The following is a 288,358-nucleotide window of genomic DNA, read 5'->3' on the forward strand; positions in this document are numbered from 1 at the left end:
CAGTTGGTTGGTGGCAGAGCAGGACTAGATCTCAATCTTATGAGCCTTGGTGTTTTTATTTCTTCCACTTGATCATACTGCTTCTCTATGTGGTTAGCATTCCTTCAGAGGTCCCCAAATCCAGCTACAAATCTAGTAGCAGGGTGAGGAAAACTGAGGGCAGTCAGTTATCCCCATGCTGAGGCAGGCACAGCCAGGAGAGGAAGTATGAGGGTGCAAGAGGCTGTTCCAGAGGCAACTGTGATATCTGCTGAGAGATGCTGAGTTACTGACTCTCACTTTTAAATAGGACTTTCCCTAGAGCCAGGTGGGAGGATGGGGCCACAGTAAGAAAAGAGAAGAAAATTCTGCAGCCGAAGGTTCCCTTTTTTCCAGACCATCTTGTTTCTGCAAAGGCTTCCCCAAAGTAACACCATTCTCTCCCACAGTTTGGATCCCCACACACCCTGCCTGGAAAGAGTAAACAATAATTAGTTATATAAAGTGACAGAAAAGATACAGATACAAATTAGTGAAGGAGGATGAAGTCACAAGTGTATCATTACGTGGGAGGAGCAAGCATCCTACCTTCCAGAGCTCTGCTGGGAGGAAAAGCCCGAGAAAGGTGGGCTCAGCCCAGGCAGAATCTTGAAGATGTTCTAAATTCCACCACCTGCCATCCCAGCTTCCTTTCACCCCCTCAAGTACTTCAAAGCATCTTTGCTCTGTGCCAGACCACTTTGGTCACCAAGTCTAAATTTCAGTACCAGATCTGCCACTAACTTGCTCTGTCAACTGAAGCAAGTCACCTACCTTTCCTAAGCCTGTTTCTTCATTCTCAAATGAAAAAAGTGAGAAAAGAATATGTCTAAATTTATTTTACCTCTGATACCCTATGCAACTATAAATATCTTCAAGATACTGTCCTCCATGCAACAAAATTAGCTCTGGGTCATTAGCTCATGGTCAAATGTAATCTATTGATAGCAGCTGAAGAAATTGCACTTTAGCCCTAAAACAAAGATGGTTCCAGGGGCCCAGCAGGTAAGATAAGTTTCTAAAGCAGCCGGAGGTGAGACAATGGAGAGCAGTGGGGGTTCAGGGGAGCTGGAGATTGTCTGCCTCACCTAAAGGCATCCACATGCAAATGTTTCAGTAATACTGTGCTGCCCAGGGCCATCAGAGTGCAGTCCCAGATAAAAGAAAAAGAAAATCTATGATGGAATTTCAGGCATGCATCCTATGAGGTTTAAGAGAATTAGGGCAGCAGAGAGTAAAAGAATGGGTGAGAGAAGTTGGAGCATCTCATAGTCAAATCATCAGTTGCTATCTCATTCACTATTATTCTAGATTTTTAGAGAGGTAGCCATGGATAGATTTTACCCCCAATCTTGCCCTGCCTACACATCAGTTAATTCAGTCAATCAGATCTTGAGGCAAGTACTCAACTTCACTTTCCTCCTTGATACGGTTTGGCTCTGTGTCCCCAGTCAAATCTCATCTCTAAGTATAGGGACCTGATGGGAGGTGATAAGATCATGGAGGTGGTTTCCCCCATGCTGCTCTCGTGACAGTGAGGGAATTCTCACAAGATCTGATGGTTAAAAAGTGGCAGTTTCCCCTTCGCTCTCTCTCTCTTTCTCTCTCCTGCCACCATGTAAGAAGTGCCTTGTGTGAAAATGCACTAACATACTCCTGTTTCACATTAAAGGGCTGGAGTAACTTTGCTTCAGGATCTTTTCAGGATCTTTTCAGGATCTCTTATGAAGCTAAATACAAAATGGCTCCAGGATTTATTCATTCATTTGTTCAACATAGATTGCCAAGTATAGCTCACAAATATTATCAGACAAAGATTGTCTCAGGAGCCTTGAATTCTAGAGCTAACAGCATCACCCAATGTTCTTTTGACAAATAGTTATTGGGTACCAGCTCTGGCTGCAGGCATTGTTCTGGCCTGTGGAATGCAGCAGTGAGCAAGGCAGATAAGGTGTCTGCCCTCAGGCAGCCCAACAAGCAGGTGGAAAAAAAATTAGTAAGATAATTTCAGCTAGTTATACATATGAGCTGAAAGAAATGATGAGTGAGGTAGAGAATGATAATGATACATTTTAAGGGGCAGTCAGAACAAATGGCCCTCAAGCTGAGGCTTAAATGGTGAATGAATGTCATACAAGTAAAACTAGGGATGAAGGACAACCAGACGGAGGGGATAATAGTGTAAGAGTCTTGTAAAAGGAGCAAGTTTGACATAGTTGAGGAAATCAAACCAAGACTATGCTTCCTGGAGCATAAGGAAATTAGAGAGTGGTAAGAAATGAAGGAAACTCAGGAATCAGATTTGCTATCTCAGTCATCCTGGTGGACAGCAAGGAATATTTTCTGATGGTATACAAAAATGTAAATCAGGAATTTCAGTATATAGACAAAAGACCAACCCAGTAGGGGTCAGGAGGCTTAAATTTTACTCCAACATCTGCCATTTACTGCTGTGTGATATAGGTATGCCTGCAAGTCATTTAACATTTCTGGGCTTCAGTTTCCTCAGCTGTGATTGAGACGGTCATATTAGATACACATTAGAAAATGCCCCCACTACAAGATAAACCCCGTGAGAACAGGAATCTTACTTCAATGATATATTCATATATCCACAGTGACTAGCATGGTTCTGAACATGTATTTGGCACTCTGTAAATATTTGTTGGATGAAGGTTATGCTATCTTTTAAGCTTTAGCGTTCTAGGATTCCAAGGCAATCTTTGATGAATATTCATTAGCTTTATTTTGGTAACTTGTGCCTTCCATGACCAATCTACATATAAAGTTGTGAGTGTAATACCTGTTGTTTGCTGACCAATGAGATCATTTCTGCATACATTCCCTGGATAAACAATAGATAATAATAAGATAGTTACAGAGAGAGATTCCTACATTTAACCAGGCTACCATATACTGAGGACTTGCAATGTGCCATTTTAAGCACTTTGTATGCATTCTTTTATTTAATCTTTAAATCAATCCTGTGAGTTGGGAAAACTGGCACTCAGTGAAGTTAGATAACTTTTTCAATGTCAGGCAGCTAGCCAGGACTCACACCCAAGTCTGTCACTCCGAGGCAGTGCTTTTAGGTTCTATACCATGTTGCTTTCTGAGTTATTATTTCTTTTACTGAAAAGATACTTGGTAATTAATAGTTCACGGCTGGTGCAGCCAGCCAGTGATATCAATGACCCGTACCTCTAGCTTTCCATTTTGTATGTATGGCTTCCAGGTGACTACTGTTGCTCTAGATATCAAATTTAGGTTCAAAGAGAAGAAAGGGAAGATGTGATGCCAGCAATCTTTATTCATTTACTCAGAAAAACAAGTCTTCCCCAAATTCTTACTCAGCTTCTGCCTGTAACTCCTTGGCCCAAACTATATCTTGTTGCTCCTGGCAGCAGGGGAGGTTGAAAAAGAGAGTAGCTTGATGGAGTTGGGCATATTGGTGCCCCCAAACAAAACTGGGGTCTGTCACCTAGGAAGTAGAAGAGAATGGCTATTGGAAAGGTAGTTACCGGTGTCTGCAGTACCTAATAGGACAGCCTGGCCATGGAATTGTTACAGAATGTCTGATTGCTCAGGAGTACAGTTAAGTTATGATGAAGTATTTTTACTTTGTGATTTCTCCTTTGAGTTTTTTATATATAAATACACACACAGAGATAATGAAAGTAGTCACTAAGCAGAGCTTTGGAGGTCATCAACTAGGTACCAAGTGGAGTCATGTAATTGGAAAGTGTGTGGTACTGGGTGACTAGACTCCTGATGTCCATCTGTCTAGTCCTGGCTTTGCCACCAGTTCATGACTTTAAGAAAATCCTTTTCTTGGGGAGATCCCCAGTTTTTCCATAGTAAAATGAGGTGTTTGTACTAGATAAAGTCTAAAATCTCTTAGAATACCACCCTTTGTTAACCTTATTTATGTCACTTAAGGATTGACATTTGAAAAGAACTAGAGAATGAAGGGTATTAGTTTAATGAGCATGAAATGTTTTATATGCTGTTATAAGAATTGAGAGAGCTTTTGAGTATTACCTTTCTCCACTAAAAGTTGGGTAAGATTTGTTTTAAAAGCTTTAAAACAAATAACAGGTAAAATTAGATAAAGTAATCCATATAACCAGAAGATAAAGATCCAATGTAAATGTTAAAAGGGCTGCATTTTGCACTAGACAATGCAAATTCTACCACCAAGTTGGTGTTAAGAAACTGGGAGATTCTGGATTCTGGTGGTGTCAGTTTCAGGACTAGAGCTTCAACCACAGGCCCCCTTGGGGTATTAGAAAAGCAGCCGAAAAATGACCAGGCAGCTTCCCAGGGAACAGCAGCTCCCCAGAAGTGCCTTGCAAAGGACTCATCATCTCCACAGTTTTTACATGACCCAGATTAGGAGTGGGTGTGTGGTAGGTGCTACTGGAGACTTTTGCGTTTCTTCTTTTTAATATAAAATGATGATGATAATGATGATGCTTATGCTGATGATGATGATAGCAACTGGTATTAATGAGTGTTTCTATTTGCCAGAGGCTATAACTATGATAACTGCTTTTAGATATTATCTTTAAGTCCCAGTTTCTTCATCTGTAAAATATGAGTATTGTTAGGCTTTGCATCATTCTTTTGCATAAAAAATAATTATTGGGGACCTAATCAGCATCAGTCACCAAAGGAGACTCTGTGTTGGGCTCATTTTAAAAGGGCTCCTGGGCTGGAGGCCATAATCCAAAGCAAATTAACACAAGAACAGAACACTGCATGTTCTCATATCTAAGTGAGAGTTAAACATTGTTTAAACACAAGTTAAACCTGTGGAGATGAAGATGGCAATAGACACTGGGGACCACTAGATGAGGGAGGGATGAACGACAAGGGTTGAAAAACTAACTCTTGGACACTATGCTCAATATCAGGGTGATGAGATCAATCACACTCCAAACCTCAGCATCACACAATATACCCAGGTAAGAAACCCGCACATGTACCCCTTGAATCTAAAATCAAATAGGAAATTATTAAAAAAGACTGCTGGAATGACATGATCTTATATGTATAAAACCCTAAAAACTCTGCAAACAAAAAAATTGTTAGAACTAATAAACTAATTCAGGCTACAAAGTATAACTGAAGAATACAAAACCAAAACACAAAAGTGAGTTGCATATCTCTTCATTAACAATGTACTATCCAAAAAGAAAATCAAGAAAACAATCTCATTTACAATAGGATCAAAAAGAATAAAATACCTAGCAATAAACCTAACTAAGGAGGTGAAAGACTCATTTGAATGCTGAAAATTATAAAACACTGATGAAAGAAATTAGATTAAAATGTGTGATTTTGTGTGCTTTTCCCAAAAAGACATTCTATGTTAAAATGTCTACACTACCCACAGTAATTTACAGATTCAATGTTATCTATATCTAAATCTTAAAAACATTTTTTATAATTATAAATAAAACAATTCTTAAATTTTCATGCAACTGCAAAAGACCTTAAATAGCCAAGATAATTTTGAGTAGTAAGAACAAAGCTGGAGGTACCAAAATTTCTGATTTGAGAATATGTTACAAAGCTACAGTAATTTACACAGCTTGAGACTGGCATAAAAATAGACTTGTAGATCAATGGAACAGAATAGTAGGCTCATAGGTAAACCCACACATATGTGGTCAATTAATCTTCAACAAGGATGCCGATAATACGTAATAAGGAAAGGATAGTTTCTTCAATATTTTTTGGGGGGAGAACTGTATATCCACATCCAAAATAATAAAATTGTGTCATTCATCATACACAAAAATTAACTGAAAATGAATTACAGATTTGAACATAAGATCTAAATCCATAAAATGCGTGGAAGAAAACAGAGGGGAAAAGCTTCTTGTCATTGATCTCAGTAACGATTTCTTGGATATGGCACCAAAAGCTCTGGCAACAGAAGCAAAAATTGTAAGTAGAGCTGCATTAAACGAAAACATTTCTGAACAGCAAAGGAAACATCAGAGTCAAAAGGCAACCTATGAAATGAGAGAAAATAGTTGCTAGCCATATATCTGATAGTGCATTAATTTCCAAAACATATAAAGAACTCCTACAACTCAATAGCAAAAAATCAAATTACTTGATTTAAAAATGGAGAAAAGACCTGAATAGACACCTCTCCAAAGAAAACACACAAATGACAAACAAAAGAGATGCTTCCTGTCACTAATTATCAGGGCAATGCAAATTAAAAACATTGAGATATCACCTCACACCCGATAGAATGGCTATTAATAAAAAAAAAAAACAAATGTTAGTGAGATTGTGGAGAAATAGGAACCCTTTAACATGTATAACGGTACTGCTGCTATGGAAAACAGTATGGCGGTTCCTCAAAAAATTAAAAATAGAGTTACCACATGATCTATCAATCCCAATTCTGGCTGTATCTCCCAAAGAATTGAAATCAGGGTCTCAAAGAGATATCTGCGCTCCCATGTTCATGACAACAATATTCACAGTAGCCAAAATATGGAAATAACCCAAATGTCTGTCAACAGATGAGTGAATAGGCAAAGAAAATGTGTCAAACACCTGAAGTTGAATATTATTTAGCCTTGAAAGAAGAAAAACCTAACATTTGTGACAACACGTATAAACCTAGAAGACACTATGTGAAGTGACATAAGTCAGTCACAGAAAGACAAATATTGTATGATTCCTTTTAAGTGAGGCATCTAAAACAGTCAAAGATACAGAAGTAGACAGTAAAATGATGGTTACCAAGGAAGTTGTTATTCAATAGATATAAGGTTAGTTATACAAGATGAGGAAGTTCTAGAGGTCTGTACAAAATAGTGCCTGCAGTTAACAATAAGATACAGTTGCACTTACTCATTGGTTAATAGGATAGTTCTCATTAGAGTAAAAAGGGGAACTTTTGGCATGATGGATACGTTTATTGCCTGGATAATAGTGATGGCAACATGAGTGTAAACGTGTTCCCACTCACCAAGTTGTATACATTAATTATGTAGAGTTTTTTGTATATCAGCTGTACCTCAGTAAAACTGGGGGAAAAAGATTGCTGGGAAGATGAAATAATGAAAACAGGCAGCCTAATCCTGAGCATAATCAGTAAGTACTTGGAAACTTTTTTGTTTCACTGTATCTAACTGACTTTTTCTCTACGGTGAGCACCATTGTTCCCATTTTATAGCTGAGACTTGCAAAGCCAGTATGTCTTGCTGTGAGTGGCAAAAATGTAAGCTGTCCCCCAAGATATCCTGCTCCCTGGAGTACATACATGCTGCTTCTCCTTGGTATTCAATAAAACACTCACCTACGTACTGATGTAAAGGAATTTGGCATGTAATATTAAGATTCCAAAATCAGCTGACCTTAAAATAGGAAAATTATCCAGGTAGGCCAGACCCAATCAGATGAGCCCTTTAAATCTGAGTCCAGAAGAAAGAGATGCAGAAATCAGCCATGTGAAGTATGAGAGTGATTTGATATGCGGGAAAAATCCCTTGCTGGCTTTGAAGACGGAGGAGACCATGTGTCAAAGAATGTGGACTGCTTCTGGAGCTGCAAGTTACCTCAGCTGACAGCAGCGAGAGAATGGGGTCTTTAGTCCTACCACTGCAGGACAGTGAATTATGCCCACAATCATGTGGGCTGAAAAGGGAACCCTGAGCTCCAGATGGCATCAGCAGTGATCCCTACCTACATCTTAATTTTAGACTTGAACAGAGAACCCAGTCACCATGCCCAGACTGTGAGATAATGAATGGGTGTTATGTTAAACTGCTAACTTTAAAGTAAATTGTTATCTAGCTATAGAAAACTAATATATTTACTTGGGCCACATGCCTAACCCATGGTAGAGCTAGGATTCGAACTCAGGTCTGGTTGACTCTAAAGTTTATTTTGTTCTTAATCTCTCTTAATGTAGGGAATTATGCAAATCCAAAATTTTATATTAGGTGATAAATAGACTAACTGCAAGTATAACATAGATTATGTGATAAATTTGAAGCACACTCTGAAAACTGTGAGAAAAATAAATTGCCGAAAAGTTACATATGCTATGTGCAACTCAACCAAAGTATTAGCATGAATGTGAAAAAGAAAGATTGGTTGTGCTCCCAGGCTCAACTTAAAGAAAGAACGGTGACATATAAACACTTATGTAGAGTTCTTTAATTGCCAGATTAAATTGGCAGAAACTGACAGCTATGAGTGACTTGAAGAAATTCTCCTGTAAGAAAACAATGCCTGGAATTTGAACAAATCGAACTTAGTATGCAGAAATCAAAAGACTGGACATTGCTACAGGTTCTGTAGCGTTTTTGAAAGATGACTGATTTCTAAGGCTTAGCATAATTAGAAGTGGGCAAAAGAACATCCTGATTTTTCTAGAATAGCCGTAAGTTAGGCTTGGTGTAAGGATGCCATTGTAAGGGCCCTTTCCAATATATTATAGCAAAGACTGTAGCTACAAATAATATTTATCAAGGGTTTACTATGTTCCAGCCACTTCTCTGTGTGTTTTACATGACTTTACTCATGGAATCCTCAAACCATCCTAAGTGGTAGGTACCGTGATTATCAGTTTTATAGATAAGACACCTGAAGCACTGAAAATAACTTGCCCCAGGTAAATACTGTATTGACTCCAGGACTGGAAGAATTCAGGCAGTTTGTCTCTAAAGACTGTGCTTTTAGTGACTATACCCTCTGCCTTGAAAAGAAAATGCTTAAGTTCCAGGAACATTCATTATTCTTGAAGAGGGAAGTGCATTTATATGGTTAAGACACGATGTTCAGTGAAAGTATGCATGTTAGATTATCGTTTATGTAAAAAGGAAAGAGATACCCTTGTTCAAACAATGCTATTTATATTGAGTGAAAAAGAACTAATAACTAACAGTAGATAACTCTTTGGGGTCCCTAGGACTAGGTGCTGGTTGGTGGTCAAAGTGAGGTTTAACTTTATTTGAAATGTTTGAATTTTTTTTCCTAGAGTGTTTATAATTTATTGCAAAATAGTTCAGACTAACAAAAGAACACTGCACAACAGAACAAATCTGCATCATCCAGTTTAGAAAACAAAGCATGACTAATACAGTGTACCCCTCCTTGTGTACATCCCCTCACTTCGCCTCGCAGAGGTAATCGTCTCCCAGAATTTGTAGTCTTATCATTCTGTTGCGTTTGCTTCATACTTTTTAGTACATTAAACATGTATTACAAAATGATATTTAATAGATTTTATATTTTAAATTATATATAAATAATATACTTCATATATTACTTGACAACTTGCCTTTTTATTTTATGTTTTTACTTTTTTTAACTTTTATTTTAGGTTCAGGGGTACATGTGAAGGCTTGTTACGTAGGTAAACTCATGTCATGGAAGTTTGTTGTACAGATTATTTCATCGCCCAGAAATTAAACCCAGTGCCCAATAGTTATCTTTTCTGCTCTCCTCCCTCCTCTCACCCTCCGCCCTCAAATAGACTGCAGTGTCTTTTGTTTCCTTCTTTGTGTTCATAAGTTCTCATCATTTAGCCCCCACTTGTAAGTGAGAACAGGCAGTATTTGGTTTTCTGTTCCTGTGTTAGTTTGCTAAGTATAATAGCCTCCAGTTCCATCCATGTTCCTGCAAAAGAGTGATCTCATTATTTATATAGGCTGCATAGTATTCCATGGTGTATATGTACCACATTTTCTTTATCCAGTCTGTCATCAATGGGCATTTAGGCTGATACCATGTCTTTGCTCTTATGAAAGGTGCTGCAGTGAACATTTGCGTGCATGTATCTTCATGGCAGAATGATTTATATTCACCTGGGTATATACTCAGTAATGGGATTGCTGGGTCGAATGGTAGTTCTGTTTTTAGCTCTCTGAGGAATCACTATACTGCTTTCCACAATGGTTGAACTAATTTACACTCCCAAGAACAATGTACAGGTGTTCCCTTTCCTCTGCAACCTCGCTAGCCTCTGTTAGTTTCTATTTTTTACTAATAGCCATTGTGACTGATGTGAGATAGTGTATCATGATGGTTTTAATTTGCATTTCCCCAATGATCAGTGATATTGAGCTTCTCTTTCATATGCATGTTGGCCACATGTATGTCTTTTTTTGGAAAATGGATGTTTCTGTCCTTTGTCCACTTTTTAATAGGGTTGTTTTTATCTTGTAAATTTGTTTAAGTTCCTTTTAAATGCTGGATATTGGACCTCTGTCAGATACATAGTTTGCAAATTATTTTCTCCCATTCTGTGGGTTGTCTGTTTACTCTGTTGATAGTTTTTTGTCGTTGTGCAGACGCTCTTAAGTTTAATTAGATCCCATTGTCAATTTTTGCTTTTGTTGTGTTTGCTTTTGGTCTTTGTATTGAAATCTTTGCCCATTCCTATGTCCAGGCTGGTATTGCCTAGTTTGTCTTCCACGTTTTTTATAGTTTTGTGTTTTACATTTAAGTCTCTAGTCCATCTTGAGTTGATTTTTGTATGTTGTGTGAGAAAGCAGTCCAGCTTCAATCTTCTGCACATGGCTAGCTAGTGAACCCAGCACCCTTTATTGAATAGGGAGTCTTTTCCCTATTGTTTGTTTTTGTCAGCTTTGTCAGAGATCAGATGATCATGGATGTGCGGCCTATTTCAGGGCTCTCTATTCTGTCCCATTGGTCTATGTGCCTGTTTTTGTACCAGTACCGTGCTGTTTTGGTTACTGTAGCCCTGTAGTAGAGTTTGAAGTCAGGTAACATATGCCTTCAGCTTTGCTCTTTTTGCTTAGGATTGCCTTGGCTATTAGGGCTCCTTTTTGGTTCCATATAAATTTTAAAATGGTTTTGCCCTAGTTCTATGAAGAATATCATTGGGAGTTTGATAGAAGGAGCATTGAATCTGTAAATTGCTTTGGGCAGTATAGCCATTTTTATGATATTGATTTTTTTCTATCCATGCAAATGGGATGTTTTTCCATTTGTTGCATCTTCTCTGATTTCTTTGAGAAGTGTTTTGTAATTCTCATAGTAGAGATCTTTCACTTCCATGGTTAGTAATGTTCCTGGTATTTTTTTTCTTTTTGTGGCAATTGTGAATGAGATCGCCTTTCTGATTTGGCTCTCGGCTTGGCTGTTGTTGGTGTATAGGAATGCTGATGACTTTTTACATTGATTTTGTATCCTGAAACTTTGCTGAAGTTGTTTATCAGCTGAAGGAGCTGTTGGACTGAGGCTGTGGGGTTTTCTAGGTATAGAATCATGTTGTTTACAAACAGAGATAGTTTGACTTTCTCTCTTCCTATTTGGATGTCCGTTATTTCTTTGTCTTGCCTGATTGCTCTGGCTAGGACTTCCAATACTATGTTGCATGGGAGTGGTGACAGAAGGCATCCTTGTCTTGTGCCAGTTTTCGAGGGGAATGCTTGCCTTTCAGAAACTCTTTATATATGTGAAATGTATCAATATTGATATGTTTATTTAAACTTTTTTACTCCTATGTAGTAGTCAACTTTATGACTATAGTTTATTTTTTGATTATTCTATTAGTGAATATTTAGATAATTTCCAGTGTTTTGCAATTACAGAAAATGAGTCCATAAATAATAATGTCACCTTGGGTTCATGTGTGAGTTTCTTTAGGTTCTCTGCCTAGGAGTGGGTAGCAGGTGTATGCATCTCTACTTTACTAGGTAGTACCAACATTCTGTCAATGTGGTGATGCTCCCACAGCAGTTCAAAATGGTTCCAGGTCTCTGTCAACACATGGCCATGCCAGACAGTAATTATTCCTAATCCAATTTTGTTAACAATGAGAATGTGTTCATGTTTTACTCATTTAATCAAAAAGAAAGAAATAGAGAAGGGAGGAGGTGAGGAGAAAGAAATAAGGAACAGGAAAAGAAAGGAATCCAGTTTCTGCGCCAATGTGCAAATTCAGTGTTGGGACAGGGTAACTGGAGTCACAGGAAGGCCATGTTGAGGTATAGACCTCTTGTAATTGGTCAGGGGATGCTTACCTCTCCTTCTATTAAGGATTATACTAGCCTCAAAATTGGAGGTTGAGAAGAACCTGTAATTATTTTAACTTGGGGAGAAAAGAGGTAAAGGCAGGCAGAAAGTAAAGAGGAGATGTACCCAGAAGCTCTTCTCAACTGGACCAGTGAGGAATACATGATTCAATCAGCCAGTCAGCCATTTTATCTCCAGCTGGTTTGGCTGATTTTCTAGTGTGTTTGAAGGTTGACTCTCATGTGGACATACTCATTAGTTATCCTATCATGCTTGCTTCCTCTTAGGATATTATAATAAGCTCCACTATAAGGACATTTTAGCAGCAGAAACCAGAGAAAATTATTTTATGTCATTTGACAATATGAAAAATAAAATGAATTCTGTGGTGGGTGGAAATTTCACTTACTGTAGAATGTCAATGATAAATGATTTCCCTGAGCATGTACGAAGTACCGTATATTACAGAAACTGTGGTCCCTCAAGCCCAACATTCCACCACCAGCCCCCGCAAGTGGTGGTGGTGTGATGAGGTCAGCTTTGAAAGATTAAGAAGTCAGTTTTTGTCAAACATCCATTCAAGGTGCTTTCCTGTGCACTACAGATGCAGACCCACTTGGACACAAAGTGAATGAAATTAATCTTTTTGAATCTGAGTTTCTTTATCTGAAAGTATCACTTATAATAGTAATTCTAACCTCTCTGAATTATGTGGATTAAATAGGAACCATAAAGGAAGCTTTTGATAACTGAAGGCTGCATTCAGATGTTCATTTTTAAAATCTGTCGTGTGTGTGTATGTGTGTGTGTGTGTGTGTGAGAGAGAGAGAGAGAGAGCCTTTACAGCATCTTTGCCCTTTTATCAGGTGTTTTCAGATGTTTTTTTCCATTGCTGATTAGCCTAACAGTCTTGGGTGAATAGCAATGCATTTTCTCACCCAACCATTTGCTGTCCTGTCTGTAGCTGAACAGGAGGCTGATCGTCAAGTGCTGGTTTTTATAAAGAAATATTTAGCACCACAAACTTTGCTATAGCAGCTTTTTCAATAAAAATCCTTTCCCTCACTTTATGTTGATTATTCTGATCATTGTCTCTTGGTGGGGAGAGAGTTAATGTGCTTTGCCCTCCTGCGGGAAGAGGAGCAGTGATGCAACTATAATGGTCAGCCTATGTTTCCCTCTTTTAAATTAGCAAAATTCACCCCATCGCTTGGCTGTTTAGCTGGTCTGAGAACTGGTAATTTTTCTCTAAATATCTGGTACACTTAGCGAAGTATTCCATCATTCCTGATTCTGTTTATTTCAGAGTGGTAAGAGACCCATGTAGACCCAGGTAGACCGTTAGTCTACTAGATAAAGGAATAGCCTCTGTCACTAACCTGCACTCCTCTAACTTTTGCTTCCAACACTCTGGTGTTAGGGAACTCACTATATTGTAAGGCTTTGCAGGGCAGCTCTGGTGATTAGGGCAGGGATGAGGAGTAGCAACACAAATGCCAAAATGCCTTCCCTAGACCCAGGAGGTCAACCACTGCTCACGCCACTGCTTCTGGTGCTCGTTATGTTGTTCATTGATCTCTCCTTCTCGATACATTGTAGATTGGCACTCCCCATCCTCCTTATGGTTGGGTGAGTCTTTCTCAAAGGAGTTATCAGATGGTTTTTTAAGAGGCAAACATTTCTATTCATCTGTATTCCAGATTATGATTTTACTGTTAGATTATCTTCATAATTATACTACTGGTGATTAAATTAAAATATTATTACATTCATCTATCATAGGGATTAAGATATCTGGTTCTGGACTATCTACCAGCCATGTGACCTTGGACACATCAGTTCAAGTCTCTGAGCCTCAGTTGCTTCATCTGTAAATTGGATATAGTCGTAATACCTATATCCATAGGCTGTTGTGATGATAAAAATAAGTTAATGCCTACAAAACATTTTCTAGCATATAGTAGCATTCAGATAATGAGAATCACTGTTCTTTATTCCATTATTATTAAAACAATGAAACTGACAAGGCCTGAAGGCTTGGAAAGCTGTCATAGTCAACCCTAAAGGGATACCCTTATTATATTATATTACATTACATTGCATATTAGAGACCACCATTTGTTTTCAAGCTAACCACAAAATTAATTTTCTTATCTCAGCAGTTTCTAGCACATAAAAACATTTCTACTTTAAGAATTATTCTGAGAAAGGACAAAACACACACTCACATGAACACAACAAAATTCCACAAACTTGATTTGTAAATGTTGTCAAATTAGATATTCATGAGATAATGAAGTACAGCTTTTTATGGAAGATGTGTTAAAAATCATTCAGGACTTTGAGAAAAGCTTGAAGCTGGAGCATATCTTTCTAATTTTCTTGATAGGGAAGTAGTGTGCCACCTCTGCACCTGTGCTGCTCTCTCCAACCTTTGACATTCACTGAGCTTCTTTAACTGCACGTATCCAGGACTGATAAATCAGGAACACTCCAGTGCATTCATTTAGACAAGACACCTGAAGTGTGTCTTGTCTATCAAAACAGCCTAGCTCTTGAAAGTAATATTTTTCTAGGCCAGTAATTCTCAATCACGCCAGATCAACTGCTACTCTCTTTTTAAAAGCAAAAATCTTGTAATACCCCTTTACAATACTGAAATGAAATGCACGAGTAATCTAACGTATCTATACACATGAGCAATTATCAATATAATGCCTTAACTGAAATATAAAGAAGCAACAAAAGGAGAGTAATTTTGATAAAATAACATACATTTCATTGTATAAATGCTCAGGCTCATCTGCAACAGAAACCTAATAAAGCAGTCAGATATGTGCATTTGTACATTAAATCACCACCATGGATGCGACAACTACCAACAAAGTCTAACACAGACATGTTGTATGTAGGTGACAGGGTGAATATTTGTTCTGAACCAAATGAAAGCATACCCTTCGCTTCATTCAGTGTATGGAAATTACCATGCAAAATTCTTTTTATCTATAAGTAAAAGGAGTTATGTTCTAGATTAGATAATTACAAACAAATTTTTCACTTGTTTACCACAAGTGGCTGGTAGGATGTTCCAAAATCATGAAGAATGTGGCCTGTGGAATGATAATTTTCTTATGAAGGATTGTCCCTCATGTTGTAATGTGTCACCTGTCCTTCCTCTAGATTTGTGTTGTGCTCCCCAATCATAACTACAACCCAGTATCCCAAAAATATCTCAAACATCCCTTAGGAGGTGGCGCCACTTCCACCAATAACCAGGTTCTAGATAGGTTGACTGGTATCGATAAAAGGAAAATATTTTTAAATTACTGAGACCACCCTAAACAAAACAAAACAAAACAAAACAAAAACAAAAGTGCACACACACACAACACAAACAAATACTCTTGCCCCTTCTCTTTTATACACCAGACAGGTCAAAATGCAAATCTAATCATATCACCCCCAGTGCCAACCTTCTTAAAACAATCACTGAATTGATGATGGTACCTAAATACTTAGTACAACTTCCAACCACCTCCTGATGTGACCCTTGCTGGCCGCATCTGACATGGGGCATCCCCTCACTCTCTGCGCTCCAGTGATCTTTGTCTCCTTTCAGTTGCTTGACTAAGTTATGTATCTCTCACGGCTGCACTTCCAGCCTCAGTCCCCAATGTTTTCTGCCTTTTCTCTGTCAACTTCTATTCCTCTTTTAAGTTGCAGCTCAATTATCATCTCCTCAAGAAAGTGTTTTCTGTTCTCCCATCAAGGTCAATGATAGCTTGTGTACCTCCCCTAATAATATCCACCATAGCTGTAATTTTATGTATATGCAGTTACTGGATTCATGTCTGTCTCCTTCAGTAGCCTCTGAGCTCCCTGAGGGAAGGAACTGTGCCTGCTTCCTCTTCTCAGTGCCTGAAATAGAGTGGACTATCAAACACTCTGCTGAGGGCATCTACATATGATTGAGTTGGTGAAGGAATGGTTGAATGAACAAATGGACAAACATATGCCTATATCTAACCTGACATTCCTTGACCAAGCCTCTAGTTGAGTCAGTGAGTTTGTTTGTTTTCTGCTTTAAGTATATTGATGTATGATTCTTTTATGAAGTCACGTATCTTGGATACATTATATTATTTTATTGTAAGTGTAACACAACTTCTGTACAATAAAATAATAAAATAAATAGAATACACTTACATACAATAAAATAAAATGTATTTTAAAATAAGATTTTTTAAATTAAAAAAATCATTTAAAAATTATTTTAAGTTCCGGGATACATGCACAGGATATGCAGGTTTATTACACAGGTAAACATGTGCCATGGTGGTTTGCTACACCTTTCAACCCACCACATAGGCATTAAGCCTCATATGCATTAGCTATTTAGCCTGATACTCCCCTTCTCCCGGCCCCCAAACAGACCCCAGTCTGTGTTGCTCCCCTCCGTGTGTCCATGTGTTCTCATGGTTCAGTTCCCACTTATAAGTGAGAACATGCAGTATTTGGTTTTCTGTTCCTGTGTTAATGGCTTCCAGCTCTATTTCAGATATAACAAAAGGTACTAAAAAAAAAAAAATGAAGGAACACCTGTATGTCCGTGGCCCAGCTTAAGATATAAAATATTACAAATATAACTGAACTTTCTGCTGATTAAATATCTTCCTGATGAAAATCACACCTCCTTCTGACTAAAAAAAACTCTTTCTCTGTCTTCTGACCCTACAACTGCTTCCCTGGTTTCATTGTTTATCCATGGCTGTATACTTTTTATTTTATGTATATGATCCCTTCTCATTGTTTTTAACACCTGCATAGTATTTTTTAAGGGTATCAGCGTGCCGTGATTTAATGAATCACTTATAGATTTGTAAAGATTTGTACCATTTCCAAGTGTTCATTTTTACAAAAAACTATAAAAACACATAACCTTCTTTGGACACCTAAGCAAGTGTTGGGGCATTTCCCTTTAATAGATATGTCGAAAATGTGCATTCAAAAGTTTCAAACATACTGCCAAATTAGCATCCAAAAAGCTTTACTAATGTGTCCTCTCACAACCAGTCCTGAGAGTATGCTTTCAGCACATCCTCATCAGTTCAAAAAATTAGCAATTTAACGTTTTTTGAGTCTGATGGGTAGAAATTGTATCTCATTGTTTCAAGTTACATTTTCCTGGCTACTTATAAATGTGTACATCTTTAGTTAAGCTCATGGACAATTTGTAAAAAGAAGAGTGATTCTACAATACATAATTCATTATCACATGCTCTATAAGGACAGGGGCCTTATCTGTCTCACTGTCAACTATAGCTCTGTGGCCACACATGGTAAATAAGTAATAAATATTGATTGGTTGGTTAGTTGATTGATTTATAGATTAGTTAATTATAAGACCCTATTTATACTTTAAAAAATTCTCTAAAGGGATAAGATAATCTAAACTAAAAATAGTGTAAAAAATTAAAATTGTAATGCTTATGGGAGAACAAAAAATGGGGATTAGGGTGGTCAGAAACCCTAAACTTTGAAATAGAAACAGTTCAACTGAGTTCTGAAAACAAAACAAATAATGGAACTGGAGAGGACAGACTTATGATCTCTATTGAATGTAACATATATAAAGTCATGAGGAAAAGGTAGAGTATTCTATTTACAAGTAGATGATTGAAGTATCTGAAGGCAGTACTTTGGATAAAGTGGATAAATAACCACATGTTATAGTAGCAGGTGATACAACCGTATTTCCAAGAGAGTCTACAATGGCACCATTCAGTGCTTGTCTTGTATCTGTTAAGTACCTATTATGGACCAAGAAAACTGACAAAGCCTCTGCTTTCATGGCACTTATCTATTGGTGGGGGACAGTTAATAGACATTAAAAAACAAAGAAATATATAATGTGTTAGATAAATACCATCGGAAAAATACAGCAGCATCGTGAATCTGAGAATGACAAAGTATGCTACGTTCGTTAGAATAGTCAGGAAAGTGCTCTTTGATGAGGTTACCTTTGAGCAGAGACCTAAGTGCAGACAAAAAGGGAACTTAGTGGGTATTTGGAAGTGAATATTCTAGGAAGAAAATACAACAGATGCACAGGTCAGAGTGCACTTGACATATTGGAGAAATACAGAGGAGGTGCTTGTGCCTGGAGCAGAGGGAGGAGAAGAACTGGTGAAAGCTGAGACCAAAGGAGCAGCTGGTGCCAGGTTCCTTATATCCTGGTATATTCTACCAAGTCATAGTGGAAACTTGGGATGTTTTGCATGAGCTGGGAAGCCATTGAATAATTTTGGGAAATATACATTGTCTGCCTTTGATTTCAGAGATATAACTCTAGCTTTTGTGTAGAGCATAGGCCATAAGGGCAGGAAATTGAAGACAAGATTTTATTGCAAGAAATAAACTTGTAAGAAGTAAATTAGAGATAATAGTGGCTTGCACTAATATCAGTGGCACCACTGATGAGAAGTGGTTAGATTCAGGACAAAGTTGTAAGCTCCAAAACATCCACAGAAGAGGAGAAGAGACTTTGTTAAAAGAAAAAAATGATTAAAGTTATTCTTTCTTTGTAGCAGCTTCAGGTGGATGGGCAAAACCTAAGAAAATTTCTTCTCTTAAGCACCACACCACAGTTTATAGCTACATTTGCAATTAAACACTTCTTAAAATGAAGTATGCCAATTAGTAAGTTTAATAACTTGTTAGAGGAACAATACGTGCAGATTTAATATAATTATCAAATCAATTTTATGCACAAAGCCAGACATAGGCAATGCATTTTGAAAAAAATAATTTTTTTGTGGATTAGCAATGTAATACACATTTGATGGGAAATATTGGGAAAAGGTAAAAAAAAGTGTGAAGAAATAATTCAGATTTTTTTAGATTAATATCACCTAGAGATAACCATTTTGGATGTAGATAATATTAATATATGGAGTCATATGTAATAAATACAGGTATGTTATATATATGAATATTAGGTACCATGTATGTATCATTTACCTGTACATATGTATGTTTGTATATGTAAGGATGTAACCTGTACATATATATGTTTGTATATGTAAGGATGTATGTGTATGTATATCAAATACATATACCAGATTTGAATTTCAATATTACTTTACAACATTCAGATGTACGAAATGCCACATTTCTTTTAATCTCTAAATTAGTTAACTTTTCCGTGAGCTCCTCAAGCTGGGTCTCACTGGTAAATTCAATCTCAGACATTTTGTGGACCTCTTCCTCTTTCTGGGTTAAGCTTCACCTTTTGTTTTTCACTTTGTCCTGGTCACCACCACCTCTACAGATCCCTTGAAGGCAGGAGGCTCTGCTGCTTCCCTGTCAAGCTTGACACTGGAGTCTTCAATCCTTGTAGTTGTACAAATATTAGTTATTTTCTTGGGATGGAGGAAGAAGGTAATCACTCATTTCTTCTAGTATTTTTGTAATTTTTTTAAAAAGGTCATAAGTTAATCTTTCACTGTAGTATCTGGGCCCATATATAAATATATATTTTTTATAAAGGTTGAGCTTGTGCTTTACTGTTTTCTACCTGCTTTTAACTTCAGATGGTATTTAGGAGAAATGTCCCATCATTAAATATTTTAAACCTGAATTTCAATGGCTGTGTGTTAATAAATTGTTTATATAACCATTACCCAAATATAGACATTTAGATGTTTCATATTTTCCAGTTATGAACAACATGGTTGTGAGTAATAATGTACAGAAATCTTTGTGAACAGCTATAATGATTTCTTTCTTTTGGAATTTTTGGAGCATGAATGTTTTTAAGGCTTTTTAAACATTTGTCACAAGCATCATGCGGATATGCATTGACATGGTACTGCAATACAGTTCTTAGGTTTGCCAGGTTGGAATGCCACAGGCAGCATTTCTAAATGAGCCTACTTTACATGATTCTGTCTTTGGCTCTAGGGATGACTAGTAACCAGGTGTAGGGGGTGAAGTAGTGGGTAGAGGGTCTAATCAAGTTAGAGAATCTGAACTTCAATCTGTCTATCTCTGGGCAACCCCATCATTATTCTCCACCTGCCTCTCCCATCACCTTCACTCCCTCACCTTCTCTTCTATGTTGGGTGCATGGCAGGGCATGTAGGTGTGAGTGTATACATGTTGGTTGTGGAATAGAATGCAGAGCCTTTCTCTTCAAAATCCTTATGCCCCATCAAGATACTGGATACTCCCTGCTTCTCTTATGCTTATGCCAGCCTCAAATCCTCCCAAATTCTTACCCCTCACATTTGTTTACCACCTTATCAACTCCATCTCCACTCCTATGAGCTTCCAGCATCTTTATTTCTTCTCTGCTGTATTAAATTTTGTTTTCTACCAGTTATGTCTGGAAAAACTCCAGTGTATTCTTACTCATTACCTCTTTTCTCTGGCCGCTATTTATACTTGTAATTTCAACAGCCCCCAGCTGTCATAATGATCAGTCATTGATCAGGCTGAGTTTCTTGCTACATTGTGAGCTAGAAGACAGGACCAATGTCAGTGTCATTTGTGTCTGTTTGAAATGAACACAAAAGATGAATATTAATAGCTAGGATTCAGAGAACAGACACTACATGCCAAACAATATTGCAATATTGTAAGTGTTTTAGATTTATTAATCATTTTTTTGGGGGGTGGAGTCTCACTCTGTTGCCCAGGCTGGAGTGCAGTGGTGCAATATCGGCTCACTGCAACCTCTGCCTCCTGGGTTCAAGTGATTCTCCTCCTTCCACCTCCCTAGTAGCTGGGATTACCGGTGCCTGCCACCATGCCTGGCTACTTTTTGTATTTTTAACAGAGAAGGGGTTTCACCACATTGGCCAGGCTGGTCTTGAACTCCTGACCTTATGATCCGCCTGCCTCGGCCTCCCAAAGTGCTGGGATTACAGGTGTGAGCTACCGCGTTGGACCCAATTTATTAATCTTTATAACAACTTCAGTGCCTAGGACATGACTAGAAAATAGAATTAAAAGTATTATTAGCCTACAGAGTACAATGTGGGAAAGGCTCCTGATATTCTCTGGAGAAACTTGTTAACCCTTTAGAGGTTTGTTTGTGATGTTAACAGCTATCACTTGTAATTCAAAGAGAGGATTGGTGGCCCAAATGCACCTGTCTGGGGGAGTGTTTTAGACACAGGATTAACAGAGCTATTGAGCTGAGTAAAAGGGGAAATCCCATTGTGTTTATCACTACTTTAAACTTCTTTCAAGCAAGGACTACCTTGTATATCTTTTTACTTGTCTAACATATATTTGTTGTACCAGGCACTGTTGATACCAAAATCAGTAAGTTAGTGTAGTTGGGAGTCACAGATCTTTAAATAACAATTAAATATAGGTGATAAAAGCTACGATATGTAATTATAGGGTACAATGGAAGCATATATGACAGGGACAATGTTGAGGTCAGGATGGCTTCCCAGACAATAAGATGTTTAAGCTGGGTGCCGAAGGACATGCAAGAGCTTGCCAGGTAAAGAACGGGAAGGAAAGGAAGGAGTTTAACAAGTGTTTCTCATCTCACTGAGTGGGAATTCGGGCACTTCATTTAGTGTTGGTTATGGAGCAGTGTCAGAAATAAAGCTAAAGAGGTAAGTAAGTAGGGACCAGGTTAAACCAGGTCAAGATGTGCTATTTTATCAAAATTGCAATGGGAAGACATTACAAGATTTTGAACAAGAGGGAGAAATTAGCTAATTTCTTTTGGGGGAAAAACATATCTTGACTTCAGTGTTGAGAGTGTTGGGAAAGAGTATTTGCCAAGGCAGAATAACTAATTAAGAAGTAGCTCATTCATTCATTCATTCGGTCAGTCAGTCATTCCACAGATACATTTGTCCCTTGGTATCCATAGGGGATTGGTCCCAGGACTTCTCTGGGGTACCAAAGTCTAAGGATGCTCAAGTACCTGATATAGAATGGTGTAGTATTTGCATTTAACTTAAGCATATCCTTTCATATACTTTAACAAGGTTACTTAACGACACCTAATGCAATGGTAAATACTATGCAAATAGTTGTTGTATGTATTGTTTATATAATAATGACAAGAAAATAGTCTGTACATGCTTAATACAGGGACTATTTTTTAAAGAATATTTATGATTCACAGTTGGTTGAATCTATGGATGTGGAACCCACAGACACAGAGAACCAACTGTACTTTCACAGCACTACTATGTGCTAGGTACTGTAACAGTACCTAAAAGGTGCTGGAAAATACTTCAGTAAACATAACAGCCCAAGTTCTTGCTTTCAGTGATTTTACATTCAAGTTATTCTAGTGTGTGTGGGAGGATAAAAGGTAACAGCTGTGAAAATCAATAATGTAAGTCAAGAGAATAGAGAGTGAGGGAAGGTTCTTTTTTAAATAAGTCCTCTCTGCAGAGATGAATCTGAGCAGACACCTGAATGAAGTGAAAGGTGAGCTTCTCTGGTCACTTGGATAGAGAGATCCAGATGGTGGTAGCATCAGGTGAGAGGTGGATGGTGGAGGTGGACGCACAATTGGCACCATCTGGGAACAATGTGGAAGTCAGGAAGTCTCCTTTGTGGGAACAGTGCGGGAAAGAGAGTGGTGAGAGTCAAGATGATGGACGCAGCCAGTGACCAGCTTTGTAAATTCACGTAGGTCATAGTGAGGGCTCTGGGTTTACTCCTGGAGAGATGACAATGACAAGCCATCTTAAGGGCAGTGAGGATGGAAGTGATATGTTTCAATCACAATATTTTTCTTTTCTTTTTTTTTTTTTTTTTTAGACGGAGTCTCGCTCTGTCGCCCAGGCTGGAGTGCAGTGGCCGGATCTCAGCTCACTGCAAGCTCCGCCTCCCGGGTTCCCGCCATTCTCCTGCCTCAGCCTCCCGAGTAGCTGGGACTACAGGCGCCCGCCACCTCGCCCGGCTAGTTTTTTGTATTTTTTAGTAGAGACAGGGTTTCACCGTATTAGCCAGGATGGTCTTGATCTCCTGACCTCGTGATCCGCCCGTCTCGGCCTCCCAAAGTGCTGGGATTACAGGCTTGAGCCACCGCGCCCGGCCAATCACAATATTTTTCAAAGCTCATCCTGTCTAGTGGGTGAAGAGTGGATTGTATGTGAGAAATGATGGAAGCAGGGATACCAGTTGAGAGGTCTTTGCAGTCACCAAGTGAAGCATGATGTAGTAGGAACTAGAGTGGTATAACAATGAGTGGCTGGTAAAGGGTTGGGATCAGGACACATTAGGAAGGTAGAGCTAACAGGATTTGCTGATGTATTGGAGGTAGAAGAGACAGAGGCTTGGTAAGAATGTCTTCCAAATTTTCAACCTGAGCAACTGGAGAAATGGATTTGCTATGTGTTCAGATGGGAAGCAGGTTTGAGGTTAGGGAAATCAAGAGTTCAATTTTGGACACGTTAAATTTAAGCTGTCTAATATACTAAGAATTTGAAGACAAAGACAAAGTCGTCAGTGGGATAGAAGTGGTTGTGATAGGCTAGGTGAAGATGAAAGGAAGCCCTCTCCTAGGGTATTGACAGCAGATTGGAGAGAAGTGAAGGGATTTAAGAGATCTTCAAAGTAGGTAATGACTTACGTAAAGGAGACGAGAAAAATGAGCAAGATGCTCAGTTTCTGGCATGGTCAACTGGAAGGGGGTTGCTTTCCACTTAGTGAGAGAATCCAGAGGAATGAATGACTCCCAGTAAATAGGCTCCTTTCAGGCTTTTTTAGGTCTTTGTGTCTTTATGCCATGTTCTTCTTTAGACCAAACATCTCTGGTTACAAAAGAGCAAGGGTCATGAGACTTTTTCATAAAGGGTCATAAATGGAGTAAAGTGTCTCTGTGGGCCATGCAATCGCTCTCGTAATTACTCAGCTCTACTTTCATAGTGTAAACTCAGCTAGAGGAACTACATAAATGATTGAGTGTGGCTGTGTTCCACTAGAACTTTATTTATAAAAACAGACAGCAGGCTGGATTTGGCCCACTGGCCATTGTTTGACTACTCCTGCAACAGCATAAAATTAAGCCGTTTCATCTCTCCCTTGGGCAAAGGATTTTTTGCATTGTCAGAGGCAGAAGTGAGAAGAGAAACCATAGTACTTTGCGTCAGCAAACCAAGATCCTGGCAAAATATGGAGAGCTGTATCCATTGGCGATTGGGCCCAGTGACAGAGGCCAGCTGTTGCAAAGGAATGGAGAGCAGGTTACTATCAGAGTACAGGAAAGTTCACTTTTCCTTGAGTGCTTATGCTTAGGGTAAATGATTGATCAAAGCAGAGAGGGCTTATGTGGTCCACATTTTTTCCCTGTGCTGAATTTCTCATAATCACAGGAATAATTTCGAGGAAATGATCAGCCGAATATTGAAAACATGTCATGTGTTTGACCCCAAAGGAAGACATTTCTGTGCCTGGTGAATGTATACCTTAACAAGTGTGTGTAAAAAATGTTTTCAACACAAACCAGAGACCCTAGACTGTGCACATATAAAGAAAAAAAAGATCTTGTAAAGAAAAGAAGTCTATCTCTGCAACTGTTTGCTCAGTTCCACTTTTGGAAAATGGGTTTTCTTAGAGAGAGACCACCTCTGAGGTCTAATTTACTAGCACTATTATTTGGCCTTTCATTTCCAAGAAGAATGGAATCCTTAGTGGTTAACATGCTGTGCAGCAGTGGGTATCTCCCCAGATGTAGACCTCACCTTGTCTATCAGTCCTGCCTTGGCTTTACATTCAGGCATGGCCTCAGAAAACAGTGCCTTTCGTCCTGAAATCCTTTGTATTCCTTATAGCTTTTAACTCCATTGTACTCTATACAGACAGATCCTCTTTGGGCTTTGAAGTTTGTTTCAGGCCCAGTATGTGTGATATTTGAGGTTCTTGAAAAGTCTATTAAGATTTTGCCTCCAGAATTTTACTCTGCATGTTTGCAGTTCAAAACTATCTAACCTTCACCAGCTGTGCACCAACCACCTCCCTACCCTGCTGTCCTTGTCTGTAGGGTTTTCAAAAAAAATCAAACAGAATTATTTTAGAATTACATAAAAACTCCATTATACATAATTTCCATTCTATAAGATTTATTCCTTTTTTCTCCTAACATTTTCTATAGCCAGCACATTTAACAACACATATTAAGCTGTCATCATCAGTATTTTGAGTCTTAAGTTTCTAGACAAAAAGCAAAACTTTAGCATGTTTTTTTAAAGGAAATATATTCACTTCTAAGTGAGCATGTTTAAAATTTAGCAGAAGAAATACTGGACTTGCAATAAAAATGTGTGGGTTTAAATCCCAGCTTCACCACTTAATAGTTACAAAACATTATGTCTCTTAACCATGCTGAGCTCCAGCCTCTTCTGAAAAAGGGACATTGTGATATTACATCACATGATAATGATAATTGTGAAGACAGAATTAGCCAACATGAAAAATCTTCCAGGTGCATTGTTTGCCATATGGTAGGTGCTCAGTATATCAGTGTCAAAATCAACTCACTTCCAAGGAAGACATTTCAAAGTGAGAAGCAGAAGAAAATAATTTGCAAAGGTAGAATGGAGGTTAAGATTAAGGGCATCCCTTGTAAGGTTCTAGGTCAGTGGTCCTCAAAGTGTGGTCCTGAGACCAGCATCGACATCAGCATTACCTGGGAACTTACTAAAAATGCAAAACTTTGGTCTTCACCCCAGATGCATTAAATTAGAAAGTGTGAGTGGGTTCAGCAGTCTGTGTTTAACCAAGCCCTGCAGATGATCCTAGTGTTTGCTGGTGATTTTGAAGCACCACTGCTCTGATGCTTCGTATTATGGAACAAGGCTATGCAAACTATCTTATTTAATCCTCTTTTTTTTTTTTTTTAAAAAAGCATTCTGTTAAAAAAAAAAAAAAGAAAGAAAAGAAAAAACATTAACTGGGAGACCTGAGAACTTAATGCAAGAACCCAAAGTAATGTAAGCCAAATCATAAGAAATATTTTCTCCCTCAGAAAGGATTTCTATTTAATGCAAAAATACAAGATTTCAAATAAGTGTAACATCTAGAACACATTTAGAATATGGAAATAAATGAAGACCACACAGATGAGAACAAACAGAAGCAATTTATTCAGAGCATGATAAAACAAGAGGATCCGCCACCATCCTTGGATTTTAGCAAAGTCTCAAAGACAGGCAGGGGAGTAAAAAAGCTTTGTAAGCGGGGAAAAGAAGGCTTGTGATATCTTCTGATTGGAGGTTGTTGGCACAATGAAGCAGGAGGTGCACTAACAAGCAATGAGGCTCTTATGTAATTGCTTTGGGGAGCAGCATATTTGGTGTTCTGTTGTTAGTTTTGAGTTGGAAGCAGGTAAGAGGGTTAAAAAAGGGGGAAGCTAGAACAAGTCCTGATCATTCTGGGCTGGCTGCCAGAGATTGTCCATCAGAGTTTTATTGTTACGCATGATCTGGCCATTGTCCATTTGTATGTTTAGTCTCTCAAGAAACCTGGGGGGAAAGAGTGCATATATTTAAAGGAAATGATATATACTTTAAAACGATTACATAGTATTGCTCAGGCTATTTGTTATAAGGAAAAACAACATATTCACGGATTTTGTTATTTCTATTTTAAATAAAGAAGTATTTGAAAAATTAATTTACATAAGTCATATTAGCAATGCAATTATTATCTGAGTTTATCTCTCCTATATGTTAAACTCGGATTTTGTTCATGGCCAGTAATAAAGGTAATGAGGAAGGCACACACATATAATTACAGATGGTCCCCAACATGATGGTTTAACTTAAGAATTTTTTACTTTACCATGGTGTAAAAGCAATATGCATTCAGTGGAAACTGTACTTCCAATATTGAATTTTGATCTTTTCCCAGGAGAGCAATATGCTGTATGATACCATCTTACCATGCATGGCAGCAGCAGTGAGCTACAACTCTCAATCAGTCAGGTGATCATGAAGGTAAACGACCTACACTCTACAGAGTAATCTGCTGCCAGATGACTGTGCCCAACTCTAGGCCCATGTAAGCTTTCTGAGCACATTTAAGGTAGGCTAGGCTGTCACAATGTTCTGTAAGTTAGGTGCATTAAATGCATTTTCCATTAACAACGTGTTCAACTTACAATGGGTTTACTGGGAGGTAACCCCATCATAAGTCTAGGAACATCTGTACTTGTAATAAATGATGTACACTGTCAAAACAAAAATTGCATTGGATGAAGTTAAACAGGTAAAGAAGACGTTTTTCTTTTCCAAGGCTATGGCAATAGGGAGAGAGACCAGAATGCAATCTGACTTCAACTTCACTACAATAAAGGGTAGGAGAGTTTTTAAGAAATGGAGTGGGAGGAAGGGATTACCTAATATGCTACCTAATTAGCCTTACCCAAAGGATAAGTAAACTTTCTCATATCTTCATGACAAGAGATAGTTTTACAACTTGGAACAAAGTGTCCACCTAAATTAGGCTGTTACCCTCCCACACCGACTGAGAGATAAGAGCACTATATTTATTGATGATTTCCTTTCAAAGGGATGGCTCCCAGGTTCTTGAGAATGACAGTCCTAGCTTGTAAAACTGTGAGTATCTTTCATTTACATCTCAAAGTGTTAGCGAAAGAATTTGCAATTACAAATTTTCTAAAGTAAATTATCTAAGAAAAGGGAGTTCAGAGCCTGGAGTCAGGAAGAAGGCTGTCTAAAGTTTAGTCAAGCTGAGTGGAACGTTAAGGCTCTCTTCGTTAATATTCAATCTTTTATCAGTATAGAAACCACTAGGGACCTTACACTTAAGGTTAATAAAATTCTCACCAGAAAAAAATAATTCAATTTTAGGCAGGCTCTCTTGTAAGTCAGAATGCCCTTGTACTCTTCTCCTAACTGTTGATTGGTAAGAAAATGAAACATTATTTTCTCTAATTTAAATGTAATTCCTTTGCAAAAGACTGTGCAAGCCTGAGCAGAAAAGGTGAAAAAAATACTTGGATAGGGAGTAATGGGATCTTTTGTGGATGTGTTGTGTATATTTTCAAGAATGTTTCTTGTGTACATGACACTCCTAACAGGTGGGAGAGGAGGCACTTACTGCAGAGATCATTGGTGCAATGGTGGAGCCCTCTGATCTAACAATTTTATTGCAAAGTTTGATACATACAAAGACAAAGAGAAAAAGTACTCTAGTTTCCATTATATATTATATGTAGATTATACATACATATATTCACTTGAAATGTTCCTCTTGGTTTCCAAAATACCACTCTCATCTGATGTCTCCAAAACATCCTGGATAGTCTTTCACAGTCTCCTCTGCTGGTTCTACCTTCTCTACTGCACATCTCAGTATTGCCATCCATCAATACCCTCGCCCTCTTCTTGGGTGATCACATCCTTCCTCAGTTCTCTAAATCCCGTAGAAATGCTGACAATTCCAAGTGTGTATCTCTTGTCCAGCCATCCCTTCTGAGCTCCAGACAAACACACATCCAATGGCCTACTTGACGTCTTCACTTGAATGTCTTATAGGTATCTCACACTTAACGTGTTTCACCCATCTCATTAAATTGTACCAACATTTATTCAGATATGCAATTCTAAAATATGGTTTTTATTTGTGCTTCTTTCCACTCACTTGTGGAATCTGTTTTTCTTATCTGTCTCTTTTCTCCCCAAATAAACCTTTATTCCACCCACTTCTCTCCATCTCCCCAGCCACCATGCGACGTTTAGCTACCATCTTCTTTTACCCGAACTCCTGCAGAAACCCTGGCGTATTATCAACCCGCATGTCATGACTCTGCTTGTATCACTTCTGTGTCTTCTCACTGATCTTCCAACAGAACATACACTTCTCCCCAGGGCACAAAAAAGCCCTCAGGGTCTGGCTTCGGACTACTTTTCGGAGTTCATCTCAGACGCTTAATCCCTTGCTCATCTCCCCTGTGACAGTGAACATGAAAAGTCTTTTCTGTCTCAGGGCTTTTGCAGTTGCTCTTCCCTTTGAATGCGATGCACTTATCCTGGTTCCTCTCACGTCCAAATTCTCTGCATACATCAGAACTCAGTTGAATGTCACCTCCAGTGTTCCCCAACCACCTAACATTTCCTTCTAAGCCAGCGTGTTTTCTATCATAATGTCATGTTTACGCCTTTTATACTTTGCTGCTCCACCTGTGACTCAGGAACCGGCAGCATCAGCAATGCCTAGGGTCTGTGAGAATTGCAGAATCCCAGATCCTGCCTCAGACCTAAAAACAAATCAGAATCTGTGTTTTATCAAGATCCTTAGTGAATTAATATAAACATTAACATTTGGGAAATGAAACTCAGAAGAAATGATCACAAACTGTATTTATTTCTTTAATTGTGCATTTGCTTATGTCTGTTTCCATCCATACTGCAAACCCCATGAGGTCAGGAGCTCTGTCCATTTTCTTTACTATTGAATCTAGTACTCAGACCAGTGCTTGGTATATAGTTGGCACTCAATTCATATTTGATGAATGATAAATTTAATCTAACTTTCTCAATTGATCCATGAAGAAACTGAGGCTCAGAAAAGTCAAGTGAATTTTTTGAAGTCATACAGCTGTTATGAACAAAACCAGTTCAAAAAAACCCACAAAAAATAACAACAAAGGCCGGGCACGGTGGCTCATGACTGTAATCCCAGCACTTTGGGAGGCTGAGATGGGTGTATCACCTGAGGTCAGGAGTTCAAGACCAGCCTGACCCACGTGACAAAACCCTGTCTCAACTAAAAATACAAAAATTGTATTTTTGTATCCGGGGGTGGTGGCAGATGCCTGTAATCCCAGCTACTTGGGAGGCTGAGGCAGGAGAATCACTTGAACCCAGCAGGTAGAGGTTGCAGTGAGCTGAGATCGTGCCACTGTACTCTAGCTTGGGGGACAGGGCAAGGCTCTGTCTCAAAAATAAATAAATAAGGCTGGGCGCAGTGGCTCATGCCTGAATCCCAGCACTTTGGGAGGCCAAGGCGGGCAGATCACGAGGTCGGGAGATCGAGAACATCCTGGCAAACATGGTGAAATCAGTCTATATTAAAAAATTACAAAAAAAAAAATTAGCTGGGCTTGGGGGCGGGTGCCTGTAGTCCCAACTACTCAGGAGGCTGAGGCAGGAGAATGGCATGAACCCAAGAGGTGGAGCTTGCAGTGAGCCTAGATTGTGCCACTGCAATCCAGCCTGGGTGAGAGAGCAAAACTCCATCTCAAAAAAAAAAAAAAAAAAAAAAAAAAAAAAACAAAAAACACAAAACAGAAAACAACAAAATAAATAAATAAATAACAATAAAAAATGTTCTTGACTCTCCAGAAAGTATAAGAGTGTGTGTGTGTGTGTGTGAGACAAAGTATAACCTAAGATTTCCTTTGCTATTTTCTCTATCATTATTAATAACAATAATCACTTATTTATCATACTTTATCATTCACAGTCCATTTTCACATATACTAACCTATGTGGAAATTTACCCAGAATTTGTGTCTTTATATTTTCTTTCATTAAGAGCAAAGAAAATGGCAAACACAGTCCACAAGTTTGTGGAGTTTATTAATGGATCAAAAGATCACGGAGAAAGCAAAAAAGAAGAGAAAGTAAAATTTCTCATAAGAATAGCTGTCGATGAACCAATTTAGTGGAGTGGACAGCTCTTCAGCCAGATGAAAGCTATCCAGTTGTGGTTGACAGGATTGCTTGAGGGTGTCAGAGGCAACCCAAGGACCTAACATGAATTTTGCAGAAGTGGTTTGGAATTTATTTTAATTGTCATTACTGGACTTACTTTTAGTTCAATGGACAGTTCTGCCTAATTAAAAAAGCTTCTTCTATGCTTACATTTTGCTCATCACTCTTAAAGTTAAGCTATTTCTAACTCCTAATTGGCATGCCACAAATGAACCATTACTTTGAACTTGGTGCTCTCTAACCCTGACATTCCCGTTTGGTTCAAAATGTACCTTCTCTGGAGCCACAGATGTTCATCCCAGATGCTCTGAGTCTGTTTTCTTCTTTTACAAGAGGAAAGACAGTACAAGAGAGATTATTCTAGTGGTGGTGGTGTTGTTGATAGAGAATTCATATTATAAGGATATGTTTACATCATAGGCCATAGACAAAAAAGCGACCTAAAATAGCCAGGCCAGCCTGCCCCCAGTACAGGAGCCCTGTACAGTATCTTGATATGTGGTCATCCAGGAAATCTTTTGTTATATAATACTAAAATATAGATAACAAAATTTATCATTAATATATATAATAAGCATTTTAAGAATATAATTTAGTGATATTAAGCCCCAAAAGATAATGAGATCATGTCCTTTGCAGCAACATCGATGGAGCTGTAGGCCATTATCCTAAGAAAACTAACAGAGGAACAGAAAATCAAATTCAGCATGTTCTTACCTACAAGTGGGAGCTAAACATTGGGTACATTATAGACACAAAGAAGGGAACAACAGACACTGCGACCTACTTGAGAGTGGAAGGTGGGAGGAGGGTGAGGATCAAGAAACTACCTATCAAACAATGCTTATGACATGGGTGATGAGATAATCTGTACACCAAACCCCCCGTATAACAAACCTGCACACGTACCCCTGGATCTAAAATCAAAAGCTAAAAAAAGAACATTCATAATGGTGTGCAACCATTACAACTATCCACTTCCAGAACTTTTTCATCATTCCAAACACTCTATACTTCTTAAACAATAACTCCGCATTCCCCTGTGTTCCCAGTTCCTGATAACTACTTTTCTATTTTCTTTCCCTATGAATTTGCCGAGTCTAGAATGCTCATGTAAGTGGAATCACAATACTTCTCCTTTTGTGTGTGGTTTGTTTCAGTTATTTATTTGTTTCATTTATTTTTAAGGTTCATCCACGTGGTAGCATGTACTAAAACTTCATTCCTGGCCGGGCGTGGTGGTTCGTGCCTGTAATCCCAGCACTTTGGGAGGCTGAGGCGGGCGGATCACCTGAGGTTGCAAATTCGAGACCAGCCTGACCAACACGGAGAAACCCCGTCTCTACTAAAAATACAAAATTAGCCAGGCATGGTGGCATACTCCTGTAATCCCAGGTGCTTGGAAACCTGAGGCAGAAGAATCGCTTGAACCTGGGAGGTAGAGGTTGCGGTGAGCCAAGATCGCACCATTGCACTCCAGCCTGGGCAACAAGAGTGAAACTCCATCTCAAAAACAACAACAACAAAAACTTTATTCTTTTTTACAGAGAAATAAAATTTTGTAGTATGTATATACCACATTCTATTTATTCACTTATTTATTATTGGAAACTTGGGCTGTGTTCACCTTTGGGTTCTTGTGAATAATGCTGCTATAGACCGTTGGTATACAAGTGTCTGTTTGTATCCCCGCTTTCAATTCTTTTGGGTGCACACCTGGGATTGAATTGCGGGATCACATAGCCATTCTATTATTTAACCTTTAGAGAAACCATCAAACTTGTTTTTCACAGTGGCTGTAGCATTTTACATTCTTACCAGCAGTGCACAAGTGTTTCCTTTTCCCCACATTCACACCAACACTTGCTATTTTTTGTTTGTTGTTTTATTTTTTATAACTGCCATCCTAATGAGTGCAAATTAGTATCTCATTGCCATTCGGGTATTCTTAAACACATTCTGTGCCAGGGAGCACCAAACAACACCAGGAAGCTCTTGCAGATCATCTTGAATTGTTGGAAGGCTCTTATTAACCAGTACTAAATCTTGCCTCCCTGTCAGTGACTCTAATTCATTACACATCAGAGTCATTTGGGAGCTTTTAAAAATTTCTCTATCCAAGCTGCAAAATCCAGACCAATTAAATCAGCACCTCTGAGGGTGGATTCCCAGAATCAGCATTTTTTTAAGGCTCCTCAGGTAACTTAAATATGCAGGTAAGGCTGGGAACAACTGCTTAAAGTTCACCCACTCTTCTTAGCCTCCCAACCTGTGATAACCTTATCATTGAGTTTCTCTGACATCCTTTATTAAATAGCCAGCCTGCAATCCCCCATGGGCCATCCAGTCCTCCTTACCCTCCTAGATATATATATTTTTTTTTTTGCCATGGACTGTTACAGTTGACATGTTACATACTGTCTTGTGCATCTGTTTATTGTCTGTTTTGCTCTCTGTTTTTCTTATTGCTGTTTCCCTAGGACATGCGACAATGCCTAACACAGATTAGGTGCTCAGAAATTGTTGAATGACTGAATGTGTAAATCTACTCTTATTTCAAATGGCAGCCCTCAGATAGCTAAAAGTACCTTTTGCATTTCATCTCTGGGCCTTCTTTTCTCTAGGTGGAATCCCTATACTTTCAACCAGTCTTCAAAGACATTGAATAATAAATACAACCATTATGAGCACAATATATCTCTCTTTCACTGAATCAGCAAGTAATTGAGCACTTACTATGTAAGGCATCATCTACATATGTAATAGTAATTCGTAGTATTACATGTACATTAATACATACTCTAGACTACAGATTGTGCCAGACACTGGAGATTGTAGCGAAAAAGATAACCAAAGTCAATCTGTGGAATTGGGGCATAGACAACCGTCAATAACATAAGTCTTTTCAGATAACAGTAAATGCTGTAAGGAAAATGAAAAATGTTTGTTGGCTGTGGTACATTAACTGGGGGTTAAATTTAATCTGAGACCTGAATGACAAGAAGTCAGTCACTGAAGAATCATTCTAGGAACAAGGCACCTCAAATCCAGAGGCCCTGGGGGTGGAGGAGATGAGTTGCAGAGGGGCCGTGAGTCAGAGACTCTGAGAAGGACAGGGAAGAGAACCACCATCACCTCCTTTGTTAGTGCCTAACTCAACTAACATGACGTAAGATCAAATGAGTTTTTGGTGGCCACATTAGCCTATTAAGGTCTTTTTCCTAAGTGTACAGTTTTCCTCATTGAATTAAATCTTCCCTATCTAATATTTGTACTGTTGATAGTTAGAACTTAAGTGTAGAAGGGTGATTTAGATGAGTATATCTGGAATTTCTTTTCATCTGAACCCCAGCCAAAACAGTCTATCAATCTGCCTATAAAAACACTTCTCAGCTGAATGGAGGGACTTTCTCATTCTCCAACCACTACCAGACTGGTTCCTCATTCCGTTTGGCACCTTGTCTTCTGTGCCAGCTTAACAGAAGTTCTGGACAAGGCCAAAGCCAGGACTTTGCAGGCTGCTTTCATTTGGAGAGGGCATGCATCTTAACTTTCAGTCAAAAGAGCTCAGGAAAGACAGAGAATTCTTGATTTTTGGAACCCTGTGTTCTCATTGGTGGGCTCACAGAACAAGCAGCCTCTCCCAGACCAGCCACTAATATGCTCTGACAAGACAGCTCTTCTTTCTGGGCCCAAGTTTTTTCCCATATTCAAATGTGGGGTTTGGGTCTAGGACAAACTTGTCCAACCCACAGCCTGTCGGGGCACAGGCAGCCCAGGACAGCTTTTAATGCAGCCCAACACAATTTATAAACTTTCTTAACACATTATGAGATTTTTCTACATTTTTTTTTTTTAGCTCATCAGCCATTGTCAATGTTAGTGTATTTTATGTGTGGTCCAAGACAATTCTTCTTCCAGTGTGGACCAGGAAAGCCAAAAGATTGGACACCCCTGGTCTAGGAGTTTTAAGATTCTTTGAAACTTCATTAAAAAGAACGTTTTATTATACTTTAAAAGTTTTTTAAATCCATATATCTTCTGAATATTAATCTGCAGATATGCTTTCATTGAAAAGGCATCTTCATTTTCAAGTTAATAAAACAAAATGCTGAGTTTACATGGGGAAGGCAATATTTGTAGACTAAATCAGATACTGAAATTGACAAGAACACAAATTTGAACTGGGAAAACAATTACATATTGTGGGCACTAAAAGAAATGATCGGGGGGTGAAAGGAGCCACTGAGTTTATTTATTGGCTACTATCTTTCCAACAGACTTCACGGGATCTGAATTCAATTTGTGCAGGTGAACTCATGGAAGAACAACCATCAAACCACAATCTTTTTTCTCTGGGAGAACCTACCTGTAAGCAGAGGTTTCTGCATGGGCTGGAATGGGACACTGTAACAAAATGGCTTTGCATTCAAGTCAAGTAACTGTATGAATGCAAAGTAGCTTGCTCAGTAACAACTGGTTCAAGTTGCTACTGAGCAAGCAGTGGGCTCCTTGCTGATGTTCATAGAAGCCAATACTATGGCCCTGCCTTTTGAGGGTAAAAAAAAAAAAAAAAAAGACTTCATTGTAAGTTGATTGGCAAGGAAGCAGGAGGCAAAGCTCAAATCTGTGTCCCTGAGCTGGGGGCTATGGCAGGTTTTATAGGCAGAGGGTAATAAGGTGTGATCTGATTGGATCTTGTGATAAGTTAATGCCAGGAGGTATGATGTGACTGGATTATGCCACAAGGTGATGCTACGGCTCGATAGGATTGGATCATGGATCATGCCATGAGATGTCCACTTCTTTATTTGGTCCCCATGCCTTGGTCCAAGCTCTTAGGTTCCACCCTGTGGTTGCATGCTTGGTTCATCTGGGCTTGGTCAATTTAACTTGCAACCTGGGGGTCCATGGTAACTAAAACACAACTCACCATTTTATACACAAATTTGGACCAGTTTGGGCTACTCCTGCAGTTACAAAGTTACTATCACTCATTCACTCAGCTTTTGCAATCTAGTTGAGTAGGTGCACAAAACAGGAATCAACCACATATGTCTGAATGCTAATTGAACTAAATGCCCTGAAGGAAAGCCACAAGTGCTTGGATGGAAAATAACTTGTTAATTCAGCTCTCTAAGCCTCATACTCCTCTTACATAGGAGCTAACCAGGAAAAAATGTTAAGTGACAGGTTCAGATTTTGGTGTACATTAAATGCATGATAAATATATGTGTCATCAGCTGATGGTGAAGTTACCTTTCTGAAGGTCAATGATGAAAAGATAAATTTTCTTTCCTGTGTCCCAGAGTTTCATTCAATTATTTGTGCTCGTGTGTGTCTTTCAGTTCCAAGGAGGGTTTCGGGTCAGTGGAGAAGGTCGTGCTGCTCACGTTTCTCTCGGCGGTTATCCTGATGGCCATCTTGGGGAACCTGCTGGTGATGGTGGCTGTGTGCTGGGACAGGCAGCTCAGGTGAGCAGCAGGAGGGAACCCTTTGAGGAAACATGGGAGTTCTGAGCCGTCCCTGGAGAGCTGGGTGTGAACATTTCCATTTTAATTTGTAATTAAGAAAGAATGCATTGATGGGAACAATATTTTAAAAATAAAAGGAATGATAAAGGGATTGCAATTAATCCTACAACTCTAATACAACCAGTGTAAACACTTCAGTGTATTTCCATCCTGTCATTTTTTTCTTTGTCAAATGTGTTTATAGTTGTGATCACTATATATACAATTGTTGAGAGCACATATAATCTAACCTCCCCATTTTATTAATGGTTTAGGGAAGATGTGACTGAAAAGGGACAGATCTAGAAATTAAACCTGTGTTTTTTGGACTTCTACTTCATCAGGCCCAAACTTGGCTGCAATTAGAACCACCTGAAGCACTTTTAAAAACTATCATTGTGGGGTATTAGTATGTCTCATGTAGTATTTTGGACATGGTTATATTAAAAAAGTTTTATTTATTGCTAAAATTCAAATCTAATCAGCCATCTTGTATTTTATCTGGTAATCTTTGAGGGGAGAGGTGTTAACTCCCCAGGGTGCCTGAACTAACTGATCTGGAGTGAGACCTCAGCATCAATATTTATTAAAATGCATCAAATGATTCTAGTGTACAGCCTGGGATGAGAGCCTCTGGGCCATAAAAGGGTATAATGAAGCAGTTCCTCTCTAAGTAAGACATGCACACATCTAATGATGATGCAAATAAAGTGTAAAAGCACAATGCTGACCAGTGTTACACATGTGAGTACACAGTAGCCAGTCTACTAGTGTAAAATGGTGGACTGTCTCTACAGTCACAGGGCACACCTTGGGAGAGTTTCCTGAGAATGCCCAACTAAGGACTGATGGGTGGGTGGGATTAACTAGGGAACCCTTGGAAGAGAGAGCATCTGCATTGGCCCTCAAAAGGGACCTGTATGTGCAGGGGAACTCAGATTAGCGCAGGGTGGCCAGAAAGGGGAGGAAAAAAGAGGTTTTGGTATAAGGTAGGTCTGGAGAAGTCAGGAGAGGCTGGACCATTGCTGGATCTTCTCAGCCATGTTACAGAAGGGGAAACTGAATCTCACGGAATACGCTAAGCATGTGACTTTTTCTTTCCTCTTTACCCCTCCCTTCTTTTCTTCTTTCTTTGTTTCCCTTTTCCCTGTTTTTTCTCTTGATCTCTTCTCCCTCCCCTTTTTCCCTTCATCCCTCCCCCTGCCTCCTCTCTTACATTTTTTCACTCACAGGAAAATAAAAACAAATTATTTCATTGTATCTCTTGCTTTTGCGGATCTGCTGGTTTCGGTGCTGGTGATGCCCTTTGGTGCCATTGAGCTGGTTCAAGACATCTGGATTTATGGGGAGATGTTTTGTCTTGTTCGGACATCTCTGGACGTCCTGCTCACAACAGCATCGATTTTTCACCTGTGCTGCATTTCCCTGGATAGGTAAGGACAGAACAATGTGCACAGTGGAGCTCCATGTTGGAGACAATGACTTGATGGATATTGGGCATTGTCTGCCTTTTCTTATTCATTAAAAGAAATTAATCTCAGAGAGGTAAATTTGGTAATTCAGTTATACAGTCACTCTACAGCGTTTGCAGAGGCCCCCTTTTTAGTCAGGCCCTCTCTGGGGCACTGTAGATGTATGAATTAGTAAGACCTAGGTCCTGTGTGCAAGGAGTTTGCAATCTAAATAGCAATAGATGTCAGCAATCAAGTTTACTATAGAGTTCTAAATTTTACACTAATGGCATGAACAAAATTCCAAAGAAGCTGAGCATCACGAATGAGTACATCTTCCCAGAGGGCAGCAGGGGTGGTTCAGAATGAAAATGCCCTATCTTTGAACATAACCTTTTCTTGAAAATATATTTCTGTAATAATTTGATATACGTATTTATGTATGTGCATGAATTGTGGAGACTCTTTTCCAGAAAGTTACAGATGATAATAAACTTCCCAATAATTTTATATTTTTCAGACCCAGGTCTAGAATTTCATTCTTGTTGCATAATTTTATTCTCTTTCTTCATATTTGACTTCAAGAGACCTAATGATTTCCATCTTTGCCTCATTTGTCACAGATTTATGTATTTATCACTAGTATCATCACTATTCATTTTCCAATTCCTGCTAATTTACATTTCATCATAAAGGTAGAATGCAATCTAAAGTCAGATGATTACACAAACATATGCTGTTATCAATGCAGTCATATCTTAGGGGTTAGCTTTCAGAAAAATGTGGGGTGCAAATCACATGTAATCAGAATTACCAGTGACAATGATTTCTTACTGTCTCTTGAGCAGTCCAACAAACCCAAGTTTTCCTCCGGTCTTGGGATAGATCACTTTTTTAAAATTTATTTTTATTTATTCTTATTTCTTTTTTATAGAGACAAGTCTTACTATGTCATGCAGGTTGCTCTTGAACTACTGTGCTCAAGTTATCCTCAGACTTCAGCCTCCCAAAGTGCTGGGGTTACAGATGTGAGCTATTGTGCCCAGACAATCACTGTTTTTCTGAATTGATGACTAGGAAAAGTAGTTGACTGAAACTAGAGATTGTGGTATATCTAACATACAGACTTTTAAATGCTAACATCACAGTCTTTCCAGAGAATTAATCACACTGAGGGAGGTACTTAGAGACTGAAACCAGTTGAGGGGATAGCAGGTTCATCTCCTATTTTGTGGGACATATGTGCATTGATTGGAATGGCAGGCATAATGGCCTGCTCTATTTAAATTGCTTTCTCTTTTGCTCCGTCAAGAACATATAGTTGGATATGCTTAAGTTAAATGCATGTGTAATGAGACTCCACTCTATAGCTAGAGATAATGACTCTGGTAAAATTGAACTGATGGCAAGCAACTGGACCCATGGCATGTAATAGTTGGAAATTTGTGTTTATTAGCTTGTTTACAACAATCTGACTTCAGGACATGAAAGACTTTTAAAGACAGTCAGGATACACTGTATGAAAGTTCTTATTATAGGAAATACAATGTAAGGAAGTAGAACATCTATGGAAATCCTGCTGGGTAACCTGCACATGATCATTGTTAAAAATGAGTAGTGAGACTGAAAGTACTACAGGAATTTGGAGAAGGCCAGGCAGGGGAGATGGGGGCAACTGAGGTAATCTCAAGGCCTGGGTAAAAGCAAGAGTAAGAAAAAGAACCAGTCAGCCAGGAAAAAACAAGTGGGAGAAAGTGTAGAATCAACTGTCTGATGTGGAGAGTTTGCTTTGTGCTGCCTTGAGAGAAGGTCTAGAGGTTTCCTAGAAAGGTTTGGCTTCAGATTTATGCTTACATACTTTCCAAATCAGGAAAATTTTCCTGAGTAGCTATGAGTTATCATGAAACAGGATGAATTGGTCATTAAGAACCATCTGCTTTAGAATTGAAGAGATTTGAGTTCAAATCCCAGCTTTTAAAATGTTTAGTTCTGAGAATGGCAATAAGTGATTAAGCCTTTCTGAGTGTAAGCCTTTCTTGTCTCTAAAACTTGGGGAGGTAGCACCTATTTTGTATGAATGCAGTTAGGTATAAATTGGATAATCCATTTAAGACATCACTTTGGCCCAGCTTGTCATAGTACTCCATGTTAGTGGATATTGTTGTTAATGTCAGTTTCTTGTAACTAGCTGTACAACTCATGATCTTTCTCATCAAACTTGCACCTCCTCAGTGAATAGCTGCTCCAACAGCTGCATCATCTAGAAACCAGGTAGTTATTCTAAGAGCAGTCTTTCCTCATCTCCTACATTTAAATAATGAGAAGTCCTGCTCATTTTCTTTCCTAAAGAGATCCTAGTCTATATCTCTCTATCATTTGTCCAAAGTAATATCATCATTTCTTGAATAAACCACTCAACACTTTCCTAATTATTCCCTCCAAATATATTTTATTCCCTCCCCATCTACTTGTCACTCACAAGATCAAATGGTCATCTTTTTAAAATGCCGCTCTGATACTGTTGCTACTTTGCTTAAAACCCTTCAGTGGCTATTCATTGTACTGAAGATCAAGACCAGACTCATACAGGGTTTTTCATCCTCTGTTTGCTGTCCATGTCCCCAGCTTCCCTTCACCCTCTTCCTAACCTCACCCCCAGGCTGGCGTCACCTTGGCCTTCTTTCTAGTCCTCCAGGCCTCTCTGCTCAGTCACCTGTGGCCTTGGTTTTTCCCTCTGCCTGGAAAGCTCCTCTGCCCCTCCTCTCCTGCATGTCTTTCAGATTTTAGCTAAATCTTCTCTTCTTTGCAGAAGTCTTCGCTGACTCCATCAAAACCATTTTTCTCCTTTGTAGAACTCAGTGTAATTATAGTTAAAATCAAGTCTATACTTTCTTCTGAAATGCCTTTCTATTCCAATGGGAGGAAGCTCAAGGCAACGAACTTTGAGCAAGGTCCTTGCCCTCAAAGAACTTGCATTGTTATGCGGAGGTTGACAATTAACCAGTCATTGCATAAATACTTATTTAGGTATTTGGCAAACAGGACTGAACAAATGGAGTGGTCAGCACATGCTCTTTGTGAAAGTTATGCCAATAATTCCATTTCTTTCTCTGATGGTGGATGTCAACAACTCCAATACCATAAATAAGATATCAGATGGGGTTTCTTTTGTTTTATTTTCCTTGGGGAGCTTGGGGATCTTGCCTCCAGCTTGTCTCCAGCTTTCCCTGTCCCAAGAGTGTTCTCTCATAGTGCTGGAGGGTCCATCCTGAACATTGCAGGGCAATGTTTTAGCCTGGAAGAATATGGTTTTATTTATCATCTAGTGTCTGTTTTGCTGTGTTCTTCCCATGCTAACAGTTTGGTTCAGCTGGGCTGGGCCGAAGCACAGAGTGAATGTCTCAATGAGATGTGACGTCCTTGTTAACCATGTTATTCCTGGCAGTATGCCATGTCCTCCTCTCTAGAGCTGCTACAGGTGTTCTGGGATCAGTCATAAGGGGTAGTTCCTTTGAGCAAGAAGACTCACTTTGATTTGTAACTCCTCTCAGATGGCAGACTCCTGGATCAAAGCAAAATGTAGAACTCCTTTAGTATTACAAAATGCATTTTCCCAACTCCCATTCTTAGCTCACTGTGCTTCCTGGTGCTTTCAGAATTGAATTATGTTAATAAAAATTTATTGCCTCCTTAAAAATAATTTCCAAAGTATAATTAAAATAAATGCACCATCTAGTATGGGTACAGGAGATCAAAAACTGCTTTAAAAGCTTTACAGTACAGTTGATTTTTTAAGATCTAAAGTTCTGTGGTGAATAAAAACTAACCAAGTAGTCATAACAGAGTACTAGTTTTAAAAGTGAAATATAAGACAGCCATTGAAAACCATGAGAAATAATGACACGTGTTGTCCTAGAAAGATATCACTGTTGTATTATGTTGGGGGAAAAAGAAGTAAGTGACAGACTCTAATGCTTAGCATAATTCCACTTTTATAAAACAAATATAGAGATGCATGTATCTGGGTTTACATGAGTGTGTGTGGAGAGAGAGAGAGAGAAAGAGAGAGAGATTGAGAATGAAAAAGAAAGAACATGAATGAATTTTCACCAAACCATTAACAGTTGGTTATTTGAGGGGTAGGGCATAGGGTGTAGTGCTGGCCAGAGTGGATGGTCAGTTGAATTGGGGTTGGGAGCCTTCACTTTTACTAATTTCTGTAATATACATTTTAAACTTCAATTTTCCCTTTGCTAGAAGGTAACCTTTTCAAATCCAAGTCCCTCCACAATAGCCTTTTAGCTGAAAATGTTGCTAGAATGGCACATTCCTCAGTTCTCCAAGAACATTCTGCTTCGGGGCTGGGAGTTCCCTCTGAGGTCAGAACAAGCCAGGGAGCATGGAAATCTTCCTGACCAGTGTGTTCTCTCTGCTTTCTCACCAAGCACACTCACTTCTCCCTCAAGGGAGCCCTCACCATCTCTTATGGGTGCATCACTCCCACATTAATGTTGGTTAACCTCCTCCCTGTTCACAAGCTTGTATTTGATTTTTTCTAACAATCAAATTCTTTTCTAATTCTCACAGATTTTTTAAGTCACAATATTAATAATATCTGAGCATTGTAAAAAAAAGGCCATCAGTTCACAAGTAAAACTAAAAATGTCCCCAGTTCTTTCAATATCCACTTCCACAGCTGCATAACCTGAGGTAACCACTGTAAATAGCAACTGCCTGTAAATGCCAGTGATTTCATATGTAATAAGCAGACTTATTTGAATATATTTTGAGTTTATGATTTAAGTACGCCCTTGAAGAGGGCTTGTACTGTATATATGCCATTGAATTACCTGAATGTAATGTTTTTACCAACTTGCTTATTGGATGATCTATTAGCAATGTTTTTTTCAGCAGCATGCAGCAGATAATAAATTGATTGTTCAAATAACTGAAAAGTCTGGCTTCAGACATGGCTCTCTATAAGGATTTGAACAATGTCATTTAGTCTAAGTTTGCCCCTCTCTGTTTCTCCCTCCTCTTTGTCTCCATCTTGCCTTCTCATTCACCCTGTTTACCTCCCTCTCTGTTTCTCTATGTCTATCCCTCTCTTTCTATCTGTCCCTCTTTGTCTCTATGCTGTCCACCAGCTCTGGTTTCTTGTTAGGTTTTTTCTTAAGCTGGGTTCTTCCCCCAGGAAAGAAAAATAGTCACAGGCAACAAATCTTAAACCATCCTTAACATGCAAGTCCATAGGAAGAGAAACCTAAGTGCTGTTTCTCATGGAAGAACTTTCGTTGGCTTTGCTTGAGTCAAACACTCTTCACTTAACCAGTCACTGTGGTGTGGAGATGACACATCCTTGTTACTGGGCAGAGGTCAGGCATCATGACTCTCAGGCTGGAGTGCAGTGGCCGGATCTCAGCTCACTGCAAGCTCCGCCTCCGGGGTTTACGCCATTCTCTCGCCTCAGCCTCCCGAGTAGCTGGGACTACAGGCGCCCGCCATCTCGCCCGGCTAATTTTTTGTATATTTTAGTAGAGACGGGGTTTCACCGTGTTAGCCAGGATGGTCTCGATCTCCTGACCTCGTGATCCGCCTGTCTCGGCCTCCCAAAGTGCTGGGATTACAGGCTTGAGCCACCGCGCCCGGCCCTTACAAGTATCTTTATGGAGCCTCCACAGCAAAACAGAGGTATATCATCCCCAAGTCCTCCCTATATTAAGCCAAATATTTCTAGATCCTTCTGCTGGCCTCATAAGCCATACTTTTCAGACTTTTAACCATTTTTATCCCCTTTCTCTGAACATGCTATACTTTGTCCTTCACTTAGCATAAAATGTAATTCCCTTTTTAAAAAAAAGTCAGTTTCACTTCATTGAAGACAGCATTCTCCATAGTATTGCAAAATTCTCTTTTAGATACATCCAGCTGAATTGTCACCCTTCCTCTGCACAGCTCGAAAATGTGATGTGTTTTGTCTGCAAAATTCTCCAACAATTTCTTAGTCTCAGATCCTCTTTTAAACAGGTTTACTTGTAAAACATACGATTCTTACTTCAAGGTTGCGTGTTTAATCTTGTGCTGGAGATAAATGTGTTTGCATTTCTTAATCATCTCCCCAGAGTATAATTCAGTTTTGGAATGTATAAATGAAAAGTGTCTGTCATTGTGAACTGTGTCACACAATTACATTTGTTTTCCCAATAGGGTTGAAATGCATTTCACAAGGAAATTATATTAAAAGTTTCTCCTTCTCACATACCCTTTTAGGGCAGGTTCAGGCTTCGTACATAATAATATTTGTTGGTCAAATTTCATGCCAGAGGGTATGAACTGTTATTTTTATATTCATTTCATCAAACATTTATGGAGTGCTTACTAATTACTACGAGTTGTTCTGGACATTGTAAATACAGTGGTGAATGATCAGAAAAAGCTCTGAATCATGGCACTTTTTGTCTAGTTGGGAATACAGAGAGTAAACAGATAATTACAGTAAAATTGGTGACCATTGAGTACTATAAGGAGAAGAAGAAAAAAAAAAAACGATTGGAGTCTGCTAAGTTGCAATCTTCAAAGCAGGGTAGGCTCCTGAGGAAGTGATGCTGCTGCCGGGACCTGTAGGTGCTGTGGGTATCAGTAGGGGACAGGGAAGTTGGTGAGGCCTGAGGAGTGGCTGCTCCTGAAAACACATGTGAAAACCCCCAGGAAAGCCCTTGTTAACTAAAAACTAAATTCTTAGCTTGGCTTTTACTGCTTTTCCAATGTATTCTCAGTCTGATTTTCCTACCTCAACTCCTCCCCATGAGTGACCTGTTTTCATTCCCTGAATGTGATATGTTTCCTTATACCTGCATGTTGCTACCTGTGCCTTGGGTTTCTTTTATTTTTCTGGCAAACATCCACCTTTCTTCAATACTCAGATAACATGTGTCACCTTCTCCAATGATTGACTGGGCTTCATTCATAAAAATTTGTCATTTCTTCCTCTGAGCTCCCATGGAGTATTGAATCTAAGCATCGTGGTTAATATAAGGTTCTTAGTATGTGCGTCTCAATAATTGCTTGATTTGTCTGCCTTTTTCTAGAATATAAACTTCTTGAGAGTAGGCCTTATGTCATCTATTCATGTGTTTTTCTTTCTGGACCGTAATAGCTGTTCCATATATGTTTGGCTGAGCATAGAATGCTGAAATGTGACTTTTGGTTGTTTGATATGACTCTGGGATTAGTTTCTCTGTCCTCACAGAACTCTCAATATAGAAAATGGTTAAGAATGAGACCTGAGGTGCTAGGCTGCTTAGGTTCAGTCACAGCTTGACTGGTTGTCAAGTGTTTGACCTTGGAGAAGTGAGAAAGGTTTTCTGGACTTTGTCTTATCTGTAAAATTTGTGTTATTAATAGAAAATCTTTCCCCTTCTCTTTTATGACTTGTGAGGAATAAATAACTGAGTGTTTCTTATTCAATTAATAAACTGAATAATACATAGACCAGTGCATGGTACTTGGTAAGGGTTCAATTAATGTCAGCCACAAGGACTATTCCATTATTGTTTTCCTCTCTCAGTGCAAATTCCTAGAGGCTGTAGCGAGGGCCTTCCCAGACACTGATAGTCATCTGGTTCTTTCTGACTCATAGCTGAGTGCCCTTGAAGGTTAGATCCTTAGCCTTCCATCCCTGAGTATGTCCCCTCTTTCCTTTGGAAACCTCATTTATCCCGTGGCTTCACCTGCACCTCTGCTCTTGTCTCTCCCTCACCCCTCTCACACCCTGGGCTCTGGGGTTCTATCTCTGTCTGTCTGCTCAGCATCTTGCCTTAAACATCTTTCTGTTTTCTCAAACCTCAGTGTGCTCCAAGTAGACATTTTTGTCGTAAACTAGTACTATATCCTCTTCCATGTTGTACATTGAAGGTGAATCTATTAGTCATCTTTCAGTCATTGAAACACAATTTTTTGAGGTCATCTTTTACTTATTTCCCATGATCAGCTGGATGCCAAATCACATCTATTCTTTTTATAAATACCTTTAAAAAATTTTATTTTATAAAAATTTTATATATATATATATATACACACACACACACACTAAAACCTAAAATTTTATTTTAGGTTTGGGTGTATATTTGAAGGTTTGTTACATAGTTGAACTTGTGTCACAGGGGTTTGTTGTATACATTATTTCATCACCTAGATATTAATAAGCCCAGTACCTAATATGATTTTCTGCTCCTCTCCCTCCTCCCACCCTCCACCCTCAAGTAGACCCAATGTCTTTTGTTCTCTTTTTTGTTTTCTTGAGTTCTCGTCATTTAGTTCCCATTTGTGAGAACATGCAGTATTTGGTTTTCTCCTTCTGCATTAGTTTACGAAGGATAATGGCCTCTAGCTCCGTCCATGTTCCTGCAAAAGACATGATTTTGCCATTTTACATGGCTGCATAGTATTCCATGGTGTACATATACCACATTTTTGTTATCTAAAGTATCATTGTTGGGCATTTAGGTTGATTCTATGTCTTTGCCATTGTGAAGGGTGCTGCAATAAACATTTGGGTGCATGTGTCTTTATGGTGGAATGATTTATATTCCTCTGAGTATATACCCAGTAATGGGATTGCTGGGTCGAATAATAGTTCTGCTTTTAGCTCTTTGAGGAATCGCCATACTGCTTCCACAATGGTTGAACTAATTTACGCTCCCTCCAATGGTGTATAAGTGTTCCCTTTTTTCCACAACTTCACCAGCATGTGTTATTTTTTGACTTTTTAGTAATAGCCATTGTGACTGGTGTGAGATGGTATCCCATTGTGGTTTTGATTTGCATTTCTTTAACAATCAGTGATATTGAGCTCTTTTTTTTATATGCTTGTTGGCTGCATATATGTCCTCTTTTGAAAAGTGTCTGTTCATGTCCTTTGACCATTTTTTAATGGGATTGTCTTTTTTTATTGTAAATTTGTTTAAGTTCCTTATAAATGCTGGATATTAGACCTTTGTCAGATGCATAGTTTGAAGATATTTTCTCCCATTCTCTAGTGTCTGTTTGCTCTGTTGATAGTTTCTTTTGATGTGTAGAAACTCTTAAGTTTAGATCCCATTTGTCAATTTTTGCTTTTGTTGTGATTGCTTTTGGTCATGAAATCTTTGCCTGTTCCTATGTCTGGGATGGTATTATCTAGTTTCTGTTTCAGGGTTTTTATAGTTTTGGGTTTTACATTTAAGTCTTTAATCCATCTTGAGTTGGCTTTTGTATATGGTGTAAGAAAGGGGTCCAGCTTCAGTCTTCTGCATATGGCTAGCCCGTTACCCAGCACCATTTATTGAACAGGAAATCCTTTTCCCAATTGTCTGTTTTTGTCAGCTTGGTCAAAGATTAGATAGTTGTAGGTATGTGGACTTATTTCTGACCCTCTATTCTGCTCCACTGGTCTATGTTTCTGTTTTCATACCAGTACCATGCTGTTTTGGTTACTGTAGCCCTGTAGTATAGCTTGAAGTCAGGTGAGGTGATGCCTCCAGCTTTGTACTTTTTGCTTAGGATTATCTGCACTATGTGGGTTCTTTTTTGGTTCCATTTTAATTTTAAAGTAGTTTTTTCTACTTCGTGAAGTATGTTTTTGGTAGTTTGATAGAAATAGCATTGAATCTATAAATTGCTTTGGACAGTACAGCCATTTTAACAATATTCATTCTTCCCAGCTATGAACATGCAATGTTCTTCCATTTCTTTGTGTCATCTCTGATTTCTTTGATCAGTGCTCTGTAGTTCTCATTGTAGAGATCTTTCACCTCCCTGGTTAGGTGTATTCCTGGTATTTTATTCTTTTTGTGGCAGTTGTGAATGGGATTGCCTTCCTGATTTGGCTCTTAGCTTGGCTGTGGTAGGTATATAGGAATGCTAGTGATTTTTGTATGTTGATTTTGTATCCCAAAACTTTGCTGAAGTTGTTTATCAGCTGAAGGAGCTTTTGGGGCAATATTATGGGGTTTTCTAGATATAGAATCATGTTATCTGCAAAACAGGGTAGTTGGACTTCCTCTCTTCCTCTTTGGATGCTCCTTATTTCTTTCTCTTGCCTGATGGCCCTGGCTAGGACTTCCAATATTAGTGGAAGAGAGAGGGCATTCTTGTCTTGTGCCAGTTTTAAAGGGGAATGCTTCCCGCTTTTGCCATTTCATTATGATGTTGGCTGTGAATTTGTCATAGATGGCTGTTATTATTTTGAGGTATGTTCCCTCAATACATAGTTTTCTGAGAGCTTTTAACATAAAGAGCTATTGAATTTTATTGAAAGCCTTTTTCTGCTTTTATTGAGATTATCATGTGGTTTTTGTCTTTACTTCTGTTTATGTGATGCATCACATTTATTGGTTTGTGTATGTTGAACCAACCTTGCATCCTGAGGATGAAGCCTACTTGATCGTGGTGGATTAGCTATGTGATGTGCTGGTGGATTCAGTTCGCAAGTAATTTGTTAGGGATTTTTGCATTGATACTCATGTAAAGATACTGGCCTGACTTGTTGCTTCTCTGCCAGGTGTTGGTATCAAGATGAGTTGGGGAGCAGTCTCTCCTCCTCAATTTTTTGGGAGAGTTTCAGTAGGAATGATACCAGATATTCTTTCTACATCTGATGGAATTAGGCTGTCAATCCATCAGGTGTGGGCTTTTGTTGATTGGTAGGCTATCTGTTACTGATTTAATTTCAGAGCTAATTATTAGTCTGTTCAGGGAATGAATTTCTTCCTGGTTCAGTCTTGGGAGGGTGTATGTGTCCAGGAATTTATCCATCTCTTCTAGGTTTTCTAGTTTGTGTGCATAGAGGTGTTTGTAGTAGTTTCTGACTAGTTTTACTTCTATGGGATCAGTGGTAGCATCCTCTTTGTCAGTTCTAATTGTGTTTATTTGGATTTTCTCTCTTTTCTTCTTTATTACTTTAGCTAGTATCCTATCCATCTTCTTTATGTTTTCAAAAACCTAACTTCTGGGTTCATTGATCTTTTGAATTTTTTTTGTGTCTTTATTTCCTTCAATTTAGTTCTGATTTTGGTTATTTCTTGTCTTCTGCTACGTTTGGGGTTGATTTGTTCTTGCTTCTCTAATTCTTTCAGCTGTGATGTTAGGTTGTTCATTTGACATCTTTATAACTTTTTGATGTGGGCATTTAGTGCTGTGAATTTCCTCTCAACACTGCCTTTGCTGTGTCCCATAGACCCTGCTATGTTATATCTTTCTTCTCATTAGTTTCAAAGAACTTCTTGATTTCTGCCTTAATCTTATTACTTACCAACAAGTTGTTCAGGAGCATATTGTTTAATTTCCATGTTATTGCATGGCTTTGAGTGGTTTTCTTAGCTTTGACTTCTATTTTTATTGCACTGTGGTCTGAAAGTGTATTTGGTATGATTTCTGTTCTTTTGCATTTGTTGAGGATTGTCTTATGTCCAATTATGTGATTGATTTAAGTGTATGTGCCATGTGGTGATGAGAAGAATGTATATTCTGTTGTTTTGGGGTAGAGAGTTTTGTAGAAGTCAATCAGGTCCATTTGGTCAATGTTGAGTTCAGGTTCTGAATATCTTTGTTAATTTTCTGCCTCCATGATCTGTCTAATGCTGTCAGTGGAGTGTTGAAGTCTTCCACTGTTACTGTGTGGGCATTTTTGTCTCTTTGTAGGTCTCTAAGAACTTGCTTTATGAATATGGGTGTTCCTGTGTTGGGTGCATATGTATGTAGGATAGCTAGGTCTTGTTGAATTGAACCCTTTGCAATTATGTAATGCCCTTTTTTGTCCTTTTCAATCTTTGTTAGTTTGAAGTCTGTTTTGCCTGAAATTAGGATTGCAATCCCTGCTTTTTTCTGTTTTCCATTTGCTTGATAGGTTTTTCTCCTTTCCTTTATTTTAAGTCTACGGGCGTCACTAAGTGTGAGATGAGTCTCTTACCACTGGGTCATGCTTTTTTTTTTTTTTTTTTTAACGGAGTCCCGCTCTATCCCTCAGGCTAGAGTGCAGTGGTGGGATCTCCGCTCCCTGCCAGTTCTGCCTCCCAGGTTCACGCCATTCTCCTGCCTCAGCCTCCTGAGTAGCTGGGACTACAGGCACCCACCACCACACCTGGGTAATTTTTTTGTATTTTCGGTAGAGACAGGTTTCACCATGTTAGCCAGGATGGTCTTGATCTCCTGACCTTGTGATCCACCTGCCTTGGCCTCCCAAAGTGCTGGGATTACAGGCATGAGCCACCGTGCCCGGCCAGGTCATGCTTTTTTTTTTTTTTAATCCAGCTTGCCTCTCTGTGACTTTTAAGTGAGGCATTTAATCCATTTACATTCATGGTTAATGTTGATATGTGTGGATTTGATTCTGTCATTGTATTGTTAGCTGGTTATTATACTGGTTTGTTTGTGTGATTGCTTTATATATCATTGGTCTGTGTATTTAAGTGTGTTTATATATTACCTGGTAGCAGTCTTTCCTTTCTGTATTTAGTGCTCCTTTCAAGATCTCTTGTAAAGCAGGTCTGGTGGTAACAAACTCCTTCAATATTTGCTTATCTGAAAAGAATTTTACTTCCCCTTCACTTACGAAGCTTAGTTTGGCTGGAAATGAAATTCTTGGTTGAAGATATTTCTTTAAGAATGTTGATTATAGGACTACGATTCTTTCTGGCTGTAGGGTTTCAGGTGAGAGGTTTTCTTTCAGCCTGATGGTGTTCCCTTTGTAGGTGACCTCCTCTCTCTCTCTAGCTGTGTTTAACATTCTTTCTTTCATTTTTATCTTAAAATATCTGATGATTACATGTCTTGGGGATGATCTTCTTGTGTACAATCTTGCAAGAATTCTCTGTATTTCCTGAATTTGACTGTTGGCCTCTAGCAAGTTTGGGGGAGTTTCCATAAATCATATTCTGAAATATGCTTTCCAAGTTGTTTGCTTTCTCCGTATCCCTTTCAGGGATGCCAGTGATTTATAGATTTGGCTTCATTTCATAATCATATACTTCTCAGAGGTTTTCCTTATTCCTTTTAATTATTTTGTTTTTATTTTTGTCTGTCTTATTTTAGAGAGTCAGTCTTCAAGTTCTGAGAACGTTTCCTCAGCTTGATTTTTTCTGCTGTTAATATTTGTGATTGCATTGTGAAATTCTTGTATTGTGTTAGTCAGCTCTGTCAGATCCATTATGTTCTTTTTTTTTTATACTGGCTATTTCATCCTTCAACTTCTGTATCATTTTATTGTATGTCTTAGTTTCCTTGGATTGGATTTTGCCATTCTGCTGAATCTTGATAATCTTCATTCCTATTCATATTCTGAATTATATTTCTGTCATTTCAGCCAGCTCAGCCTGGTTAAGAACTCTCACTGGAGAACTTGTGCAGTCATTTGGAAATGTAACAATGCTCTGGTCATTTGAGTTACCAGAGTTTTTGCATTGGTTGATTTTCATCTCTGTATGTGGGTATTCCTTTAACTGCAGTGTAGATTGAGTATAGTCAATAGACTCCTTTCCTGCATGTTTTCACAGGGCCAAGGCATTGTGTACAGTCTTTGTTTGAAGCTCACTTCTTGTCTTTGGTTTCAGAAGTGGGTATGTAAATGAGGTATTTTTGGTGTTAAAGCATTGAAGTGTGGTCCTGTGGATGGCACTTAGACATATGGTCTATTGGTAGACTCTTGTTCAGTTGTGTGGCTCTGCTGTTTCCTCATAGTTGCAGCTGTGTTCTCTCTAAATGCTCTGAAGGTATGGTTCTTCTCCCCCTTGCATGCTGGCTGTAGATCATGGCTTGGAACTCCTGGGCTGCCCACTGTACCTCTGGGGCAATCTCAGTATTCATGTTCCTTCCTGCACTTGGAGGCAGCAGAGGAAGGGACCTTAGTAGTGGTTGTGGTCAAGGGTCTTTTGCTTGTCTTTTGGAGGCTCCACCCCAGAGAGATTGAGGTCAGGAGTTGCTCAGTGCAATCAGCCCAGGCTGGAGGGTATGTGCTGGGGCCCAAGTCAGGGATTACCTATCTGGTGCAAGCAGAAGGAGTAGGTGGGACCCATGAGAAATGGTCTGGCCTCCTCTCCTTGGGTCCAGTGCAGCTTGTTGAAGGTGTAGAGAAGGCACTTAGGGTCTTTGCTCCTTCATTAGTCCAAGAGTAGTAAGGGCAGCTCCACTGCAGAGGCAATGGCAGAGAGGCTTTCAGTTGCCCCTGGAGTCTCTGTCCAGGGAGGTCTTGAGTTGCTACTGGCTCAATATCTCTGGCAGGGGAAGGCTGGAGGTCCAGGCCTGGAGGAATTACCTGGTGAGGAGATATGGGAACAGGCACCCACTTAAGTCTGGCTACTTTAACATAGGGCTGCTGCAGTATGCTGGGGGCCTGCTCCAGTTGCTGGTCACCTTGAATTTCCCACTACCTGGAGGCATCAAGAGTGAAAAGTGCAAAACAGCAAAGATGACAGCCTGCCCCTCACTCTGGGAGCTCCATCCCAGGAAGGTACATACTTGTTACCAGCCCAAATGCACCTGTTAAGAGGTGGCCAGGGACCCCAGTTGGAAGGTTTTGCCTAGTGAGGAGGAATGGGGTTGGAAATTCACTTTAAAAAGCAGTCTGATTACAGTTTTGTAGAGTAGCTGTGCTATGCTGGGGATTTGCTTTAGGCCTCAGTCACCTCAGACTCTCCAAAGCCCAAAGGGTAGAACAGCTAAGTCACCCAAACAGCAAAGATGGCATCACAACCCTTCCTCTGAGAGCTCCATCCCAGGGAGCTTCTGTTGGCCAGAGAGCCCCAGCAGGGGTGGCTGGAGGCCCCAGTTAGAAGGTCCTGCCCAGTGAAGAGGAGCGGGATCAAGACCCACTTAAAAAAGCAGTCTGACCACGTTTTCATAGAACAGCTATGCTGTGCTAGGGAACAGCTTCTCCCCCTGGTCAACTTGGACTCTCCAAAATCCAAAGGCTAGAATGGCTAAGTCACCCAACAGCAAAGATGGCAGCCCACCCCTCCCACTGGGAGCTCTGTCTCATGGAGGTGCAATGCTGCTACCAGTGGCTGACTGGAATTCCAAGCCAGTGGGGCTTATCCTGTGAGGTACTGTGGAAGTGGGGCCTGCAGACTGTTGCTGCTCAGCCCCCTAGATTAATGCCCCTTCTAAGGGTATGTACAGGGATCTACCTTCTGCTTTGCCAGAGTTGCAGCTACTTTTGCCAGGAAGCACAGGAAGCCCAGGTATCTAGGGTTCCCAGGTATCTGCACGTGCCTGCGCGGCTGCTCTGACAAGACTCCATGTAGCTCTATGTGTCAAACTGAAGGCTCTTGTCCAGTGGGTTCACAGGGGAATCTCCTGACCCAAGGGTTGTAAAGATCTGTGGCAGAATCATGGGTTCCAGGGGTCACACATTCATTCACTACTTTCCTGGGCAGGGGAGGTTCCCCTGCATCCATGTCACTCCCAGGAGGGCCAACGTCCTGCCTTGCTTATCTTCATTCTCTGTGGGTCGAGTTGCTTCCTTGAGTAGTCCCAATATGTGGATGTGGATGGGCCAGTTGAGGGTGCTGCATTTACTTGCTTCTTTCATTCCTCTCCATGAGAGCTGTGCACACTAGCTGCTTCTAGTCTGCTGTCTTGGCCACTTCCTATAAATATCTTTGAAATATATCTTCTTCTTCATTACTTCTTCCCATCTCATTTCTGGATTACTGTAATAGCTCCTGAGTTATTCTTCCTGTATATTACCTTATCTGTAAGTTCATCATTAAATATGTCTTTTTCTTGTGTATCCTCAGCCCATAAAGCTTCTAGGCACTGCATGGTCTTCTCCTCTTTCTAGATAGAGTCACTTTTGTCTAGCCTTGTCCCACTTACCAGTGTCACCAAGGCATAGACTTCAGCAGATGTGGGTTTAAGACTAAGTTCTACCATAACCTAGTTGTATGATCTTGGGTAAGTGGATTCAACTCTCCAAGCCCCAGTTTTCTCATATTTGAAATGAGGATGGGTGCTGCCTTGTAGAGTTCCTTTAGAAATTAGATATAACATAGAATACACTTCCTGCCATATAGTGTGCCATCAATAAATGAATGGTGTATGTAGCAGGAATAGTAGTAGTTGTAGCAGGTGAAAAGAATGTGGACAATTACAATATAGTTAGGAAAATACTGTGTTACAGATACATACAAGGTACTGTAAAAAACCAGAGCAGAGATGGAGAACCATTCACTGATTTTGAGGGCCAGTGAGGACGTTACAGGGATTGTGACCCCTGATCTGAGTCTCAGTGAGTCAGTGGAACAATCAGTCAGTATCTGCTGGCAGATTGATTAATTAATATATATGCTATAAAGTAACACTTTGGTAACCTCTATGTGTGTCCAGTAAGCTCTGCCAAGATGTTTTTAGATGACATTTTTGGCAGGTTATTCTTTTTCCTGTAGTCTGTTATAAAATGCCTTTCTAGATGACTGACACTCCCTTTCTTACAAATTTTATTATCGTGAAGGTACAGAATAATTTTTTTTTTTAGAAGAAGTCTCACTCTGTCACCCAGGCTGGAGTGCAGTGGCAGGATCTCATCTTACTGCAACCTCCGTCTACTGGGTTTAAGCAATTCTGCCTCAGCCTCCCAAGTAGCTGGGATTACAGGTGCTCGCCACCATACCTGGCTAATTTTGTATTTTAAGTAGAGACAGGATTTCACCATGTTGGCCAGGCTGGTCTCAAACTCCTGGCATCAAGTGATCCACCCGTCTTGGCCTCTCAAAGTGCTGGGATTACAGGCGTGAGCCACCGTGCCCACCCACAGAAGAATATTTAAGATAGGAACATAATAAACATTAAATCTGAAGATTGCTCATGGGATTATAATTCCTGCAAGGGCCCAAACTGATGTCCTCCAGAACTCTGACAGAAAAGAGTCTCTCTCTGTCCCCCTACCCCTACAGTTTTTCCTTCCTGGAACCCACAGTCCTGCCTCTGCTCTTGGCTATTTCCTCAGCCCCTCTTCCTGTCTCCAGCTCCTGGTGAATATCTCTGCTGGGTCTTCCTCACTGATCCTCCAGGTGCCTGGAAGCTTGCCAAGCCTGGGAACCACAGGGAAGATGCCTTTAGTTTTTCTTAAAGCTACTACTGCTCTTCTGTCTTCTCCACCTCCTCAAAGGGGGAACAAGAGGAACTAAAATGTATCCAAAAAGAGTTACTAAGAACAGAAACACAAGTTTCTTCATCCAGAGCTCTGCTACAAAAATGTTTTGAACCACCTTTTGCTAGGAGGACTGCTATTCAACCAGTGAACAGCTGCCCCAAGCTATACATGACCTGTTTACCCTGTTGTTATCTATTGGCATGTAATATTTACATCAAAACTCAGCAGCTTAAGCAACAATGTATGATTACTAGATCTTACATGTAACCAACTCCATTACACATAGCAAATATGGTCTTAATGCTTTCATTCGCCTTTAGAGACCAATTCATTCACCTTTATATTTCTTAGAATCAACTGTTAGGGAAAGATGTTGAACCAAGTGACTTTTTATTATTTGTTAAATAATATAGAGCTCACAATTCCAAAATATATTTGAGTCTGTTTATAATAATATGTATTAAACAGATGTTTATGTGCCAAGAACTTCCTATGTTTTAAACATACTATTTCATCAATTCTGACAGTGAAGTAGAAGCATATTTTGAGGTAGACATAATTATTCCTACTTTGAAGATGAGGAAACTGGATCTTCTTGAGGTTAGTAACTGATTCTAAGACCACAGAGCTAGTAAGTAGTTAAGGCAGGGAAAGTTGGTACCCAATTGTGAAGACATAAAGTTGCCTGCTACTATCCCCTCCAATTCTGACAGTCTAGAATTCCAAGTTATTATCACTGCTTCTTGTGCCTTTTCTGTGGTTGGGAGGGCAGGAAGTGAGGAGGTAGAATTTTCCTTAATTGCAGAAGGAGCACGGAAGGGATTAGCATGGTGCTTAAAATACATGGAGAGTTGTCAAAGTAAATTGTGTCCCCAGAGACATTTAAAAGCAATTTGATCACACATTTGCACATGGCTGCAGTGGGAGAAGCTGGTGGCTGGTCTACAAAAGTGGATTTTAATGGAGTTTTATGAGCAATACTTTTGAAATGTTTTGCACAAGAAATTACTTTGTAAATATCCTTGCTTCATTTTAGTTAATCCTGGCCATCTGGAACTTCACTCATCATTTGAACATTCATTTAACTACTTTGTAAAAGTTTTCTGGTTAAGGAAGAATGGGAGATACCCAATGGAAGGCTGGAGAACATATCTTGCTGATTCATGTATTCCTGAGATAAGACAATTACTTTTCCTGTTCAACACTGTCCACCTAGCATATGAATCAACAACTCCTTCTCTTGACTTTGTTTTAATTCAGCTTCTTTAGTAAAGCACGCAGCAATGTTGATTGTGATGGACGTTTTCCAGCTTAAAAATCTTTTGGTAACTCCTCCTACCCTAATATTCAAAACCTCTAAGACAATGGTTCTTGAAGTGTGGTCTCCAGTCCACTAGCAACAGCATCACCTGGGAACATATCAAAAATTCAAATTATTTGGCCCCACTCCAGACCTACCAGCAATCTGTGTTTCAACAAATCCTCTAAGTGATTCTGACAGATGATACAATTTGAGAACCACTGCTCTGAGACGTGCCCCAGTCAGTCATTTTAGGCTTATTTTTGTCTACTTCCTTGTGAACACCCTACAATTTCATGAACTTTACTGTTATGTTTATAGGGATATATGGATAAAGGAATATACATTTATAGGTATGTATTTCATATATATAATTGCTCTCTTCAAGCCTTTGCCATGCCGTCTGCAGCACTTAGATTACACTTTCTCATCCACCATCCTGACCCAGTCTCTAACATTTGACTTGAAAAACCACTTGTTGAAGAAAGTCTTTCCCCATCCCTCTACTAGATATGCCTGTTCACATCTCTAAAATTTGGTAACATATTTTTATGGAATTTATTGTACTTGGTAGTGATTGAGAGTTTATTATTTTTTAAAAATTCAGTTTGTCAGTATCTACAATATATCTGGCATTGTACTAGCGATCATGGACACAAAGCAGAACAAGGCAAACATTGCTGCCCTCGTGGAGCTTATACATCAGTTGGGGGACAGTTTTCCCACCTCCTGTCCTAGATCATTTTCTTTTTGAGAAGCACAGGTGTCCTGTGCTTCTGGGTATCCCCTAGGCTATATTAACTTATGGTGAGCAAAGTGGAAGGCAATACAGTGGTTTTTGGTACATACAGGATGCACCAGAACATAGTGCTGTCCTTGTGGCACCCTACTCTTAAGAGATAGCGACATGCTATAGCACATGTAGAAGACAAGGAGCTCCACTCCTGCTACTGGTGAAAATCCCCTTATCTAAACCAGGGGTCCTCAATCTCAGCACTACTGACATAGACCGGTATTGTTATTGGTGCACTGTAGGATGTTGAGCAGAATTCCTGACCTCTACCCACTGGATGCCAGTAGCATTTCTTTCCCAATTGTGGCGACAACAACAACAAAGTCTCCAGACATTGTCAAATGTCTCCTGATGAGCAAAGTCACCCCTGGTTGAGAGCAACAGGGAATGTTTTACCTGCAGAAAATAAGACTTCAGAGGGATGTAAAAGCTCTCTTTAGATGTCTCTAGAAGCACTATGCAGAAAAAGAATTAGATAGAAATTTAAATTAAGCCAGAGGGAAAAACTGGAAGTTACCAAAAATGATTTTTAGAGGAAACTTTCTTAACTTTAGCACGCCCTTAAGTTTAGAATGTACTGCAGTAGGACCTGGTGAATTCCAAATCCCTAGAAAAATTAAGCAGGTTTGGGTACACACTTCATTTTAGAGGGGATGTATTAGCCCATTTTCACACTGCTGGTAAAGACAGACCGAAGACCGGGCAATTTGCAAAAGAAAGAGGTTTAATGTACTCACAATTCCACATGACTGGGAGGCCTCACAATCATGGAAGAAGGGGAAAGGCACACCTCACATGGTGGCAGACAATAGAAGAGAGCTTGTACAGAGAAACTCCCCTTTATAAAACCATCAGATATTTTGAGATCCACTCACCATCATGAGAACAGCATGGGGAACACCCACCCAGTGATTAAACCACCTCCAACTGGGTTCCTCCCACAACACATGGGAATGGTGGAAGCCACAATACAAGATGAGGTTTGAGTGGGGACACAGCCAAACCATATCCTTCCACTCCTGGCTTCTCCCAAATCTCATGTCCTCACATTTTAAAACCAGTAATGCCTTCCCAACAGTTCCTCAAAAGTCTTAACTCATTTCAGTATTAAATCAGAAGTCCACAGTCCAATGTCTCCTCTGAGACAAGGCAAGTCCCTTCTGTCTATGAGCCTGTAAAATCAAAAGCAAGTTAATTACTTTCTAGATACAATGAGGGTACAGGCATTAGGTAAATACAGTCATTCCAAATGGAAGAAATTGACCAAAACAAAGGGGCTACAGGCCCCATGCAAGTCTAAAATCCAGCAGGGCAGTAAAATCTTAAAGCTCCAAAATGATCTCTTTTGAATCCATGTCTCACATCCAGGTCATGCTGATGCAAGAGGTAGGTTTCCATGGTCTTGGGCAACTCCACTCCTGTGGCTTTGCAAGGTACAGACCTCCCTCCCATCTGCTTTCACAGGCTGGCATTGAGTGTCTGTGGCTTTTCAAGGTGCATGGTGCAAGCTGTTGGTAGGTCTACAGTTTTGGGGTCTGGGGATGGTGGCCCTCTTCTCACAGTACTACTAGGTGGAGCCCCAGTAGGGACTCTGCACAGGGGCTCCAACCTGACTTTTCCCATCTGCAGTGCTCTAGCAGAGGTTCTCTATGAAGGCCCTGCCTTTGCAGCAAACGTCTGCCTGGGCATCCAGTTATTTCCATACATCCTGTGTAATCTAGGTGGAGGTTTCCAAACCTTAATTCTTGACTTCTGTGCATTCGCAGGCTTAACAACCCATGGAAGCGCCCTCTGTAGCCATGGCCTGAGCTCTATGTTGGCCCCTTTCAGCCATGCCTGGAGTGGCTGGGACACATGGCACCAAGTCCCTAGGCTGCACACAGCACAGAGACCCTGGGCCTGGCTCACAAAACCATTTTTTTTTCTCTTAGACTTCCAGACCTGTCATAGGAAGAGCTGCTGTGCAGACCTTTAACATGACCTGGAGACTTTTCCCCATTGTCTTGGGGATTAACATTAAGCTTCTTGTTACTTATGCAAATTTCTGCAGCCAGCTTGAATTTCTCTTCAGAAAATGGGATTTTCTTTTCTATTGCATTGTCAGGTTGCAAATTTTCCAAAATGTTATGTTCTGCTTTCCTTATAAAACTAAATTCTTTTAACGGCACCCAATTCACCTCTTGAATGCTTTGCTGCTTAGAAATTTCTTCCACCAGATACCGGAAATCATCTCTCTCAAGTTCAAAGTTCCATAAATCTCTAAGGCAATGGTAAAATGCCACCAGTCTCTTTGCTAAATCATAACAAGAGCCACCTTTGCTCCAGTTCCCAACAAGTTTCTTGTCTGTATCTGAGACCACCTCAGCCTGGATTTTGCTCTCTATATCATTATCAGCATTTCAGTCAAAGCCATTCAAGACGTCTTAAGAAAGTTCCAAACTTTCTCACATCTTCCTGTCTTCTTTTGAGCCCTCTAAACTGTTCCAACCTCTGCCTGTTACTCAGTTCCAAAAGCACTTTCACATTTTCGGGTATCTTTTCATCATCACCCCACTCCTGGTACCAATTTACCATATTAGTCCATTTTCATGCTGCTGATAAAGACATACCCAAGACCGGGCAATTTACAAAAGATAGAGGTTCAATGGACTCACAGTTCAATGTGGATGGGGAAGCCTCACATTCATGGTAGGTGAAAGCCATGTCTCACATGGCAGCAGACTAGAGAAGAGAGATTGTGCAGGGAAACTCCCTTTATAAAACCATTAGATCTTGTGAGACCCATTCACCATCATGAGAACAACACAGGAAAGATTCACCCCCATGATTCAGCCACCTCCCACCTCCCACTGGGTCCCTCCCACAACACATGGGAATTGTGGGAGCCACAATCCAAGATGAGATTTGGGGGGAGGGTACACAGCCAAACCGTATCAGAGGACTTGAGGATTTCATGATTCTCAGCATCCTTGAAGTTCTGAGATTCAGTATTTTCATGTTTTGATTGTTTCCAAAGTGCCTTTTCAATGGAAGAGGCAGTTGAGTGAAATGATAGGAGGTTTATGTCCTGGCTCTTGAGTCAGGCTGCCTGGGCTAGATGCCAGCTCAGTTCTTACCACCTGTGAGACTGGGCAAATTTCGAACACTCCTGTGCTTCCCTTTCCTCATCTGTGAAATGGATATATTTATAGTTCCTGTCTCAAAAGTGTTAGGTTGGTGCAAAATAATCACAGTTTTTGCCATTATTCTTGAATGCAAAAACCACCATTACTTTTGCACCAATGTAATAGTTGTGAGGATTAAATGAGCTCAAATGGGCAGAGCCCTTGGTCAGTAAATAAATAGTAGCTATTATTATCAAATCAGCCAGTGCATTTTGCCTTACCTCCCTCCAAAGAACTTGCAAATTTAATTAGCTAATTCTGTCTAGTGGTGGTGTTTATGTGTTGCAGGAGTAGTTCATGACAGGTCAGTTTTCTTTCTGTTATTAACAGGGACATTATAATCCAAATACAGGAATTGAAAATCAGCCACAATATATGAAAGTCAAGTTATCAGGTTTCTGTCTAGTCTTATCTACAGACAAATATCAAAATTTTAAGGAAGCACCATTAGTTAACACTAGAACTCAATTTTTATTAATCCCTTTATTCAGTGGTGTTTGTTTTCACCTACTTAATTTGCATTCTTGAGTCCGGCCTTCAGAGGATGTTTACTTTTCTAGATTTTTTGCTTGAAAGCAAAGATCAGAAAGACATTGGAAGGATATGAGGTGACTTATTTAGGGCTGCTGCCTCAAGAGTGCCAGCCCTTGGTGTGAATATTGAGCACATAAAGTTAAGTAGATGCTGGAATTTGAGCTCCAAATAAGAACCTTATATTCTATACTCAATCCCACTCAAAAATCAAATTATGTTTACTGTAAGACAGAGGACCAGATTAAAGAAGATACAGAGGTCAATAAGCAAGTAAAACATATACCTAGACATAATTCAGTATTTTTCTTATTCATATGCTCACCTGTCACTAACAATTTACCTAACCTAATTTAAATTTAAGTAAAATAAAATACTTTTTCCCCCTTCCCCCTTTACTTATTGATAATTTTAAAAAGGAGCTAAAGGATTCTTCCTACCCTTGCCTAACCACTCCAGATCCTACAAGAGCAACTTTCTACATCTGTGTTTAAGCGTGTTTCTATGTATTCCACCATAGCCCCCTACGGGATGGACTGGCTGTCCAGGCACTTTATTTCTGGCATGCGTTTTCCAGGGAACTGACTATATATGTAAAATGTGTAAGGGGACCAGGTGTGGTGGCTCACGTCTGTAATCACAGCACTTTGGGAGGCCAAGGCAGGTGGATCACTTGAGGCCAGGAATTCGAGACAAGCCTAGCCAACATGGTGAAACCCTGTCCCTGCTAAAAATACAAAAATTAACTGGGTGTGGTGGTGCACACCTATAGTCCCAGCTATTCAGGAAGCTAGGCAGGAGAATCAACTGAGCCCGGGAGGCGGAGGTTGCAGTGAGCCAAGATCACATAAGCACAACAGCCTGGGCAACAGAACAAGATTCTGTCTCAAGTTAAAAAATGTGTAAGGGATTGGTAAAATGTGTACTACATTCACAGTATCCTCCTTTAAGCTGAATTTTAAAAGGAAGCCTGTTACCACTATTTAATTCTATGTAGCAGCAGCTCCTAGAAATCTAGGGTAAAGCAAGGTAAAGCATAGAACATTTGGACAGCAGAATGTAGGACAGTATTATTGTTCATGAGATGTTCATTATGTCAAGGGAAACTGGCAGTAGCTCTGGCCAAGCTAGATTTAGAAAGAAAGGCTTTCGTAAAAATTTTATGAGCACCAATATAACCATACATTCTAAAGCCTCTTCTGTAAATTCTATTATTTTCCCAACATAACCCTCTAAACATCCACATCCATTTATGGAAATCAAATAATTTTCTCAGATAAGACACTCTGTTTTCTCAAATGTACTTTTTATCCTGGATGATATTATTTATTTATGTAAAAGATTTTAAATTTTATGGTTACATGATAGTTTACATACTTATGGGGTGCATGTGATATTTTGATACAAGCATACAGTGTGTAGTGATCCAATCAGGGTAGCTGGGGTATCCATCACCTCAAACATTTATCATTTCTTTGTGTTGAGAGCATTCCAAATCTACTCCTCTAGCTATTTTGAAAGATACAATAAACGATTGTTAACTACAGTCACCCAATTATGCCGCCCAAATACTAGATCTCATTCCCACTATCTAATTGTATTTTTGTATGCATTGACTGACCCATCTTCATACTTCCCCTACATACTACCCCTCCCAGCCTGTGGTAACCATCTTTCTACGCTTTACCTCCATGAGATCAATTTTCTTCGCTTCCTCACATGAGTGACAACATGCAATATTTGTCCTTCTGTGCCTGGCTTATTCACTTAACGTAGTGTCCTCCAGTTCCATCCATGCTGCTGGAAATGACAGGATTTTATTTGTTTTATGGCAGAATAATACTCCATCATGTGTATATACCACATTTTCTGTATTAATTTATCCACTGATAAATGCTTAGGTTGGTTCCATACCTTGGTTGTGGTGAATAGTGCTCTGCAGGATACTTAGTTTGGCCTTGTGTTTTTGAACTTTTGGATTTTTGTGACACTGGAGATCCAACCAAAATTTCTGAAGTCTGCTCTTGGCAACATCTCAGCACCTAGCTCTAAACCTCAAAAATTATATTGATTACACAACAACAATAGGGCAGAATTCATTCTTCATTTATCCTTCTATTGCCTTTTTGGGATAATAGAAGAAAGGATGCCAAAACTTGAGCTATGTTCTGAAAGTATATTGAATGAAACAAAAGATATTTTTACTTAGAAAAAAAATATACTATGAAAGATATATCTGGCATTCAAGCCAGTTTTACTGCTCTGTGTGAGGCAGGATCCTTTGCTTGCAAGCAACAGATTGTTGTTAGCCAACTGTATTAGTTTGCTAAAGCTGTCATAACAGGGACCACAAACTGGATGGCTTAGAACAATACACACTTATTGTCTCACTGTTCTAAAAGCTAGAAGTCTGAAATAAAGGTATCAATAGGGCCATTATCCCTCTGGAACATGTAGGAGAAGGATCCTTTCTTGCCTCATCTGACTTCTGCTGGTTGCTGGCAACTTTACGTGTTCTTTGGCTTATGGACACATCACTTTAATCTTCCATCTTCTCATGGCCACCTTCCTACTGTGCATATCAGTTTCTGTGTCAAAATTTTTATTTTCATAAGGACATCAGTCACATTGGATTCAGGATCACCCTGAAGACCTCATTTTAATTTGATTGGCTCTTATAAAACCCTGTGTCTAAATAAGGTCACATTCCAAGGTTACTGGGAGTTCGTACTTCAACATATCTTTTGGAAGAGGAATGAATCCCAGCCCTGCCAGGGGGCTACTGCTGGGATAAAGGGCCCTCTACTAACTTACCCACCTTGCATCCCTCTGCAGGACATTGAGTCCCAGGAGAAAGTCTGATCGTGTCACTCTTAGGCTAGAAAAGTCAGAGCCCCATCATTTGTTTTCCCAGCAATACTATAGCAACAGCAAAGAGATAACTCCCGAAGGATTTGAAGTGCTAATAACAAGAGAAAGGAGGAAGGATGTTAAATGGAAAGAAACTTGCCCCCTAACAGGAAATCAAGAAGGAAACAAAATTTGAAAAAGAAAAAGGGTATATTTCATCCACTTCAAATCCATCATTAATTGTATGTTGATAATAAACCTCTGATGATTATGAATATCACCATTCAGAAAAATTTGCTACTCAATTATAATTTGGCTTTCTTGTAAGCCAACAGTATGGAAGGAATCCAGCTAATAATGATTCTTTCAATGATTGAGTTATCTTTAGTTTGATTTTGTGGCCATGTCAGAATTATAGTGGAGACAATGGTTTTTCTGAGCAAGCCACTCTCCCACTCTTTGATCTGTTGTTTCTTGCACTCTGGCCCACATCTGGACACCCCACCAAACTTGCCAGCTACAAGGAGCTCTTGGCACAATGCAGTCAGCTGCTCCTCAGTGCCTTGTAGGAAAGGGGATATTTCTCCTCTCCCTGCTCCTGAGACACCTGCTCCTTATGCTCCAACACTGGGCTCTCCTCATTCCACCCTCTCTCTCAACCCATCCTACTACCACCTCTTCAAAGAATATAGCCATTGTTATGTTAGTTATGCTTTGAATTAAGAAAAGAAGAGAAGAGGTGGGAAAAATTAACAAAGTGAACTGCATAAAATGAGGGGTGTATGGGGGTGGTTCATCATTAAAAGGTATAAAACCTTAAAGAATAGACTTAGCCTCCAGGCTCTTTTTGCATTTATATTTTGTACTCTCCCAAAGAGAAATAAATGATAGATCTACTATAGCAGTCTGCCTGTTGTGAAATTCCATGCCATGCCTGGGCATGGAAGAAGTGATCTCCAAGGCCAGAATAACATGCAGGAATGGTCTAGAAGTTAGAGGCCAGACTGTAGAATGGGCAGGTTGTACCTCTGTCTGGAGGCAGGAAGAAAGCTAGTATCATAGGCAGAACATGGAATCAAAAGAGAGTGAGCAGTGAGTCCCATGAGAGAGGTCAGACCCTAATAAATGAAAGTGGGGTGGTCTCATCCAGTAGATAGGAAATGATGGAGCAGAAAATATTCAAAATTTTACATTCTTAGTATCCCAGAAACAGTTAAATATTTGTCCCAAATGTGATGCATGTCAATTCTGTTCATGATTCATTGGTCAGGACCAGTCACTTGGTCCTACCCAGCCATAAGGAGACCAAGAAGTGTACACATTTGGAAGGGGAAACTTAGTATCCTTAGCAAAGAGCAGTAATAACTCACACTTGTCAACATGCAAGCTCCAGGTTGTTCACCAACAGGCTCTGATTCAGGAGATCCTTGGGATCTGCATTTTAAAAAGACTTCCTCAGGTGAGTTTGATTCAGCGTGGCAGTGATGGGGGGATGGAAGGGAATCCTTGAACCACAATTTAAAAAGAAAACAACAACAAAACACTGACTTAGAGCTCCACTTCCATGTAGGCAAGTGATCAAGGGTAAGGGGACAAATCTGAGATACAGCGGTTAGAGCCCAGATGTAGAGGATGCCTGGGTCACCTCAAGTTCTAATCAAATAGATTACAGTTGCCTGGACACTGAGTCCCAGAGGGCTGGGCAGAAGCTCCTCAATGCACAGGCATCGGGATAGCGTTGAACAGTGCCAGAGATAGAAAAGACCTTCTGATGTGTGTGGAGCTCCTCCAGATATTGGGAGATGGAGATGACTGTGGGGCCAACTGTAGGCAACGATTCTCAGATGTGATCCAAAGCATATATTGATATTATTATTAACAGAAACTCACAGGTCAGTATATAGTATTGTATCATATAATCACTTTTCCTTTCCTCTGTTCTTTTCTCCCTTTTCTCTTCCTTCTTTTTCTCTTTGTCTGCCACTTGCTCTCCTCTTTTTACCCTTTATTCTTTCTTTTCTTCTTTCCTTATTTTATTCTCTACTTTCCCTTCAACTCTTCTCCTCAATGTTTGCTCTTCTCTATCCCTTGCTCCATCCCCTCTTCCTCCACTCTTCTCTCTCATATATTATCCTCTCTCCCTCCCATTCCTCCTTGCCCATTCCTATGCTCTGCCCTCTATTCTCTCTCCAGGTATTACGCCATCTGCTGCCAGCCTTTGGTCTATAGGAACAAGATGACCCCTCTGCGCATTGCATTAATGCTGGGAGGCTGCTGGGTCATCCCCACGTTTATTTCTTTTCTCCCTATAATGCAAGGCTGGAATAACATTGGCATAATTGATTTGGTGAGTATCCACACAGACTCCACTGGTTTACTGTCTGATCAACTTTGCATGGGATTCCTAAATGAATAAATAATATTAGATTGAGTATTCTAAGAATCTGATAGTGGTCTGGGTGATAATTTAATTTTTTTTAAAAAAGCTCACACTTTTGAACGCATACTGACAAAAATCCTCTCCTTAACCCAACTTTAGTCAGACTTTTCTGAATCCTTGTCCCATCTAGGTCTTGACTTTTGGACTTCTATGTGTGTTTTTACATAGCCCAATTTTCACAAGAATCTTGCTAAGTTGGTTTAGCCAGAATCCCTCACCCTATATATTTGATTGGGTTCTTCATCCTCCACCATCTCCCAGGTGATTTATGATCACCTTGGCCTGTCTTCAGCAAGAGTTCTGCTAGGTTTGTTTAGCCAGAATCCTCTCTTACTCCTGATGTTTCCTATTGGTAATTTTCCATCCACTGACCCCCACTCACCATATTTCCACTCACCATAAATTTCCACCTTCCCTTGTTCTATTTCAATCTCTCTCTTCTACTACAAAACCCCATCACAGTAGTCTCTGTAACCTATGTTGATAGTCCTGAATAAAGTCTGCTTTACTGCTTTAACAAATGTCACGAATAATTTTTTCTTTAACATAGCTGTATGCCAGAGTATGCTAAATACTTTATATACAGTCTTGAAAACCTCCTTGTGTGGAACGTATAGTTATTTCCCCCATTTCTCAGATGAGAAAACCCAGGCTCACAAGCTTATGTAGGTTAGGGTTAAGTAACATGCCCAATGTCACACAGCTTGTAAATAACTGGACAAGTATTCCAAGCTTAGACTCCAGGGCCTGAGGCATGTCATTTGCCCCAAAAGGTCTTTATTCCATTTTATGTGGAGAGTCTATAAGGCTGATGTACTAGTCCACTTTTACACTGCTGATAAAGACAAACCCCAGATTGAGTCATTTACAAAGAAAAGGAGGCTTAATGGACCCACAGTTCCACATGCCTGGGGAAGCCTCACAATCACGGTGGAAGGCAAAAGGCACATCTTACATGGCTGCAGACAGACAGAATGAGAGCCAAGCAAAGGGGGTTTCCTATTATAAAACCATCAGATCTCGTGAGATGTATTCACTACCATGAGAAAAGTATGGGGGAAACCACCCCATAATTCAATTATCTCCCATCATGTCCCTCCCACAACATGTAAGAATTATGGGAGCTACAATTCAAGATGAGATTTGGGTGAGGACACAGCCAAACCATATCAGCTGACATGGACCTAAAGAATATATATCATGTGGGTAGAGGCTGCTGGGGAATGAAGAGACCTCCAGGCTAGAAGTTGAGAGAACTAAGCCCTGAGCCCAGCTCTGAACTGTCTCACTTGGTGAAGCACTGTGATGAGAAGATCCATTCGTTCTCAATGGAGAAGGTCTACCAGGGATCCAGGAGGCCATGCAACATATGCCAGGCATTATTCCAATCCCTGTGTATTGGTTCTCCAGATAAACATAACTAATGGGTGGGTGTGTGTGTCTGTGTGTCTGTGTGTGTGTGTGTGTGTGTGTGTGTGTGTGTGTAGAGAGAGAGAGAGAGAAAGAGAGAGATACTGTAAGGAATTGGCTCATGTGATTATGGAGGTTTACCAGTACCAAGATCTGCAGTCAGCAAGCTAGAGTCCCAGAAGAGCCAATAGTGTAGGTCCTGTCCAAATACAGGGACGCTAGAGCCCCAGCAGAGCCAATGTTTTAGTTTGAGTCCAAAGGCAGGAAAAAACTTATATCACAGCTTGAAGGCAGTAAGGCAGCATGAGTTTCCTGCTATTCAAGCCTTCAATTGATTGCATGAGGTTCATCTGCACTGGTGGCAAGTGACTGGTGATTGGCAGTCTACTGATTCAAATGTTAATCTCATCCAAAAATGTCCTCATAGACACACCCAGAATAATGCTTGACTAAATGTGTAGGTACCCCATGCCTGGTCAAGTTAACACATAAAATTAACCATCTCTCTGTCTAGATACTAATCTTTAAGAGTCCTCCAGCTTTGACATACTAAACTTATAATGAAGATCAAAATCTATGGTCTGGATCATTAGCAGGGATATATATTCCATAAGGAAGTTGTAAGGCACTTGCTTTAAAATTGGTCGCAGGATACATCGAGTTGTGGGAAGGCTACTACCATCCAGAGTACCTGTACTTTTTTTATGCATAATGTCTGTCCTTTAATTAAGTCACCAGACCTTGTAGGAAGCAAGACTAAATGGCCAAAAACCACAAACATAGAAAGACAACGGAAACAGTCTCATAGGCAATCTAGATAATGCAGTAATTAGACAATGAGCATCTACCACAAAAAAAAAAAAAAGGGAATTTTTGGCCGGGCATGGTGGCTCACACCTGTAATCCCAGCACTTTGGGAGGCTGAGGCGGGCAGATCACAAGGTCAGGAGTTCAAGACCAGCCTGGTCAATATGGTGAAATCCCATCTCTACTAATAATGCAAAAATTAGCTGGGCATGGTGGAATGCACCTTTAGTCCCAGCGACTCAGGAGACTGAGGCAGAAGAATTGCTTGAACCCATGAGGCAGAGGTTGCAGTGAGCCGAGATTGTGCCATTGCACTCCAGCCTGGGTGACAGAGCAAGACCTAGTCTCAAAAAAAAAAAAAAAAAAAAAGGGATGGGGGAATTGAATGGAAATACTGCAACTAATAAATACACTAAAATAAATAAGTATAATGATGATAAATTTAATAGTAGATTTGACATATCTGAGAACACTTGTAGTAAACTGGAATTTAGATGATGTCATTTTTCATAATGATAAAAATATCAATTCAAGAGGATGTTACACCATAACCTTGTAATAAAATATTGATTGAAGCACATAGAGATAAATGGATAAAATTTTATTACAGACCATTCTGATATGTATGTATATATGTATCATATCAGAATATATTGTGTGTCCATATATATACTTTTATGTATATGTGTATATATATATTACATATATATATAAAATACAGAAAATTTCTAACGTCCATATAATTAGTATTCTATTTGAAGAGAGAGAGAATGGGTAGATGCAATATTAGTAGAAATAGTGCCTAAGAATTTTCCAAAAAGATAAAAGCCATCAGTCACAGATTCAAGAAACTCCACAAAGCCCCAGCAGGTTAAATAAAGAAGAAAACGATATCTAGAAAATTCTTTTTAAAAATTGTTGAAAATCAAAGACAAGTTGATAAATCTCAAAGGTAATTAGAGAAAAATAACAAATTAAATTTAACAGGGAAAAGAAGACTTACAGCTGACCATGTAATAAAATGAAAGAAGTGAGAAGACAATGGAATGACTTGGTGAAAATCTACAACTTAAAATTCCATACCCAGTGAAAATATGCTTTAAAAATTAAGATGATATTAAGACAAGATGATTTTCAGGCAAACAAAAACGAAGGGAATTTTTCCACACCAGGTTTTATACTGTGACTAAAATGAGAATTTTTCAGTCTAAAAGAAAATAATCCCAGATAGAAGCACCATAACACAGGACAGAGTGCAGAGCACTGGAAATGATAAATACGTGGATAGTGTAAGAGAACATTGACTATTAAAATAACAATAACATTAATGTCCTGTGGGTCTTCAAATATATGTAGGATTAAAATGCATGAAAACAATAGCATAAAAGGCAGTTGTGGGGCAGGTAAATGGAGATGGACTGTTGCATTGCCAAGGAAATGGCAAATGTATGAAATAGACTGTAATGAGTTGTAGCCCCTAAAATAAAGATAATAAAAGAATATATATCCAATAAGCTAATAGAAAGAGAGGTAATGTGTTAATATAAACAAGTATTATTCTGAAAATAAGCAATAAATATGGAAACAAGGAAAGAAGAAACAGAAAAGGTTAATAGGTAACAGTAAAATCATAGACAAACCTAAATGAATTTGTAATTGTATTAAATATTAATTTATTTAAAGAATAGATGCTAAAAGACAAAGTTGTCAGACTGCATCAAAACAAAATACAAACATATGCTGCTTTTAAGAGAGCACCATTAAAAATAAAGTGACAGAAAAATTGAAAATAAGATAATAGAAATACACTATGCAAGTGATAATTCAAAGAAAGCTAGTGTTACTCTACTGTTATAAGTGATAGAATAAAATTTAAAGAAAGTAATATTTCTTGATGTAGAAATATTTTATGATGATAAAAATATGAATTCAAGAGGATAATACATGATAACCTTATAATAGTCTATAAAACAAGATGCTGAATATGTACAGGAATAAAATAGCATGTTTGTGAGTATATCATATAGGTGTATATTCTTCATATCTTCATGCATATGTATATTCACACTGGATGCAGATGGATGCCAAGAAGGGTAAGTGACATTGGGTTAAGCAGCTGTCTTCAGTCAAGAGCTATTTCTAGAGGTTGATGACTAAGACCTGTCAGCAGGCAGTGTTCACAGTTGGTGGAAAAGTCCTTCAATCCTTAAGAAAAATACTAGTGTGTCACAGGGTCCAGTATAAATATGACTTATTCCAGGAATTGTAATGCAATCAATGTAATTCATTGCATCAGTAAAAGAAAGGGGAGAAAACCCACATGTTCATTTTGTTACTGCCAAAAATGCTTTGACAAAATTCAATACCCATTCATGATTTTTAAAAAATCTCATCAAACCAAGAATAGAAGGTAATTTCCTTAATCAAGTAGAGGGTGTTGACATACAATTTATAGCAAATATCATACTTAGTAAATTATTGAAGGCGCATCCCCTAAAGCTGGGAGTGCAACAAGGTGTCAACTACTCTCATTTTTATTTGAAATCAGATGGGAGGTCCTATCAAGCTCAATAAAACAAGAGAAAGTGATATTAGGATTGGAAAGAGAAAAAATTGTAACTGCCATTATTTGCAGATCACATGAGTATTTCCTGGAGAAAATTCAAAAGGATGTAAAGATGAAATATTAGTTGATATCTTACTTAGCAAAGTTGCTGAATACACAGCCAGCTTACAATAAAAAGCCTCACCAAGTTCTGCCTATTAGCAACAATTAGGAACAAGAATTTTAGCATGGTACCATTTACAATAGAATAAAAACATAAAATACTTAGAAACAAACTAACAAAAGATGTGTAAGACACAAAGAAAATTATAAAATTAAAAAGTATTATTGAAATATACTTAAAAAGACAAACGGAAGGAATTACCATGTTAGTTAATTTGAAGACTTAACATTGTAAAGATGTCAGTTTCCCTTGATCATTTTACTCTCACTCCAATCAAAATTCTAGAAGATTTTTACGGAAACTGAGACATTAATTTAAATTTTCTATGGAAATACTGAGATAAAAGATTATCCAAGAGTCTTCAAGAAAAGAAACCACAGTTCAAAGACTTTTATAACCAGATGTCTAAGAAGTTATAGAAGTTAAAACAGTATGTGCAGAGAGAGACAACTCAAAAGAACAAATAGGAAATCCAAACATGGAGCCATATGCATATACAGTCCCCTGATTTGTGACCAAGGTTACACCACAGTGCAACTAGGAAAAGATAATCCATTCAATACATGCTACAGGGATCAATTGAATATCCATATTTTGTATATCATACCATACAGAAAAAATAATTTCAGGTGGGTAGAAGAATTAACCATAAAAACTGGTCAGGTACAGTGGCTCATGCCTGTAATCCCAGCACTTTGGGCTGCTGAGACTGGCTGATAGCTTGAGCCTAGAGTTTGAGACCAGTCTGAGCAACACAATGAAACCCTGTCTTTACAAAAAATATTTTAAAATTAACTGGGCGTGGTGGCCCACACCTGTAGTCCCAGCTACTAGGGAAGCTGAGGTGGGAGAACTGCTGGAGCCTGAGAGTCAGAGGTTGTAGTGACCGTGACTGCACTCCAGCCTGGGCAACAGAGCAAGACCCTGTAAAAAAAAAAAAAAAAGACATAAAAATTAACACAATAATGATATGCTAAGTGATCATGTAAAAGAATGTCTTTACATCTCTTGACAATATCTTTGAGACTGAGCCTTACTCCGTCACCCAGGCTGGAGTGCAGTGGTGTGATCTCAGCTCACTGCAACCTCTGCCTCCTGGGTTCAAGCGATTCTAGGACCTCAGCCACCCCACCACGCCTGGCTAATTTTTGTATTTTTAATAGAGACAGTGTTTTGCCTTGTTGGCCAGGCTGGTCTTAAACTCCTGGCCTCAAGTGATTTGCCTACCTCAGCCTCACAAGGTGCTGGGATTACAGGTGTAAGCCACCATGCCCGGCCAGTATCTTTATACTTAGGAGTAAACACAGATTTCAGAAACAAGATACAGAAAGTACTAACCAAAAGTATAGGTTCTTTCAGAACTTCTTTCTATCACAAGATACTAGAGTGAAAAGCCATGCTACAGAGTGATATATTTGCAACACATAAATCTGACAAAGGACATCTAAAATATAAAAGAACTATTATATTAAAAATCAATAAGAAAGAGAGTCACAAGTTAATTTTTTAAATGGGAAAATACCTGAAAAATCAATTCAAAAGAGAGGATATCGAAAGGGCAAAACAGTGATTAACATTATTAGTTCTCAGGAAATGCACAGTAAAACTGCAATAAGAAACTGAAGGGTTGTGATGAACTTAAATTTGATTCAAGTTTATTTGATTTAATTTAAAATTTACAAAGAAATAGCCAGGACATAGTAAATAGGGAACAAAGATGCAGAGAACAGGGCACACTGAGAATTTGAGGCAACTTACTCGGATTGAAACTGAAAATACAGCTGCGAGAATTGGGACTGACAAGATGTAGGCAATATTTTAACATTATGAAGGCAGTGCTCTCGTCCCATTGAAGGAACCAGAGTGCTAATCATGAAACAGATGCAGAAACTCAGTCTCACATGCTTTCCAAAAGAAGTGATGTCAATGCACTATAATTATGTGGATATGGATGCCCAGGACACTTTTCAGTAACAAAACATAAGACAAATCCTAATCTAAACCAATGGAAAGAGTCAAAAACACATGGAGTATTTTACTTATGTAATCAAATAAACTTTACCAACATCACCAACAAATCCACAATGAGATACCACTAAATACTGACAATAAATTCCAAATGTTGGTGAGCATGTGGAGTAACTGGAACTCTCCGGCTCTCATGGTGGGAATATAAATTGATACAGTCCCTTTGGGAACCATTTGGCTGTATATACCCAAGCTATGATACAGCAATTTCAGTCCTGGGTATATACCTAAGACAGATGAAAATACACACACACACACACACACACACACAAGCTTGTACAAGAATATTCCTAACAGTTTTATGCAAAATAGCACAAACCCAAAAATGACTCAAATGTCTGTCAATATTGGAATATGTAATATTGTAGTTTATTCCTTAATGCAATAGTATACAACAATGAAAAAGAATAAATTACTTGTTCATGCAATAATGTGAGTGATACAATATTAAGTTAAAGGAGATACAGATTGTGTGTTTTATTATCTTGATACTTAGTTGGAAAACAAATAAAATTACATTATGATGATAAAGATTAGTGGCTATGTTTGGGCATATTAATGACAAGGAGAAGGCATGTGGAAGGCTGCTGGGTTGTCGATAATATTCTATAGTTTGATTTGAACAAGAATTACACAGTCATATTTACTATGTAATAATTGATTCACATGTGTATACACTTTATGTACTTTGTATGTATTTTGGTTCAATAAAATATCTGAAAAAAGAAGAAGGATGGAGGATTCAGCTATATCAAAGGTGTAGATGGCTCATTTAAAAGGAGGAATGGCAACATAGAGGTCATTGATAGCCTTGACCAGAGCATTTACAATGGAGTGATTAGGGTGAACACCTAAATGAAGTGGGTTCAGGAGAGACTGGGAGGAGAGTAAGTTGAAGCATTGAGTGTTGTCTAGGTTCTCACTCTGGTTAGGTTCCAAAGTCCCTCATGACCTTGCCCTATCCAATCTTTATATTCTTTTCTCCCATTAAAATATCTACCCTTCCTTTCCCCCAAACCCTAAGGCCCCTCTTGGCTGTTACACTAAAACACAGGCTGTTACACTATAACACAGGCTGTTACTCTGTGTTATCTAAATGAGACAAACCTTCATCAGGGAATTCAATAAGTAGAAAAATGACTCCAGAAAAGTGCCCCATGGCATTCCCCCAAAGAGCTAAGTTTATGATGGTATAGAGAGCAATGGTTCTCAAATGTTAACGAACTTTAGAATTATTGGAAAAAACTTGCTTAAAATGCATATATCTGAGCTTCATTGCCCAAAGATTTAGAATCAGTAGATCTTCCAGGGATGAAAGTGGAGGGGTGGCAGTAGGGAATGGACAGAAATCTGCACTTATAATATATAGTGCGGGTGACTCTAATGTTACTGATCTACAGGCATCCTGTTAAGAGACACTGGTCTGTTACGTGCAAGAAGACAGGGAAGGGAGAATAGAGATAGAATTTCACTACTGGTTGGGTAAATGTAATAAATGATTCTGTCTCTATTTTATTTCTCTTCTGTCCTGGAGCCTTCAGCTCCTCTTGTACAGCTAAGTTCTCTGAGCCCTGGGATATGATCATGTTCCTTTTCTATCATCGAGGTTCTTTGTGTTGTAGGCGTATAAGAAAACCAAAGCTTTGCTGATAAATTTTCTTCTCCCTTTCCTTTCCTCTTTACTCCCTTATTCTCCCATTTTCTTTCCCTATTCTCTTCCCCTTCTTTTTATCTTCCAATCTTCCATTTTCTTGTTTTCCCTTTTTCTTTTCTTACACTCTTCCCCATTTTTCCCACTTCTTTTTCACTTTTTCTTTCCTTTTTACCTCCTTTTGTCATTTCCTCTCTCCCTCCAACTCTCAGATAGAAAAGAGGAAGTTCAACCAGAACTCTAACTCTACATACTGTGTCTTCATGGTCAACAAGCCCTACGCCATCACCTGCTCTGTGGTGGCCTTCTACATCCCATTTCTCCTCATGGTGCTGGCCTATTACCGCATCTATGTCACAGCTAAGGAGCATGCCCACCAGATCCAGATGTTACAACGGGCAGGAGCCTCCTCTGAGAGCAGGCCTCAGTCGGCAGACCAGCATAGCACTCACCGCATGAGGACAGAGACCAAAGCAGCCAAGACCCTGTGCATCATCATGGGCTGCTTCTGCCTCTGCTGGGCACCATTCTTTGTCACCAATATCGTGGATCCTTTCATAGACTACAGTGTCCCTGGGCAGGTGTGGACCGCTTTCCTCTGGCTCGGCTATATCAATTCTGGGTTGAACCCTTTTCTCTACGCCTTCTTGAATAAGTCTTTTAGACGTGCCTTCCTCATCATCCTCTGCTGTGATGATGAGCGCTACCGAAGACCTTCCATTCTGGGCCAGACTGTCCCTTGTTCAACCACAACCATTAACGGATCCACACATGTACTAAGGTGAGTATACTACAAGAGTTCATCAATTTGGTTGATTTGTATTACTCAGAAGGGGTAATGCTCCTGTTTTCTGTTTCCAGAGGGGTTATCCCTGAAAACTGCATAGAGTTTGCCAAGATTATAAAAGCTTCTACTCTCTGGTCATGGAATACAGTAGTGGTTAAGACCTCAGGCTCTGGAGGGAGACTGACTTGAATTCAAATCAAGTTCCCAGAGTTCTGTGACCTTGGGCAGGTCGTTTAAACATTATTAACCTCAATTTCATTTTTAAAAACTTAAGATAATAATTACTATATCTACATCCCAGAGTTTTTATGAGAATCAAATTAGCTAGTGTATGTGGAGTGCACGGTACAGAGCCTGACACTTAACAGGTCTTTAGTAAATGTTATCTATTATTATTTAAAGGTGGTACTTTAGAGTAGTGGTTAAAAGCATGGATTTTAAAGTAAAATAGGTTTTGTCTTGATTCTCAGTGCTCCTACTAGCCATCTGCATAGTCTCTCGTGGTTTTACTTTCCTCACCTTTAAAAAATTGTAATAATGTTAATTCTCATCTCACGTGGGTTTTGTGATGAGTAGAGATAATATATTCATATAGGGCATGACATGCAGTAAGCACTCACAATGGTATTAAAAATTTTATTAATATTAGGACGAATAGTAATAACGTAGTGCCTGAAAACCTAAGATGGCCATAAATAACATGATAAACTAAAATACATACCATAATAAATATACGACAGTAATACCATGAGATATAACGGACGTATGGGCGATCTAGAATTGGGGTAGAAAGGAAAGGAAGCTGATTTGGCTTAAGAAGCTCAGGGAAGGCTTCACAGAACACAGAACAGTATTTCCTAAGAATTTGAGACATGGAGGAAAAGGCAGGGAAGTCTATTGATTTTTTTCCCCAAGGTCACATAGGTGGATGGAGGTGGGAGTGACTTTGGAGGTGAATGTTTGGTGTCTAGTTATGGTACCTCTTTCTAAACCCTGAGACTTTTCTGGTCACCCTGGGCTAGAATTGTTCTCAGCTATGCAAAGCTATGTGTGATAAGTACATTCATCCTGTAGCAAAACTGGATTGCCAATGACATTTTTTTCTTTGCCCTGAGATGTACAGGAATTTCTAAGGAGTAGTTCCTTCTTTGAGACAAGCATTTAATTTTTCTGATGATGATTAGTATTCAGCTGTTCTGGCAGCTGAAAATTGGGGGATATTTTCATTTGCCTGTGTAAGAAAAGAAGAAAAGGAAAATAAGAATTGCTATAAAACATAAACGCTGTGCCTCAGAGGCTGCTCAGAGCAAGAATTCCAATTTTTGCTACAAGTGTAGGCAGATTTGTATCTAAAGCCTAGCATGATGTTGTGGTTTCAGCTGGTGGAAAGGCCCCAAAGGATACACCTAGAAACTGACATTCTCTCTTAATTATTATGCCTTAATGAGTGTCATAGAAAGAATTCAACCGTAAAGTGTGTGTACAAGAACTTCTGTGTGGGTGCCAAATAGTTTTAGTTATTTAAGCTAGCAGTTGCCTAAGTACAGGCTGTTGACAACTTACAAACAGTGTACGCTCTGGTAATACATTTGCTAAGTCAGTTGTTTAGTAGTTGATGGTTTTTTTCATAGAGAGTTTGGGAGTTTCTAGGGCAGCCCAAGAAAGCCTATTTTACTAAATAAGATGTATTGTTAAAATCCTGCTGTATCTGGTAATCTGCAGGATGACTGTAAAGCAAAGAGAGAATTTAGAGATGGCATATGGATGTACACTCCATATTTTCTTCCACAAATTTCTTTTCTTTTTTTTTTTTTTTGAGGCGGAGTCTCGCTCTGTCACCCAGGCTGGAGTGCAGTGGAGCGATCTCAGATCACTCAATGCTCCACTTCTCCAGTTCACGCTATCCTCCTGCCTCAGCCTCCAGAGTAGCTGGGACTACAGGCGCCTGCCACCATGCCTGGCTAATTTTTTTGTATTTTTAGTAGAGACGGGGTTTCACCATGTTAGCCAGGATGGTCTCGATCTCCTGACCTCGTGATCCGCCTGCTTTGGCCTCCCAAAGTGCTGGGATTACAGTCTTCCATAAATTTCTTCATGAGGTCATGAAAAGTGCAGGAAGTTGATCTGTGATGTTTTACTGCAGGAGTGGAGAATCTTATAAGAGTAAGGGTAGCCTATACAGAATTGTTGAAACCTGCATCCGCTAGAGGGTAAATCTTACAAAGGACAGGAATTCTGCCTATTTTATTCACTGCTATATAGCAAATACTCTTCATATTGTCTGATATGTAATAGGAACTTAAACTCTTGATGAATTAACAGATTATAAAATTAATTCTTCTGATCAATTGTTCTAACTTAACAGAACTGAGACAGTTTTTGCATTTTTCTTAAAAATCCCACAAGTAGATCATCAGCAAATTCAGATGAATTCAAGAAATATAAAACCGAAACAATGAAAATAAGTATCAGCTTTTATCCTGCTAATCCTACCCTTATTCTCAGAGACAATAGTTAACATTAGTCTGCTGATCGTTTCAATGTATTTACAAACACTCACAAAAACCGTAGAAATATCATAACTCTTTCTCACTTTATGTAAATAGGATTATTTTATATGTACTTTTCTACATCTTGTTTTTTATCCTTTAACAATACATTTTGAAGATATTTTCCCTGGGGAAAATATAGCTCTAACTGATTTGTTTTAGCTGTTCTATAACCTTCTGTACTAAAAATACATATTAAAATTTATTTAATTATTTGCTATTAGTGGGCATGTAAGTATTTCCAATTATTTGTCATTGCAAGTTGTACTGTTTTTAATGTTCTTGAACACATTTCTTGATGCATGTGCTAGAATTTCTTTCAGATAGCTACCAAAAACGAAATTACTGTATTGACAGGTACGCTCATTTAAAATTTTTACGTTTACAATAATATTGGCATCCTAGCACACTGTAACAATTTGCATTCTCATCTACAAGTGTGAAAGTATCCAGTATCCTCTACTCCTTCTCCTCACCAAAGTTGAATATTATCAATCTTTAATATTTTCTTGATTAAAAAATATTAGGTTGGTGCAAACATAATTGCCATATCATTTAATTTGCATTACCCAGTGATTTGTCAGATTGAACCTCTTTTAAATTAGTTATATACTATTTATATGTATTCTTATATAAACTGCATCTTTATGTGTTTGGCCCTTTTTGTGACAGCGTTGCTGTATTTTTCTTATAAATTTCTGGATGTTCTTTGTTATAGTCTGTATATTCATCCTGTGTCATAGAATTGGCAAATACACCTCCCCCATCTCCTGCTTACTTTTTTTTTTTTTTTTTTTTTTTGAGACGGAGTCTTGCTCTGTCGCCCGGGCTGGAGTGCAGTGGCCGGATCTCAGCTCACTGCAAGCTCCTCCTCCCGGGTTTACGCCATTCTCCTGCCTCAGCCTCCCCAGTAGCTGGGACTACAGGCGCCAGCCACCTCGCCCAGCTAGCTTTTTGTATTTTTCAGTAGAGACGGGGTTTCACCGTGTTAGTCAGGATGGTCTCAAACTCCTGACCTCGTGATCCGCCCGTCTCGGCCTCCCAAAGTGCTGGGATTACAGGCTTGAGCCACCGCGCCCGGCCTCCTGCTTACTTTTTAACTTTGGTTAACTTTTGACTTACAGAAGTTTCAAATTTTGAAAAGATATTCTTACTTGACCTCTTAGAGTTGGCCTAGCTTCCTTCTTAAAATACTTCCTACATTAATTTTCCTTAATACCATACTTTCCTGGTTTTCCTGCTAACTCACCAGCAACTTTTTCCCAGTCTCTTTTAGAGGCTCTTTCTCTCTCTCTGGCCTCAAACTGTTGGAGTTCTTCAGGACTTGGCTCCTGATACTCTTCTCAGACTATGCTCTTACTTTATATATTCACTATCTATAACTTTAAATACAATCTTCATGCTGTCAGTTCTCTCTTTGATCAATATCTCCAGGACATAGCACTCCTCTGAGATCCAGAGAAGAGATCCAATTTGCTTCCTTGACAACCCCATAGAGGTATCTCTTAGAAATCTTAAATGTAATGCAACCAAAACAGAATTATTAGCTCTATACTCTTACCCCCTGTATTGGCCCATTTTCTGTTGCTGTAAATGAATACTTGAGGCTGGGTAATTTATAAGGAAAAGAGGTTTATTTTTCTAATGGCTCTACAGGCTGTACAAACATGGCATTAGCATTGGCTCAGCTTCTGGTGAAGCCTCAGGAAGCTTTTACTCATGGCAGAAGATGAAGTGGGTTCATACATGTCTCATGGCAAGATGGGGAGCAAGAGAGAGAAAGAGAGGAGTGAGGTGCTAGACTCTTTTAAACAACCAGATCTCACAATAACTAATAGAGTGACAATTCACTTGTTACTGTGAGGAGGGCACCAAGTCATTCATGTGACCTCCACCCCTATGACCCAGACACCTCCCACTAGGCCCAACTTCCAACTCTGGGTATTACATTTCAACATGAGATTTGAAGGGGATGAACATCCAAACTATCTCACCCTCCAACCACAAGTTTTCTGAGTCATCCCTATCTCCATAAATGGAATAATCTTGTGTCATGTTACTAAATCAAGACACTTTTCTGTGGCTCTGAGGGAGAACTAACATATTAGAGGGCAGGCTTAAAGATTTAAAAAGAAACCAATCAGCTGGTATTGAAGAGATGGAGCTAAACAAAAATAACCGTAAAATTCAACCATAGGGGCAAAATATAAATCATAAAAATGTAAGATAAATAAATTTCTAGCTGCATGTATGAAATTTAGAATTTTATAAGCATGCTTTCATTTTCCTCACCCAAGGCAAACATTTAAAAAGTACTGGACAGGTCACTAGAGACCTCTCTCCATTTTATTAATAATAATGATTATGATTATGAAACCTAATATTATTCCAGAAAAGAATGTTTGTTACTATATTTGAGAGCCCTAAATCCATCATTTGCATCTAATTTTTATGACTCAAAGAGGTAAGGTATTAGTATCCTTGTCATTTTAAAGATGAGAAAATTTAGTGTTAGGGTAAGTAGCATGCCCAAAGTCACACAAGTAGTAAACAATGAAGCTGGAAGTCAGACCTAACTCTTTCTGACTTCAAAACTCAGCCTTGTCCTGCCACTTAGAGTCAGAGTTAACATTACAACTTTCCATGATAACCTTGACTTTTTGGATAAAAGTTGATGAGTCATTTTTTAATCTATCAACTCTACCATTTTGTTCATATTTCTCTAGTTTGCCTACAAACCATGGAAGACTAATAACTTTTTCAAATGAAGGCATTTTCATACTCACATTTTTTAAAAGGAAGTAAGCTTAGATCAGATGAGCCTATTCTTATTAACCACTTGTTGACTTCTATCTTTGGGTACCCATTGACTATTCAAATAAAAAATCAATTTTAAAAAAGTTCATCTCAGGATTGGGATCAAACTCTTCTTCCTGTGGTTTTCAGAACATACCTTTTTCACATTTTTTCAACTTGGGCACTTGTTCTTCTCCACTTCTGCTGGATGGCAGTGGTCTGTTTATCGCACTATTTCTCATGATATTCATACTGCTTTAGAGTATACAATTTAATTTAATTTATTTAATTAAATTGTATACTTATTTAATTCCTGTCACATCAAATATTCCTTAAGGGGAGAAACTATGGCTTCCTCTTCTCTAGGAACCGCATAGTCTTTAACACAGTATCTGTGTAACAGTAGATGATCAATTGATTGATACATTTTTTGCTGATGAGATGTCTTCCTGATTCTCTTCAGATTTGTGAAGGATTAAAATACTCAAAATCAAAAATTAGGTTTTGTTTGTTAAATCTTCCCTTAGATCCTAAAAGGTGCAGAGAACTTAGTCTACAAGATTCACATTGGGAAGACCCAGTTCATGACAACATTCTGATATTGTGGGGCCTCTTTCCTTTAAAGTCTTTTTGACAGAATGGAATTTTACTTTTCCAAGTTGAATTAGAAACAGCCAAGCCTGACCTCAATGGTTTAGAGTCATAGGTCTCCCACGGTTGGTCTATCCGTCTGGCCTTTTGATTTACATGTAATTTTATTATTAAATAAGCAAATGGGTAGCCGATTGAAATAAATATGCTTTTGAAAGACATTCTTAGAGGGTTTTGGTTACTAAAATTGTACTAACTAGTGTACACAGCAGCAGAGATGTCTGCAATTGTGTCTATTTTCTGTTGGACAAGTGTCTTTGGAAATATGCAACCCATGATCAAAATAGAAGTGAAGAAAGCATGTGATTGGATGATGACACCATTTGTCTAGACATATAGGTTACATAGTCTTCTAAATATAGCTTCTAAACATGAATTATTATCATATAAATATTTTGGGGCAACTTTAATTTGTCTGCCTGCATATACTAGAAAGAGGCAAAATGCCAGTGTGTGGAATTCTAAGAGGTTTATCAAGTGTGCAAACTCAGATTCTCAGGGAATTTGGAGCCAGCCTCTTTCTCCTTGTCTCATCCTTAATCTTGTTCTGCAGCTGTGTTTTCCCCACCCATCAATATCTGTCTTAGTCTTATGGAAATCACTTTTCCCACTCTAGGAAACCCATACCGAACATAGTGGCAGAGAAGAAAATAAATAACCTAACGATAAAACATTAGCTGCGTTCCTACTAAAGTCAGGAATAAGACAATGATGTCTTATCATCTCTCGTGGTCAACATTGTACATACAAAATCCAAAGAACAGAAAGAAGAAATATTCTACATAAAAATTGGAAAAAGAGAGCAAAGCTGCCATTATTTCATTATTTATTAATCATCTATATGATCTATTATAATAATCCTCCAGGAAAATCCACTGTAAACTGTGAAAAGTAATAAGATATTTCATAAGGATGGATGGTATGAGGTGACATTCAATCCTCTGTGACTTTCCTACTCATGAGAAAAAAACAATTAGAATGTGAGTTAAGAAAAATACCGGCCGGGCGCGGTGGCTCAAGCCTGTAATCCCAGCACTTTGGGAGGCCGAGACGGGCGGATCACGAGGTCAGGAGATCGAGACCATCCTGGTTAACACGGTGAAACCCCGTCTCTACTAAAAATACAAAAACTAGCCGGGCGAGGTGGCGGGCGCCTGTAGTCCCAGCTACTCGGGAGGCTGAGGCAGAAGAATGGCATAAACCCGGGAGGCAGAGCTTGCAGTGAGCTGAGATCTGGCCACTGCACTCCAGTCCGGGCGACAGAGCGAGACTCCGCCTCAAAAAAAAAAAAAGAAAAAAGAAAAAAGAAAAATACCACTTTGCCACTGCACTCCACTCCAGCTCAGGTGACAGGGCCAGACCCCGTCAAAAAACAAACAAACAAACAGAAGCAATAACTAAAGTTCCTTTAAAAAAATGTTTTTTAAAAGTATAAGACCTTTATTGAAAGAAACTTTAAAATGTTACTGAAGAAGAGCAGATAAATTGCTAAAGGTTCATTGTGGATAGTAGAAAAGGCGACTGTAAAACCCATATTTTGCTTTTGAGGTTATAGGAAGCCTGTCAGAACTCCAGGTTTGCAGATTCTGGAACTCAATTTATCAGGTTCTGAAGTTTGATTCACAGGAACCTTGTACTGAGCACTTAATGCACCAGGCAGCATGCAGCAGATATAAACATGAACCACGGAAGCAAGGGATACACAAGCAAGGTATTGCAGTACAGTGGACATCACTGCAGGTGTGCACAAGGTTTATCAAGAGCTGAGGGAATTGCTAACAAATCAACAGTTTCCTTGTCATCCCTGGTGATGGGCATCCAGTCTCTGCTTGAACTCCTGCAATGAAAGAAGCTTCCTACCTGAGCAGCCTTCTCAAAGGTTGGGCAGCCACAGAGCTTGAAAGGTTTTCCTAATATTGAGTTGACGTTTCCATCCCTGTGGCTTCTGCTCACTAACCCTCATTCTACCTTGAGAAAGAGAAAAACAGGTTATACCTCTTATGTTAGGACAGCCCTTTATGCATATTTGGCCATAGGTTCTTTCTGAGGCTTTTGTTTTTTGGAATAAATACCCCAATTTCTTTTAGTGCTTTCTGTGTATATTATTGTTGGAAATTTGGCGAGTGCAATTATATTCCCTTATTTGCAACTTTTATTTTTATTTTTCTTGGTCATTTTTTAGTCAAAGCATGATCAGCAGACCACTCACATTAGAATCATCTGGTAGCTTAATAAAATCACAGATTCCTGGGTCCCACTCATTGAATCAGTGCAGGGCCTGTAAATGACATTTTTACTAATATGGCTGTTATGCATATGAAAGGTTTAGAGCCACAGTCCTAGACTTTTGTGGATCAGAATGGTCCAAGGTGTGCTGGCATTGATTGTGATTCAGGGCTTCAAGTTATGACACATATTAGAATTCTTAGGTTCTTATAAATCTGTTTCTTTTTTTTTTTTTGAGACAGAGCCTCACACTGTCACCCAGGCTGGAGTGTAGTGACGCAATCTCGGCTCACTGCATTCTCTGCCTCCTGAGTTCAAGCGATTCCCCTGCCTCAGCCTCCCAAGTGGCTGGGATTACAGGCACCAGCCACCGCACCCGGCTAATTTTTTGTATTTTTAGTAGAAATGGTTTCACCATGTTGGCCAGGCTGGTCTCAAACTCCTGACCTCATGATTCATCTGCCTCAGCCTCCCAAAGTGCTGGGATTACAGGCTTGAGCCACCACGCCCGGGCCAGAATCTCTTAAAAGATAACTTTATCTAAGTTAACTGGTATAATTAGCAGAAAATTCCTTTTGGAAGCCTGCCTCAGTTCAGTTATGCTTTAAGCCAATAACTCTCCCCACTTAGGAGACATGGTATGACGAGACAGTCTTGTGACCATGACAAGGTGGCAGATGGTAGGAATAAGTCATATTAATTTGATTTGAGGTTCTTTGGGGACTTGATTATGGGGTTCTTTGTCCATTGGATAAATACCAAGGACCTTGTCAGTCTTGCTGCCTGTTGTATCCTCAGGGCCTAGTAAAGTGCTGGAACATTGTAGGACTTAACAAGGGGATAAATAAATGCTCTGTCTCTACTCTACTGGCTTACCCTCTCTTCTGTTTAACTGTCTCCATGATTATTAGTTCAGATAACTGAGGGCAGAAAAGGGACTAGGGTGCTGACTGTAACCTTAGAGCAGAGAATTTCCCTGTAGAAAATCTGCTAAAGATTCCAGTTTTGACTTCTTTGGTAGATAATCCCCATCCTCCTATTTCACTCCTTCTTTGTGAAAATAAAACAAAATAATTGATGTGAAATTGCTTTGCTAACTGCAAATCTCTGTCCACATGAGAGTGATAATTTTAAGAACAGACTATTTATAAATTAGGCAACACAGCAGAGAATGCATACAAAGTTTAGCTTTGGAGACGGGTTTCTCTGCTCTCACCAGGCATAGATTTTCCCCCAGTTTCCAGGTTCAGATCTTACTCAAGCCTAGGACACTTACCCAATTCCTAAGAAGTCTGAGAACTTTTGCAAGTGCTTTCCAAAGAACTTCTTGCCTATCTAACTTGGTTCTTGGCTATCATCCTCCATTATCCACTGTCAATCTCTATGATAAACAGGCTGTCCATTGACTTGAGATCTCTTGATCTGTGTTGTCCAATAGCTTAACCACTAGCGACCCGTGACTATTTAAATTTTAGTTTAACGAAAATGAAACACAACTAAAAACTCAGCTTTTTAGTCACACAAGTTATCTTCTAAGTGTTCATTAGCCACATGTGGTGAGTGGCTATTGGCTTAGATGTAAATGTAGGAAATTCTCATGATGGTAAAAAGTTTTGTTTGACCAATCAGCTCCAGAGCTATATGTGCCTTCTCTCTGGAAGGAGGCAATACAACTTTCTCTCAGACTCACTAACTCTTGTTATCAGCCAACACTCAGAAACTAATCAACCAGTTCTATTTGGATGTGCTATATAAATTTTTAACATTTCCATGTACAACATTAGTGTATTCAGATTTCTATATGAAATCAATAGAGGAAAAAATGTAAACAGAAAAAAAAGTGAAAATGAGTAAGAGGCAAAGAGAATGAGCTTCCCCCAAAACACAGCAGAAGAAAAAAAAAAATCTGGGTTACTGCCCCTTGTTATTTCCTTTATAAATAAAAACTATGATAACTTACAATATATTTTTTGTTGTTGTTAACTTGCTTATTATCTGCCTCTCCAGCCAGACTGCCAGTCTATGAGGGCAGGTACCATGTCACTTTTATTCCCTAAAATTTCCCCATGGTGCAGAAATTGCTCAATTAATATATTTGTTCAATAAACCGATGTTCTTATCATACTTCATTGTTCATCTGGACTGTGTATGTCAGAATAAGTTTCCACCACTTTAAAAAATATGTGTTAATTCCATAACTGAAATAGTTGTTTGTTCACTGTGAAACCACTTGTCAAATTTTGACTTCAGCACTTCAGAATTCCCCTTTTAAATAAAGGTTTTCATACTGTGAATTGGAAGATTTTTACCCATGGATGACGAAATGATTTAGAGTTGATTTATTTTGGATCCTCAGAGGTTTCTGCTAATGTTGTAAAGTTGTTTGACATTTAAAAGCCATCTTATGGCCTTTACCTTGAACTTTGGAGGTTACAATTGTATTCAACGTTTACCTCATTGTTTTGAGCCAAAACAGACTTAATCTGGGTAAATCAAAGATGGATGAGGATGACCTTCCTTTGTCTCCATTAACCCCTACCAGGGCAGACTACATAATTTGCTGGCCAAATGCAAGCCACTTGTTCAAAAGGCAGGAAAAAGTGTTCTTAAAGGTATTAAAATTTAAAGCCTTTCTTTTCTGTTCATTCACTCCCTCCCAACTTGTCTTGGTGTTTTTTTTTTTTTTAACTTGCTAATTACCTTTGTTCTAGTAAAGAAATTTTTGAAATTATTAGCACCAATTTATCATTCATTTATCACTGATACATGAATCGATTTATCATTCACTTTTACATTGCGCAATGCCAATTTCAAATGTAAATAAAAGAACATTTAACTTGTATGTGGAATCATCAAAATTATACAAATCATGGTAGGTAGTTCATACATACTTTTGTATTTTGTTTTTACCAGAACAGTGCAGAAAACTAACTCAACAGCTTTTATTTCACTTTTCGATACATACACATTCTACTAATATTCATAAATTCAAGAATAAAGTTATTAAGAATTTCAAGATGGCAGCAGAGCCTTAAACTTAGGTCTGGATTCCTGTATATGCACTGGTCACATACTCACAAAGCCGGCCTTGGTCCCCATCACAACATGAAGTAATCTCTCAGAAAACACTGTTCTTGTTTGAGATCACACCAGGAAGATAGTGAGAATAAAAACTTCAAAAGAACACCAATGGTCTCATCAAATACTCAGGATTAGAAAAGTTAGTGCTGTTTGCAAAATGTACCTGCTTTTCAGAAATGTGTTAATCGGTTGGCCTAAGCTTCTCTCCAGGATGCCCACTTCTAGGCTAATGTGCTGAGGCTGAAACATTATCCCCTCCATTGAGACTTACTGTTCAGGAAAAGTTCCTGCTTCTGGCTTAGTGGAAGGCGACCATTGGTATGTAATCAAAGGGCCATCCCCCCCAGTACAGTGTCATGGCTGCAGGTGCTGGAATCTGGCCCACCTGGGTTTCAGTCCTGTCTGAGATCTACCATTTAGTGTCGATATGACCTTAAGCATTTGACCAAACATCTCCAAGTTTTTTTCTTCATCTGTAAAGTGGACATAATATTAGAACCCATTTCATGGGACTTTTGTTAAGGTTAAATATGGTAACATCTGTTCAGGGATATGCCAGTTCCTATTACACAGAAAGCATTCAATGAATGGAAACTGCTACATTGTTATCACAAGTATTTCCATAGCATCATCCATATCTTGGTAAAACATCTTCCTCCAGGTCTCCAGTTATTTTCTCAGCTTCCTGATAAGAATTTCTTAAGAAATGAGTCAATAAAAATCTCCAGGTTCTAAACACTGCTCCTGAAACAAGGAAGGTAGAACTCCTTTACTGGAAGAAAAGCCAGAAATAAATTAATCACGCTGTTTATAAATAATGGTTTAAGCAACATGAGACAAGACTTGTTTCCTGGGTACATCATGCCCTGTGCTGAACAGTTGGGGCTGTTATTTTGAATATGCCTTCTGGATTTTAAATTACCGGTAGGCATTTCTTTGACCCAGCATAAAATATACCAGCCATGTCAAACAAGTCGGGCACATTCTGTGAGTTTGTTTTCCTCCTTTTGCTCCATAGGTGCACCCACTGTCAGGGTGTCGGGGTTTTGTGTACCAGCCCTCAGAGATCAGCACTCACAATAAAGAGGGATTATGCATGCCACCCTGGAGGGCAAGCCCCCAAGCAACGCTCAGCTCCAGAAATGCCCAACATAGTTTATTTGAGGTCAACAATAGAGGCAGTGTGATGTGGTGACCTGGCCCTCAACCGTGGCTGCACAGTACAGCCACGGGGGACTCTTAAGCAGTAACTGAGCCTGAACTTCACTTGTAGAGATTCTATTTTAATTGGTCTGGTTGGGAACCAGAAGTCCATTTATTTTAGGAGCTTGGGTGTGCAGCAGGGTTGACAACCACTGGTGTCCTGGAAAGAGCAGGAGGCCTGTCTTCTAGTCCCTTTGTGATCATTATGAAGTCATTATCTCTCCCAATACCAATAAAAATGAGGAAGTTGAATTAGATAATGCTTTAAGTTTAGATCTAGCTGCATGTCTTAGATCACTGAGATTGTGTGGGTTCTTTATCAGGAAATATCTCGTTTTACCAGGGAACATTTGGCAATATCTGGAGGCATTTTTGGTTGTCACAACGTGGGAATACTATTGGTGTATAGTGGGTTGAGGCCAGGGATACTGCTAATCATCCAACAATGCATGGAACACCCTAGAGCAAAGAATTATCTGGCCCCAGATTTCCAGATAGTGCCGAGATTAAGAAACCCTGCTTTAAACCAGTCCTCTGAGCTTTACAACAGAGAACCTCCTTGCCAAGGACAGCAGGAGAGGTCTTTCAACAATGCCAGGAGGTTCAGCCCCTGCACCATTTGGCTCCTTTTAATCCTCATACATTCTTAAGGCAAGACCAAAAAGGAAGCCCCGTAGAAGGCAACTGATATGGTTTCTAGGAGGAAAGGTCCTGAACTTCTGTGGTTAGAGTGCCAGCAGTAACCTTGCAGATAGGCCCTTTCCACAAGGCAGACTCTAGGAGCTTGTTCTCTTACAGCATGTACTTGGCGAGTACACAGACCTCCCAATTTAGTCAGAGCAGCTGTTCAGGAAGAAATCTCCTCCAAAGCACACTGAGATACCCACTGGAAAACCATATTCCCATGTAAATCTGTGTTTAGTCCATGGTGCAATGGTGCAGGTACCTGGTCCATGGAAATGATTAAAGCTTCATCTTGTACTGGGAATTGACAAGCTGGAGTATGTTCAGAAAAGGGTAAATGCCATGACTTTCTTTACAGAATTTATGACATATAAATAACAATAGAAGGAACTGGGGATGCTGAACTTAGAGCAAAGAGGCTTTAGGTCATAATTATCATTTTTATATATTTAAAGGGCCGTTAGAGGAAACAGGAATTCGACTTCTTCTGCATAATGTGAGGGAGAGAGGTAAGAAACAAAGGATTGAGGTTATAAGAACATGTATTTCATCACAAAATGGAATGGATTGCCTTACTAGGGGGTTCCTAGTAAAGCTGAAGGAAAAAAATTGGGTGACCATCAGTCAATTAAAAGTGTTGACTGGGCCGGGTGCGGTGGCTCAAGCCTGTAATCTCAGCACTTTGGGAGGCAGGCGGATCACGAGGTCAGGAGATTGAGACCATCCTGGCTAACACGGTGAAACTCCGTCTCTACTAAAAAATAGAAAAAACTAGCCGGGTGAGGTGGCGGGCGCCTGTAGTCCCAGCTACTCGGGAGGCTGAGGCAGGAGAATGGGGTAAACCCGGGAGGCGGAGCTTGCAGTGAGCTGAGATCCGGCCACTGCACTCCAGCCTGGGCGACAGAGTGAGACTCCGTCTCAAAAAAAGAAAAAAAGAAAGTTGACTGACTGAATATCAGTAACTGGAAGAACCGAATGATCTTTAGTCAACATTTCTGGGGAAAAGGTGAATAGATGGAATAACATGTTCTCAGCCCCTTTTTTGTGATTCTGTGAGTTATAAAATCATGAGCATCATCCCACAGTGCAGTTAAGTGTAGAGGAGAGCAAACTCTACTTCAGCCAGTGTTACATTTTGTTGGGTTGAAGATGGAGAACTTCTAGTGAGAAGAGAGATGTCAGAGATGATATTGTCAATTTTAGGGGGCCATTCTGCTTTCCTTTACTGAATGTTTGGCAGTCTGGAGTTGGTAGAAAATGTAGACATTTCCAAAGGAGAAATATCTCTAGATGCTCTGTGGTAAACAGCTAATTTGATGTCTGCGATTGCATTTGGAACAAATATTGAATATATTTAATGATATTTACACACACACGCACACACATTCTTTGAAGCTTTAATATGAAACAAATTGTTGTTTAAAGATTTGCAAGAAGAAGGGACTCTGGGCTGGAATTAAGGATACATCTTCTCATTCAGTTTTTTATGATACTTCCTTTTTCATACAGAGACAGTTAGGATCAGGACTTCAGGCTCTGGAAAGAAAAAGACAGAATCCCAATGTAGGAGGAACCAGGTTTCTGATGCAGTGGTTTAGTGATACAGTTAAAAGCACAGGGATTGGTATTTGATGGGCCTCAGTTTGATTTTTGGTCCTGCCACTTTGAAGCTGTGTGATCTTGCGTTAGTTACTCAACCTCTTGGTGCTTTGGTTTTTTCCTGTGCAAAATGGGAGCACAAGTGGTTCTTGACTGATCATACTGTTGCAAGACTTGTGTGAGATAGACCACCATCTTATTAGGCAAAATGGCAGGAATAGTGGTTGCTAGGACAGGATTCTGATTTCTGGAACTCTGGTTCATTATCGGAACAGGGTGTGAAGAGAAATGGTGTGGTGTCAAAATCACCATAAAGCCCTCTGATGAGAAATAGGATTGTTCCTGAGCAGTAGGTTCAGGAGGAGGAGGAAAAGCACTTCAGCTGCAAGGATAGGTGAGCTGTGAGAAAAGGAATGATGCAGAGTTCTAGCTGCTGTCCTGCTGGAAGTGCTGTGAGGTCATCTACAAGCCCTGAGCAAGAAGACCCAATGAATGTCTCTGGTTATAAAAACAGCTGAGTACGTTCTGCTTATATTCAACCAAAGAGCCAAGAATCTACTTTTCGAAAAATTATTTCTGAATTGTCTTTTCTTATATCCATGCCTGTTTCAGGTTATTTTTAACAAGATTCTTAGAAAGATGTCACAGTTAGAATTGCTTTTGGAGAGTTTTTTAATCTTAAAGAAATGAGCGAATTCATGTTTTGATAAACCTGACAAACAAATACATTTGGCATCTGCTCAAGTTATTTTTATCCTTTTCTGACTTTAGTTTTCTTCGCTGGCCGGTAAAATTTAATTGCTTCCTCCATGTGTAAATTGGGAATGCCTGCTTTGAGTTTCTGACTTTAAGGAAAGGAGTGTCTGTATATGTGTACACACACGTACACACACATACATATGAATATATACACAGACACATATATAGATATGAATGATTGTCATATATAATAACTAGTTGCTTTAGGAATACTTCGGCTTTTTGGTTCACACTTCACCATCTTTATAGTCATCATCATCTTATCTTAGGAGCTACCACTTATTGAGCATCAGTTTATATGCCAGGCATTGACCTCAGTGCATTGTATATGACATCTCATCGGGTCATCTCATTTACTCTATGGAGCACATATTATTGTCTTCATTTTACTGATGGGAAAACTGTAACTCAGAGAGATTAAGTAACTTGGCTAAGATCCCACAACTGGTGATGTCAGGGCCAGGATTCTAGTAATTTCCACATCCCTTTGTTGTTAACCACTAAACTGTGCTCCTTGATAGCTAACTCAAAACTCTTGTAAAAATTCAGAATTGTTGATTCTTAGACATGGAGAGGGCTTCAGAAGTGATCTGGTTAAATGTCCCCCACAGTACAGTGATATTTTCTCTCACTTGCCTGTAAGTAGCTTTCTGTCTCTTCTCCCAATGAAGGATAGCTCATTATTATCCAAGGTAAGGCATTATATTGCTTGGCAGTCCTAGTTGTTGCAAAGTTTGGTCAAATTTTACTTCTCTGTATCTTCATCATAAAAGCTTAGAATCTTCTAGCTGGAAGTGATATGAGAGCTCAAACAGCCCAGTGGTTATCAAATATTTTTGGAAGGTTTAGCAATCTTTTCTTCAAATGGTATCTCACTTGGAAGTGCAAACAACAAAAATAGAATTGCTTTGAGCAAAGCAGGTGTTGGTGCGGAGGCATGTATGCACAGCATCATGACCATTGCCCCATCCCTCCAAAGTCTCCTATGACCACTCCATGAGGTTATTGGTTGAAGTCTTGTTAAAAATAACCTGAAGTAGATTGCTGACCTCAATATCTTACAGACAAGAAAATAGAGGCTCGGAGAACTTAAGGAGTTTGCTAAGCTAATGCAGCCACATCATCAGAGGAACAAAGACCAGAACCTAGGAATCAGAACTCCTACATCCATTTCTCACTTACTCATTAATTCCTCCATTCATTTATTATCTACTTATTACATGCCTAATAGGGTACAGACACTGTTCTAGGCAGAGGGGCTCCAGCAAAGACCTAGGCAGGCAAGATTCCTGTGGCTAAGGAGCTCATAGTTGGGCTTTTATCTTCTTACTTTTTCCTCATGGTCTAATTCCTGCCCTTGGAAACTACACACAGACACATACACTCAAAAGTTAAGCAGACCATCCTGGGAGACTTCTACATTCAGTCCATTTTTTGCTGACTTTCCAAAAGGGTGAGTTCTAGAATTTGAACTGAAAGGCTATTCACACATTTTGGTGGTTTTAGGATGCTCTTTCCTTGACAGAGTTGCAAATTATAAATTATTTTCTCTGCCTCTGGTTTTCTTTTGGGACTATGTATATTTTATAGCCATAAAGGGAGAAGCTGCTTCGTGTTTATCACTCAGGAAGATGGAAAGGCCATTCAGACATGTGGGATTTTAAACTGCAAATGCCAGCTGGATTGGGTTGTAATAGGATAACCTTGAGCAGTACAGTAGGATTTGCAGTGGGTAGAGAGGGAAGGACATATGAAGCCTTTCTTGGCCTGACCCAATCCAGTTTTCCAGCTCATTTCCCTCAACTCTCCCCGCTGCAGCCCAGCTCCCAGCTCCCCTGACCTAACTCTTTGTGCAATAAACATACAAGACTGGTCAGCTTTTCTCAAACAAATAGGGAATTATTTTGTCTCTGGATCATTTCTGCTGCCTCGAATGCTGTCTCACTTTCCAGCCTGGCACAAGACTACTCACTCTTCTAGGCACGGTTCCAATAGGAGCTCTCTAAACTTTCCAGGCCCACTTTCCCCTCAGTCTCTGGCCTCTCTTACCACCTGCTTGCCCTTCTCTTGGAAGTTCAGCTTATCCCTCAGTATCTTAAGTATTCTTTATGTACCTGACTCACTGTCACTCACATGGGCAGCTTCTCAAGAGCACTATTTAGGGGTTGAGAATGCCTGTTGCACGAAGGTGCAAATTTAGTGATGTTGTTTCAATGAGGCTCTGAGTTCAGATCCTGACCCCACCACTCTCTAGATATTCTACCTGGGGAAAGTTACTAGGATTCGTTCCACTCAGCCAGAGCCTGCAAATAATAAAACCCATGTGATAGGCTTATTGTGAAGTTTATATGAAATAATCCATGAATTTCTTAGCACAGTAGTTGACACATAACAAACATTCAGTAAATATTGGCTGTGTTTAAAACATACTTTTAAGGTATTTTCTCTGAGATATTTTCAGGTTCTTTTATATTGGAATACTATAGAAAAAACAGGTAGATAGTCTGACTCCCAAAGATTCAGGTTTCAATCCTTTTATTTGCCATTTAGGAGCCGTGGTAGACAATGGAAAAAAGTCAAGAAAGGACATTGATTTGACCTCTTAGTTCCGTGTGCATATTGAGAAATAGGGAAAGAAGTACATTGGGATTAGAAATCAGCCACGCCTGATTTGATCTCGCACTTTGGTGTATTGAAGCATGGACATATCTGAGGCTGGCGATGGAATTAAAGGGCCTTGGGAATACATTTTGTCCAGAGGCCACAATGTTAACATCCCAAAGTGTGAAAGCTCAGCTTTCTGCAAGCTTCAAAAAACAGTAGAAAGAAAGATTCTAGAGCTCGTGCCCCGCAGATGCATCGCTTTATGTCCTTGCCAAGACACTGTGCTTTCTGCAATTTAGTTTTCTCATCTGTCTGATAGGAGCTTTTGTCACTTGCATGCTACTTTCATGATTTTTTTTTTATCATATCACCGCTCTACCCATGCCATGCTAGTATTATTTACTATTTTTCTTTAGATACGTTTTAAATCTAAATAAATGTATTTGTAAAGGAAACTCTGTATCGTGACCTTAAATGCAAAATTACATAGAAAAGATGATTTTTAATATAAATGCAATGAAAATAAAACGAAGTTATTAAAATTTAACTTTATCCTGTTTTTTTGCCAAAGGCTTTGAGCCTGAAGCCTGCACTGCGTTTGTTAGGTATTAGAGACTTGTTAAACCAGAGCGGGACCACACTGAGTCAGAATGACTGAATGAAATAATTTGAATCCCCTTGCTGTCATTCAGATTATTTAATGCTGTGCCCATTGTCTGAGATATCACTCACAGAACACATCCCATGTTTGGGAAATGCTTGATCTTCTAGCCTCTGTAGAATTCTGGTTGATAGTGAATCTAAAGACAATTTAAGAAATTGACTTTTAACAAGCGAATTTGCTGATAGCTTATTACAAATCTATGTGTCTCACGGTTTGTAGACATCTCGGTTTTTATCAGCTAACAATACCCAAGAATTCTATTTCTCATCACATGAAGATCACCTAGAAAAACATTGCTTTGTAGATCTCTTTACATTTTTTGCTTTCTCATTTTCATAATCACCAAGTCTTTTCTCATCTGTTTATCTTCAATGTGATGAAAACCAATAAATACTCACTTGTCCACTTTGCTGAAATGTATGTTTTATTTCATTGTTTCCATTCCTTTCCCTTTGTTTGGGAGCACCACCGAATGCTTCAGATTTCTAGCTCTGGCCCCTCTGACCTGCCTGTGCTTTCTCTCTACTGTCCCCTAAGTCTCTATCTCTAAGCTCTCTCTCTGGTATGAGTAGAATGGCTGGCGGGAAATCTCATACACCTGTGTGCGTAAAAATCAACTGAGAGCAGTTTTTTAAAATGCAGATTGCCACTCTCTCCGCCTCACTCCTGCCCTCCTGCCCTCGCTGTCAAAGGTCTGGTATGGATCCTGGGAATCTGTATTTTATACAAATACCCAATATAGTTCTCATGCACATAGCTTCTGGACCTTTGAGAAAGATGTCTTAGCAAGTGATTCTCCTCCTTCTCTTCCTACTCTTCCTCCTCTTCCTCCTCCTCCTCTTCCTTTTCTTCTTCCTCTTCTTCTCCTTATTCCTCCTCCTCCTATTCTTTCTTCTAGAGAACAGGTAATTGTAAGTCTGTTTCATTAACTGCTAATATTAAACTTCGTTATAAAACTTCCCACCACATAAATTATTTCCATGTTTCCGAATGGGCAGAATTCTTGATTTGAAGGGCAGAATACCTGAAGTACTAGATCCACCATTACCCATCAATCAGTCCATGCCCCTACATTACACTTTCCTATTCCTCTGACATGGAAATAAGACTCTGTACCTTCTTGCCCTACAGATTTGCATTGAAAATAAAATGTGAGAAAAGATATGACAATGCTTTGTAAATTGTCAGGGATTTTTACCAACACGATTATAACAAGAAACTGCATTTTAAAAACTCATCCGTTAAAATATTGGAGAAAGATTCTTTTTAAATGATGTTCTGCATCAGGGATTTTGAGTGGCTCTGCCAATGTTTTTGATCGAACATATGTTTGAGGAGAGACAGTTGTGATCTCGCTGCATTTTAAGTTGTGGCATCTCAGCCCCACCCTATCCTATCCTACCCAGATACGTTTAACAGCTTTGCAATGTAATTTCACAGATTCCTGAATTGAGGTCTTTCAGATTCTTTAATACAAATCCAAAATTACCCTCCCTGTGTTTCCCGTGAAACCTCTTCCCTCCACATGGAATATAAAGTATCAGATACTAACAATAGAATATTAAAAGCCAGATTTGAAGCAATTACCCACAGCTTTGGAGAACAGTCCCACACACAGCTGGTGCCCAATCAGAAGGCCTGTCTCTGTCACCCACCATCCCTGCTACTCATAGAATCAGAATGTCAGAATTGCAAAGGATCTTATAGATTATTCTCCCCTTCATTTAACAAATGGGAAAAGTGAGGCACAGGAAAGGGACGAAGTCATCCAGAGTCACTCAAATGGAGGCATTAGAACCCAGGTACCTGTCTTCTGGTTGCTACACTCTGCTGCTTTCTTCTCTGAATTAGTAGGGTGACCTTGTAGCTGGGAATGAAAGGGGCTTCCTGAGTGTTAAAGCCACGTGCACTGAGGATGATCTTGTTGCACAGGATGGAGGTCTCTTGTGGTGCAGCATAATGTACCATATTGTTTTTTATCATGTATGAAGGCCTAAAAGGCAGATGACACTAAACTGTTAACTGTGAACAATGATGTAAGTATAACAATGAGAACCGCGGCTATGAGCCAACTATCCATAAGATCATTCTATCATTATTCTCAAGTTCCCATCCATCCTGCTGAGAGAGATGGTTGTGAGTCCTTCATAGAGTTAGACGCTGGGCCACTGTTCTTTCTCCATGGCCAGAGCTATATTGATGTAACCTGGTATTAGGCATCAAATAGCAATACTAGAGTATTTTCAATCTTTATTTAAATGTCTAAAAGAATTGTACAACAGAGCCAATATATTGAAGCTGAGTTTGCCAGTGTCAAAGATAGATAGAGAGGGAGAGAAAGAGAGAGCCAATGTAGCCCTTCGGGAAACATTTCTCAAAGAACCTCTTCCTCTCTCCAATTGCTCTGGAGCCTTCCACATGCCCAACCACATGGTTTTCTTCAGCTCTGATCTTTTCGCCTTGTCTTTTATCCTCACCCCTCATTCTTTATTATGTTTATTCATGTAACCCCTCTCTTTGTCTTCTGTACTTTCCTCCTACCATTGCAGGGTTTTTTTCCCCCCTTTACACATAGTCTCCCTAGTTCTACATCACAGAAAACATTGGGTTCCACTTGGCAATGACTCTTCTTTAATGGTCACATGGAGTTAGCAGGAAAGAGTCCAATGTTAGTGTCACAGTCATATTGTGTTGCAATAAATGGAGAGGTCACATCACACTGCAGATTTCTCACAGGTGGAACATTTATAACATGCACCCCTGTACATATTCATTTCACCCAGGAATCTGCCATAGTGGGACAAAGAAATGCTAGAGACAGCAAGACCTAAATACTATATCTATAGTGGTAGTTGTCAAAACGATGAATGACAATACAGTAGAACAATTACTAGCACAGATGCTGGTGTCAAAAATGACTTAAATGTAAGGTCTGACCCTGTCTTTTATTAACTGTGTACACTTGGGCAAGTTACTTATACTCCTTGAAGCTCAGTTTCCTTCCTGTTAAATGGATATAGTACATGAATTAAGGCACATAATGCATTCAGCCCAATGCCTGGCACACCAGTGCTGCACTAATGGGTGGTTGTTTTCATCGTTGCTAATAATGACAATAATAACAAATATGACACAAAGGGAATTTGGCCAATGAGAGATGAGAAATTCTTATTTTTTTCTTCCCTCTCTCCCTCTTTCCCTTCCTTCTTTCCTTCCTTTCCTTCCTTTCCTTCTTTCCTTCCTCCTTCCCTTTCTTCCTTCTCTCCTTCCTTCCTTTTTTACCTTCATTTCTTCCCTTTCATTCATTCTTCTTTCTCTCAATAGATATATTCAATGAATAAGACAGATAAAAATGTAAGGGAGCATGTAAAGGCCCGAGGGCACATCTTGAGTTATCTAGAGAGTTTACACTTTAAAAAGGCATGTGGAAAATGTGGAGGAAGGAACATATAACCAAGGATGAATCAAGGATGAACAAAAGCTATGTTCAGAGCTATGTTCGGATCTAACCCAGAAATAGTTAGATCTCATTATTTAGGGAAGAAATCTTGCATATTCTGCTGTAATAAGAATAGACTTCCAACTGGAAAGAAGAGAACATTTTGGGGAGAAAGTTGCTGTCCAGGATTGATGGAAAGCATTTAACTCTTTCTAGCCAAGATGTGTCATGTCTCAGGGGTTTAAAGGAACTTGTTGCTAACAAGTCTGATGATCTTTGTCTAGGACTGGGGAATAGGTGGAAGCCTGGAGATAGTAAATATTGCCCCAATTTTTCAAGAAACACTAAAGCTAAACTCCAGAAACCATAGACTCATAGCTTGTATAAGTAAGATTCACTGTTGTATAATAATTCATGCCAAATAATTTCTTTATCTGTTAGGAAAGACTTTCTGTTTGGCAGAGACATTTTAGCAAGGCATTGGACAAAGCCTGTCAGAGTGGGTCCATTCTCAGGCACATTGAGCATTAGATGTTTGACTGCCAGGAAGCCTGTCTTGGGGTAACTATGATTTTCTGTTTTATCTTGCTCAACATTTTTTACCTTGCCTGAAAAACTAAAAGGCAGATGACACTAAACTGAAATATCTATGATTGTAGATTATTTGATCTTCCTATGTGCTTGCAAAAACCTTAAGATCTAGTTTGAGTGGATGTTAAATAATCATATCTTGCATGTTAAAATTGCTATGATTTGGAATGATCTCAGCTGACTAAAGTGATATCAAACCAAGACAGCAAAGTTTAACTGAGTAAAATGTGATGGTTTATATTTTGGCTCAAATAAATAAATAAATAAAATCAACTATGCAGCAATGTAATAAAGAACCTTAGGAACTGACAGTTGTCATATCAAAAATGATCAAAGTTGGCCGCAGGCTCAATATACGCCAATAACTTATTACCATTGTTAGAAATGAACTGAATTTGACTACATTCATAGAAGTAAACCCAATTGATGATGAAAAGTACATGATGTAAGTCAGGCTCACTGCGAAAATTTGTGCACTTTCCTAGTACCATAATTCAAGAGAGGTGTTCAAAGGACAGTGCCCATTATGGGGAATAATCTGGAAACCATAATATATAATGAACTATTAAAGAAAATGGAATGTGTAGCCTGGAGTAGAGAAAACTTGAAGGATATAATCGGTATTGGGCACAATGCTGAGAGGGCCTGATAGGCGCACTAGGTCCATCAGGTAGAAGCCACATGGACACCGATTTTGGCTGAATATTGATGGGTTATTTCTAATAGCTATTGTTGCCCAGAATTAATATGGACTGGCCTGTCATTTGAAATTTCTAAGTAGAAGCCAAATAGCTACCCATCTGCATGGCACAGAGTGTTCCTGCCATGCAGGTGGGCTCTTTCAGGAGATGATCTGCAACATCCATTTCAATTCTGAGGTTCTGTAATCTTCTCCTCTCTCTAGGGATGCAGTGGAGTGTGGTGGCCAATGGGAGAGTCAGTGTCACCCGCCAGCAACTTCTCCTTTGGTGGCTACTCAGCCGAGTGACACTTAGGCCCCTGGGACAATGACCCAGAAGACAGCCATGCCTCCGAAAGAGGGCCAGGTCCTAAGCTGCTGCTTGTGCGCGACTGCACCCGGTATTTTCTTCACCTGAGGCCTTCCGTCCGCCGGTGCAGGAACCCGGTGCAAGCTGGGCTTTTCCTCCGAGATTCCAGCAGGTGGCGCTGGAGGGAGTCAGAGGACATAATGGCCTCCTTGTTCACTTTTTATTTCCCAGCACTTCCTCTTCCCAGATTCTCTGCTCTTGCCGCATGGTCTCTGGTGTCTCTGACATGTTCCCGTCACTCACTGTGTCTGATCTGTCTCACTCGCGTTCTAAGCACGATAGCTTGTTTTGTCCTATCGCGGTCACTGATGTCTCCAAACACACCTTCTTTGTTGTGTGGGCTCACAGATATCAACAAAATTCTCCCTCTCTGCTCCTGTCTTAGCCAGAGTCCTCGCTCCTGTCTTGCTTACTTGCTTGGTCACGTCCGTCACAGCCATGTTGAAGCTATCCCCTGTCTCTTCTTCACCCTGTTCTGTGCCAGACGCTAACACAGTTTTCTCCCTGTGTCTGGGTCGAAACGTGCATCCTCTTGGCCAGCCCCCTTGTCAGTCCCAGACATCCACTTGCTCTTCCTTATTTCCAATGTCCGTCCTCCTCTTCAGGACATGCTCCATATATTTTCCATGGAAGACACAGGGTCAGAGATCTGTCAGAGGAAAATGGTCTCCACAGCAACTCCGAAGGGAAACTGAAGACAGATAGCTTCCCCCTGGTGTCCTGGCCGCTGGCGTGTCTGCCCTGAGATGCTCGCTGTCCTGCTGGGCTAGAACGGGACATCTTCTAAAGAGCCTTGGGCAGCGCTAGCAACATCGTAGGTGTTTATTAGGCTTCAGGGTCTTTCCCATGAACTTGTGATGTCATTTTAAAACCTTTCAATCTGGCTTTGTTGCTCCCAAAGGAAGAGAACTGTTGGAAGTTAACACTGGGTAGACTCATTTTTCTCTACAGCTCCCCCCAGGTGCAGGAGGGCAGGACCCAGCAGTACTGGGGATGCGTAGGCAATGCTGAACTTGAAGCCAGAGGACCCAAGTTGCGCCCTGGCTGTGCTGCTAACAAGCTGTGAGATCTTGAATACTGTTTTTTCATCTCTGGACCCCACTTTCCACATCTGTGCACTCAAGCTTGGACTAGAGGATCTTTAAGTTTTCTTTCTGTTTCTAGGACAACAGGATGCTGCTATAGCCGTCTGCTACCTCGAGAAGCCATGGCCTGCCTGCCTTTTGGCTTTGTTTCAAACAAAAGACCCTCCTCATTTGGGCCTTTTAGACCCCTGACCTTTCCAGTTTTTTCATTTAGATTAACCTGGATGTCTTTTATTCAAAGCTCAGTCAGTGGCTCTTGCGAATGCCCCAGAGCAAAAGTCCCTGGAAGGTAAATGCCAAACCCAGAGCCATGTGAGATTCTGACTTTGATTTTGGTTGTGGTTTGATAGCATCTCAGGATTATTTATCATACTCTCTTTTTTTCTTGTTGCTTATGAAGTGTCAGTTATTGTTTCCATTGTTGTTTACTTTAGTTCTGGAACGGAAACTGACAGGAAGAAACTTTGGAATAAGGAAGAGAAGATTGACCAAACCATCCAAATGCCAAAAAGGAAAAAAAAAAGAAAAAAGCCTCTCTGTCCTATGAAGGCTTAATTCTGTTGGGGAGAAAGTCATGTTTTAGGGAAGGGAAATCGCCTCTGAAAGAGAAATGCTATTCAGAATTCGTTAGAAATATCTCTCCATGCTGAAATGTTCTTTGTGTGGACTGGGATTCTCCCTGATCAATGGAGCAGATTGAACCTGGGAACCATTCTTGTCACATATGAAGAAAGTTTATTTAAGTTCTAACTTGCACCCTGACTCTATGGCTGGACCAACACCCTTTGATTTTTCAAGTCATTGTTCCCCTGCCATCACTAGGCTCAGCAACCACCATTAGCAGGCAAGCACCATTTGAGGTGCTTTTCTAATATAAAGAAGGGAGCAGCCAGCTTCTGGGCCCCACGGCTCTGGACCTGATGATGAGACCCAACCAATCTGCTGTGGCTGCCCACACACCCACCCACTGCCTGCATGAGCACATTGGTGGGAGGAGTACAGCACAGAGGCAGTGCGTGCACTGGGTCCATTGCTGACTTATTAAACAAACTGAACGAATTCCTGAATGTCTCAGACCTCAGAGAGACTCTCTCTTGTCTACTTCACAAAGCTGTTGTGGAGATAAGTAAGATAATTTTTTTTGTGAAAACATTCTGTAAATCATAAAATGCCATTCCATGTATTTATCGTTACTTTGGGCGTTTTGGATTACTGTGGATGTGCCTGAGCACTCAAGGACTAAGAATTTATTTACCAGAAGGTAAACCAACTTAAGAGAGTAAGTTTCTATGTTGATAAAGAAACAGAGAAAGAAATGCCCCAGGGCAAAGGTCACAGGAAGGTAAATGCCAAACCCAGAGCCTTGTTAAAAAAAGATAATATTCTAAGAGCACCCCTTGGGTATTAATTCTTCCTGTATTCCCAGCACTCTGGGAGGCCCAGGTGGGCGAATCACTTGAGGTCAGGAGTTCAAGCCTGGCCAACATGGTGAAATTTGATCTCTACTAAAACTACAAGAATTAGCTGAGTATGGTGGCATCTGCCTGTAGTCCCAACTACTTGGGAGACTGAGGCAGGCGAATTGCTTAAATCCGTGAGGCAGAGGCTGCATTGAGCTGACATTGCACCACTGCACTCCAGCCTGGGCAATAGAATGAGACTCCATCTCACTAAATCAATCAATCAATCAATCAATAATATTCTAGGAATTGTAGAAGCATCCTTTGGGTATTAATTCTTCCAAATCTGCCCATCCTAATTTGGTCATTTCAGGTTGCCCAACACACAAATTTATGAATGACAAAAACTCATTTAAAGGGATTTTGTTATTCACAAAGTAGGGGACTACAGGCTAATTTTGATGATAATGAGTGTAACTTCTCATATGACTTCAAAGTCACATGGAATAAGATTCAAATGTCTGTTCACTATAAAAAATGTCTTTGAAGAAGAAAATACTTGGGCCATCAAAATCATCCCCACACTGTAAATTATATGTATACAAATCCTATGAAAAAAATCAAACATGGACCAGACTATGAGCAACTAGCATGAATACTACCTAAAGAGTCAACTAAGATATTGAACCTGATAACTTTTGAGAATTTTGCTGATCTGATAGTCTATGTATATGATTGTTAATTGTGGTTTAATGCTATTTTAGCTAATACCTTAATTTTATTTACATTTTTAATAAAGTAGAATTACAAAGGGGCCACTTACACAGTTTATAATGCACTGAGATCCCTTGTATAATCAACATATAAAGTACATGTGTGCCCACCACCTAGAACATGAAACAATTCTATCACTTCAAAGGATTACAAATTGTAATGATGGTTTTGTTTTTGGTTTGTGAGATTGTTAGTTATAGCTATGATTTATTTGAAGCTAAGGCTTTGAAGGTCCTAGAATCCCTGATTCTAACTTTGTTTACATGGAAAGCGTCTTTGGCTTTATGATTATCAACTTTTTGATGCAGTTTCCAGAAATGTGTTATGGAAAAAATTGGAGCCTACATAGATTTTTTAATTGATAAATTCTATTTATTGATAAATTATACATATGTTTATATGAGTGCATTCTGTACATGTTTATATAAATTATATATTCAAGGAAAAAAATGAGTCTGAAAACTAATAACTGAATTTTGAATATGCAATAAAATGCCAAAGTCAACTCCCATGCCTCAGTCTTATGGAGCTTCTTGGGAACCTCCAAGATCCCAGGGCATCCTCCAGTAGCTATGTCATTTGAAGCTGGAGAATTTTCTGACTCCAATACCAGGTTCCCCTCAAAGGAAAGCTAGAAGCCCCAGGCCCCTAGATAATGTGATTTTAACAGATTCTACCTGTCTGCCTGTCTGTCACCATCAAGGCCTCCAGCAATAAGACAGATCTCTATGACATGGTCACCTCATGAGCAGAGGATGGGGATCCTGTCCAGCTACTCTTAGAGCACAAACCACGAGGAGCCATTTAAGGCAGTGTGACAGTGTATATCTGGAGGTCTCGGATTGAGGTTAAGCATGTCATCCCTGCTGAAGCCTTTAGAAAAAAAAAAACTGGGGGTGGGGCGTGGGTGGGTGGTGTCATGAGCCATCTAAGAGCCTGGAGTTCATCTCCCTTAGGCCCAGGTTATGTGTCAATGAAATCTAGATACCATCTCTTCTGGGTGTGGAACAATGGAATGAACCCTGTCAGCAGTCAAGAGACAGAGCAATGTCCAGAGTAAAATAGACTTAGCTCTTTTGTTTACCTCTTGGGACCTATCTTCTCACATATAAAATGCCAGAGGTGGACAAGAATTAGGTTCTCACATCAGAATCCTTTCTTCATACACAAATTTACCTGGAATTCCATCACATGAAAGATTCAAGCAGGATGGGGAATAGGTAGGTCTGGATCCCCCATCTCTGGTTATTGTAATCTATGCCCTGGAAGGAATCTTCTTGGGAGCCTAAAGCCCAATCGCTTGACCAGGGAATATCCTCTGTGCTGGTGCTTATTTTCCTCCTGTCCTTAGCTTTTCTGAGGCGGTGTTCATAACACTGCCACGAACTGTTTTTTTCCAGGTGACAATCATTTCCTCAAAATCACACCTCCCCGTTACAAAATCTCTTCCTCCAATCAGAAAGCACACTGTCTCCTGAAACTTCCTTCCTAGAATGAAGACCTGAGCCTTCACTGGTTGTGAAGCACCTGCTACTAGACCCCAGAAAGCTCCTGCAGAACCCACCTTCAAACTAACCTACCCTTGGGAGAATGCCCTCTTTCTTGATTTCTTTACAAATTGTCTATTTTCATGTTGGAGCATCTCTAGATTCATTCAAGGGGAAGAGACTAGTATTGATTTAGCACTTACTGTGCGCTAGGTGGTTTCTATTTGTTATAGTTTAATTCTCTCAATAGCACTATGGCATTCAGAGAAAAAGAGATTTTCTGAACACCAACTATGAGGCAGGGTCTCTTGCTAGAAGCCTACTAATAAAGAAACCTGACAAGGTCTCTACTCTCTCTTGTCAGAAACCAGAAAATAAACAAGGAGACATATATACATGAATAAGACAAGCTTAGATACTGATATGTGCTATAAAAAGAATAAAAATAGAGATGGGCAAGGGGGTGTTTCAGCTGAAGTAGTCAGGCAAGGTTAGATGGAGGAGGTGTGCTCTGTGATGGGGGACAAGAATGCTAAGGAGTCAGGCATATATTTCATCTGAGGGAATATTGCATCAGGCAAAGGGAAAGGCAAATACAAATGCCCTGGGGCAGAAATGTGCTTGACATAGCCAGTACAGCCTAATAAATGTGAAAAAAAGTGGTAGGAGATGGGATCAGAGAAGTGAGTAAAGGCTGATCATAACCCAGTAGCTTTGGTGCCATTTACCAGTTACTACATGTCAGCCTCGGTGAAAGCATTTTACATGAGACACCTCATTTAACCCTGTTAAGGTAAGTATCATTTTCCCATCATAGGGATCAGAAAACCAGGTTGTATGTCAGAGAAGTTAATCTGGAATTTTTAAGGATGTAGAAATTACCTGCGGCTGGAAATGGAGTGCAGGTTCCACCAAATCTAAGGGGACTTGATCCACCTGAGGCCTGTTCTTGTTAGCAGCAAGAACAATTCTTGAAATGGATGGATTCTCTTCTTGTGCGCTATTCCCTTTTGCCTCTTTGTTTCTCCGTGGAGTTTTGGCTATCTGCAAACAAAGATGCATTTATGCAGTAGGTCTTCATTGATTTCAAGTTAGCTAGTTCCAAATGGCATCTAATTGGAAGGAAAAGCCAATTATTGGCCAGCCAGAAAGTGATTCTTGATAAAAATTATTTTATCAGAAATGAGTGGAAATCAATCTGGCTATGTAATCGTAGACTTTCTCATGCATTTCCTTATCTCTATCCTTACTGACATCATCCTTTCTACAACTGACATTATCTTTCATCTGCACTGGGGAATTAGGCTTTAAAGCGTAACTTTCAGCATGCCATTTCCCTAATCAAAACCCCTCAAGGACTCCTCATGGCCTACCAATACTTTCTCTAAGTCCACTGTCAGAGTTTTTCTTCCAACTATTCCCCTCATCCCTGCAAAGCAAACAATATGCTCAACTCTTTGGATTTGCACATTCAGCTACTACTCCTGCTGTTCTTTCCACTGGGCATGCTTCCCCTGGCACCTCTTACATGGTGTATTTCAAATACCACCTCCTACCCGAAGTCTTTTCCAGCCTCCAGGACTGCATGAGGTTTTTGACCTATTCCAACCCCCAAACACTTTATTTGTTCTTCTCCTGTGACATTTCGATATGTTTTCAGTATGCTTCATTAATTATGTTCTTTTTGATCTCTCCTACCAGATTTTGAGCTCTTTGAGGACTGTGGCCAATTCTTATTGCTCATCTTTCTCTTTCCTAGTGCCCAACACAGGTTTTTGTGCACTGAAGTTATCAAATGAATTCATTGGATGTATTTGTTTGGAAGAATGCGAAGCTTTTCATTGTTACGGCATCTCCACTGTACCAGTCCGCTTTGCCCCTTCAGTCCCAAATCTCAGTGCTGCTCTGCCATTAGTACTCCACCCACTGTAAAAGCTGCAGCCTTCTGATAAGAGAAAACTCTTTCAGTGACAGTTTTGAATAAAATCAAGATGTTTATCATACCTTTTGCAAGTGGCAGAAAGATTAGAATTTTAAAATACCGTTATATCCCTGAGTTATGGCAAGTTTATTTTCTCTTTTGGTCCTGTCTATTGAAAAAGGACTTAAGCTTAAAGTTTTGTATTTATAGAATGCTGTGATGAAGCAGACTGAAGTTTTGTAGGTTACTTGATATTGTGTAATCCTAGAGGACATTGGCCTCCATTTCACCAATAATGGCATTTATTGAGACAACGTAGAGCAAATGAAGCGTGAACTGAGCCATAGATGTAGAATGGACCCAGTGAGAGTCATTCAGGCTAGAGTGTAACAAAGCATATACGAAAGATGTGAGAAAATGTCAGATTTTTCAGCAGCATCCTTTCTAATTTGCTGTGTGACTGGGCATGTCTCTGCACCTTTCTGCCTGAAGTTTTACCATTTGTAAATTGAGAAACTGTCTTTGGTTAGGAGCTTGGGCTTTGACATTAGATGGACATAAGTTGAGATTTAGAGTCTACCAGTTACTGAATGTGTGACACAAGCAAGTTCCTCAACACTTTGAGCCTCAGTTTCGTCTTTGCAAGGGGATAATGATAGCACATTCCCCATCCAGTGTGATGAGGTGTCAGTGGGTTAAAGCGTATAAATAGTGGCACACAGTCTCTGGCATACAGTAAGTTTTCACTGAAGTGTAGCTGTTACTATTATTACTCTGAATTTCATGACATTTGAAATTCAGAAGCAGTATGTGGAGTCATATGGAAAGGGTGTTGAGAAACCAGGAGCGGGGAAGTGGTGGAAGTGGCAGGCAGTGATTGTTTCTCTGCCAGTTGTCTAATCTAAGAAGGGAAAGGTTAAGAAGGCTATTCAGGAGAAGATGGAGATAGTAAGGAATTTGGCTGTGGAGTCAGAGAAGAAACATAATCTGCACGCATGGAAAATGGTATGTACTTGTCATTCAGTGTCTTATTATGACGTTCCTAATATGTCTCTTAATCCTCTCCAATTAATGTGTCTCGCAAGCAAGAGTCTCATTTTACCTTCTAAGACAGTAAAAGGATGCAACTTTATTGAGAATATAAGATAGTCAGGACTACCTAAACACTTTACATATTTGGTAACATTTAATTCTCATAAAAAGTTTTGACTGGATTGAATCCCTGTTTCCCAATTTGCCAAATTTGTTTCGTTGGACACCTTAATTAGTTTCTCTGAGCTTCAGTTTCTGTATTGGTAAAAATAGAGGTATTAACACTACCTAACTCATGAGGTTTGTATAATTTAAATAAAATTATGATAGCAATAGCAATTAACACACTGCCAGGGAGATAATTGGTAGTTTCTATTATTGTTTTTATTATTATTGTATATAATGCCCATTTTATGGATAAGTAAAATGAGGCTTAAGGAGACTACTTTTTTTTTTTTTTTGGAGAAGGAGTCTCGCTGTGTCGTCCAGGCTGGAGTGCAGTGGTGCCATCTTGGCTCACTGCAACCTCCGCCTCCTGGATTCTAGCAATTCTTCTGCCTCAGCCTCCCGAGTAGCTGGGATTACAGGCACGTGCCACCATGCCCGGCTAATTTTTTGTGTTTTGATAGAGATAGGGTTTCACCATGTTGCCCAGGCTGGTCTTGAACTCCTGACCTCAGGTAATCCACCCACCTAGACTAAGTTTCTAACCAAAGGTCATACAAGTTATAATGAGCAGAGCCAGGCTACAAACCTAGATCTGTCTATATTGAGAATCCATGCTCTATTTTTCTGGCTGCCTAGAAGGTGAGAGACAGAAGTAATGCCACCAAACATCAAAGAGACACTCCCTCTGAAATTAGAAGATATTTTATAATATGTGAGGGTAGCCTAATAGCCTGGATGAATAGTCATTTAAATTGGTCTGGAGTCCTGAATGAAAGGGCAGACATTATCTGTACTTTTAAAAACTTGGTTGAGATCAGATAATTTAATTTCAATTTAGTTTTTCTCCATATTGAATGCCATTAGGGGGTTACGTCATTTCATTCCGGCCTTGGTCCCCTGAATTAGCATGGCAATCATCAGTATATGGTCTTCCTGTCAATAGGGTACAAATAGGGATCCATATGCCACTGCTTAATGATGAAATTCTTGGCCAGGATAAAGATCAGCAACCCCCAACCCCACCCCACATTCTTTCTCCAAAGCCTTGTAGCAATCTCTTTTTATCATCCTTGGGAACTTGCTGCTGGGAAGATCGTGAGTCATCAGCTACTAAGGCTTTGTGAAAGAGAACCCAAGTCAGGGTTCTGTAATTTCAAGTGAAAAGACCTTGGCTGGCTGAGCAGAGGCACCATTTCTGGTGGGACCTCTTGTCCCAGCCAGCTTGAGAGTGGGCAGTTGGTCAAGGGATGTGAGTCAGTGGAAGGAACTAGGAAAGGGTACTCTTATCAGGGTCACCCTTATTATTGCATCTCCTCTCCTCAGCACAGAGCCATCTGGAAACATTGAAGTTGTAAGACTAAAAGGCCAAAATCATTCTTGAATTCTGTCTCATCTAATAGTAGCCTTCTCGGTGGAGAGCATTCTCTATTTATTCTCTAATTTCCTGGCATTTCTTTGCTATTCAGACCTTCCTATTGCAGCAGATGGTTTTACTGTGGTAGCCTGAATAATGGAAAAAAAAAAAAAAGACATGAATTCTGATTCCACCTTGCATTTTGACATTCATTAGCTAGGTAAATTCTGGCAAGCCATTTACCCTTCTGGGTCTCAGCTTTCTCATGAAACAGATGCCCTAGACTACCTCACCAAATTTTATTCAATCACTTGACAAGTGTTTTTGTGTTGTTAGAGGAGTGATATATAAATCAATTTTGTTCAATGACCACTGAACAAACACCAATGGTGATTATGTTAATAGGTGAGAAATATGTAGTCACAGAAACCAGAAAGCTAGGCAAAAAGTAGTAAGACCGGTGAGGTTCATTAAGATACCATATTCTAAAATATGTAAGACTGGGCAACAAATTCAAGATATTACTATTATTATTACTGATTGTCTAATATTCCAGGTGAGAAGTCATTTTTTATTTTCGTACCTTCCAAGTCTCTTACATTTATTCTTCAAACTCTCTTACTTTGATACAACTTATCTGGTCTTTCACTGCTCATCACTTCATACGAGGACAGCCATGGCTATATTCTACCTCTTTTCCCTCTACATCTGGACATACCATCAGGTTGATGTTTTTAAAATCACACATACACACACAGCAATAAATACAGAAAGAAAAAATAAAGTTATACCCTCCTAAAATTTTCTATATTCAGCAACTCTACTCCAAAACTTTAAGTAGTAATGCCAGTTGCTCATCAATATGTCATTCACTCCTACAACACAGTGTCCAATTCAGAGTACTTCGTATTTCAGCTCTCAGGTTGTGTGCAACTTTTCCCTGCTCTGCTGCAGCCCACTAACCATGCTTTTCTTCCATCACCTACCAGTTAAAACCAAGGCCAAGTTCATTGACTACCTTGTCTATGAAACCTAATGGAGCCCACTCTGATCTGTTTAATACATTTTCCCACAGGACGTGGTTCCCTGGGGCAACAACCATAATCTCCATGGTTGTTCTCAGCCCTACATACAAAAGAGAAGCATCCAAATTAGCTATCTCCACATAAAACTAACCAGCAATATCAGCACCAACATCACCAGCACCACCAGCAAAGAACAGGACAAGGTAAAAGTCATTCTCTAATTGACAAAGACACGTGGGTCCATATAGATAGAGTATCTCAGGAGATAAAAGAAATGAAACAACCTTATTAACCGTCTCAGGAATGTAAGGAAAAAATGCTACCAATTTCAACGTTTCGCTTGTTTTCATTTAAACAAACTTTAAGGAGACATCCACTGTGTGCCAGGAATTGTGCTAAGTGCTAGTAATGCAAAATAATAGACTCAGGGCTTGTTATGGAAGTCCCCATGGGCCTGATCTTGGGGCTGCAGATAAAATGGAAGAGACTCTGTATTGCCACCTTCTGTGGCTGCATATACTCCATTGGGTTCTCTGAGTGCTGATCACTGTGGCCAGCCTGTACTGTGATTAATCTTCCAGACGGGTTTGCAGACCCAGACACCTATGCCAGTGGGAAACTGGTGAGTGGGATCCTATGTGAGTATCTTGAGAGTATAAGAAAGCATCACACGGACAAGGACATCTGGAAACCCTAGTACTGATCACCACACACCAGCAACTTTCATGTTTCCCTTTTTCCCATCGAAAGTAAACTGCACTGAAATAATTCTACTGTAGTGCTAACATTTAAGGCAGAATAAATCCTTTTGAGAGCCTAATGAAATCTATGATCTTTTCCCTGAAAATCTGGACATATGCACACAATTTTTGCCACATTTCTAAGAAGTTCATTTATTCCCTGAAGTAAAAACCCAAGGTTAAATAAAAATTAAAATCCCTGCTTTAATGTGAAACTGTATTGGTGGATAAAACAAAAGTGATTTATAATGAAGTCACTAGGTTCTCCCTATTTTCCTGTCTGTGGTTAGTGATGTATTTATTTAGAAGTCGTAAGTACAGTCTTCTAGTGCCATTTTTGTAAGCACAATGACTCATTGTAAAAATAATATTTCTACATATAACATCTTTCTTTCCTCCAAATAGTCTATGGAAATTATCTCATAAATTGTTCCAGGTTCCCTAGAAACTGGATTAAGGAATATATTATTGCCTTCCTCTACAAGGAAGACAAGATTCAAGTGCAAAATACAGAAGAGTCTGGGCAAATGGCTGAGATATTAAGGAATGACTGAATTCAATCAGAAATCAGAATTATTTCACTCAACAGGGAGTTACTTATTATATGCCTGTTGTGTGTCAGGCATTGTACTAGGCATGGGATTGGCTAACTCTCAGCCTGCTGTCTGGTCCCCAAGTCTGTTCCTAGAGGAGAAAGTATATTCAATTTGAAAATTGACTGGAGAAAATACAGTATCCCTAACTCAGTAACAATATCCTACATTTTAACAGCATACACGGAGACAGTATAGTGTAGGTTGACACAGTTTTTGAAAGTAAACAAAACTGGATTCAGATCCTAATTTTAGCACTTGTTGAATGGCCTTAGTTAAATACCTGAAGCTTTTGATCTTTAGTTTTCTTACCTGTAAAATAGAAATTACTTTTAGAGGCTGGGCCCACAGTGTCTCATGCCTGTAATCCCAGTAGTTTGGGATGCTGAGGTGAGCAGATCATTTGAGGTCAGGAGTTCAAGACCAGCCTGGTCAACATGGTAAAACCCCATCTCTACTAAAAATACAAAAATTAGCTGGGCATGGTGGTGGGTGCCTGTAATCCCAGCTACTTGGGAGGCTGAGGCAGGAAAATCACTTGAATCTGGGAGGTGGATGTTGCAGTGAGCACAGATTGTGCCACTGCACTCTAGCCTGGCCAACAGTGCGAGACTCCATCTCAAAAAAAGAAATTACTTCTAGAGCAAGAGTTAGCAAACTACAGCTCTGTGGGCCAAGTTCAGCCTTATGCGTGTTTTTTGTGTGATCCTTGAGCTAAAAATGTTTTTTTGCATTTGTAAAGGGGTATAAAAACAAACAACAATCAAACAGGAAAAAAAGAAAAGGAAAGCAAAAAGGAGTATGCAACAGAGACTGCATGTGGCTTCAAGGCCTAAAAATACTTACATCTAGCCCTTCATAGAAAAAGTTTGCCAACTCTCAAAAAGTTGGCAACTCCTATTCTATAGTCAGAATGCCTGCATTTGAATCCTTATGGCCTCTTACCATCAGTATGATCTTGAGCAAATTGCCCAACTTCTGTATCTAATTTTCCTCATATGTCAAGTAGAGATGATAATAGTACTTATTTTACATGATGGGAAGCTGCATATGTTAATATGCTTAAAATGCTGAGAATGGAGGCTTATATATAGCAAATATTTAAGAAATGTTAGCTATCCTTATTAATATCATCATTACCATTGTCATCAGTTCTTCAAAAGATACTTGTGAATATTAAATAAGATAGTGCACATCACACAAATAGGACAGTGCCCTTCTCACAATAGGCTCTCAATAACTGTCAGCTATCATTGATATTATCATCACCATCACCATTATCATTATTATAATTTTCAAAGCTCTTTTAAATACATCATCTCACTAGAAGCTCTCAACCGTCCTGTGGTTGCTGTTATGATTTCCCTCTGATACATGAGAAAATGAAGCTTGGAGAAATGAAGAGTTAGATACTGAGCCAGGAAGAGGCGGAATGTGGACTAGCGCCAGAGATTTTGCATTCTGGACCAATGTGTCCTCTTTCCACACCATGCTGCCTCTCCATCAAAATATCTGAGGATCTGTTGTTTGTTAGTTTTCTCCAAATGATATACTTTGTATCCTAGGAGCCTGACAAGGCAGGCAAACATGACTATGTTCCTCCCTGGTGTGGTTATGCAGACAGGAAGCTGAGATAATTGGATTCCAGCCATTTGGTCTCAGGACTGCATTTGTAACCAGCCAACTGCTGATGACCAAGCCTAATGGATAAAGCCCTGACCAAACAAACACAACCCCCGTGTAGGAACTTATTGTTTATGCTGCAGAGAGAGATACATTGGCAGCAGCCAGCAGCCTTCTGATGGTTCCTACCCAGGGCAGAGCTGGCTTCAGAATGTGCCAGGACTCAGCTTGCCACTACGACAAGCAGAGGTATTTGGACTGGGAAAATGTTCAGGTGAGGAGGCAGGACATTTTTGACAGCAGATCTTGTGTAGTCAGATCAGAACCATTTTATTATTTGGTGTAGGCCAAAGGCTATGGAAAGACTCATTTAAGCAAAGTGTGCACAAGCATTGATGTTTAAACAAAGTTAAGATCACAGTGGTACAGCATTAGAGTGTGTTGATGACTATAAAAAAAGCTAACGTTTTGCAGTTAGTTTATAAAAGGAGTCATCTTATCTTCATATCACCCTGTTGTTTCTATAGTACTTAAACCAACTTTAGCTCAGATTTTTTTTTAAGTCGGGAGATTCAAATAGACTTTACTGTGGAGCAGTATGTAAATTTGTGTTTCCTGGTATTGTTGCTGCAAAAATAATAAAAATTATGTTTAAGAAGTGTATTCATCCATTTCACACTGCTAATGAAGACATACCCAGCACTGGGTAATTTATAAAGGAAAGAGGTTTAATTGACTCACAGTTCTGCAGTGCTGGGGAGGCCTCAGGAAACTTACAATCATGGCGGAACGGAAAGTAAATACATGCTTTTTCACATGGTGGGAGTAAGCAGACGTCCCTAGCAAAAGGGGAAAATGTCTCTTATAAAACCATCAGATCTGGGCCGGGCGCGGTGGCTCAAGCCTGTAATCCCAGCACTTTGGGAGGCCGAGACGGGTGGATCGCGAGGTCAGGAGATCGAGACCATCCTGGCTAACACGGCGAAACCCCGTCTCTACTAAAAAATAGAAAAAACTAGCCGGGCGAGTTGGCGGGCGCCTGTAGTCCCAGCTACTCGGGAGGCTGAGGCAGGAGAATGGCGTAAACCCGGGAGGCGGAGCTTGCAGTGAGCTGAGATCCGGCCACTGCACTCCAGCCTGGGCGACTGCAAGACTCCGTCTCAAAAAAAAAAAAAAAAAAAAAAAAAAAAACCATCAGATCTCATGAGAACTCACACATTATCATGAGAAAAGCAGCATGGGGTAACAGCCCCTATGGATTCAATTACCTTCCACTGGGTCCCTCCCACCACACATGGGGATTATGGGAACTACAATTCAAGATGAGATTTGGGAGGGGACACAGCCAAGCCATATCAATAATCTTCAGCATTGTGCTCGATGTATAGGGCAGAATACATAAAATACACTTTGTAGACAGGGTTTTGCCATGCTAGGATAAGCAAATGGCATCTGTTTCCAATGATGGAAGTAAGCTGTGCTTAGAAGCAGTTCTGAGACTTGTTCCCCAACTGTTGCGACACAGAACTCTCAGTCTGAGGAAGAGGACAAGAAGACCTCCCTTCCTAGAAAGACACCCTTATGGATCCCTATGGTGGGTAGATTTAGTTCTTCCTTCTAAGGCAAAGGCAAACAAGTGTAAGGTCTTATAAGTTAATATTTGTAGATAAGACCATTTTAAGTAGCCAAGAGTTCCTGTGAGAGTAAAGGAGACAGAAGTAATAAGGAAAGCTGGGATTCTTAGAAACTCAAAGAAGGTCTGGGAGCTATCCAGGTGTTCGAAACACTTTGAGCCAATGTTCTGGGATCCCATGTCTCTACTGACCTCTTCTCTTTGTTGGCTACATAAGCCCTGTCTTCTTAGCTTTGAGGTTTCCTAACACCTGCTGCCAGGCAGTTGGCTAGCCACCAACCAATCCCTCGCCTGTCACATCACCATTCACACCACAGCTAACACAACAGCCATCTGTGCTGCTTCCTAGGCCTGTGACCTACCTCAGCTCTATCCCAGGCTGACAGGCTAAGGCCCTGCCTGTATCAAACATATCCAAACTTAAGAATGGAAAGATTGACCTTCTAGCATAGGCTGTGTCATGGTCATTTAAAGTTTTCTACATTGTCTGGGAAGTGGGGGTTGGGGAAAATGTGTAACATTCCTTTTCACCATACCAACCTCAAGGGTTTGTGGTGGGTAGAAAACAGAATAATGGATGTCCAAGGGCTTTATACAATTATGGTTTGCAATACTAATGTAAGTGACAATCTCTGTATGTAAAAACATAGGTTAACGTTGGTGTGGTTTTACATGGTCATTCCAGCCAATGAAAAATAGGAACAGCCAGAGGTCTCAGGAAAACTATGCTGTTAATTCAGCAAGGTTGACATGAATAGGGAACTGTGGATAAGGCATGTTATACAAATTATATCGCTTCTGAAAATCTGAAGTTTTGTTTTATAGTAATACCTTAGATTTCATCTTAACATTATTGTGTGACATTAATCACATTTATCATTTTTAAGCATGTTGTGATGCAAACAAGTGTTCATATGCATTACATCCTCTTCTGAAATTTTCACAAGGAAAGGGCTGTGATTTTTTTTTTTTTTTGCCAGAATTTGCTCAGTAATTTCAGACATGTTTATATTATCTATAAGGTGCACACTCAAAAGTTCAGTCATTTAACTCCTTAAGGGTTATATCCAAAAAAAAAACTCCGGGCGCGGTGGCTCAAGCCTGTAATCCCAGCACTTTGGGAGGCCGAGACGGGCGGATCACGAGGTCAGGAGATCGAGACCATCCTGGCTAACACGGTGAAACCTCGTCTCTACTAAAAATACAAAAACCAGCCGGGCGAGGTGGCGGGCGCCTGTAGTCCCAGCTACTCAGGAGGCTGAGGCAGGAGAATGGCGTAAATCCGGGAGGCGGAGCTTGCAGTGAGCTGAGATCCGGCCACTGCACTCCAGCCTGGGCGACAGAACGAGACTCCTCCTCAAAAAAAAAAAACAAAAAACAAAAAAAACCCACCATTGTTATCTGAATTTAGAAAGAAATATTAATTAGGCATGTAAAAGTTGTTAGGATCATACTCAAATAATTATTAAGGTCTAATAAAACAACATATATATGCCAAATATTGGTGATTTGTAATAATTTATAATATTATCTCATGTGTAATTGTAGCCCCAAGCAGGAACATTCAACACTGCTTAATTGTAGGAGATCAAGAGTGAAGGAGTGGTTTTGGCTACCCGTTGTGCACTAAAATGCGACAATCCTGCTGGGATTTGAGTGAATGGATCCTTACTGTCTTGAAGTTTAATTTTCAGAGAAGCATGACATGCAGATACCCAGATACTTAAATTTTCAAATGATTACTTAGAACCCATTGAAAGTTTTTGAGTTTCTTTCTTAAATTTTCACACTGGCATATGAATTACTGAAATTGGAAATTTTCATAAAATAGACATAGTTTTCAGATGGTAACACTAAGAGAGCTTTGTTATTCAGGATATCGAGGCATATCATCAGGCTAATGAAATACAAGACAAATCAAGTTGAAGGAAGAAAAAAATTGGAGGTCTAAATGACCACTTAATCATGTATTTAACTTAAAGTTGCATTAAAATGATGCTAGCTGATATTTATAAATGTTATGCCAGGCATTATTTATACATGATGAGCATGCCTTACTTCATTTACTATTCACCATAACTCGCTGACAGAGGGTACTGGTATTGTCTTTATGTGTAGATGTGGAAATTGAACTGTAGGGAGGTCTGAGGTTGCAAGGCTACTTAATAATGGAGTTGGATCAGAATACTGGACATTTAAGTCTCCGCCACCAATGCTCAATTAATGGTCAGTGAAATACCTAACTGTGCTGAATGAGTAAGTCATGGCTCCTTTCCCCAAAAGGTTTGTAATTTATCTGAAAATGTGCTATTTCAATTCACTTGCAGTTGCATGTAACAAGCCACAGAGGCTTATATTGTTAAATGAATTGCAGACACAGAAAGTGCTGTTTGTTTAAAAGAAGGAAAGGGAGTAACACATTGAGATGGTCAGAGATGACTATACGGAGGAAGTGAACATATATATTCAACTATATTTTCAAAGATCCTTCAACACAGGCGAATCATGGAGATTAGCTACAGGAGGAAAGAGGAGGCTGAGTTCCCTTACTTGATAAATTCAGGTAGTAATGTGTCCTGTGAACATCCCAAGTTGTTGCAAGACACAAATGAAACACTAACTTAAGTGTGCTCTTTAGACATACAATGTGGCATAACCATGCTGTACAATAATTATGCTCCCCTCCTTATCCTCCTCTAAAAGCACTTTAGGAATATTGGCAAGTTCATTTAGGCTGAGATCACGTGTCTACTAATCTCTATGTTTTTTTTTTTTTCTTCTTTTTTCTTTCCCAAATTCTGCTTGGCTCTCCTTCATCTGTGGCTGTTTTCTGTTTCAACTAAAAGTGGCTGTTCCCCTGTCTCCAGCTTCTTCCTGCTCTTCTGCAATAGACCAGTTCCTGTCTAAATCTGAAAGTGCTCTGTAAGTCTGTCACTGTCTGTTGTGAGTCTGTCTGTGTCTGCCTATTTATTTCTTTATACAAAATATCCTTAAGTGTCTGTTTATACTTCTGTCCTCACAGGACAAAGTTAAGACTGCACAATTGTTGGCACAGACCTGCCAAGCCCATATTAATATTGTTTCGGTGGTTTATTTAATTTTCTATTTTTACATTTTTTAATGATGTGTTTGGCTTCTTCCCTGTTCTGGGAGCACGGCCTTCACAAGCCCTGTGGGAGATGAGCACTGCAATGGAGCTGAAATCACCCAGTATAACTGTGATTCTTAGAAGTCCTCTCATCTGGATTACCCCCAGTGCTCCAGTTCATTTCTTTATCTCCTTGGCTGTAAGTGGTAGACTCCTTCATACTTCTTAAACAATTGATCGTGACTAAATAAGGTACTTTTTAAAAAAGTTTTTTAAAGAGACTACTTTTTAGAGCAGTCTAAGGTTCACAGCATAATTGAGGGGAAGGTACAGAGATTTCCTATATGCCTCCTTACCCTACCTAGGCACAGCCTCCCTCATTGTCAATATCCTCCTCCAGAGTGGTAAATTAGTTAAACTGATGAACCTACATTGACACATCATTATCACCCTGAGTCCATATTTTACATTAGAGTTCCTTCTTAGCATTGTGCATTCTGTGGGCTCAGACAAACACGTAATGACACATATCTACCACTGTGGTATGTTACAGAATAATTTCGTTGCCCTAAAAATCCTCTGTGCTCTGCCTGTTTATCTCTTATTCCTCCTCCCCCACCGCAACCTCTGGCAACCGTTGATCTTTTTGTTTTCTCCATAGTTTTACCTTTTCCAGAATGTCATATTATTGAAATAATACAGTGCATAGACTTTTCAGATTGGCTTTTTTCACTTAGTATATGCATTGAAGATTCTTCCCTGTCTGTTCACGGTTTGATAGCTCATTTCAATTTGGCGTGGTATAATATTTTGTTGTCAGAAGCACTACAATTTATCCATTCACCTACTGAAAAATGTCTTGGTTGCTTTCCGTTTTAGCAATTATGAATAAAGCTCCTGTATACATGTGTGCAGGTTTTTGTATCAACATTTTCAACTCCTTGGAGTAAATACCAAGGAGCTCAATTGCTGGATTGTATGATAACAATATGTTTAGTTTTGCCAAAAAACAGACAAATTGTGTTCCAAAGTGGCTAAACCATTTTGCATTCCAACCAATTGTGTATGAATTACTGTTGCTCTTCATTCTTCCTAGCATTTGATGCTATCAGTATGATGAATTTTGGTTATTTTTATAGGTGTATAGTGGTGTGTCATCTCCATCTGCAATTCCCTGATGATATATGTGCAGCATCTTTTCATTTGCTTATTTGCCATCTAAATATCTTCTTTGGTGAGGTGTCTGTTAAGGTCTTTGGTCCATTTTTAAAATTAGGTTGTTCATTTTGTCATTACAGAATTTTAAGAGTTCTTTGTATATTTAGGATAATAGTCCTTTATCAAGTATGTCTTTTACAAATATTTTCTTGCTTTGTCATTCTCTTAACCATGTCTTTCAAAGGGCAAAATTTTTAATATTAATAAAGTCCACCTCATCAGTTATTTCTTTCATGAATTGTACATTTGGTGTTATGTCTAAAAAGTTGTCACCAAACCAACAGTCATCTAGATTTTTTCCTATGCTATCTTCTAGAATTGTCATGGTTTTTATTTTATATTTAGATCTATGATGCATTTTGAGTTAATTTTTCTGCAGGATATAAGGTCTGTGCTAGATTCTTTTTATTTATTTGCTTTTTTTTTTTTTTTTTTGCAAGTCAATGTCCAGTTGTTCTACCACCATTTGTCGACAAGACTATCTTTTCTCCCTTGTATTGCCTGTGCTTCTTTGTCAAAGATAAGTTGACTATATTTACCTTGGTCTATTTCTGGGGTCTCTATACTGTTTCACTGATCTCTTTGTCTATTCTTTGGCCAAACTATACTGCCTCTTACTGTAGTTTTTTTTTTTTTTTTTTTTTTTTTTTGAGACAGAGTCTCGCTCTGTCGCCCAGGCTGGAGTGCAGTGGCCGGATCTCAGCTCACTGCAAGCTCCGCCTCCCGGGTTTACGCCATTCTCCTGCCTCAGCCTCCCGAGTAGCTGGGACTACAGGCGCCCGCCACCTCGCCCGGCTAGTTTTTTGTATTTTTTTAGTAGAGACGGGGTTTCACCGTGTTAGCCAGGATGGTCTCGATCTCCTGACCTCGTGATCCGCCCGTCTCGGCCTCCCAAAGTGCTGGGATTACAGGCTTGAGCCACCGCGCCCGGCCTGTAGTTTTATATTAAGTCTTGAAGTTGGCTAATATCAGTCCTCTGACTTTATTCTCCTCCTTCAATATTGTGTTGGCTGTTCTGGGTCTTTGTCTCTTCATATAAACTTTAAAATCAGTTGTTCTGGTCAAACAACAACAACAACAACAACAAACACCTCACTGAGATTTTTATTGGAAATGCATTAAATCTATAAATCAATTATAAGCCTTGACATCTTGACAATATTCAGCCTTTCTATTCATGAGCATGGAATATAGCTCCATTTATGTTCATATTCGATATTTTTCATCAGAGTTTTATAGTTTTCTTCATATAAATCTTGTACATATTTTATAATTTTACAACATTCCAGCATAAGCTTGAAAAGCAGGCCAGGTGCGGTGGCTCATGCTTATAATCCCATCACTTTGGGAGGTCGAGCTGGGTGGATCATGAGGTCAGGAGATGGACACCATCCTGAACAACATGGTGAAACCCCGTCTCTACTAAAAATACAAAAAACAAAAAACAAAAAAAATAGCTGGACGTGGTGGTGCGTGCCTGTAGTCCCAGCTATTTGGGAGGCTGAGGCAAGAGAATCGCTTGAACCCGGGAAATGGAGGTTGCAGTGAGCCAAGATTGTTCCACTGCACTCCAGTCTGGACAACTGAGTGGGATTCCATCTCAAAAAAGAAAAAAAAAAAAAAAAGAAAGAAAGAAAGAGCAAAGCAAAGCAAAGCAAAGCAGTGGTGACAACGGACATCCTTGATTTATTCCTGATCTTAGGGGAAATCTTTGAGTTTCTCTCCATTAAGCATGGTTTTAGCTGTGGGTTTTGTGTAGATTTTCTGTATCAAATTAATAAAGTTCTCCTCTAGTCTTAGTTTACCAAGAGCTTTTTAAATCATGAATTGATGTTACACTTTGTCAAATGCTTTTTTTGCACGTATTAATATAATCGTGATTTTTCTTTTTTAGCCTATTGCTATGATGGATAACATTAATTGATTTTCAAAAGTTGTATTTGCCCTACATACCTGAGATAAATCCCACTTAGTTGGGTGGACAATTTTGTGTATACATTGTTAGACTTGATTTGCTAATATTTTGTTGATGATTTTTGCATCTATGTTCACAAGAGGTATTGATTTATAGGGTTTTTTGTTTTATTGTAATGGCTTTGGTTTTGGTACAGGATAATGCTCATAGAATGAGTCAGAAAGTAGTCTCTCTGCTTGTATCTTCTGAAACAGATTGTAGAGAATTGGTATAATTTCTTCCTTCTATGTTTGGAAGAATTCACCAGTGAACTCATCTCAGTCTAGTACTTTCTGTTTTGAAAGGTTATTCATTTATATTCAATTTCTTTAATATATGTATAAGCTTATTCATATTGTCTATTTCTTCTTGTGTGAGTATTGGCAGGATGTGTCTTTCAAGGAATTTGTCAGTTTCATCAAGGTTATCAAATTTGTAGGCATAGAGTATTTTGTAGTACTTGATTATTCTTGACTATCCCTTTAATGCCCATGGTGTCTATAGCAATGTCACTTCTTTCATTTCTTTTTTTTTTTTTTTTTTTTTTTTTGAGGCGGAGTCTCGCTCTGTCGCCCGGACTGGAGTGCAGTGGCCAGATCTCAGCTCACTGCAAGCTCCGCCTCCCGGGTTTCCGCCATTCTCCTGCCTCAGCCTCCCGAGTAGCTGGGACTACAGGCGCCCGCCACCTCGCCCGGCTAGTTTTTGTATTTTTAGTAGAGACGGGGTTTCACCGTATTAGCCAGGATGGTCTCGATCTCCTGACCTCGTGATCCGCCCGTCTCGGCCTCCCAAAGTGCTGGGATTACAGGCTTGAGCCACCGCGCCCGGCCTCATTTCTTATATTAATAATTTTTGTTCTTTCTCTCTCTCTATTTTTGTTTAGACTGGCTAGAGATGTATCAATTTTATTGTTGTTTTCGAAGAACTAGCTTTTGGTTTTATTGATTTTCTCAATGAATTTCTTATTTTCAGTTTCACTGAATTCTCCCCTAATTTTTATTATTTCATTCTACTTACTTGGAATTTAGTTTCCTCTTCTTTTGCTAGCTTCCTAAAGTAGAAACTTAAATCACTGATTTTAGATCTTTCTTCATTTAGTCCAAAATATTTTATAACTTATTTTGAGATTTCTTTTTTGATCCATATGTTATTTAGAACTGTGTTGCTGAATCTCCAAGTATTTCAGACTTTTCCACCTATCTTTCTGTTATTGATTTCTACTTTAATTCCACTGTGGCCTGAGAGTAGACATTGTGTAATTTCTATTCTTTTACATTTGTTTTTTTTTTTTTTTTTTTTGAGGCGGAGTCTCGCTCTGTCGCCTGGACTGGAGTGCAGTGGCCGGATCTCGGCTCACTGCAAGCTCCGCCTCCCGGGTTTCCGCCATTCTCCTGCCTCAGCCTCCCGAGTAGCTGGGACTACAGGCGCCCGCCACCTCGCCCGGCTAGTTTTTGTATTTTTAGTAGAGACGGGGTTTCACCTTATTAGCCAGGATGGTCTCGATCTCCTGACCTCGTGATCCGCCTGTCTCGGCCTCCCAAAGTGCTGGGATTACAGGCTTGAGCCACCGCGCCCGGCCTCTTTTACATTTGTTAAGGTAAGTTTTATGTAGAATGTGGAATATCTTGGTGAATGTTCCATATGAACTTGAGAAGAATGTCTACCTGCCATTGTTGGGTAAAGTAGTTTATTGATATGAATTTTATTGATTTGTAGTACTGTTGAGTTAAATTATGCCTTTAACTAATTTTCTGCCCTCTGGATCTGTTCATTTATGATAGAGAAGTGTTGAAGTCTGCAGCCATAATCGTGAATTTATCTATTTCTCCTTGCACTTCTTAGCTTTTGCCTCGTGTATTTTGGTGTTCTTATGTGTATGCAGTGTTAACGATTATTGTGTCTTCTTGGAGAACTGACCCCTTTTTTATTACGTAATGCCTCTCTTTATCTCTAGTAACTTTTCTTGCTCTGAAGTGTGCTCTGTTTAAAATTAATATAACTGCTCCCATTTTCTTTTGATTAATATTACGTTGGTATATATTTCTCCATCCATTTACTCTTAATCTATATGTGTCTTTGTATTTAAAGTGGGTTTCTTGTAGCTAGCATATAGTTTGGTCTTACTTCTAATCGATTTTGATAATCTCTATCCTTTATTTGGTGTATTTAGACCATTATCATTCAAAGTGATTCTTAATATAGCTAATTTAATTATTTGTCTTCTATTTGTTGCCCTAGTTCTTTGTTCTTATTTCTATCTTCTACTCTTTTTCTACCTTTTGTGGTTTTAAATAAGCATTTTAAATTATTCTATTTTCTATCATTTCTATCATATCAGTTTAACTTCTATTTTTACTTTTTTTAATGGTTGCCCTAGAGTTGGCAAAACACATTTAAGAACTAATCCAAGTCCACTTTCAAATGACACTATACAACTTTTTGGTAGTACAAACACCTTATAATGACAAAAGAGTCGTAATTCCTCTTCTCATCCCTTATTTCATTGCTATCATTCATTTCATTTACACATAAGCATATGTACAGATAGTCACCAACTTATGATGGTCGAACTTAACAATTTTTCAACTTTATGATGGGTTTATCAGGATGTAACTCCATTGAGGAGCATAAAAGCATACATAATTAATACATTACTGCTATTATTATTTTGAACGATCTGTTATCTACTTGAGCAATTAAGACTAAGAAAAATAGAAACTATTATTTTACTTCACTTATTCCTTCTCTGATGCTCTTCCTTTTTCTATGTAAAACTGAGAATCTGGCCTATTTATTTTCCTCCCATCTAAATAATGTCTGTGAACATTTTTTTTGCAAGGCAGATATACTGGCAACAAATTCCCTCAATTTCTGTTTGTCCCAGAAAGTTCTTATTTCTCCTTTACTTTTGAAGGATAATTTCACAGGGTTGGAATTCCAGGTTGCCATTTTTTTTTTCTCTCAACACTTTAAACATTTCACTCTACTCTTTTCTTTCTTGCACAGTTTCTGAGAAGTTGGATGTAATTTTTATCTTTGCTCCTCTATAAGTATTTTTCCACTCTGGCTTTTTGTCAGCAGTTTTTATCTTTGATTTTCTTTAGTTGGAATATGAAATGTCTAGTTGTAACTTTGTTGGCATTTATCCTGCTTGGTATTCTCTGAGCTTCCTGGATCTATAGTTTGGCATCTGACATTCATTTGCAGGGAAATTCTCCATGATTATTTATTCTCCGTGAAATGTTTCTTCTGTTTCTTTCTCTCTTTTTTCTTTTTCTGGTATACTTGGTGGTGCACTTTTTTTAAGTTGTCCCATAGTTCTGGGATACTGTGCTCTGTATTTTTTTTTTTTCTGTCTTTTTTTTCTTTTCAGTTTTGGAGGTTTCTGTTGAGATATCCTAAAGCTCAGAGATTCTTTACTCAACTATGTCTAGTTTACTAATAAGTCCATTAAAGGCAGTCTTCATTTTTGCCACAGTGTTTTTGACTTTTAGCATTTCTGCTTGGTTCTTTCTCAGAATTTCCATTTCATTGCTTATGTTACTCATCTGTTCTTGCATGTCACCTATTTTTTCCATTAGACCCTTAGCATATTAATCACCGTTGTTTTAAGTTCCCAGTCTGATAATCCAACATCCCTTCCATATCTGATTCTGGTTCTGATGCTTAAACTGGCCTCTCCAACTGTGGTTTTTTCGTTTTTGTTTTTTTTTTCTCTATTAACTATGCCTTGTAATTTTTTCTTGATAGCTAGACATGATGTCTTTGGTAAAGGCACTTTAGTAAACAGGCACACTATTTACCGACATGGTGTTAAGGTATTGGGGGAGGGGAATGGTCTCTAGTCCTGTGATTAGTTCTCTGCCTTCTAGAGAGCCTGTGCTTCCGGGCTGTGAACTTCACACGTGTTTCTTAGTTTGCCACCCCCTTTGGTTCATGAGATGGCTTAAGGGGGCTCAAATTCGATATTTACCTTCCCGCAAGGTCAGCTGGGCTAGATAAAATTCTAATAGGTTAGGCTCGCTAAGTATTTCTCCTGAAGGCAGACTTTGTTAAGAACAGAGTGCTCTGGAATATTTCAAAATAATTACTTCCCTCCTCTCTGTTAGAAGCATGAGGGGATTCTTCTCAGATATTTACAGCGAAATCTGGTTGAATTCCTGAAGGTGAAACTCACAAGAGTGAGAGGTCCCCTGTTATTGGCCCCCCTCGAGTTTTTATCTCTCATATACTTGTCCACTCAGAGGCTCTAACAGTCTATCAATTACAGTCATGCCAATTCCATGCCCATGTCTGGAATGTCCTCGCTGTCCCTACAGTCAGTGCATCAGCAGATCCTGTCAGCTCTACTTTGAAGCTATATCCTGAATCCAGCTACTTCTCAGTACCTCCACTGTTACCAACATACAGGACTTCTAAGCTCCAGAAATGTGAGATAATACATTTGTGTTACCCAAAGCCACCAAGTTTGTGGTAATTTGTTGCAGCAGCAACAGGAAGCTAATATACCTCCTAATTTACCCCTGGACTTTTACTCCAACCTCACTCCCGTCCATTCTACACACCACAGCCAGAATGTTCCTTAAAAACATAAAGTCTTCAGGAACCTACTCTGCTCATGACCTTGGCTGGCATCCTACTACTTTTTGGAGGACGACAACAGTCCTTAGTGTGGTGGGTCCCTGCTGACTCTGTGCCCTCATCTTAGGCTCATGCCTACTTCATTCCCCTCTCACTACATGGGCCTGCCCCCAGGACTGTGGGCCTTTGCTTTTGCTGGTCCCTTTGTCTGCATCCTCCCCACCTTGGCTTGGTGAGCCCCTATTCCATTTTCAGTTCTCATCTCCTGTCTCTTCCTCAGTGACAGAACCCTGACACACTAACCGAGATCTCATCCCCCTCTGACATGCTCTCATAGCATCACCAAGTACTTTTCACTCCTGACACCACTGGTAGCTATAATTTTATAGCTGGCTGTGGTCTCTCACACTACACTGCTAGCTCCGTGAGGACAGGGACTGTGTCTCCACTCTGGTATCTCCAAGGCATGGCACTGTGCCTGGACTGGTGTAAGCAATCAAAAAATATTTTAATAACTGGCTGGATGAATAAATGCCTAGGATTTGTGTTCATGGAAAAAACACCAACTGTAAAATCTTTGTTTCCAGCGAATAGAGCTCTGGCTTTTGTGAAACTAGCTTAGGGTTGAATCTCTTTAAACCAAGGCACTTCATATTTTAATAATTAATACATCTTGCAAACCTCCCTTCTCACCCAGTCTGTGTGAACACTGCCTTGCAGGAGAGGGCTGGGGTGATGTATAATAAAGTCTAATCGTTTCCTGATAATACCAGGCTGGGCAGGCAGAGGGGGCTATTATTACGCTACTAATTACCACATCCAGGCTGCTCTAAGTGCGATGCTAATTGCTCAGTGAATGAATTGTAGACTCAGGTAATTACCAAATCTAACGTGGCTCTCGTCATGTTGGAGTAAATTAATGCAAATGGGGGAAGTAACTCAGCTTGAAGGGAGTTGCCGCTTGCATTGCTGTTGCTTGGGAATCAGCAGTGTTTTTTTATTAGCTGTGAAACTGCCCAGGTATACCCACTCATCTAGAGTTGTCCTTCCACCAAAGCAGCTGTGAAAAGGCAAGTAAGATCTCACACCAAATGGAACTGGGAGACTTTTGCCCCTCTGACAGATGATTGTCTCTTTCTGGAGCTGTTTGTCTGTAAGCCATTTACAGATAATTCCAGGCTAGGCAGGCAGAGGGTGGCTATTATTACACTACTAGTTCCCAAATCCAGGCTGCTCTAAGTGACCTTAATTGATTACAGGGTTAAGGTTTCCTTAGCTCTGTGATCAATTAACAAGTGAATGAACGTTTGTTCAGTTACTAAGGAAAGGATTTCTGCACTGAATTGGGAATTTTGTACTGAGTTCAATTTCTACCTCAATCATCAGATAAGAGCCATACTTTTTGGCTGGCACTATTCTAATAAACATTATATGTGAATTATCTCATTTAATGTCTACAACAAGTCAGAACGTCTGTGATAACTCACAGAGTCAGTAAATGGCAGAGCCATTGAACCAAGGCATTCTGCCTCAAGAATCTGTATTCCTAACTATTCCGCATTTCTTTATTTATTTGACCCTAGGAAACTCACATTTTCTAAATCTTGTTTTACTTACTAGTGAAGATTCCTGCATCCATTGTGTGTCCAGCCCTTCTGTTAAGGCATTTGTAGATGTTCATTTTCACAACAAAAGTGTCAAGGAAGTGGGAGTAACTTATTTGACCGTGTGTCATAGCTAGTAGATGATAATTTGGGATTTGAACACTATTCAGTGTGCTTGCAGTACCCTGTGCTTTCTTTCATCTCAATATTTCCCAAATTGAGGGTGTTTAGATCTCCATGAATGGGCCTACAGACTGCTGGAGGTTTGCACACTCCAGTTAGAGACAATGCATGAAGTTAGCCAGCAACAGCAGAGTGGACATGAACGCAACTGTGAGCTCTGAATTAACAAGGCGATGTAAGTTTATAAGGTGGCCAACCAGGTGATCCCAAATCTGCTCCTATTATTTATTTATTACCATAGTGAAAATACCAGCTTAAAAATATATGTGCTTGAATCACGGAGACTTGGGAATACTGAAACCCAGGGTATGTCTCTATGAGCCAGACTCCAGTTGGGATGTACTTATACTCTGCTAGACTCCTGCCAAGCAAAGCTTGGACCATTTCCTCCTTCCTGTGTCTATCAGCCACTGTGCCATGGTGAGAGGAACCACTCAAATGTTGTACAGTTGAGCCTTGAACAACATGGGTTTGAACCATGTGGGTCCATTTACACATGGATTGTCTTCTGCCTCTGCCACCCCTGAGACAGGAAAACCAATCCCCCTCTTCATCCTCCTCCTCCACAGCCTCCTCAATGTGAAGATGCTGAGGATGACGACTGTTATGATGGTCCACTTCCACCTAACAAAAAGTAAATATATGCTCTCTTCTTTATGATTTTCTTAATAACATTTTCTTTTCTGTAGCTTACTTTATTATAGGTACAAAATATGCATTAACTGACTATGTTATCAGTAAGGCTTTCAGTCAATAGTAAACTACCAGTATTTAAGTTTTGGGGAAGTCAAACTTATATGCAGATTTTTCAACTGCACAGAGGATCAGCAACCCTAACTCCTACATCGTTCAATGGTCAACTGTAACTGGAAAATGTGCCCATTTGCTTACTCTCATATCCACAGAGAGCTGTTGCCTTTCAACTGCCCTCTGGAAAAAGGGAACCTCCACTCGGAATATCCACTCCATTCCCACACTTCTTTTCTAGTTATTCTTGACAAGTGACTCATTAGCACATGAGAAACAGATGCTTATGAGGAGAGACGTGTGAAACGTCTCCAGGCTGCTGGAGGTTGCCTGCATTCTACGGCAGTACATCTTATGTGGTCACAGATGTCTGGTTGTCTTCTCAGCTAGAATACCTTTTTCATGCGAACTCAGTGGAAGAGAAGGTGTCATTTCTTGCCAGTGAAAGTGATCTATTAGCCATAGAACAGGGCAAAGGTTTAGCAGTGTGTTCTGAGGTTGAGGGCATGGGCACCATGCACATTGTAACCTTAGATAAACTACTCTGAGCCTCAGTTTTCTAATCGGTAAGATCAGTCTAAGTAGAGCACCTGCCACTTAGCAGGTGTCAAAAGTAAATTATATACATGAAATAAGGTATGTAACTATCAAAAATGGTACCTGGCACACATCCTAATTTCTTAATAAATTGAGCTATGATTTCTTAATATTGTCATTCGGGTTTCGCCTGCACATCTACTTCAGGGATATCCCTGCACCTCAGATACTGAAGTGCAACCCCATTTCCTAGAGCTGTTTGGTCCTGAGCCTTTGTTTGAAGACTCATACGTAAGTCATTAAGCAATGCTGCTCAGGGGCAAGAGCAGTGGGGAAGGGGTGCATGGCCTTGGTCCTGGCCAGGCCTGTGCTCACCCATCATGACACTCAGGAGACTTACTCAGCTGCACTGAGCCTCACTTCTCTCCTCTGTGTAGTACCAGTCTTATCACCTGCTTTGCCTGTCTTGCAGACTTACTGTGATTATAAAAGGAGTCCATGGATAGGGAAATCAATTGGTGTTGCTTTAGTATGCATATTTGCCAAAAGAGGGCTTTGTGATTCTGATAAGGGAGAAGAGAAAGACAAAGTCAGGGATGCTTCTATATCTTGAGGCCAGTTAAGTTTCATCCATAAAGGAAATAAAAGACAAAAATATTTCTAAGCCATTAAGGCTATGTGTACGTCATCATTATCATTATCATCATCATCATCATCATCATCAACATTACATACTGTTAGTTAAATGCAGAGGAGCAAAGTGAGGCATAGAGAGATTAAATAACTTGCCAAATGTCACAAAGTTGGTAAGTGGTACTTTTAAATCTCAATAAAATAGTAAAATTAAGATTAAAAAGAAATAAAATAATTTTAGCTTCAACATATTGAGCTTCTACTATGTGGCAGACTCTGTGTTAATGTTTTTCTTACATTATGTTATTTAATCCACAGAGCAAAGCTATGTGGTAGGTATCATTACCCTCAGTTACAGAGGTATAGAAAGTGACACATAGAGAGATTAAATAAGTTGTCAGATGTCACAAAGCTGCCAAGTGGTAGAGCCTGAGATGGGAGCTAGGTTTGCTTGACTCAAGTGAGGGTCGTGGTTAGCATGCTGCATAACGCAGCCCTCTAGCTGACGAGACAAGGCAAGGGAAATAATCACACATGACAGGGTCTGAGAAAAGTTGTGAAGGCTAAACCTTTTGCAGAATTAAGTACAACAGAAATTGGCTACTGGTAGTTATATTTCTATATCCAGCGTCTGACCATTCCTCACCATCTTTACAGCTACCCCCTGAACCAAGTCACTGTCTTCTCTCACCTGGATTATTGCTGTAAACTCCTAATTGGGTCTCACTATTCACACCCTACCTCCATCCCATATACTCAAAATAGAGCATCCAGAGGGAGTCTGCTGAGAGGCCATTCAGACCATGTCGGTGGTCTGCTCAGACCCCTCACATATAGTAAAAGCCAGAGCCTTATAGGGATTTTCAAGCCCACCCCTGCCCCCTTGGTCCTGGCTGCCTTGCTGATGTCAACTCTGTTTCATTCCTCCCCTTACTCTTTCTGCCTCAACCTGCTGCATCCTTGAGGTTCTTCAGATATGCCAGGCAGGATCGAACCTCAGGACGTTTGCATCTGCTGTTCCCTCTACTGAGAATGTTATTTTCCCAGATAGGCACGTGCCTCAATTTCTCACTATATCTCACAGGGCTCGTTCAGGAGACAGAAACAGCCTAGGTATTTAAACACCCTTTTAACATAAAATGTTGTTAACTAGGCATGTAGTCATTAACTACTGAAAGAATGCTTTAAAGTATTATGGAGTTAGCAACTGTAGGAAGCAACTACTAGCTCTAGGGATGAGGACATAGATAAAATAATCACAAAATCTTAGACATTTAGAGTAGGGACCCTACTGAGCAGAAACTTAGACCTCTGAGAAAGAGGGATGAGCAGAAGAACCTGATGTCTCTGAGGGACTGCTGTAAGCCTGGTTCTGCAAGAGACAGAAAGACTAACCTGGACTCAGCTGCTGCTCCAGGAAAGCACTGACTCTGCTGGGATAAAGAAGCATTCCAGGAATGATGTTTACAGGAACCACAGCAGACAGAAAGCTCACAGGAGTGAGCCCCTTTCCTTTCTCCAGCTTCCTCTGCCCTGTGACACCCCGTGTTCATGGAGCTGGACAAGAGGCCAGCCAACAAAGCAGATATTTGGTTTGCAGAATGGCAAAGCCAAATATGCAAGACATGGTTTGGAGGCTGAGTGTCTAGCTGGGACTCTAGCTTCCCTAAGGTCTTGCATATCTCACTGAGACCTTTCCTGGCCACCCTAGTTAATAGTGGCTGATCTGGCCCTTTCTATCTCCTTTCCCATTTTATCCTTAACACGGACCTATCTGGCTAGTAGTAGCCAATGCTTTGGTTCTGTATGTCACATCCGCTTGGCTCAGCTCTCTCTCAACAGCAGCTGTGGTGGATGGTTCTGTGAAAGCTCAGACTCAAGTTCTTCACTGAGGCCCTGCTCTTCAATTAACACCTGCTTCTAGCCAGCTAAAGGGACTAGTTATTCTAGATTAGGGTTTCTCAGTCCTGGCACTGTTGACATTTTGGGCCAGATACTACTTTGTTGTGGGAGGCTGTGCTATGTATTGTACAACATTGATCAGCATCCTCGGTCCCTACCCACTAGGTGCCAGCAGCACTACCTCTTCAGTGACAAACAAAAACGCTTCCAAAATGGACCCTGAGGAAGAACTATTTTTCTAGACTTATACCTAGTCCATGGGCTATGTGAGAGCCAGTGAAGCACATGGGTATTGGCATGAGCTAGAGTGGGTTTGATTGGATGTATCTTCATGTATGACCTATATTCCCGTGGGCATCACTAAACTTGACTATGCGTCATTTTGCTCACCAGTAAAATGAAAATGATACTATCTCATAGGGCTGTTAGGGGTATTAAATCAAGTAATTTATGGAGAGGGCTTAGTACAAACCAACTGGTCAATACAAATCAATAATAAATTTTTGTAATTCAAAGCAAAGCATCAATATAAATCGTGAGAAGCAACCACCAAGTTGTTTTGTTAACATATGATGCCAAATAGCTGACCAGTATTTGTTTGTTTGTCCACCTGAAAGTGCTTGACACTGGCCTCAGAGAAATGAGTGGTGATCATGCTTCTAAAATCTGTAGAAATTTCATAGGAATGGCTGCCAGATGCTGGAATCTGGGTAACTGATGCTGAGACTCTCCTGCAATTGAGATGCATTTAAAGGCAATTAAGTTATTGAGTGCTATTGTGTGACACTGCAGAAAAATAATAAACACTTGTCAAGTAGTAAATTTCACCATGACGCTTAGAGTCAACTTGCTATTTGATTCATCTAATTGATTTACTGTTCCAAATGGCACCAAAAGGAATCAAAGTAACAAATACAGTTACATTGTATTTCAGGCTCTGAGTGGTTTATTCAACTCAGTCAGCAGTCAGAACCCAAAACTATCTCCTAGATAGGACGTAAGCATATTGAGGTATAGCCTGAGGTGGTACATAGGGTTCATTCTGATAAGTGACACAGAACCCCAGGCTTTGTTAGCAGTAAGAAATCTGGGTTCTTGTACCAGCTCTGCCACTTACCCCGTGTGTACTCCTAGGCCTGTCATTTCCTCCAGGACAGTTTCTGCACTTTTAATATGAGCAATCTGGGTGCAGTTCCTTTGGTTTTCTATCTCTATGAAGCATCACCCCACCCCCACTCCCACTTCACCATATCCTCAGAAGTATGCAAAGAAAGGAAGTCAAGAGTAGAAGGAGTGCTCTTGACTTTGGTGCAGTTGAAGTATGCCTGTTGAATTCTCATGCCTTCTTTCCTTCCTTTCTAGGTACACCGTTCTGCACAGTGGACATCATCAGGAACTTGAGAAATTGCCCATACACAATGATCCAGAATCCTTGGAATCATGCTTCTGACTGAGGACATGGCTCACAACTCAGCCATTCATTCCCATTCATGTTTGCATGAACAGGTCACCCTGGCATCACTCCTGATCCTCATCACCACCAGTGAGGCACAAGGCAGTAGGGGCTGAGAGCCCAGAGGAGGTATATGGAGGACAGTGTTGGGCAGGGGGGACCTGAGGCCAGAGCATCGAGGATCTAGAGTTGTGAAGGAACTTCAGGCATCGTCAGATTCAGTCTCCCACACAAAGCAGGAATAGCATCTTCCATTGCATCCCTGAAAGTTGATCAATCTATGCTTATACACCTCCAGGGACAGGAGCTCACTACCTCCTAATTCAGGCCCTTTTATTTTGGAGAAGCTCTAATTATAAGGAATTTCTTTTCTTTCTTGGAACACAAACCTGCTGCTCCAACTTCCATGCAGTTAGCCCCCACTTACCCCTGAGAGACCTTAAATACTGGAAGAGAGTAATCTGTCACCGTGCCTGTCAGTCTTTTTTATAAACTGAACATTTCCAATTTCCTCTCCATTGTGGCCATCTTCTTCGGGACATGCTTTGGTGGGTGAATTAATCATGGTTCTTCTGATAAAGTTAGGTTGATATCAATGCCAAGATGTCTATCTAGAAGCATTGACATAGTGACAAGTGAAGCGTCAAGATTTTTGGCTTATAGCCATGAATATTTTCCTTCTTCTCCTCCTTGGGAATAGGTTTTGGAGATTCCACTTAGGTTTTGGCTTCAGAGCCATTACTAAAAGGCATCTTTGCAGCTTTTCTGATGTGCGTGTGTGCATGCACACATGTGTGTAAGTTTAAAGTTGACATTTTCTTATTGGCATATTGATGTTGAGGTCATTAGGAATTCATTTCATTTCTATGGCAATGGGAAAGGGATCTTACTTCTTTCCAGAGAATGTTGATTGAGGATGACCTTATAACCCAGAGTCTGGGAGGGAAACTGACTTTTTTTCACCCTTTATCAGCATCTCATCCTCTCGAAATACCTATGCAGATGCTTCTCTTTCTCAGTCAAAGCAATCACCATCTTCCTTCATCTTGAGGTAAATTATATACTCAGTTTGAGGGTATGAGGGCAATTTTTTTAAAGCGGCCTTTCTTTTGGCTGCTTAGCTGATTTTTTAAAACCCTATTGAAAGGATTTATTACTGGTCCTCCCTTAGTGAGACAAAGGTAACAGGGCATGTGGGCGATGTTGAGGTTCATATGTAACACGCTTCTGACTGAGGACATGCCAGGAGTTTAACAGCAAGATAAAGATGTGCCAGGAGTTTAAACCTGACAAGTTCTCTTTGCCCTTCTACTTGGTCTATTGATCCTTCTTCTTCCTAACTGATGTCAGATGCCACAACTGCCTCCTTAACCCTTATTTCTTCCATGAAGGTAGAAATCCATTTACCAGCCCTCTCTCTTCTTTCTATGACCAGGTATGGTGAGAAGGGATGGTCAGACACCACAGAGGAGACTAGGGTGATCACCCTTCTGCTTTTAACATTCAAGTCTCTCATCCCAGGAAAGTCCACGGTCCTGGGCAAACTAAGGAATGTTGGTCACCACACTGATGGGACTTCCCTGTGTTGATGATTAATACCCGTCTCTCCTCAGAGTGGATTCTCTTTCTTCTCTTTTGCATGGAAAAGGCAAAGATTACTGAATTTGGAAGTCCACAGTTCTCCTTTCTGAAAATGGTCTCTCCTCAACAACAAAGCATTTCTTAGGGAAGGACTGAAACGGGGATAATAAGAATCAGATAATAGTGCTTTGAGGCAGCTGGTAAACTTTTGTTTAATGCCACCTATGTTGACAGGATCTACTACTTAATACATACATGCATACACATATACACAACTACAGTAGGATTTCTTCCTTATGAAATGCTTCTCTTCCCAGGAGCTTAAAAAGTATATCTGCTTATGTAAAATATTATTTCTCAGTAGCAGGTCTTCCATATTAAATGGGAACTTGGATTCAATAGAGACACAAATATTATAACATAGGGAGGAAAAGGAGATCTTGCTATATCACGGGACTCTTCTTAACTCTCTAGATGTGCTTCTGTGGGTCAGCTCATGACTGGTGTCTGTAGAGGTCACAGGCACCCTGGACCAGCGAAAAGACAGCAATTGCAAGAACAGTACTCCTTGGCAATGTAAATCGCCAACATTGGTGATTTACAGGACAGGGCCAGACTTGTTCTGTGTGAGCAGTTGCTAGCCTTGCCTAGGAATCCACGTAATTTAGCATGTGTATGAAAGACTCAGAAGGAGAAGACTTAAAGCTTGTGCAAGGAAGGAGGAGACCTATACCTTGCCCTCTTCTCTAAGAAGGCCACCCTCTTCCAGGAAGCCTGCCGTGTCAAGAAGAGAAACATGTGGGGAAGAGGATGATGTGCTGCAGACATGTCTGCCAGATTGGCCTTGACAATCACTGGGGTTGATAAATGCTAGAATCAGAGTGTCCCATGTCTGGGAGAAAGGAATTTCACTGTTCATCCTCTCCACTTGACTCTCCAGGCTGCAAGACTCTTCAGCTCTGAAACTAGAGAGGGATGTACCATTCTAGCCTTCACCATTAACAGCTAGAAAGCAAAAGAAATAAAAACCAACTTCTTCAACCGGTACCCAAGTATGTGCTTGTAAAAAAACCTTTTCCTTCTGAGACTCCACCTTCTTGTCTCGCCAACATTTCCACTTCATGCTGCTAACTTGCTCAGTCCTGATGCAAATTGCCACCTAGCTGGGAGTGCGGAGTGGGCATGGGGTGGATGAGGGAGGGGACATAGGGAGGGACTGGGGAGTGGATATAACTACATTGCCTTTAATACTGTCTTCAAGCAAGAACAAAAATAATGTCTTCTTGGTGCTGTGCTGTCTACCCATTTATCTCTTTGGTATTGGATCTCTCTTTGGTGAGAGAACATTGTCACTCCTCTCTTTTTGTCTCTTCACTTTGCTGTGGTAAAAATTCTGTAACACCTAGTCTGGGAAGGAAAAAAAGACTAGTGCATTTACCTCTTCTAGCCAAAATTGTAATCTCTTTTCCATCTAATTTGGAAAACTGAGGCTGAATATTTGGCTTGAATTCAAACAATTCAGGAATGGATTTGAAGTCCTAAGTATGAACAATGTGTTGCCTTGGGCCTTACCCAAAGCTTAACTTTACTTGTCTCATCAACAAAATAGAGATAATTTCTGAGTTTGTAAGATTGTTGTGAGTGTTCCAACATGGGTCATCCAAGGGCCACTGTTAGGATTTTTACCAAATATGTGTTCTGTTCTGTTACCTACTTAATATCTTTATTTGAGTCCTTTCAAGTTTTCACTTACCTAAATTTATTTTTGAAGGAAACATTATAACAGTACTCAAAATAGAAAACAAGGGTATTGCGTTTTAATTAGATGCCAGTGATCAGAGTGCGTCCTCTGTTTCTGTGTTTAAAAGGGAGACAAGTGAGTGCTGGAGAGTTGTTAGAAATGCCCTACCTCTTGCATGGGGCTCTTTCAGTTAATTGGGAGGGTCAAAAGAGAATTTACAAAGAGGAGCTTCCAAACTTTACTAGTTATTGTGATTTAGCTACAAGCTGCATTCCACACTTTTGGAAACATGGAGAGAAAGGATAAGAAACTGCTTATATTTTAAACTACTGTTATAGTGGATTCAGATTAGGTTTCTCCTTCTTTACCTTTCCTTTCAGCTTGCCCCAGATCTATATCTTTGTTAATAAAAAAATAATAAAATAGCAACAAGAGAAACTGACATTTAATGAGCTTTTTTTTCTGCTAGGCATTGTGCTAAGTGTTTTATATGAATTATTTCATTTAATCCTTATGAAATCCTTACAAGATTAGTATGAAAATTACCTCCACTTTACAGCTCAGCAAACCTCAGCTGAGACATCTGATGACTAGCCCAAGGCAGCAGACCTGGGAAGTGTGGATTTGAAATGCAAACCCAGGCAGTCTTATTCGAAATAAGGCCCACAGTCCCAAGCATGTGCAACTGTGCTCATTATGGGGATGTATGTATTCCATCTTCACCTAGACACTGCTAGGAGAGCGCAATGAACAATGCTGCTTAAGAATTTTCCTCCCCACATCAGCCTGGGACCCGAAAAGGAACTCTGGACATGCCTATTCCAGTCTGAACCCTGCCACTCACTTGCTTTCTTGTTTTCCTTTGCTCTTGCTTCCACTCCCTGAGCCTCAACTTCCATCTTTAAACCATGGAAGATTCTGGTAAATGATTGATCAGCAGGAAAGGCCCTTCTGCAATGATGTTTATAGTCTGTCTAGTATTGAGCAACCTGGGATTACTGAGTAACCAGCAGTAGACTGTGAGAATAAGATATGTGAGTCAAAGAAAGCATCGGTCCTTTATATTCCAGGCCATCAGGGAGGCTGCTTATAGTAGGAGTGGCCCCTGCAGAAGGCGGTTCGCCTTCCCCACATTTCTTGGTTGGAACCTGGAACACTATTTGGATATGCTCCCATTGGTCTCAGTAAGCATCAGTCTACCATTGCAAGCTTTGTGCAGTTTCTCTGCACTTTTATAAGATCTCTAAGCCTCTCATAACAACATATAAAGAGGGATTGTTGACTTCATTTTATAGAAGAGAAAAGACTTTGTCAGGAAAGTAATTTGTCCAAGAACAAGAGCTGACATCAGGCTGAAGTCAAGACTGAAAACATTCAGATTTCTCAGTTCTAACAAAGTGCTTCCTTCTTCTTTATCTCATTTCTAAATATATAAATTATACATTTTTAGATTATATAAATTATAGGTTACACAAATGATGTATTTATGCAATCCATTTCCACTGTAAAAATTTCTTGTTATGTATTAATAGATACAACAAAATACCCCTTGACCCCAATTCAATCCTATTCCCATCTCCAGAAGTAAATGCTCTTTTCACTTGGCTTATGTAATTCAAGAACATTTTCTATGCACTTACATATGTATAAATGTACATATAAAACATATGGCTTTGTTTCTTATATGTAAATAAAATGATGTTGGTATATAATAATCTGCTACTTGCCTTTTCAATGGTGTACTCTAAACATCATTTCACAGTAACACATATAATTTTTTTAGCTGCTGCGTATGCATTTCATGCTATAGACATTGTATGGATTCCAGTGTTTCTTTTGCATTCTACCTGCCTCCCATGTGTAAATGGGGCATTTCCTGCATCAGAAAATCAGCCTGTTTTTCTGGGACTATGCTAACCATAGTTGGAGTGGTTTCAGTTTAAGTGGCAGCAGTAAGTTGCCTTGGCAGTTTCCCTATTAGGGCAGGCCCACTCTTATATGGGCCTCCTCTCATTATGAAGGACCAGGGAACTGCCCAAGTTGCACAGGCTTTGGACTCATCCCGCAGGACGTCATCCTTTGACGGCATCCTGCTCCCATCAATTCCTAGATGTGTGCTTTTGGGCAAGTTATGTAACCTCCTAAAACCTAGTTTTCTCACCAGTAAAGTAGGAACATATTGATCATACATTTAAAGTGTTATTGCAGGAGGTATGGAAAGCACTTAGTAATAATCACGCTTAAAAATGCTAGCTTTCATGCTGTCATGATTTCCTCTTTCTCAACAGCCTCACCAGTTCTGTTTCCTACCATCCTGGAATATGGTATGAGGAACAGGTTATGGAAAGACGAGTCCAGAAAACCCCCCCACGGCACCCGCCCTCCCCCACCCCCCGCAAACAAACAAAAAAACGAAACTTGGCTGGGCACGGTGGCTCATGCCTGTAATCCCATCACTTTGGGAAGCCGAGTGGGTGAATCACCTGAGGTCAGGAGTTTGAGACCAGCCTGGCCAACATGATGAAACCCCGTCTCTACTAAATATACAAAAATTAGTCTGGCATGGTGGCGGGTGCCTATAATCCCAGCTACTCCACAGGCTGAGGCAGGAGAATCGCTTGAACCAGGAGGCGGAGGTTGCAGTGAGCTGAGATCGTGCCACTGCACTCGAGCCTGGGTGACACTCAAACTTCTTTTTATAATAAATTATATTGGAAGCAACACTACCTCCACTGGCATCACACTGTCCAGTTTACTGGCAGCTCCTATTGGAAACTAACCACTGCCCTATGGGGTGGGTTGTTATATTATTAGTTGTTACCATTTGACAGAAGAGAAAACTGAGGCTCAAGGGTAGGGGTTCCCACCATCTCCAGCTCTCCCATCAGTTGAGGAAGTAAAAATCTGAACTCAGGTCTTTAGATTCTACATATGAAGTCCCTGTAAGAATTGTGGTACTAGCTATTATTTAGGGAGACTGTTAGACCTACACACCTGGCAATGAGACACAATTCTCTCACAGCTATTAAGTCATATATCATCCATGTAGTATTTTTAAAGCCTTTAAAAAGTGTGCCAGGCACAGAACTGCACCAACAGCTGGTGATATAATTAAATGAATGAATAGGATATCTCAGGTCTCTATGGCAGGTATGGCTAAACCATGGCCTGGGGGCCAAATCTGGTCTGTGAGCCTTCAGGATGGTGTTTTCCTTTAGTAAATGGCTGGGGAAAGAGTTACAATAGTAGTAGTTTGTGACATGTGAAAATTATGTGAAATTGAAATTTGTGTCCATAAAGTTTTATTGTAATACAGCCATGCCCATTCGTTTATATCATCTATGACTTTCACAATAGTTGTGCAGTTGCCACAGAGAATGTGGCCCGTTGAGCCTAAAATAGTTACTATATTTACTATCCCTAGACAGAGTTTGCTGACCCTTGCTGTGGAGCGATCACTCTCCAGCTCTTCGTATTATATATCTATTCACTGACTGACTATCGTAGTTGGCATCTTCCAGATTTTTTTTTGGTTGTTCCAGTCTTAGCATCTTTTGAATTATTGTAGCGCTGCCAGCTGTACTTCCACTGATCTAACAGTTTAAGTTAGGTTAGACAAAGACATGACTAAGCCAAAAATGACAAAGCAGTGGCCTCTTGTGGCTAATGTAAGCATTATTTAGATAATTTGGTTAACAGGTTACAGTGAAAACATAGATTGTCTTCGCTCAGGGTTGGGAATCCCAGATTATTTTGAAATATCTAGGATATTCTGTAATTTGTTTCCTGCCTCTTACCACAGTTGTAATCTGTATACTGAAACATACTTGTCTAATTATAAGTTAGCTGAGTTAAAAATAATGTAATAAGGAGACAATAGAATGAAGTACCTAATTGAATCACTCTTCCTAATGTAATGAGAATTTTTAGAGCCTGGGGAAAAAAGAGAACTTCAAGGATAGACACTGATTAACGTGGAATATTTTAGTGTTAGAAAAACTTGCTGGCATCCTTGTATTTCTATCATGAAAAACAGAGGCAGCCTAGCTGGAATGAGAAATTCGGATTACTGTCCTACTTAGCCTAAAAACACGTCCTAAACGTGGGTGAGCAATTTTCCCCCTTGGGTTTCAATTAAGACCTTCTAAATGAAGGGGCTGAACAATTCTCAAAGAAACTTTACGCCTTAGACCATAATTTCATGTCTGTTTAGAGAAAATTTATAAAAACTTTCCACAGGCCTTCAGTTTTAATTTGCTGAGGTCACTTGGCTGGCAAGTGACAAAGCCATGACTCAAATACAGGTGTTTAAGCTTTTGCTGACAACCCTTGCTTGACACTGTAATACTATGTATATCATTGCCTTATCAGCGCAATTAATTCCTCACCTTGAAAGGGGAGAAAGACCACCTCCTGATGACCAGAATTTTGGAAAATTCTGCTGTTCCCAGTATTGTCTTAAAGAGCTCTGCCTGTAATCCTAGTACTTTGGGAGGCCGAGGCAGGCGGATCACTTGAGGTCAGGAGTTCCAGACCAGCCTGGCCAACATGGTGAAACCCTGCCTTTACTAAAAATACCAAAAATTAGCTAGGCATAGTGGTGGGCGCCTAAAATCCCAGCTACTCAGGAGGCTGAGAGAGGAGCATCACTTGAACCCGGGAGGCAGTTGCAGTGAGTCGAGATCGTGCCATTGCACTCCAGCCTGGGCAACAAGAGTGAAACTCCATCTCAAAAAAAACCAAACCAAAACAAACGAACAAAAAAAGTTCTGTGAGTTGAACATCTTGTTTCAGAGATCAGAAATTGGATTACACTGGAATCTTACTTAGATACAACTCTATATATATACACTGCTTTTCTGAGCAGTATTTGCTACTCTTCTTTAAAACGAGGGATTCAGGTCCAAGGCAAGAGAAAAGTTTTTAATAAACTTTTATTTTATATTTAAGATAAAGCATATACACAATTCAATGTGGAAATAAATTACTAGAAATACTTTGGAAACCTTTCCATTTCCCTCTCAAACTCACTTTTTTTTAAGCTCATAAGTCTTTTTACTTGATTTTAAGAAACATGGCAACTATAATACTAAGAAAGAACTACAGCTTTGTACAGAAACATATATAACCTTGTCTGACTATAAGGTTTAGTTGGTGTTTTAGTAACAACAAAAAAGCACACAAGACAAACACTCTTCAACGGGTTTACTCAAACAGCTTCGCTCAAGAAAAAGGCACAGATTTAAAGGGATGACAATAATCATTAAGAATGAAGTAAATGGAGACTCAGTCAAAAAATGATACTTTATGAATTAAGAAAAACAAAAGTCTTTCAAATGATCTGTCTTCATTAAAATGAATTTTTAAATTAAATTGTATAAACATATGATATAAAGTTGGTACTTTAGGAAGCGTCTTTGTATATTTTTTATGTACAAATCTTTGTATACAATTTCGATGTTCCTTATACATTCCCTACATAGCAGACTGAGCCAGGACCTCCCAACCGCATGCCTCAAGTCCCTGTGCAGCACTCTGGCAGCTGGATGGTCCTATTTGCTTTCTGACAAAATAGCTGGAAAGGAGGAGGGACCAATTAAATGTAGTCATCTTCAACTGGCTCTCCATTGACATCACAATAGTGGATAAAAATTGCCACTACTCGCTGAAATACACCCTTCTTCATCTGACGCATCTCTGAAATTTCCTCTCCTATTGTTTCCATACAGATGTCTGCAGACAGCTGTCCTTTCCTTCTAGGAGCATAGATAGTGCCTTTGAAATTAGAAATAAAAGGAGAGATACATATGATAATCAGAATCATTTGGAAAATCACTGATCAGCTGGTCCATAGGATATTCCCATATACTGCACTATAATGTAACTGATGTATGAATAGCTCAAGGAATGGGTCACCACCAGTTTGTTCTTATGTTTGATGCCTAAGACAGCATACATGCTTAAAGTCTCAAGGTAAAAATACTATACCAAAGGTCATCAAAGGTAAGTCAGACACGTGTACATGTAGTTCATAAAATCCATTTCCTTATAAAGTATTTTTTTAAAACTTTGGTTAACAATAAATATTCAAGTACGCTACCACTTAGAGAAACTACATTCAAAAATTTCTCCCAAATTTCTACACCTAAATTATAAGTTTCCACACAATAAGCAGCTCATAACTAGCAGGAGAATAATACAATTGGAACAATTTTGAAACAATATAGGTGAAGAATTATTCAATAAATAATAAGATTATAAATACTGAAGTAATACAAAGATCTTGTAGGAAAATTTGTCCAAAGGAATCCTTTCTACCAGCCTTTATATATCCCTAGTAAGTCCACTGAACATCTGTTGTACAAATAAAGAACTGCTTTGAAGTGAGTAAATAAACATTTATACGGGAAACCATTTAACACTGCACTACTCCTAACTCACAAAAAGATATTAAGTATGTAACACAGTAGGCTATACTTAAACTAGAGAATAGATGTCAAGTCAGGTCATAATTACTTTCTTCATCATCTTCAAAGTCGTATCGAGCAAAGCTGTTGGGCTCTGCTGCTCGTAATGACCTCAGCCAAGGGAAGTCAGAAATCATGGAATATGGAGCTCCATCCACAACACCTAAAAGAAGATAAATGTAATATTGCTAACTGGCGTGGAAGTGCTGATAGAGCCAAATTCTGCAGTATTTTGTAAGCAGAATGTAAAATACAAAATAAAGAGAGTGAGTCAGGTGTCATCAAATCATTTCCAGCTATCAAACTACAGTAATTTGTAATTTTTATGTTTTATGTTTCACCACTGGTTCTGATTGTCCTAGAAATAGTAAAGACTCATACAGGCAAAGCAATATTCATCTGGCTCCCACTTCTTGCAGGTATTGAAATCATCCATGTTTTGAAGAACTGTAAGACTCCCATTCATATCTTCCCTAAGGCATGTCTGGTGATCTAGTTAATAGCTATTTAACTTTTCCTTTTTTAAAAAAGTGTAATTCTCTACACTTGGGTTACTGCTTGCTGTAAGCCCAAACCAGTTTGACTAATTGATTGATGGATCATTCATTCATTCGTGAATGAGAAAGGGCCATGTTTTGTTTCCCAGGCTGGTCTTGAACTCTTGGGCTCAAGTGATCGTCCCACCTTAGCCTCCTGAGTCGCTGGGATTACAGGGGCAAGCTACTGCACAGGCTATTTAACTTTCTAAATATTTGTAAATACCTTCTAAAGTATAGATTTCTCTCCCCCAGGGGTACTTGGGGTATTTCTTTAAGTCTTCTTCACTTCGAGTGGCTTCAGGGAAGAATTCATATTTAATGAGCTCTCTGGAGGCAACAGGAAAAATTAAGTAAAAATTACAAAACTGGAAATAATTAGTGTCAGGTAGGAAGGAACCATCAAAACTGTTTCAGACACAGATTCTACCAAACATCTTAAACAAAATATTAAATACCTAACAGAAGTAGTATACAATCAAACTAGAGAATCCAAGTGTAGTCAGGTCAAAACTACTTTCTTCACTATCTTCAAAATCATATCAGGGAAAGAAAGTCACTTTCTAAGCACATGTCTTCTACACAAAAGGTGCTTAATGCAACATTAATATAACAAATATATAAAAGTCAAATTTTCTGATGATATAAAATATCATAGTCTTAAGATCTTCTTCAAATTGATCTCTTTTTTCATGCCCCAAGGATAAATAATGTTACAAGTACATGTATAATTTTTTCTTGTAATTTTTATCTGAGTTTTAAAGATCATAAATATATACATATGCTTTTTAGTTTTAAGTCCTCGTTTCCCTCAGTTTCTCACTTACGTTAACTTTTAAGTCCTCGGTTCCTTCAGTTTCTCACTTATGTTAACTTCAGGATAAGCTTGTCTGAAAGCTTAGATGGAATCATTTAAAATAAAGAAAAACTGGGATTTGCTTCTGGGAGTCCCTGCTATGAGAAATGACTAAAAAGGCTTTTAGGGGCCACAGAGTTACTTACTGATTGATGTTTGCTATAGTGTCCATCCAGCTGCGAATGCGCACTTTATTCCGGACATTGGGAGGGTTGCTGAATTCATGGATAATACAGATGTGATAGGGGTAGGGACCACTAAACAGCTTCTGCTCCAAAGTCAGCGTGTCCACCTGCGGAAGACATCATAAACAGACGCCTTCAACAAAGAGAATGCCTTAGAAAGCTCTCTCCTAGAGCTTCAACCATCTTTCCACGGACCTTCCGTTTTGAAATCTCTGGCTGATTTGAAAATCAAATAGTCACATACAGACCTGAAAACAGTTTGTCATGCTGGGAATAATTTTGCAAACTCTTCTGTCTAGGGAACTTGGCAATTTATATCTCACTGTTATATTTAAATGCTTAGTAAACCAGAGAATCCTGATTGAGATAAATGATGTTAGTCAACTCAGAATCTACTTCTGGGTATGTCCTTTATTAAGTACTGAGTGCATTATAGAACTGTGACTGTGTAGTAACATATACCCTATTGAAATGGGACTGCTGCCCAGTCTTTAAGAGAGAATGCATTTTCTTGTCTTCTAGGAGCCTTTGATAACATTGCTTTTTTCTCATGGCATGCCCCTCTCCCATCTCTAGTTATGAAATCTCACGCTGCCATCTCAGTGGCATATGTTTATCTCCCTTTTGGGAAGGCAAACTCCTTGAGGGAAGGATCATGTGTTGTGTATTTTTTCGTACCAGGCATATGATAAGTTTTGAGACGCTTGACAATATGATGAACTGACTCTTTTGAGGCCAGGCTTACACACTGATTACAAAGGGGCATTTAAAATTTCCTTTAAACCCTCTTTTGGCATTAAGCACAGAACCTTATATACAATATACTCTTAATAATGATAATGACACTAATAGTAGTTATATGATGGCTTACTATATACTAGCACCTGTTTTAGAGTTTCACATATATTAAACATCACAATAATCCTGGGTATATCATTAGTATTCTAATTTTACAGATGAAGAAACTAAGACATAGAAGTCAAACAATCTGCTACAGGTCAGACAGCCAGAAATTTAATCAGGCAGTCTGAATCAGAGACTGTGCTCTTAACCACAGGTAACTTTTAATAAGTATAAAAACCTGTTGAATAACAACTCCCTGCATCATATATAACTTGTAAAAACTAAAATATCATTACTGTAGGTTGGAAGTGAATGAATGCCAAATCCAAAAGGCTAAAGACCAAAAAAAAAAAAAAAAAAAAAAAAAAAAAAAAATCACAATATGTGTATCATCAGAAAGGAGCAAAGCTCGTTACCTGCTGCATTGGGCGTAGGTATATGATGCGGTTTCTCTCGGGTGGCATTCTTAATATCTGGTCTAGTACCTGATCCATGTTCAGTTTCTTGCACTGTGCATAGTCAAATCGGTTTACAATTGGTGCATTTTCTACTTTTAAATGTTTTAGTACCCTGCACCTGGTAGCTACAAAATGAAAACAATGGTAAGCGCTATACATATCATCTTTGGAGAGATGGCCTAATTTTTGTTAGCACAAAATACTGCAGTAACAAACATCTTTAACATAGGTCAAATAATATCATAGAGTACAAATGGCAGTTAACATAAAAATTTGAAAATGTGGTTCTGTTTAATTCAAAAGAAGGTAGAAGGGGCACATTAAAGTGTCTTTTTCTAAGATTTTTACTGTTAAGAAAACCAAGCCCTAGAAAATGACTTGCTCAAACAGAAACTGTTTAGGAAATATTTATTTAAAAAATGAATAACTATTATACATTTTTACAGTCAATAATCAGACCTGAAATAATTCACCTATATTACCTTACATTCACTCTCAGGAAAGAGCAGAGTTGGATTTTAACTCCTGTCACAAATGTAAAAGCAGAACCTTGAAAAAAAAGACCCAGAAACACATTTGGGTATTTTGGTCTAAAGCTATTCAGTCCTATAGTAGCCATGTGGTTAGTGGTTACCATCATACTGAACAGTGTACACACAGAACATTAAAGTTCTATTGAAATGCTGGTCTAACACATGATTAGTTTTTCTGTTTGATATACAAAACATGAAGTCAGAAAAAAGTAATTTTGATATAATAAACACATTTAACTGAACTAATATACAAACGTCAGAAAAATATTTCCTTCTCTTTTTTTTAATCTCAAATTTCAACCTGGTCCAATTTTCATTGCAGACTGCAACCAGGTCCAACTTGAGAGAGAAGATCAAATGGAAAAGATTATAAAACCACAGGCTGATTTGCCTGATCTTTTTAACATTTCACAGACATCTTCTGTAACATCCTTGACCCAAATGTCATCATCGTCTTGCGCAATCTAGTGTAACTAACTTGACATTTAAACACTGAGCGAGACTCCTGCCTCTCACATTCATTTTCTCCTTCTGTGACATGGTGGAAAGGAGGGGAATTGGTGTTGAGGACAGCAACAGAGGAAAGAAAAGCGCTAGATGACAGTAAGGATCCAATGGTTGCTAGCTATAAAATCAGACATGGGTAAGGTCAGTTCTAATCTCATTTAATCATCTCCTCCGTCATTAACTTAGCCACTATCTACAGACTAAGCTAAGATCCTCTCCCCATGATAAGCTGAGCCAAACAATTTGGTTTAAAGGGGAGAAGGTTGGGCCTGAGGCCGTGTGATCCATCATTAGGTTAGAGAATGTACAGGAAGAATCATCAAAGTAAAACGAAGAAAACCAGTCAGATTCTTGGAGAGCTCAGAGTAGAGAAAGGAATGGAATGAGGTGCCAAATGGCAGAGTTCGAAAATTGAGCTCAAAGGGTATAGGGACTGACAGAATGAAATGAAAGTTCTTCCAGTGCTACTGAAAGGCTAGGGTGAGTACCCCTACTGTTACGAACTCTGAGCTTTTGAAGAGCCTGTGTTCTCTATCGTAGAAGGAAACTCCAATAGGAGACAGTGATTTAAGATGTTTTAGGACCAAAGACCTCATTGGCTAGGATAGAGAAAAGTACTACTTCTTAAGAGTAAACAACAGAGTCTGGGGTCCCCAAGGTCTGAACTTTTGTAGAATTCAGAGTAGTGCTTGAATCTCAGTTTCATCTCTCCTTTCTTGGATTCTCCTTAGTTTATGACAAAATGTTTGGTAAATACCTTTTAACGGATTTCTTTGTTTACTACTAATATGGTAGGAGACGTAAAACAAAACAAAGTAAACCTCTTAATATTTTTTGCAATACAGCTTGACTAACCTTTATCTGAAATACTTGGGACCAGAAGTGTTTTAGATTTCAAATTTTTCTTCAAATTTTGGAGTATTTGCATTATATACTTACCCTAATAAAAATTATCTGAAATCTGAAATGCGCTCCAATGAACATTTCCTTTTAGCATCATGTCAGTGCTCAAAAAGTTTTGAATTTTAAAGCACTTGGGCCTTTTGATTTTTAGATTAGAGATGCTCAATGTGTAATAACATTACTAGGCATTACTAGAGGTCAGACCCTGTACACACACTGTGTGTGTGGGTGTGTGTATATATCATGTATATACATACACAGGCATTTCTCATTTTATTGTACTTTATTGTGCTTCACAGACATTGCATTCTTTACACAAGGTCTGTGGCAACCATGAATTGAGTCCACTAATGCCATTTTTTTAGTAAGCATGTGCTCACTTTGAGTCTTTGTGTTACATTTTTAATAATGCTTGCAGTATTTCAAACTTTTTCATTATTATTTTATCCATTATGGCGGTCTGTGATCAATGATCTCTGATGTTACTATTTTAATTGTGGGGTGCCACAAACTGCACCAATGTAAGTGAACTTAATAAATGTTATGTATGTCTTGACTGCTCCCCCAACAGGCTGTTCCTCTATCTCTCTCCCTTTCCGTCAGGTCTCCCTACTCCCTGAGATATAATGATGTTGAAATTAGGCCAATTAATAACTCTACAATGGCCTCTAAGTGTTCCAATAAAAGGAAGAGTCACAAATCTCACTTTAAAATAAAAAGATAGCAATGATTAAGCTTGATGAGGAAGTCACGCTGAAAGCTGAGATAGGTCAAAAGCCAGGTCTCTTGTGCCAGTTAACCAAGTTGTGAACGCCAAGGAAAAGTTCTCGAAAGAAATTAAAAGTGCTATTCCAGTGAACCCACAAATGGTAAGAAAGCAAAAGAGCCATATTGCTGATATGGAGAAAGTCTGAGTGGTCTAGACAGATCAAACCAGCCACAACATTCCCTAAGCCAAAGACTAACCCAGGGCAAGGCCCTCAACATTTGGGCAAGACTCTCCACCAGCAAAAAGATTATGACTTGCTAAAGGTTCAGGTGATTGTTAGCATCTTTGAATAATAAAGTGTTTTTATTTTATTTTGTTTTTTTCTGAGATAGAGTCTTGCTCTGTTGTCCAGGCTGGAGTGCAGAGGCATGATCTTGGCTCACTGCAACCTCTGCCTCCTATGTTCAAGCGATTCTCTTGCCTCTGCCTTCCAAGTAGCTGGGATTACGGGCATGAGCCACCACGCCTGGCTAATTTTTGTACTTTTAGTAGAGACGGAGTTTCGCCATGTTGGCCAGGCCGGTCTCAAACTCCTAGTCTCAGGTGATCCGCCTGCCACAGCCTCCCAAAGTGCTGTGATTACAGGAGTGAGCCTCCGTGCCTGGCCAATGAAGTGTTTTTAAATAAAGGTACACAGATTTTTAAAAAAAATACAATGCTACCTCACATTTAATCGACTATAATGTAAACGTAACTTTTATATGCGCTGGAAAATAAAAAAAACTTATGATTCGCTTTATTGTGATATTCCTTTTATTATGGTGGTCTAGAACCAAACCTGCAGTGTCTCTGAGGTATGTCTGTATACATATACATACAGAAACATATCAATCACTGCATTTAACTTTCACAAATGCTTTATGAGTTAAGCATAATTACGCACAGTTTACAGATTGAAGAAAATGAAGATAGAAAATTATATAACTTGCCCAAGGCAAGCAAATAAGTCAGATCTTCATAATTTTACATGGATGGATATCTAAAATATAATTTTGAATAAAAAAGGTAAAATTAACAGATCAATTGTAGGATATACTATGTAACTAAAATTTTAAGAAATCACAAAAATTAATACCCTATGTTTGAGACAGACACATATATAAAGAAAGATATAAAAGGTACACTGGAAAGATGTATGTTCAATACACGAGTATAGATGGTGGGAGCGGATGAGATTAACAATGAGGGACACGAGACTAAAAACAAAAAGGGGCTTGGATAAATGATAATGTGCCATGAAGTAAAGATACAATTAATCATCTCAATCAAATACAGAGCAGTGATACACTTGAGGCCCAGTCGGCGCTTCCCTCAAAAACCATGTCCAAGTCACACAGCTGCTCAATGACCAAGCCAGCAATCAAGCTGAGGTCTGACTCCAAAGCCTATGCAGGCTGTTATTTACTCTTTCAGATCAGGCAGTAATTATCTTTTGGAGACAGGCTATTTTAAAAGATGAACCAAGTTTCTCTACATGATGCTCAGAAATACTAAGGAGTAATACTTTGAGAACTAGAACAAAGGTGGAACTAAAGATAACCCAACACAATATTTCCTTTAAGAAAATAAGACAGTAATGTTATTACAGTATTCATGAGTTCCTAATTCTTTTAACTCATTCATGATGCTCGTGTATAATACGGGCCCAAATACATACCATGGATGAACATCATCTTGGGACAGTCTTTAAGCACTAGATCTGTGATTCCACAATTGGTCATAGTGACTCCAACGAGATTCTTGGATTTTAATACAAGAACCTACAAGGAGAAAAATTAGAAACTATATAAAGATACAAACTTTAGTTTGCGTGCATTACTTAGGAACTGGGCTAGACTGTGATAAAGGTAAGTGAGGGTTTTTTCTCTACCTGCACATGGTCATCCTCGATCACAGGATCACTTGTACTGGTGGATTTATCTGCTGTCCGCTTCCGTTTCATGGCGTGACGTGGCTTTGTTTTGGCTACTTCTAAAAAAGGTAAAAAAAAAAAAGAAAAACCAAAACTTTAGCCTTGCTTTCTTTCCCTCAAGCACATTCAATCACATATGTATGAACACCATCAAGGCAATTCCCAAATCTACAATTTGGTTCCCAATGGAATACAGTTATATCGGTATTTCCAATGGATTGTTTCAAAACAGGATCACCCTCCATTACTTCAAACATATCTACATCAAATATAACAACCCTTCTCATACCTAGGTCATCCTAATAATCTAATAAACATTCCTACTTCCAGTCTCTCTCACTCATCTCATCCTAAATACTATTGGTGAATTGAACTCCTATCTTTCCTACTAAAAAACTTTTAAATTATTGACTGAAGCTTAGTGAATGTTTCAATGCTTGACATTTGGAGCTATGCTTCAGCTCTGCCCATTCTCCACACCATACCCTAGTCATGTCCCACTGCTAATATCTCCGAAGTCATCAATTGCTCTAGCTTCTTCTGCCCAGAACACCTTTTCTGACCTTACTTTTTGAAATACGACCCATCTGGGAAAGGTCCAACTCAAACACTTAGTTCTAACAAAGCACCCTTGATCCCCAAACATTACATACTGCCCTAATAGTTCCTTTTATACTTGTTTTGTTGGTCTATTTACGTAAAAGCTCGTTAAAGGCAACAACACTCTCTTAATTCATCTTTGTTTCAATGTGTCACTAGCAATGAGATAAAATGAACGTTTATTGAATGAATTGGCACTCAACACTTACAGAACGAATGAATGAATGAATACATCACAGGTAAAACAGAATAACAAATATTTACTGAGCACTTACTGTGTGTCAGGCACTGTTCTAAGGGTTTTACTTGTATTAACTCACTTAATCCTTACAATAGCTCTGAGATGGATTTATTGTTCTCCCTGTTTTACATATTAGGAAACTGAAGAACAGGAAGGTAGAAAAACTTGCCACAGTGCTAAATGGGAACCAGGAGTCAAACCCAGGAAATCTAGCACCAGTTACTAAGCTAGAAAACCTGCAATCTTTCATCTGTCAAACCCTGGTTAATAAGGCCCTTATTCACTAGTACTGTTCTGAAGCAATACACTTCGAAATAAGCAAATATTGTCCTTATTTAATTTAAAAACGAGTGCTAAATTCATAGCTAAAACTTAAGCACATATATATTCCAAGAAAATACATTAGTCATCGTTCTCATTTTTGATACTTAATCATACTGTAGCAGAGCATATATAGAATTAAATACAACTGACTTTCATGAATTAAATCACCACCATACTGTTTTTTTAGATAGTACTGCTAATTATAAACATTCCACTTGGTAATTCTGTAATATCAGTAATTCTGTAATCTCAAACATGAAAGATCACAAAAAACGACAAAGAAATGAGAATGAATACTGCAAATTCCCAAAGGCTTGGGCTTAGATAGGAACCTTAGAGATTTAATCTGATTTTTTTACACAACAAAATCCTTTCTACACCACTGAAGTCTGTGAAATTCTACTGTGTAAAACAATTCAAAGCAGCTGCTTTGGCTGAAGGCCGAAGAGGAGCCCAAGAGCTCTACCCATCAAACTTCCTCCAAGGACCTTGAAACTAAGCAGAATTCTGGAGTTCCAACAAAACATGAAGACTACTAACCACACAACACAATGTAGGCCTTCTCCCATAGTATCCTGAAGGAACTTCATCCAAAATCAAATCATCTTCATTGACAAGGAACCTTCTAACGGCAGCACACTTCACCTGATAGCCAAAATTCACAATCCTTTTAAAACCTCTAATAAGTCCTGGCTCCCTCTCCCAGTAGCACAAAAATGAAAATGAACAAACAAAAAGCAAGCCTGTTTCACTACATGACAGTGTTCTAGGAAGCATCTTCTCTCAGTAAATCTCCTTTTATGATCTGATTTTCAAGTATCTCACCTTCCTGGATTGCTCTCTCCCTTCCCCCTTAATTTAACAGAGTATGGGGTTCAAAATTAGGTAAAGTTTCCTGCTCTCCAGGGTACCCAAACTAGTAGTTTACATTTTCTAAGAAAAGTTATAAAATGAAGTCACACTTTATACATATATGAGCTTGAAAAACAAACATTTCTGACACATAAGGAAAAAAGTTTGTATGTTTGTTGTTATTCTCTTATGCCTCCCTCCCTGTTTAGAGAAAATTAATTTTGTTTAGGAACATTTTTTTAGTAATTCAAAACATCCATTAGCATCAACAATACCTCATATGATGGTGTCTATACTTATTATGTTCACAGTTATTATCTAAGCCCCATACCATGTGTAAGACATGGTGCTAAAGGATAGAAATATACTGGTGAAAAAGCAGAGACTGTTCTTGTCCTCATGGAGCTCACAGTCTATTAGAAAGGAAGACAGTAAAACAAGAAATTACAACAGAGTGTGGTTCACATTAATGTTGAAGATGCTACAGAAACAGAGAAAAGCAGATCAATCCAGTCTTGGGGTGTCAGGGAAAGTGTTTAATATTTATAGCAACTATTTTAATCTTAAATGTTATTCTTTGACAATCCAATTATTTAGTTCTCTAATATTTACTTTACAAATTGTTATACAGTGAGGATTAAAAGAAACTTACAGGTATTTACTCCCAAAATATAAATTCACAAAACAATTATATTAGCTTCTAAAATGGCTTTAACACTCCACAGGGTCATAAATTAAAAACCAAATATCTCAAATGTTACTTTTTTTGAACTGATTTTTTAAAATCTTTAAATTCAAGTTTCTTCCTTTATTAGTTTGGATTTTTCTCTTTAAAAAACATGCCAGATTAAAAATAATTTGGGCCGGGTGCAGTGGCTCATGCCTGTAATCCCAGCACTTTAGGAGGTTGAGGCGGGTGTATCACCTGAGGTCAGGAGTTGGAGACCAGCCTGGCCAAAATGGGGAACCCCTGTCTCTACTAAAAACACAAAAATTAGCTAGGCATGGTGGTAGGCACCTGTAATCCCAGCTACTCGGGAGGCTGAGGTAGGAGAATCACTTGAACCCGGGAGGTAGAGGCTGCAGTGAGCTGAGATGGCGCCACTGCACTCCAGCCTGGGCGAACATGGCGAGACTTCATCTCAAAAATAATAATAATAATAATCTCAATAATAATAATAATAATAATAATAATTTGTAAGCCACCCAAATAACTTCTTGTTCTTTCCAAAAGGGACTTTAATAATATTAAAATCAGTACTTTGATATCTACCCCAAAAAACTACTATTCAAAGTAAATAGACATTTTTATAAACCTAAAATATATTAGCAAATAATTTACCTAGTATAACCATGTTACAGACATTAGAAGTCTTCTCAAATTGAAAAAAAAATCACATAATAAATGCAATAAGAAGCACTACATAAATATTTTCTTTATTTTAAATCCAGAGAATGATTTAACTTAAAAAAAGTTCTAGACATGAAAAAAGTCAGAATAAAATAGTTAAGGGATAAGCAGAATACAAGGCAAAAAATAACCTCAAAACTTCAATGGTTAATATGAAGGCTCTGTATTAAAAACAAAACAACAAAAAACGAAAAAACTTTATCAAGACACGTAAGTAAAACGGCAAACATAACAGTCCCTAAACAGGAAGACTCAGTGCTGTTAAAATGACAATTATGTTTCAGTTATCAATTGAATGAAATTCCAAACAAAAAGCAAGATTAGTTTTTGGAACTTGATAAAAATATTACAAAGCACATCTATAAAAATAAATGGCAAATGCATGGCTAGTCAAGGAAATTTCGAAGAAGAATAATGAAACAAGACAGAACACTGGAACAGAATAGAATGGCCAGAGATTAACCTAAGTATGTCTAAGAATTTAGTAGATGAGAAAAGAGCATTTCAAAATAATAGCACAAGAACGGACATCCATAACCAGTACTGAAACAAGTTGGTGATAGTTTGGAATAAAAAATTAACATTAGTTCCCACAGATTGAAATAAAATTCCAACTGAACTAAGGAACTAAACTGAAATCAATGAACAAAGGAATAAGAAAATGGGCACATTTATCTGAACCAAGTGTAGGAAAGGCCTTTCACAGCATAAAAATGAACTCGTAAAGGAAAACATGCAGATCTGACTTTGCAAATATGAAAAACCACAAAACAAAAGGTGTCATAGGAGGCAGATACTGTTTAATGGGCACAGAGTTTCAGTTTGGGATGATGAAAAAGTTCAGATGGTTGGTGGTGACAGCTGCATAACAAGGTGAAATGTATTTAGTGCCGCTGAACTATACACTGTACACTGAATGGTAAAGTTATATCTTACCACCAATTTTTTAAAAAAGATATTATCAAACATTTACAATTGAAGCTGGGAAAAGTATTTTCACCATATGGCAGAACCACTGTTTGCAAAGCATAAAAAAGTCTTCAAATAAAACTCATATATTTCAATGAGTTTATGCAACTATGGTAACTAGCACACAATTAATTAAGGTCTCAAATGTATCTCATGAAAGCTTACTTTTGTTCTGTTTAGCTCTGTATGATTCAATTAGTTCTATTTAGAATATACAAAAAGCACTGACTGCCTATGTTCTGGGACTGATTTTAATATTTTAAAATTGAGGGCTACTTGAAGAAAATTAAAATACATTATTATTCACTGTCAGGTAGTAATGATATAATAAAGGCAGGAAAGAGTACTTAAAAATAAGATCAGAAATAGAAACAGACTTATGATTAATAAATGTGCTTACACCCATTCCACCCAATTCCTTGGCTATACATTATAACATTAATGAAATTAAATACACATTATTTGTTCTGAGTATTTTCACCAAAATAATTCTCAGCCAAACCATTTACTTACCTGCTTATCTCCTGGCAAACCTTACTTGAATTGAAGCAAAACTAGATTTCTGAAAAAATTACTAAGTACTGCAGAGACAGAGAGAGAGGGCTAGACCCAGGAAGTTGCACTGAGATGTGTTGCCCCAGCCCCAGCAACGTCAAGTCCTTGCCTTTTGGCTAAGGTTTAAAACTTCCCTAAGTTAAGACTTCTCTAAGTGTGTGATGGTAGCAGAGTTCATCTACTGGGGCTTAGGTGTCAGTCAGTGTTATATTTAGGGTAAATACACACAGTGCCACTTTCCTTAAAAGCTGAACTATTTGAGTTTTCCAGGTTGGACACTGCATAAACTGTTTTACACCCCCACCCACCAAACCATTGCTGAAAATTAGTTTAAAATCTGTAAGACCCACAAAACCCCAAAACAGAATTTAATTTGCCAAACTGGCTTTTTGTAAGAAAACTCATGAAACAAGTTCATGCCTTTCTGCAGCCCTACCCTGCAGTTGCTAATCCTAGGAGCATTGTCATACCTGACTCAGATACCAGCAGTACATGGGACAGTCTGCTCCTGGCCCTGGTTAGGGGCCTCCGAGGGTAGTCTTCATTAGACTGCACGTCACAACTCTCAGGCTGGGAGCTCCCCCTCCTGTCCTCACCTGTAGCCCCAGAGCCACTCCCATTAGTCCTCTCATCATGTGCTGGGCCTGAAGACCCCCCTTGTGGCAGAGTCCTAAAGGAAAAGGCGGATCTCGTACCATCCGGGCCATTCACAACACAGGCTCGGCTGGTTGAAGGACGTTCCTCATCAGAACACCTGCTAGTTCTCCTTTGGGATTCCTGGGGCCTGTGACAGCAGCATCTGGGGCAGACAGAACTCTCTGCATCTCCCTCCTCCATGGCCTCAGAGTCCTCTGACCCACCGGGGGAGCAGGCACACTGCCTGGACACATCCACTTCTGTAGGGCTAGGCTCGGAAGAGCCGCCGCTGTTCACCGTCCTTACAAAGTCGGGGCTTTGAGAAGCAGTGCTGTGTGAGCTGGAGTTTCCCACTGTGCTGGCGGTGGTGCTGCTGCAGCTGGGATAAACATCCTTGTTTTTTTTCTTTTCAGGAATATCCCTAGCTGCTTTCATATCGGCTTTGATCTGCTCACTGGTGACCTGACAGCCTTTCTCACAGCAGCTGCTTTCCTCGAGGGGAAACTGCTTCGACTGGCCCATCTGATGGGAGTTGTACCTCTTTCGAAGTGGAGTCTTGCCTTTTCCACTTACTGCTTATAGAAAAAGAAGAACGGCCCGAGGAAAAGAAAAGATTTCAGTACAAATTCTGGACAACACGCAAGAGTAAATTTGGAACAGGAAATAATGTATACTAAACACTAATTTTCCTAAAGTATAACTGTGATCACATCATTGAGCTGCTATAAAATTCTCTATGGCTCCCTAGTGTCTACCTGGTTTATACTCCTTAGCTATGCCTTCAAGCCTCACTATGATCTAATTCCAAACCATCTTTCCATGTTGTCCCCTCCATATACATTCTACATTCCAGCTCCAGCTTTTCTCTCCATATACCCTTGCTTTGCTACTCAAGGCCTTTGTTCTCACCAATTTGTCAGCCCTGGTCCTCTACTCCGTCTCTTCTGCACCCCCACCCCAAATCAACTGTGGTTGTAGTATCTGCCCTGTAATGTTACTACCTATTGTTTTTGACATGACTCTTCAACCAGACTAGAACTTCTGTAAAGAGAGACCATGACTTACTCATCTCTCTATCCCTCACAGTGCCTAACACAGTACCTGGGGCACAATAAAGCCCAATGAAGATATAAAGGAATAAATAGGTTTTGTCTGGCCAACAGAGGATTTAGTTGCTAAATTTAGAAACTGCACTGTCTGGGAAAGTTAGGTTAGTCAGCTGGTCGTATTACTTTTCCTAAATTTCAGTTTCCATAAAACCTTCTTTCAACCACAGTATAAAGTTATCTGAATCTCTTAAATAGAAATTGAATAATCAGCCAATGATTAGCAAATTATTCCAAGTCCAAAGAACTAAACTTTCCAGATAATAGTACTATATAAATGTTTCAGGGTCAGTGTTAAATGTGTATTGAACATTCAAAAATATTAAGGAGTAAGGGTACCCAAGGAAAAATGACTGGACAATTTGTAAAAAATCTATCCTTTGCTAAAAGTGGTAAGCACATGGTTCGGAGAAACAAAAGGGAAGGAAAGACAAGGAAGAAGTATGAACTTCAAAGTTAAGAGAAGTACAGTTTCTTGGTGAGGCATTGCAGAGGGTTGTTGCCTAGATTTAAAGGGATGTGAGGGATTATAAAAATATACTTTAGGACTCCTTCAAGCACCAAACTAGCCACCAATATTCATTAAGCATAACTGGACAGATTATCAACTGGTGAATGTTTGCTTTTCATTGCTCTGGATGACTCAGTAGTCATCCCTTACATGAGGCACAGGCTTTTCGCTCACTAATCTCTGACACCCTGATGCCACAACTAAAGCCTCCACTGTAGACTTAGAATCCTTCTTTTCTTCCCTGAGCCCTCATTCCACACCACTGTTGTGTTGTATTGCCTACAAGAGCACCACCCAGATTTCCCTCTTACTTGGGCAACTGCATTTCTTGCTTCCTGTCACATTCCATAATATATGTTAACTGCACCCAAGTTGTCATATTAAGGCCAAGTGTGTCAGTTCTGATAGTGACTGTCATTAACAGTTCAGAGAAAGACGTAATTTCTCACCTGACAATTCCCTGGACTGCACTGACTCTGCAGTTTTCTCTTCACGTTCAGAGTAACGCCGAGTACCGTTCTTAGGAATCCAGACTTCTTGGAGTTCTAGACTATCTTCTTCATCATCGCTCTCTGAATCATGAACAGTAATTGGGGTTGGTTTTACTACACGCTGAAGACCACTGGGTCCTAAAAAAAAAAAGGTACAGGCGTAACAGTTACTTTTTGTGCAAGAAAGGGTCTAATGCGAAGTACTATTTCCAGGGCTCTGGAATCAATAGAGATGCTTTGTGGCTCTATGCAGCCTCCCCTGGCACACATTTTAACCGATAATGCACTTGGATAAGATACTGTGAAAGCAACTTAACTCTAAACCATTATGCCAACATTAAGTATGATTAATATGCCAATCAACTTGATGCATTTCTAAAGGCAAATTAAAATAGACATTCATATAGCATTCCCTTGCAGGATCTTCACTATTTCAAAGAGTAGCATAAAATCATCCTAAAAATAATCTAAATAACAGTGATAATAATTTTAAAAATAAGCTACATATTTTCTCAATTTTTCAAACATATGAGCCAAGGTTAAGTAAATGAAGATGAACTCAGAAATGTATGGGACTGGTAAACAAGACTGTATTCTTTGAGTATGGATCTATCTCATTAGATATAGCAGATATATTTTTGAAGGCTAGACACATGCTACATTTTGGTTGAATATGTGTATTTATGTAAAAAATGTTTTATCTGCTTGGCAGTACAGCTTTTAAACCTAGTTCTTATAACCTAATTCTCTCTGACAAGTGACTAATATTAGCTCCATCACTAAATGTATGCCCCAAGGAACCTAGCTTTTTTCCTGTCACATTGTACAATGTCTGACACAGAGTAGGCACTCAATAAATATTTGTTGAATGAGAGACTACATCTGTCACACACTTAAAACAGGGTAGCATATTTTCCATTCAAAGACAAGGCAGCATTCTAACAGGCAGGGAATGAGAAAACTTGAGTTTTCTCAATTTCAATTCTGTCCCTCGATTACTGGCTGACTGGTGTTGAGCACATCATTTAAACTTTTGAAAGAAAATTAATTTCCCCATCTGTAAAATGAAAGGCTGTGCGAGTAAATCTTTAAGGGCCTACGACTCTATATCCTGTCTTAAGTCAGCCAATGGCAAACAGAGGCTAGGTTTTGGTCTGTTTACTAAACCAGGTCAACTTCTCAACTGTTCCTCCTCTTTAACTGAATTGAGGGGAAGGCAAAAGCAGAATATTTAATCAGGTCATTTATTTTTCCATCAACAATTTGAGTGCTTTCTTTTTCTACACATACACGGACACACACATGCACATGTGGCTATACAGAAAAAGCAGTTGTTGCTGCAGTCACAAATAATAAAAGACAAACTTTAGTAAGATATATATACATGCAACGAGAATACCAGCAATGTATTACAGTTCTCAGTAATCAATAGCATAAAACACATCATTAGCTGAAAGGTCAGAAAACAATCATTCTCGGTGTCTCACGTACTTCATTAGAGTTAGGCCACAGTTTCAGAATGATGAATGTGGGATAGATCATATGATTACCTGCTTGTTCCTCATCAACATCCACAGGAATAATTGCCTGGCTATGAGCTGGCGTATTATTTCCACTCTCGGCTACCACCTCTCCATCTTCTTGGACGATGTCTTCCATCTCATTTAATGCTTAAACAAAAATATACACAAAGTAAAAACCAAGAGAAGTATAAAGAACTACGACGGCAGGCAAAACTGTGGCCACCCTAAGAATTGAACAGTCCCGCTGATTACTAGGCCTGCCCTGAAAGAACAGCATATACTGCATATATTGTGCTTGTTACTGCAGACATTAAGAAGTATTTAATCAGTCTACAGGAGAGAAAATCACAGATGGGAAAGGAACATTTGGCGGAGAAAGTCCATCAAACTCATACAAACTCAAACAGTTAACAAAGAAACAAGGCAAAATACGATTAAGCCAAAAAGATACCATTCAGATTAACGTCACTGAATTATATGGGAGAGGTTTGAAATTTCATGGGGACAGTGGGAATTGCTTTGGTTTTAAATACACACAATAGCACACCTCCCCCTGAATAATTGCCCAGCTCTAGCCTGCAATATCTATATTTCAGTTATTGCCAAAATGAGAAATGACCTTGCCTAGAAATCTTTCATGATAAAAACCAATCAATTTTCTTCTTTCATTCAACTGACTAACAATTATGAGTAGCAGTAATTAATATGTACATACTCTATGGCAGGCTCTATGCTAAATGTTTACAGAAACATTTTCTTATTTATTTCTCATAGCAATCAGGCTAGCATTATTATTAGCCTGATTTTTGCAGTTGAGGAAATGGAGGCCTAGACGTTTTAATAGTTTGCTAGGATTTAAATTGAGGAGTTTCTAGAGCCTACGACACTACAGAAACTACGAGAAGGTGGGAAATTTATACTCCTTGCTCTCAAAGAGGATGCACACATTCTGGCAAAGATGTTAGACACATAAAATAAGGTCAGAATATAATTGCTAAGAGCTATAAGAATTCAAAAGTGCAAAGGGAACATAGAATAGGAGCAACTAATTCTCTTCACTGGGTCAAGGAAGTGTTCACTGATACAAGGTAACATTTCATATACTACCATACCAGGAAGAATGCTACATTTTTCGGAAGAATAGTGGTCCAGTGGTAACAAAAAACAGTATCTGTGTTGTGATAGGGATGCAAAAGAAAAAACAAGGCTGAAAAGGTAGCCTGGGCTCCAGATTGTTAAAAGCTTGGAAAGCCTTGCTAAAAAGCTTAGAATTGTTTGCTGTAGGCAGAGGGAAACCACTAGAAGGTTTTTATGCAGGGAATGGCATGAAAAGAAGTACATTCAAATATTAACGTGACAAGGTTTTCCAAAGCTGCTGAGCAACTGCTTTTAGGTTGCCAGAATAGCCTGTGCAAACATTTAATATGATACCCAAAAGTTGTTTAAACGATTTCTTTCTTTGCATTCATTTGAATACTTACTGAGCGTCTACTACAATTTGTTAGTGTTCCTTGGAGCTGAAAAACAGTGGTGATATTCAAGATCCCTAGTCTCATGGCTTACTCTAGTTGGGGAAGAAAAAATTTAAAAAGTAAAAATAAAAACATCAGATAGTAATGCCTTATGTAACAAAAAGTGTGATGTGACAGAAAATAAACTGGTGGCTGCTTAAGATCAGATGGCAAGGAAAGACATCTCTGAGATTAACATTTAAGTTAAGAACTAAAAGTCAAGAAGGAGCCAGCCATGAAAAGATGGAGGGAGGGAATTCTAAGAGGCAGTAGTTAGTGCAATGGTAGACGCCAGCTGTCATGCTAAAGCATGGTGAGGGCAAGATGAGGTACCAGATGAGGGCAGGCCAGATCATACAGCACTTGGTGGGCCAGTTCAAGAACCTGGATCTTATTCTAAGGCAATGGGAAGCTATTAAAAAGTTTTGAGTAAGCTATCACTATTGTCGGTTTGTTAAAAGACTGCCCTGGCTGCTGTAAAAACTAATTTTAGTTGGGTAAGAAAATAGGCCAGTTTTAAAGCTATTAAAACATTTAGGTTAAAAAAAAGAGAAAGGTCTGATGTAGTGGTAGTACAATGGGAAAGGAGAGATGTAGGCATACTGGAGAGATGTTTTAGAGACATTCAACAAGATTTGGTAAATGACTCAATGTCTTGGAGAGCAGTTAGGAGGTAAAGAAAAAAGCATAATGTCTTGATTTTAGTCTCTGGTAATTAAATCGCATTGTGTTGCCTTTGGGCTAGTGAAGACACAAATGATTCTTGGTTTTGACAAAAAGCATAATGTCTTGATTTTAGTCTCTAGTAATTAAATTGGATGGTGGTGCCTCTGGGCTAGTGAACATAAAAACGATTCATGGTTTTGACTTTTTTCCTTTGTTGGAAAATATTTTATCATTATGGTAGTACATCTTTTTCAGAACAGTTTTAACTTAAAGTTATATGTATAATATATATTATACATACATACATATGCATGCTAACTTATAATCAAGTATCAATATTCATCAAATGTTTTGTTTAGCTGAAATGTTACTTCAGCTGTAAAAAAAAGTGTTATAAAGATAAAGAATTCATTGCCTCTTAACAAAATAATTTTTATGCAATGAAATTGTTGCATAAATTAATAGAAATTTATTATCAGACATAACATTTAGTGGTTGACAACTACCTGCCCCAAAGTAAAAAACAAAATACATTTACTGGGTTTTTTTTTCCAGACTGCAGTTTGCCCTTAGGCTTCAAGAATAAAAATTTTACAAAATCAGTGGTTTTCAAAGTATAGTCCCAGACCAGCAGCATCAGCACCACCTGGGTACTCGTTGAAAATTCAAATTCTTGGCTGGGTATGGTGACTCATGCCTATAATCCCGGTACTTTGGGAGGCCAGTGTGGGCAGATTGTGAGGTCAGGAGATCGAGACCATCCTGGCTAACACAGGGAAACCCCATCTGTACTAAAAATACAAAATATCAGCTGAGTGTGGTGGCACGTGCCTTTAGTAAGTCCCAGCCACTTGGGAGGCTGAGGCAGGAGAATCGCTTGAACCCAGGAGGTGGAGGTTGTAGTGAGCCAAGATCGTGCCACTGTACTCCAGCCTGGGAGAGAGAGTGAGACTCCGTCTCAAGGAAAAAAAAAAAAAAAAATTCAAATTATTGGCTTGGAGCAGTGGCTCACACCTACAACCCCAGCATTTTGGGAAGCTGAGTTGGTTGGATCGCTTGAACCCAGGAGTTGAGACGGCCTGGGCAATTTATGATATTCCATCTCTATTTAAAAACAAAAACAAAAACATATTATCTGGCCTCACACAGACCAAATAACTGGAACTCTGAGGGCAAAAATCAGCAATGTGTTTTAACAAGTCTTCCAGGTGATTCTGATGCACACTCAAGTTTAAAAACCACTGCCATAAACAAAGCTGCAGAGCAATTTCACTTGGCAGTCAATTTAGGCTAACTGGGGTGGAGGGATGAGAAAAGAGGTTCACTATGACGCTATATTTAAAAGCAGTAAGTACCTGGAATGTATGTTTTAAATCAAGAGACAAAATTAGTTAAATGATGTTTAGGTAAAACTATGCTTTAAAGTTATAATTACTTAAAAAGTAGTACATAAAAATAGACACTATGCTTTAGCAATTACAGAAGCATAATTTTGATACTTATAGGCAAATGTAAATTGTTAAAAACAAATGAACATTGTGGGCACAGTGACTGACTCATGCCTGTAATCCCAGCATTTTGGGAGGCTGAGGCATGAGGATCACTTGAGGCCAAAAGTTCGAGACCAGACTGGGCAATTCAGTGAGACTCTATCTCTACATACATTTTTTTTGAAAAATCAGCTGAGAGTGGTGTCACGCATTTGTAGTCCCAGCTACTCAGGAGGCTGAGGTGGAAAGATCACTTGAACCCAGGAGTTTGAGGCTACAGTGAGCTATGATCACGCCACTACCCTCCAGCCTGAGTGACGGTGAGACTCTGTCTCAAAAAAAAAAAACAAAAAAACCCACAAAAACAACAACGCCAAAAAAAACCCCACCAAAAACTGTAAACATTTATTCTTATTTTAGAATGCTGCAAAATTCAGGTAATCAAGTTATATTTTCAGCTAACTAGCTCATAATTGAGTACTCTAAGTTCTAAGACTTCTGAAAGTACAAATTTAAGATAATATCCTGCCAAATTATAAAATTGTGATAAATATAGTAACTGTGAAACAATAAATCACAGTTTTGTTGGAGTTAATTTATACAAATTAAATAGCTTTTAAAATTATACAATGCCCCTCTTTTACAGTAAATTACCTCATGCAAGCTGAAGAAGTTAAAAACAATAGAGCAATTAAGACTGGTGTTGCTTCATTCTGGGGCTGGTCCAAAACCAAGTAAAGGCCCATACATGTAAAGATCTGTTTTAAGACTCAGGGTCTCCCTCTGTCACCCAGGCTGGAGTGTAATGGTGTGATCATAGCTTACTACATCCTTGAAACCTCCCTACTCAAGCCATCCTCCTGCCTCAACCTCCTTAGCTTATAGGCGTGTGCACTGCACCTGGCCTAGACGTGAAGTCTTCAAATTGTATATCAAGGAGAGTGAACATGCTAATACCTGTTTCAAAGAAATTTTTAAATTATTATTTTCACTTGAAGATGTGAACCATCAATATTAGTCAACTGTTTAACATAATTCCCCATTACCCCTTTTATTATGAAGCCCTGTATTTCTCTTTATTTCAACCAAAAATCAGTCTTTTTCTAGTTCCTTATTTTGTTGGGGGGGGGAATCTAACTTATATGTGTGTGTGTGTTGTGTGTGTGTGTATACATGTTTAATAACAAATACAACTAAACACACTACCACGTGGGAGTGACCTGTGGAATCTAATGTTTTCTACCAATCTTCCTTTCTCTACAAATGCTGCCATTGCCTCTGGTTTTCTTAGGCTTCCTCTTGTTGAAGCTATTTAATCCTTCAATCCTGGCATTTACGTATGCTTTATACAATTATGCTTTATACATTATGTATTTATTCTTTGCTTCTCAGCATTAAACAGCATTTTGAAGATACTGTACTTGACAACAGTCCTAGGTAACTGCTGAAGCTGAATCCTTTCATTGTAATTATGGCTTCTTAAATCAAAATAGCTTATCCTATATCTTGTGTATTTGGTTTTTATGCCAAATCTCTCATCTACTGAAACCATATTTACAAAACAAATTAAGATGTAAGTTCCATTTTCCTCTCTTAAATCAAATACAGATACGAATTAAATCAAATATGTTGTTGAATATCTTTTTGGTCCTTGTTGCAACAATATGTGATTTCACAACGGCAGGTATTCTCCACTGTACTGAGAAGTCTATGGCAAATTAATCTTCTAGTGAAGTCTATAATCTGTGTGTCAACTCAAACCAAAAATGAGTTCACAGGATTTGGGTAGTTCTGAATGGCAGCTGCTCTAAGTTTCCAACGTAGAGTCCACGTCCTCTGACACGCAGATCTTTATGGTGGTAGTAACCTGTACTATGTACCATAGCACTCAGGACAACAAAGCAAAGGGACAATATGTGACTGTCTTGCCCTCTCGTTCCCTTAACACCTGTTGGCTCTGCACTTTTATTTTTGCATTTTTAAGGGAGATTGTTGGGGAAAGATTTTACCTAGGTTTGAAATGCGTAAGAGTACACCATGGACATAACGCACAGAGCTAGACAGCTGCATTTACTGCAGAAAAGTATAAAAGTCAAGGCTGGAAATAAAGATTTGGATTTAATACCATATAGCTGGTACTAAAACCTTGAGCTTGAGTGAAAATGTGTAGAGAAAGCTAGCATGGACAAAAGTGGAACACAGGAGGTGCTACAAGCAAAGGAAAATGAAGTAGGAGAAAAATCAGCAAAATGGTTTCAGAGATGCCGACAGAAGAAAGTGTCTCAAGAGTGTACAAGTCTAGGCAACAATGTCTAATGTTGCTGAGATGTGAAATTAGATGAAGGTCACGAAATGACCTCCAGATTCAGTAAGACAATCACTAGTGACTTTGCCAAGAGCCAAAGTGGAGAGTTCTAAAGGGACCAAGTGAGATGAGAAAGTGAAGACATTGCCTACAGATGATTCTTTTGTCAAAAACTGTATACTCAGAGTGCCCCTAAAGGAAATCATGCCCTGTACACAGTACATCTCATTGTAAAAGCAGGTACATAATATCGGACTACCCTGTTTCTCATTAATTACTATGTGCAAGAGTAGGCAAATGGGGAACAACAAAAGTTCCTAAGCGTCAACTGGGAAACTGGAAAATTTGGTAACAAACGAATCTTACATCACTTCACTCATCAACAGAGAAATGGATGGAGCACCTTCACACATGGGTTGGCACACCGCAAGTATTCAGTATATATTAACGAACTGGACAGACAATTACATAAATGAAATAGAATAGTCCTTCTTAGCTAATGTACTTAATCTGCTGGGTGGAAGTGAAGACCTAATGATTAAAGGTACATGAAAAGTGCCAACGTTTAGCCCATGGTTGGTATTAATCTTTCAGTTCTTCAAATATCCAGAAATGGTCTTAATGTTCACGCTATCCATTGGTCTGGGAGACAATAAAAGATACTCCTTTGTCTAAATCCAGAAAGTCAAGTCTCAGACCTCAAGAGTTACCACTCTACCCTAATTTCCCCGGTATCTGTAATCCCTCCCATTCTGTAAGTATTCTTATACAGTCTGTGGACAAAAACAGTTTTGAAACAAGCAAGAAAAGAGAAAAATTTCACCTACTCCCTCATGTTCCTTATCAACTAACTTTCCTCAGTGTGGAAAGTGACAAGTTGAAACATGGGAAAAGGGAACAGGATAAAGCAGAAATACAATACAAAGTAAAAATTATTTCTATCTGGAGCTCACAAAAGATCTGGGTTACCATCAGCTGCAAACTGCTGCTCTCCTGGCTGCAGATCTTGCCGAAAGTCATTCTCCTCGTCTGAGTCATCTGGGTGATGGTGATTGTTGTCGTGGATGTTGGCATTGTTATTCTGGGCATTATTATCGTCATTGTTGGAGTTCTGGTTGCTAACAAGAGCTGATGAAACCCCAATTCCTGTGCCTGCACTCAGACCAACTCGAGCACAACCCTAAGGCAAAACCAAAACACATACGTTTATTAATTTGGGTTAGTATCTATCACTTCATTTTTAATATCCCTTCATTTCACCTTTACATTAGAACTAGTATTTATATAGTACTTATTTATGAAATGCTTTCACATACACATAGAAAATCTTATTTAAGGCCTGCAACACTTCCAGATAGATAAAGGGTTACTGGTTTAATTTACAGATGAGGAATCACACAAGGAGAAGAGATCTGCCCAACAGCACATGGCCAGCAAGTGGTACAGCTGCAATTTGAAACCAGGATTCTGACCTCGAATCCTGAGCTTTCCCCATTATATTGTACTGCTTCAACAGTGGGAATGTAACCATTAATAACTAATAAGAGAGAACACAAATGGTTGAAAGATTAAGTTTTTAATTACTTTAACAGTACAAAGTTCTATATGTTAAGTAGTTTGAAAATAACATTTTGTACAACTGGGCAACCTCAGATTTCCCAGGCTATACAACTTAACAGAAAGATAGCAGCAGGGTAAAACACTCCCCAAATAAATCCTTAATTCTTATTTATACTTTGGGTTCCTAATTAGGTTTAATCTACCAACCCAATTATATTTAATCCACCAACGAATTATTCCATGTAATAATTTCTGTCTTAAATTTCCAGCCTCACCCTCACCTTACCTTTTGTTTATATACTAATGGAGACGGCTTCCACTTATTTCTTCCTTACCCTTCCCCAGAGAACCCTTAATTCTCATTTAGAAGAATGAGAGGCCATGCATTATTACAACCTTTATGCTTTCACTGAGGCTGGCAGTAAAAAGTCTGACTATAACACTATAAAGGCATATTGTTGAAAAGAAAAAAAAAAAATCACAGGCTGTTTTTATTTCCTTTCCTGAGTATCAAAATAAACAAAAACTCCCTCAAATGTATCTTACCTTGGGTGGTTCACGAAACATCTGATCCAGGGAAATAAACTCTAGGCTGGGTAACAATTCAATAAACTGGCCAAAAGAGTCCAGCTTCAAAGCATGGCACCGTACTAGGTTGATATCAACCAATCGAGTCCATCTTGAGTGGTCTGTTGAAGAAATGACATGACCAGAGAAAACATAAGTAACACTTTCCCCATTACTGATGAATTCTGATACAGGTCACAAAGACTTTCAAATCCTTTTTTATTAAATAACTTTTCCTTTTTTTCATGACTTTGAAAACCTGATGATTCTAAATTATGATGTTTACATACCTAATTCCATTGTGAGAACTAAATGGCCTGGGGAACATTAATTTGAATCCAATCAGCCCTGATTTAAATGTGATCCACTCAACAACCTACATGGCTTTTCAACAATAGGACACTGAATTAAAAAATTATGGCATATTTATTTAATAGAACATCATGTAGCTATTTCAAAAGAATGAAGGAGAGTTTAATATGCTTGCTGACATGGAAAACTCTCCAAATTATACTTAGTACAAAAAACAAGCTATAGGACAGTGTATACACAGTAAGATCCTTTGGTATAATATAATTATTTTTAAATGCTACACATATATATGCTGCAATATGCATAATTTGTCCAGAAAAATATACAAAAAACTGTTGATGATGGTTACCTTTGAGAAGAGGAGAGTTTTCATTTTGTACCTTTCTGTACTGTTTGAAATTTATCAAGTGCATGTATTACTTTTATTTTTTTAAGTGTTAACAGGAATTCTGAGTGATGGGATTATAGGCCATTTTTTGTTTTCTTCTTTATACTCTTCTGTATTTAAGAAAACAAACAAACCAAAAACCCAATAAATGTTATTTTTTTAAAGTCATCTACGCCTGCTACATCCTAAAGTTCATATTTCCCAGTAACTTCTTGGTTCAGCAGGGCCAGGGATAGAATTTAACTGCTGTTGGCACATGAGACATGACTATATTAATGAGTGATCTCAGCAGAGGTCCCAGCCCTAAAACAAGCCGGGATAGTAGCTTTGTGAGGAGATACAGATCCTGGTCAAGTGACTCAACAGCAGAGAAGGCTGTTCTGTAGGTGTCAGTGAGAGGCTTTGTCACAAGTACAACTTTTTCGAGCTCTCAATTTATTTAATGGTTTGTAAATTTCGGTATTTAAGAAGGGCCTTTAAGACAACAGATGACATTACTCTGAGAGGAAAATGAACTCCCACCATAAGGGAAAAATATCAAGTGCAAAAGTCACACTTCTACATATAGGAGATTGGAGGGGTAGGTCTGAAATAGACTGGGATTTCTAGTCAATAGAAATTTTTATCTCAGGTTAATGTCACTTAATGAAAGTTTAAAATACATACCTACTTTGTCCTTTCAGATGATGTGCCATTGTGAAGATAATTCTGAGAAAATAACTATACTCTCCTAAGTCCTAGGTAGCAATGAACTAAGCTTAATTTTATATTCCTAGCCCAAAGAAGTACATATAAAAATCAGGGCACTTGAATCCACAACCTGGAGAGTATAAATTTCCAGGTAGAAAACTTCAGAAGTTTAAAGAGGCATTGAATACACTTCCAACTAGTTATCAAAGGTTACCAGAATTTGTATGAACAATCCAAACGAAATACCTACAGTTTACATTAGGAATGCAATCATATCACACATAGAAAACAAGGGCAGTTGTATTATTTCAGTATCAATAAAACATAGCTGTATTTGTAAGTCTGTAATACCTGAGATCCAATTGTATGGGTTGTGTAGATGAGGGCAATTGTAAATTGCCAGATATTTGATACAGGAAAAAACTTCATTGACTGCTTTCATCCCTATATCAGTGATGATACCAGGATTTTCTACCACATCAGCCAAACCATACTTCACCAGATCCGCATTAGCCATTCTGCCTAAAAAGAGCAATCAATTTTTTAAAAAAGTCAAATTCTTAAGTGTTAGGGAGTGTTACCAATTTTGTATCTTACCAGTTAGTATAAAAAGTCTCTACCATCATTCTGTATCATCTGCTTATCATTGGGTTCAGGTGTAATTTTAGGTTAGCTATTATTTACATATGGTAGCACTTCTTGTACAAAATAATAAATTATATTACAAGTCAAAGGACAACTAGTAGGAAAAATTATTTCCAATTGTTTAGAGAAGAAAAAAGGCAAAAATTCTTAAAGCATAAGTGAAAGACATATCATACTGGTTCATACGATGCTAAAGTTTTAGCTTTATCATTTAAAAGGAAAACAAAATCTTAAAAACTCAACTCCCTCACAGTAAAATGATGTTCTTGAAGCCCAGTGTGGACATGTATAGAGAAGGGTAAACTCTGAGAATTTAAGATTCATTGTTACAACCCATGGCACTGGTTAGTAACATCTATCTATATCCTAAAAGTGCACTTCTTAACTCAAACACATGCCACTGGGCTTTAGTGCCTACTCTCTGGCCACAAACTATGGGTTTGGGAGTAAGTAAAGGAGGATCCTTTATCCTAGATCATGCCACTGAGAATCACACCTCATCCCTTGCCTCTTATCACTTCTCCCATCTGTCTGTCCCCTCACACTCCAAGATTCCATTAGTTCATAGTTACATCTTTAGTGTCTAGCATAGTGCTGGTGATACAAGAGCTCATGGGGATACATGTCTCTCACAGTCTGCAATCAACCAATACGCAGGACAAAGAAAACACTGCCGCTCTGGTGAAGTTGCCCTGAATATCACAGGGGTTTAAATCTTTAGCTAGAACATGTTTAAAACAATCCATCTTCTCCAAACTTCCAATTTTACTTTCCACATAGTTTACAGTTTTTCTCCTATAGTTCCTATTTTTGGTATTTCCTGGCACTTCTTACAGATTTCACCTTAATCCATTCTTTAAAATTTAGCTGAGCTATTTTCTTTAGCTCCTGGTAAGGACCTTTTCCCTGCTCTTTGGACTTGAGACGAAACTTCCATTTTCCTTAAGATAGGGTAAACCTTGAACTGACTCTGTTTCCTGGGCACTACTTGAATAAATGCAGTAACCTAACATGACAAATCAATGTTTTGTATTTAGTTTTTTGAGATGACCAACCACGTTTCTACTCTTGGGGCTTCCTGCTTGCCACACTCCTTCAAAATCCTGATGATATTACTTGAGATTCATGTTTGTTTTTCTTTTCAGCCCACAGGTCAGCTAAAAGTAAAAGCTATCATTTATTGAATACTTCCTAAGTGTCAGAGATTGTTGTAAATGTATATATCACTTTTCCCTTGATTCCTCAGAGCTACCCAAGAGAAAAGCAGGAAATCACCTTACCTTCATTTAAAAAATGAGAAGAATGAACTTGCTTAGGTCTCATGATTAGTAACATACAGGCCTCAATTCTCTCTCCCTCAAGCTCTAGGACTAAATTGCTAGGACTCTAGGGCTAGGACTATACTTTTTTCTAAAATTTTCACTGAGTTATACATCTCTATCACTATTATATAAAGCTTACAGATCATAAATCCACATGAACAAAGAACTCTCTAAAGATTCATCTTTGGGTCATTGCTAGAAGACAAAGGTGATGTTCCTATTTATTTATTCTGCCAGATCTTTTATAAGAAGAAAGTGACCCAAGTTTTACCAGAGGCCAGCCACCACTTCTTGGAGAGATGCTTCAAATCTAAATTACTGAGAAGAGAGAAACTAAGTGAGAGAGTGTGAGTGAGCAGTGACCTCATGACATCGTCCATAAGAAGTACCAAGCACCTATTCTGAAATAGAGAATCCTAGGCCATCTTTGGAGGGACAGAAGATAGTATGTATGAGGAAGAAATGGTTAAACTGTGGCAAATAAGAAGAGAATGATTGTACAAAGTTCAACATAACAGACTATTAAGTATGAAACAGAACATGAAACAAGTTGTGTTGAAAACTGAGATAATGATAGTCAAGAAGGTCTTTTTATGCTATGGAAAACGTACGTTGAGGAGAAAGAAACACTACAGGAAAAGAATTGGTTATAAAGATAACACTTGAAGACAATTCTTCAGTAGACCTAAATTTGGCCATCCTGAGGGTACACAATTTCTCAAGTTCTGAGCTTTTGGGAAAAATAGAAAACAAGATTACAGAAAGAATATCAATTTCAAAGCTAATAATTTTAAGTTACTATACAGACATTGCAGAAACATAGGGAATGTTAGATACTTCATTCAAAACCAGAAAAGCTTGATATCAAATGTATTAATTTTATATAAAATCATTGTACTAGGTAGCATTTTAAGCTATTTTGGAGAAAAGCTGATCTTTTTCTAAGCTATATAGATTTAACGTGATTCTAATAGTCAACTGTCTAGAAAAGGATAGCTTAACTTTTTAAAGTAATCACCTATATTAATGAGTACCGTGAACAACAAAAAAGTAAACAAAAAACCCACAACTATTATTGTAATATATATTAGAAATGAAAAAGAAAAACAGTCATGATTTTTGAGCTGGACTGTCCTGATTGGAAGAATTAAGCCTTCTTATGTTCTTCTACAACACAAACTAGATCCAAAGAAAAAATGTTATCTGCTATGATGATGAGAGTTCAAGAAAGACTTGTTGCAAATCAAGTGGGAAGAAAATGAATTCTTGAATAAATAAAAACATGTTGGTGATGAAAATTTTCTTTCGTATCTTATTGATGCCATATGGAAAAATAGTTTGAATAATGAATTGACATGCATTCAAACCCAAACAAATGAGTTCTTAATTGTAAATGCGTAAGAAAATGCTGTGAACAAGCTTTCCAACAGCAATCATCATTAAATGAATACTGACCATTATGTGCTCACACTATCTGGAAAATCCAGAACCCCCAGCGGGCTTATTATGGAAATGAAGAGCATGGGCAGGGAATGGGACCTCATTTGAGAGGACCATCAAAAGCTTCAAGAAGTGTGGCAGATCAAATTCAACAAATGGAACCAAGGATGACATTCTGTGAAAAAAATGAAGCAGAATGGGAAAGAAACTTGGGCAGTAAAGTGGAGACAATATCAAATGTAGATAAGGTTCTTTTTCTGGTGTATTGTTAGTAACTACATTTTCTATAGTATGCTAAAATCAGAGGCAATATGGAAAAAAAATCACTGACATTTCTAATTTAAAAGTTTATTTTCCAAGAAGTGAGAGCACCCAAGATTTTAAGTTGTCTTATGTTCAAAAAGACAAGGCACAACCCCAATTCAGATTTCAGTTTGTCAGGTAAATTTCCTACAGTAATTCTGGAATTAAAATGAGATAAATCTTACTCTGTAGCAAAAACTCATCTACATATCCTAGATGAAGGGTTTCAAACTGGGGGAACTCCAACTCTGCCATCTTTAGGGCAGAAAAGACACCATCTTTGGTTAGGGAAGGCTGGATCCGAACTTCATGTAACCTGTGAATAAAGAGAGAGAACATATCAGAGTAAAACAAAAACCATCAGAACCAAAGATTCCTCCTAATATAAGTGTATTAGTCCGTTTCTATGCTCCTGACAAAGACATACCAGAGACTGGGAAGAAAAAGAGGTTTTAATGGACTCACAGTTCCACGTGGCTGGGGAGGCCTCACAAACACGGCTGAAGGCAAAAAAGAGCAAGTCACATCTTACATCATGGCAGCAGGCAACAAAAGAGAGGCTGTGTGGGACACTCCCATTTTTAAAACCATTGGATCTAGTGAGACTTATTCACTATCACGAGGACTGCACGGGAAAGACTACCCCCAAGATTCAGTCATCTCCCGCTGGGTCCCTCCCACAACACAAGGGAATTATGGGAGCTACAAGATGAGATCTGAGGGGAAACAGAGCCAAACCATATCAGGAAGATTCTGAAAGAAGTTTATGACTTTAGTGAAGTGTCACAGATGTCAACAACTTCTCTCCCACCTTCTTCATTGAAAAAAAACAAAAACATATTTTCTTCAAAGGAGTATCTGCAAAGTATAAGGAAATCTTAGGCAGTACACTGAAGCTATACATTAAATAACAATTAATTACAGGTAATAATCTTATATCCTTTCAAGTGCTTTACTAAACCTGAAGAGTCAATGTGAGAATCTGCACCTGGTGCTGGTATTTGACATTTTGCTTTGGCTAGCTATCAATGTTGCATTTTAACCAAGAGTATAGTTCTGTAGTAGGTAACTTAACTTAGACTTAACTTAAACTTAGAAACACTTTTATTTTAGACCTTGAGGTATTATTCTGAGGGACTAGGCTCAGATTTGTCAAAGTTGAGGTTTCCTAAAGCTTGCAGTCATTATGAGGTGTGTATTATGTAACTGCAGAATTATCTTAATTCTTAAGAAGGGTAAGTTTAAGTTGTGTTCATTATTTAGAAAGACATTGAATTATTTTTGGATTGATATGAAAGATGAAAGAGTGGTTTATTTTTCTTCCTTGATAGTTCATTTTTCACAATGATTCTGTAAATACATGGCTAGGATTTCCAGAAAAAAAAAAAAAAAAAAACTTTTATTTTAGTTACAATCCTAATCAATAATCTTGATGGAAAAAGCTTTGTTTTTGAATAAATTTAAAAAATGCTTAAAGAAAATACTATAAAAGTGGAGGTAGAACACTGATATGTAAGAAATAGTAAATGTGGTATAGTGATACAACCACTTGGTTAAAAATTATAGATGTGTTACAAGGTCAGACTTTGGAAAAGCGGATTTAAAACACTGATTTCTGAATAGCAAATATTATCACCAAGTTACTAGAACAATCAGAAAATTATCCAGAGATTGAGACAATGGTCCTGAGAGGGCTACAGACACCAGAGCTTCAATCCTAACTTCTGTTGGACTCTCAGCCGTTTCCAGAAATTCCACTGCTTTTCTCTGATATGAGACCATGCCACTCTGGAGCTTGCTAGTATGCAGCTCAACTGGTTACCAGTATATAACATTAAGACCACCATGATGTTATACTCATCTGTTATTTAAACTTCTTTGTATTTTAAATTTGAATAAGGCTTGATCAAATGTACATACATATATACACACACATTCCACAATTTTTTGTAAAACAGGGAAAGACACAATTACTTCTGAAGTGAAAGACACAATACAAAGAGGAAACATACCTACGGGCAGCAGTAATGATGAGGTAACCAAGATCTACTTCAAGAGCATTTTTGCAAGCTCCCAGAACAATAGTGTGCAAATTTCTAAAACCACCTGAAGACGAGGAACAAAAACAAGTGTTTCTTTTGACCACAGCATTTTTAGTGAAGTACTTATATACTATACATTATAAAGTATTATCTTAGATGATAATTATTGGTTTAAAAGTAAATCTAAGCTTTGTTTTTGCGTTGAAATTATCTTAAGACGAATTATAACTACTAGTCACCTAAAAGGAGATGAAAGCGACCCTCATTTTGACAAGACACTCTGATGGCATCTGAAAACTACTCTAAAAGATTTAGACTGTTAAGTATGGATTTTTAGAAAGTCAGAAGCTGATGAGACAATTGTAAAAAAAGAAACCCTGCCATTTCTGGCCAAATTTTGAACCTCCAAATATCATAAGGAACAAGACCAGAACTACTTTAACTGATTTTTTTAATGTTTCTGAAACTTGTATTTACCTACAAAAAAGAACATAAATTACTAATGTATAGCTTAAAGAAATGACTGACTTATCCGTTTTAAATTTGTATAAATAAAGTCACAAAGTATGTATACTTTTGTGTCTGGCTTCTTTTACTAAACATTCTGCTTACGAGATTCATCCACATCGTTGTGTAGCTGTAGTCTGTTCATTCTTATTGCTGTACAGTATTTTGCTACATGAATATGCCACAATTTAATTATCCATTCTCTTGCCGACAGGCATCTTTCCATTTTGGGATGATCAGAAACAGTGCTTTTATGAACAATCTTAAAAATGTCTTTTGGTGAATAAATGTAAACATTTCTGTTGGGTTGAAAGCCAGGAATGCAACTGTTGCTATGTGTATGACCAACTTTAGAAGATACTACCAAACAGTGTTTCAAAGTGGTTGTATGAATTTATATTCTGACCACCAGCATATGAAAGGTTCTGTTGCTTCACATCCTAGCCAACATTACTGTTTTTATCTTTTTCATATTAGTCATGAGTAGGCAGTCATTTTAGTGCTTGCATATCACACTGTAGTTTCAATTTGCACTTCCCTAAAGATTAGTAAACTTTATCGTTTTTTCATGTTTACTGGATTCTTGTGTGGAAACTTTTCCATTCAAGTATTTTCCCATTTTTTCTATTGAGTTGCCTGCCTTTTTCTTATTCATTCCAGGAGTCCTTTATATCTTCCCAAAACCCAGTGTCTATATTGCAAACAGCTTCTCCCTTTCTGTAGCTTTTCACTCTTTTATTTTTTTTTTTTTGAGACTGAGTCTCACTCTCTCGCCCAGGCTGGAGTACAGTGGTGCGATCTTGGCTCACTGCAAGCTCCGCCTCCTGGGTTCATGCCATTCTCCTGCCTCAGCCTCCAGAGTAGCTGGGACCACAGGCGCCCGCCACTACGCTTGGCTAATATTTTGTACTTTTTAGTAGGGATGGGGTTTCACCATGATAGCCAGGATGGTTTCCATCTGCTGACCTCGTGATCCTCCCGCCTCGGCCTCCCAAAGTGCTGGGATTACAGGCATGAGCCACCACGCCTGGCTGGTTTTTCACTCTCTCAATCATGCTTTTTGATGGACAAAAAAAAAAAAAATCTTAATTTTAATTTGGTACAGTTTATCAATCTTTTCTTTATGGTAAATGCTTTTTGGTGTCATGTTTAAGAAGACTTTGTGTACTCAAGGTCAACAAGACATTCTTCTAAGTTATTTTTTTTAATTTCTTTGTAAAAATTGTTCTCATTTGAATCTATGATCCATCTAGAATTAATTTTTGTGTGAGGTATGCCGACTTCTTGAATAAAATATAAGGCAGGGTCACCCTTAGAAACCGATTAGAGAAGAGAATTCTCTGTTTTTCTTTCAGGACTTTTATACAAACTCAGCTTTCAGCACCTCTCTACAGGTCTTCTCTCTATGAATGGACTTACTAGCCTTCTTTTCGTTTTTGACTTTTATCTTGTTAACTATCGCCATCAATCAAAATATTGCTGGTCTCAGGGGTTATTTCATCCCACTGGCTAAATGTAATAAAGTACACTTACACCACACTTGACTGACAAAATGTCTAGAAATGTAGTGTTTACTCTTCATTAGATTTCAACAGTATTAACTATAATGTTGTTTGTTAACAATGGTACTTGATGACTTTCCATTTTATTTTAGAGAGCCTGATGACTTTCCATTTTATTTTAGAGAGCCAAAGTTAGATTTTTGGTTTCGAACTATTAATCACCCATTTTGCTAAACCACTATTTTTTTTTCTGCAATGAGATGATTAACATAGAGCATATTCTGTTATGTATTATTTATCTATTATTACATGATAGATATTAACATTACTAATGCGTAAATTTTTTTTGGAAGCCTAGGCTGTCCAAGTTATAAAACATCACCAAAGAATGCTAGAAATCCCTGTTAACATTTCTAAGAAAGATTCCAAATATAAGAGGTATTATTAGCCATGCAAAAGTCAAAACAAGCCAGAAAACATGTCTTATCACTCTACTGTCTATTTTAAGAAAGTTTAATGTGCACCAAAAGAAAATGAACACTAGCTATGCTCATAGTTACTTACTGTCCATCAAATACACCAGAGAAAGCACAATTACTGACAAGCATTTTCTTTTTAAAAGACTTACCAGGGAAGTTAAATAAAAGCTTAATGATTTTTTAAAGTTGACTTTTAAAAAATAGTTAGTAACTAAAGAAAATGAATACCTGATCTCCAACTGTCTTCAACAACATGTTGGATAAGACCTCCAAGGAAAGGAACTCGAACCATTTCTAAGTGTTCCAAGTTTCGGGCAGAGGCTAAGCCTGTTACTAAAGGGACATATTTCAAGGAATTTGTGGGTCCTAGAAAAAAAAAAAAAAATCTTTGATAGAACAACGTAAAGTGCCTTAAAATGAATTTCAAATCAGTGAAAGACATGTATAACGTATAAACTCTATATCTTAAAATGACAGCCAAATTGGCTCTCTGCAGTCTAGTTCTTGTTACAAATGCAAGTGTTAGCCTACTAACCATACATTTACTCAGCATAAAGGTTTTTCAGTAACACTGGAGAGAGATGTAGTATTCTGTAAATTCTCTAAAGGCTCAATAGTTTTGAACCCAAACTAACTAATGGGAAAAAGTCAAGATAAAAATTTGATCCTTCAATCAAGTAAACAGCTCAATCATTTAATCATCTCTATGACCAGTGTTGCATTAGATACTATAGAAGATCACAAAAGATATGGTCCTGTCCATCAAAAAACATGCAGTTGACATGGAGCTAGAACTAACATAAACAATTATAGAAGGATAAGAAGGCAGACTGCATCAAGTATAAAAATAAGATCTGCCACACTCCATGAAAAAGAAAAAGAGGAGAAAAGTAAGTTGGAAAAGGCAGAACCTGAAGAATGCATACAAAAAACAGGAAGAAAGTGCACATCTCAGGATAAGGCAGCAATAATACAGCATAAGAGAAGACACTGAGGTGGAAAGCTGTATGGTTGTCCAGGGAACAATGAATAGTCAAATGTGATGATAAAAGAAGGTATATCTTGGAATGGTGTCAGAATAAGGCTATCAAGAGGGGTCCTGGTTATTATGACCTTAAGCAGAGCAGTTCCCACTTAATGCTCTAAGTGCAGGGGTGTCCAATATTTTTATATCACTGGGCCACACTGGAAGAGGAAGAATTGTCTTGGGCCACACATGAAATACACTAACATTAAAGATAGCTGATGAGCTAGAAAGAGGAAGTGGGGCGGGGGAGGGGAGGTGGGGAAAAAAAGCCCGTGCGTAAATCTCATAATGTTTTAAGAAAGTTTAAGAATTTGTATTGGGCATCATGTGGGCTGTGGCCAGTGGACCATGGGCTGAACAAGCTTACTCTAGGGCAACAGGGACACTAAAGATTTCTGTTTAGAAGTATAATACCATAAAAGCTATGTTTAAGGTAGATTAAGGAAGCCAACTATTTACATGCAGAATGATTCAGAGACCAGAGACCAGAAACAAAGAAAGAAGACTGAAATTTAATAAAACAATCCTATGAAAAGTAAAAAGTGCCTGTAAAAAATACAGATATTCTGAGTTGTTTTTGTTTTTGCTGAGGTCAAACGCAAATCATGTTTCTAACGTCTTTAAAACAAAAAGTACATTTATCTTCACAAGATGAATAAGTTATAAGACATAAATAGTAATAGCATAATATAATTGTATTTACAAATGTAGCTAAAGTTTGCTTCAGGATATTTTTAGCATAGCTTATGTTTAATTCCACCATAACTGTGTACCATTACCTGCACAGTTCCTCATGACGAAAGTTCTTAAGCTGATACAAAGGAAGTCTTTAAATGGCTGTGGTTTAGTAAGTCTTACCCACTTCATATAAAGGTGCCTTAGCATTGGGATACAAGGAATTTCAGGAACATTCACCCCTAAAACACAAATATAAAAAAGAACAAACAAGAAAAATCACAAAACTATACTATATTTTGCTTATAAGTTCAAGAGTCTACTTTTCATATTAACAGCTTAACTGTTCAAGGATTTTTATCAGAACAAATTATACAAAATCTATCAAGTTTGCCTTATTTAAAACAGGCTTATAAAGAACAGTTTATGTAAACCATAAACTAACTTAACTTCTTTAGAAAAGGCCAATGGGAAGATAGAGTTTAAAAAGTATTTCTATATCTTAGATTAACACGTAAGTCTTTCTCATAATCTTACAACTCTACTAGGATACATTTTCCCACAAGAGGTAAAGTGAAAATGGATTATTGAAAGCAAAACTACAACGATAGAGATGGAACACACAAATTTACTACTTGACGACCAATGTCCACTGCCCCCCAGTAGGAAAACTAAATTTCTCAGTGCAAAGTCAGCAAGGTGGGTTTAAATATGCAAATAGATTATTTGGAAGATAGCCAGACACAGAGCTTTAAAAGCTGTTTTCTACAAATATATGAATGTTAAGACTTTGTAAATATGTGGTAGAAGCCAGCCAGCATGGCTCTGAGAAAAGCAGAAACTGTCAGTCATTTATTTTAGAATTTCAGATTGGTAAAGGTAATTTGATGCATGGGATCCATGAGTGGCTTAATACTAGGAATCACACCCACAGAGGACCACGACCAGAAGAAGGGAGGTGTAGCGTGCGGTGAAAAAATACAGGAAATACGGACGAAAGAAGATAAAAGCCAAGGAAGGGACACAAATTTATTAAAGAAATCCAAGGATCCAGGATGATGGCATTTAACAAACAGTAGTTGGCAAAACTGTTTAATGCAATTTTTAAATTTGAGACAATAGAAGCTCTGCTAGCAAGAATAACTAGAGAATGCAAAATCGGAGTGCTTGAATGGTCAGTTCTTTAAAGGCTAAATTCTGCCAAATGTTCTTATTGTAACCTACAAGGATTACCCCTTAACTTGTTCCTCTCAAAATAGCATCACTCTGCTATTTAACTCAATTTAGCTTGAACTACACACACACATAGTACAGCAACAAATGGGAAGTAAAATTAAGGATGAGACAAAAGGCCAAAAAGCAGAAGTGAGGTACAGATTGAGATGTACGATGCAGAAGTCACAAAGGTAAGTTCAGCATCTATTTTAATACTATCAAGATGGTAGTAATGATTGTACTGATTAGGAAACCCAAGATGGCAAGGGTGAGACGGATGCTGAGAAGACCATATACCCTAGGCCCAATCCACTTTCTGTTCCAAACTCTATAAACAAAGGACATAATTGCCCATTCTCTTGGTAATGTTCATTATTATTAGTTTACCATACCTCTGCATCACCATAATACAGTGTTAAACTGTTAAATGATTCCCATAAATTAATGCATTTTAGCATTATAGAAAATATAAAGATACGAAAGTAAGTCTTTGACCTTAAGGAGCTTATATTATAAATTTCAGATATTACAGAATCCTTATATCTAAAAATCCAATTTCAAACTAGACACCACTCCCTGATCTTACAAATGAAGGGTTGCTAGAAATCTTTACTATTCTCCCATAATTGTGTATCTAAGTCTTATTTAAGACCAACTCCTTATCATTCCTGATGCCCTCCCTTTACCACCTGAGTTTCAGAAATTTCCAGTTCTTTGGACCATCCCCAATACCTAGAATAACGCTTAAAACACACATTCTCTCTCTCTCTGTGTATATATATATACAGAATAAAGTAGTAAACAAATACTAAAGGCCAGACTATATTAACAGGGATGCCCGAATTCCTTTCAGTAGCGTTAAGCCAAAAGTGACAAATTTGAGAAAATATTTACACTTTTTACTTTAGTTGAAGTTATTGGTATATAATTTCAAAGAATATTCAGATAGAGAATATACACTTGGTGAAACAGTATTTCCCTCACCCCAGTGGATCTTTAATGGGAAATCTGAATTTTTATACAGGTCTTGCAAACATATATTTTGAAGTCATCAATCATCTCTAAAATTCTCATTATTCTTTTTCAGTGAATATTCAGGTTATATGGCATTTCAGGGAGTTACAAGTGACCCAAGAAACATGTACTCACCAACTAAATGTAAAGTTTGAATTTTGGCTCCTATAGGAATTTTCAGTTTATTTTCAGGAGGAATTGGGAAGGCTCCATTACGATTACGGAATTTCCCCAAAATATGAACATGGGGCATATATGTCCAAATGGATTCTACCAATTCCAAATGAGAAGTTTCCACACCCTAGAAAATAATGCCACAGCAAGCATAAGAAAGGATTTTAATTTAGCATCCAAAGCTTTTATTTCTGTACCACAAGATGCTAAGTACACAATGGAACTTAAAAGTTTGTAACAGATGATTTGCATATGAGTAAACAAGTCTATCATTCTTTGGTCTATTATTTCATCAACAGTTGATGCCAAAATGTCCAGCCAGGTGCACTCACCACTAAGTTTGGGCATGCCTGCAAAGCTTCTAGGACTCCTGGAATGCTAAAAGCCTCATGGCCCCTTACTCTTCGCCTCTCAAGGTATCGAGGGTGAAGGCCATAGAGCTGTTCAACATCTGGCATCTTCTTTAATAGTGTTAGAAAACTGGAATCTGTAAAGCCTGAGAAGTTCAGAAGTATTTAGAGCCAGGTTCATCTTTCTGTTCATTAATACTTACTAGGCACTTGTGATTTTTACCAAAAGTTAAAAAAGATTTCCTTTTCAAATTTCCGTAAGGCTAACACTAACGCTGAATAAACATAACAGAAAATATACTTCTTTAGTAACAGAGGAAATGTGTCAGAAACTCCACTTAATCTGAGTTAATACTTTATGGAGGAGGCTTTTATTATTGACTTTTTGGTTTTTGTTGCTTTTAAGGCACGGAACTCTTCAACAAAGAACACACTTTTAACCCAGATAACTTGGACCTATTTGGTGGATGGAACGGGACCACCCAACTGATCACCACCACCCTCCTCCTCCCCCACGGGTACTCTCGTCTGTAAATCCTTCAGGGCTCTGCAGAACACAACTAAAAATATAAATAAGATATGATCCTCATCCTTAGGAAGCTCACAGTTCTGATCTAATACCTATCTCAAATTATTCTAACCATTTTCTAATAATTACTCTGATACTCTGTCATATGTTTAACTATTACTCCCCTGCCATTTTAGACAATTAATTCTTTTGAAAAAGACAGATGCAAGTCAGCTAAGAGAACTAGAGTGATCCAATCTCAGGGGATGCTGTTGATAGGAAGCTATCTATCCAGGAGACCATAGCAGGAATTAACAAGATGGGAACAGAGAGAGGCAGGTTACTTTCACAGCAGGAGCGGTTGGTTAAGTAAGTGGGGAGACAAGCCTCATATGGATGCTATTCTCATCTGTTACAAGGGCTTTTTTATTTTTAATGAAAGTGGTCAGAAAGCCAACTGTCTGCTTATTAATGACAAATAAAAATATTAACTGTCAAGAATAAGAAGTAGGCCCCAAATATTTAAGTCTTACATACTTTCTTGAAAGTTGTTTTATTTGTAAGTTATCTCATTTAACATGTAAAGTCCAGACATGTTAACTTTAGTACCACAAAAATGAAGAGTAAGGAGAGACTAGAGATTACTTGGTCTCTAATTATAATAACAATTCTTATAACTTTCTTGTATAGTAACTTTTAATTACTGAACACTTCAATGTGTTAATCATTTTGTTTTTTCATTTATTCTCACGACCAAATCAGAAAGGTTATCACCCCATCTAACAAGCATAAAAAATGAAGTTGAGAGAGTTTAAGAGCTTCCAAATGGCAGTGCTGGAATCTAAAACCAAGTGTAACCTCTGCAATGTTTATCCTCTTTTGTCATATATGTTGCCTCCCACGAGAGAAATGGGGAAAGTTCTACCTTCTTTACAGAGATGGAGTGAGAATCCAAAGAGATCACATACATAAACCATAAAGTACTATTATATAAAGAATCTGGGTTAAACGCCAGAGAATTGGTCAGGGTGGCATTAGTGAGCAAGGTTAGTGTGATCTCATCTTAGGCTAGAGACTGTTTGCTTCAACTCTCTTTTGCATTCATTGCAAAGATGGGAAGCCTTGGGCTCACAGGTTATTTATCACAGCCTAAAAGTCAGCAACATGCAGTCAAATTCTTCTCTAATTGGTAAGTGGCAGTAATGTTAATGCTAAGACTGTATCACATGGGAGTTCTGCCATCCTGCCTGTATATACTATATTAATCCCATCTTCAGAATTCCCACCGGCCTAACCTTTGCAAAAGCAAAACTAATATAAGGAATAAGACGATTGTTTTCACACTGCCCTAATTTTTTTCTTTCCTGATATAAAGGATCATTCTGAAACAAGATGAGATGAATCTTTTACCCTTAGAATGGCTTTTATTAAATATTTGAAAGCAACCACGGTTTGCCTCCCATAAACCTATTAATAAGTTCCAGCCTCAGGTCTTTGCAATGTTTTTTATAAGAAAGTATATACTGGGGCCGGGTGCGCTGGCTCCCGCCTGTAATCCCAGCACTTTGAGAGGCTGACGCAGGCAGATCACAAGGTCAGGAGATCAAGACCATCCTGGTGAACATGGTGAAACCCTGTCTCTACTAAAAATACAAAAAATTAGCAGGGCGTGGTGGTAGGTGCCTGTAGTCCCAGCTACTTGGGAGGCTGAGGCAGGAGAATGGCATGAAACTGGGAGGCGGAACTTGCAGTGAGCCAAGATCGCACCACTGTACTCTGGCCTGGGCAACAGAGCAAGACTCCGTCTCAAAAAAAAAAAAAAAGGTATACATTGGTAACTACTATGGCCAACTGTTAAGAGTTAGCAACTGATTTGATGACTCTCTTGAAAGGATGCAGCACCCACCTGCACAATTCCAGTATTCCAGAGCTAACCTGTTCTGTTCTACAGAACAGAACAGGACAATTATTTCCTCCAGCCCCTTCACTTCTATTAAGGCTTTTTTTTTTAAATTTTTATTTTTTGGTCCCCTCTCAGTCTCATACCATTTTCAAAGTCTCATAATCTGGACATCATAGAAAAAGGATGACTTTACAAGACAGATTCATAATTGCAAAACAATAGTAACTAAATTGTACCAATTAATGGATTGGCGTTAAGTGAAAAGAAGCTTTAATTGCCTTTTATTTTAACTCCTTCCTTTCAAGTATGCCTTGCTTAGCTAAAGCCATTATCTTTCTTTTCAGGTGGTCTCTTCAACTGGGAACAATCTGTAGTGGTTAGGAAGCTAACTCTGAGTTCTTTACCTGTCAGCTCGGTCAGTGCCTTATTCGACAATCTCCAAGACCTACTATAGGCCATTTAAAGAAATTGGAGTTCTGCGGTCTATTTCACAAAAATGGCAAGTATTTATTTAATTAAAGGGTACAGTTTAGTTGTAGAGGAAATCTATGATGAAAACTGTTACCATTCAACGGAAAACCTGCATCAGAGAGTAAAGGACACACACGGTCTAATGTGATATACATATACTCCATTAACCAAAGGCTCATGTTCTCCAATCACATATGTGTGGACCAGGCTGATATAGTTACTTAGGGACAGGAAATGAAAAGAGCAGACTATTAAAACAATAAAGCCTCAGGTAAAACACACTTTACAAACCTAAAACCCAACATGAATAATTTAAACAAAATTTTGCCTCCCTACGAGGTGACTTAGATTGCCTTTTTTAGGAAAAGTAACTTTTTATGAAACCATTGTTACTACTTTCCAGTAGGACACTACCGTACTTTACAGACTAAATCCACTTACCACTTGGCATGTATTCCCACCAGCGCCCTGCACAGAGATCTACAACTCTCACAACTCGCAGATAGAGGGTCACTGCTTCCTTTAGCTTCCGGGAAAGACATTCCATACACATGATATCCTGCAGAGGGAGGTACCTTTGTGAGAGAAAGAAACTCATATTTATCAAGTGGGCAAGTATTACCTCTCACCAATAAGTTATTTTTTTTTCCTTCTTCCAATCTCCCACCACTCAAATGAAGTAAGATCTTCAGACAGAGATTTAAAGTTAACATGCACATATGGTCATACAGCTTTTTACTAAAAAGATAAGTCAGCAAATACTTGAGTATCCAAATAAGGTATTGAGCTCCCTCCACAGGTCATTTGATAAAACCTGCCTTTCTTCTTTCGAGTTTTCAAGGACAAAGAAAATCTAAAAACAAACCAAAAAAAAAAAAAAAAAGAAAAGAAAAGAAGAAAAAAAAATAAGTGCTTTTCAAGATGTGATGAGAAAGGAACCTGAGAAAGATCGGAGAGAATTACTCATTTTGAACATGGGCAATATTATTTCATATCTTTTACAGAATCTACTTCCTGTAGGGACACTTTGCTCCCTCTCAACTCCACCCTCCTGCTCCTGCAAACTCTACTATCTTCTCCATCAACAAATATGTATGCTAGCCATATAGTACACAATTTCTTTTCCCAGATTTTTTTTTTTTTTTTACCTTTAAGGTCACATACACTGATAAAAGTATTGCATAAGTATTAAGACACTTCATCTGAATTACAACTTCCTCTTTTGCATTCTTCATTATCTTTTCCTGAAACTTTCAATTAACCCTGACTTTTGTTCTATTATATATTCTGAAAGGTCTATTTTTCTCTCTTAAGACCCCTCCACACACACTTAATTAAATTTTTTGAAAAGTTAAAGCTACCTTTACCTACTGAACCTGTATTGCGTCACACTCTACTCGTTGTTTCACAACAACCTTAAGAGGTAACTAGCTGGTTCCTGTTTGCCATACAGCTCTCTCCCAGTCCTTTTTCTCCCCCTCTCTGACCTGCTGTGTTCCCTACCCATCTCTGGCTGTTAACTTTAGCCAATGAGAAGCACCAGCTGGAGGGCTGCAGGTGGCAATGCTGCCTTTCTACTGCTGCTAATCCCCTAGATGAATTCTTCATCATCCCTTACTTGTTCCCTAAACTCCACCTACACCTCTGTAAATAGTCCCTTCACTAAATTATCTTCAAATTCCAGGTAAGTGTATTTTCTGTTATCTGTTGGCACTTCACTGACATAGTATACACTATTATTACTCCATTTTACAAGTGCTGAAATTAGCTCAGAAGAATTAAACCTGCAAAATGTCACATGGCTAGGTAAAAGGGCGAAAGGGTCAGGAATGGCAACAGTTTTGTCTGACTCTAACTCTTAACAACACTGCTAATTCTGAAAGAAAAGTCCACATATGCCTGTTGAATATTCATCTGATCCATTTTTTTTCTACTTCTCGTCCTCTTCTTACCCCTTTAAAATGATTTAAATCAAACCTTATACAAAATAAAGCATTACTGCTAGCCATAACTTAATTTAGTCTCTATAACTTAGATTATAAGTAGAATTTTTCAGAAACATGACAACACATTTTATAAACAATGAAAAACATTAAATTTGCTTTCTAAATTAATTTTGCCACGGTAATATTTTTCTCCTAAATATTGTTATCCAACGTATTTGCCTAGGTTAAATTTATACTCCCTTTAAATACAAACAGATGAATAATCACAAAATCAAGATTATTTTACATCATATTTTCCCTAAAAAGTAACATGTTTTTTCTTCATGGTTATATAGTCAAAGGACTAGAGTTCAGAAGACAGAGCAAATATAACACTTTAGAAAAGAGAGCATAGCAGGGACAGCAAAGATTAGGTTTCTTTTAAGGAAGGCCATAGTTTTTCTTGTTTCATGAAGACATGTTAAGTAGTTACTACACCACCACAATGAGTCCTCAAATCAAAATTTTGGAAGACTAAAAATGAAACAAAATTTAGTTTGTTTTCAGAATAAACACATGAAGTTCAAGAACTAAGTTCATGGTTCTTTCTACATGCTGTCAAATGCTCTGTTTTCTTCATTGTAACTACCATTATATCTTGACTTGATTCCACTCCTTCCATTTGAACATTCTGTTTGAACTGCACAACGTTATCTGTTCTATTTTCAATTTAGATTATGGTCCAATGGCCAGGTGTGGTGGCTTATGCATGTAATTCCAGCGCTTTGGGAGGCCAAAATGGGAGGATCGGTTGAGGCCAGAAGTTAAAAATACATGGTCCAATTTTTTCCTAGCATTATCCAACTTTATCCCTAGATGCAATTTTACCTACGCTTTCTTAAAGAATTCTGAAGGATTTATTGTTTAATTCACTGATCCACTTTGAATTTAGCTGTAAGACATGAGATAAAAATGTGCTTTTATTTTTTTCTCCAAATGGTTTGTAAGTTGAGACATCGTTGCTGAATAGTCCACCCAGCTTTTCCTCACTGATGTGAATACAACCTTGTCATAAACTAGATCTCCACATGTATTTGAATGGAGCCTATGTTTGTCTCCTTCACCCAACTGTCTGGCTTTCTTTTCCAAAACATTTTAGAATGTAATTGAACATCTGGTAGTTGCAAGACTCTTTTTCTGAAAATTTTTGGCAATTCTGACAGAATTTTTCTCTTCCAGATGAAAGTTAATATCATTTTGTTTTGTTAAAAAAAAATCTACCATTTTTAATTTGGTCTTCTAATCCCAGACAGAACTGAACTAGCAAAAACTACAATGTGTCACACAATAACAAACTGCAGGGAATAATGACATACACATTTATATTTGAAAAAAAAATACAGTGCCTAGGATCTCCTAAAATAACTGTTATTGCTATTTGAAAAGTTCATAATCTGCAAATATTCATTTATAGAAATTCAAAACATTCTTAAGAACTTCATATAAAGAAATTTTTCATAGGTAAACAACCTAAAATAATGGAAAATCCAGATGCTTAGAGAAGTTAATTCCAATTTTCTGCAGTTAACTGCAGAAAACAGAAAACCTGAAAACAATCTAGATGTCAGACAAGGGAAATGATAAGTACCATGTTATTTACATTCCATAGAATAGTAAGCAGTAAAAACAAAAATTATGAAGACCATGTAGCAATATGAAAAGAGGCAGAATTTAACCATGAACATTCACCAAGCATTTATGCTTTCAGTGTGCTAAGTGTTTAACGCATTATCTCACTGAATCCTAATAATACTGCCATTATGTCTATCATTAGTCTAGAGCTAGCAAATAATGTACCCAGGATTCAAACTCAGGTCTCTAATTTCAGTGACAAAGTATGTTAGAATTTGTTTATTTGAATTATATACATAAGGACAATAATTGAAAGAAGAGAGCAGTGGAAACTAGAATGACAGTTTTCCTTCAAAAAAAAAAAAAAAAAAAGTTGTATAATGCAGTTTGTGTAAAAATGTAATTTTTTTAGAAGTCTTTTTGTGTTGTGCTCATAAAACAACTTTAATGTATGCACTGCATTTAGTTATGATGGGTATTATTTCAGAAAACTTTGTTACAATCACTTACAAGTATGTTTCTCACTGAGGGTTGTAGTCAGAAAAAGTCAGGAACACTGCCTTATATTGTGCAGTGTACACACATAGTGCTGTTATAATGCAGCAACAAAAGTCAACAAATCTATTCGCCAATAAAAATTCCAAGAAGTCTAGAAATGTTAACAGTCTAGAGAAAGGCTGTCCAACAGAACTATCTGTGACAAAAGAAATATTTTCTGTCTGTACTCTCTTGTCCTATACACTGTGTCCACTAGCCACATATGGCTACTAAGCACTTGAAATGTACCCAGTGCAACTGACGAACTAAATTTTAAATTTTTACTTAATTGAAATGTAAATGCTGCATGTAGCTGGCAGCTACCACATTAGACAGCACTGCCTCAGGGTTTGCTCTTATCCATTCCAGGTAGGTGAGTCAACCAAACACAATCTTACCTAAAAATATGGCAAAGTACTTCATGTGAAAGTTGATTCATATAGTCCTTTGTTTCATCTGCTGTCATTTCTTCTGGAATTTCATTATTCATGATACATGTTTTCACACTTTTCTTTCGTGGCCCCATTGTTGTGCAGTCTCCAATATCAAAGAGAAAATCTTCCCTTTTGTTTACTTGAGTTCAAAGTACCTGAAAAGCAAACAGAGAATGAAGTAGTCTAAAAAAACACATCCCCTATTAAAACACAGGTTAAACAATGTTTATTTTCAAACACACACAGGCAAAGGTATCATAATGGTACATATCACATTCAAATTAATAAAAACATTAATTTGTTCAGTGCAAAAAGCACAGAACATCTTTTTCTGAAGATGAGTGGAGAATCAACTTCTGAAGATAATGTAAATGTGCATTATTTAGAATGAGCAAAAATCCAGGAATCATGAGTACTGTGTTTTAATTTGTACTGCTGCTTCTTAGCTTATTCACTCAATTTCTCCAAGTATCAATTTCTTCATATGTAACATGTGATCATTCAATGAGGAATCAAAACCTCTTCCAGCTCCAGGAGCTTGTGGTTCTAGGACTGCCCCTAACATAGTAGAAACTAGAGGACATTCTTGGGTTCTAATCTTGATTCTGCCCCCAAATTACTTCTATAAACTTGCAATAATCTTTAAAATTCTTCTTTCTCTCACCTATAAAGTCAGGGATTAGATTAGTCATGGACCCCTTTGTGAATATGATAAAAACCAGAGAACTCCTAAAAAATAAACACAAGCTTATATACAATTTCAGAGAAAGAATGCAACATCCCTTCTCCCTCTCTTGTGAATACGGAGATGGTATTTCACTTTTGTATCACATGCACATTTTGTTTTTAAAATAAGCTTTAGAGAAGGACGAAAACAGAGAGAAAATAGGGGAGAGGGGAGGAATGGAGAGGGAAAGCAGGGAGAAAATGGGTTGCATGAGCACCCAGATGGTTTTTTGTTCTGTTGATCAGCATGTGGAGTTAACATCTTGACTGTCAAATTGTCCAGGAATTTTAATGAGGAAAGTTTATAGGAAATACTGGTCTATTTAATATTAATGGCTTTGTAGATGGAGGAGGCACAGGATGACAACTGAAAAGAGGTGCATTCACATTCATTTAAATATGCCTTGGCACATTTATTTTGAATACCACTTGTATACTCTGGGCTCATTGTAAACAAACAGCCCAGAGGCAAGTGGAGATACATAATCAAATAACCACGCAAATGAGCTCAGAATTACACAAGGAGGTAACTGCTACAAAGACAGTAAACACAGTTCTAAAGCCTCATATAACAAAGGGGCCTGAACCACTAATGGTTCTCCTAAGGAAAAGACAATTGAGCCGATAACTGAAGGGAGAGCAGGAATTAACACTGCAAAAAGTAGGAAAGAAGAAAAGCATTCTTGGAGCTACACAGGCATGTGCTGGATTCTGCAAAGGTGCTTGGCTCTTTTAAGGAACTGAAATAAAACCAAAGGTATTAGGGTACAGAGGGTGATAAAAAGGGAATAAGATGAGGCTGAACTGCTAGCAGGGGTCTTAATCCTCAATGTGATAGGAAACTCCTAAAGGGTCTTAAAAATGAGAGAAGAGCAATACACTTCAAGAACCCAAGCATTCAGGCATCTCAGTAGAAGAAAGGCACCTGGTGGGCAGAGGGTACTTTAAGTACATGCAGTTCCTGGGGTTCTTTTGCCTCAGCAGTAAATGGACACACTACTAGGCTAAGTAAATCTTCATCATTTCTTGTGCCTGTGTGTGTGTGTTCCAGTCTCTTCTTCCCTCACTGAAAGGTTATGCGCTATTTACTTCTTGAGGCTGTCAGCATGCTTGCCTCTCACACCCCCAAACACACACACACACACACACACACACACACACACACACTCTCCCTCATTTGTTGTTTCTAACCAGTATGGCCTGAGAAACTAGACAAATCAACGTGTGTGGACTGGCATCAACAGGTACCTCGTAGTGTGAGCCTATAAAATTCTGCAAAAAGTAGGTATATGGGCTACGCTACCCTGAATTTGTGACGTGTATCTTAAGTTCTCAGAAGCTTACTCCTATGTTGCCCATCACATTTTGGCTAACAGGCCTCCGGAAAAATAAAGTTCATACTCAGAACTGCCCAAGCTAAAAGAAAAGCTATAAATAAACTCATCTGCTTCTGATTATATCACTGCCCACCTTTTCTTGTTTACTGCCCTGCCTGCTCCAAATGAATTTTTCCATCTTATGATAGCTCCTGAAACCTCTGAGGTTACACTGAACATGTAGTCAACAAATCCAATAGCCTCTTTCCAGTGCTTCCCCATCTGACCCATTTGTATTATGGAACACTGCTGACCACTCCTTTGAAACCCTCTCATCCTTTGGCTCCCAAAGTGACACTCTCCATTCTTGTAGTTCCTCTATGACCACTGCTCAGTCTCCTTTGCTAATTCATCCTCGAGCCCTCTTCTCCGTGGGCAATTGTACCCATTCCCAAGGATTTAGCTACTACAAACACACACACACACACACACACACACACACACACAAAGCAAAGCAAAAAAAGAAAAAAATTTCCAACTCTACTTACCTCTCCTGAGCTCTGAACTTTATTTCCTCTGCCTATCAGAAATTTTCACATCAATAACTTGAACATCCTCCAAAAACATTATGTCCAAAATGAACTGCTTCATATCACGATCCCTCCCCCTTCCCAAAACAAAGATACACAGATATATACAAATAAACATACCTATTTCCCTAATGTGTTTTACTAAATTCCTGAATTGTAAACCTTGAAATCATCCTAAATATATTCTGATTTCTCATTTCCCACAGACAATTGATTGGCTATTCTTATCAATTTTATCTCAGTACAGTTCTTACATCCACTCCCATTAGTTTCAGGAGTTAATAACATTCATGTGCGCTACTGAAATGGCTTCCTAAATGATACCCATCACCGTACCCTCAGGGTCGAGGAAAAGCTTAGCAGACACTATGCCTGCCATGAGTAATTGACTGAATAAATGCTTACTATGGTATACTCCACACTGAAGCCGCAGTTATCTTTTTAAAACAGTCCTCTGATTTATAGTGCTAAGTGAAAAAAGCAAAACATAGACTACATCTGAAGTATGATTCTAACAACAATATAATTTTAAAAATTAGAAAGATTACCCCCCTAAAATGTTTTTTTTAAAAGTGTGATAAAAAAGACAAATATACTGTGTCTGCATACAACATTTTATGAAAGATGACAACAAAACATTAACTGGTAACCTTTGAGGAGTGATGAGAGGTTTAGGAAAGCAGAGAAGAACTTTTACTTTTCATTTCATATTATTCTCCGTCATTTGACATTTTCAGATTGTTTTTAAGAAGTACAATATACATTGCCAAACAAAACAAAACAATCTGCCTACAAGGAATCCTAGTTCAGAGGATAAAATATTTCCAATCTAATCTAAAAACACCAGATGTTCCAGTCTTATCTTCTTCCAATCCTTACCACTTGCTCTCAGTATACTCACTCTAGCAGACCAGTATCTTCTTCGTTCCCCCAAACAACCATTGGTGTTTCATTCCTAATATGCTTTTAACTCTGACTGGAAATGTCCTTCTCTTCTCTGCTTTGCCTAGAAAACTGCCTGTAAAAATCTAGCTTCAATGTGAGTCCTCTGTAAAAGCTTCCCTTACTCACTCCTTCATTTGAGCTCCCTGTGGGACTTAACATATGCTTCCACAGCAGTTTGTGTAGTGATTTATTAGTCATGTTTCTGCTAAAAAATCTTGCCTCTAGGTGATAACAAGTCCTTGCTCACAATACACCCTCAAATATCTAACGTATGAATATCCATCAGTCTTTCCATTATTCCATATACATCCCACAGGTTCAAGGCTGCTTCTAAAAACCATTTCATGCTCCTATGAGGCATTTGCTACCACAGCATTCAATGATCTCAGCAACAAACTTATAGCCCAGACGATAATGCAATCAGATTTTACTCCAGTGACACATATAACAGCTACTCTGTAGCATGTAAAAGCCTCAACACGACTATTAACCAGCAAAGACTAATCCACCCACAAATTACCTAGATGCTCAGACCAGTCCTCCAGTTGTTATAATTTAGCACATGTTCAGCTTTAAGAATCCTGACAATTCTTCATGGAGATCATGCTCTTGACTCTTTATTCCTTTAATAAAAAGCTTTTTTAAAAATCCCTTCTTCCTCCTTTTCCTTCATCAAATTCACACCACCTAATAACATCTTCCTCTGCTGATTCCACTTTTGATTGTTCCTTAGGATTTTACAATGTAGTGCTTTTGTGTGAATTAGATTTAGTAGCCCTAGTGCACAAATTATACTTAAATTTTTAGACTAAATACCCAGAACCTTAAATATCATTGCATTTATAAAACTCCACTTATTGGCCGGGCGCGGTGGCTCAAGCCTGTAATCCCAGCACTTTGGGAGGCCGAGTCGGGTGGATCACGAGGTCAGGAGATCGAGACCATCCTGGCTAACACGGTGAAACCCCGTCTCTACTAAAAAATACAAAAAACTAGCCGGGCGAGGTGGTGGGCGCCTGTAGTCCCAGCTGCTCGGGAGGCTGAGGCAGGAGAATGGCGTGAACCGGGAGGCGGAGCTTGCAGTGAGCCGAGATCCGGCCACAGCACTCCAGCCTGGGCGACAGAGCGAGACTCCGTCTCAAAAAAAAAAAAAAAAAAAAACTCCACTTATTGAGAATTAAAAAATAATTACTCACAGAGATGATGTTATACAATATTACACTGAGGTTACATCTCCAGGAAGCTGACAAAAACCTTAACCTACAGTATCCTTAACACTAACTAGCAAAAAGCCTAAATTTTAAATTAGCAGGACAAAATTTTAGATGAAACGATTCATATTTCTTACATCATGGCTAGAATTGAAGACTTAGGTCTTTTAGTTCTTACTTGGCAGGTGGAATAGTGACACCCCTGCCCTAAGTCTATCGTGGGGAAGGGACTTGTGGAGATGAACACTAGGGTAAAGGAAAATATCTTTATCTTATATATAGGAGGCTGACAGGACTTATAGCCAGGAGAAATCTACCAGTCTTCTCAAGTTCAAGTAGATGTCTCCGAAAATGTTCAGGAGATAAAAAGCTTCCTCAGTCAAAAAATATTTTATTTTCCCCCACCCTTACTCAGTCTTGATAATTGATAAAGGACAACAAAGTTGCTTCAGCTAAAGTTGGCTTCATCTTCATTTAAGTGAAATACCCAGCTGGGTTACGCTGAGCATTTCATCTCAGGTACTGATGAATAGGGGCCTGGTTTCCCTATATGAGAAAGAAAACATGAAATTCACACAAACTCCCAAGTAAGTGGTGATGGTATCCTTTTTTTTTTTCTTTTTCGAGAGACGGAGTCTCGCTGTGTCACCCAGGCTGGAGTGCAATGGCGCGATCTTGGATCACTGCAACCTCCGCCTCCTGGGTTGAAGCAATTCTTCCACCTCAGCCTCCCGAGTAGCTGGGACTACACGTGTGTGCCACCACATCCGGCTAATTTTTGTATTTTTAGTACAGACAGGGTTTCACCATGTTGGCCAGACTGCTATCAAACTCCTGACCTCAAGTGATCTGCCCGTCTCGGCCTCCTAAAGTGCTGGCATTACAGGCGTGAGTCAGTATGCCTGGCTGGTATCCTTTTTTAATGTGCACCCTTTCTCTTATTTGCTTTTTAGTTGGAAGAGGTACCAAATCAAGTGAGGAGAAAATTGCCATCACTGGTCTTGTGTTCTCTTCTCACTCCTACCTCCAAAATACCACTTGCCACTAAACACCCTGCCTTCAATTCACTTGAGAAACTCAACAAGGCAGAGAAGGTACAAAGCAGTAGCAGGTTAAAAAAAGAGTAAAGAGGGGAAAGTCCAGTTACTGGCATTAGAGAAAGATGAGTTGGAGGGAGTCTTGCCGAGAAGTCATGGAGCATGAGGGACAGGTGAGTACAGGTATTCCTTAATTGTGTTTCACTTTATTGTGCTTCAAAGATAATGTGTCTTTCACAAATTGAAGGTTTGTGGAAACACTGCGTCAAGCAAGTTTATTGGTGCCTTTTTCCAGCAGCACGTGCTCACTTCATGTCTCTGTGTCACATTTTGGTAATTCTCACAATATTTCATATCCTTTCATTATTATTATATGTGTTACGGTGATCTATGATCAGTGATTTTTGACGTTACTACTTTGTTTTGGAGGTACCACAAACCATGCTATACAAGATGGCAAACTTGACTGATAAATATGGTGTCGTTCTAACTGCTCCACTGGCTAGCTGTTCTCCTATCTCTGTCCTTCTCCTTAGGCCTCCCTATTTGCTGAGACACAAGGATATTGAAATTAGACCAATTAAGAACTCTACAATGTCCTCTAAGTGCTCAAGTGAAAGAAGAGTTGAGCATCTCTCACTTTAAATCAAAAGCAAGAAATGACTAACCTTAGTGAGGAAGTCATGTTGAAAGCCAAGACAGACCAAAACCTAGGCTTCTTGTGCCAAACATTAGCTAAGTTGTGAACACAAAGAAAAAGTTCTTGAGAAAGCTACAAGTGTTACTCCAGTGAATAAACAAATGATAAGAAAGCAAGACAGCCTATTGCTGATACACAGAAAGTCTGAGTTGTAAGGATAGAAGTTCAAACCAGCCACATTCCCTAAGCCAAAGCCTAATTCAGAGTAAGGCCCTAGGTCTCCACAATTCTATGAAGGCCGAGAGAGGTGAGGAAGCGTTAGAAGAAAAGTTGAAAGCTAGCAGAGGGTGGTTCATGAGCTTATGGAAAGAAGTTGTCTCCACAACAGAAAAGCACAAGGTGAAGCAGCAAATGTTGATGGAGAAGCTGCAAGTTATCCAAAAGATCGACCTTTGATAACGGCTGAAAGGAGCTACAGTACACAACAGATTTTCAGTATGTACAGCCTTCCATTGGAATATTCCATATCAGATTTTCACTGCTAGGGAGAAGTAAATGCCTAGTTTCAAAGGACAGGCTGATTATCTTGTTAGAGAATGCAGCTGGTGACATGAAGTTGAAGCCAATGCTTACTAACCATTCTGAAAATCGTAGGGCCCTTCAGAATGATGCTAAATCTATTCTGCCTGTGCTCTACAAAAGGAACAACAAAGCCTGGATGACAGCACATCTGTTTACAGCATAGCATACTAAATACTTTAAGACTTCTACTAAGATCTACTCCTCAGAAAAGTTTCCTTTCAAAATATTACTGTTCATTGACAATGGGCCTAGTCATCTAAGAGGTCCGTTAGAGATATACAAGGAGATTAATATTGTTTCCATGCCTGCTAACACAGTATCCATTCTGCAGCTAATAGATCAAGAACTTTCAACTTTCAAATCATATTATTTAGGAAACAAATTTCCTGGCTGGGCGTGGTGGCTCACACCTATAATCCCAGCACTTTGGGAGGCTGAGGCAGGCGGATCACGAGGTCAGGAGTTTGAGACCAGTCTGGCCAACATAGTGAAACCCCATCTCTGCTAAAAATACAAAAATTAGCTGGGCGTGGTGGCACGTGCCTGTAATACCAGCTACTCGGGAGGCTGAGGCAGGAGAATTGTTTGAACCAGGGTGTCAGTGGTTGCAGTGAGCGAAGATTGCACCACTGCACTCAAGCCTGGTAACAGAGCTAGATTCTGTCTCAAAAAAATAAAAAAGGAAGAAATTTCCTAAGGCTATAGCTGCTATAGACTGTGATTCCTCTGATGGATATGGGCAAACTAAATTCAAAATCTTGTGGAAAGGATACACATTCTAGAAGCTATTAAGAACGTCTGTGATTCATGGGAGGAGGTCAAAATATCAACATTAACAAGAGTTTGGAATCCAGTCCTCATGGATGACTCTGAGGGATTCAAGACTTCTGTGGTTACAGAAGGAGCAGGATTGAAATAAAAATCAACGAAAGACTTCAGTGGAGGAAGTTGTTGCAGATGTGGAGGAAATAGCAAGAGAACTATAACTGGATGGACAGCCTGAAGATGTGACTGAATTGCTGCAATCTCATGATAAAACTTGAACAGATGAGAAGTTGCTTCTTATAGATGAACAAAGAAAGTGGTTTGTTGAGATGAAATCTACTTCTGGTGAAGATGCTGTAAACATTATTGAAATGACAACAAAGGATTTAGAATACTACATCAACTCAGTTGGTAGGGCAGTGCCAGGGTTTAAGAGGATTGAGTCTAATTTTGAAAGAAGTTCTACTGTGAGTAAAATGCTATCATACATCGCATGCTACAACAAAATATTTCCTAAAAGGAAGAGCCAATCAATGAGGCAAACTTCACTGTTGTCCTAAGAAACTGCCAAGCCACCCCAGTGTTCAGCAACCACCACCCTGATCAGTCAGCAGCCATCAAGACAGAGACAAGACCTTCCATCAACAAAAATATTATGACTCGCTGAAGGCTCAGATTGTTAGCATTTTTTAAAATCAAGTACTTTAAAATTATGGCATATACATTAGTTTAGATGTAATGCTGTTGCACACTTAATAGATTATACTACATTGTAAAATATAACTTCCGTAAACACAGGGAAACCAAAAAATTTGTGACTTGCTTTATTGCAGTAGTCTGGAACCAAACCTGCAGTATCTCTGAGCTCTGCCTGCATAAATAAGGAGGAGAGTGTTATATATAAAGACTATATTTTGTAGTACCAGGTGTTACCTATAGGCTTAGCAACTTCTAGACCCTCAGACTCTGAACCTTAAGGAAATGTCAGAAATGACAGAATCATAGAATCCCAGAATGTTAAAAGTTGAAGAGGACCTGAGAGACTACTTAATCACACAGTTCTCAATTTTTTGTGGGTCACAAACCCATCTGAGAATATGATGAAAGTGGCACATCCATTTTCCAGACTCATGCAAGCAGAAATACATACACGATTTCAGGGGGTTCATATTCACAGACATCAAAGCTCATCCAGTGATCCCGAATTTTTAAGATGAACAAACAGAACTAGAGAGGATAAGGTGACAAATCACTTGCCCAAGATTAAATAGTGTCAATGTTCAGGCTGGGATACAGACTTCCCAGGTTACACTAAACATCCTATCATCAAGTCAGTCCTCTGCCACCGTGGCTGTCTTCCGGCATTCCAGAGCAATGCCCCAGTGCTTGGAGAAAGACTTCTAGATGCTCTGATAGAACTGCATCTGACCACACCCTACTTCACAAATTAGGGTTTATGGTTCATTTAATTTAGGCTCCCACACAGTGGTCTATGGCCACCTTAGGTATATTACAGTCATTCTATGGCTTGCCTGCTTAGCTGACCTTAGCCACAGGAAGCAGTACTTTTGTCTTGGTGTTGCAAGCACATTCTTAAACCAGAGTTGTTTCCAAAAAGTGTTCTTCTCTTCCTATCTTGTGAATTCAAATCTCCTTCCCATCCCAAACTCAAATTACTTTTCTTTCTCCTCATGAAAAATACACACCTCTCACTTAAAATTTCCCAATATTCTCAATGATCCTATCTGGTCAAGGGCTTCTCTGCTCTTCAAGTTTCTCATGCCTTTCTTTTGGCTTCTATTGGTTTCAGCTTGCTCATATCAAAGTAATCTTGCATATCACTTAATTTGACCTCACAGACCTTAACTGACATCATAGACTATCTAGTGTATCTACTGACTAGGACAGCCTCTTGTCTAAGGAAATACCACAACACATCCAGCAAACTGCTCAGAGAAAAACCACACACGAACAAAACAAAACAAAAAAACCCCCACAGGATTATGGTGCTGAAAAAGGCCTAGGAATCATCCAGTTCAACCCTTCGTTTCACAGATAAGGAAAGTGAGACCTAGAGACGTTAGATGTCTTGTCCAAAGTCACAGAGGCAGAATGTACCAGTGTGAAGCAGGGATCTAGGTCTTCCACTCCTTTTTAAGTTTATTTCACTATACCACCTTATTTCATTTTAGTATACCACCAATTTTACTTCACTATATCACCCTACCTTACTGGAATCTAGTTGTTGCTTTTTCTCCTCTACTATGCATTAGTATCTGTTTGACTAAATATAAAGTGTGTACCTCTGGGCACACAGCCATTTAAACAAAGAGGCACACAAAACTCTACATGCTTTACCTAAGGAGAATATCAGAATTACAGCATCACACATTTTAAAGAGGGGAAAGAAGGCTTACAGATAATCTAAAATGTTAATGCTCAAAATGAAAGTTAAAAATCACAAGCGGATTTTTTTCAGTCTATGCCTATGTAACACATACCCTCCAAACTGGACCTCCTCCCTCCCTGAGAAAATCAGGGCTTTATAGAACTATTATTTTGGCCGGGCGCGGTGGCTCAAGCCTGTAATCCCAGCACTTTGGGAGGCCGAGACGGGTGGATCACGAGGTCAGGAGATCGAGACCATCCTGGCTAACACGGTGAAACCCCGTCTCTACTAAAAAATACAAAAAAAATTAGCCGGGCGAGGTGGCGGGCGCCTGTAGTCCCAGCTACTCGGGAGGCTGAGGCAGCAGAATGGCGTGAACCCGGGAGGCGGAGCTTGCAGTGAGCTGAGATCCGGCCACTGCACTCCAGCCTGGGCGGCAGAGCGAGACTCCGTCTCAAAAAAAAAAAAAAAGAACTATTATTTTATCCTTCACTTGTGCTGGGGGAATGGGAAAGGGGATGAAAAACCAGTGATCTAATCCAACGTCTTCCTTTGGCTGATAAAAAAATCTCAAGTTCAGAAAGAGGAAGGGATTTGGCCAAAGTAAACCATCACGTTAACAGCAACTTTGGAACAAAAATCAAGGTCTCCTGTTTTTCACTTTGTAATGATTTACATTGTTGGTTTAGGTGTATAAAACAAAGTTTTCTGGACAGAGCTTCTCATTGCACAGGAACCTTCCTAGGTGCCCAGTTGCCCTTGGCCAGCTTGGTGTCTGCAAAGAAACACGGTAGACATCTCTTAGTCAAATTCTGGATGTGCAGAGTGCAGGGAGAACATGCCTTTCAGGTCTGTAAAGGCTCCATGAAAGGGGAGTTAAGAATCTGATTTCCACAGCTAGGGCACAGACATCAAAGGAATCCAACACAGATAAGCAAACTGCAGCACAGAAAGGCTAATGGACCTAGACTAGGTCACAGTGTATAGGTGGAAGGGGTAAAACTAGAATTCAGGGATCCTGATACTCAGGCGTGGCAGCCTCTCAAAGATGTGTTCACTGCTTCCTGTTCACGGACATCCCCTCAGTACTCTGAACACAAGCCTCCTTCACTTCACTGGCCGAAACTGCGACTTAACATTAAAATCATGAAATTCGTTACGCCCGGAGTGGGAGACAGTCACAGAAGCTGTCCAGTCCAACACCCTCAGTCATTTGATTGAGGAAACTGGGGCCCAGAGAGGGTTCTTTAGGCTGGATTTTGGGGCCAGGCAGAGGAGCAGGCAAACCCCGCAAGCACGGCCTAGAAGGCCAGGAACTACAAATTCAACCCCTGATCTCTCAGGGAGCTCTAGGCCCGAAGGGGGCCAGAGGCCGAGCTTAAGCGGTCGGAAGTTCCAGAACCCCCATCCAGCTACTTCAGCCCTGCCGCACGCACTCCTGGCTTTGCCACCCCGCTCCCGGTCCCCAGGCCCACTCAGCCGCCGCCTCACCTACGCCGACCCTCCGTCTGTTATTGTGGTTGAGAGGGAGGGACGCTACAGACACTTCCCCGGCCCCCACTGCCGAGGCACTTCCGCTTCCGCCGCCTCTCGCACATTTCCGGAGTGTCGTCATCCGGGGCTGGACCATCAACCCGGATGTGTGTAAAGAAGCATCGAAGCGCGGCAGCCATGTTCAGCGTGGCATTTCGGATGGCTCAGGAGGTGCTGGTCTTTCACGTGACACTAAAGCGCCATGCCGGAAGGACTGAGTCTGATGCGCCGGAACCAGTCTCCACCGTGTGGTTTGGTCTTGATTTCCACTGGTTCTCTGGGGTCTTGGATACCCTCCGGACCTCGCCTTTGCCATTTGCGAAGTAGATAGATTCCAATAGAGATTTTCCCAAAATCATTCAACTGAAAATAGATAACTTTTTTTTGAGAGGAAGGACGGGGGCGCAGTTAAAGGTGTTAATCTTAAGTCATCCCTTCTGTGATTTCGGGACATTGTCTTTGCACGTAAGTAATAGTATTTTACAGTCCAAAGGAATTTCACATGAGTGTCATTAAAAACTCTACACGACTCTGACAAGTAGGCAAGGATCAACTTAATCACCTTTTTTGTTGTTTAATGGATAAGGAATTGTCTTCAGAGTGTAATTGACTTGCACAATGTCGCACAGATGGACTGAAATTCAGATTTTTACCTTTTACATCCTGTGTTATTGCCCTTATATACATGTAATTAATATGGGCTGAAATCGCTAGATTTAAATAGATACAAATACTTCTTAGGAAAGTTAGTGTGCATTAAAGCTGTGTAAGATACGATTTGACAAGACGTAGCTTAGATAGGCTATTCTACTGGAGAAGAAAAAGCTAAAGAAGGCTTGGGAATCCTGTTTCTTCTTCTTTTCTTGATTGTTACCAGACCTACTGGTTTTTCCCCTCTTTCCCCAATATGGTTCTGCACCTTAGGTTTCAGCTTGTCTTAGGCAGTCACAGTTTTAGCTATCCCATTCCACATGTCAAACCATGTATCTGTTTTTTGATTTGGAGCTCTGTTAGGACAAACAAAACAAAACCTCATCATATTCATGTAATTGTAATCTCAGCTTTCATGTTACATTCTTCTTGTAATTGAAGACAAAAATGAATTTTTATGCTATTTGCTTCTGTTGGTTTGTTTCCTAGATTATTCTGAAGAATAAATAGGAATTACGAAAGTTTCTAGTGCAGGGCATGGTATATTTAGAAGGCATTCAGTAAGGTTTATTTCAGCACAATTGTCCTGAATTTTTGATTCAATGGAATATTATTTTCATTTTATTAGCATTCCTCCTTTTGTAAAAAGCACTGTAGTGGGGCCTGAAATGAATACTCATGAGTAAGAAAGGTTTCCTACCTCAAGTTTAGAAAATTTCACACCACAAATCATTGTAATAAATGTTAAAGATATTTTCTCACTGCTATGAGTGTTATATAATAATATATCAAAACTAGTTTTAACATTTTCAGGTAGAGCATGTAATATGTATCCCTTCATCTCTAGGACTTATTTGTACCCTGATGATACAAGTTTTCATTAAAAATGTCCTGAGTTAATGTTTCTCCTATACAGTGGCATCATCATGGGGTCCCTGAGCACTGCAGGAAAGTTTGCCGTACACTAAATGACCTTAAACTACTGTGTTGTTTTAATTTTCAATCCCCATTTTTAATTAAATTCTGAAATATCTCTTCTCATTCTTCCATGAGTTCTGGTATCAGCCCCTATTCTTCCTTGAAGTTCCTTAGGTACCTAAACAACAGATAATCCCTTTATTAGAATGATGACTAATACTCAAGAGAAGTTTTGGTCAGGGATAGTGGTTGGAGTTTGCTCAGGACCGGTTCATATGGCTATGGAGCCTGTTCAGTGCACAACTGCAGAAAGCGCTGTGCATATCAAGGTTATTCTTACTACCCTTAGACTTGGGGTATATGGAAGAACTCCACTATGAATTCAAATATAGGATTTTTTTTGGAGGTAAAAAAAAAAAAACAACAACTGTTGTAGCTGTTTTGACTGAGAAATTGTGTATTTAGCAGTCAGGAATACAGGCTTTATAACCAGAAAGACTTGGTTAAGTGTGAGTTCCTCTGCTTACTGGCAGAGAGACCGTGGGCAGTCACTTCAGCTGTAAGGCTCAGGCTTGTTAAAATAGACATCATTATGGTGTCTACATAACAAGTCACTCCAGAATTCAGTGGCTAAAAATTTTATCTGCCATGATTCTGTAGGCTGGGCAGTCCTAGCTTGCAGTCTCTGGCATTTACAGTCAGATGTCAAACTGGGGCTGTAGTTAATGTCAGCCTCTAATAGATGTTATATTGATGGCAGTTGAGGCTGGCTGATCTCTCGATGCTCAGTTAGAGCTATTTATCAGAGTGCTTACACTTGGGCTTTCCCTCTGATTTGGGTGTCTTATACCATGGTGTTTGGGTTTTGTCAGGGAGAACTTGGAGGTAGAATGGGAAAAAAGGGAGCTATTCCAAGCAAAACAGGAGGAAGCTACAAAACTTCATATGATCTAGCCTCTGGAGTCCCAGAAGTGACTTCCATCACATCTCGTTGGTTCAAAAAAGCCACTAAGACAGCCCAGATTCAAGAGAAGAATGAGTCCACCTCTTAATTGAAGGTGTAGTGAAGACTTTGTGGCCATCTGTAATTTACCACACACTGCCTCATTGTTTTTAATTTTTAGATATTTGGATGTATGTATATTAGCACAAGCATCAAAAAACAAGGCTTGTAGTCCCACCAGCCCAGTCTTGCATTTGTGCATGAATAATCTCATACTTTATTTTTTAAGAAAATTGTGGCAAAATATATATGTCATTTTAATCACTTTAAGTATACAGTTCACTGCAATTATGCACATTCACATTATTGTGCAAACATCACCACCGCCCATCATCATAACTTTTCTGTCTTCCCAAACTGAAACTCATTAAACAACAATCCCCCATGCTCTCCTCCCCTCAGTTCCTGGCAACCACCATTCTAGTTTTTGACTCTGATTTTGACCACTCTAGGTACTCATATAAGTGGAATCATAACAATATTTGTCATTTTATGTCTGAATTTTTTCACTTAGCATAATATCTTCAAGGTTCATCCATGTTGTAGCATGTATTTAGAATTTAATTCCTTTTTAAGTCTAAATAATATTCCACTGCATATATATTCCACATTTTGTTTATCAATTCATTCTTTATGTTATTTATTTGTGTAGTTTTAATTGTGATTAAAAACATAACATAAAATTTACCATTTTAATTATGTATTTCCATTCATTTTTAGTTTTCAGTTAATGCACAATAATTGTACATATTCATGGGATATAGAGTGGTATATCAATAGGTATAAAATGTATAATGATCAAAGCTGGCTAATTAGCATATACATTCACTGCAAACATTTATCATTTCTTTGTGTTGCAAACATTCAAAATCCTCTCTTTTAGCTTCTTGAAAATATGTGATAAACTATCATTAACTATATTCACCCTACCATTAACAGATGAATAAATAAAGAAAATGTGGAACATATACACAAAATATGTATACAAAAGGATGAAATTCTGTCTTTGGAGGCAATATGGATGAACCTGGAGGACATTATATTAAGTGAAATAATTCAGGCACAGAAAGATAAACCGTGTATGTTTTCACTCTTATGTGGGAGCTGAAAAAATTTTTGAGCCCATTTTTAAGTGTACAGTTCAGTAGTATTAACCATATTCACGTTGTTCAGCAGATCTCTAGAACTTTTTCCTTGCAAAACTGATACTCTATATCCATTGAACAAGAGCTCCCCATTTTCTCCTACCTTAGCCCTGGAAACCACAGTTCTACATCCTGTTTCTGAGTTTGACTGCATTAAATACCTCAAAGAAGTAGCTTCATACACTTTGTCTTTTTGTGACTGACTTATTTCACTTAGTTTGAAGTCCTCAAGGTTTTAAGGCTGAATAATATTCCGTTGCCTGTGTATATCACGTTATCTGTTCATCCATCAATGGGCGTTTAGGTTGCTTCCACATTTTGGTTATTGTGAATAATTCTGGAATAAACATGAGAGTGAAAATATCATATTGAGATCTTGTTTTCATCTTTTGGCATATATATGCAGAAGTGGGATTGCTGAATCATAGATAATTCTATTTTTAATTTTTTGAGGAGCCACCATACTCTCTTCCATAGCAGTTATACTGTTTTACATTGTCAACAGTGTATAAAGGCTCCAATTTCTCCACATCCTCAACCTCATTTGTTTCTTGTGAGGTAATGTTTGTAATCCAGATAGAACAGTGCTTGGCAGGCAGTAAACACTCTATAAATGTTAGCTGTTATTATTTGATTGTTCAGAGACCTCTTTTCCTTCCTGCTTCTCAGTTATTTCTATATAGTTGAAGTTATAAGGGCTGAATTCTTAGCATATGATATTTCTGAAGTTCACTTTCAAAGTGCCCTAATTTTTCCCAAGTTACATAAGAAGATTCTGTGAAAGGATGTTGTATGTAGGTGTATGCATAGAGAATTGCAATTTCAAAACCAACACATCGTGGTAGATTAAGAAAAAACAAAAACAAAAGCCTGCATTGAAGACTTTTACACTTTCATAAGCATGAACTCTGAGTGAGCATTAAGCAATATTAAACATTAAGGACATTACCGTTCATTTTTAATTTGTGCCATACTACACTAGATCGTGTTTATGTGATGAGGAAGTGAAAAGGTTAAAGTGAAACAGGAAATTCAACAAGCTTATTTTTTAAAAAGTATTCTTAAGTGTTATGGTTTGAATGTGTTCCCCAAAGTTCATGTGTTGGAAACTCATATGGTTGGGGTCTGTGTCCCCACCAAAATCTCATGTCAAATTGTAATTCTCAGTGTTGGAGGAGGGGCATGGTGGGAGGTGATTCGATCAGGGGGCAGACTTCCCCCTTGCTGTTCTTATGAAAGTGAGTGAGTTCTTATGAGATTTGGTTGTTTGAAATCCTGTAGTACTTCCTCCTTCACTTGCTCTCTCCCACAGGCCATGTGAAGATGTGCTTGCTTCCCTGTCACCTTCCACCATGATTGTAAGTTTTCTGAGGCCTCCCCAGAAGTAGAAGCCTGTACAGCCCACAGAACTATGACCTGATTAAATCTCTTTTCTTTATAAATTACCCAGTCTCAGGTATGTCTTTATGGCAGTGTGAGAATGGACTAATACAGAAACTTAATGCCTAATGCAATAGTGTTGAGAGGTAGAACTTTTAAAAGATAATTAGGTCATGAGAGCCCTCCCTCATGAATATATCAATGCTGTTATCAGAGGAGTAGGTTCCTGATAAAAGAAGGAGTTCGGGCCGGGCGCGGTGGCTCAAGCCTGTAATCCCAGCACTTTGGGAGGCCGAGACGGGCGGATCACGAGGTCAGGAGATCGAGACCATCCTGGCTAATACGGTGAAACCCCGTCTCTACTAAAAATACAAAAACTAGCCGGGCGAGGTGGCGGGCGCCTGTAGTCCCAGCTACCCGGGAGGCTGAGGCAGGAGAATGGCGGAAACCCGGGAGGCGGAGCTTACAGTGAGCTGAGATCTGGCCACTGCACTCCAGTCCAGTCCGGGGACAGAGCGAGACTCCGCCTCAAAAAAAAAAAAGAAGGAGTTCGGAGATTGGCCCTTTCTCTCTCGGGAAATGGGGAGGTATTAGTCACAGGGTACAAACTTGGTTATACAAGATTAGAGATCTAACAACACTGTAGAATGTATTTACAAAATTTGTTAAGAGAATAGATCTTATGTGTTCTACTCACATAACATAATGAAAAGACAGGAAGAAACTTTTGGAGGTGATGAATAGGTTTATGGCATAGATTGTGGTAATAGTTTCACAGGTATATATTTATCTTCAGACTCATCAAGTTTTGTATATTAAATATATGCAATTTTTGTATATCAATCATACTTCAATAAAGTGGTTTTTTGTTTTTTTTTTTTTTTAGAAAAAACTTTCAATGTCTCTTTTTTGCTTAAACTGAGGCTTAAATAATGTATATGTAACTTGTTTATCAGACTTCCCAGGTACAATGTGCATTGGTTTCAGCCTACCCTTTCAATCTTATTTCCCTTCACACATAACGTATTTTAGCTGAGCATAGGACTCACTGATTCCCCTCATATACCTGATGAGTCTCCAGCCCTAGGTGAGTGAACAGTTTGCTCCCCTGTAGGCAGAAGGTGGATCAACCTTATTCAGCTATTGCAAGAAAAGAAAAGGAAGTTGCTGGTGAGCTGGGCCCATCTAGGTAAGTATAATACTGGGACGGAAACTGATGGTCCATATGTTCCACAAGTAACTAGGAGAAAACAATTGTGCTTCTTTTATAAGTTGGTTGTATTTTGAGCCTCACATGGTTCATTCATTCATTCAGCAAGTATTTTCTGAGTGCTTGCTCTAGGGCCAGACACTGTTAGGTACAAAAGAATAATTGTGATGAGAAGTAGATAGGTTTCTATGGGCAGTTTGGTTGAGGAGTTGGGGGACAGAAATCAAATAACCATACTGATAGACCAATTTTTCAAAAATAAACAGATGGGGGTAGATACATAGTTAGGTTTTGTCCAATAAAGGAATTAATGAATAAATGAATAAATATAATACCCTCGATTTTTCCTTTTAAGCATTTCAATGGTTTAATAAACCAAACCTTCCTAAATATTTAAATAAAACTCATAACTCTATTAAACATACAAATATGGCAAATGACAACTTCTCAAACAGCCAGTAATCTTTAGTCTTAATAAAATTCTCATCTCTTCAACTTAATATTCTAAGTTTAAGCCAATACTTGGTTAAAAATTTAAAATTTCAATCATAAGACTCATCTAATTCCTTAACAGGCTATAGTTTTTGAAAATATGACATTTTACATACTAATTATTCATATACTGTTTCTTAGTGCCAAATAATAATAATAGGTGTGATTTGATCCTCATTTCTTTGCTTAAATTTGACCTTTTGGCATAGACATTTAATCATGTAAGAAAAGCTTCTATTTCCCATATTTGGGGACCGCAGTTGCATACTGATTGCGGGAAATGTTTGGCTGGGCTCCAGGATTCTCTTTTTCCCATTCCCAACCCCCACCCCCCCCCCCTTTTTTTTTTATCATGAGCTGTAAGGACATGAGACTGGAGTGGCTGCAGCTATTTTTCTTATCTGGTAGATAGAGTTTGTATGGGAGATGATGAAACCAGCATTTAATAAAATCCAGAGACAAGCAGAGGGCAGAGATGGAGACTGAGACTTCTGACAATACCTGAGTCCGTGGATAAAACTGTGCCTGAATTACGACCCACCCTGAATCCTCCTAATTGCATGAGTCTACACATTTCTTGCTTGACCTAAGCTGTTTCATTTAGATTTTCATCTCTCTTAACTGAAAGTATTCTGACATATTTCATAGGTCGTGTTAGCCATTGTCCTCCTCCATTACTCCAAATCTTCAGAAAACATTTGTTACCCTAAATAACCTTGAAAGTGCTTGAGGAGTGAAGTAAGATAGCAGGTATGCAATGGCTGTGGAGTCATCTGCACCAAAGTGGGGAGTGAGGCAGCAGCATCCAAAGACGAAATGAGGTGCCGATGGAGAACTTTGCAAAATTAAAGATACAGAGCGCATAGTTACCATAAGGACATAGAGGTCCTGGGATTCTCTGCAATTGGGAGGACACCATTCTTCCTGTGGTTTGTGGAATGGAGGGTCAAGTCATGTCATTTGGATATAAAAGTGTGGGCACCACACTTTTGTGTGGTGTGAGGCTAAGATCTCTGGGTGACATTTTCATGCTTTCTACCAAGATAAAAAGTTTCTGCTCCTGGCAATACCAAAACTTATTATAGCAAAAACAGTATAGCAAGGGATTGAGCTTGGGCGAGGCCTGAGAACAATCTTAGACTCAAAGATAGTATATAGAAAGTGTAGTGTTGAAGCATCTGTTGTTTGCTTGACCTGCATTTATTTCTCCTCTGGCAATAGTTCTTCAATTTTCCTTTGGGGAACAATTCTTTATCCCCTTCTAGTTCGTACAGTAATACCAACTTATTTCTGGCTCCTGTAGGACCTTATAATTTGCTCCATTTCAATGAGAGTTAAGCATGCTTGTAGCTATGACTGGTTCAAGAATAAGCCTTTTATTCCAACTAGTGTAATAAGACTCAAACCTTTCGTTAGAAGACTTCTTAGAAAAGGAAGGCTCTGTTCTACTGACGACATTATAACTGTAAGCTGCCAGGGTCTACCACTGCGGATAGAGGTGGCGTGGGGTGGGGAAAGTCTGCCTGAGAATAAAAACCACACTAGAGAAAGTATGGATGGATCCAAGAACTGGAGAAAGAAATTTCCAGCAGAAGTTTTGGAGACCCTGAATCCGGCTGTTACTAAATTCAGATTCACCTGGAGTTTTCAGGCACAAGAGCCGTAATATCTCCCATTCCTCTATTCCCCCATCCCCTGCTTTTTTTTTCTTGTAAAATCTGGGGAGCCTGATCCTTACTGGAGGTGGTAGGTAGTAGGCAAAGGATGTTAGTCTTCCAAAGTTCAATGAGCTACATATGGTTTGCCCACTAGAGGGTGTAGCTCACTTTGCATTAGGAGCAAGGAATGTTCAGAGTGGTAATGCTGGGAGGCATTTACTGTCAAAGAGATCTGTTGAAATGTTGCAAGGTCTCAGCCATAGGGTTCACATTCCTGAAAGGGGCCCTATCTCAGAAGGACTTGGAGAGTGGTCAGATGACCAAGGCATGACTACAGGCATAGAAAATAGAGTAGAATGAAGGACTTCATCTTGAGAACCATGAAGCTATTTTTTGTCTTAAAAGGAAAAAGCCGTAAAAAAGAATGAGACCTTGACATTTGCAACAACATGGGTGGAACTGGAGGTCATTATGTTAAGTGGAATACACCAGGCACAGAAAGACAAATTATGCATGTTCTCACTCATTTGTGGTAGCTAAAAATTAAAACAATTGAACTCATGGAGTTAGAGTGGAATGATGTTTACCAGAGGTAGTGGGGGTAGGGAAGGGGGGGATGGTTAATGGGTACAAAAATATAATTAGATAGCATGAGTAAGCTCTAGTATTGATAGCATAGCAGAGTGACTACAGTCAACAATAATTCATTGTACATCTAAAAATAACTACATAATTGGGTTGTTTGTAACACAAAGAAAGGATAAATGCTTGAGGTGATGGATATCCCATTTACCCCGATGTTATTATGCATTGTATGCCTGTATCAAAATGTCAAATGTAACTCATAAATACATATACTCACTATGTACCCACAAAAAGTAGAACTTTTTTAAAAAGGTTATGTGCAGGAATAGCAAATAGGTTTTATATTCCATGTCAAATCTGATGACAAGGCATACCTGGATTACTATGTTGATAAAGATTTTGAGGCCACATCCAGCTCAGTGGCATGTACTGTTTGATTACTGATATCTGATGTGGGCATGGGGAGAAGCAGGATGGTTAGATGTGATAGACATGTGACATCTATGGTGAGATGTTTCTCAATAGGAGCACTATCAGCATCCTGGATGGGTTCGTTTTTCCCTGTGCAGGACAGTCATTGTGACAAGTAAAAATTAAGTCCCCACATACTTTAAATACCCGTTATGGGAATAGGACTGCTCTATTAGAAAATCATTAGGTTAAGCCAAGAGTGACTTGATTGGTTTAGATTTGCCTGAGGATTTAACTAGAGCTTCTTAAATTCTTCAAGACTAAAAAATGAGGATTTTTTTTCTAGATCCCGAGACCAGACTGAGCTTGCTATCTGTAGGGAACAGGGACTGAGAATGGGGAGGGGAATGAAGAGTTTCTATTGAAGGGAAGAAGATACTTATGGTGACAGGAAGCCAGGTAGAACCTGACAGTAGGTGATTAATATGTCATCCCTGGTTAAGAAAAGCATAGGGGGAACCTCAGCTGTGGGAAAAGGGGGTATCTTGTTAAACATCAGAGTCATTTGGAGTGCCCTCATCCTACCATTTTCATTATTGTTGGGTGTTTCTTTTGCCAGGATGTTGTCTTTATATAACAGTTCTCAGGGAGTTGTCCTCTACTCTGTACCTTTGAATCCCCTGAATAAGATCAGCCACCATAAGTTATTTTGGGAACAAGAAAACATATGACTCAATGAATAAACACATACATGAATAAAATATTTCCTGCCCCTTAATTTAAGAGTTCATGACCATCTATTTTCATTTTCTTCATGTCCCTGTGAATTCCTGTGGAGAAGGGAGGAAAGGGGCAACAGGAATGATATTGCTGCCTTCAAGTTTTGCCTTTGTCATGCTCTTCCAGCCAAAGACCACCAGGAACACACCTATAGTTGAACAAATTGGGCTTATGATTCATTGCAGCTTATGAGAACACACACCCCTGGGAGCCATAAGGCATATCAATAAGAGGGTATTAGAAAGGTCTTATTGTAGGATTTGAGATTGTTAGGTCAATTCGGCAAAAGGTTTAAGGAAAAGAGGCTTTGCTTTGGTTTGAATGCCCTCAGAAAGTGGGAGCAATTATTTAGAAGGAAGGAAGAGTAGCTTAAGGCTAAAGTTGTAATTGGTGAAGAAGCAGCAGTCACATTAGTCTAGATAAGTCGATATTTGGTATTTTGTGACTTTGATAATGTTCATGTTTTGCTTGTGTTTAGACATGGTTTTTAAGTGGTATTGTCTTAGTCTTGATTTCTCATAGTCACAGAGTAGCTTTGTCAGATGTAAACATTCTATGAAATTGTTTATCTCAAATGGAGAACATGAAGGCCCAGATGTAAGTAGGAGGCCAACCTGTTACAATGCTAAGGCAAGCTTCTGCATGCCATAGGTTGTTTTACTCCTTCTCACATTTTGTCATATTGTTTAATAATCTTTTGTTTTATTGCTCACTCACTGGACTGTAAAGTGCATGAGTGCACAAACCTGTTTTCATGACAACTGAAGACTAAGTCTAGCCAAGTCTCCCAATCTCATATGTACTTAAAGAGTATTTACTGAGTAAATGACTGAATTGTCCAATTAGCTGATTAGACTGTGAATTGCCCAATGTCAGGGGCTACTTCCTATTCAGCTCTGTATTTCTAGAACCAAACAGTTCTGATGTATGTAATTAAATATATCTCAAGTCAAAGAGGAACTCTCCGTAAGATAAGATTTATTGCTTTTCTTTGAAAAATAAGGTAATATAATGAATTCTACTTTATGAAAGAGATGATGCTTGATTCAAATGGTTTCATTCATGAAAAACAGAAAAATCACTTCATATGCAAGATGCAGGGGCCTTTCTGCATTTTCCATGGTATTGAATGTTGAGAGTAAGATTCAAAGCTCTAAGAGAAATTGATATAAATATTTAGAAACCATAAATATGAAATATAATCTTTCTTGTCCAGCCTAGTTGCATATTATAATCTCTATATTATACAATAATTTTTTGAAAGGAGAGAGAATGAGCTCAAGAGGCAGAAGTTGCAGTGAGCCAAGATCACGCCAGTGAACTCCAGCCTGGGTAACAGAGTGAGACTAGATAGATAGATAGATAGATAGATAGATAGATAGCTAAATGGAGAGAGAATTTGATTTGTAAACTCCTGGCTTACAAATAGCCCATAGCTACAAAGATTTGCCTCTCCCCTCATTATGCACTTTCACCCTGGAGACGCTTCTGATTTGTAATCATGGCAAAACATTATTAGAGCTTTTAACAAATGTATAAACCTGTATGTTAAAAAGTAGAGGATGAGGAAATCAATGAATTGATAAAGTACCTTGGGAAAATCTTTTCTCTTCTCTGAATCAGAATTACCTTGTTGATAAAATGACCATAATGATGGTTACCTACTGAGATAGGCTCTTTTGAGCCTCTCTGGATATAGACTTTTGACCCTATTTGGATATGCTCTATGAACTTCAAGAATACTTATTACTGAGACAAAGACCATAATACAGGAAGCATACTCATTATTGAGGCAAAGACCATAATGGTTAAGAACAGGATAAACTCAGGAGTGTGGAAAACATAAATGAAAAATATCTGTCTTCTTCAGCAGAAATGGAGTAACAATACCAAGCAAAATACTAAATTTTATACTAAGTTATAGTCAGTGAAATTTTGCGTGCATATTTCATGCAAAAGTGGCCTATTTTTTTTTTAAACAAGGTCTCACTGTCAGCTGGAGTGCAATGGCGCAATCTCGGCCCACTGCAACCTCTGCCTCCCAGGTTCAAGCAGTTCTCCTGCCCCAGCCTCCCAAGTAGCTGGGTTTACAGGCACCTGCCACCACGCCTGGCCCTTTTTTTTTTTTTTTTTTTTTTTGTATTTTTAGTAGAGACAGGGTTCCATCCTGTTGGCCAGGCGGATCTCGAACTCCTGGCCTCAAGTGATCCTCTCAAAAAGTGGCCCATTTAAAGAAAATTTAACAATAGCCCCATAGGAACTACTGTGAAGTAGTAAGGAATATTATTCATCTTCCATAAGTACTTCCTATTTGACATTGGGCAAGGCAGTCAACTTTGGAGTACTTTATTTTTATATGTAAAAGGAAGTATTTCTCCCCTGCCTTCCATGTACTGTTAGTATAGGTCTTATAGGGGGCTTATTTGAGAAAGTACTTTCTAACTGTAGCAAGCTTATAACCATATATTATTTGTAGTAGTAACTTGTGAATAATAGTATCTTATTTTTTATTTCATTTTCTCAGCACCTAGCACAGTGTTTGGAACTTACTAGGTGTTTATTAAACATTCTTGGATAAATACAAGAACCTGTTTTAAAAAATCCTAAAATTCTGTCCAAATAAAAGATTCTAATCATAAGATAAGATAATGGGAATTTAAACTTGTAGGCTCAGAGAGTCAAATTCCTAGATTTGTTTCTTGGTTTTTTTCCCTATGAGCTATTATATCTTGGGTCCCTAAATTTCTCTAAGTGTCAGTTTCATCATCTATCAAATGAAAGGTAATGCCAATTTCAGCTTTGTAGGATTGTTTTGAATACTGAATGAGATAATTTATATGTGGTGCCAAGGACAGTGCTTGGTATGTAATAAGCACTAAATTGAAACCAGGCCTATTTATAGGTTTTCAAAAGATCCCTCATTATTTATTCTCTTAAATATTTTATGTTTCTGAGTATATACAATAAATACTTTTTTTAAAGTTTAATCATACTATATGCATCATTTGATATATTTTGCAAACCTAATGTTAGGTCATGATTATTTTTTGAAAAGTTAATAGGTGATGTCTAGTGAGGTTTTTGTAAAAAATCATATAGAGCTAAAAAAGGATGAGCCTGTAAACAAAAAGCCAGAGAGCTTTGGTGTACTAAAGTGGATCAACCTTTGACTTCCCCAAGATGCAGAAACATAGTACCAGGTAGAACCCGAGCTGGGGCTTGAAGGATGGAGGGAGGCACCTATATAGTTAGTGTAAAGATATGCTTGTCACCCTCACTTTATTATGAACATGACCTGGCCACACATTTGGAATGCCTTGATAATCTTAGAAGAAAGCAACTTCAGGCTAACAGAGATAAGTATAAAAGTGGAGGAGCCAGATCATTCTTATGCATAAACTCCCTCTGAAATAGTGGGCATGGGAAGCAAAATAGATTTCTCAACTGACCTGGAATAAGAAGAATCTGAGCGGTAGGGTGGAGGTGTAGTAAACATCAGAGAATCATGGATAAGGATATTTAAGTGGCAGCACAACAATGGAAAAAGAAGATCTTATGTAAGAAAACTGTACTTCCCTCAAATTCCACTGTTGTGTCTGGAGATGCTAAGAACTATTTGGAAAATGGAAACTTTGGAAAATATTGGCTTTCATGCAAATAAAGTTAGCGGGCATTAGAGCATTGATATTTGTAGCATTACCATAGTGACACAATTTAATTTACTAACTCTTTTCCAGAAAGTATTAATTATAGATGCACTATAATTATGGATTATATTATTAGGAACTAATTATATATCATTAGATTTTCTTTTTTTTTTTTTTTGTATTTTACCCTTAGAACTGTTGTGCAGAACATATCTATGCATTTTTCTTTGGCAATACCTTTAATACTTCTTGAGGATAGTACCCAGAATAGCCAAGCAATCTGAAAATGAGCAAAGTTAAAGAATGCATACTTCTTGACTTCAGAGCTTACTATGAAAATCTAAATAATCAAGAGAGTAAGAGAGTGTGGTATTGGCACAAAGATAGACATATAGACCAAGAGAAAAAAATTGAAAGTTCCAAAATAAATCCTTATATTTATGGTCAATTGATTTTCAATGAAGGTTATAAAACAATTAAATGAGGAAAGATAAATATTTTCAACAAACAGTGCTGGGATAACTGTGTATCTACATACCAAACAATACAGTTGAATTCCCTGCCTCACACTATATACAAATCTAACTCAACATGAGTCAAAGACCTGAATGTAACAGTTAAACTTTAAAACATTTGGAAGAAAACAGAGATCTTTGTGATCTTGGATTAAGCAATGTTTTCTTAGATATGACGCCAAAAACACAGCAGCAATGGATAAATTGTACTTTATGAAATTAAAATCTCCTGCACTTCAAAGGACACTATTAATAAAGTGAAAAGAAAACCCACATAATGAGAGAAAATATCTGTAAGTCAACATCCATTAAGGAGCTAGTATCCAGAATATATAAAAAACTCTTACAGCTCAACAATAAAAAGGTAAATAATCTGAGTAAAAAGTGAGCAAAGGATTTGAATAGACATTTCTTAAAAGAAGATACACAAATGGCTAATAAGCCTATGAAAAGATGTAACATCATTAAATCTTTTGGGAAATGAAAATCATAACCATGGTTTTCATGATTATGATACCACTTCACACCTATTAGGATGGTTATCATTAAAAAGATGAGCAATAACGTGTTGGTAAAGATGTGGAGAAATTAGAACTCTCATACTTTTACTGGGATTGTAAAATTCTGCAGCTGATTTGAAAAACAGTTTGGTTGTTCCTCAGTTAAAGTTATCATATGCCCCAGCAATTTAACTCATAGGTTTATACCCAAGATAAATAAAAGCATATGTTCACACAAAACCTAGTAAATGAATGTTCGTAGCAACATTATTCATGCTAGCCAAAAGTGGAAACAACCCAGTGTCCATTAATGGATGAATGGATAAATGAAACGTGATATATCTATACAATGAAATATTCAGCCATAAAAAGGCACAAATAACTGATGCATCCTACAACATGGATGAATTTTGAAAATCTATACCAACTGAAGGAAGACAAAAAAGGCCACATGTTATATTATTCCATTTATATGAATTGTCCCTAATAGGCAAATCTGTAAAGACAAAAAGTAGACGAGTGATTTCCAGGTACTGGGGTGGGGGAGATGACAGAGGGGTAGAGGTTTCTTTTTATTGAAAATTTTTCTGAAATTAAACAGTGGTGATAGTTGTACAACTCTCGTATATATTAAGGACCACTGAGTTGTATAGTTTAAGAGAGTACATTTATTATTTATCTTATTAAAATTGAAATCCTAAGATACATTTTTAGCACTGAGAAGTTATTTTTTATTTCCCTGAATCCTTGGGATTGCAGAGAAGGGTAAGACAGTAGATTTGGAGAAAGGATGAAATGTGGTTAGCTAATAATACATTTGGGAGAAGTAGCAGCAATCATCCATGCAGTTTCTATTCCCTCTATGGAATCCCTGTGTATGTCATAGAATTGTGACCACAACATGAAGGCCTATCAGATGAGGTTTTGATATCATTTGGAAGACACTGCTATACTGGCTAAAGCTGACTATGGTATAGGTTATGTGATCTGAGTGAGTTGGGAAATGTGGAAGGAGCACTAGGGGCTGAGTACAAACGTGTGTTTGTGATAGAGTGATCAACCATTCTGGTTTGTCTGTGACTGTCTTATTTTAGTATGCAAAGTCTCATGTCCCAGGAAAACTCTTAGTCCAGGGAAAACCGAAATGGTTGGTCCCCTAGTTAGTAGCAATAAGGGTCACTCATCTGTTATTTACTAAGGGCTTGCTATGTGACAGGGATTATGCTAAGCCCTCTTGATGCATTATCTTTTTCAATCCTCATAGCCAACTTCTGAGATAATGACTGAGGTTATGTTTTCTGCCCTAAGTCACGTAAGTTTAAGCAGAAGAGCTGAGGTCCCAATCTAGTTCTATAGGATCAGGGTCTTCATTCTTGAACACACATTCCATTCAGAGAGTTTGAGCCAAAATAAGTAGTGAATTTTTCTTAAAAAAATTACCTCTAAAGGGTGATTTAGGTTTGCAAATGTGTTTTATATCCACTATCACATTCATTCTGCCCAAGAACCCTTTGAGTTATTCATTCATTCAAAATGTACTTATTAAGGTCTTACTTGGTGCAGATACTGTATTAAGTGCTAGGAATTAATCAGAAACCTGCCTTTTGACTTCATGGAGCTTATGTTGGGTGATAGACCAAAAATAAAGAAACAGAAAATTAAAATATATGGTCATTATGACAAGTATTAGGAGATATAAATAGATTAACAAAAATATCAGAAGTGAATATATTTTAGATAGAATGGTCAGGAATTCGATCTGTGGGAAGATACATTTAGACTGAAACCAAATGATGAAGAAGAATTAGTCCTGTGAAGAGCATGGGAAAACATTGTTGTAGGAGAAGAGAGATTGCCCAAAGTTTCTGAAGCGGGAAAGAGCTTTGTAGGTTTGAAAATATCAGAAAAGAAGAGTCAATGTGGATGGAGCATATGTAGCAAGTGAAGCACTAAATATCATTCCAGATTTATAGATGAGAACTTGAGGTTTGGAAGCGTTATGGGACTTCCAAATATCACTCAAACACAGGAACAGGATTCAACCCAAGGGCTTCTGACCTCGAGTGCTGAAACCTATTACTTTAGTCTTATCTTGAAAAAAGTAATATTTCTTACAGCTATGATTTACATTTTAGGAAAAGAACTTTTTTTTTCATGGAATCCCTTATTGAAATTATTGTTTAAAATAGATAAAGAGAGGCCTCTAAAGTGGGAGATGAAATTTGAAGTCCCATTTATTTACTCCCTGTCCCCATATTCCCTCAGGTTCAGCCAGTGGAACTGAGATTTCAGTGACTTTCTTTTTTTTTCTTTTTAGTTTACAAAATCACATTTTGAGGAATTCACAAACATTTTCCAAAACAGTAAATAGTTGATTGCAGTCAGTTACATGTTAAATTCTCAAAAGAGGGTTCTATTTTCGGTTTCATGTTTTCATTTACATATTAGCGAAACAGTACACTCAGGAATTGGGATAAATAATGTTATTAGAAGCACATAATGGGCTAACTCTTATGGAGCATATGTGTTTCTGTTGCGTAAACTTCTTTTGATAATGACTGCACTGAAGGACCTAAAACAAAACTCACAGGTCAAACTTTGTATCCTGCAATTATCTCTTAATGGCTTCTAATGTAAGTGTTCTGGTGTTCTACTTTATGTAGAGAGGAGATAATGATAAAATATCTTTCAAACCTCAAACATCAAAACTTTATTTTCTTAAATTCAGCAGCCAGAGCCTTTGAGGTTGCTGGAGTTTCTATCTTGCGGGGCAACTGAGGCTATACAGCCAGATCCTTGATTGTGTAATGCATATCTGCAATTTGTTAGAAAAAAAAAAAGAAACCATTCTGAGAAATGAGAAAAATGACTATAACTACTGTCTGGGAATTACTGTAAGCACTGTTCAGGTTCCTCTGGAATCATTTTGGTTCATCAAATTCCCCCTTTTAACTGTGGTACCTGGAAAAGGATGCGTTTTGTGGTCCCACTCTAGCATCAAGTGTACTTTAGTCCTCTGGGGATTAGGATTCTGGAATAAGAAGAAGCTAACAGGTTTATGTTTTCCTAAATCTTCCCATTTTATTTTCCTTTTTTTCAGTATCACCTGAGTTGGAGGACCTTGAATATTAAAATGATTTTTCTATGGATGGGAGGAGGCTTGGAAAGTTTGTAATTATTATATAACGAGATTAGGAATGAGCTGCCACAGTCTCCTACTCCAGTGATTCAGATTACAGTGTGTCCATTTATCCAGTATATCAGGCTATAAGACTTCACTGTCTCTCATCACAGCAGTGTTTCCTGAACTTCGGTAACTTGGTTTATGATTCCTTCCAAATTCATGTGTCCTTTTTCTTTACAAATATTTTGCTTTAAATTGGCTCACTTTTTAAATTTATCTACCAATCTTAGATTTGTCCTTAATGTGAATGTCCATGATATCTTGGGTTTGAAGTTGTAAATGTATTTTTTCTAACAGATGAAAGAACAGCTGTAATTATTGAAATGAAAGTGATTCATTGGCATATTAACTAAAATTATTATTAATACTATCAGAAGGTACTGAAATCACTCTTTGGAGAAAGAGTATATGTCTCTTATCTCCTCTTTCAGTGATTTAACCTACATGATATAGACTTGGAAAGATTTTACCAAAGACTAGATGCTTTACTGGGCTTTTAAGAGATGCAGATGACTTTTAACATTGAATATGTATATGGAAAGAAGGATGTTTAATTAGAGGGAGTTGTATGCACCAAGACACAAAACTGGAATAGCATGAACTCCAAAATAGTTTAACTATTAAGGGAGTTATCCTTTTAGGTAGAAAGAGGCTGGATTAAGTTGGGGGGTATTGTAAAACATGCAAAAAATGTATCCTGAGAATACTTAGAGTCATTGTTTTAAATAAGGAGAAGTCTCAATCAGATTTGCATTTTAGAAAGTCGATTCTCAAGGTTATAGAGATTAGAGCAGGGGTTAGGAAACTATTTCTGTTAAGAGCCAGGTAGTAAATGTTTTATAATTTTTAGGTCATTTGGCCTCTATGGCAACAACCCAACTCTGTACCAGCTTGAAAATGGCCGTAGATAATATATAAACAAAGTGTGCCCGTGTTCCAAGAAAACTCTATTTTCAAAAACAGGTGGCCATAATTTGCCAACTCCTGAATCAGACTAAATGCAAGGAAACCACCAGATGGTATCTAGAAGCACTAGATGCATATCACAACAATATGGGCAAGTAACGAGGAGGACTTAACCTAGGCAAAAGTATTGAAGTTAGAAAGAGGAAATAAAATACGTTAAAAAACAAAAATTAGGAGCTTGAATTGCCAGTGGTATCTAAGGGAATGCAGGAGCAGTAAGAGTCAGAGATGAGTCCTGATTTTCTCAGGACCTATTTTGACAGAGGTATTTAAATTGAACCATATGAAATTGCCATTATGTAGACTCAAAACGGTCAGATATTGGCAGTTTTATATGTTCAACCTTATAGAAATTCTGTAAGACTAAGATTAGAAAAATTATTCTTAGGCAGAAAGTGGAAAACTTACCTTAAAAGGACTGTCACCAAAAATATCTGAAATAAAAATGCTTAGAATAAAATATTAAATAAAATAATGCAGTGTTGAAATGTGTATAGTTAACTAGCCCATTAAGTAATCGCAGATAAATTAATAACCATGAAAGTCATGAAAAAATAAGTGGCTTCTTCACACAAACGGTTTATCTGGCCATGTCTTCTGGTTCCCAAACACTGTTTCCTTCTTCTTAATATCCTACTGGGACATCTAATGTCTTACCTGGGAATTCAAACTTATCCTGTTCCTAGGTTTAATGTTGACCTTACGCGGCGGGTATTTAAACTCAAGCATCATCCTCTGGGGCTCAGCAGTACCATCCATTGCTGAGCTGTTCGAAGATCATGTAGTCTTATTTTAGAGAAAGGTTTCATTCTTCATAGTCATCTTGGTCATTTGCTGACAGAAGTCTTAGATACCTGCTTTTGTTTTCAGATTATTGCATCTTGAATGTACCCTCTTTCTAAATTCAACCGGCATACAAGGAAGCCTCTTTTGCTGGGGACCTCTGTGTCAAATCTGTTTACCCAAACTATTGACACTGTATTTCACCTTCATATTTTATGTTTTACTTGAGAGCCTTGACTTCTTTCAGCTACTGCAGCTGAGCTTTCTCCTTGCCTCCTCATTCTACCTGCACCATTCAGCTAGCAGATTCAGTCTTACATGGGCTTACCTTATTGGTGCCATTTTGTTGGAGTTAATTAGAAAAAGTTGAGTCCTCTCTTGGAATTTGAGAACATCTGGTGGTGTCCTAATAGTAAGCCCTGTAAAAAACTGACACTGCTTTGCATAGAATGCATTTCTGTGTACAGGCTAACATAACAAAATACCAGTGTGTGTGAAGAGTATGATGGGAAATAATTAGGAAAAAGAGGGAGCAGAGCCAAAATTGATTATGAATTCAGAAGTCCAAATTATTAGTCAGATATTGAGTACAACTTTCATAGATCATTCCTTAAAATATTTAAATTCTGAAGCTATCTTTGGCAGAATTCTTGGAATATTAAAAACTGGATTAAACCACTGATAGTTACTCTATTTAAGGTAGAGAATTTTTCATCTCTGAGAAAAGTCTCAAAGTTTCAAAAATTACAACATCTAGAAAGAAGTTATTGTGAGCTTGTTACTTCCCCTGGAATATCAAATGTTTATTCTTTCCCCAAGTTTCTTTAACAAATGCTTACATGAAAAATAGCCAGTAGCTGAGATAACCAGGAAGAATGTTTCCATCTTTTCCATAAGGAACAAAGTGATTCATCCACCTGAGTATTTTCAGTTCAGAGTTTTCTAGCAAATTCCTAAAGGCTGATTTCTCTTGCTAAATCGAAGACTATGGTTCTATTTTGAGAACCTCAGACCCCATTATGAAGTCACTTGGCAAGTGATCTATTTACATGTGACACTTAGGGCAAAGTCACCAGTTGTCTTAGTCTGCTCTTTGTTGCTATAACTGAATACCTGAGGTTGGGTTTATAAGTTTATAAAGAAAGAGGTTTATTTAGCTGGTACTTCTACAGGTTGGCAAGTTCAAGAGGCTTGTGCTGGCATCTGCTCAGAGAACCTCAGTCTGTTCACTCATGGTGGAAAATGGAAGGAGAGTGAACTTGTGCAAAGGGATTACATGTTGAGGGAGAGAGCAAATGAGAGAAGTTGAGGAAGTCAGACTTCTAAATAACTAGCTTAAGGGAACTAATCCATTCCCAGGATATCTAGAATTCATCCATTCCTGAGGGAGGGCATTCATCTATTAATAAGGTATCCGCTGTAATGACCCAAACATTTCCCATTAGGCCATACCTCCCAATACCACCACAAAGGGGGTCAAATTTCAACATGAATTTTGGTGGGAACAAATCACATCAATACCGTAGCATTAGGCCATCAAAGACCAAGAAGGCTTCCAGGGGAAAATATTTCATCCTTAACAGGCTGTAGAGCTGTCGTATGACAGCATGATTTAATATTGTTTTGTTTGATGGTTTATTATTCAGTTCCATGGAAGTACATTCTGCTTTTTCTTGCAAGAAACAAATGTGAAAAAGATTAACTTAGTATGAGTAATTCTGGGGAAGGTTTTCAAAATTTACATGTTTGCCTTCTAATTCTGCTCTAGCAATCTCAAGATTCTTATTTGGTAGATTCAGAGAATGACTCAGACTGCATATATATATGTATAGTCCTCCCTCAGTATCTGTAGGGAATTGGTTCTAGTACCCTGTAAATAACCAAAATCTGTGGATGCTCAAGTCTTTATATAAAGTGGCATAGTATTTGCATATAACCTTCACACATCCTCCTGTATATTTTAAATCATCTCTACAAGGTAGATTTGAACTTCATGGGTCCACTTATATGCAGGGGTTTTTTTTCTAACAAATACAGTCAGCTCTCCATTTCTACAGATTCCACATCTGCAGTCAAACTTCAACTGAAAGTACAGTATACAAGTCCTACTTGATATATACAGATTCCACAGGAGCAACTGCACAACTTGAGTTTGAGCAGATTTTGGTATATACAGGTGTCCTTGAATCCCGAAGAGTAATGAGGGATGACTGTACTTACACATAATACAGTGTAAATGCTGTGTAAATGTTTGTCATGTTGTATTTTTTATTTGTACTTTTTAAATTGTCGTGTTGTTGTTTTTGTGGTCTTCTAAAAGAATATTTGATGTACAGTTAGTTGAACCCTGGGATCTGGAGGACTCAATTCAAATACATATATACATACATATATATATGTGTGTGTGTGTGTATGTGTATGTGTATATATATGTATGTATGTATTTGAATTGAGTAAGGAGATTCTGATTCACCTCTAATAATGAAATGATAGATTAGGGGACCACAATTTTACACTAAAGGGCTAATTTTCTAGATCTTTTTCTCCCTTATTCCCTAAAGGCATTTGTTCTGTCAGAGCAAATTCTTTTTCCCTTGTTATCGTACTCATTCCTGCCTCCCTAGATATAGCACCTACTATCTTGTATTTAACATAAAACATATTAAATAAATAAAAAGAATATCCATGGAAACTCAAGGCCATTATGTACGATTTTTGGTATAATACCTGGCCTAACAAGGCAAGTTGCGACCTGGAGATCTTGTAAAATCAGTGATCCTTTTTTTTTTTTTTTTTGTTATACTTTAAGTTCTAGGGTACATGTGCACAACATACAGGTTTGTTATATATGTATACATGTGCTATGGTGGTGTGCTACACCCATCATCTCGTCAGCACCCATCAACTCATCATTTACATCAGGTATAACTTCCAATGCCATCCTTCCCCCCTCCTCCGTTCCCACAATAGGCCCCAGTGTGTGATGTTCCCCTTCCTGTGTCCAAATGATCTCATTGTTCAGTTCCCACCTATGAGTGAGAACATGCGATGTTTGGTTTTCTGTTCTTGCAAGTTTGCTGAGAATGATGGTTTCCAGCTGCATCCATGTCCCTACAAAGGACACGAACTCATCCTTTTTTATGGCTGCGTAGTATTCCACAGTGTATATGTGCCACATTTTCTGAATCCGGTCTGTCACTGATGGACATTTAGGTTGATTCCCAGTCTTTGCTATTGTGAATAGTGCCGCAGTAAACATACGTGTGCATGTGTCTTTATAGCAGCATGAAAAATCAGTGATTCTATACTGAAGATTGTATTGTGACCAGATGCTGTGAGGCTTAGTTCATATTGTTACCAAATCAAAGACATGAGAAAATGAGGTCTAACTCTTAAAGAAGTAAGTCTTAAAAAAATGAATGGTTTTCAGATTTCCTAGGGATACCAGGTTCCTCTCAAAGTGCTGGTATAACTGCACCAGACCAATTTGGCTCAGCTTTTATGTAACAAGGTTGTGAGCTGTTTTTCAGTTGCTACGAATCCCCAGGTTGAAGTGAGCATGTCTGTATGAACCAAGGGTACAACCACAAGCAGAACCTAAGTGCTTGGACTGAGGAGTGGGAATTGAATTAAAAAGTGAACACTGCATGGTAGGATCCAGGATCCATCAGATCGTTGCCTACTGGCATCACCTCATTGCAAGATGTAACCAGATCACACCTCGTTACCCTATACTTATAAAACTCAATCCAGCCCTCAGCTTGGTGAGACAGATTTGATCATTTTTCTTCTGTCCTCTTTCCAGTTAAGTCGCAATAAACCTTTCTTGCTGCGAAATCCTAGCACTTTGGTGTTTGGCTTTCTGTTGCACATGGGCAAACGGACCCAGTTTGGTTCATTAACAGGAGAGTTTGAATAACAAAAATGAAGTATCTTAGAACAGAAAATTACTCTATAGAGCAATGGAGTAAAAAGAAAGATTGAGCCGAAAGGCCTGGGCTCTCTTTCTGTGTCTGTCAGTACTTAGTAGAATGTTAAATTCTGCCTCATTTTGGGGCATGTTTTCTTACCTGCGAAATAAATAGCTATCCCAAAGGATCCTAAGGGTTTTTAAAAAAAATTCTAAGGCATAATGTCTAGACCAGTTGGGAAAATGCTCTCCAGTCAAACCAAATTTGGGGTAGTTCTGAATGCTACACTTGGAGTGAAGCTCTAGGGAGATCAAGATGTTGATGGATCTGGATACCAGGTCTCATGAATGGATAAAAGAACTGGGATAATTTACTATGGAGAGGTAAAGATTTAGGAAGACATGAGGTGTCTTTCAGCTCCTTTGGGCCTTCAAGTAGAATAAAAAGCTCATTTTTGGTCTCCAGACACAGATTAGGACAAATAGCTAACATTTACATTATTTCTCATAAAAATTCTGTTAGTAGGTACTATTAATATAAGTATCTCCAATACGCAGATGAGAAGATTGAGGCAAAAATGGTTAAATTGTTCCCTCAAGGCCACAGTGATAACAAGTGTTACTGGTGGAATTCAAACCTAGGAAATCTGACTCCAGAGCTTGCCAACTTTACTATATTATTCAGCATTTTGGTTCAACATAAAGAGTTTGTTGAATATAAGGACTATTCTATTTATCATTGCGTCTTGGGCTCTTAGCCCAATGCCTGACATATTATATGGGTTAAAATATTAAGTGGATAAGTAATTGTCTCAAACTCCTGGCCTCAAGCAATCCTCCTACCTACTCTTTCAAGTAGCTGAGATTATAGGCGCAAGCCACGGTGTCTCGAGGGAACGATTTTCTGAACACTCAAGATGCCTAACAATGAAAACAAGCTGCCTTATGGAGGCCTTAATACCTCCTTCAGGGCTGTTGAGACAGAAGCAAAAGGTGAATGATCTCTCAAACATGGGGAATAAGATTTCTTTATGAGTGAGAAGTTGAAGGAGAAGATGTTTACATAGTCTGTTTTTAGATGCTGTGATTCTATGATTCAATGATTTCTCAATAGTCATAGAAATGAATTTCCAAAATTCCCTCCAGCTGAAAAGTATACTCACCCATCTGTGAGATGACAGTATCTCTAAACTTTGTAGACAGAAGGTATTTAAGGGACTGCTGTTGCCTTGGGAAGACTAACGACAATGGTGGAAGGGAGATATACACTGAAGACAGAGGCAGAGGCAAAGACAAAGGGACAGGAGTCAAGTGCCACTCTCTTGCATTGAGGTGACCAAGGTGGTAAGGTTGATTCAAAAGAGATGACCTGGTAATGTCAGCCAAATCCCTATACTCACATTATATTCAAGCAAGAGATTCCATGTTGATTATTAAATTACCTTTTAGTAATTCAAGGTGGTAAAACACATGCTAGAATTACTGTGTCTCTCAGTATCCATGGGGAATTGGTTCCAGGATTCCCCACAGATACCAAAATCACAGATGACCAAGTCCCTTATATAAAATGGTATAATATTTGCATATAATCTATACACATCTTCCCATGTACTTTAAAACATCTCTAAATTATTTTTAATACCTAATACATTGTAAATGCAATGTAAATATTATACTATATTGTTGAAGGAATACAAACAAAAGAATTGTACATGTTTAGTACAGTTACGATCATCTTTTACTTTTCCAAATATTTTTGATATGCAATTGATTGAATCCATGGATGTGGATGGATATAAAGGGCCAACTATATTTGCTGACCTATGAGAAGGCTTCATTTAGAAAAAGAATGCTTAGAACCAGAAAACAGATATGGGGATACATAACCTCAAATCCCTCAGGAATACCCCCTATTCTGCTGATCTGGAGAGCTTCTTCAAATTGACAGCCATCACAAATGTAGATTCACCTTCATATAATAGCTAATGAAAATGTCTTTCAATGTGTTATAGGGTCCATAGTAATCAGTTTTATCCAAATACTACCTGTGTTCCTGTATCACCTAATGGTTTAGCAAGCATATTCTAATAACAATGCCAACAATAACAACAACATAAACAACATTACTTACATAATTTGAAATTGTTATAGTTTCTAGGTACTTTCCTTCCATATCTGTTAATCTTCATAATGGTTTTCAAAAGTAGGTATCACTAATACCACTTTTACATCTATGCAAGAGGGTCTCCTTTGCCCTAGACCCCTGTTTTAAAGACCTGTTTTAAAGGCCTCCCTCCAGGTCTTCTCCATCCATGCCTCTCTCCAAAGGGCTTGGAGCTTGTAGGTCAAGGACATCTGCCCAGCGCAAAACTTTTAATCCCCTTCTTGTTTATACCTTGGAATCCTAAACTTTTGAATTCACTTCCTAAGCAAACTTTAACCTGCTTACAGGGCCTATGTGAACTTCTTCTTCAGGTCATCTCCCTCAAGGCAGACTACATTTCTGATATGCACCTTCTTTACTCCAAAGTATGACCTAAGAGTGAATATTTGCAGTAGTTTGGATGAAGATTGGACATGCAGGCTTTGGTATGCAGGCCCATGTTCACACTGCACTTATGAGGCATAACAGAACTGGGTTGGATAGAGACTAGTGGCAGACCAGAAGAGAGACTGATGCTCTGTGGCTAACTTCTCTCATGCTGCTAGATTCTTGCAAGAAATTCTTAATGAATTTGAGAATCTTAAATTTGAGTCTGAGCTTTCATGTTACAATGAAGATATATTTGCCAAGATATAAGAATAGAATTATATTTAAACATGTGTAAGCTATTAATTTTAAATAGTTTCTAAATACATTGTAGATATAGAATGCAAGAGCTTCCGTTTTAATTCTTGCCTGGAGCCCAGCACATGTTAGGATTGGACCTGGGTATTACTGTCACTCTAAAAGTGTGTTAAAAATTCTGAGATAAATAACAAGTAACTTGCTTATGATCATAAAGTGAGATTAAAATTTTTTAAAATGCTCTATTGAAATATGATTGACATAAATGTGTATATATTTAGCGATAGAACTTAGTGCATTTGAAGATAAGTATATACTTCTGAAACCATCATAACAATTAATGCAATACATTTTTCCAGTATCTCCAAAAATTTCCTTCTGCCTCCTTTTACTGTGTGCTTTGTTTTCTTTTGTTTTTCCTTTTCTGATAAAAGCACTTAAAATAAAAATCTATCCTCTTAGCAAAATTTTAAACATAAAATACAGTATTGTTAACCACAGGCTCTGTATTGTAGGGTAGATCTTTAAAACTTACTTATTTTGCATAACTGGAACTCTGTACCCTTTGATCAACATCTCCTCATTTCCTTCTCTTCCGTTCCCTGACAACAACCATTATACTCCCTGGTTCTATGAGTTTGACTATTTTAGTTTCTACATATAAGTGAGATCATGTGATATTTTGTGTTTCTGTGTCTGGCTTATTTTAATTAGCATAATGTCTGCCAGATCACGTTATTGCAAATGGCAGCATTTCCTTCTTTTCTAAAAGGCTGAATGATATTTCATTATACATGTGGTATGTAGCACATTTAAAAAATTCATTCATTTATCGATGTCTAATAGAACAGAGTAGAGAGCCCAGAAATAAACCCACATATATATAGTCAGTTGATCTTTGACAAGGATGATAAGGATACACAATGGGGAAAAGATAATGCCCTCAATAAACGATGTAGGGAAAATTATGTATCAACATGCAAAGAATAAAATTGGATCCTTATGTCACACCATGTACACAAGTCAACTTGAAATAGATTAAAAAGTTAAATGTTAGACAAAACAATAAAACTCTTAGAAGAAAACATAGGGAAATAGCTTATAGCCACTGGATTAGGCAATGATTGATTGGAAATGTTACTAAAAGCACAGATAACAAAAAGGAAAATAGACAAGTGGAATTAAATAAAATTAAAAGGCTGCTACATGGCAAAGGAAACAACAAATTTAAAGGTGACCTACATGATAGGAAAAAAATATTTGCATACCGTATAGCTAATAAGGAATAAATTCCAAAATATGTAAGAAACTCCTATAACTCAATAGCAAAAAACCTAATAACCTGTTTAAAGGTGGGAAAAATAACCTGAACGGGAGCAGGAGATGATTTGGATGCAATTCCACTTATCAAGAGGTCCATACTCCAGTGGTGGAGTTTTGCTTACCAACAGACAATTACATTTCAATGTGGCAAATAACAGAAAAATATATATCATGTAGTATAGTAGTAGCATCAAAAATTGAGACAGCAAATATCGTTGGAGGAGAGTGAGCGAATAAGTCATCAAAGAAGAGGTTCTAGCTGAAGGATGGGGAAGCAGTCTTTAGTCACATTTACAGGGTAAGGCCTATGTCTTCCAAAAGCATTCTCCCAGTGTCCCTGGCTAGTGATCGTTTCATCCTCTGATCGCCTGTAATATGTAAAACCTGTTATTTTGTATTTATCCTCTGGATTTTGGTATTATTTATTTGTTTTTGCAAATGACCTGTCTCCCAGATGCAAATTCCATAAAGTCAGGAAACTTTTTTCTGTTTCTTTGAGCTCCTAAAGAGTAGCCATTGGAAATTTTCAAGTAAGAAGTAACACAATGAAAATGCTGTTCAAACTCAGTTATTGTTCATTCAAAAGTATTTGTTGATTGGCAATTAAATGTAAGGAATTGTATTTAGATTATATCTTCCAAGTACATCATATCTTCTCAACTACAAAGAAAACTCAGTAAGGGCAGAAATAATGTTGATACTGTTCATTGTTTTATCCCCAGATGTCAACACAATACCATGCATTTAGGAATTCAATGATTTTTGTTTGATGACTAATATGTGCAAGAGTTTTAAGGATGATCAAGACACCTTCCTTGGTCTCCAGAAATTACGTATCCAAATAGGGGTGTAAGACAAATTTCAGACCTGGTGTTAGGAATCAAAAATTTTAAAAAGTAGTGGAAAGATTTAAAAACAAATGACCCAATGGAACATGCATGCAGACCAATCCACTTGGGAGAGTAGGAGGAGTCAGAGTTCTAATCTAGGGCAGTTCTGTATGCCATACTTCAGGGGATGTCAGCTGCTACTGGTAAAAGTACATTTTCTGGTTATCAGAAGTTGAGGCTTCAGTCTTCTTATTTATGAAAATTTTCCTTTATTTTGTTGTTCAGGTTTCAGTAAAGAATCTACACGAGCAAGCAAACCATAGGGTTTATTTCCCTGGCCTGGGTTAGAAAAAAAGTATGTTTTGGGCTTTTGAGCTGCTGATTCCCATGATTCGTCAAGAGGGAAATTTCTGGCAGAAAGAAGCTATTGCCATTATGTATGACTAAAGTAAATCCAAAAGATAGAATTGCATACCAAAATTTTTAAAACAAATTTCCTTAAGGTCCATTTTATTTAAAAATCAAATTAAGCAATGCTTAAAATTAAGTATTTTACTTCAAAAGAATTTCCTTTAGGTGCAATTACTTAAAAAGCGTCTTACTTAAAAAATAATTTTTAAGTCTTTTACTTAAAAAATCATCCTTTTCCTGGAAAATGATCGCCTCTTTTGCTCAGAATGCACTATAAGACATTTCAGAACCTCTTTACCTTCCCATTTGTAAACACTTAAATGCATTAATACTTGCTTCTTGAAAAGAAAGACAAAGGCTAAATACTAAGCCTGTGAGCATTTTCTTAGCATTACACTTCACCATTATGACTCAGAAAACTCACTGCAACTTGTCAATTTTAATGGAAAGGATTGCAGCCCAATAATATCTTAGAGACTGATGTAATGTATTAAATAGAAATCTTTTTTAATTAATATCTTTTGTCATTATTTTTATTAATTTTTATTTTCAAGGTGATCAAAATAGCTTAAAAGCTTCCTTTTATTCTAGATTATTAGCATTTTCTCAGGGGATAGGTAGAAGGTGAGAGGATCTGAATAAACTGCCAGATATATGTTATCCTTGTTTTTCTTCACAAATACTATGTCTTGCAAATAATTGAAATGAAGGATATGTACTTCTTCAGATTTGACTGTAATTTTATTCTTTTTTTGATATGGTACTAATGTGTCTTTCGAGATGATCACTTCAAAACTTTAGAGAATTCCAGTCTATATAATAAATCCTTCATATCCACTTTTGAGGCTTCTAGCACAACAAAAGTGTCTTAGGTTTAGCAAAAAATTTAAACCATTTGCTAATTTTTAACATATAAGAACCAAAAATCTGAGTTCTCTCTAGCTGTCAGAGCTGTTCGGGAATGTGTTGTGCAAACAGAGAAAGTGAGTTTCCTGTCACTAGAAGTATTTCATGTGGTCCGGTAGACAAGTTGGTGGGCTTCTGGGGGAAATAAATGAAGCAGTAGATTTGATGAGAGGATATTTTATGATCCTCTGGCTCATCTTAGTAACCAGCTTGTGCTATGAGATAAACAACATAATTTTTATAAAACTGCTGTACATCAGTAGAATACTACTCCTTAGAGGGACTGTATGACACATTAAATTCTAAAAGAAATCTCTGAAATGAGGTTTACTTTAAAACTTAAGTATAGGAAATAAGTCCTTTATATATTTAACTTTGGAGCAAAAATGTTAATTTTTGGAATAGATTTTATCTACAGGTTTGTAATCTTGTATATTACCACTGTTAGTGACAGTTTCTTCTAAGAAAAGGTTTTTATATTTTTAAATAATGTATATTAACTGTTCTGAGCTATTACTAATTTCAGGGATTTGGATTTTCCAATTAAATCTGCCAGACTGTGAGTACAAAAAATCATGTCTTATCTACCTCCTGTGAGATGAATGAAAGAGGCAAATCTCTGTGAATTGCTAACCTTCTCAAAGCTCTTGTTCTTTATAAAATGTGGATCTAATCACATCTATCTCATGTATTTGTAGTGAGAAATAATAAAAGCAATCAAACATGTTTAGGCTTGGTATAGTGTGTTACAAACAGCAAAGACTAAATTTTAGTCATTATATTTAGTTTTGTCTTAAGTTATCCACCTGGATGATTACAAAATTTCCATCAATATCTTTTACTATCCCAGAGTACCTACTCTGAATTTCTAATCAATTGCTGAACATCGCTACTTGAGTATCTCGCAGTATCTGCAGACTTAAGGTGTCCAAAATTTAACTCATCTTCCTCCTGTCAACCTGCTCCTACCACTTACTTATTCTTCTACATGTTGTGACCCTATTGTTTTTAAGGCACTGGCAAGAGTTCTGAGATTATATAAGACACAATGCTGGCCAAATACCACCACAGACTCTAGTGGAGACAAGAATGACAAAATCTCTTGCAAAATGTAAGGCAGCATTGCACATTAAGTAGGAGGGGTTGGAACACATTAAGGGCAACAAATTCTGCACCTTATTTTATAGAAAACTGACTGAGAAGTAATAACATCACTGTGTAAGCAATGGTCCAAACCAAAAACATCAACACCGTCCTAAATATTTAACTTCTCCTAATCATGCATATAGTTTGCCAACTCTTTTTCAGTTCTGTTTCTGAAATTTATCTCCAATCTTCCATGCTCTGCTTTTTTCTCCTGTTGACTAATTTTATTTAGATCCACATTATAATTTCCAAATGTCTCCTAACTTTTCTCCTTTGCTCTCTCTCCTCATTCTACCATCCTCCATAACTCAGCAGAGAACTGCCCTCTCCTCTTCTTTCTCCTTTTATTTCTGAGCATCTCTTCACCTCACCACTATACAGAGGCAGTATGGTATAGTGTTTAAAAGTAGAGACTGTGCTGCTGAATTTTTTTGTCTCAAATCGCATTTAAACTTGGGCAAATTGCTTAACCTTTATTTGACCTTTTCCATTGGTAAAATGGTGGAGTAGTACCTACCTCATATAGTTGTTTTGAACATTAAATTCATTTATATGAATTAAGCACTTAGAATAGTAGTTGTCATGTAAAAAAGGACTATATGTATTTTCTATCATTATTTTTACTACTTCCATCTGGAGAGAAATTTTTCTCAAGCACAGGCCTGCTTAGAAACTCCCTATTAATACTATATACAGTGCTGTGGCTGCAAGATGGAGGCTGACTTTCTCAATACTATACAGTGGTCTTCACTACCCCAAGCTACCTCAGGTCTTTTCATAGCCCTAGGAGAGCTCTTGAGTCCCACTACCAAACCTGCACCCACTACCCTCAGACAAATACTTCATTTTAGTTCTAGTCAAATTCTCACTGCTCCCAAATCAAGTTAAAGTACTTTAATCCCTATGATTTGCAGCCTCCCATTGCTTGCTTAGAAAAAAAAATTCTACTTATTGTTCAAAACCAACTTACTCATCATTTCACAAAGACTCCTCTGCCACTTCTTTTACAGAACACATGCATCTTGCGAAAACAAAATGGCAATAGCTGACATTTATCCAACACTGGCTAGCTACCAGGAGCCCTCTGAAAACCCTACATGTGGTTACTGCTTAACTCTTGCAATCCTTTTAGGTAAATACTATAATTTTCCTAAAGAAAAGGAAACCAAAACAGAAAAGTTAAGTAAAATTTTCAGGATCATATAACTGTTAATTGATGAACCTATTACTTGAGCCCAACCCTATGACTTTAAAGTCAGTAATCTTGATTTGTATGCTTATTTTATACTGTTTTACTTATAAGTCTCAGCCTCCAAGACAACTAAGTGTGATGCTTAGATTGCTTGCCTACTAATTGAAAGTTTTTATTCCCTTATATGAAAATTGTCTAAAATATATTAACAATTTTCACAATGAATCAAAATAGAAAGGCTAAATCATGTTCTTCATCCCTTGATGGGTAAGTAAAGACATGTATGACCATTTTGTAATAATATGAGGTAGTTGCTATAATTTGGGTATTTGTCCCCACCCAAATCTCGTGTTAAAATGTAATCCCCAATCTTGGAGGTGAAGCCTGGTGGGATGTGTTTGGATCACGGGGACAGATCTCTCATGAATGGTTTGGGCCACCTTAGTGATAAGTGAGCTCTTAGTGACAAGTGAGCTCTTCCTCTGAGTTGACACAAGTCTGGTCACTTAAAAGTGTGTGGCACCCCCAATCCTTTACTTCTGCTTTTACCATGTGATGTTACTGCTCCCGCTTTGCCTTCCACCATGACTGAAATCTCCCTGAGGCCTCACCAGAAGCCAAGCAGATGCCAGCACCAAGCTTCCTGTATAGCTGTAGAATCATGAGCCAATTAAACTTCTTTTGTTTATAAATTACCCGGTCTCAAGTATTTCTTTTTAGCAATGCAAGAATGGCCTAACATAGGAGTACTCCTAGAATTTTTACAATGTGCAAAGGGCTATGTTGAGCTCTTTGTAAGACTTACGGCATTTAAGCTCCTGGCAATCCAAAGAGGCATATAATTATTTTCATTTCATAAGTGAGGAGACTGAAGTCCAGAAAAAGTCATTTATTCTAGCCACATAGTGACAAAGCTGGGAATCAACAGAATTTTGCCTGACTCTAAAGCCAGCACATATATGGCTACTGTGTTCTATTAACTTCATTTAATGATGTTTTGAATCTAAAATACTTTCAGTGAAACCAGCTTTGATATTCAGATGGGTAAATACTTAGCTACATAACAAAATTATATGGCATATCAAATATATTTCTGGTAAGTGACTCCAAATCATGTATTTTACATGTTGAAAAATATATGAAAGGGCTTTTGATTTTTGAGATGGAAAAATTTATCCCAACTTTTAGATTACATAAAAATAATAAGATTCTGTTTTGGCTCCCAAAGCCATAAAAGAATAAGAATGAAGTTTGAAGATGCTGTAGAGACAAAATGATAGTTTGTAAAGGAAAACGCAATTTGCTCTAAGAATTAAGTACCAAGGACCCAGACTCTGATTCTAGCCCACTAAAACTACATTTTATTAAGAGGTAAGCTATCATGACACTCAGCTTTCCTAGGCTGAAGTTCAGAGTTGTATTTATCCATTGAAAAGCAGTCTGTTTATAAAATGGTTGTCATTCCGGCAATGTGTTTTTGTTGGTCAGTTTCGGCTAATGTTTCACATGATAGCAACACTAACACATCTGCAATATCTCTGCATTTTTTCATCAGGCAGATTGAAGAAAAGAATCTTTCCAAATCATATCTCCTAGATGTGACTTTAATCAAGCAAACAGAACACTAAGAAAATGTAGTTTTGGCCGGGCGCAGTGGCTCAAGCCTGTAATCCCAGCACTTTGGGAGGCTGAGACGGGCGGATCATGAGGTCAGGAGATCGAGACCATCCTGGCTAACACGGTGAAACCCCATCTCTACTAAAAATACAAAAACTAGCCGGGCGAGGTGGCGGGCGCCTGTAGTCCCAGCTACTTGGGAGGCTGAGGCAGGAGAATGGCGTAAACCCGGGAGGCAGAGCTTGCAGTGAGCTGAGATCTGGCCACTGCACTCCAGTCTGGGCGACAGAGCGAGACTCCGCCTCAAAAAAAAAAAAAATGTAGTTTTATAAAATAAAGCCTACTCTTTAGCATTGTACATTTTAAGCAAAGCAACTTGAACATGTGAACAAAAGTTATTTTTCCATAGAAACTATGTATTATAACTCTCCTAGAAACTATTCTTTTTTCTAAATAAATGTATCAAGATAGTGCCAATAATTAATCTGAAAACTAGTTATTATACTTAGAGGCACTGTGAGTCAGTACAGGCATACCTCTTATTACACTTAACCTTACTGCACTTTGCAGATACTGTGTTTATAAATTGAAGCTGTATGTGCATCAAACAAGTCTACAGGCACCATTTTCCCGACAGCTTGTGCACTCTGTGTCTCTGTGTAACATTTTAATTATTCTTGCAATATTTTAAACTGTATTATTATTATGTCTGTTATAATAATTGATGTTACTATTATAATTATTTGGGGGTGCCACAAACCATACCCATATAAGACAGCATATTAGTTCGCTTTCACACTGCCATAAAGAACTGCCAGAGGTTGAGTAATTTATAAAGAAAAGAGGTTTAATTGACTCACAGTTCCACATGGCTGGGGAGGTCTCAGGAAACTTACAATCATGGCACCATTAGATCTCGTCAGAACTCACTCACTGTCACATGAACAGCATGGGGGAAATTGCCCCCATGATCCAGTCACCTCCCACCTCAATATGTAGGGATTATGGGGATTACAGTTCGAGATGAGATTTGGGTGGGGACACAGAGCCAAACCATATCGGACAACGAATTTAATCAAAAAATGCTGTGTGTGTTCTGACTATTCCACCGACCTGCCATTCCCCCTTCTCTCACCCCTTTCAGGTTTTCTCTATTCCCTGAGACACAACATTACCAAAATGAGGCCAATTAATAACCCTACAATGGCCTCCAACTGTTCAAGTGAAAGAGTCTAAATACCTCACTTGAGATCAAAAGCTAGAAATGATTAAGCTTAGAGAGGAAGACATGTCAAAAGCAAAAAGCGAGGCCTCTTGGGCCAAACAGCCATTTATTAATGCAAAAGAAAAGCTCTTGGGACAAATTAAAAGTGCTATTTCTGTGAACACATGATGAGAAAAATGAAACAGGCTAATTGCTGATACGAGAAGTTTTAGTGGTTTGGATACATCAAACCAGCCACATTTCCTTAAGCCAAAGACTAATCCAGAGCAAGGCCCTAACTCTCTTCCATTCTATGAAGGATAAGAAATGGGTAGGCTTCAGAAGAAAATCTGGAAGCTGGCAAAGCTTGGTTTGTGGTGTTTAAAGAAAGAAGCCATCTCCAGAACATAAAAATGCAAGGTGAAGCTACAAGTGCTGATATAGAAGCGGTAGCAAGTTATCCAGAAGATCTAGCTAAGAGAATTGATGAAAGTGACTACACCAAACAGTAGATTTTCAATGTAAATGAAACAGCCTTCTATTGGAAAAAGATGTCATCTAGGACTCTCATAACTAGCGATAACTCAATGTCTGGCTTCAATGCTTCAATTGACAGGCTGACTCTCTTGTTAGGGGCTAATGCAGCTGCTGACTTTAAGTTGAAGCCAATGCTCATTTACCATTCTGAAAATCCTAGGGCACTTAAAAATTATGCTAAATCTATTTTGCCTGTGCTCTATAAATTCACCAACAAAGCTTAGATGACAGCACATTTGTTTACAACATGGTTTCCTGAATATTTTTAGCCAACTGTTGAGACCTATGGCTCAGAAAAAGAGATTCCTTTCAAAACATTACCACTCATTGACAAGGCACTTGGTTACGCAAGAACTCTGATGGAGATGTACAAGGAGATTAATGTTGTTTTCATGCTAGCTCCCCCAACATTCTGCTAACATTCTGCAGCCCATGCATCAAAGAGTAATTTTGACTTTCAAGTCTTATTATTTAAGAAATACATTTTGTAAGGCTTTAGCTGACATAGATAGTAATTCCTCTGATGGATCTGGAAGAAGTAAATTGAAAACCTTCTGGAAAGAATTACCCATTCTAGATGTCATTAAGAACATTCGAGATTCGTGGAAGGCATTCAAAATATCAACGTTAATAGGAGTTTATAAAAAGTTGATTCCAACCCTCACAGATGACTTTGAGGGGTTCAATAATGCAGTGGAGGAAGTAACTACAGATGAGATGGAAGTAGTAAGAGAACCAGAACTAGAAGCAGGCCTGAAGATGTGACTGAACTGTTGCAACCTCGTGATAAAACTTGAATGGATGAGAAGTTTTTTCTTATAGGTGAGCATAGAAAGTGTTTTTAGATTAAAAACTACTCCTATTGAAGATGTTACAACATTGTTGAAATAACAACAAAAGATTTAGGATATTACACAGACTGAGTTGATAAAGCAGCAGCAGAGTTTGAGAGGACTGACCCCAATTTTGAAAGCAGTACTACTGTGAATAAAGTACTGTCAAATAGTATTGCATGCTACAGAGAAATCATTTGTGAAAGAGTCAATTTATGTGGCAAATTTAATCGTCTTATTTTAAGACATTGCCACAGCCACCCCAATCTTCAGCAGCCACTACCCTAATCAGTCAGCAGCAGTCAACATCAAGGCAAAGACGCTCCACCAGCAAGAAGATTATGACTTCTTGAAGGCTCCAGTGATTGTTAGCATTTTTTAGCAATAAAGTCTTTTTTAATTAAGGTATGTACATTGTTTTTTCAGACATGCCATCACACACTTAATAGACTATAGTATCATGGAAACATAAGTTTTATATGAACTGGGAAACCAGAAAATTTGTGTGACTCACTTTGTTGTGATATCAATTTAATGTGGTTGTCTGGAAGCAAATCCATAATATCAGCCAGGTATGCCTGTAACTTAAAACAGTTGACCACACAAAATAGGAGTCTTGTTTTGTCCCCTTTTAAAGAGGTCACTGTGTTAGATTGTTTTATGATGAAAAAAGTGAGAGAAATTGTAGAAGAAAGAGAAAAGGCAGAAGTAGGAATACAGAAAGCGAATGAAGCTAAAATAGTGGTTAAAACTCTGGGATTTCAGACATTCAGATTTAAATCTTGTTATCAACTCTTAGAAGACATACAGTTTTGAGCTCATCACTTAACCTCTCTGTACCTTTTTTCCTACGTTTTAAAATTAAACATATGGGGGCGGAGCAAGATGGCCGAATAGGAGCAGCTCCAGTCTCCAACTCCCAGCGCGAGCGACACAGAAGACCGGTGATTTCTGCGTTTTCAACTGAGGTACTGGGGTCATCTCGCTAGGGAGTGCCGGACAATCGGTGCTGGTCAGCTGCTGCAGCCTGACCAGCGTGAGCTGAAGCAGGGCGAGGCATCGCCTCACCTGGAAGCGCAAGGGGGAAAGGAATCCCTTTTTCCTAGCCGGGGAACTGAGACACACAACACCTGGAAAATCGGGTAACTCCCACCCAATACTGCGCTTTAAGGAAACAGGCACACCAGGAGAATATATCCCACACCTGGCCGGGAGGGTCCCACGCCACGGACCCTCCCTCACTGCTAACACAGCCGTCTGCGGCGATCTATCCGCAAGGCAGCAGCGAGGCTGGGGGAGGGGCGCCCGCCATTGCTGAGGCTTAAGTAGGTAAACAAAGCCGCTGGGAAGCTCGAACTGGGTGGAGCTCACAGCAGCTCAAGGAAGCCTGCCTGTCTCTGTAGACTCTACCTCTGCGGACAGCGCACAGCTGCAGTCCATTAGGGGAAAGAGCGGGGGCGGTGCAGACGCGAACGACTCTGTCTGACAGCTTTGGGGAGAGCCGTGGATCTCCTAACACGGAGGTTGAGATCCGAGAACGGACAGACTGCCTGCTCAGGTGGGTCCTGACCCCTGAGTAGCCTAGCTGGGAGACATCCCCCACTAGGGGCAGTCTGACACCCCACACCTCACAGGGTGGCGTCACCTGAGAGGAAACTTCCAAAGGAAGAATCAGACAGGTACACTCGCTGTTCAGCAATATTCTATCTTCGGCAACCTCTGCTGCTGATACCCAGGCAAACAGGGTCTGGAGTGGACCTCAAGCAATCTCCAACAGACCAACAGACAGTCCTTCTGACTGTCAGACGGAAAACTATCAAACAGGAAGGACACCTATACCAAAACCCCATCCGTACGTCACCATCATCAAAGTCTAGAGACAGATAAAACCACAAAGATGGGGAAGAAGCAGGGCAGAAAAGCTGGAAATTCAAAAAATAAGAGCGCATCTCCCCCTGCAAAGGAGCGCAGCCCATCGCCAGCAATGGATCAAAGCTGGTCAGAGAATGACTTTGACGAGATGAGAGAAGAAGGCTTCAGTCCATCAAACCTCTCAGAGCTAAAGGAGGAATTACGTACCCAGTGCAAAGAAACTAAAAATCTTGAAAAAAAAGTGGAAGAATTGACAGCTAGATTAATCAATGCAGAGAAGATCATAAACGAAATGACAGAGATGAAAACCATGACACGAGAATACGTGACAAATGCACAAGCTTCAGTAACCGACTCGATCAACTGGAAGAAAGAGTATCAGCGATTGAGGATCAAATGAATGAAATGAAGCGAGAAGAGAAACCAAAAGAAAAAAAGAAGAAAAAGAAATGAACAAAGCCTGCAAGAAGTATGGGATTATGTAAAAAGACCAAATCTACGTCTGATTGGGGTGCCGGAAAGTGAGGGGGAAAATGGAACCAAGTTGGAAAACACTCTTCAGGATATCATCCAGGAGAACTTCCCCAACCTAGTAGGGCAGGCCAACATTCAAATTCAGGAAATACAGAGAACGCCACAAAGATACTCCTCCAGAAGAGCAACTCCAAGACACATAATTGCCAGATTCACCAAAGTTGAAATGAAGGAAAAAATCCTAAGGGCAGCCAGAGAGAAAGGTCGGGTTACCCACAAAGGGAAGCCCATCAGAATAACAGCAGACCTCTCGGCAGAAACTCTACAAGCCAGAAGAGAGTGGGGGCCAATATTCAACGTTCTTAAAGAAAAGAATTTTTAACCCAGAATTTCATATCCAGCCAAACTAAGCTTCATCAGTGAAGGAGAAATAAAATCCTTTACAGATAAGCAAATGCTTAGAGATTTTGTCACCACCAGGCCTGCCTTACAAGAGACCCTGAAGGAAGCCCTAAACATGGAAAGGAACAAGCGGTACCAGCCATTGCAAAAACATGCCAAAATGTAAAGACCATCGAGGCTAGGAAGAAACTGCATCAACTAACGAGCAAAATAACCAGTTAATATCATAATGACAGGATCAAGTTCACACATAACAATATTAACCTTAAATGTCAATGGACTAAATGCTCCAATTAAAAGACACAGACTGGCAAACTGGATCAAGAGTCAAGACCCATCAGTCTGCTGTATTCAGGAGACCCATCTCACATGCAGAGACATACATAGGCTCAAAATAAAGGGATGGAGGAAGATCTACCAAGCAAATGGAGAACAAAAAAAAGCAGGGGTTGCAATCCTAGTCTCTGATAAAACAGACTTTAAACCATCAAAGATCAAAAGAGACAAAGAAGGCCATTACATCATGGTAAAGGGATCAATTCAACAGGAAGAGCTAACTTTCCTAAATATATATGCACCCAATACAGGAGCACCCAGATTCATAAAGCAAGTCCTTAGAGACTTACAAAGAGACTTAGACTCCCATACAATAATAATGGGAGACTTCAACACTCCACTGTCAACATTAGACAGATCAACGAGACAGAAAGTTAACAAGGATATCCAGGAATTGAACTCATCTCTGCACCAAGCGGACCTAATAGACATCTATAGAACTCTCCACCCCAAATCAACAGAATATACATTCTTCTCAGCACCACATCGCACTTATTCCAAAATTGACCACATAATTGGAAGTAAAGCACTCCTCAGCAAATGTACAAGAACAGAAATTATAACAAACTGTCTCTCAGACCACAGTGCAATCAAACTAGAACTCAGGACTAAGAAACTCAATCCAAACCGCTCAACTACATTGGAAACTGAACAACCTGCTCCTGAATGACTACTGGGTACATAACGAAATGAAAGCAGAAATAAAGATGTTCTTTGAAACCAATGAGAACAAAGATACAACATACCAGAATCTCTGGGACACATTTAAAGCAGTGTGTAGAGGGAAATTTATAGCACTAAATGCCCACAAGAGAAAGCAGGAGAGATCTAAAATTGACACTTAACATCACAATTAAAAGAACTAGAGAGGCAAGAGCAAACACATTGAAAAGCTAGCAGAAGGCAAGAAATAACTAAGATCAGAGCAGAACTGAAGGAGATAGAGACACAAAAACCCTCCCAAAAATCAATGAATCCAGGAGTTGGTTTTTTGAAAAGATCAACAAAATTGACAGACCGCTAGCTAGACTAATAAAGAAGAAAGAGAGAGGAATCAAATAGATGCAATAAAAAATGATAAAGGGGATATCACCACCGACCCCACAGAAATACAAACAACCATCAGAGAATACTATAAATGCCTCTCGCAAATCAACTAGAAAATCTAGAAGAAATGGATAATTTCCTGGACACTTACACTCTCCCAAGACTAAACCAGGAAGAAGTTGAATCCCTGAATAGACCAATAGCAGGCTCTGAAATTGAGGCAACAATTAATAGCCTACCCACCAAAAAAAGTCCAGGACCAGATGGATTCACAGCTGAATTCTACCAGAGGTACAAGGAGGAGCTGGTACCATTCCTTCTGAAACTATTCCAATCAATAGAAAAAGAGGGAATCCTCCCTAACTCATTTTATGAGGCCAACATCATCCTGATACCAAAGCCTGGCAGAGACACAACAAAAAAAGAGAATTTTAGACCAATATCCCTGATGAACATCGATGCAAAAATCCTCAATAAAATACTGGCAAACCGGATTCAGCAGCACATCAAAAAGCTTATCCACCATGATCAAGTGGGCTTCATCCTGGGATGCAAGGCTGGTTCAACATTCGCAAATCAATAAACGTAATCCAGCATATAAACAGAACCAAAGACAAGAACCACATGATTATCTCAATAGATGCAGAAAAGGCTTTTGACAAAATTCAACAGCCCTTTATGCTAAAAACGCTCAATAAATTTGGTATTGATGGAACGTACCTCAAAATAATAAGAGCTATTATTACAAACCACAGCTAATATCATACTGAATGGGCAAAAACTGGAAAAATTCCCTTTGAAAACTGGCACAAGACAGGGATGACCTCTCTCACCACTCCTATTCAACATAGTGTGGAAGTTCTGGCTAGGGCAATCAGGCAAGAGAAAGAAATCAAGGGTATCCAGTTAGGAAAAGAAGAAGTCAAATTGTCCCTGTTTGCAGATGACATGATTGTATATTTAGAAAACCCCATTGTCTCAGCCCAAAATCTCCTTAAGCTGATAAGCAACTTCAGCAAAGTCTCAGGATACAAAATTAATGTGCAAAAATCACAAGCATTCTTATACACCAGTAACAGACAAGCAGAGAGCCAAATCAGGAATGAACTTCCATTCACAATTGCTTCAAAGAGAATCAAATACCTAGGAATCCAGCTTACAAGGGATGTAAAGGACCTCTTCAAGGAGAACTACAAACCACTGCTCAGTGAAATCAAAGAGGACACAAACAAATGGAAGAACATACCATGCTCATGGATAGGAAGAATCAATATCGTGAAAATGGCCATACTGCCCAAGGTGATTTCTAGATTCAATGCCATCCCCATCAAGCTACCAATGACTTTCTTCACAGAATTGGAAAAAACGGCTTTAAAGTTCATATGGAACCAAAAAAGAGCCCGCATTGCCAAGACAATCCTAAGTCAAAAGGACAAAGCTGGAGGCGTCACGCTACCTGACTACTTCAACTACACTACAAGGCTACAGTAACCAAAAAGCATGGTACTGGTACCACAACAGAGATATAGACCAATGGAACAGAACAGAGTCCTCAGAAATAATACCACACATCTACAGCCATCTGATCTTTGACAAACCTGAGAGAAACAAGAAATGGGGAAAGCATTCCCTATTTAATAAATGGTGCTGGGAAAATTGGCTAGCCATAAGTAGAAAGCTGAAACTGGATCCTTTCCTTACCCCTTATATGAAGATTAATTCAAGATGGATTAGAGACTTAAATGTTAGACCTAATACCATAAAAACCCTAGAAGAAAATCTAGGTAGTACCATTCAGGACATAGGCATGGGCAAGGACTTCATGTCTAAAACACCAAAAGCAACGGCAGCAAAAGCAAAAATTGACACATGGGATCTAATTAAACTAAAGAGCTTTTGCACAGCTAAAGAAACTACCATCAGAGTGAACAGGCAACCTACAGAATGGGAAAAAATTTTTGCAACCTACTCATCTGACAAAGGGCTAATATCCAGAATCTACAAAGAACTCAAACAAATTTACAAGAAAAAAACAAACAACCCCATCAAAAAGTGGGGAAAGGATATGAACAGACATTTCTCAAAAGAAGACATCCATACAGCCAACAGACACATGAAAAAATGCTCATCATCACTGGCCATCAGAGAAATGCAAATCAAAACTACAATGAGATACCATCTCACACCAGTTAGAATGGCAATCATAAGAAGTCAGGAAACAACAGGTGTTGGAGAGGATGTGGAGAAATAGGAAACTTTTACACTGTTGGTGGGATTGTAAACTAGTTCAACCATTATGGAAAACAGTATGGCGATTCCTCAAGGATCTAGAACTAGATGTACCATATGACCCAGCCATCCCACTACTGGGTATATACCCAAAGGATTATAAATTACTCTACTACAAAGATACATGCACACGTATGTTTATTGCGGCACTATTCACAATAGCAAAGACTTGGAATCAACCCAAATGTCCATCTGTGACAGACTGGATTAAGAAAATGTGGCACATATACACCATGGAATACTATGCAGCCATCAAAAAGGATGAGTTTGCGTCCTTTGTAGGGACATGGATGCAGCTGGAAACCATCATTCTTAGCAAACTATCACAAGAAGAGAAACCAAACACCGCATGTTCTCACTCATAGGTGGAACTGAACAATGAGATCACATGGACTCGGGAAGGGGAACATCACACACTGGGGCCTATCATGGGGAGGGGGGAGGAGGGAGGGATTGCATTGGGGAGTTATACATGATATAAACGTCATGCACATGTACCCTAGAACTTAAAGTATAATAAAAAAAAATAAAAAAAATAAAATTAAACATATATGAGGCCTAATTCTTACTATTGCATAAAGATTAAGTAATCCATGTAACGTACATCTAATAGTCACTATATGTGCATGGCACAAAGAAACATTTAAATTCTATCAGGTATTTTTATTCTTTGAGAAGAAAAAGAGTATTTATAGTTACAAACATCCAAAGTAACAGTCTCTCTCATGTAAAAATGTATTCATTTTCCTGAGTTATTTATAGTAGCACTTAAAATTTATTTTTCAAAGTGGACAAGTACAATTAATTTAAAATTAATATGAAAATTATTGGGAATTCATTAAAATTTCATGTGATTATTGGAAATGTTTACAAGGTATGCAACAGACTCATATAGAAAAGATAGTAATTAAGCCTGAATAATTGAAATTTTAAATGATCACTTATGAAAATATATTAAATCTGAGTCATGCTATTTTAAAATTAATCTATAATTTCTATTTACTGGAGACAAAGTAAGAAAGTGTATGTTTTATGAATGTTAAAACAAATAGAATTCATTTAGAATGGATGACAAAAGATAAGTCTTCTGAAAGTCAGAAACAGTCTCCTGCCTGCTAGGAAACTATAATGCCATCAGGAAATTCTGCTGACAGTCTTCTCTGTATCTTATCCTTCTTTTTCACTAAACAAAATCATTAATGATGTCAATGAAGTCTCCCCGTTCTCCTAGCAAACGCTGACAGTAAATGGCAGATATGTTCGTGTGTTGTCATAAAGGTCAGTGCACAATTGGCAGCACTAATAATATCTGGGTGATTTAATTTGATCTACAGGTAACTCATCTGGTTTTCTTTTTTCCCTTATTTGTGATTTTACAAGGGAATTGGCAGTGTTTCCTCTTTAAAATATTTGGTTACTCAAATAGCTAAATCATAAATTCCACGAAGACACAAGGAGTATCTTGTTTGCGTTTTTCCCCAGCAGCTAGCACAGTAACTTAATAGTAGTTTAATAGTTTCTCAATTGAACAAATGAAAGATAACAAATCAATAAATGAATGAACAAAGTAAATAATGCAAAATTGTCTTTAGGAATTAATAAAGTTGTTCAGAACTTTTTTTTTTTTTTTTTACTTCTGCTGAGTTCCTTTTTTCTTCATAGTACTTCTTACAGTTTGAAGAGACATGTTTATATGATTATCTGGTTGTGGCATGCCTCCCCCACTAGCCTGTCTTGTTTACAATGGTAATCCCAACTCCTAACACAGACCTGGCACCCATAAGCACGCAGTAAATACTGATGAAGGAAGGAATGCCTCCTGTTGGGGTAGCTCAATTAATTGGTAGACATCAAAGCTCTACTTTCAGACTCTATGCCCATTTTCTACAATAGAAAATCCTACAATAAGAAAGCAAATCTATTTGATAATATTTATTGACTGTCCACTATACTGATGGCATAATCCCCAAGATTTTCAGTTGTCTTTATACAAGGGAGGTTTTCAGAAATAGTTTAATCTCCCTTTCTCTGCATAAGCACTATTTGCAGAGCCGCATTTGTATCTCCCAACAGGATGTTTCAAAATAGGTAATATTTTATACATTCTAAAATAAATGCCATTACAAGTTGAATAATTTTAAATGTCCTGTTTCTCACCAGAGAAATGGGCTCCAATTATTGGGTCAACTGTTCTGTCTTACTTTTGGAGGCAGAACTCATAATATTAGAAATCGAAAGTATCTGGTTAGCTATCTCACTTTTCAGGATAAAGTTGTCTTTGATTTGTGGTCCATATAGAGCCAAAATATATTTGATATATACACTTACACATTGTCAGTATAACTTTTGGGCCTCTTTTATGCCCCAAGGGAAACACCTCAAGAAACTCCCCAATACAAGCTAGTACCTTTTTATATATTTTCCTCTCCCCTCTCAAAGATGAGACAATTAGAAACTGAACATGAAGGAGTTGCATATAAATGTAAAATTAATACAATGCAAAGCAATAGTAGCAGTCATAAGAGCTAACAATTATTAAAAGTCTATCATATTCCTAGCATTGTTATAACTTCCTATTCCTTGTAGCTTATCCTCACAACACTGAAAATACATGTCAGTCCCATTTGAATAATGTTATCAAGATCACATAAGTATCAAGGAGGCACATCTAGTATTTGAACCCAAGTTCATAAGAATACAAGATTTTTCAGCCTCAGCACTATGACACTTGGGGATAAATGTGTTTTGGAAAGCTGTCCTGTGCCTCTATCCACTAAATATCAGTAGCAGCTTACTCTCAGTGTGACAAACAAAATCATTCCGGATATTGTGAAATGTCCCAATGGGGACACAACCCCCCTCCTCCTCATCCTCCTATCTCTTACCTAACTCAAAACACCAATTCCTCCACCCGTACTTTCCATCCTCGTTGAAAACCACTAGAATTCAATGCCCAACTTCTTTATTCTCTATCATTTGCCTCCACTATGAAGGGGAAATCATGAGTCAAGCATTCAAATTTAACCTATCTTAGTATTTACTAAAATTGTAGAAAATAGTTGTACATTCATATGGTAATTTAACCAAATAAACCTCTTCCTTAACTGGTGATATCTTTATAGCTAAACTAAACTTCACAAGGGAAGGTACTAAAATTATTGTAAAACTGAGCGTGCGCTTGTCTGAGTGCGCCCTCCTCTGAGTGTGCGCTCATCTGAGTGTGCACTCGTTTGTGTGAGCTCCTCTGAGTGTGCTCTCGTCTGAGTGTGTGCTCGTCTGAGTGTGAGCTCGTCTGTGTGCTCGTTTAAGCGTGAGCTTCTCTGTGAACTCATCTGAGTGCGCTCTCGTCTGAGTGTGCGCTCCCCTGAGAGTGCGCACTCCCCTGAGTGTGCGCTTCCCTGAGTGTGCCCTCCCCTGAGTGTGCGCTCATCTGAGTGTGCAGTTCCCTGAGTGCACGCTCGTCTGAGTGTGCACTCCCTTGAGCGAGCGCTTGTCTGAGTGTGTGCTCCTCTGAGTGCGAGCTCCTCTGAGTGCGCGCTCCTCTGAGTGCGGGCTCATCTGAGTGCTCGCTCCCCTGAGTGTGCACTCCCCTGAGTGTGCACACCCCTGAGTGTGCGCTCCCCTGAGTGCGCTCTCGTCTGAGCATGCGCTCCCGAGTGAGTGCTCGTCTGAGTGCACGCTCCCCGGAGTGCGCGCTCCCCTGAGTGTGTGCTCGTCTGAGTGTGCAATCCCCTGAGTGTGAGCTCCTTAGTGTGCGCTCCCGAGTGTGTGCTCGTCTGAGTGTGCACTCCCGAGTGTGTGCTCGTCTGAGTGCGTGCTCCGCTGAGTGTGAGCTCCTCTAAGTGTGTGTTCCTCTGAGTGTGGGCTCATCTGAGTGCTCGCTCCCCTAAGTGCATGCTTGTCTGAGTGTGCGCTCCCCTAAGTGTGCGCTCCCCTGAGAGTGCGCTCGTCTGAGTGCGCACTCCCGAGTGCGCACTCCCCTGAGTGCGCGCTATTCTGAGTGCGATCTCCTCTGAGTGCGCGCTCCTCTGAGTGCTCGCTCCTGTGTGCGCACTCGTCTGAGTGTGCGCTCCCCTGAGTGTGCGCTCCCCTGAGTGTGCGCTCCCCTGAGAGTGCGCTCGTCTGTGTGTGCACTCCCGAGTGTGCACTCCTCTGAGTGCATGCTCCTCTGAGTGTGAACTCCTCTGCGTGCTCCTCTGAGTGCGGGCTCATCTGAGTGCGTGCTCCCCTGAGTGCACGCTCGTCTGAGTGCACGCTCCCCTGAGTGTGCGCTCCCCTTAGGGTGCGCTCCTTGAGTGTGATCTCCTCTGAGTGCATGCTCCTCTGAGTGCGGGCTCATCTCAGTGCTCGCTCCCCTGAGTGCACGCTCGTCTGAGTGTGCGCTGCCCTGAGTGTGCACTTCCCTGAGTGTGCGCTCCCCTGAGCATGCGCTTGTCTGAGTGCGCGCTCCTCTGAGTGTGCGCTCATCTGAGTGTGCACTCGTTTGTGTGAGCTCCTCTGAGTGTGCTCTCGTCTGAGTGTGTGCTTGTCTGAGTGTGAGCTCCTCTGAGTGTGTGCTCCTCTGAGTGTGAGCTCGTCTGTGTGCTCATTTGAGCGTGAGCTTCTCTGTGAACTCGTCTGAGTGTGCTCTTGTCTGAGTGCGCGCTCGTCTGAGTGTGCGCTCCCCTGAGTGTGCGCTCGTTTGAGTGTGCGATCCCCCGAGTGTTAGCTCCTCTCAGTGTGCGCTCCCGAATGTGCGCTTGTCTGAGTGTGTGTTCCCCTGTGTGCTCGTCTGAGTGTGTGCTCCCATGAGTGTGAGCTCCTCTGAGTGCGGGCTCATCTGAGTGCTCGCTCCCCTGAGTGCACCCTCGTCTGAGTGTGCACTCGCCTGAGCGCGCGCTCCCGAGTGTGCGCTCCCCCGAGGGTGCGCTCCCCTGAGCGCGTGCTCCCCCGAATGTACGCCCCCCTTAGTGTGCGCTTCTCTGAGTGTGATCTCCTCTGAGTGCGTGCTCCTCTGAGTGCGGCCTCATCTGAGTGCTCACTCCCCTGAGTGCACGCTCGTCTGAGTGCGCGCTCCCCTGAGTGTGCCCTCCCCTGAGCATGCGCTTGTCTGACTTCACGCTCCTCTGAGTGTGCGCTCATCTGAGCGTGCACTCGTTTGTGTGAGCTCCTCTGAGTGTGCTCTCATCTGAGTGTGTGCTCGTCTGAGTGTGAGCTCGTCTGTGTGCTCGTTTGAGTGTGAGCTTCTCTGTGAACTCGTCTGAGTGCGCTCTCGTCTGAGTGTGCTCTCCCCTGAGTGCGCACTCCCCTGAGTGTGCGCTTCCCTGAGTGTGAGCTCCCCTGAGTGTGCACTCTTCCGAGTGTGCACTTCCCTGAGTGCGTGCTCGTCTGAGTGTGCACTCACCTGAGCAAGCGCTCGTCTGTGTGCTCCGCTGAGTGTGAGCTCCTCTGAGTGCGCGCTCCTCTGAGTGCGGGCTCATCTGAGTGCTCGCTCCCCTGAGTGCGCGCTCGTCTGAGTGTGCGCTCCCCTGAGTGTGCACTCCTCTGAGTGTGCGCACCCCTGAGTGTGCGCTCCCAAGTGCGCTCTCGTCTGAGCACGCGCTCCCGAGTGCGCGCTCGTCTGAGTGCGCGCTCCACTGAGTGTGCGCTCGTCTGTGCGCTCCCGAGTGTGCGCTCGTCTGAGTGTGCGATCCCCTGAGTGTGAGCTCTTGAGTGTGCGCTCCCGAGTGCGCGCTCATCTGAGTGTGCACTCCCCTGAGCAAGCGCTCATCTGAGTGTGTGCTCCGCTGAGTGTGAGCTCCTCTGAGTGTGCGCTCCTCTGAGTGCGGGCTCATCTGAGTTCTCGCTCCCCTGAGTGCACGCTCGTCTTAGTGTGCGCTCCCCTGAGTGTGCACTCCCCTGAGTGTGCGCTCCCCTGAGTGTGCGCTCCCCTGAGTGTGCTGTCGTCTGAGCACGCGCTCCTGAGTGCGTGCTTGTCTGAGTGTGCGCTCCCCTGAGTGTGCGCTCCCCTGAGCGTGCGCTCCCCCGAGTGTGCGCTCCCCTTAGTGTGCCCTCCCCTGAGCGTACGCTTGTCTGAGTTCCGCGCCTCTGAGTGTGCGCTCATCTGAGCGTGCACTCGTTTGTGTGAGCTCCTCTGTGTGCTCATCTGAGTGTGTGCTCGTCTGAGTGTGAGCTCGTCTGTGTGCTCGTTTGAGTGTGAGCTTCTCTGTGAACTCATCTGAGTGCGCTCTCGTCTGAGTGCACGCTCCCCTGAGTGCGCACTCCCCTGAGTGTGCGCTCCCCTGAGTGCGCACTCCCCTGAGTGTGCGCTTCCCTGAGTGTGAGCTCCCCTGAGTGTGCGCTCCCCTGAGTGTGCACTTCCCTGAGTGTGCGCTTGTCTGAGTGTGCACTCCCCTGAGCGAGCGCTCGTCTGAGTGTGTGCTCCGCTGAGTGTGAGCTCCTCTGAGTGCGCGCTCCCCTGAGTGCATGCTCCCCTGAGTGTGCGCTCCCCTGAGTGTGCGCTCCCCTGAGTGTGCTGTCGTCTGAGCACACGCTCCTGAGTGCGTGCTTGTCTGAGTGTGCGCTCCCCTGAGTGTGCGCTCCCCTGAGCGTGCGCTCCCCCGAGTGTGCGCTCCCCTTAGTGTGCGCTCCTCTGTGTGTGATCTCCTCTGAGTGCGTGCTCCTCTGAGTGTGGGATCATCAGAGTGCTCACTCCCCTGAGTGCACACTCGTCTGAGTGTGCGCTCCCCGAAGTGTGCACTCCCCTGAGTGTGCGCTCCCGAGTGTGCCCTCCCCTGAGCGTGCGCTTGTCTGAGTTCACGCTCCTGAGTGTGCGCTCATCTGAGCGTGCACTCGTTTGTGTGAGCTCCTCTGAGTGTGCTCTCATCTGAGTGTGTGCTCGTCTGAGTGTGAGCTCGTCTGTGTGCTCGTTTGAGTGTGAACTTCTCTGTGAACTCGTCTGAGTGCGCTCTCGTCTGAGTGCGCGCTCTCCTGAGCGCGCACTCCCCTGAGTGTGCGCTTCCTGAATGTGAGCTCCCCTGAGTGTGCGCTCGTCTGAGTGTGCACTTCCCTGAGTGTGCGCTCATCTGAGTGTGCACTCCCCTGAGTGAGCGCTCGTCTGAGTGTGTGCTCCGCTGAGTGTGAGCTCCCCTGAGTGTGCGCTCGTCTGAGTGTGCACTTCCCTGAGTGTGCGCTCGTCTGAGTGTGCACTCCCCTGAGTGAGCGCTCGTCTGAGTGTGTGCTCCGCTGAGTGTGAGCTCCTCTGAGTGTGCGCTCCTCTGAGTGCGGGCTCATCTGAGTTCTCGCTCCCCTGAGTGCACGCTCGTCTTAGTGTGCGCTTCCCTGAGTGTGCACTCCCTGAGTGTGCGCTCCCCTGAGTGTGCGCTCCCCTGAGTGTGCTGTCGTCTGAGCACGCGCTCCTGAGTGCGTGCTTGTCTGAGTGTGCGCTCCCCTGAGTGTGCGCTCCCCTGAGCGTGCGCTCCCCCGAGTGTGCGCTCCCCTTAGTGTGCCCTCCCCTGAGCGTACGCTTGTCTGAGTTCTCGCGCCTCTGAGTGTGCGCTCATCTGAGCGTGCACTCGTTTGTGTGAGCTCCTTGTGTGCTCTCATCTGAGTGTGTGCTCGTCTGAGTGTGAGCTCGTCTGTGTGCTCGTTTGAGTGTGAGCTTCTCTGTGAACTCATCTGAGTGCGCTCTCGTCTGAGTGCACGCTCCCCTGAGTGCGCACTCCTGAGTGTGCGCTCCCCTGAGTGCGCACTCCCCTGAGTGTGCGCTTCCCTGAGTGTGAGCTCCCCTGAGTGTGCGCTCCCCTGAGTGTGCACTTCCCTGAGTGTGCGCTGTCTGAGTGTGCACTCCCCTGAGCGAGCGCTCGTCTGAGTGTGTGCTCCGCTGAGTGTGAGCTCCTCTGAGTGCGCGCTCCCCTGAGTGCATGCTCCCCTGAGTGTGCGCTCCCCTGAGTGTGCGCTCCCCTGAGTGTGCTGTCGTCTGAGCACACGCTCCTGAGTGCGTGCTTGTCTGAGTGTGCGCTCCCTGAGTGTGCGCTCCCCTGAGCGTGCGCTCCCCCGAGTGTGCGCTCCCCTTAGTGTGCGCTCCTCTGTGTGTGATCTCCTCTGAGTGCGTGCTCCTCTGAGTGTGGGATCATCAGAGTGCTCACTCCCCTGAGTGCACACTCGTCTAAGTGTGCGCTCCCCGAAGTGTGCACTCCCCTGAGTGTGCGCTCCCGAGTGTGCCCTCCCCTGAGCGTGCGCTTGTCTGAGTTCACGCTCCTGAGTGTGCGCTCATCTGAGCGTGCACTCGTTTGTGTGAGCTCCTCTGAGTGTGCTCTCATCTGAGTGTGTGCTCGTCTGAGTGTGAGCTCGTCTGTGTGCTCGTTTGAGTGTGAACTTCTCTGTGAACTCGTCTGAGTGCGCTCTCGTCTGAGTGCGCGCTCTCCTGAGCGCGCACTCCCCTGAGTGTGCGCTTCCCTGAATGTGAGCTCCCCTGAGTGTGCGCTCGTCTGAGTGTGCACTTCCCTGAGTGTGCGCTCATCTGAGTGTGCACTCCCCTGAGTGAGCGCTCGTCTGAGTGTGTGCTCCGCTGAGTGTGAGCTCCCCTGAGTGTGCGCTCGTCTGAGTGTGCACTTCCCTGAGTGTGCGCTCGTCTGAGTGTGCACTCCTCTGAGTGTGCGCTCGTCTGAGTGTGTGCTCCGCTGAGTGTGAGCTCCTCTGAGTGCGGGCTCATCTGAATGCTCGCTCCCCTGAGTGCACGCTCGTCTGAGTGTGCGCTCCCCTGAGCGTGCACTCCCTCGAGTGTGCGCTCCCATTAGTGTGCACTCCTCTGTTTGTGATCTCCTTTGAGTGCGTGCTCCTCTGAGTGCGGGCTCATCTGAGTGCTCACTCCCCTGAGTGCACGCTCGTCTGAGTGTGCGCTCCCCTGAGTGTGCACTCCCCTGAGTGTGCGCTCCCCTGAGTGTGCGCTCCCCTGAGTGTGCACTCCCCTGAGTGCACGCTCCCCTGAGTGTGCGCTTCCCTGAGTGTGCACTTCCCTGAGTGTGCGCTTGTCTGAGTGTGCACTCCCCTGAGCGAGCGCTCGTCTGAGTGTGTTCTCCGCTGAGTGTGAGCTCCTCTGAGTGCGGGCTCATCTGAGTGCACGCTCCCCTGAGTGTGCGCTCCCGAGTGTGCGCTCCCCTGAGTGTGCTGTCATCTGAGCACACGCTCCTGAGTGCGCGCTTGTCTGAGTGCGCTCCCCTGAGTGTGCACTCCCCTGAGCGTGCGCTCCCCCGAGTGTGCGCTCCCCTTAGTGTGCGCTCCTCTGTGTGTGATCTCCTCTGAGTGCGTGCTCCTCTGAGTGCGGGATCATCTGAGTGCTCACTCCCCTGAGTGCACGCTCGTCTGAGTGTGCGCTCCCCTGAGTGTACACTCCCCTGAGTGTGAGCTCCCCTGAGTGTGCCCTCCCCTGAGCGTACGCTTGTCTGAGTTCTCGCACCTCTGAGTGTGCGCTCATCTGAGCGTGCACTCGTTTGTGTGAGCTCCTCTGAGTGTGCTCTCATCTGAGTGTGTGCTCGTCTGAGTGTGAGCTCGTCTATGTGCTCATTTGAGTGTGAACTTCTCTGTGAACTCGTCTGAGTGCACTCTCGTCTGAGTTCGCGCTCCCCTGAGTGCGCACTCCCCTGAGTGTGCGCTTCCCTGAGTGTGAGCTCCCCTGAGTGTGCACTTCCCTGAGTGTGCACTCGTCTGAGTGTGCACTCCCCTGAGCGAGTGCTCGTCTGAGTATGTGCTCCGCTGAGTGTGAGCTCCTCTGAGTGTGCGCTCCTCTGAGTGCGGGCTCATCTGAGTGCTCGCTCCCCTGAGTGCACGCTCGTCTGAGTGCGCGCTCCCCTGAGTGTGCACTCCCCTGAGTGTGCGCTCCCCTGAGTGTGCGCTCCCCTGAGTGTGCTGTCGTCTGAGCACGCGCTCCTGAGTGCGTGCTTGTCTGAGTGTGCGCTCCCCTGAGTGTGCACTCCCTTGAGTGTGCGCACCCCTGAGTGTGCACTCCCCTGAGTGCGATCTCATCTGAGCACGTGCTCCCGAGTGCGCGCTCGTCTGAGTGCACGCTCCCCTGAGTGTGCGCTCGTCTGTGCACTCCCCTGAGTGTGCGCTCGTCTGAGTGTGCGATCCCCTGAATGTGAGCTCCTGAGTATGCGCTCCCGAGTGTGTGCTTGTCTGAGTGTGCACTCCTCTGAGTGTGTGCTCATCTGAGTGTGTGCTCCCCTGAGTGTGAGCTCCTCTAAGTGTGTGCTCCTCTGAGTGCGCGCTCCTCTGAGTGCGATCTCCTCTGAGTGCACGCTCCTCTGAGTGCGGGCTCATCTGAGTGCTCGCTCCCCTGAGTGCATGCTCGTCTGAGTGCGTGCTCCCCTGAGTGGGAGTTGATCTACAGGTAACTCATCTGGTTTTCTTTTTTCCCTTATTTGTGATTTTACAAGGGAATTGGCAGTGTTTCCTCTTTAAAATATTTGGTTACTCAAATAGCTAAATCATAAATTCCACGAAGACACAAGGAGTATCTTGTTTGCGTTTTTCCCCAGCAGCTAGCACAGTAACTTAATAGTAGTTTAATAGTTTCTCAATTGAACAAATGAAAGATAATAAATCAATAAATGAGTGAACAAATAAAGTAAATAATGCAAAATTGTCTTTAGGAATTAATAAAGTTGTTCAGAGCTTTTTTTTTTTTTTTGCTTCTGCTGAGTTCCTTTTTTCTTCATAGTACTTCTTACAGTTTGAAGAGACATGTTTATATGATTATCTGATTGTGGCATGCCTCCCCCAGTAGCCTGTCTTGTTTACAATGGTAATCCCAACTCCTAACACAGACCTGGCACCCATAAGCACGCAGTAAATACTGATGAAGGAAGGAATGCCTCCTGTTGGGGTAGCTCAATTAATTGGTAGACATCAAAGCTCTACTTTCAGACTCTATGCCCATTTTCTACAATAGAAAATCCTACAATAAGAAAGCAAATCTATTTGATAATATTTATTGACTGTCCACTATACTGATGGCATAATCCCCAAGATTTTCAGTTGTCCTTTATACAAGGGAGGTTTTCAGAAATAGTTTAATCTCCCTTTCTCTGCATAAGCACTATTTGCAGAGCCGCATTTGTATCTCCCAACAGGATGTTTCAAAATAGGTAATATTTTATACATTCTAAAATAAATGCCATTACAAGTTGAATAATTTTAAATGTCCTGTTTCTCACCAGAGAAATGGGCTCCAATTATTGGGTCAACTGTTCTGTCTTACTTTTGGAGGCAGAACTCATAATATTAGAAATCGAAAGTATCTGGTTAGCTATCTCACTTTTCAGGATAAAGTTGTCTTTGATTTGTGGTCCATATAGAGCCAAAATATATTTGATATATACACTTACACATTGTCAGTATAACTTTTGGGCCTCTTTTTATGCCCCAAGGGAAAACACCTCAAGAAACTCCCCAATACAAGCTAGTACCTTTTTTATATATTTTCCTCTCCCCTCTCAAAGATGAGACAATTAGAAACTGAACATGAAGGAGTTGCATATAAATGTAAAATTAATACAATGCAAAGCAATAGTAGCAGTCATAAGAGCTAACAATTATTAAAAGTCTATCATATTCCTAGCATTGTTATAACTTCCTATTCCTTGTAGCTTATCCTCACAACACTGAAAATACATGTCAGTCCCATTTGAATAATGTTATCAAGATCACATAAGTATCAAGGAGGCACATCTAGTATTTGAACCCAAGTTCATAAGAATACAAGATTTTTCAGCCTCAGCACTATGACACTTGGGGATAAATGTGTTTTGGAAAGCTGTCCTGTGCCTCTATCCACTAAATATCAGTAGCAGCTTACTCTCAGTGTGACAAACAAAAATCATTCCGGATATTGTGAAATGTCCCAATGGGGACACAACCCCCCTCCTCCTCATCCTCCTATCTCTTACCTAACTCAAAACACCAATTCCTCCACCCGTACTTTCCATCCTCGTTGAAAACCACTAGAATTCAATGCCCAACTTCTTTATTCTCTACCATTTGCCTCCACTATGAAGGGGAAATCATGAGTCAAGCATTCAAATTTAACCTGTCCTAGTATTTACTAAAATTGTAGAAAATAGTTGTACATTCATATGGTAACTTAACCAAATAAACCTCTTCCTTAACTGGTGATATCTTTATAGCTAAACTAAACTTCACAAGGGAAGGTACTAAAATTATTGTAAAACTGATTTTCTTGGTCATTGTTTGGAAATGCTTCAATTTTAGAAAACTTCAAGGAAAAAAATGGAGAAAGATCTAAGTATAGTGGTTTTCATTTACAAGGTATGTTTCTTCAAGGCACTCAGTTTACAATAATTAAATATCTGTGTTACATATAAAAAACAAGATCATTTGCTGTTTATTTCTCAGTGACTTTTTGAAGTGAGGTTTACCCCGAATCAAGAATCAAGGATGTTGTTCTTTTTTTTTTTTTTTTTGAGATGGAGTCTCGCTCTGTCGTCGCCCAGGCTGGAGTGCAGTGGCCAGATCTCAGCTCACTGCAAGCTCCGCCTCCCGGGTTTACGCCATTCTCCTGACTCAGCCTCCCGAGTAGCTGGGACTACAGGCGCCCGCCACCTCGCCCAGCTAGTTTTTTGTTTTTTTCACGCCCTGCCGAAAAGACTTTCTTACACCTACCTATATCCTTCACTGCCAAAGTAGTACTACCCTTCAAGGATGTGTTCAAATAACACCCTATCCCTGTAACTTCTCCCATAATGGTTTATTTACAAGTACATCATTGTTTTTGTTAATAAATAGCACTTTCCCACCTGGAAAGTTTGTCCTATATAAGTTCTGAAGACACACGAACAGCAAAAGAAAGTAAAAAACTTATACTTACGTACCTAGCCAAGTCAACTAAACCAACCTTGCTAAACACCCCACAATCAATATCTCTCCCACGACAGCTCTTTACTCTTTGTCATTCTGGGTCTGCCCTTTTACTGCCATAAGCATTTGGAAGCTTTATTTATATTTTTAACTCAGAACACCTGTTCAATATTCACTGCTTACTCGGTGCTTAGCAAATATATTGAAACTGGCTCAATTTATGAATTCTGCATATTGAATGTAAAAGAACTCTTTGGGACTCAACACATATACACTACAAGGAAATCTGAGAGATTAATTAAAATAACAAGTAGAGGAGACCAGGTCTCCACTCCTGAGACAATGTGATTCAGTGATTTATTGATGGAGAGAGAAAACTGCGTAACAAAAACAAAAACAAAATAGACTTGCTCATTTTTGAGATGAAAGAATCTTAGAATTTCTTGGACTCAGGTTCTCAGTTCAGAAGATGAATCAAAGTGGTGGGATCAAGAGACACTATTGCTTCCATGATGCTCAAAGTGGCTAAAGGTGGAGGCCAAAGAAGTAACCTGCTGTTATTAACCTAGCCCATTAAAGGCTTGAATTATGTCCTAGTTAGATGTGTCATCTCTATTAAGAAATATCATGGCACTACAACAGGTTTAAAATAATGAATCATTGGAAATAATTCCTGTGAAATATTATTACATAATATGACCCAAGTTAATGCTACGTTACATTTGAATGGTACATGAATAATTATTATTGTGTTCACATATGTTATGTTATTAGACTCACATATAAGTCTGGGTTGGATATTACCTAGCATCTCCATTTTATAGAGGAGGAAACTGGCCCTTAGAGAAGCTAAATAATTTGCTCAAAATCTCATAACTAGGGAATTTCTGGAATAAGTCTTAAAAGTAGATTCCTGGGTTCAGAACTCATTTTCTACAATGGCACCATTTTCATGTGAGTCTGCTGCAATGATCAGTAAGCCTCTCATCACCAGTTGTCTTGGTTCTCTACCCAGATCCCTCTTCTGGAACCCTGTCAGGTCAAGTTCTACATTGGTCATAAATCTGAGGAATCCATTCACTGATCTTGGTTGACAAGGCTCAGCTAGTAACCCAGGTTCTGTAACAGAGAATGACTTTGTTAAGAGTGTAGAATTTGGTGGTGCAATTAATGGAGATAGGGAGAGAGCTAACTGAACACCTGCTGTGAATCTACCTGTTCTCTGTTGGAAGTTGCTTACGTAAGTTTCCTTAGAGGGAAGATCACTAGCATTCTCAGGCACTAGAATGAGGATCCATGTGTATATCTTAAGAATCAGATGGTACAGAAGCTGAACTGTCCCTGATGCTTTGGCCATGATTGCTTTATCTCCAAACATGGCCAACTCTAAGAGGCCACATATATTTTAATGAATGAAGAACCAGAGACCTCCATTGTGTTCAGCCTCAAGGGGCAAACTTAGCTAGTGATCATCAACTGCATTGCCATTTCTAAAGGAAGGGCAACATTTGCACTTCTCACTATGCCAAACATTAGGAAACAACTTAGTTACCAGGAATGAAGATTTTAACAAAACATTATTTATGACCTTTGGCTTTGACTGTGCAAAATGGCATTTTCAAAGAGCCATTCTATGGCTCTACGATAAGACACTGGCAGTTCCTCTGGCCTTTTGCGTTCATGGGCTGGAAGGCACTCTGTGACACTAATGAACGTAGCACCTACAGCCTGAAAAGGTTGGAATACAGAGAGCTTACTTACATTTATTTCCCTGTAAATCAGTAAAACAGCCAGAATCTGTTCAGATGGGCTGCTATGGGGATGGGAATGATGATGTTGCCTAGAGAACACAGTACAGCAATGTTTAAAAGCTTGGGTTCTGAAGCCAGTGAATGCCCTTGTCAATCATAATTCCATCATTTCCTATTTGTGTTGAACAACATAGTCTGTCTTCACCGAACCTCGTTTTTCACAAGTGAGAAAAAAGAGGACTCATTCATTAACTTATTACTTTTGGTTTTTGGTTTTTTGAACTCCTACTACGTTCATTACTATATTAGGTATTAGGTATACCCTAGTAAACGTTATAAACACTGTCTTCAAGAAGTTTCCAAGCTGGTGATATTAAAAGGTCTGTATTCATAAGGTTGTTTTGGGATTTAAATAAGATCATGATGTAAAGCATTTAGTACGAACCTGGTATCAGATATTTTTTAATGAATGTTAGTAAACTCAGGAGGCATGCAAGAACTATCTTAAAAATACCAAAAGTGGTCGTTAAATGCCACTATTACTCTTCCAGTAGTAACTTTATATAAATATTATGTTTACTGCTTGTGTCAGTTATTTTAGGAGGTTATTGTTTGGGAGGAAAGAAAAACAGACCCAAAAATGCAAGTATTCTTGCATTTTAACATTCAGCCAAATGGAATACAACATTTTACTTATTATATTATTGCCAATAGGTGACTTTTGTGCCTTTATATAGATAAGGGCTAAAATGATGGCATAGTTTCCTAAAAATTGCGGGTGATTTTTGTCTTGCAACAAATAGAATTTCTATTGTGGTTTTTGCTTTACTTTGCAATAAATAATTATAAAAAATGTAATTGGTCTGTGACATCCAGAAACCTTTAGATTTCTGGATCACTGGTTCAATATTTGAGGTGTCTTCTTTGACTAAAAGTTTCTGTCAGAAAATGCTCTTGATGCTTTGCTTTGCTCTTCATGGAAACTGTCCCAGAGGAAGTGGAAATATTCATCCCAGTTAAGCAACGTAATGTGCTACTCCAGTCTGCATTACATTCTCTGTAAAGTGGGCCCCTATGTGGACTGTTTTCCTGGTCAACTTAATACTATTTTAGTAGAAAAGTAATTTCCTTGAGGGAAAAAAGTCCTTGTGATCAAAGAGGCCTGAAGATATTAGAGAAGGTATCTTTAAGAAAATACCTTAAAAGCAAATATATTGATGCTTTTCACAAAGCAAATGTTTTTGAATTCATGGCCAATTTAATTCCTGAGAACACCTACTTCTTTTCTCCTTGTTCTTCTAATCTTTTCTCTATTTTGTCACATATTATGTATACACAATGTATATAATAAAAATATAGTTTAAATAGTAACGATAATGACAATACACATGCTCATAAGTCTTACCACTCAGTTTAGGAAATAGCACATGTACTCTATCTTTTTTTTTTTTTTTTGAGATGGAGTCTTGCTGTGTCACCCAGGCTGGAGTGCAGTGGCACAATCTCGGCTCACTGCAACCTCTGCCTCCTAGGTTCACGCCATTCACCTGCCTCAGCTTTCCGAGTAGCTGGGACTATAGGTACTCGCCACTACGCCCAGCTGATTTTTTGTATTCCTTAGTAGAGACGGGGTTTCACTGTGTTAGCCAGGATGGTCTCGATCTCCTGACCTCGTGATCCACCCGCCTCGGCCTCCCAAAGTGCTGGGATTACAGGCGTGAGCCACCACGCCCGGCAGCGTTCTATTTTTAAAGTGTTTGTATGCCTCATCTCCAGCTGCCATTCTTCACTGCTACTCAGGCTACCAGCTCTCCTCTAATTCTATTTCCATCTTCCTCTCTTTTAGGAAGGACACTCATGCAACCACAGATTCTAGAAACATTTCTTCATCTGTGGAGGTATTCAGTTGGTTTTGTTCTCTGGCCTTGGCTAAATAATACTGGTCTGTTTTGTAATTTTCAGGCAATGTAGAATTCAGTATGGGCCTCTTTGTGCCCTTAGGATATTACATATGTGGTTTTAAATATATTTTGCCTAGAGTTGGTTTTGATGTTGTTTTCCCTGATAGTAGAGTTTGTTTTGAAGTTGTTTACCCTGACAGTTTAAAAATTACATATATATTTCAGGTGTTGCCTACTATGTGTCAGACAGAAGAGAAATGAATATTTATTTGAGACACAAGGATGAACAAGACCCAATTCCCTGCTCTTACGGGGCTCGAAACCAGAATATATATATATATAATTTTATATTATTTCTAAAAAACCTGATGATAATTTTTAAAATATCCTTCCAGAAGCCCTAATGGAGGTTTGTGTCTTTTCATTTCATTGTAGTCAAGCCACTCTGGTGACCTCTGTGGCTGTCCCTGTGATTATCTACTCTAACAGGAGGCTCTCAGTGCTGTATCTCAGGATAGGGTCAAGTGGGAGTGGTGGTTGTGATAGGGAGGGGTTGCAGAAAATACTAGGAAGTGCCAGAACCTAAACTAGAACCACCCATATGCTTACGGGGCAAACTTATTACAACTATAGATTTTTGTTGTTATATTTTAAATCTACCTTTTATTGTTAGCTAATTACATGCCAGGCACAATATTATGTGCTGTATACGTATTAGTTCACGCTAATCTGGAAGGAACTGCTATTGTCTCCATTCGAAATGCAGGAACTGAAACTCAGAGATTAAGCCACAAACTCAAGGCTACTTAGAAGTGACAAACCTCAATTTGACCCCAGGGCTTACTCTGCCCAAAGCCCCTTAATTTTTAACCATTATATTCTACAGCCTTCACAAATAATTTTAGTTTGACTGGGAGGACAAGTTAATGTCTAAAGGGTGTGGCAGCAAGCAGATGGTAGTTCAAGCAATTGGTGGGCCTCAGAGATGTATAAGAAACAACTGGAGCCCAGACAGGCAACCAAAACAGAAGTAGGGTGGCCAGTGTTTTGAGGGTGTTTGCCACCGATCTGCTGTTCTAGAAATAGTAAAGTGGAGAACAGAGAAGCAAGGAGCACAACCTAGAGGTGCAAAGTACCAGAGGACTACGCTCCTGGGCTCATTACAGAGGCAGGGGCTCAGGCTGGGGATGCAGCAGTAACCAGGAGTTTCACGGGCAGGCAGAATAAGATTCAGAAACTGGGCACAAGGATAGAAAGAAACTCAAAGCCAGGCTTACTCTTTGATTAGTCATGCAGGGCTTGGCTGGGTGGGGCCTCAGTTGTTTTAACCTGTTTTAACCTCCACACCTATTTGTGAGCTTGAAGTGCCTCATGTCCTAGAAAGGAGCACTTCGAGTCTGACAACTGGGAGTGATGCACCAGTTTCCTGAACTCTCCAGAAGCATCTCACAGAACTCCAGTAGCCTTTTTCCTGTTTTAAAGCAGGTGCTCTTAAAACGCTTAATTTTATATTGACTGCTGTGTTTGGATTTAGAGTTCTTTTTAAAAGAAATTCTGAAATATTTTCAGAATGCGTCCATGTGGATGTGTTGTGTTAAGGAACGTATTTATAACTCTGGATTCCATTTCCTTGATCTGTACCCTTATTGTTAATCAACATTCCAAAGTCAATACTTCAGCTTAAAATTGTTCTCTGATGGACATGAGTTACCTGTTTTACAAGGACTGGCTTATTGGATATAGTAATGCATGCTTTGCTTAAGTGTGAGGAAGAGCTAATTAAAAATGAAACAGTGACCTTTCTTAGAATTTGTGTAGGCTTCAGTTCTAGCAACAGGTTTTGGTAATTATTTAATTGGTTTCATCTTATTTTATTTGTATAACTTTAAAATTTTATGGTAATTTTTTTCATGTTACAAGTGACAAGGATTTTACAAGGTAGTTTTGCAAGAGATGAAAGGAATGTAATAAGGAATCTTGAGCTGTGGGCTGTGCAAGGTAATTGCCATTTTGATGACTCCCCCACAATCTCTGGAAAAGCATTTATTGCTCTCTGTTGCTTGTGTGTTTGTGGATTCTTCGTAGGGAGCTTGAAGAAGCAGAGTTTGGGTTGATGCAGAATGCAAATAGATATACATTCTAATGTTGGAGCTGGGTCGGCAGTGAAGACACCTGACTTCAGAGTTATCTGGGAAAAGACACCATGGTTTCCTTGCTTACTTGTTGACAGAAGCCAAATTCAATTCATTTTAATTTAGCTTAGTTAATTTATAAGGTATTAATTGAACACCTATGGCATGCCAACTGCAAGCCCACAATATGCCATGGAAACAGATGGTTACAGAACTAAAGTGAAAATAATATAAAGTATGCTAATTTAGGAGGACCAAATATATAGGAGATGCTTTTTAAAGATAATGACATTAAGGCTGAAAGATGATGTGGAAATTGGTAAGATGGAAAAGTGGGAAAGATAATTGTAGAAAGAGGGATGAGCATGTGCAAAATTTCAGAGTGCATGGGAGGTTCTGAGACTGGTGGCCAGTCTGGGGCAAAGTGTGGAATGGAGAGAAATGAGTTTGGAGAGTGAGGTGGCTGATATTGATGGGTCTGTAAGCAGTGAGACTCACTGAAGCAACCTTACCAGGGGAATGGATGATGAGGTCTATGTTTAGAAATATCACTCTGAAGGCTGTTAGAAAATGGATTGTGGGAAGTGGGTGGTAGAGAGGATAACAAGGAAGAGTGGTTGGAAAACATGAATTGGCCAACAACTCTTTATGCTGGTTTTCTACATTGCAGTCTCATGTGTTCACTCTGCTTGGAATGATGCTTCTCTCTTTTTTTTTCCTTTTATTGTTATTAATATTTTTTGAGACAGAGTGTCTCACTTCATCACCCAGACCAGAGTGTAGGGGAGCAATCTCAGCTCATTTCAGCCTTGACATCCAGCCTCAACCTCCCGGGCTCAAGTGGACTTTCCAAGCTCACTTGATTCTTCTGCCTCAGCCACCCAAGTAGCTGAAACTACATATACTACCACACCAGCTAATTTTTTCTATTTTTTGTAGAGATGGCATTTCACCATGTTGCCCGGGCTGGTCTTTATCTCTTAGGCACCAGCAATCCTCCTGTCTCGGCCTCCCAAAGTGCTGGGATTACAGGGGTGAGCCACTGTGCCTGGCTGCTTCTCGTTTCTCAACCCCAACCTCCCCCAACTCCAACTCACTGCTCTTGCCCACCATTTTCTTTTGCTGACTTCTATCCATCCTTCAGGTTTCTGCTTATAAGTTACCTTCTCAGGGAAGTCTTTCCTGATTACCCAGTCTGTCTAGTTTTTTCAAACATGTATATTTAAGATTGATGTAACATAATTTTTCCTCTCTAGACTTAAAGCTCCATGAAGAAAAGACTAATGTTTATATTTATTTGCTCTCTGATTCATTTCTAGCAGCATCTGGCAGAGTGAATATTTAATAAGTATTTGGTGAAAAGATGAATGAATAAATTCTAGGTTAATATTTTTAATTCCTTTAAAGAGTTTCTTGGAAGAACACTTTTTTTCCCTCCCTAAATTCCAATCAACAAATTTAAAGAAAGTGTTTTTAAGTAATGTTAGGGATGGTCTTGCATCATTCTGAAAGTAAAAAAAGAAAAAAGAGAGAAAGAAAAGAAAAGAAACAACAAACACCGTTCTACCTGAATTCTGTGGAGGTTAACATGGGTCATTCTGATAGACAGTCTTGTTCTCTAAATCTCTGATGAATTTGCAAGACCAGATCATAGCTTAAAAAGGGTTTGACTATATTTTCTCTTTCTCCCTCTTTATAGATAATATATAGGTAGGTTTTCATATGTTAAATGCACGTGTGACTCTGTTATAATCTAATGAAAATGTTGCTTAATTTCAATTCAATTTGCTGAGCATGTTTTTATGTCAGTTTTATGCAAGATGCTGTACCAAGCATAGGAAATTCCTTCACAGAATATGAACTCCAAGGGGGCAAAACCACATCTACTCTGCTCAGCATTGTATTCTCCAAGGCAGAACACTGACATTGACAAAGTAGGCCTTAATAGATATTTGTGATTGAATATATGCACAAATGGATTGCAAAGATTTACAAGGCATATTCTCTGGTCTTTAAGAAACTTATGATATAATAGTAGGATAAGCTAAATTTCAAGTCTCAGACCTGAGATCAAACATTAGAGAAAGAAAAATATCAGAGACATCAACTAATATGTGAGAAGTTGCACAACTTTACCAACCATTTTTTTACCAGCCACATTTTATAAACATACAGTAGGAAACAGTTAGAGAGCAGTCCCAATCCAGAGCAATTCTCAGTGTCTTAAACCCAAGAGACATCTAGCAAAGCAGTGTTTTCTGATTCTTGTGCCTGAAGGGTCTCTCTTTATCTGTTCATATTTCAGGAATGTTCAATAACTAAGTAATGTACATGGAGTGTTTTCCTAGTCTGGGTAAGAAGAATGCATCAGCTTCAGGGCCTTTAATTTTCTAGTTCCTATTACTAGTCTTAATTGGCCCTTGTTTTTTCCCTAAAATTATCTATTAGACAGCACCCAAAAGTAAAAAACACATCTAGAAGATTCAACTCAGTTGCCCCCAAAAAAAGAGTCAGGTGCACATTTTATTTCCCTTATATCTGCTTTATTCTACAAAGAAATCTACATATGGTGATGAGTAGGCAATGTGGCATAGATAATATGGGAACAGAAATGTGTCTCTTGTGAATAGATGCATTAAAAGATATTTTGGACTCACAAGATAGATTTAACATTTTCCAAAATGTACAAATTTAAGTTTGCCGTCAGTTTTCCTGTGGAGAGAATATAGCAACAAATGAGAAATTCTGAGCCCATAGGCATTTCATTAGCATCCAAACTTCACTAATGAATCCTAAAAATGTATTCAAGTTTCCCCGCTTATTGATGTTTTTAAAAGGAGTGACTGCAATTTAGAAATATTTTTGAACCTGGTGCTGATTATGTAAGGATGATGCTCAAATACATCATAATTTATATCCCTGAAAACATTTTCATGATTTTTTTTAATTTAAGAGAAACATACACTTAGAAGTCTCTTTTCATAAAAATTGTTATTTTTCTTTTATTAAAAAAAAAACAGAACAATATGCCACATATGTTAGATGCTTATTTTTATTTCATCTATGTTTTTGAAACTATTTTAAGTGACCCATATGTTTTTATACATTCCAGTATATCATTCATTATTTCATAATTTTTGAATTAATGTTAATATATCTTGGCGATGATTAGTTTATAATCTTTAAACTACTTTTGGCTATTTGATTTTTTAAGTGTAATTTTTACTATAGCACCAACATATATTCTGTTGAGACATAATACTCTGAAACACAGGAAGTTCTTCAGATTTTGCAGATATTATCCCCTGTTATCCCAGGCATTAGGGGGCTCTAACATATCCAAGCCTAGTTGCTAAAGCTGAGCAAAAACATGGCTCATTCTACCAGATGTGGATGAGATGCTTAGGAGGGAGGACATTCCTTATCCCTGGAAATAATCCAGATGGACTGTTAGACTACTTGGTACCTTTTCTGTAGAGGAAGTTTAAGCAATAGATTATCAAGTGGAAGTTGAACTAGATGACCATATATTTCCTTTCAACTTGGTGACTTTAGAATTCTCAGATTGACTCTTACTTCCAGAATATGTGGGGATATTGTGATATCAGGCACTCCCAAATTCTACCAACTGGAAGGTTCTGTTTGTTAGAGACAATATGATATAATTCACATATTCCTTAGGCCCTACATCACACCTTCTAATTTGTCTTAATATATACTTTTACCTTAAATATGAAAAAGAAAACATTTTAATACTTACTTAACTTGAGAACAGAAGAAGCAATCATTTTTATAAGTTTTGCCATCAGATCCACAAATTGGTTCATACATATGATGACAAAATCTCTCTCGTCCTGGTGGTAACTTTTTATAATTACTACAGTCAACCTGAAAAAACATATTAAAAACCTTCAACTCTTTCAACCAAATCTTTATTATCAGGATTTAGGATTTTCCAAGCAAGCTCAGAGGGCTGTCAACACATGTTTCTTATTACAATTGTTGGTTCTCATCTAACCCCTTCAAGACATCTCAAATGTGAAGATGTTCTATGTCAGATGTAAAATCACGACTGATAAATATCTTCACCATAGTTGGTTCCCAAATCATAACTTAATGTAAAAATAGATTTTTTTCTCACCATACTGGTTGATGTATCAGTTCTTAAAATACATGGCATATTCTCAAATGTAACCATTCTCATGGGAGTACTCAGAAGTGTGATATATTTTCTGTAGGAATTATCCTGCTATTTCTGTCTTTCACTGAAAAAGCTCAAGATGAATGCAAGTGTGAAATATAGGGATAACTACTACGATTTTAATGACTCGTACATTATTGACAGATTTTTTACTACTAATTATTGGTAACAATTTACTTATTATATACTTCACCAGCACATAGATGAATGTATCTTAATATTGTACTTGGGAACCAGTGTTCTAAATTCCTAGAGCAAAGCCTGTGGAAGTAGGTAGGCAATTCCCAAGAAAAGTTTTTCATATTTTTTAAAAAACTATGAGCATATAGAAGAGCATATACAGTAAAGTCAAACACATCTGAATGCAAATCCTGACTCTGTGATCCTGGAAAAATTATTTTACCTCTCTAAGCTTTAGTTTCTTTACCTGTAAAATAAAGATAATAACCACATTGTAGGGTGGAAGTAAAAAATATGTAAATGAAAAGATGTGTACAATGCTTAGCACTACATTGCATGGAAAACACTGAATAAATAATTGGCACAATTTTTTTTTTTTTTTTTTGGGACGGAGTCTCGCTCTGTCCCCCAGGCTGGAGTACAGTGGCCGGATCTCAGCTCACTGCAAGCTCCGCCTCCCCGGTTTACGCCATTCTCCTGCCTCAGCCTCCCGAGTAGCTGGGACTACAGGCGCCCGCCACCTCGCCCGGCTAGTTTTTTGTATTTTTTAGTAGAGACGGGGTTTCACCGTGTTAGCCAGGATGGTCTTGATCTCCTGACCTCGTGATCCGCCCGTCTCGGCCTCCCAAAGTGCTGGGATTACAGGCTTGAGCCACCGCGCCCGGCCGAATAGGCACAATTTTTTATGTTTTGATTTCTCTTTTAGGTCTACACAAACTCCAGCTGTATACAAAAGACTGCATCTCCACGTCGTTTTGTCCGAGAGGTCTAGGCATGATATTTTATTAATTGTTGAATATCTCTACTTGAATAGCTTGGAATGTACTCAAACTTAAAGTTGAATTCTTCTTTCCCTCCAGATATGCTTCATTAATTAATTAATTCATTCATCAGCTTCCATACACCTCCTGTTTTTGGGCTAAGGTGAGTGGAGCTGATGCAAAGATTGGTATGCCTGGCAAAATAGCAGGAGAACCTTAGAGGCTAGTGTAGCAGAATAGAAACAGCAGTGCCCTATGGTAAGTATATGCCAGTGTGATTTCAATTCCTCTTCTTGCCTGCTCAAATCCCGGGGAGACAGAGTTTATGTGATACTCAACATTGTGATGGGAAACTACCAAGCTCATAACTTTCAGTAATCCTTTACATCCTCTCACAGCTACTAAATCATGAAAGTTGGCTTGAACTCAGGCCCATCTGACTCCAAAATTTATATCATTAACTGTATTATTTTCTTTAATAGGTAAAACAAAAGACTCAAAGACATAAAAGAAATTTCCCAGGCCCCAGTGTCACATAGTTAATAAGCAACAGAGTTTAGAGTGGAACTCAAATTGAGTACCGACTAAAGATTTTTACTACCACACCTAGAGTTTTTCAACAATACTCATTACTCTAACCTGAGTCATAAATGGAAGGCTAAATTAAAGTCCTTATTTTCTAAGACAGAGAACAAAGATGTTTGTGACTCATTTACAAATAATAAGAATCATGACTTGCCCTTAGTGAGTTTCACTATGTGCCAGGCACTGTGCTAAGCTCTTTTTAAATACTATGGCTTCAAGTCTTGGAATAATGTTATAAGTATGTTGCCTATGGCCATGTGATCAAAAAGGTGGAATTAAAGACCAGGGCTTTCTAGCTTTGTTGCTACTGTCTCACCACCTTGTTCTACTCTCTCCATTTTAGAAAAATCTGCCTACAATTTTTGAAATAAAACCAGTTTTGATACACATAAAGTAAATATTCAAACATATGGAAATTTAATTACTATGTAGTATCAAATATTTCCTTACTGCTATTGACTTTAAAATTACATAAAAGTAGGATGGATGTACTGACCATCTGTTTTGTTTGTTGGGCACATTCTACACCTGGAAGAAAAACAAAGACAAGACAATGTTAAACTCTGGAAGATCCTAATCTTACTAGAAAAATAATCTTTGATTTATGCTTTAGCTTTCAGCCTGTCATAAAAATCTTCAGAACAGTGTATCAGCATTGTATCAAAGGTTGAAGCTCTTCACACATATCTTTAAATTTTTTTTCTTTTTTGGAGTGGGAGTGGAATCCAGTCAAAGAAATGGAAAAGATGCCATGATGAATGAGAAGTTTGTCTAATCTTTTCTACTTCATAACCAGAGCTCAGTAGAGACAGAAGAAATAAGTGAGTCATATTTAGGGAGATCTGCTATTGTGGACAGGTATAGATGATAGATGTTGGAACGGTGGTTGAAAATTCTAGGGAGGCCAATTTTAACTCCATAATAGAAGAATAGCCCATGGTGCCAAACAATTGATTGTAATGTTTTATGAAGAAATGAGTTCCCTGTAAATGGTGATATCAAGTCAAAGCAGAATCTGGATGATCATCTCCGTAAAAAATTACACAAAGTATTCTCATGAATAAGCATTTGACTTTAGCTGACTCTTAACATCCACTCTACCCCTGAGGTAATGAGATTTAGCGATTTGTTGGTTGAGGCAAAAGATGCATTTCAGAAAGTTTCCCTTATTATTTATGTGATGAATTACATATATCCCAGAATTACATAGGCAGAAGACTACATGAGCTATTAGTGCAAGGGCAGGAGCAGTATTATCAGAGATACTCACTGAACATGGTTGCAAGTGTCAGAGCCAAGAGTAGGACAATGGCTGTTGCTCTCATAGTACTGAAGTGGCCAAGGCAGTCAGATGTAGGGAAAAAAAGTGACCTGGTGTCTGTCCAGCTCACTTGGATCCTGCCTTATATATTTTCAAGAATTCCTGCCTCAATTGTGAAATAGCAATTTCTAAGTAGTATAACTACAAAAAGAGGTCAGAAATGTCTGCAAGCCACGGGGATTCTTTTCTTGTGAAAGACGGGTAATTGCACATGCCATTTAATAGCTATTCCCAAAACCCAGGCTGATGGATGAAGAATGAGATGGTGACTTTGCTTTGCACTACAATTACATAGATAATCAGTGGCATTTTTCATTTCATACAATAACTTGCAATAGACAAGCCACCAATCTTTTGACCATGATTTAATAAGTTTTAATTATTCCTTAATTAAACAATGAGTCATTTGAATTCTTTAATAAAGGCTACAAAAGTGCTGATTCTGGAATGTGCTAGTTTTCAGATCGAGTGACTGTATGAGAAAACTCTGGAAGAAACTTTTGCAGGTTTTGTAGGTAGAATTGGAGGACACTGTTTATACTACTAATGGAAGTATTAGTATCTAAGGCTGAAATTCACATTTATTTCCCTTCAAGAGTAAAGAGATGCTGGAACTTGTTCTGGTATGATCTGGGGATGAGATCATCATACTGTCTCTGAGAACTGAAACTTTGGGAATCTTGCAGACCTGAACTAATTGCCAGCTACACCCCTCTCTATGTGACCTTGTGCAAGCTATTTATCCGCTATAAGCCCTGGTCTTTCTAATCTTCATTTGATCATCTCATAACTATTAATGAGCATTTACTCTGTCTTAGAGACTGTATTTTATCTTGAATATGCCACAGTCCATGAAAAACTGTGACTGCTCTCATGTAGTTTGAGAAAGACTATCTTCTTTTTTTTTTTGAAGACAGAGTCTTGCTTTATCACCTAGGCTGGAGTGCAGTGGTGTGATATCAGCTCACTGCAACCTCTGCTTTCCATGTTCAAGGGATTTTCCTGACTCAGCCTCCCAAGTAGCTGGGATTATATGTCAGCCTCCCAAATAACTGGGATTGCAGGAGCATGCCACCACACCTGGCTAATATTTGCATTTTTAGTAGAGACTAGGTTTCACCACATTGACCAGGCTGGTCTTGAACTCCTGACCTCAAGTGATCTGCCTGCCTTGGCCTCCCAAAGTGCTGAGATTATAGGCAGGAGCCTGTGTGCCCGGCTGAAAGACTCTTCACTTCTTGATCAAACTTTATTTAAGGTCCTCTGAGCCCTTCTCTTGACTAGGCCTTGGCACTGGCCCTCATTTTGTCTTCGGCCTCCCCAGCTCCCGATTTAGTAAAGAACTTACTACATTTATTTATTTTTAGTAAAGAATCCTACTAAATCATAATCATCCCCCCCACTCTTGATACCTGATCACCCTTGATAGCTGATAAAGTTCCTTGTTCTCCACCTCTGACATATCATTGCTTAGCCTGCCTTTAGGCTAGAAGGGTAAGAATCCCCCCCTACCCTTAATGTCTTCTATGAAGTAGTTTTCTATCCACTGATCCCCTCATTCTTCTTCTTGGCTATAAATGCCCACTTGTCCCTGTTGTGTCCAGAGTTGAGCCCAATCTGTCTTTCCTATTATAATAATTCTATGACATTAGTCTTGAAAAATACCTTTCATACTGTTTTAACAAGTGTCAGGATGGCTTTTATTCAATAAGTTTTCAGAACAAAGTTAATAATGACACCATCATCACAAGCTTACTGCAAATTTTAAATTTGATTGTCTATGTAAAGCACTTTTCCAGGATCTGACTCGTAGTAAGCTCTCAACTAATGTTATGAATAGTACTTGATGACAGTGATCGCAATGATGAAGATGATGATGGCAACAGTAATCTGGAGGGGAAAAAGGCTTAGAAAGTGCCTCGGGATTATCTTAAAATAAGCAAATGATGTACCTTTCTGGCCTTACTAGAAATAACAGATATTGACGTGATAGAAAAAGGCAGTTTGTGATGGTCAGAGATGTTGAGTAATGACTGGAGGCAATAATCAACTCATTTTAAGTATCCCATTTGGAGGTCACATAAATACCTGTTAGGACCCCTGCAAAGGTGATTCCTTTATTGAATGAGGATAGCCTTCATGGCCTTCATCCATATATTCAAACTTTTGTTTTTTTACAACAAAATACTTTATTTAATGTTAATAGCAATAACAGTAAGCACACTTACGGAGCACATATTATGCCTTGGGTACTATTGTAACTTCTGTAAGTATACTAACTCTTTTAAATATTAAAACAAGTTAATGAGACAAGTATTATTACAATCAAGTATTTAAAAATGAATGAAGTGAGGTACAGAGAAATAAGTTTTTCAGGGTCATAAGAGTAAGTAGTAGTCAGGGAAGAGGTGGGACTAGACTCCTGAGGCAGAACTTGGACACTGGACCAAATTGGGAACTAGCCAAAAGAGGTCCGGAGCATAAGGACTTCTCCATAAGACATGCCCCACAGTATGCCATGTCAGGTTACCATTGCCAAGGCAACACCCAGACATTACTGTCCCTTTCCATGGCAATGACCTGACAACCCGGTAGTTACCACCTTCATCCTAGAAATTTCTGCATAAGCTGTCCCTGAATTTGCATATAATTAAAAGTGGGTAAAATATGAGTGCCGAACTGCCTCTGACTTGCTACTCTGGACACACTGCCTATGGGCTGGCCCTGTTTAACTCAGCAAGGAGCAGTAGCTGTGCTGCTGCTGTATACTGTCACTTCAGTAAAAGATGCTGTGTAACACCATCAGCTCACCCTTGAATTCTTTCCTGCACGAAACCGAGAACCCTCCCTGGCTAAGCCGCAATTTTGGGGCTTGCCTGTCCTGCATCAGTAGAGTTGGAAAATGCTATGTAAAAACATGGCATATTAAACAGATGAAATAAGTGCGCTGTTAGATGAAGTGGGAATGTGGGAATGTGGCAGCCTGGTTTCTTTGTACCCCTCTTTCCACAACGGCCCCTGGATCATGCTCAGGGAGTCCTCTTGGCTACTTGGAGTAATGGGAAGATCACTAGTCCAGATGAGAAGTTCCCAAATTTCAGAATCCGGACTGTGATAAAGTTTTTGTCATTATGAGGCAATATATGAAAAACTTTTACATGCTACCAACTCCTTATTTGTAAACCTTATTTAAGACTCCTCTTTAAATTAAAAAAAAAAAATTACTGTGTAAGTTTCCCAGTTGAGGTAAAGATGGTCTCGCATGTCCCATTTCGGACTTGAAGTGGGTATAATTCCTTGACACTGAGAGATGACCTTTACTCACTGACTTGTCAGGGAGCATCTCAGAGAGCAAGTAGAAAAATCCCAGTTAATGTGAGTTATTTAGCAGCCTCATTGTCAGTCCCACTTTTCCCTGTATGGTGAGTCCAGCTCTTCACTTTAGTGGAACTTTAGAATAGTCCATGGTATTTTCTGAGGAGAGTCCAATAAAATTACAGATACTGAAAAAGAGGGAGAAAGCCTGTTTAACACTGATATGTTGTTCTTGAGAACTATTTCAAAAAGCCTGGCGAACTTGAGTTACCATTATGTACTACTGCTTTTGCACCCCTTTTCCTATTATAATCTTCCAAATGTCCCCCACTTTATCAGTCGTGAATGCTTATCTAGCACAGATCCTAGAAAAACCTATTGGTATCACTATTTATTTCCATTTGACAGAAGGTAAATGAGTCTCAGGTTAAATCACATTTCTAAGGTTTCAGATTAAACAACTTAATTTGTCATAAGTGTGTGTTGGGAATGGGGTAAGTGAGCACAGCCTCATTGTCTACTCGACCAACTGAACAACTGAACAACTCAGCCTGTGTGGCAAATCCCCTCACATTCTCTTTGGCATTTAACTTCCTGAAGTGACTGCTGTGCCTTGAGGTTGCTCTTTTAGAGGTTGACCTCCTTCATAGGAACAGATTTATCATGTTACTAGTACCCACTTTACACAACAGTCAGGAAGAACACATTTTTAAGTTTATAACTTTTTCTTTTGAATGTACTATTGCAAGAATAGACCAAAGAACTTCACATGTATTCTTTGCCTTAAGGCCACATTCAAATTTTGCCATCTGTGCCATTTGCCGTCAATGCCTTTATTGAAAACTGACCCCAAAGAGCAAGATGTACTGTCGTTATAATGGCCATATTCCTCAAATTGATCTACAGATTCAACATAATCCCTATCAAAATCTCAGTTGCCTTTCTGAGAAAGAAACTCACATTTTCCAGTATTAAAATTTACTACAAAGCTATAGTAATCAAAACAGTATAATAGAGACATAAGGATAGTCCAAAAATAAATTCTTGCTTTTATGGTGAATTGATTTTTGAAATATAGTTTTATTTTATTTTTAATTGGCAAATAATAATTGTATACATTTATGGAGTACTATGTGATATTTCGATGCATGTATACATTGTGGAATGATCAATTCCATATTATGGAATGATTAATCCATACTGGTTAATTAACATATCAGTCACTTCAAATACTTATCATTTTTTGGAGAACATTTAAAATCCACTTTTTTAACTATGTTGAAATATAGAATATGTTATTATTAACTGTACTCATTATGCTGTGCAATAGATCACCAAAACAGACTCCTCTTCTCTAATTGAAACTTTGCACCCTTTGACCAATGTCTTCCCTTTCCCTCTCCACTTCCCGACCCATAGCTTCTGGTAACCACCATTCTACTGTCTCCTACTATGCGTCTGACTCTTTTAGATTCCACATATAAGTAAGATCATGTAGTATTTGTCTTTCTGTGCTTGGTTTATTGCACCTAGCATAGTATCTTCTAGTTTCATCCATGTTGTCACAAATGACAGGATATCCTCCTTTTAAGGCTGAATAACATTCCATTGTGTATATCACATTTTAAAAATTCATTTCTCTGTTGATGGGCACTTTGGTTATTTCCATATCTTGGCTATTGTGAATAATGCTGCAAGGAACATAGAAATGCCAACATCTCGTTGACTACCGATTTCAGTTTCTTTGGACGTATACCCAGAAGTGGGATTGCTGGATAACATAGTAATTCAATTTTTAGTTTTTGAGAAACTTTTATATCACTTTCCAAAATGACTGTACTAATTCACAGTCCCACCAACAGTGTACATATTCCTTTTTCTCACGTTCTCACCAACACTTGTTATCTTTCATCTTTTTGATGCTAGCCAATCTAACAGGTGCAAAATGATATATTATTGTGGCTTTAATTCACATTTCTCTAATAATTAGAGATGTTGAGCATTTTTTCATTTATCTGTTGACCGTTTGTATGTCTTCATTCAAGAAGTGTTTATTCAGGTCCTTTGCCCAATTTTAATAGTTTTTTTTTTGTTACTGAATTGTTTGAGTTCCTTGTATATTTTTGATATATGGCAATTTGATTTTTGACAAGGGTGCTAAGACAATCCTTTGGAGAATCTTTTCAAAAATTCAGGCTGGGACAACTGGATATCCACATGCAAAATAACATAAGATGCCACATATAAAAAGTAACAGGAAATGGATCAGAGACTTACATGTAAAATCTAAAAACAAAAGAACTTTTAGAAAAAAACCAAAGTGTAAGCTGGGCGCGGTGGCTCAAGCCTGTAATCCCAGCACTTTGGGAGGCTGAGACGGGCGGATCACGAGGTCAGGAGATGGAGACCATCCTGACTAACACGGTGAAACCCCGTCTCTACTAAAAATACAAAAAACTAGCCGGGCGAGGTGGCGGGCGCCTGTAGTCCCAGCTACTCCAGAGGCTGAGGCAGGAGAATGGCGTAAAACCCGGGAGGCGGAGCTTGCAGTGAGCTGAGATCCGGCCACTGCACTCCAGCCCGGGCGAAAGAGCAAGACTCCGTCTCAAAAAAAAAAAAAAAAAAAGAAAGAAAAAAACCAAAGTGTAAATCTTAGTAACCTTTGAATAGGCAATGATTTCTTAGATATGACACTAAAAGTACAAGAACAAAAAATATAATGGGTAAATTGGACATTATGAAAATTGATTTTGTGCCTCAAAGGACAGCTCACAGAATGAGAGAAAATATTTGCAAATCATGTATCTGATGAGACACTGGTATCTAGAATATATAAAAAAATTATAGTTCAATAATAAAAAGGCAATCTGATTAAAAATGAGCAAAGGATTTGAATAGACATTTCTCCAAAGAAATGCAAAAGGTTAATAAGCACATGAAAAGACCATTAACAGTTATTAGGGACATGAAAATCAACATCATTTATCACTCCCCATCCATTAGGATGGTTAAGATAAAAAAGACAGATGGCATGTTGGTGAATAGGTAGAGAAATTGGAACCATTATACATCACTGGTATAAATGTAAATGAAAATGTAAAATAGTGAAAGTGCTTTGAAAAATAGTTTGGTAGCTCCCCAAAAAGTTAAACGTAGAGTTACTAGCAATTCCACTCTTAGGTATTTATTCAAGATTATTGAAAACATGTCCACACAAAACTTGTACATGAATGTACATAGCAGTTTTATTTATAAAACCCCAAATTGGAAACAACCCAACTATCCCTCAATTTATGAATGATTAAATGTCATATATCCATGCAATGGAATGTATTTCAGCTGTATAAAGGAATGAAGTACCGATACATACCACAACATGGATTAACCTTGAAAACTTAATGCTAAGTATAAGAAGCCAGACACAAAAAGCATATTGTATGATTTTATTTATATATTGCATGATTTTATTTATATATAATGTCAAGAATAGCAAATCCACAGACAGAAATTAGATTAGTGGTTCCCAGGGATTGGGAGGATAGCAGGGGGTAGATAAGAGTGACTGCTAAAGGAGTAGTTTCTTTTTGATGTGGTGAAATGTCCTGGAGTTAGATAGTGGTGATGATTGCACAGTTTTGCTAACAGATCAGAAACTACTGAAATACATACTTTAAAAACATGAATTTTGACTCTGTCTCTCTGAGGGTACAAAAAAGCCATGAATTTTGTGCTTTGTGAATTATTTCCCATTAATAATAATAATAATACCCATTCAGGATCATGCATTGTCATGTTCTTCAATCGTCTTCAAGGCATAACATTGGAACAGTGCTTTCTTGGTTTCGGAAGTTATAAACCCACGTGTTTTGTAGAATGTTTCTGAATTTGAGTTTGTCTGATATCTCGTAACGATTATATTGAGACTGTGCATTTTTGTCAGAGAAATCCAAACGTTATTCTGTGTTCTGCATATTGTATCTTTTCAGCCAGTATATATGATGTTGATTTGCCTATCATTAATGATGTTAACTTTGATCACTTGAGTAAGGGCAGTGCCTGAATGATTTTTCTACTATAAAGTTACTCTTTTCTTTCATAATTAATAAACATTTTATGAGGAGATTCTTTGAGATTATGTAAATAACTCATTTTATGTTGCAAACCCACACTATGGAGTTCAATAGGCCATGTTTTAATGGGACAAACTATATAAACAAATGTGTATAATCTTTGTGTGTTCCAAGTTATACAGTCTCCTTTTCACGTTCTAATATCAATTTGTAATGAATAGAAATGTTTTCATTTTTCAAGCAAGGGGAAAAAAACTTGAAAAATTGCTGGTTGTATTTCTTTAACATGTAATGCATGTTGCAAAGAAAGTGATTTATGTTTTTAGGCCTTAGTAAATATTGGAGAAGGATAGGCTTTCAGATCATAATTGTTTCTTTAGATTTTTATAGGACATTATAGTTTACAAAGCATGTTTGCATGCATTATCTCATCTGACTCTCACAGTATACATGTCTAATTAGTAGTGATTATTCTCTTTATTTTATAAGTAAGGAAATAAATACTTTAAATACACATTAAATTACTTTTGCAGAGCCACATACCTTGTAAATGTTCAGGTTGGGTTAAGCCCATGAGTTTTCTGGGTTCATTGTGTTCTCCAGAGCTGCTTGGTGGAGTTTTATAATGAAAACAATGATGAGAAGGATTCATAAAGACCATAAAGATGCAGATGCTGATGATCACACACAGAGACAAATCTCAATGAAATCACTTCTTCTCCAATGCCTAAACTTCAAAAGGTGAAATTTTAAAAACAAATTTACTTCACATTAATATTACAGTAAGGTAGCAGCTTCCCATGTGGGAATGATTTACTCTTCCTAAGAATAAACAAGGAAAGAAAGTTAATAAAGTTAATATATGTCATTGTAAGAAATACTTATAAATTCCATTGACATTAAAGAGTTTGTAATAAAAAACCAGTCTTTAATCATCAGCATCACACTTCAGTGGGAACTAATTTGAATTTAAAATGTTTTTAGATAGTTGCCATTGTAATTCTTAATAATATACATCTATTGCCTTACGAGCTAAAATTAATAATTTGTTGACTCCCATCTATGGAGGGAAAAAGTATTAATTTTCATTTCCTTTTCATTCTTCCCAATTTTTGAGAGGTATATCATGACTTTTTAAAATTCTGCTTGTTAACTTTATAACCTAAAGTAATGTACTTTAGTCACTATTTCTATGTCATCATCTTTACACAGTATCTCATATCCCAGTAAGTACTTCATCTGTCTCCATACACTTCACTTAATCAGCATTTTTGTCTAGTGATTTTTCACCTCTATTTTTACTTTTATATTTCATACATTAAAAATATGCATGTTCTGCTCTGTATTCCATAATTGTATCTTCCATATTTTGCTTATAGGTGGGTTTTAAAATTTGAACAGCAATAACTATTTTTAAATTCATTTATAAATATTAAAAGGATTCTGGAAATGTATCCATTGTAGACAAAATCTAGACTTCAATTTCAGAAAGATTGGGGATACTTTTAAAGTTGTGAGTTTTGATAAATGCTGGAAGAAAAAGGTCAGCATTATCAACAGTCTGGTGTCTGCTTTGGATGTCATATTGATCGCAGCACTAAGCCTGCCCAGGTCTCCTATGAAGTGAGATATCTCCTTAGCTTTCTTATGTAAGTTTGCAGAACACACGTTATGTAGACCCTGAGCCAGTAGACCCGTCTGCCAGTAGAGCCCAGTCCTACAATTGGGCTATGTGTTTTGTAAACTATGAAGTGCTTTATAGATATATGTACTAGTTCATATCATAGTAGAAGGAATTTGATTTCCAGGGATCATAAGATATAGTGGATAAAACTCTGTAGTGTTTGGTCCCTGGATTCATTGGGCGTAAGCAGACCTGGGTTCTTGTCTTGGTCTTCCACATAAGCAATGAAGCATTTTCAGCTTTTGGAGCTCAGTGTTTCCATCCATAAAATGAGGCTGTTGACTGGCTCTCTTCCATTCCTGACAATGAGGAATTATTAAAGTAAAGGTGTATATTTTGTGCACATTCTATATCATGGTTCCATTGATATCTTCACTTGATCTTCATGTACAGTTGGCAGGAGTTGACATAAGTCTTCCTATGTGCACCACACACAGGGGTAAAGATGAGCTCCCAGTGTCAGAGTATATCTGTGCCATGATCAATGTATCTATCACAGAGTATACCTGTGTCATATCAATACATCTATTACAATTTACCTGCAAGCTTTCATGTACACATGCTGTAGACAATAGTGATTAAACATATAGGGTATAAAATCAAATCATCAAGGCAAAAATGCTAACTGACTTTGTGGTTTTCTATAAATTCTTTACCCTTGCCAAATCTCAGTGGATAACAGGAAATTTCTCATAGTATAATTGAGAGAAATAAATGAAATAACAAACATAAAACGTATTTCACAAGTTCTAGTGTAAAACAAGTGTTAGCCATTATTATCTTAGATTATTTGAAAGTTAGACAAAAAAAATTGCTAGAACTTTTGAGTAGCATAAGGTCATTGTGAGGAAATACTCAATATAAAATATCTTTATTTTTATTTATACAAATTGATCATGCAAACTATTTCCTGCAATTATTTATTCATTGGGAGACAATTAATGCTTTTCTTTGTGGGTAAGTAATGACTTGGGGAGATCTCAGCTTCGTTGATTCTTTCTCAAAATTGATTTTTGCTTGTACAGGTCATATGTTAGACATAATGTAAAGATACTTTAGTTATAGCTTATTTTCCCTAGATTTTAAGTCAATGATACCATACTGATGTTGAAAATCAGGGTGGCATAATGAAAAGAGGATTGGACTTGGACTTGGAATTAGAATATATGGCATTTAATCCTAGGTCCCCACCTATGCTTTTTAACTTAATTTCCCTTGTTTGTTAAAAAAAAAAAAAAGGAAAAGAAAAAAAAAAAGAAAAGAAAAAGAAAAGTAGCACCAGTCCATCCTATCACAGAGAATAAAATTAAGAAATTCTCATGAAAAATGTTTTAAAATGATAAAATTCTGTTCTAAAAGATTTAAAAATTTAAATGAATGCAATAGCTTTAAAACAATTTTTACAAAACTTGATGAATAATATACAGACTCGAACTAAACTTACGTTTGGTATCACTAAGAATATCTATAAAAAGGAAAACAGTGAAAAAGATAAGGATCAAAATTTGCTCTTTGAGATTATTTGCAGACAAGAGGTTTTAAAAATTTGTAGTCAATGTAAGAACCATTTTCCATTTTCCATCAGACAATTCTGTGATGTAATTTAGCACTCACCATTTTTTCCTCTAAGTATAGTCCTAGACTTCATGGATGACAGAGCGGGAGTGCTCATGAATAACCAGATGCTTACCAGAGGAAAACCAAAACACCAGAATGAGGACAAGCAGGATGTGACCAACAATTTCGAGAAGATTGTTTTTTTGCTGTGGATACCGTGTTGAGTGAATGTTTTGGCTAAATTCTCATCCAAATAGACCTGTTTACATGGATCTGCACAGAGGCTGCTGGGAGAGGGTGAGTTGTTATGAGCCAATTAGTAAGAGAAGTAGAGGTTGGGTTCCATTCTTACTTGCCAAGAAGGACTGTGGTGAATAACCACAGTTCTGCCACGCTGGGCTCAAACCAAATTTCACCTTCTCTGAGAGATATTTCCTGTTAATCTCATGTAGTAGTGATGTTGCTTTCAGCCGGGACCCTCTTGTGTTGAGCTGGGTCAGATGTCTATCTCAGAATTTTCTAATTCTGAATGTATACCAATTAAAAAAATTAGATTGTTTAGTGCTTTCTTCAGTTCTATTGAATGATAATTTGTAGGGTGGAGTCCTGGCATCTTTATTTTAATTCATTCTTCATTATTCTTATGCAGCAAGCCTGGTATTTACAAATACATCAGATTTTATTCTAATGATGTTTCTATATTATAAACATGATCCTTGGTTCATTCAGCTGCATTAGTAGAAGGGAAGGTTTAGTAGAGAGGTAGTAGTTCTAATTTCTCTGTATCTGTCGGACAAAAAAATTGTGCTGATTAGTCTATTTTTGGACAACATACTGACATATTTTAAGATGGACAATGCCTAATTGTAACAGATCCAAGGAGTATGGTCCAGGATAGAAATATTATAAGGGAAATAACACTTGAACAAAAAGGGTTGAATTAACCAGAGATTTTTATCCTGGAGAAAATAAATTTCAATGGAGACAGAATATTCATTTTTAAATCATGAAAAGTCTCTTAATTGGCAAAAAGGGTGAACTTCTTTGTTATATATGCTCACTGGCACTGATGGTTGATAGCCTCATGAATGTAGTCTTCAATTCTAGACAAGTAGAACATCTCAACAATCAGATCTCTACAACAATGGACATGCTTCCTCTTGAAGCAGTGACTTTCCCATCAGTACTCTAGAAGAGCTGGCCTATGAGAAATTATGGTATGTTTCTGGAAAGGAATAGGAAGAAAAACTTCTCTTCTAGAAATGACTTCTTGGACTAAGAGAGTTTCTCTTTTAAGGATCTTTTTTAAAAAAGAGACCAATGTGAAGCAACAGTATGGTACATAGACGTCTCTAGTGGATAAAGTCTCCAAGAGAAGGTGTGGTGTTCACTGGCATTTATGTGCGTGCGTGTCTGTCTTTTTGTGTGTGTGTGTGTGTGTGTGTGTGTGTGTGTGTCGTGTGCATGTGTTTCTTGGAAGCTGATTGGGATTCTGTGTATAAAAGTTGTTCCTAAACAACAAGACTTGTATGTTTTTCAATTTTCTTTTTTAATTGCATTATTTTATACCCCAATCTAAGAAACAAACACAAACAGAAGCAAAGATAAACTTTCTGGGAGATTATTTTTTATTGACTTGTTTAAAAAAAAAATGCCAGTCTGTCAGTGAGGCATGTGTTTGTAGGGGTAGCACAGAAACTATCTCCTTTCAATCAAGATTACTCTGAATGTGGATCTGTCCCCCACCCAGAACATCAGTAAAACTGAAAGAAACGCAGTCAGAGCCTGGGGATGATGAAGATGATGATGAGGATATCATTCCTTTCTCTCCATGTCCATGGAGAATTTAGCAACTTCCATCATGAAGAAACTGAACTCTTCCATTACTTTTCCTAAGGGAAGACACAGTTCACAAGATTCATTAGCACAAGAGGAAATTTTATGTAATGTTAGAACTGAAAGGAACTATAGAGATTATGAGGCAGAACCTCATTTTACAGATAAGGAAACTGAGTCTCGAAAATGAATGACCTTGCCAAAGCATGTTCTGACAGAGAAAGAAGCAGAATTTCCCTACTCCAGTGATAATTCCACCCCTCTGCTGCCTCCTCTGATTCCAGAGCCCCGCTGACCACCAAGTGTCTTAAAACAACAAAGAAAGAGTACTCTGACAAAGAAAATTGAGAAGGCCTGTCTCTCAGCTTTTCCTGGTCAGCAAGGCCTTTGACGAAGCTGGATCCTGCATTAGTGAGGAGGACTTTCACCGTGTTTCCCTTCAGTGTCCCTTGAAAACATCTGGTTTCCGAGCCAAGGGCTAGTTTCCCAGGCTGCCTATGTTACAGAATTTTCCCTTTTGTGAAATAAAACCTCCCAAATAGGAATAAATACATAAATATGTCCTTTTGGGCTCAGGGCTTGTTATTCTCACTTGTTAAGATAATCACAAAGATGAAAATGCAAGATCTAAGTGTCCAAAATCTAGTGGCCTAAAAGAGTTAACAATGATCACAGTGGACTCGGTATGAGAGAGTTAAGTGCAGTTTGCATGTCTTGTACCAAAGAAGTGACATCTGCCTAGCTACATTTCTGCAAAAACATTTTGTGGGCCAAACAAAATACCTAAACAAAACATGTCCGTGGTATTCTGGTCCAAGTACTGACAGCTTGCATCCCTTATTTTAGATAAAGGAGAAACAATCATTTTTGTAGGCTTATTCCCCCTTAAAGCTACAGATATATGGAGCCTCTAGGAATTTGAAGATAAAGAACCTCTAGGCACACTTTGTCTAAGAATCAAGCTGCACTGAGAGTGTTAAGTATCTTAGAAGTCAGGTAGTATAGTAGTTTTCAATTATTTTTTGGGGGGTGAGGAGTTCAGGGCCCTTTCTTCAAACATGATATTGTATGGCACTCCACTGCTTAAAATAGTCAAAGCTGAACTTTATGTTGTAAACTACCCGAAATGGTCCCTTTAACCCTAATAGCGACTCCTGACTTGCCTCTGTAGAACCTCTGTGCTCTGGGGACAGCAGTTTGAGAATTCACCGTCTTACTGGATTCTCACAATTGACAGACAGGAATTGGAGGTTCTGTGATGGGATGGAACCAGTCCAAGCTGTCAGAGCAGGTGACTCTACCCTGTCTGATTGTGAAACAGTCAGTTTTCTTTCCCCACCTGCTGTTCTGGGTGGGGATAATTATAAATTATAGCTTATAGAGATTTAAGCTGGATCCTCGAAAGTAGAAAGGTTTGTAGCAGAGAGCACTGGCTCCACATCTCATTTTCTTCTTATGAGGTACTCACAAGCTCTCAGTACACAAGTGACATTCATTCCCATAGGTGATGTAGTCAGAACCACAAACTGGCAGGTATGTGATGGGACAGGGGATGGCCACCACTGGATACTTCTTGTAAATGCTGCAGTCCACCTGTGTCATACACAAGCAAATGCGCTGTTTTTCTCCCAGACCGCAAGCTAGGCTACTCTGTCCACTATTAGATATACTACAAGGGCTGGAAGTCCCAGCTCAGATAATCAGATGTTACTTGGCCACTTCTGTAAGTACTAGTGTTATCACTATTACAAATACTAGCACTACTGGTATTCTATTTTTTTCTACTACACTCAGTTAACAATTGCTGGGCATTTCTGGGCTAGGCATCAAACTTAAATCTTACGTGAATTTTCTTGTTTAATCTTCAGAACAACTAAATTCTACTATTGCCTCTCTTTACCAATGTGGAAATTAAAGCTTAGAAATAGAGATAACTTTTTGAAGATAAATGCTGGTAAGTAGTAGAGTTAGTATTTGAACCCAGAGTCTGTGCAATTTATCAAGGTACTTTTTCCCTGCCTTTTACACATGATGCCTTTTATGAAAACATCGCCAGCCTATCAGCTGGAAGGCAATTCTCCCTTCTTTAACTCTGGAATTTTCAAAAAACATTTTAAAAATATGGTTGTTTATATGTATGCCATATTTCTTTAATTGCCTTCTGGAGAGCAGATACCATTTCTCCACCTATGTTTGCCTCCGTCTCAAATCCCCCTAAACATACTGAATTTATCCTACATATATGTTGACTAAATGACAGTGAATAGTTATTGACATTAAAATGATATTCAACATACTTACTTTTTTTGAAGACAGACTAGCAGCTTCTGAAAAAGAGATACAGATGAAAATGTTAAAAATAAAGCAAACTTTAAATCTCTCATTAATTAAGTTTCATCCTATATAATGACTCTACATTTCCTTTAGCAATGAGATTCAGCACACTCTCCACTCTTATGCAAAATCCTAATTGTTTGCTGAGGAAGTTGAATGACCAGTGGGTTAGGTTAACCCTTGGTTTAGGCAAGAAAATTATCAAAATTTCCTCTCTTCGTTGATCACAGGATGTTTTCTGAACCTCATAGTGTTTTTGATAATGGCCAAAGTCAGGTAGTAATAAGAAGTATTAAAATAATCACTACTAAGAGGCTGAAGGATCATTTCTGATATCCTTTCCTTCCCAATTGACATAAAGAAATGCAATGGAATATCTTTATGGGGTTGGAAACACTAATTAATTTTTCAAAGTATAAAAGTCTAATTGTTGACCCTTGGCTTTTTGAGACTTGTGTTTTATTTTAATCCCTCCAAACTGATTTGGGTAGACATCCAAGTTTTTCTGTATCTTTGTACTAAGAAATAGTATATCGAATAACACTGACAACTTCCAGTGTCCGTATGAACATATGAAATGGAAGACTTATGGAGAAATTAGATGATTTTTGTTCTATGGATGCAAATAAGAATCCTTGAAAGACTTTGGACTCAAGTCTCTCAAACTCCAGTTGGAACATAAGATCCTATTACAAACCAGTACACTTTAAATTCCTTACAACCAGATGTTTCTGAGATGCTCACATCCCAGGAGGGATTATTTGTGAAAACAAGCTTAATGGCTATATAGGGCATCGTCTGACCTTAACTTACCTGGGCTGCTACAGAAATAGAACACTGTACAGAGCAGAAGGAGACCTCCAGTGATCTTCATGCTGGAAATGGCTGTGGTGCAGAAGCTGCTCTGAGATTGTCACTACAGCTGCATCGACCATATCCCAGGAAAGGGGTCATGTTTATATATATGCAAGGCTTGATTTCTCCACCTTTCCTGTGAGGTCATCCAGAGGATCTCAAAGCACGGTGCCACACCCTAGGCTGTGTTACAGTCCTTGTTACTGAATTGCTACTTCTTATCTGACCAATGATTTGATTATTTGAGGTAAGAAGTATTTTCTATCTTTCCCAAAGGTGGGACTGTTAAGAATTCTAAACTTCATGTACTAGAAGAGACTAAGTATGAGCTTCTTGGCTTAGTTATGAAATAAGTGAAAATCTCAAACCTTCTTTATTTTATAAAACTGGAACCTATTAAACCCAGATTAGACTGATTACACCTATGTTTATATCTTGGCACCTGGGGAAATGTTGTTTATTTTTGAGGCAATGAACCAATGAAGCAAACTGGGACCGAATGGAAGGAACACTGACATTAGCATTTATGAAGTATGGAGAAAAGCACTAACATATTACTTCTGATATTTTCTACCTGTATAATCTTGGATGAGTCGTTATATGCTGTGAGCCTTTATCAATCCAGAAGGCTTGGTTATGTTGTGATAACACGTAGCCACAAGATTTCTGTTAATTAAAACAAAACTTTGCTTTTTACTCAAGCTACACTTGTATGGTAGTCAGCTGATCATGCTACGTTGCCTTCACTGTGGATGCCAAGTGGACAGAGTCATCACTATTTGGAATACTGTAGTCAAGGTGAAGTGAAGATGAATTCTCAAGGAGTTCTCATTTTACAAATTAAAACTTCCAGCCCAGAGCAATACTACTGTCACTTTCCCTCATGGTCTTGTGGCCGTCACATGCTTTGTGATGTATGAAGTGAGTGCAATCAATCTGATATGGTTTAGCTGTGTCTCCAACCAAATCCCATCTTGAATTGTAGCTCCCATAATTCCCATATGTTGTAGGAGGGACCTGGCGGGAGATAATTGAATCATGGAGGTAGTTTCCCCCATACTGTTCTCATGGAAGTGAAAAGTCTCACAAGATCTGATGATTTTATAAGGGGTTTCCCCTTGCACTTGACTCTCATTCTCTTTTGCCTGCTGCCATGTAAGACATGCCATTCACTTTCTGCCATGATTGTGAGGCCTCTCCAGCCATGTGGAACTGTGAGCCCATTAAACCTCTTTTTCTTTATAAATTACCCAGTCTTGAGTATTTCTTTATCAGCAGCTTGAAAACAGACTAATACACAGTCTTACCTTGTCCTAACTTGTTCCCTGACCTGAAGGTCAGATGAAGAACTAGAATAGTTGGCAAACAGCAGAGACCATCCCAGAGACTAAGTTTCATCCAAGTCCAATAGAGCCTCTTGTTAGCCACAATAGAGTTCACCTAATTATATACATAAAAGTCTGCTCTAAAGCGTAGTGCATTTAATAATAACATTGTAATTGTTATTATCATTGACAAACCAAGAGTTAATGCTATGAGTTGCTGACATTAGATTGTAAACTGAATTGTCCATGCACAATTGTCCAAATAGCTGCAGTTTGCCTATTGAGTTTAAGGATGTATGTATGAAGACTTGGGGGAAGGCAGTAGACTGTCTCACTAGTTTACTGCTTGGCAGGTTTATTTTAGTACATTCGAGAACTAGCAACTACAAGATATATTAAGAATAATAAATGATATTGCACAATCTCCTAATATTTTACTCCTATATCTGTTTGGGAGTCAATGTAATCTAGTAGTTAAGAGCATGGGCATTGAGTAGATCTCATTTAGAATCTTTCTTCCAAAAAAATGTTGACTGTGTGTCTTTTAGTATTTAGGTTAACATCTGATACTTTAGTGTCTTCATCTTTGTGATAGAAACAATATTTACTTCATAGGTTGTTTTGAGTGTTAAATTAGATTTTACAGACACACACATACACTCTCTCACACACACATTATACAGTTGACTCTTGAACAACATGGGGTCCAGGGGTGCTGACACCACCACAGTTGAAAAATTAACATACAGTTTTTGATTTCTCAATAATGTAGCTATTAATAGCCTACTGTTGACCTTATTAATAACATAAACAGTTAATGAACACATATTTTGTATGTTACATGTATTATATACTGTATTCCCACAACAAAGTAAGCTAGAAAAAAGAAAATGTTACTAAGAAAATTGTAAGGAAGAGAAAATATATTTACATTAATTAAGTGGAAATGGATCATCATAAAGTTTTCATCTTTGTTGTCCTCATCTTGAGTAGACTAAGGAGAAGAAGAAAGAGGAAAGGTTGATCTTACTGTCTCAGGAGTGGCAGAGGTAGAAGAAAATCTATATATAAGTGAACCTGTGTGGTTCAACTGTGCATATAATCTCTTATGGATGCATGTCTGTGAGGTGTCTGTGTGGTATGTTTGTGTGGTTTGTGTGTATTTGTGTATCAGGGCGCCAAGCTCATAATTAGATCTTGATATATGGTAGCTAATAATATGGAATGTGCTCTTCATAACAACTCATTAAGGAAGAAATTTTTTGTTACCCTAGTTTTGCCAGTGAGTAAGTTAAGACTCAGAGGATTTAAGTAATCTTCCAACGATCATGATACAATTAATGGAGGAAACTGTTGAGGTTCAGTCAGGGAAAAGAAGCAAAGTGAAGGTGCCAAGAAGGAGAGGGAATTGTAGGTTTCATTGTTTGCCATGAATGTTGGAAAAGAATGCATCCTAAGAAAAAGCCAGTATGTTTCAAGATGAGGTATCTTTATTGCCGTTTGAACATCCACTTTTATCAAAGCGGAGTGGGAATAGGGTCAAACGGTGGTCAAAATGGTGGTAAACGATAGGATAACAGAATTTTTTTTTAATGTTTGATAGTCAAAGAAAGAAGGAATGGAAGAAGCTGAGGCTACAGAAAGATCTAGGATAGACTGAGCATGTTTTAAAACCAAAGAGAAGAAGAAATTTTAGATACATGGTAGACGGTGACTAATTAGAGGCATGTAGAAAGATAGGAAATAAGGTTAAGAGCACAGATGAAAAACCATTTTCTCTGACACATGAGAGAGAGAAGAGTGGATAAATGTAGAGACAGGCATATTTTGAAGGGTAAGGAAGGCGAGATGGGGGGAGCCCACTGTAAGGTAAGCTTTGGTTGTTCAATGCTCTTTTGCTTTTTTGCACTGGGAGAACTGGGTTTGTTTGGGAGCTTGAGAAAGATGATAGAAGACTTGGCAGTATGTCAGATAGTCAGCAATGGATCTAAAGATTAATGGCCACTGGAAAAGTTAGAAATAGATTTTAGAAGGCCCAATTAGTACTATTCCTCGTATTTCTCCCAAAGTTTGTGCGACATAGAGTGAGAAATGGGAACAGTGATTTGATAGATAGGGAATGGATGCATCAGAGGCTTGAGGATACCATAAAGACTGCATTAGGAGGTGGCAAAGCTTGAAATAAAGTTAAATGTTCCAGAAGTTTCTGATGGGCTATACGAGGTACAGGCATTTAAGTGTTTAGAGATCAAGGTTTAGGCAAAATGTGGTAGGTATAGGAAATAAGAACAATTGTTCATTGAGACAGGGCTAGGAATCAAGTTGTCAGATACAATTTCTCAGGGGTGGGGCTGAGATAATGATCCTCAGGGTGTATCCAGTGGGTGGAGATAAAGGTCTCTCGATTGAAAGGGATGAGGAAAGGTGAGGTCAAGGGATCAGGAGAGGGGTTGGTTTGGGTTTTAGAAGCCGTTTACATAGAGAGGAAATTTTCCAGCTGGATACTAAGGCACAAATTATGGAGGAGGCTTTTGGAATGAGAGTCAAAGTCTGTGAAGATAAAAGCAGTCCATTTCAGGATGAGGATAGGTTTTTCATTTATCCTTATAGTCCTCCAAGGAGAAAATCTTGAGGCCTTGTAAGAGAGAATAACTATGGTCCTGGTTCCATCATGAGGAAGGCAGAATAAAATTAGCTCTTTTCCCATTTAGAAAAAAAAAAAGTGCAGCTTGCTGCCAGCATTCATTTAATTTTATATAAACATGCTGTTTGAGGCTGAAGTAAATCTAATTTTCAATGTGAAAATAAAATACGAAAACTGTTCTTGGAGTTATTTCTAAACAGAACTTGTCTCTAATCCTAATGTAACAGAAATGTAAATGATGATCAGTATTTAGTAATTTTTTTAATTTGGTAAATTTCAAAGCACAGAACAACACAAAGCAGAACATCATATTATGCAC

The 288,358-nt window shown here is 39.0% G+C and overlaps 4 protein-coding genes across 7 annotated transcripts; 1 reads left to right on the forward strand and 3 right to left on the reverse strand.

The window, feature by feature from the left end:
• The first annotated feature begins 33,928 nt into the window (after window positions 1-33,928).
• HTR4 (5-hydroxytryptamine receptor 4) lies at window positions 33,929-132,394 on the forward strand. The gene is made up of 6 exons (XM_033181567.1): window positions 33,929-33,933; window positions 36,074-36,238; window positions 37,510-37,710; window positions 65,685-65,838; window positions 74,769-75,337; window positions 131,883-132,394. The coding sequence occupies exons 1-6, from the start codon at window positions 33,929-33,931 to the stop codon at window positions 131,968-131,970; spliced, it is 1,182 nt and encodes a 393-aa protein (XP_033037458.1). The 3' UTR covers window positions 131,971-132,394.
• A 7,817-nt stretch (window positions 132,395-140,211) lies between these two features.
• Window positions 140,212-199,885, reverse strand: FBXO38 (F-box protein 38). Of its 4 annotated transcripts, none has more exons than XM_033180720.1 (22): window positions 199,770-199,885; window positions 188,042-188,232; window positions 183,991-184,124; window positions 180,650-180,813; window positions 180,279-180,444; window positions 178,019-178,156; window positions 176,441-176,578; window positions 173,695-173,788; window positions 171,868-171,998; window positions 168,324-168,494; window positions 166,562-166,704; window positions 165,425-165,635; window positions 158,511-158,630; window positions 156,919-157,098; window positions 154,912-155,424; window positions 149,223-149,323; window positions 149,010-149,112; window positions 144,599-144,765; window positions 143,301-143,446; window positions 142,525-142,628; window positions 141,812-141,925; window positions 140,212-141,070 (listed from the first exon to the last, which is right to left on the reverse strand). In XM_033180720.1, the coding sequence occupies exons 2-22, from the start codon at window positions 188,167-188,169 to the stop codon at window positions 140,892-140,894; spliced, it is 3,345 nt and encodes a 1,114-aa protein (XP_033036611.1). In that variant the 5' UTR covers window positions 188,170-188,232; window positions 199,770-199,885; the 3' UTR covers window positions 140,212-140,891. The 4 variants fall into 4 exon arrangements, with proteins under 4 accessions (XP_033036611.1, XP_033036610.1, XP_033036609.1 ...); XM_033180719.1 differs by having other exon boundaries at window positions 154,813-155,424; XM_033180718.1 differs by having other exon boundaries at window positions 154,687-155,424.
• Window positions 199,886-263,897: 64,012 nt separating this feature from the next.
• SPINK9 (serine peptidase inhibitor Kazal type 9) lies at window positions 263,898-268,549 on the reverse strand. Its single transcript, XM_033180723.1, has 4 exons — window positions 268,369-268,549; window positions 267,595-267,626; window positions 265,132-265,259; window positions 263,898-264,083 (listed from the first exon to the last, which is right to left on the reverse strand). The coding sequence occupies exons 1-4, from the start codon at window positions 268,421-268,423 to the stop codon at window positions 264,038-264,040; spliced, it is 261 nt and encodes an 86-aa protein (XP_033036614.1). The 5' UTR covers window positions 268,424-268,549; the 3' UTR covers window positions 263,898-264,037.
• Window positions 268,550-280,652: 12,103 nt separating this feature from the next.
• On the reverse strand, window positions 280,653-284,173 carry SPINK7 (serine peptidase inhibitor Kazal type 7). The gene is made up of 4 exons (XM_033180724.1): window positions 284,029-284,173; window positions 283,183-283,208; window positions 282,350-282,474; window positions 280,653-280,937 (listed from the first exon to the last, which is right to left on the reverse strand). The coding sequence occupies exons 1-4, from the start codon at window positions 284,087-284,089 to the stop codon at window positions 280,892-280,894; spliced, it is 258 nt and encodes an 85-aa protein (XP_033036615.1). The 5' UTR covers window positions 284,090-284,173; the 3' UTR covers window positions 280,653-280,891.
• Between the last annotated feature and the right edge of the window lie 4,185 nt (window positions 284,174-288,358).

Source organism: Trachypithecus francoisi, unplaced genomic scaffold (genome assembly GCF_009764315.1).
Source record: "Trachypithecus francoisi isolate TF-2019V2 unplaced genomic scaffold, Tfra_2.0 Lachesis_group2, whole genome shotgun sequence".
Taxonomy (NCBI): Eukaryota; Metazoa; Chordata; class Mammalia; order Primates; family Cercopithecidae; genus Trachypithecus; species Trachypithecus francoisi.

Excerpts from the sequence above, each read along its gene's own strand:
- HTR4 (XM_033181567.1), top strand. Across the intron at positions 36,239-37,509 it reads TGCTGGGACAGGCAGCTCAG|GAAAATAAAAACAAATTATT; the intron begins GTGAGCAGCAGG and ends TTTCACTCACAG. Across the intron at positions 65,839-74,768 it reads ACATTGGCATAATTGATTTG|ATAGAAAAGAGGAAGTTCAA; the intron begins GTGAGTATCCAC and ends TCCAACTCTCAG.
- FBXO38 (XM_033180718.1), bottom strand. The coding sequence starts at position 188,169 with ATGGGGCCACGAAAGAAAAGTGTGAAAACATGTATCATGAATAATGAA. Across the intron at positions 180,445-180,649 it reads AGGCATGCCCAAACTTAGTG|GGTGTGGAAACTTCTCATTT; the intron begins GTGAGTGCACCT and ends ATTATTTTCTAG. Across the intron at positions 176,579-178,018 it reads CGTCATGAGGAACTGTGCAG|GACCCACAAATTCCTTGAAA; the intron begins GTAATGGTACAC and ends TTTTTTTTCTAG.
- SPINK9 (XM_033180723.1), bottom strand. The coding sequence starts at position 268,423 with ATGAGAGCAACAGCCATTGTCCTACTCTTGGCTCTGACACTTGCAACC. Across the intron at positions 267,627-268,368 it reads GACACTTGCAACCATGTTCA|GTGTAGAATGTGCCCAACAA; the intron begins GTGAGTATCTCT and ends TTTTTCTTCCAG. Across the intron at positions 264,084-265,131 it reads TTCTTCTGTTCTCAAGTTAA|GAAAACTGACGGCAAACTTA; the intron begins GTAAGTATTAAA and ends TTCTCTCCACAG.
- SPINK7 (XM_033180724.1), bottom strand. The coding sequence starts at position 284,089 with ATGAAGATCACTGGAGGTCTCCTTCTGCTCTGTACAGTGTTCTATTTC. Across the intron at positions 283,209-284,028 it reads CTATTTCTGTAGCAGCCCAG|AAGCTGCTAGTCTGTCTTCA; the intron begins GTAAGTTAAGGT and ends TCTCTTTTTCAG. Across the intron at positions 282,475-283,182 it reads CTAGTCTGTCTTCAAAAAAA|GTGGACTGCAGCATTTACAA; the intron begins GTAAGTATGTTG and ends TGTATGACACAG.